Source organism: Mustelus asterias, chromosome 8 (assembly GCF_964213995.1).
Source record: "Mustelus asterias chromosome 8, sMusAst1.hap1.1, whole genome shotgun sequence".
Taxonomy (NCBI): domain Eukaryota; kingdom Metazoa; phylum Chordata; class Chondrichthyes; order Carcharhiniformes; family Triakidae; genus Mustelus; species Mustelus asterias.
This window is the reverse complement of record NC_135808.1, coordinates 110,957,755-111,216,992: the sequence shown is the minus strand read 5'-3', so window position 1 is coordinate 111,216,992 and position 259,238 is coordinate 110,957,755. Positions and strand designations below refer to the sequence as shown.

Here is a 259,238-nt window from a genome sequence, read left to right as displayed (position 1 = left end):
AACTCCACACAGACAGTGACCCAAGCCGGGAATCGAACCCAGGTCCCTGGAGCTGTGAAGCAGCAGTGCTAACCACTGTGCTACCGTGCGTCCCTTCCCAAAAATGTCACAAAAGTCTGGACACTGGAGTGTTTCACACTTTTTTTCAGTGAGCTACCCTGCACAATTTTCCCACACTTGGTCAATTTTTTATTTAGCAGTTGGGAGTTTCATGCCAGTGGGGGGAGGGGGGGGGGGCGATGCGTGGAGCTTAAGCCTGCCGGGAAAGCTGACTGCACATTGCTCAGGGTCTCCCAGTGTGCTGGGAGATCTCCTGCCTCTCCACCACCCCATCGTCGGCGGCAGTGTAACCTCCTCATAGCAACACGGGTCGCCATCATCGGAATCCTCTTAATGAATCTTCCATCATGACCCCCTCCCCAGTATCACTCCCACCTCCCCGCAAAGCTCCCCCTGTTGCTTCCCCCTGCATCATAGCCCCACCCCCACAGGCCACATCCCTCTGGCACTGCCGCGGCACTGTTACGGTGGGTGGTGCCAGGCTGGCAATGCACCATGGGTCCTGCTTCGTATGACCCAGGGGCTTTAATGGCCTCCACTTCCGCTCCTCCCCCCCCCCCCCCCCCCCCCCCCACCCCGGCGTTGCCATCATGTCTGGTCCCCGTTGGTGGGGACTAGCAGTGATCCTCGTCGGTGAGGGGAGAAATGTCTAGGAGGTTGGAAACAGCTGTGCCGAACGCGTTAAAGTCATGTAAATCATGACAATAATACTTAAATCCTCTTTGAAGCCGCTTGTGCCGACAAAACAGGGTCTGGAGCATGGCTTTTGGTACAAGACCAGCTCATGCCCAGCATGAAAGCCTTGCGTGCTTCCCAATCGGCGCAGCGGGCTGGAATGATCACACCCGATGTTTCTTGTACAAGAACACTCAAATCTGAACATTTAATAGTTTCCCACCATTTTAAAAATGTTCATTTTTTCTATTATTACAGAAATGAATAACCTCACATTTTCCTGTATTAAGCTCAGTCTGCCAGCTTCTTACTCATTCACTTACTATAACTATATCTCTTGTAGACTGTGTCCTCCTGAAAACTTACTTTCCACCTTGCTTTGTATTGTCAGCAAACTTGGATCATGATACTCAATCATCTAAACATTAATAAAGAAGAATGACTTGCATTTATGTAGCACCTTTAACAACCATGTATATTTACATAGATTGTAAGTAACTGAGGCTGCAGCACTGATCCTTGCAGCACATACCAGTAACCTGACATGACCTGTTTATTCCTTCATTGTTTTCAGTTTTCTGCTCTATATTTCTGGTAGGCGTAGTGAAATCTTAAAAGCAGAAATGTTAAATGTGTTTAAACCATGTAATTTGATGCAAAGGTGTCGACTAAAGTGACGGGGGAAGTCACATTTTTGCCCTCTGTCCCTCCCTGTGCTCAAGTTCCTTAGTTCAACATCTCCACTGAGGAATTGCAAGCATGAATCTCGGTCCTTCCATTTGATGACACCATCTGTTAATGAAGTACCCGTTAATTTGTAGGTCCCCACATATTTAAGAGTTGTAAACCAACAGAGAACAATTAGCCATAGATTTACTGCAATATTTGAAACAACTTGATTATTATGGCACCATTTGGCAATATGTGCAAAAATAGTTTGTGTATGTTTGATTTGATGGTATCTGTGTAAACAGTGCAATGTAGTGAGAATGTCCAAATATCTTGTTTGACCACCCTGCATGTTTGAGCTCTATTCTAACCTATTCCTCACAAATGAGTGTTGTAACAAACTTAATGTTTTCCACCAAAGAACGTTCTCTTACTTATCCAAATTGGATAAAGTTTTAGTCCAAATGTCTTATGGCAAAATAGGCTACTTCCTAATTGGTGATTTGCTGTATAGTGGCAGCAGTGTGCATGTCATCCACCACTAGCACACAGAGGCAGCAGTGTGTAATCTACACAAGATGCACTGCAGCAACTTGCCAAACCAGATTTGACAGTACCTTTCAAATCCACAACCTCTACCACCTAGAAGGACAAGGGCAGAAGATGAATGAGAACACCACCATCAGCAAGTTCCTCGCTAAATCACACACAATGCTAACTTGTAAAGATATCACTGTTCCTTCATTGTTGCAGGGTCAAAAACCTGGAACTTCCTCCCTACCAGCACACAGCACACCAGATGAAATGCAATAGTTTAAGATGGCTCACCGCCATCTATGGCGAATTGGGGCGGATAAGAAAAGCCAACGTTGGCAATGATGGTCACATCATAGGAGCACATTATGTAAATCTTAAGTGAGAGCTTATAAATAAGTTGCATATACATTTCAAAGATGGATACATTTGCATAATACTTAAGACTCAGCTTAAATATTTAAAAAGTGATGTCGTCCTAACGTGTAGTCAGCAAAGTACTGAGTAGCAATCTTTTATACTCAGCAATGTTTAGAGCTTTAGTTGACGCTATACTGGCCAAGATAGTATCAGAAATTCTGGCCGTTCGAAGTATCACACAAAATTTCTTCTCTCTTGCCAAGACTTCCTGAATTTTCAGCTTTGTTCAAAATACAATGCATTTTTAACTAGTTCAGTCCCATTCTTGCATAATACAATTTTCTGTCAAGCAAATGATTTTTTTCCTGGCCAATCTGTCTCTTATAAATAACCATTAGGAGATGCAAGGAATTAGGGCTTCCATCTTGCAACAGCAAGTACCTATAGGTGCAAATTTTAGTTCTTCACACATTTTTCTTGAAATATAGCATTGTAAACTTATAATTTGAACAAGGTGTCAAAATACAGAAATACTTTGAGAACATTATCATAGAATCCCTACACTACAGAAGGAGGCCATTTGGCCCATTGAGTCTGTACTGACCACAATCCCACCCAGGTCCTATTCCCATAACCCCGCACATTTACCCTGCTAACCCCCCTGACACTAGGGTAAATTTACCAGGGCCAATCAACCTAACCTGCACATCTTTGGACTGTGGGAGGAAACCGGAGCACCTGGAGGAAACCCACACAGACATGGGGAGAATGTGCAAACTCCACACAGACAATGACCCGAGGCCAGAATTGAACCTGGGTCCCTGGTGCTATGAGGCAGCAGTGCTAACCACTGTGCCACCATGTCACCCCAAACGTGTGGACTTGTCCGGAGTGGATGATTTAAAGCACAACATTGTCGGGTTAAAACAGGAAGCAGTTTTATAGAACTGCTGCTGGAGGCATATTCATCGGTCTTTTTTGTTTCTTTAATAATGTAATTCACTATTCCTGAACGATAAATCCAGACTAGTCAAGTTAATGTTGGTGATGGGGAAATGTCTAGAGACCAGGGATTGAATTTTTAGCTCCTGATATGGGCTGGCACGGAATTTCAGGTTGGCCAATGTGCCAATTTCCCCAGCTCCAGGCAGTCTCTGGGCATTTTCTAAAGGCTGGATATGTGGAAGGGATGGTAGTAGGGCCCACTGCCGCAAACAGTGGCTCGCTTATTGATCTTGTTGAGGGTCTTCTAAGGCCTTTTGTCAGAGGCGACCAAATTTTCTAGGTTGCCAGAGGCATTGGGGAAGATTGTAGTTTCCTGAAGTTGGCTGCCCAATAGCAGACGTGGGGGTCAAGAGCTGACTGACCATCCAGAGGGTTTTCCCTCAATTTTGTGGAGCTTACCACCCTCAACCCCCTAAATTGTAATTTTTACATCTTTATGTATGGCACCTCCCTTTTGATTTCCGCTCTCTCCTGTTGGGGCTGCTGAGGTTTCAGAGATGCCTGCCCTCTGATTAGGCTGGCAGCATCAGAGATCCAGGCACTGACCTTAATTGGATGACAGACCCTCAGGCGACCAATTAGGAGGTCACCTACTCTAAATTATTTCATGGGACGTGGGCATCGCTAGCTAGACCAGCATTTATTGGCTATCCCTAATTGGCCTTGAGAAGGTGGTGATGAGTTGCCTTCTTGAACCGCTGCAAACTATGTGGTGTGATAGACCCACAGTGCTGGTAGGGAGGGAGTTCCAGGATTTTGATCCAGAGACAGTGAGGGAACAGTGATATTGCCTGGGATTCGCTGGGCCCGCTAGTCCCTGGCAGGAATCCTGATGGCCCGCTGAATGGGACATCGGATCTAAAATGTGTTTCCTCTGGCAAATCAGTTGTGATGCTCCCAGCCAACCCTGCTGGCCTCAAGTTCCAGTCCAGACTGGTGGGAACCCGATTAATATTCAAACTTCCAAATAAGCATATAATTATCGGGCTGGAGAGCTGATTCTCAACCAGGGAAGACTACTGGGTGGACTTTGGTGCATCTCCTAACAAATTTGGACCTCATGCCTTGTACTCTGAGGGTAAGGGGGAAGTAAAGCAGGCTCTGCGTCCCTCTGCTGCTGCCAGGCTGCTGAGGGAGGGTCCCCAAAGGGGCCTGAGGGCTGGGTGGGCTCGGGCTGGATGGAGGGGTTAACCTTTGGACTGTCCCGAGGATGGTGATCTAGTGGCTGCGCTTGTCTTTGTTGCCTGGGAAAGGTGGCATTCACTTTCAGGATGGTGATTTCAGATACCATTTTGAGAAAGATTTTCATTATTTTCTCTGTCCTCTAAAACCTTTGAAATGCCCTGGTCACTTTTATATCCATGCCCTATGGTCACTTGGAAGCCTTCAAAGTCACCGCAGCACTTCATTCCACATTAGGATTTGGTCCAAATGGTAAAAGACATCTTTAAAATACTCTGGCTTTACCTGGTACATCCCCTTGCTTTCTCTCATAAGGAACAGCTGCTCTGAAACCCCTTTAAATGCTTTGATGATCAATTTCACTGGGGAAGGGGGGTTCCCTTTTAACATTGAAAGGTTAGGATCTGGTGTCTGCATCCTTTAAAGTGGTTTGATTGACAAGTTGGAGTACTTATCACTAGGAAAGAGCTATGTTTGCTTTGCTTTCCCGTGCCATCCCGTTTAGGTGTACAAGTTGGCCATTTTTATTCTCTTCCTCACCTTCATCCCTGAGTGGTATTCTTTTGCAATGCTCTTTTCAAGGGCTAAACCTAACATGACACCAGCGATTACATAACTTAAAAAACCTTAAAAGTTAGAATTCCCAGATGTGATAAATTTTCTTCTGTATGTGCATTTTGTTCATGGAAAAAACATCCTTTTCCTACTTTTTATGGGGCACTTTTTTCCCAATGTGCCAACATAATTCTGTTACACTGGTATGTAAATGAGTCAGATACAAATCCAAAATCAATGAATATTAACTTGGCAAGCAGTCAAACAAAAACATGCATCTAATGCATATATATTTAATTGTGTCTGCAGGGACATACTAAATTAAAATTTATGTTGCTGTTAGCATCTCTATCTCTTATCTCTGGTGTGTTATTGATAAATCTTTCTTATTTTTATCCAACTTTAATTAAATCACTCTTCTGTAATTAGAGTTTATATTCTCAGTGGCCCTCTTATTCCAAAGGAGAGCACCACTAATAATTACTATCTTTTTGTAACTGATTGCAGACTCTCTCTCTAGAACTATTCGGAACTGCTCTTTGTTAAGATGCGAGCGCTGTTAGGTTTAGATTTCTTTTCTATCACTTTCAATTGGTTTTACTTATGGAAAGGGACATCTCAGTTCCAATGAATTTTCAAATCTTTTTAAGTTCTCATATGGTAATATATCATCTTAAAATGATCAGGCAGATAGGTCATCTCTCCTCCCTTTTAACTATTGATGTTGATCTTGGGCTGGCTTCTAAAAGGTGTGCAGTAACGGACCTGGGATAACTCACCCATTAATTCATTTGTCAAACTTATAAACGCGGTTGATGAAATAGATAAAGGATTTCTCTGCCATATTTGAAACCAGTTAAGCCGATTGTAAAATGACCATTGGCCTGGTAGAAAACACATCTCTGGTTTACTCTTTAATAAAATCCTATTATGAAAATTTACAGAGTGTCATTTTGAGTACAGAGTGTTCTTATCAGCCTTTCTCCTATATAATTGTTTTACTGGAGTCTGTTGAGGGTTCTGAGCATGTGCGGGCTTTGGCAGGCTTTTCAGTCTGCAAGAGGGTGGCCTGTAAGCAAGACTTGTTTTACGAGTGCTCCTGATTTCATAGTTATTACTGTTATTACTCTTCTGCTGAGTTACTGTTATTGGTAAACTTTGTTATTTATTTATATAAAGAAACACTTTTTAAACAACATATTCCACTACCTTATTTGTGGTCTCCACTCACATAGAATCATAGAATAGAATCATAGAAACCCTACAGTGCAGAAACAGGCCATTCGGCCCATCAAGTCTGCACTGACCACAAACCCACCCAGGCCCTACTCCCATATCCCGACACATTTACCCGCTAATCCCTCTAACCTACGCATCTCAGGACACTATGGGGCAATTTTAGCATGGCCAATCAACCTAACCCGCACATCTTTGGACTGTGGGAGGAAACCGGAGCACCCGGAGGAAACCCACGCAGACACGAGAAGAATGTGCAAACTCCACACAGATAGTGACCCAAGCCGGGAATCGAACCCAGATTCCTGGAGCTGTGAAGCAGCAGTGCTAACCACTGTGCTACCGTGCCGCCCCAATAGATATTCTCACCACAGAAATCTATTCATTAAAGGGCCAATTGAAAAACAGAAATTAGTTTTTCTGTATACCAATATTTCAACATGTAGCAAACATGTGGTTGATACGTGATAACTGCTGGGGCTACTGATAAGCCAAGTATAAAAGCTGCTACAGTCAATTCAACTAGAATATATAAATCATCATGTACTGAGACTGAACTAATAAGACCATAACACATGCAAAAATGTATCTATAGCTTTGCCATATATTGGACAAATGATTTAAGGTAACTTAGATAACATAAAATCTGATTTTCTAAATACGTAAGCTGGTAGTTTTTGATGGTAGCTAGAGTGCTGCCATAGCCAAACTGGTTTGGGAATTGGGTTATGTGAGTGAGGGGGAAAGTAGGTAGTGCTGATCCCACTTTTGGTGGCAGGATCCGTGCCACATTTTACAGGTGGTAGCTAATTAATCAATGGACGTACACCATCAAAGTAAGGTAAGACATTCCAAAGGTACTCTCATACAATCAAATATACATAGAAACATACATAAAAAATAGAAGCAGGAGTAGGCCATTCGGTCCTTGCCTTTCATTATGATCATGGCTGATCATCAAATTTAATATCCTGATCCCGCCTTCCCTGCAACATCTCTTGATCCCTTTAGCTCCAAGAGCTGTATCTAATTTCTTCTTGAAATCAGATGCTTTGGCCTCAATTACTTTCTGTGGGTGAAGAAATTTCTCCTCACCTCAATCCTAAAAGGTTTATCCCTTATCCTCAAACTATGACCCCTAGTTCTGGACTCCTCCACCATCGGGAACATTCTTTCTGAATCAACCCTATCCAACTGGATATGTCTTCTGTCTTGCTGAAAGGTGGAAAAAAATTCTGTGTGGACTTCACTGGAAAACCTACCTTTCATTGCTATTTTCTCCTGCCACAACCATGCAAAAGTAAATGTGTGATGAGAAAAAATGTCTATCCACAAATAAAATAGACAATGACTAGACTATGAAACAATCCAATCCCTTACTTTCTCGGCCTTCTTCAAGCATCAGATCAAGTCCAAGATGGGATGCAATTCTTTATCCTGTCAGCTTGGACCTTGTCTATCTCCTTTGTGGGGACCTTGAATTGGATTCAATTGGAATTTGAATTTGGTTTTTGGAGTAAGCAAGGAATGGATTTGGGTTTGCCCGGTCTACCCTGAGCAATGGCTTTGTAATTTTAAGAATGGAGTAAAACAAATGTTTTTAAACTCCCAAATATCATATAAATGATTGAGAATTTAATGGACCCAACATGATAACATATGATCTATGGATTTTGACACCAAATGTGGAGTGGGGTAGACCGTTATTCTGTAAATTGAGGAGACCTGTGTTTTGCAACTTATAGTGTGTGGGCATGATTGTAATTGTGCCATCTGTTTATTATTTTACACTTTATTTTAATTTTAATTATTGTTTATAACTGTCTTTGTTTTAGTTTTATCATCATCACAATTTGGCACCTGACACTATGAAGATGACAGATAGGTTCCAGTGAGTAAGGGGTCCACAGAGATCAAGAAGGAAGATGCCCTGGGGAATGGGGGGGTGGGATGCAACAGTATTACAAATAGTCAAACCTGTAATTTGCAAATTGTGTGAAAGGAGCAGTTAATCATACATAAATATTCATAAAGTTAGAAAATAACTTCATGTTCTTCATTTTATTTTTTCTGAAGAAATCTTGCATACCAGTTATAAAAGAAAAGAACTGTAGCTCAAATGTGCAGAAGGTCTCATGTAACAACAGAAATAGCTGGAAATACAGAGTAGGATAGTCTGCATCTAGGATTGATAGGGAACAGTAACACAAAAAGTTTAGACTGAACATCTTTACACAGACATTGGTAAAAATTGTCTGTGGTAAGTGTGAACAATATTTAGAGAATTGGATAGCTATTTGGCAGAGAAATAATTTGAGAATTAGAGTAATAAACAGCAGGGGAATCAATGTTTAGTCTTTTCCAGGACCACATGACTACGACCTGTACTCTTCCAGAGTTACATATCATAATTTAAACCCAGGCTCCCTGTGATTTGCAGATCTCCTGTGTTGCCTGTACCAAGAGAGCTTGTTAATCTGTTTTAGGTTTCACTCACCTCTGGACTTGACTATTCCACTGCTTCCAGCTACACACCATAAACTTCAGTTCATCCAAAATGTTGTATCCCAATTCACAAGAAGTGTCATTCATCTGCACTCCTGTGTTCATTGACCCACATTGGCTCCCAGTCCAATCTTCAATGCCTCAATCTTAAAATTGTCATCCTACTTTTCAAGTCCACCCATTACTATCTCTAACCTCTTCTGTCCCTATAACTACACGCAAGATCTTTACCAATTTTGGCATGTTGTATTCCTGATTTCCATCACCCTGCTATAGATGGCCATGCCTTCAGCTATCTATAGGCACTAGATCATAAGACGTTGGAACTGAAGTAGGTCATTCAGCCCATCGTGTCTGTCAGCAATTCAGTGAAATCATGACTGATCTGATGTGATAACCCTCAGCTCCACTTTCTTGCCTTATCCCCATAACTCTTGATTCCCTTACTGAGCACTGGAAATCCCTCTTCTTTAACATGCTCCTTAAAACCTAGCTGTTTGAGGGGTATAGATAACGCGAACAGCCATGGTCTTTTCCCCAGGGTAGGGGAGCTCAAAACGAGAGGGCATAGATTTAATTCAGTTCAATTCAATTCAATTCAATTCAACTTTATTGTCATTGTATAATTGAATTGAATAGAGGGCATCGGTTTAAGGTGAGAGAGGAAAGATTTAAAAGGGATCTGAGGGGTGACTTTTTCACGCCGGGGGTGGTGCGTATATGGAATGAGCTGTCAGAGGAGGTGGTAGAGGCAGGTACAATTACAACACTTAAAAGACAGTTGGACAGGTACATAGGTAGGAAATGTTTAGAGGGATGTGGGCCAATCACAGACAAATGGGACTAGTTCAGTTTAGGAAAACTGGGTTTTGGCATGGGCGGCAAGGTGGCACAGTGATTAGCACTGCTGCCTCACAGCACCAGGGACCCAGGTTCGATTCTCGGCTCGGATCACTGTCTGTGCAGAGTTTGCACATTCTCCCCGTGTCTGCCTGGGTTTCCTCTGGGTGCTCTGGTTTCCTCCCACATTCCAAAGATGTACAGGTTAGGTGGATTGGCCATGGTAAATTGCCCCTTAGTGTCAGGGGGATTAGAAGGGTAAATGCGTGGGATTGGGGGATAGGGCCTGGGTGGGATTGTAGTCAGTGCAGGCTCGATGGGCCTCCTTCTGCACCAGGGATTCTATGATCTAAGGTTGGCATGAACGAGTTGGGCCGAAGGGCCTGTTTCCATGCTCTATGACTAAGCTGTGACTTGCTGTGGAATTTTGTCTGGTAACGCCCCTGTGAAATGCTTGGGATGCCTTACTATGTTAGAGTGCAAGTTTTTTTAATGGTGCAAGAATAGAACAAAACTCTTTAATTTCAAATCAGATTGATATATCTTGTGTCACAATTCCCCATTTTAGCACATGATGAATCTGCAAAGCTCAATCGCAAAGAATACATTTTAATTTTCAAAGATTCATTGAATTTAATGAATTGATTGAGAATTCATGAAGAGGTGAGTTCACACAGGAAGGAAATACATTCGAGCGGAAAGCATTCCTTTAGAGTCGGTGAAACAATTCCTCTGAGCTTCCACTTAAAGAAAACTATAGCTGGTCCCAAACTGTCCAGAATCTATGTTTAAGCCAACTTCGAAACAGAAATATTTATTACTTTCTGATCCTTAACACCATTTCTGGAACTGTGGGCGGAAGCAGGTGTCTCTCTGAAGAGAGTTAAAATATGGAGAGTTCAGTGAAAAATGGTGCGGATTTTAACAGGCAGTCTATATTGTTAGATTAAACATCTGCTTACGATTATTAAACCTCTGCAATTCTTTAAACCTAATGTGGAGATGCCGGCGCTGGACTGGGGTGGGCACAGTAAGAAGTCTCACAACACCAGGCTAAAGTCCAACAGGTTTATTTGGTATCACGAGCATTCGGAGCGCTGCTCCTTCATCCATTCACCTGATGAAGGAGCAGCGCTCCGAAAGCTTGTGATACCAAATAATCCTGTTGGACTTTAGCCTGGTGTTGTGAGACTTCTTACTATTCTTCAAACCTATCAGGAGTTTCTGATTGACTACACTTGAAATAGTTTTTCTTCATCGCTCTCGGCCTTTTGGCTAAGATCAATTGTAAATCTGGTCTTGCATTTGGTCTTGGCCAATGAAGTTATACTGGGATGTCACCTGAAGCAATTCTTTTCAAAGCCATCTGGGCCTTTTGGCTAAGATGCAGCTCAGATCAAGCCCAGGAGGGGGTGTAATGCCTCATCCTGTCTGCTTGGATCTTGTTTGATCAAGCCCAAGATGGGAAGTATGGCCTACCTTGTCAGCTTGGATCTGTTTTGAATTGGATTTTTGATTGGGAATAAAGCACCAAAAGGTACACAAAAAGAAAGTAGCTTTTCTTCCTTGTTTTCTCATTGTCTGGGGGAAAGGGTATGGGGCCAAAAGATACATGTTGAAGGTGGAACTACTCCAGTAAACAAGGTGCAGAATTGTTGCCCTTGGCTTCATATCATGGCTCCTCTTGCATCAAGTTCCCAATCTGGCCTGTTGTGTTAAGAGAGGACAGAACTAAAGAGAGTCACTTTACTGAAAGGCAAAATTGGTGAGAATTAATGTTTTTGGGTTAAGAAAGGGTTGGGGATGTTCTTAACAACTTAATATTGTGGGCAATTTTAGGCCCCATATCTAAGGAAGGATGGCCCTGGAGAGGGTCCAGAGGAGGTTCACGAGAATGACCATGGAAAGCTTGATGTATGAGGAGCGTTTGAGGACACTGGATCTGTACTCGATGGAGTTTAGAAGGACGGGGGGGGGGGATCTCATTAAAACGTACAGAATTCTGAAAAACCTGGATAGAATGGACATAGGGAAGATGGCAAGGTCACACAGTGGTTAACACTGCTGCCTCACAGCACCAGGGACACGGCTTCGATTCCTGGCTTGGGTCACTGTCTATGTGGAGTTTGCACGTTCTGCGTGGGTTTCTGCGTGGGTTTCCTCCGGGTGCTCTGGTTTCCTCCCACAGTCCAAAAGACATGCTGGTTAGGTGCATTGGCCATGCTAAATTCTCCCTCAGAGTACCCGAACAGGTGCCGGAGTGTGGCGACTAGGAGAATTTCACAGTAACTTCATTGCAGTGTTAATGTAAGCCTACTTGTGACTAATAAATGAACTTTCAACTTTCAAGATGTTTCCATTAGTAGGAAAGACTAGGATCCAAGGGCACAGCCTCAGAGTAAAGGGATGACCTTTTAGAAACAAGATGAGGAAGAATCTCTTCAGCCAGAGGGTGTTGAATATATGGAATTCATTGCCATAGAAGGCTGTGGAGACCAAGTCATTGAGTATATTTAAGACAGAGATAGAGAGGTTCTTGATTGTTAAGGGGATCAAAGGTTATAGGGAAAAGGCAGGAGAATGGGGTTGAGAAACGTATCAGCCATGACTGAATGGCGGTTCAGACTCAATGGGCTGAATGGCCTAATTCTGCTCCTATATCTTATGGTCTTATCATCCAGATATTTATTTGAAGAATAATGTCACCAGCCATCCAGGGGCTGCTTCTCCTTCCACATAGCCAAGAAATTATGTTTACTGAAGGGTAAGTCCAAAGAAACGGATAGTTATACAGCGATGGGGATAGAGTGGGGAAGTGGGACTAATTGGATCGCTCTTTTAAAGAGCAGACACAGGCATAATGGCCTTTTTTGTGCTGTATCATTCTACGATAAACCTATGTGTGTAGTTCTTATATGTGGTCACTTCCTGTCTTTGACTCAGTTCCTGTTCTGTGAATGACTTGTTGTCTAAAAATACTTGCTCATTCTGAAAATTTCTTGAACAGTTTTGTTCTCTGCTGATCCTAGTGCACTTTGACTTGTATTGGTATATGTTCCAAAATGGCTATTTTAATATCTGTGATTGCCAATAGCACAGTGAGCAAACAGTTCTGTGCTCAATGCCAAAGACCACTCTAAACAAACTCTTATTCGATATGTGCCGATATGTGACATTACATGAAGAATATCTACCAGGCACGGTGCCATAGTGGGCGGCACGATGGCACAGTGGTTTAGCATCAGGGTCCCAGGTTCAATTCCGGCCTTGGGTGACTTTGTGGAGTTTGCATGTTCTCCCCGTGAGTTTCCTCCAGATTCTCCGGTTCCCTCCCACACTCCAAAGATGTGCGAGTTAAGTTGACTGGCCATGCCAAATTGCCCCTTAGTGTCAGGCAGTCCAGCAGGGTAAATACGTGGTGTTACAGGGATAGGGTCTGGGTGAGATTGTTGTCTGTGCAGGCTTGATGGGCCAAAAGGCTTCCTTCTGCACTGTAGGGATTCGATATTTCTCTGCCTGGGCAAGAAGTTGTTAATAGGCACTTATTTCAGAGACAAGAGAGATCATTCACAATGAATCTATCAATCACAGTCGGATGGAAAGACATAAAATCGATGTCTTGGAGATTGTGTCCTGCCATCCATCCTCTTTTCAGAACAAAGCCTAATAGTGCCTGATGAGATTGCCTTGCTTACAAAAAGTCACAAAGTGCCAGGCTAACAACCAGCTGAATTTAAATAGATGGACAACTATAAGCAGACAATTCATTGTCAGGGATTGTTCTGAGAATGCATCAGCCCTAACAGTTTTGTAATTAAAATGTGGGGATCATTTGTCTCATCAGACTTTAGAGATAAATGAATGTGCAATTCCCAAACCCAAACTGAATTTTGTCACCGCAGTGGGTTCCGGATGATGGGAGAGAAAGCCAGGAGCAGCATTGCCTTGGTTGTTTTATGGGAACCCTTGGTGAATTTTACAGTGGCCAACCAACTAATTACTGGCTATCGAAGCTGCCATCCTCTTGAAGGGCGTTTACTCACCCGCAGGAGGTGCCCGGAGTGGCGGTCACTACAGGGACTATGACAAGAAGAAGAGGACGCTAAGGAAGCAGACCAGGTGAGTGGGGTCTGGGCATGCCAAGGCCAGTCAGACAGTCCCGAGCAGGGCGGGAGGATGGGGGGGAGGGTTGGTGATGCCCGGTGTGTAGCTACACAGGATGGACATAGCCTCCAGGAGCCTCCCTGTGGGCAACACAGGGAGACTCCCAAGGTCCCTCTGGATGGGGAGGAATTTGTAAAATGTGTACAGGAGGGTTCGTTGGAACAATATGTGGACAGCCCGATTGGAGAGGGGGCTATACTGGACCTGGTACTGGGGAATGAGCCCGGTCAGGTCTTCAGAGTTTTGGTTGGGGAACATGTGGCAAATAGTGACCACAATTCTGTTAGCTTTAGAATAGTGATGGAAAAGGATGAGTGGTGTCCCAAGGGTAAGGTGTTGGATTGGGGGAAGGCTAACTTTATTGGGATCAGGCAGAAATTGGCAGCTCTTGATTGGGAGAGGCTGTTTGAGGGTAAATCCACATCTGGTATGTGGCAGTCTTTTAAGGAACGGTTGTTAGGGCTACAGGACAAGCATGTGCCTGTAAAAAAGAAGGATAGGAAGGGTAGGATTAGAGAACCGTGGATAACCAGGGAAATTGAGGGACTGGTCAAAAAGAAAAGAGAGGCGTATGTTAGGTCCAAGCAGCTAAAAACGGAGGGAGCTCTGGAGGAGTACAATGAAAGTAGGAAAGTACTCAAATGGGGAATTAGAAGAGCAAAAAGGGGTCACGAAATGTTCTTGGCAGACAGGATTAAGGAGAATCCCAAGGCATTTTATTTATACGTTAGGAACAAAAGGGTTGTTAGGGAAAAAATCGGACCTCTCAGGGACAAAAGTGGGGACTTATGCTTGGAGCCCAAAGAAGTAGGGGAGATCCTAAATGAATACTTTGCGTCGGTATTCACAAAGGAGAGGGATGTGTTGACTGGGAGTGTCTCTGAGGGGAGTGTTGAACCGTTGGAGAAAATCTCCATTACAAAGGAGGAAGTGTTAGGTTTGTTAGAGAATATAAAGACTGACAAATCCCCAGGGCCTGATGGAATCTATCCAAGGCTGCTCAGGGAGACGAGAGGTGAAATCGTTGGGCCACTGACGCAAATCTTTGTCTCGTCACTGGACACAGGTGAGGTCCCAGAGGATTGGAGGATAGCCAATGTGGTCCCGTTATTTAAGAAGGGTAGGAAGGATAACCCGGGTAATTATAGGTCGGTGAGCTTGACGTCCGTGGTGGGGAAGTTGTTGGAGAAGATTCTTAGAGATAGGATGTATGCGCATTTAGAAAGGAATAAACTCATTAACGATAGTCAGCATGGTTTTGTGAGAGGGAGGTCATGCCTCACTAACCTGGTGGTGTTTTTTGAAGAAGTGACCAAAATGGTTGACGAAGGAAGGGCCATGGATGTTGTCTATATGGACTTTAGTAAAGCGTTTGACAAAGTCCCTCATGGTAGGCTAGTGAAAAAGGTTGGATCCCATGGGATAAAGGGGGAGGTGGCTAGATGGGTGGAGAACTGGCTTGGTCATAGAAGACAGAGGGTGGTAGTGGAAGGGTCTTTTTCCGGCTGGAGGCCTGTGACTAGTGGTGTTCCGCAGGGCTCTGTATTGGGACCTCTGCTGTTTGTGATTTATATAAATGATCTGGAAGAAGGAGTAACTGGGGTGATCAGTAAGTTTGCGGACGACACAAAACTGGCAGGACTTGCAGATAGTGAGGAACATTGTCAGAGGCTACAGAAGGATATAGATAGGCTGGAAATTTGGGCAAGGAAATGGCAGATGGAGTTCAATCCTGATAAATGCGAAGTGATGCATTTTGGTGGGAATAATGTAGGGAGGAGCTACACGATAAATGGAAGAACCATAAAGGGTGTAGAGACGCAGAGGGACCTGGGTGTGCAAGTCCACAGATCTTTGAAGGTGACGTCACAGGTGGAGAAGGTGGTGAAGAAGGCATATGGCATGCTTGCCTTTATAGGACGGGGCATAGAGTATAAGAGTTGGGGTCTGATGTTGCAGATGTATAGAACGTTGGTTCGGCCGCATTTGGAATACTGCGTCCAGTTCTGGTCGCCACACTACCAGAAGGACGTGGAGGCTTTGGAGAGAGTACAGAGGAGGTTTACCAGGATGTTGCCTGGTATGGAGGGGCTTAGTTATGAGGAGAGATTGGGGAAACTGGGGTTGTTCTCCTTGGAAAGACGGAGGATGAGGGGAGACTTAATAGAGGTGTATAAAATTATGAAAGGCATAGATAGGGTGAACGGTGGGAAGCTTTTCCCCGGGTCGGTGGTGACGTTCACGAGGGGTCATAGGTTCAAGGTGAAGGGGGGGAGGTTTAACACAGATATCAGAAGGACATATTTTACACAGAGGGTCGTGGGGGCCTGGAATGTGTTGCCGGGCAAGGTGGTGGAGGCGGACACACTGGGAACGTTTAAGACTTATCTAGACAGCTATATGAACGGAGTGGGAATGAAGGGATACAAAAGAGTGGTCTAGTTTGGACCAGGGAGCGGCGCGGGCTAATTGTTCCTGGTTTCTCGTTTCAAGGCTTCATTCTATGATCATCTTGCTGGTGCCAGTACAGAGTGAGACTGCGGATAGTTGGGAACCTGTCTCGGGGGCAGGGAATTCATATGGTGTTCGTGGAAGTGGAAATGACTAGGGTTGGGAAGCATTTTCCGATCAGGGCCAGTGTGATCTCCTGGACTCGTTTCGATCGCCTCAGGGGGTCGGAGAGGAATTTCCCAGATTTTTTTTTCCCCATATTGGCCCTGGGGTTTTCACTCTGGGTTTTCGCCTCTCCCTGGAGATCACATGGTCTGGAATGGGGGGGTGGGGGTGAGTTAATAGGTTGTGATGAACAAAGCATCGTAGCTGTGAGGGACAGCTCGGTGGATAGGATATTGGTGTGTAGATAGGCTGGAAAATTGGGCGGGGATCCTGGATTCAGGATTCAATCCTGGACCGGGGAGCGGCGCGGGCTTGGAGGGCCGAAGGGCCTGTTCCTGTGCTGTATTGTTCTTTGTTCTTTGTTCTTTGTACACCAGACAGTGTCCCCAAGTGGAAGGGGGCCCACCCACATGGGTAAAATGCCAGCAGCAGTGGGAAGAGGCCCTTAACTGGCCACTTAATTGGCACAATTGGCCTTTTGGCGGGAGGGAATTTGAGCACAGGACGGAACCTCTTAAGACACGTGAGGATATTATTATATGCTGCTATGTATTTAAATATAGCAAACTTATCATCCACGTATCGGAAATAAGCAATGGGATAGAAGGTTAGGTATCATTCCATTGAATACATGTTTCTCATGGAACTAACAAAGATATTTGTGAGAGCTGGGGATCCTATGGCAATATCTTCTCTTTGGGCAAATATGGTGTTACAGCTGAACCCAACTGTTTGAGTTGCTGAGTTCACAAACTATACAGATTCACACGATGGTTAGGTCTAGATTGTCATGATATCGTGCTGCAGTGCAAATATCCATGGTTTCCTTAAGTGGAACATTGGTGAATAGACTAGCAATGTCAAATGAGCACATGAACCCAGCATTGCTATCGATATCCACATCCTGTATGGTCTTCACAACTGTGAAGGAATCCTTCACCATGTATCTGGAAAACTTGTTCAAAACTGGTTGTAACAATTCACCCGACCATATCGCAATGAGCAAGGTACAGACCATACCCAACCAGCCCATGCATGAAAAACTCAAAACATAGCGTCCAACATTAGATGTGATTCTGCGATTCAACAACAGATGCTAAATAATCCTCAATGTGGTCAGAATTACTTTGACAACAAACTTAAGATTGACGGCCGAGCTCGCAATGTGGTGCATTTGCATGTACTGGAAGCCACATATATTGATGCATAGGGCCCTGTTCTCTGCAGACAGAAAGAACATGTCCACATATTGTGACTCTTTTAGCTAAACAAAATAACTGATAGCCATTTGCTGGTTCATTCCTCAGGGCAATGCTTTGGTCAATCAGTGTCAAGCTGCCTGGTTTAAATTGACAAACAATACTTGGCAGTTAACTATCAGTCACCATTAACTGCTGCATTCGCCATGGCACCACCGCTACCAATAAGAGTCCACTTGCCAACCAATCAGCATTTTCTTCTCATACAATGTAAAGTTGTTGTTTCCTCCTGTCATTGGTATTCTGGCAATTGTCCTGAAGAGTGCAAGAAGAAAATCTTCAACAAAATGCCTTTTTTAAGCAATACTCAAGTTCTGTGCTGCCAAGTGACTATTTAATACACTTTCTGAAGTTTAAGGAACACAGAAATAAAGCTACCATTCATGTGTAATTATATATTGCCATCCTTAAAATTCTATTTCGCACAGACCTACACAAACTCTCTCTCTGAAATATAATCAAAATGCACTTTGCCTCAGGAGAAATGTTATAAGCTGAAGAAAAATATACTTGTAAAATTTATTTAAATTCAGCACAGAGTCACAGCTCTGGGATAAAAATATCTACCTGTAATTTCCATTGAAAACTGGTAGAATTCCTGGAGTGATGATATAAATGACGAGAAGTTTATACCATTTCTCCATGGCATCTATCTCCCACTCAAGTTACAGCAAGATTGAGAGATTTCTGAGAACGTCAGTGCTATCAAGTCCAAGTTTAGGCTTCAGATAAGGTCTGAGGTCTTTACATCAAAATGTACATTACTAGCCACAAAATGCAATCCAATGGAAAGATTTAGTGATTGTGAAATATTTTTCAAATTTAGTCTAAACTCTTATTTTGAAGTGTTACCAGGTGAGGAGGGGTCGAATGACTTCTCCCTTTACCCTCTCATTTGACAGTAACAGCTTTCATTTGATTTGAAAAGCATATTCTCGCCAATTGAACAAGCACTTGTTTATGCACAGTGATCGTAAAATAACCAGTTGGACAGGTTTACTTGAGTTTAACAAAGAAAGGGGTTGGTTTATTGTATTTATTATTGATCTTAATCAAATACGCTTTGACTTTTGCGTGCGTGCGTACACAGGGCGGGATTTTCTGGCCGTGTTCACCCCAATGCCAGAAAACCCGCCTGAGGTCCACAGACCTTTGCGCAGTCCGTGTCCCGCCCACTATGATTGTTGTGGTGAACAGGATGGGAAAATTCCGCCCACACACTCTCAAAGGTTGCAAAGGCACACAAGTACATTACAGAGTGGGGAAGGACAGGTTAGTCAAATCTGAGTCCATAAAAATATAAGGAATATACAACCTGTAGTTATGTGTCTTAGTTGGATTCGTTTGATGGTCTTGTGACTTTCTTTCAGTGGTCCTGATGCTTCTGATTTAAAGATGTAGATGGCTGATATGGCTGTTCTCCTTGAGACAGTAGTGTGGGGTTGAATTCTGCTAATTAATCCTTTCTACAGCAATGATGCCCTGGAGGGACATAGTCAACAAACAGGGTTCAAAGCTTGCAAGGTGGGTTGGAGAGAGAGGGAGGAAGGAGGCACCCCATTTTGGCCTTCATTTGTCAGTGTTTCAGTTGCTTGTCCTACTGCAGAGGGGGCAGAAGCTTAAAACACATAAAGGATGGACCTTTCACATGATCATCACCAGTGATTCAAATGTGGCCATCACTAATGTATTGTTACAATGCAGAGGTTAATCCCCTTTACCTTGCTTTGTAATCTGTTAAAGTGTTTGGGAAAGTGTTAACTGTTCTTCATTAACGTTAAGAGATTCATTAACATAAACATCTGACACTCACTTTAAAGTGAATAATTAACAAGTGATTTATTTAACCAACTGGGACCTTTAACTAAACAATGAGCACATCAATTAAAGTAAGGTTCGACTGGAACGCTGTTCAAATAAATACAAGGGACCATTCATTACCAAACAATAATACTAACTTAGTCACCCTAAAAAAAACATATATTAACAGGTTGTGTGGCTTTGGAAAAAAACCTTTGGAGTTCTTCTGTTGATGTCGCTGTCGGTAAACTGTTTCTGATTTGGTACCCTTCTGGTAGATAGATGGAGATTTCTCTTAACAGATATTTCTTTAGCTTGTAGAGAGTCACTCTGGCCCTCTCCAAGGGTTGAGAAGCGGCAGCTTTCCAGTTCAACTCCTGAACTGAACTAACTCACTAACTGCAGAACTGAAGGCAGGCAGTTGAGTTCCTATTTTTGTATCCCTGATGACCTATTGATTTTCTATACCATGATTGGTCAACAACGGTAAATTCTCGATGGCTGAGTGTCTTCTTTCAACTGACAGGCTGTCAAAAATGCAAAAATCTGCAAAGCCTGTTACCAAGGCAAGCCTGGTGCTTGGTCCTGGTTACAAATGTTGCAATCTATGTACCCTGTATGCCTACATTTTAAACATTAAAGCACTGAACACAAAACCAGCTTTTAAAGGGACCACACTTCACAAACTCAACTTCACAACAGTATTCCTTCCCCCTTGCAACTTTAATCATTTCACATCTGGGAATCCCCTCTCATAGCAAGAATCCTGTTCAAGTTATTAGGGTTTAAGGCATTATAGCTCGACAAGTTCATATCTGCGGACTCCCCTCTTGGCTAGGGACCTATTTTCCCAGCAATTAGGCTCTTCTCCACCAGTTCAATACTTAGGTGATTGCTTTGATGCTTTGCGAGTAGACACAGTGGCAGAACTTTCTGGCCATGCATGCCACAAAATCCCACCCAAGATCAACAGACGTTTGCGTGGTCCGCCCCATGCCCACTGCAATCCCGTGGAGGGTGGAATGGGAAAATTCTGCCCAGAGTGTTGTTCACTCATAGTCCCCAAGTCATTGTTCTTGATGGATCTTTGTCGGCATGCTGGCTCCATCCCAATGGATTGGAATGTAGTGATGTAAATTGGGGTAGCCATCTTTAGCTCTAGGCTCAAGTGACCCGTAATCTCTGCGTTGAAAAGTGTCTCTGATTTCAAAAGCTCAATTCCGGTTTCCAGCTGGTGGATTAAAAATCATTATTTGACATGAAGCACATTTTCGTGACAGAATTAGAGGAGAAAAATGGTCGTATGATTTTTAGAACACGTTTTAAACAATTGGTGGAAACCTGGTGTCCAGACTACACAACTTCACTGAGGTGTTTAAATAAACATGTCATAGAAGTGGACTTACTACCAGCAAAAAATCTGATATAAAAATTGTAAAAAAAATGTCAATGGGAAAGGAACTTGCGCAGACATAAAGTGCATGCAGATCTTTGACTTTTTAATAATTTTGATTTGATCTGATTTATTATTGTCACATGTATTAATATACAGTGAAATGTATTGTTTCTTGCACGCTATACAGACAAAAACATACCGTTCAGAGACGGAAATGAGACTGTGCAGAATGTAGTGTTACAGTCACAGCTAGGGTGTAGAGAAAGATCAACTTAATGCGAGGTAGGTCCATTCAAAAGTTTGACAGCAGCAGGGAAGAAATTGTTCTCGAGTCAGTTGGTACGTGTCCTCAGACTTTTGTATCTTTTTCCCGAAGGAAGAAGGTGGAAGAGAGAATGTCTGGGGTGCGTGACATTAATTATGCTGGCTGCTTTGCCGAGGCAGCAGAAAGTGTAGACAGAGTCAATAGATGGGAGGCTGGTTTGCGTGATGGATTGGGCTACATTCACAACCTTTTGTAGTTCCTTGCGGTCTTGGCCAGAGCAGGAGGCATACCAAGCTGTGATGCAACCAGAAAGAATAAGATGAGTTGTGGATTTTCCTTGTGTTTCAGTGAATGCACTGAGGGGGAGGTTTGCAGACATCAGAAGTGCTGCCTTGATGGGTGCACTTCCTCTTATCACAGATTTCAGTTTAAAATTTCTATGCGCTTTCAAATTGCTGAATATTTTCTAAAACCCGTGACAAGAAGCAGATTGCTCTGGGTGTGGCTCCTTGTCCTCTTGTCGCCCTGACATGTCTGTTCTGAAGCTCAGCAGTTAAAGTGGAGGAAAGTGAAGAAGCCTCAAAAAGTGACAGTTTTATCTAATCGTTTCAAAAAGATACTTGGGCTGAAGTGGTTGATGAAAGTACACCACCTTTTTTTTTGTTAACTTCTTTGTCACTTGCAGTGGAGCCAAACGAAATGAGGGAACCATCTCTTTAAGCATTTTTTTTTTTAAAAAGCCAAAAAAAGATAAACAGATGTGATCGGGGAGGGGGGGATGTCTCAGGATGTGACATCATAAACAGGAAAACCGGAGAATAGCCCAGCCAGTTCTTATGTAACCCTCTCCTATCCCAGCTCTGTGTTAAACGCTGGACTGTGTCTGCAGAGGAAAACACAAATAATGGCTGTGTTAAATTGAGCCTATAACAATGTAAATCCCCCACAGCTGCTGCTTCCTGTAACAACTGTGCAGATTCTTTATGCAGAAGAGAGAGAAGCAACTCTTACAGTGTGTGGGGTAAGTGATAAAAGTTTATTTTCAGATAGTCTTCGTACCAAATTTTTATTCTCTGTTTTTTATTTGTTTAAAACTTTTACGTAAAAACTTGTATTTTTTTTCCCCCAACGAATGAACTGCACAGTTCAACTCTTGTAAGCATCAGAGGCTGGTATCGACTGTCCAGTGATCCGTGGTATGCAGCATAAACTAAAAGACAGCTGTTTCAGTGCATTCACACACCACTGCAATGGAATTTAAACAACTTCTTTTTGTGTGGCAGAGAAAAAGATTGGGGAAAGAGTCACAACTGGCTTAAAATGGTGACAGGCTAAGAGTGCTATTTTTACACAATTTGTTTTTTAAATGAGATACTTCTCTAAGATATATATATATACTGTTGAAATGAGATTTTTGCCCAAGGGCAACTCTAGACAAAACACACTAGAGGAGACGGGATAGATAGCATTCAAACCCAGGGACACTAAGCAATTCCTAACCTTCCACACGTGTTCAATAGTACTTACTTTAAAAAAGTGCAGAAAGTATTTTCTGGGTTGCATTTTGTATGCTCCCAATCGATATGTTTCTGGCAGGGGCAGGCAACATGGGTGCCCAGTGCATACCTTCCCACCCACCCCTCAGCTCCCCCATAATAGTGAGGGGGGGAAGGTGACAGACTACATGCCATATTTAAATAAGACCATAAGACATAGGAGCAGAATTGAGCCATTCGGCCCATCGAGCCTGTTCCGTCATTCAATCATGGCTGATTTTTTTCTCATCCCCATAACCCCTGATCCCCTTATCAGTCAAGAACCTATCTATCTCTGTCTTAAAGACACTCAATGACCCGGCCTCCACAGCCTTCTGCGGCAAAGGGTTCCACAGATTCACCACTCTCTGGCTAAAAAAATCCCTCCTCATCTCTGTTTTAAAGGATCGTCCTTTTAGCTTGTGGTTGTGCCCTCTGGTTCTAGTTTTTCCTACTCATGGAAACATCCTCTCCACAGCCACTCTATCTATGCCTTGCAGAATCCTGTAAATTTCAATAAGATCCCCCCTCATCCTTCTAAACTCCGAGTACAGACCCAGAGTCCTCAACCGTTCTTCATACGACAAGCTCTTCATTCCAGGGATTATTCTTGTGAACCTCCTCTGGACCCTTTCCAAGGCCAGTACATCCTTCCTTAGATATGGGGCCCAAAACTGCTCACAATACTCCAAATGGGGTCTGACCAGAGGCTTGTACAGCCTCAGAAGTACATCCCTGCTCTTGTATTCTAGCCCTCTCGACATGAATGCTAACATTGCATTTGCCTTCCTAACTGCCGACTGAACCTGCATGTTAATCTTAAGAGAATTTTGAACAGTGACTCCCAAGTCTCTGTGTTTCTGATTTCCTAAGCATTTTCCCATTTAGAAAATAGTCTATGCCTCCATTCCTCCTTCCAAAGTGCATAACCTCACACTTTTAGATAATCAAGGATTAATTAGACTTGTTGTCAAGCCAATTGACCCTGATCATAGAATCATAGAATTCTTGCAGTGCAGAAGGAGGCCATTTGGCCCATCAAGTCTACACCAACAACAATCCCCCCAGGTCCTATCCCCATAACCTCACCTATTTACCATGCTAATCTCCCTGGCACTACTGGACAATTTCACATGGCCAATCAACCTAACCTGCACATCTTTGGAGTGCGAGATGAAACCGGAGCACCCGGAGGAAACCCATGCAGACACGGGGAGAATCTGCAAACTCCACGCAGACACTTACCCGAGGCTGGAATTGAACCCAGGTCCCAGGCGCTGTGAGGCAGCAGTGCTAACCACTCTGCCACTGTGTACTGACCTGATGATACGCTGCCTTCTCCATAAAGCATTTGCGTGGGTTAGGGTTAGATGGGCAGCTTGATTTTTAAAATAATCTCTACAAAGGGCAGGAAAGACATGGGAGGGGTTTCTATCTTTGAGTGCTACCTTTTGTGTATGGGGGCATTGGGGGAGTGGTGGTGACCCCTTCTAAAATAGAAACCCCCCCTTTCTTCCTACCCACTGCCCTCCCTGCCCAAGACTCTGGACTTCCCTGTTTCTGAGGATCCATGGGCCTTCTGCCTCCTCCTCCTGCAATCCCGGCACTCATGGCATTGCCAGGATTGGGGGAGCTGCTGTTGGATTGGATTGTCCAGCAGCTCCTGAGGGTGGGACTTCGTCCTCAGCGATGGGCAGAAGTCCCTCTCAGCCCTTGTTTAGCCCACCCGCAGTGCGTTATGTCCATGCCTGACTTTGCTTCTGTGGTGGGATTGGGTGTGGGGGAAAGGGTTTGCAAGCCATTCCCGCCCCTCGTCCCCTAAATATTCAGCCCTTTGAGTCATGTTGGACAGGAAGTGTGTTTGTGCTGTAAAAATGAAAGTAAAAATTGACAGAATGCAATGGTGGTTTTAATATGATGTGTCATGCTTCCTACTAACATACTTAACCTAAGTTCAAATCTAAAATACCTGCACAGATAGCCACTAAGCTATCTGTGTTAGATACTAAGCAGGAATTAGACAAAGCAATTAGATTTGATCAAAGAGTTTGGTTTGAAGAGACTTCTAAAGGTGGGGAGAGATGTAGGAAGCTGGTTTTAAAGTTTAAAGTTAAAGATTATTTATTAGCATCACAAGTAGACTTACTGCAATGAAGTTACTGTGAAAATCTCCTAGTCGCCACACTCCGGTGCCTGTTCGGATACACTGAGGGAGAATTTAGCATGGCCAATGCACCCAACCAGCACGTCTTTTGGACTGTGGGAGGAAACCTGAGCACCCGGAGGAAACCCATGCTGACACGGGGAGAACGTGCAGACTCCACACAGATAGTGGCCCAAGTGGGAATTGAACCCGGGTCCCTGGTGCTGTGAGGCAGCAGTGCTAACCACTGTGCCACCATGCTACCCCATAGCCTTAAGCAAAGAACTCCAGAGACCAGGGCCAAGATGGCTGAAGTCTTTGCTGTCAATGGCAGTGTTGGGGGAAAGGCCTTGCACCCTCGGCCCGAGATGGAGAAATGATTAATTTTAATATGAACTGGGACAACAGGATGGGAGAATGGAGACTGAGGATGAAAATAAGGATTTAGAAATAATGGTGTTGGTGGCTAGACAGGTAATGGAGATGAGAGAGAATAGAATGACATTACTGAGAGTGAGGTAAATACCCACTGATCCACCCAGCCTGTGATGCCTTGTGTACAATATATACTCCGTACATACACAATACTTCCTCAGAGTGGCAATTGACATCAGATTGCTATGCCATACTGACCTATCTGTACTAAAATTCTAAAGTGCCTGGTGTAATGACTTTAACAAGGCCCATGAGGTTGGCCTCTTGGAGTATGAGCTCCCTGATTGAGGCCACAATTGCTGCTGGTTTGGCCTTTGTTGTTTGCAGAAAGCAGCTAAGTTGGGAGAGAAGATCAAAATTTATTGTAAAGAAAAGCTGCCTTGAAAAGCAGATTTATTCTGAGAAGATCAGAATTTATTGTAAAGAAAAGCAGACTAAATGCGACAACTTCAAGTCATTTGTGGGTATGAAGTGTTTGGGCGAAACAAGGAATATGTTTGTAAATGGCAGCAAGAAAAATGCGGGAAGGTTCTCCATGGAAACATCAAAGGCTATAATTGCCTGCCCAATCAGGGACTTCTTCTGTATGTAAAACTGGGAGTGTTAGGTCTGGATTCTGACCGTGTACCTGAAGCACTTTATGAGTAAAATAGAGTTTGTAAACAAAGGGAATCTGGTGAAAGGGGCACTGGCCTCTGAAGACCTGTCTGGGTCGAGCTTCCTGACTCAGGCTGGGTGAGATTCAGGCCATGCAGGAGAACCCTGGCTCCAGTGTCGAAGTGTAAAAGGAGGAGGACACGCCACTAGCTGCTGTAAAGCAGATGAGTTTAAATGTTCCATTGAAAATAACAGGCCAGGGAGAAGGTAAGTGAATAGACCATGGGGAGGGGGGGGGGAAAGAAGCGGGAGGGGAGGCAGGGCGGTCTGGCATGGGGGGATCTGACATCAGGGAGAAGGAGGGAAGTGGGGGGAAGGGGGAGGGGGGGTCTGACATCTGCTTTCCATTGTTCCTCCTCCAATCACTTGCTCCTTTTCGTTCCATTGTGCCCACTCACCCCACACCCCTCACAGCCCTTGCACAACCTTCCTTCCCTGTTTCCACCTCCCCACCTCCCATATTTGTCATCTCTAACCTCCTTCGCAGCACCCCACCACCCCCCCCCCCCCCCCCCCCCCCACCTCCCGCCCCCGGGCGAAATGCTCATTTCTGAAGATGAAGTTCTGCCTGAGTACCCAGAGTCACTCCACATCTGGAACATCGGGGAGATTGTCTCATTGAATGTTCTCTTTCAAAAATGAGCCTTCACAGAATTTAATATTTTCACTTGTACCTGAGGATTACACATTATGAGCGTTCACTCTGATATAATGGAAGCGTTAATGTGAGGTGGTGTAACAATCGATCAGATACCTTGATAAAATTACTGGAACCTGCCTTGCTTCTTCTGTTTTGCAGAATACTCAGATTGCTGCAGTACATTGCAGAGAACAAGCTGCCGTTGAAGTTATTAAACAGTGCCAACTCAAATCAAGAAAAATAGCTCTTTTTTTATATTGAATCGTGTTTAAAGGGGGGACAATCTCAACTCGGTAATTTTTGAAAGATGGCCCTTTGCCTGAAGCAAGTCTTTAATAAAGACAGGACTTTCCGACCCCGAAAGAGGTTCGAGCCTGGAACCCAGCGCTTCGAGCTGTACAAAAAAGCGCAGGCCTCGCTTAAATCCGGCGTTGATCTCAAGACTGTAGTTCAGCTTCCCGCGGGGGAGAACCTTAACGATTGGATCGCAGTCAACACGGTCGATTTCTTCAACCGTATCAACCTCATCTACGGTACCATTTGTGAATATTGCACCGAAAGGAGCTGTCCCATCATGTCAGGCGGGCTGAAGTATGAATACAGGTGGCAGGATGAGCACAAGTACAAGAAGCCCACCAAAGTAACTGCTCCACGGTACATGAATTTGCTCATGGACTGGATCGAGGCCCTGATCAATAATGAGGACAACTTCCCCACTCGAGTCGGTAAGATTTCTGAGAGAAAAATAAGAATTTATGATTGAAGAAGAGATTAAAGGTGATTATAAGCTGTACGTTAGCATTTGGAGAATTGGCCAAACAGCAAAAATAACTATAATGTGGAACGTTTTAAAGCCTTTGAAATAGAACTGTTGTTCCGTTCCTCGATGTTACTGTTTAGAATGTGAACGTGGTGAGAGTGACACTTTTTGCCTAAGGTTCTTGCACTTTTAAATATTTCAGTCATTGTGCACAAGTAAAAGCCTACCTTGATTTTAAAAAAGGGGTAGTCTTTTAAAAAGGGGTAGCCTTTCAGTAGATTTTACTGTTTCTTGTCTGATAAACATTTGACCAGCCGATGACTACCTGTGGGGGATCTCATACACTCATTTGCCCACCTGAACAGAGTTTCAAATAGGTCTCTAAATGGGCACATGGTACCTCTATACCCAAAACAGTCAGAAAGACAGAGGCAAACTTGGTTTCTTTTAGGTGTTAATGTTGGGTCTTGACTGTAAATGATGGGGAGAAATACAGGAAGCATATCACTTCATCCTAACCTTTAGATGCTTGAGCCCTGGTCTTTTAGTACAGCCTTTCACAGTAGGTAAGCTTTTGTCTTTTACTAATGATTTTTTGTGGGGCCAGGAGGAGCAAGAGTGTCGTCAAGCTGCTATATTTTAATTACCCTTCTGAATACTGCTGATGTGTTCTGCTTGGACTAAATAGTGGGTGGCAATTTTTGCCATGGTCACACCACAGTTTGGGCATTTAAATGCCAATGAATTTCTAAGCTTGATTGCTTTTATTAAATAGTAGCACATAATTCAAAATTTTAAATGGGTTACTGTAACGCCACAAAACTCATTCATGAAGGCACTTAAAATATTAATTTTGTGTATCAGCTAAATTTCAGGTAGGTTCAAAGCAGGTCGTTTAAATGTGCAAATATGGGTCCCAGACCCTGATCACAACGTTCAAGGAGAAATGGGTGAAGCAAAGTCTTCTCCAAGCATCGAAAGGGAACGCATGATCTTCAAAAGGGCCACTGGAGGCCTCTTCCCAAACGGTGGCTTAATTTTTTATTATGTGGAGTCAGAAGTAGGAACGTCCTTTCCAGCTCCCTCAAATATTCCAGTCCACTGCCAATCTTTTCTCATTCCTTGGCACCTGTGTCCTTCCAACAGCCCTTATCTGGCAGCCATCTATATGCAGCAGCCAAATGATTTACAATGGCAATGGCATTGCTTTGGCACCCGTGGCTTGCTGAGAAACTGTTGCTGAAGCTAAAACCACAGTGCTTTGGACTTCCACAGGCACTCCACCACTCAAGCAAGGCCATTCTCAGTGATAAGACTGTGGAATACAGTCAGGGTGCATAGCATGGTTTGCAATTTGAGATTAACATTATAGAATTTCATTTCATTTTTTGCTATGTATAATGTGGGAGTCTTATCTTTGATCATTCAGGAATTCGTTTCATGGACAAATAGGCCTGTTACTTGACTTGCCTTTGCTTGTTCCATACTCAACACTTGTACCAATGTACAGATACTGTATGTTTGTTATCAGGGGTGTCCCAACTGACCCAGCAGTAGATGCAGAATAACCAGATCCTGGCATCATTAACAAAGAGTTTTTTTAAAAAAAGGATTCCCTTTTAAAAGGGAACAACCACACTTAATTGCAACGCCCAGCAACTAATCCCTCCTCGGCTGGCTCCCCTCACCACAGCACTAGCCCGAGTTGCACCATCTCAGCCGGGCAGGCCAAAGCTGCTGCAACAGCAGAGAGACCAGATGTACCCTTAATGAGATGCGTGTCTACCATGTTGGAGCATTGAGCTCTTTGGAACTCAGTAGGTTATTCATTCAAATAACACTCCAGAGAGTTGAGCATGTGGGTTTATAGTCCCAGCGCAGTCCTGAGAGAGTGCTGCGCTGTCTGTGGTGCCAGTGTTCAGGTGAGATATTAATCTGAAACGCATCATCCCCCTCAGATGGATGGAAAAGTTCCAAAGTGGCTGTCTATGGGAGCTTGCTGTGTGCAAATTGGCACATTTTCCATATCATAGCAGCGACTGTGCTCTGGGATGTCCTGAACTAATGAAAGGTGCTGGGGAAATGCTTACTCATTATTTTATCTTGCTTCACTGGTGTAAGTAGACAAAGGAAACTCCTTCCCACAGCACCCTCACTGCTGCCAGATCGTTGAGTTGGATCAAGGCAGATGCTGGGCAGGACCTGCAGATTTAAGACATATTTCGGAGCTACTGTCTATGAACACATTGAGTCAGTGAAGGTTTTAGTCAGGATCAGTTCATAACCGAAAAGCTGCAGTATTAACATCAAATTTGTTTCCATGTTGAAGGACCTAATCTGTTCCTCCACTGGATGTTTAATTGAGATAACCAAAGTCCTTGGAGGATACCACTGGACATGGTGGCCGACATCCTCTCGTCTCTCTCCCACCCCCTCCCACCTTGCAGTACTGACCCAACCAACAGGTACATTCCACAATAGGTGGGCCTTAATTTGCATTCAGGCCTGTTATCATATTCCTACAGGAATTTTGGGCAGAAGTGAGTTTCACACCTGCTTCCACTCATCTAGCGCGTGCGTCCAGCACCCAACAAACTCAGCCTATAAATCCCAGAAGCAGAATTCCAGAATCAAGATTTTTTTTAAAGTATCTGTAAAATCTGTTAAATGGCCAGAATATTTTTCCTCCGATTCTGGTTGTTCATTGAATCACTGGAGTTAACAGAGAAACTAAAATCATCTGCACGGTTTAAATGGGGTCAGTGAGGATTTCAATAAAGCAAGTAGATAACCAAATAGATTGAGTATGCAGAATTATAGCATCCAAAATTTGGGGTGGCACAGTGGTTAGCACTGCTGCCTCACAGCGCCAGGGAACTGGGTTCAATTCCGGCCTTGGGTGACAGTCTGTGCGGAGTTTGCACGTCCTCCCCCTGTCTGCATGGGTTTCCTCCGGGTGCTCTGGTTTCCTCCCACACTCCAAATGACATGCTGATTAGGTTGGTTGGTCGTGCTAAATTGCCCCTTAATGTCACAGGGATGAACAAGGTAAATGTGTGTGGTTACGGGGATAGGGCCTGGATGAGATTGTTGTCGGTGCAGGATTGATGGGCCGAATGGCCTCCTTTGCACTGCAGAGATTCTATGATTCTATGAATGTTGTGCTTATTTGGTGTGTCCTTTGTCATGCACTTTAACAGGATTGACACTGCATTCAGTAAATGGGCTGGCATCTTGCTCCCTGGCCATTACAACAATGAACTCTGACAAATAGGTGTGTGTGAGAGAAGCTTAAAGTGAATAACATGTTAAATGATCTTGCATCGTGTTTTCCTTTTCCTGCAACGAAATGCTTGTCCTTTGCTCAACTCTTCCAAGATTATCAACTTCACGCGATGTATGGATGAGAATATAATCACTGCATCCTATCAATCTCCTCTATAGTGTATCGCACTGTATCACCCAGCAGAAGGTCTTAATTCTTGTTTACATTGCTAGTTGAACCTGCCCTACAAACACTATTGTTTTCAGCTAAACTCCAGCTCTGCGCACTTACCCCTGGGATTGAACCCTAGTTTGCTGTTCATATACTTTCTGGAATGATTTTTTTTTAAACAATGGAATTCCAGTAATGGGTTTGGCAGGAACTATTTCACGTGCCTAATTCTAATTATGACACAAATTTCCACTGCTCAATAGATTAATAAAGCTATGCGAACCACACATTAATTATTTTGTCACTGAGATTGGAGACAAATTGTTTGTGTGACAGAAAATGACATCTGTAATTTTGTAGGCAGTTCATCTTTCTGATTTCAAAGAGGAATCAAATTAAATCCAGTACTCTAACACAACTGGAGCTACTCACTTCCCTCAGGCAATTTAAATAAATTAGGCGGATTCCATAATGATATCAAATTGAACATGTTTCATTGAATGGGCAGCGGGGGTGGGCGGGGGGGGGGGGGGGGGTGGGCGGGGGGGGTGGGGGGGGTGGGCGGGGGGGGGCGGGGGGGGTGGGCGGGGGGGGGGGTGGGCGGGGGGGCGGGGGGGCGGGGGGGGGTTGGTGAGGGGGGGCGCGAGGCGAGTGCGGGGTGGTGCTATTAGTTGGCGGCGGGCTTTTCTGGTCCCTTCACGGTCAATGGGATTTCCACGCCACTGGCAAACCTGTGGCAGGGGTGTGCTGTCGACAGGACCAGAAGATCCTACCTGTGTAAACAGCTGGAGAATTCTGGCCTCTATTTCCCTTTCCACAGATGCTGCCAGTCCTGCTGAGTTTTTCCAGCATTTTCTGTTTTTATTTCAGATTTCCAGCATCTGCAGTATTTTGCTTTTATTTTCGGGTTTCTGTCTCATTTGAGTGCATTTAGCTGGAGCATTAATTGGCCATTGAGAGATCATCAACCAAGACATTATACTTTGGATGGGGAAAAAAAAGCTCTCATCCAATATAAGCTGCTGTTTTTATGAACTAGTCCTTCTTCAGAATCTTTTCAAAAGGCGTATCGCTGTACAACCACCAGCTTAACCCATTCATCTGCGGTCCCTAATCATTACCCTACCATTATTAGCTGCTCTTGAAACTGGCCTCTGCAAACTTGAACTGCTGCCATGTAAACTGTACGCTACAGTTGCTTTTTCCATCAAGTTAATGTTCAGGTATTTAAAGAAAAGGGGAGCAGTGTGATCAGTTGGGAGAACACTGACACCCGTATTCAAGAGGAGAAGCATTGGAAAGATTCTTTTAAAACTGCATATTGGTCAAATGTATCTGCTCTGATCTAATAAAGCAATGAATGATTCATAATTATTCTAATTACTTCCCATATAACTAGTGGTAGGAACTTGTGGCTCCTAGTGCTACCCACATTATTGCATATTTATTGGGCATGATCTTACCAGCTCTCCACACTGGTCGATCAGCCTGGCGAGCCAGGAAGATGGCATGCAAGGGTAAAAAAACTGATTCGCGTCCCATGTTTTGCCGGTGAGAATGGCTCCATTGAAAACACAGGCAGGGGAGGTCATCACCAATTAAAGTGGAGACCGGTGGAATGCCACCTTGAGTTGTACTTTCGAGGAAGCTCTAAGATCCCATTGAAAGTCTACCTGTCATGGAAGAGCTGGATATTGAGTCCACAGTGAAGGAGCTTAGCAGACCTATTGATTTGCATGCCAAGGGCAAAGTTCCTGGTTCTGAAGCTATACCATGGGAACTCATCAAGCACGGGAAATTGCCTATCCTACATCTTCTGCATGACCTTCTCCATCTGGTTCACTAATGTTCTTTAGGGAAGGAAATCTGCCATCTTCACCCAGTCTGGCCTACATGTGACTCCAGAGCCACAAGAGTATTTATGCAAAGTGTGTCTGGAAGCATTAATTAAAAGTAACAGTTTAACAAAGTTACTAACTAGATTCTGAAAGAAGGAGTCGGGATTTTTTTCCTTTGTTTATATTATAGATGGTCATTTGAGATCTTGCAATTTGTGTACCGTGAAGTCACTACGTAGAACAACAAGGGGGCTGAGTGTTTCCTGGACTTTGTGATCCAGGAGGTAGCCATCTCAGAGGGAGATGTTCAGGATAGTAAATGGGCGGCCACCCAAAAGAGTCAGAGTGCCGGACTCTCTGGGATGCATGCCACTCTTATATCAGTCACTCAATACTGAGGGCAGCACGGTAGCGCAGTGGTAAGCACTGCTGCCTCACAGCACCAGGGACACGGATTCGTTTCCCAGCTTGGGTCACTGTCTGTGTGGCGTCTGCATGTTTTCCCCGTGTCTGCATTGGTTTCCTCCGGGTGCTCCGGTATCCTCCCACAGTCCGAAAGATGTGCTAGTTGCGTGCATTGGCCATGCTAAATTCTCCCTCAGTGTACCTGGACAGGTGCTGGAGCATGGCAACTAGGGCATTTTCACAGTAACTTCATTGCAGTGTTAATGTAAGCTTACTTGTGACACTAATAAATAAGTAAACTTTAGCTTTGGAGACTGCAGTGAGTGACAACACCTTAAAGCAAAACAGTCCAGACCATAGCACCATTGGGCAATAGACTGCACAGTGGGAATAACAAATCATAGAAATGCAATCATTCTAAGGGATTTTGTAATTGGGAGACAAGTCTCCAAAGTGGAAAGTACATCTTTATATCTAACTGTGTGTCTTTTCTGATTCTACATTACTCAGGGTCTGACAATATCTAATATCTCAAATGGGCCTATTCACCCAGAGCGAGATTCTGGTGAATACTAAAAACTTCAATTATAACAGGATACTCACAGGTGTCGGGCCAGAGGCAGTGTCAGGATAATTTTATCCTCATTGCCAGATGAAAAGATGCCCTGAATGGCCTTCCAACCTGCCCGCCAGGTGCCTGTAATTCTATGCACATTGGGCAAGGCCTAGCACAAAGGGAGGAGTCCAGGGACAGTGGGGAAACCTGGCAGACATTCCTGGTTCTGACAAACCTTCCCCCCCCAGTTGGGCTTGCTATCGTGGCTCCCATTCCTCTCTTCTATCCTCATGTTCCCGCAGCGAGACTCTGCACCTACCTGGTCCAGTATGCTTCTGAGACTGCTTGTAGTCCCAGCAGTGTCCACCACTCCAGGGTGAAGATTGGCCAGCAGTGCTCTGAGAAGGGACTTCCTCCTGTGTGAGAAACAGATGTCCATGCGGCGTTAAATGGCTGCTGGGTTGCCGTGATTGATAGGGATGCATTCCTTGATGACTCATCAGGTGGGAAATCCCACTGCCCAAAAATCCTGCCCTATGACTCTATTCCAAAGTAAGCAATTTGAAAGCATCAAATCTGAGCATAGATAACAATCTAGATTTTAGACTGTAGTATTATGTGTAACTCCCTGATTAGCTCCATAGGAATGCAATGGCACTTTTTCCTAGGAACTTCTAAATGCTCACTCCTACCACTTTCATAATCTTCTATCAGAAGTGACATTGGCTGTCTAATACACCCACCCAATAATTTAAGCGCAAATGATTGGAAAACACCGATAATAGCTTTACCATAATTTACAACTTAGCAAAACAGAGTGTAAACCAATGTCTTTCTGACAACCAGTATTACGAGGGGAAGCAGATGGCGGCAGGGTATTTAAAATCAGTTGCATCAATGTGTAGGTCAATAAGGCCATAATAAAATAAACCAAACAGAGATTTATTTGCAGAGGGATAGAATTTAAAAATAGAGAAGATATGCTGAACTTGCATTGAACCTTGGTTAGATGACTCTCGGAGCACTGTGTGCAGTTCTGTCACTATTTGATAAAATGGAGGGTACAAAAAGAATTTTCAAGGATGGTACAGAATTATGAGGATGCACCTACAAAGAAACAAAGAACAGGTTGGATTTCTTTTTCTTCAAAAAGAGATGGTTGAGGAGTAACTTAAGAGAGGTCTTTAAAATGAATAGAGGCTTTATTGGAATAGACACGGGGCTGAATGCGACAGGAATCAGAATTTGGATTCCAAGCCCAACTCTGGTGGGAATCTAATTGAAGTCAACATTTTCACATGGGTGAGACTTTAAATGATATGGAGACAGATTCTCTGTCCAATTAAGGGTGGCATGTGGACACTTGAAGTTGAAGACCCAATCCAGCTTCAGAGAAGCTCCTGGCTGCATTAAAAGGTAAGTAACATGGAGGGACCTTCAACAAGAAGGTGCCCTCTCAGCCACTTTGGAGTTTAATTTAAAAATAGAATTTTCTCAGGCCATCACTGGGGGGTGGGGGGTGGGGGGGGGGGGGGGGGGGAATGGTGGGAGGAGCCTCTCTACAGGGCAGTTTATGGTTATACCTCCACCCAGGCAGGCAGCAAGGGCCTGCATGTAGACCTGCCAGGAGTGTTGGAACCCCAGCTTGCTGCGCACTTCCAGGCAGTTGATCTGCCCCATATCGGGATATTGGAGGCTGACTGGAAAATCCCTGTCGACCTCCACCATCCACCTGTAAAACGTACAAGCCTGCCCGTCCTCCTAATGAGGGAGGTCAACCTTGCATGACCTCGAACCTGGCAAAAATGTCTGGTGACAGAATAAGCTCAGGCAGCTTCCACACACTTGTCATTTTTGGGACCAGTTGCCTCCATTCTTGAAGCGAGGGGAGCTAAAAATTCAGCACAGAGTGTTTTCACTTGTGGGAAAGAACAAAACCAGTGGCCATCAGTATAATCACCTGCAGGAAATAAGATAGGGAATGTCCTTACCCAGAGAGTAGGGAGAATGTACAACTTGCTACCACAGGAAGTAGTTGAGGTCAATGCATCTAAGGGGAAGCTATGTAAGCATATGAGAAAGGAGGGAAAAGAGAATTATGCTGATGTAACAAGGAAGCGTGGGAGCAGGTTCAAGTGAAATAAAGCCTGGACAGGTTATGCTGAATGACCAATGTAACCAATATTAATTGATTTAAAAGCAGGAGCTAACCTCTGCTTCCTTCCAGGCAGAGCCTGGAGAACTTATCAAAAATTGGCTCTGAGCCTGGAATATTGGCTGGGTCAGTGGCAGGCCTGAGAAAGTTAGCGGAACATTCTGCACATGCTTGTGAATGAGGGGAAGATGATGAATACTATTTTAGGTTGCAGTTGTCAAACGGTAATGGACTTGCTCAAAACTCCTTCCCCTCCCCAACTACATTCAGCGCTGTGTCTATTCCAATAAAGCCTCTACTGATTTTAAAGACGTTTTTTAAGTTACTCCTCAACCTTCTCTTTTTGAAGAAAAAGAAATCCAACCTGATCTTTGTTTCTTTGTGGGTGTATTCTCATAGTACTGTGTCATCCTTGAAAATCCCTTTTGCACACTCTCTCCATTTTATCAAATAATGACAGAACTGCACACAGTGCACCAAGGTTCAATGCAAATTTAGCATATCTTGCTCCAAAGGAAACTCAGCTGTTTTTTCATAGCAATAGGAAAGGTGCTAAATCTGTACTTTTATTCATGTTACACTGGTATAAACCATTGCCAAACGGTAACTCTGTCGGATCTCAGCCCACTCAGTGTGCCCATGAGTTTACTGTTAGGTCTTCCTACCTCACTTTGCCACTCCCAGCATTTGACGTTTGTTTATATCATAGAAACCCTACAGCACAGAAAGAGGCCATTCGGCCCATCGAGTCTGCACCGACCACAATCCCACCCAGGCCCTACTCCCATACCCCTACATATTTACCCACTAATCCCTCTAACCTACGCATCTCAGGACACGAAGGGAAATTTTAGCATGGCCAATCAACCTAACCCGCACATCTTTGGACTGTGGGAGGAAACCGGAGCACCCGGAGGAAACCCACGCAGACACGAGGAGAATGTGCAACCTCCACACAGACAGTGACCCAAGCCGGGAATCGAACCAAGGTCCCTGGAGCTGTGCTAACCACTGTGCTACCGTGCCGCCCTGGCATCATGTTTCCACTACTTCCATTCCCTTGCCTCCTCTTTGGTAAGAGTCGGAGATTTTCATCTACGTTTAACTCGCGCTGTGGGATAGCAAGTACAAAGGGTGCAAGTGCAACCCAGCTTGCCTGTTGGGAAACCAGCAAGATTGGCTGCAATGATGAAAGCAAAATACTGCAGATGCCGGAGATGTGAAATGAAAACAAAGTGCTGGAAAAACTCAGCAGGTTTTGAGCATTTGTGGGGAGAGTCCGATATGACTCCTCTTTGGAACCCTTCTCCTGAAGATTAGTTGCAATGTTGTTTCTTTCACCCTGCCTGATTATACCTTCTATTGAAGTTAGTGGAGATAAATATTGTTCGTGTGGTAATAAAACAGCATTCCACCCAGCCTTTGTTTCCCACCTGGTGAGTTCGATCAAAATGATCCTATTAGCATTTTAATTAGAAATATCTAGTTCCCTTTACACTCATGGTTTGTCGATGCACCTAACTATATCTAATGGTGTTACATTTAATTTAGGATACTATTGTTATTTGAAATAGTTTAACCTCTGTAGGGATGTGTTAAATTCCTGGAAAGAATAGTGTGTGGGATACTTCATGATAGCCCAATGCTCATTGTTATTCTTTTATAGTTTGTTTACTGGATGTGGGCGTTGCTAGCAAAGCCAGAATGTGTTGCCCATCCCTAACTTCCCTTGAAGGTATTAGTATTCTTGCGAACTGCAAGATGAAAAGCTTTGACAAAAAATGTTTCCTTTTTCAGCAATATGTACTGAAGTTTGTATGCATGCTGTTCCACCTGAGTGGTTAGAGGGGGAAGAGTACATTAAAGTGACGATATCATGAAAAAATGTCTGAGGGTTTTTTCCAAAACAATTATTTTTTTACCTTTGCTGTCTCTTTTTTCCCTAGGTGTTCCCTTCCCGAAGAATTTTATGCAGCTCTGTAAGAAGATTCTCACTCGACTTTTCCGAGTCTTTGTTCATGTTTACATCCACCATTTTGATCGGATTACCACCATGGGAGCCGAAGCCCATGTCAATACCTGCTACAAGCATTTTTACTACTTTGTGACGGAATTTGACTTGATTGATGAACGGGAGCTGGAGCCACTGGTATGTTCGTTTACATATATGATCGTAAATCTGTCTCAACTTGTATTTCTGCTGGCTTCAATGTAAAGTAGTAGACTTGCAATTTAGCCATTTGTGAATCATTGATTGCATAGGACTTCTTAACTGCAGTGAATGGTGGCTATTTCTCAGTTAGAATATAGTGTAATCGCAGCAATGAACTACTAGAGCCAAATTGTCCACAAATTTCTCCCATCCGACTAATATTTCTATTGAGAGAGGGCCCATTCCTGACTTGTCCACAATTTTGCAGGGTGGTGCTAGGGCAGCCTCCATCAAGGGGCCTCCCATTTCATATCAGGCCCCCCACATGCCCCCTCTCCCCACCCCCCAACCCCTCAGACCTGCTATCAAAGTTACCACCCATCCTTCCACTGGGCTTCCCCTCCCATCCCCGCTGCGATACCCTGCACCTCCTGGTCCTGGACTCCTAGCACTTAGGACTGGCTATCAGTGGTGTCTCTGGTACTATAGAGCCAGGATCTCATTCCAAGTGAGGGATGGATGTCTTGCCTCCAATTAACTTACACAACAGAGAGCATTAAATGTCTGCGGGGCTGCCTTGATTGACAACAATAATGTCCCTCCCGACTCCTCGAGTGGCACTGTGGGGAACCACACTATCTGAAAAAACTTGTCCTATGGGTTTGAGCACAGAGAATATAAATATAGTTGTGGGGCTGCCCAGACAGGGCAGCTGTGCGAATCAAATGGCAGCATTCAATCCAATTACACGGTTGTATTAGCTGGAATTCAACATTAAAAAGGATCCAAAAAAAACCCTGGCAGAATTTCTACGCTCTGCACTGTCATCCTGGGAGAAATTATTCAACCCATTCCCTGGTGCACTCTTTTAACATCATTGTTAACCTATTTAAAACAAATGGAGTAACAATAGGACACAAGGGAACCCTACATGAATAATTAAAGATCGCCTGATCAAAGGAAGCTTATCCCTTTGTAGAGATTCCCGTCCACTCTGCATGTAAACTATCATCGAAGAAGGAATGGTGCATTACCGAAGGAACATCTTTAACAACAGTACTGAAGTTAATCCAGAATGTTTCTGGAATTCTGAAATGTAAAGGCAGGCCTCAGCTTCTTTTCTCAACAGCAAATTCTCCTCTCAAACCTCGGCTAGGACTTTCCATTTTGAATCAGGACACAGATGTCAGGATCAAGTGGGAATCCTGATCCCTCTCCGTGTCGAAGAAGCCAATCGACAGTGATTTTGCCTGAAGTTGCCAATTAGTGGCAAGAGGTTGTGCTTACCCTTCAATAAAGGACAGTGTGTGGGCTAATTGGAGGCAATCCAGAGAAGAGATAGGCAGCGTGTAGATAAGGAAAAGAGCAACTTTAAAAAACTTTAATTGTATAAAATTGCAGCAGTTGCTGGGTCACCATTGTGAAGGGCAGGCTGTTACCACAGTTTGACCAGTAGAATGCTCCCCTGTCCTCCCTCCCCACCAAGTCTGCCACCTTTTAGGCAGCTGGCATGTTCAAAACGTCACGGTGTCCTGCACTGATCGGCTGGATATTTCACTGAACTTCTAATAATTGGGTTTTAATTTTCTCTAAGAAGCTTCCTGCCACTTGTGGGCAGGTGGTGCTATCACCCTCTGATACTGCCTGCAGAAAGAGGTGAATAATGTAAAATTACACACGCACCTCCATTCTCACCCACACATAGGGGCAAAGATCTTGCCCCCCTGTTCTACCCTCACCTCGAACAAGTGCAAGGAGTTAATGGACTACTTTGACACTAAGATTGAAACTTGGCACCCTGTGCCAATCCCTTTCCTTCCTCTCGCCCACCGGGTGAAACTTCCTCTAAGATTTACCCCTACACTAGTGCAGAGTTCACAACTTTTTAAAATTCATTCATGGGACATTGGCGAGGGCTGTTGAACGTCAACCACATTGCTGTGGCTTTGGAGTCACATGTAGGTAAGACCTGGCAGATTTCCTTCCCTAAAGGACATTACTGACCCAGATGGGCTTTTCTGACAATGGTTTTATGGTCATCAGTAGATTCTTAACTTTTTTAGAGATTTCAAATTCCACCATCTTCCGTGGTAGGATTCAAACCCGGGTCCCCAGAACTTTAGCTGACTTTCTGGATCAATAGTCTAGCAATAATACCACTAGGCCATCGCTCCCCACCCCTGGCCCTTAGTTTCTCTCTTATCTGCCTTCCTGCAATCTGAGTCAGCTTGTCCACAAAATCTACCTCCTCCTCCCTTAACCCTTTTCCCACTATGACACCAGAAGACCATAAGACATAGGAGCAGAATTAAGCCATTCGGCCCATCGAGTCTGCTCCGCCATTCAATCATGGCTGATTTTTTTTCTCATCGCCATTCTCCTGTCTTTTCCCCATAACCCCTGATCCCCTTATTAATCAAGAACCTATCTATCTCTGTCTTAAAGACACTCAATGACCTGCCCTCCACAGCCTTCTGCGGTAAAGAGTTCCACAGATTCACCACTCTCTGGCTGAAGAAATTCCTCCTCATCTGTTTAAAGGATTGTCCCTTTAGCCTGAGGTTCTGCCCTCTGGTTCTAGTTTTTCCTAATAATGGAAACATCCTCTCCACGCCCACTCTATCCAGGCCTTGCAGTATCCTGCAAGTTTTAATAAGATCCCCCCCTCATCCTTCTAAACTCCAACAAGTACGGACACAGAGTACTCAACCGTTCCTCATACGACAAGCTCTTCATTCCAGGGATCATTCTTGTGAACCTCCTCTGAACCCTTTCCAAGGCCAGCACATCCTTCCTTAGATATGGGGCCCAAAACTGCTCACAATACTTCAAATGGGGTCTGACCAGAGCCTTATACAGACTCAGAAGTACATCCCTGCTCTTGTATTCTAGCCCTCTCGACATGAATGCTAACATTGCATTTGCCTTCCTAACTGCCAATTGACTTTGCACGTTAACCTTAAAAGAATCTTGACCAAGGACTCCCAAGTCTCTCTGTGTTTCTGATTTCCTCAGCATTTTCCCATTTAGAAAATAGTGATTCTCCAGGGTGGTCAAATAACAGTCAGAGGGCAAGCTCACCAGCTGGAGAGCAATCAGAAGCCTTCCAGATTGAGAGCAGCAGCATTGCAGTGGGAAGGGAATAAGGCAGAGGGTGCTTGATAATGGAGGCGCTCTCTCTCTCTCTCTCTGTCTCCAACCTTTCTGAGGTTTGAATTAAAAGATGGCTCTTGCAGCCTTCCACTGTGAGGTGGTGAGGGTGGGGGGATGCCGCTCTCCGGGGCAGCCTGTGATTGTACCCAGGCGGGTGAAGTGGGTGTCCAGGCCTTGGTCTACCACCAATAGGCTTCTTCCAAGCATTTGCAGTGGCCTTTACTAAGCTGAAGTGGCCCTGCTGAACAAATCATGCCCCCCCTCCCTCCCCCCAATCTGACCTCCATGAAAATGGCTCGGGGGTAGAATGGAGCTGGGGAATTGCACACAGGCTGGTGCTGCTATTTTTAGTGCCCACTTGCTTGCCTCTATTTCTGGCCTTCGTGGGGGCTAAAAATCAAACCCCATGTTTGAATACCTCAGAGGTATTGCCACAGGACCGGAACAGCCCACATCAGTGTCTCTGCTACATCGGATGTCAGTTCTAACTACAGCAGACTCTCCCTCTTCATCCTTCTCAATCTGTCTGCATCCGCTGACATTATTAACCACATCATCTTTCTCTATCGCCTCTTCACCATCTTTGAACTGGGTGGGACGACACTTACCTCATTCTATTCATCTAATCATAGCCAAAGAATTAATTGCAATGACATCTCTTTCTGGTCTATCCTTGGACCCCTCTTATGTTTAATCTATGTGCTGACATCATCTGACAAACAGCGTCAGTTTCCAGATGCATGCTAATGGCACCCAGTGTTACCTTACCATCACCTCGATCCCTCCATTGTCTCCTAAATTGTCAGACAGCTTATCCAACATCTGGATAGGCAGATATTTCCTTCAACTAAATATTGGGAAGACTGAAGCTATTGGCTGCGACCTTGCAGCCGTGTGAGCTGTAGGTGCAAATCCCGAAATGGCCACGAAATCTTGTGGGCGGACAAAAACGGGATTTGTACTGGTGAGACCTCAGTTTGAGATCTTCGCCTTCCCAGAGACGGAATCAAGTTCACGCCCTTTCTGATTTCCATACATTTTAACGCATTATTGTATTATTACCGGGCTTGATGCCGTAACGTCTACCTATGACATTTCTCTTTCTCCCACCCATCTCCTGTGTGGGGTGATGTCACACCAGCATGAATCAATACTATGTGATGACCACGTTGGTGATGCACAGTGAGGTGTAGCTCCCAGGTGGTGCAGGGCATGGCTGGGCACCCTGGCAGTGCCAAAGACTATGAAGGGGGGAAACCCCAATGCCTGTGAGGGCGAGGAAGTGCCCCGATGTCAGAGTAATGTCAGATTACCCCGATACTTGTATGGTGGGGATGCCCTGATCTTTGCATTTGGGCAGGGGATGGTACCCCAATGTTTGCATGGTGGTGGGTTTTCCTTCTGTGTGTGAGGTTTGGGACTGTTTTGCTTGTCTGCTGGGGGGGACCTGACTTCTATGGGGGGGCTTCCCAATCTGCTGGTGGAAGAGGTCCCGATCTCCATGAGTATGAAGCCCAATCTCTGTGGAGGGGTGGGGGTGGGGGGTTCTGTTCTCCATTGCGGGTTGGGGGGGTAGCGATCGTAACTTGAAAAGGGTGCCTCGATCTCAGAATCCCAGAGTTGCTGGTCTGTTTCGGCCCCACCCCTCCAGCTGGCTGTGTAATCCTCACCAGCACTCTGAAATTGCACAAAATGCTGTTAAATTAGGCAAGAAAAAATGGCTGTGAGGCCAACGAATGTCTCACAACCTTTCTTGCACCCAATATTTTCATCCCCACATAAACTTTATTCCATAACCACTCACTCCATCCACCTCCCTGGGAACCATCTGAGGCCAAGCCAGACTGTTTCCAATTGCGTGCCATATTTGACACTAAGATGAGAGCCCATCCAGTAAAATCACCAATTACCACCTCGTTAACATCACCTGACTCCATTTCTGCCTCAAACTCTTCATAGTTTTGATGCCTCTAGACTTGACTATTCCAATACATTCCTGGCCAGGCTCCCACATTCTGTAAACTTGAGGTGATCTAAAACTCTGGTCCCAGATGGAAACAACAAGTAAAAAAAAGGTAAATAAAAATACTGGTCCACTTCATCCAACACTGCTATGCTCCCTGATCAATATTGGCTCCAGTTAAGTGGCTTTTCAATTTTAAATCCCTCCATGGCCTGCCCGTCCTTCTCCATGTAATCTCCTCCAGTTTCACAACTCTCTGGTACGTCTGCACCAATTTTAGCCCCTTCAACATCCCTAATTCTTATTGCTCCACCTATGGCAGTTGTGCCTTCAGCTCACAAGCCTTGATCCTCTCCATCTCTCTGTTGTCATTTGATTTATTATTGTCACATGCATTGGTATACAGTGAAAAGTACTGTTTCTTGCTAGCTAAACAGACAAAGCAAACCGTTCAGAGAGTATATAGAGGAGAGGGAAAGGAGAGTGCAGAATGTAGTGTTACGGTCATAGCTAGGGTGTAGAGAAAGATCAGCTTAGTGCGAGGTAGGTCCATTGAAAAGTCTGACAGCAACAGGGAAGAAGCTGTTTTTGAGTCGGTTGGTACGTGACCTCAGATCTTTATCTTTTTTCTGAGGAAGTAGATAGAAGATAGTATGTCTGGGGTGCTTGGGGTCCTTAATTATGCTGGCTACTTTTCTGAGGCAGCAGGAATTTTAGACCGTGTCAATGGATGGAAGGCTGGTTTGTGGGATGGACTGGGCTATATTCACAACCTTTTTTAGTTTCTTGTGGTCTTGGTTGGAGCAGGGACCATACCAAGCTGTGATATGTCCAGAAAGGATGCTTTCTATGATGCACCTGTAAAAATTGGTAAGAGTCATAGCTGACATGCCAAAGAAAAGACCCACCACGTGCATTCACAGCAGGCAGCCAACATTGAACTAGTTTATTTACATATCCCCAACAGAGAGGGCAGCTCTGACCATATACTGCACTCCCTTCCTTGTTTTAAGACACTCTTCCAAACCTCTTTTGGTAATCTGCTCCAACTTCTTATGTGGTTCCATGTCAAATTTTATTTGATAGTGCCCATGTGAAGTACCTTTTACTCTATTAACGGCGCTATATACATCTGAATTACTATTGTGAAAGGTCGAATCCATCAAACATCAAAATAAAAGCACTGTAAAGTAAGAAATAAAAAGGTAGAAAAATGACATTTGAAGAGTCCAGTACCAGATGCCTGGAATGTGATCATAATGATTTCAGACAGTTTTATTTCCAATGGTACTTGTATGACATGTTCGGAAATTTAATTCTGTTTGGAGAAAGAAAAAGAATTGAAGATTGACTTCAAATCAATTACTCAGAATATCAGTGGCCTTAAAGCTGGTGATATTAAAGTATGTTGTTGAGAAAGGTCAGTGGGTGCCAAGGAAAGGTTTATACAGGCAAAGAACTGAATCTGAATTTATAAAGCAATGCTGTTGCCAGTAAATTGGACTGGTGCACTGGGGAGGGTGATTATGAGATGGAGTATTGGAGTACATAGCAGTACGTTTAACTGCAAGTGTGGGCCTTCTTTCTAAGATCGAAGTTAAATGTTCTGTTTTAATGAGCAGCATAAATGCTGCAATGCCACTTAGACACCAAAGTTTGTTATTGAATGTAGATCTCCTCCTACCACTAAATAATGACACCATTGGGCAGTCCTCATTGCTTTCATCAAGTTAGGGCAGGATTTTCTGGCCGCATTCATCCGAAAGCTGGAAAATTCTGCCCGAAAGCATTCTTTCTGGTTGTATCACAGCTTGGTATGGCTCCTGCTCTGCCCAAGACCCCAAGAAACGACAAAAGGTTGTGAATGTAGCCCAATCCATCGCGCAAACCAGCCTCCCAACCATTGACTCGGTCTATATTTCCTACTGCCTCGGCAAAGCAGCCAGCATAATTAAGGACCCCACACACCCCGGGCATTCTCTCTTCCACCTTCTTCCTTTGGAAAAAAGATATAAAAATCTGAGGTCATGTACCAACCGACTCAAGAACAGCTTCTTCTCTGCTACCGTCAGACTTTTGAATGGACTTACCTTGCATTAAGTTGATCTTTCTCTACACCCTAACTATGACTGTAGCACTACATTCTGCATTCTCTCATTTCCTTCTCTATGAATGGTATGCTCTGTCTACACTGTATGCTAATACACGTGACAATAATAAATCAAATCAAATCAGGTCAACAGACCTTTGCATGGTCCGTGCCCTGCCCACTGCAATTCCCTTGGCCAGTGGGATGGGAAAATTCTGCTCTTAATCTTCATTTGCTCAGGTAATAGCATGAATTATCTTTGCTGGGGACAATGGAAAAGTTTAATTTTGAGTCAGACATCGTGGCTCAGATTTTCATTAAGTCAAGGTGACTCGGGAGCATTTTCAAATGGTCGGCAATTCCTGATTCTGGGATTCTTGCCTGCTATTCCAGGACTTTTGTCAGCATGAGATAAGGGTACAGGTAGTCATTCTGCGCACAGCAGTCCTGTGTTTTCCAGATCCATTGCATTGTTGAGCAGTTTAAATCCACCCTGCAGTTTCAGAGTGTTCAAGCTCCATCAGTAGTCCTGGTTCAAGGCTTTTAAGAGCAGGCTTGAGCCAGAGGGGAACTCCAATCCCGAGTGGGGAACCAAGAATCCAGTAACCCAATCCTGGAATTCTTTTAATGACAGGCTTTGAAATGTACACAAAGGAAATGTTCTTTTGCTTTCACTTGTGAGATGCTGTATTGTAAGTTAGATCTGTTTTTATTGGGATCTCTGGTTAATAATCTGAAGTGATTTAAAAGTCCAGTGTCCTTTTAAAATGAAAAACAATCTTCAGCAGCCTTCAGTTAGAAAAAGAAAATGCCTGTAGTTGCACCTGCACTGCTTTGATTGACAGGGCATCTGATGTAGCTTAGAAAAACTGGTTTTCAGTTTCAATAGACTCCATTGTTAACATTTCCCAGGCTTTGTTATTACAGCTGAGCTCATTACAAATGCTTAGCTGAGTTTCATATGGTTCAGAACCGCTTATCTCAGCAAGGGGCTGAGTTCACATTTTGACTGACAGTTACTAAATGTGTGATGCGGTTTGTGAAATTAGGACCTGTTTATTTTCACAACAAATTAACCACTCGAGTGGATTTAAATTTCTTTAATGGGTTTCATGACTGAGTTTTTCTTTCAGTATCAAATGTGTCTGAATGAGATCTCTCTTAGATTATTCATTTCATTCCCAATATGGCTCCTGATGTCTTCCAAAGTGAATGTTGGGTGAGTGGCTAAACATGGGAGGGCATGGAGGACATATGGAGACATGGAGGTAGCATGAGAGACATAGAGCACCAAGGGTGGAGGAGGATGAGGATTAGAGGGTCTAACATCCTTTATACAAGTGGACTGATTTCCTAGAGGACTGATGTGGGCCTTCTAACCAGCCCACCATTGAAGTTGCCCACTTTCCTGGTTGCCTGTAGAGGAGGCAATCCCAACTCTATCTTTTCAGATAAAGCTCGGCACAACATCGTGGGCTGAAGGGCCTGTTCTGTGCTGTCCTGTTCTATGTTCTATGTTCTATCCCATCCCCACTGTCCTGGAATGAAAATATTGGAGATGAGTCTGCACGGACAGGATATTTCCTAACTTGACCTTCACACCTTCTCCACGAAGGTTTAGCCACATGTATTGCTGGTAAAACAGGTAGAAAATGTGCCGTCAAGGCTACTGGACATCTGTGCTACTGTCCAGAATTTTTTCTTTAAATGCCAAGACATAGTTCACATGACTGTACTGCATGGTGGCACAGTGATTAGCACTGCTGCCTCATAGAGCCAGGGAGCTGGGTTCGATTCCCGGCTTGGGTGACTGTCTGCCTGGGTTTCCTCCGGGTGCTCCGGTTTCTTCCCACAGTCCAAAAGATGTGCTGGTTAGAAGGATGAGTTATGCTAAATTCTCCCTCAGTGCACCTGAATAGGTGCCGGAGTGTGGCAACTAGGGGATTTTCACAGTAACTTCATTGTAGTGTTGATGTAAGCCTACTTGTGAAAAATAAATCAAATGTATTGTATATATGTTTTAAAACTACAGTGTGTGATTTTTACAGGATCATCAGATTTCTGTCCATGTTTTATACTTTTTTTTAATCCAATCAAATCCAATTCAGAGTCTCAACAAGTGAGACATTCCCGATCCAAGCTGACAAGACAGGGCTCTCACCTCCAGTCTTGGGCTTGATCTACATGATCCAAGCTGATTGGAGTAGGCATTGCACCTCCTCCAAGGCTTGATCTCATTTGCATCTTAGCCAAAAGGTCGAGATGTCGCTTTTAAAAATTGCTTCAAATGAAGTTAAAATGTAACCTAATGACTTCAACCAAGTACAGCATGTCGATACTACACTTGATCTTAGCCAAAAGGCCATATTTCTAGTAGGAATTTCTGTTATTTAAGAGATGTTACAACTGGTTCCCAGGTGATGTTCCCCAAATCTGTTAACCTGCACAAGACCGCTCTGTTTATTAGGCGTCTCCTTCCCCTCCGTGATAATTATCTTGGTACAAGCCCCAATTTGTTAACATCCGCCCGGGATACCACCAAATTGTTACACATCCGGGTGAGGAGGGATAAACTGGCTCTCCGTCTCTATGTTGTGGAGATGCTGGCGTTGAACTGGGGTAAACACAGTAAGAGTTTTAACACCAGGTTAAAGTCCAATAATGGCATTTGCTACCAAATATACCTGTTGGACTTTAACTTGGTGTTGTTAAAACTCTTACTGTCTCTATTCAGCCCCCAAAGTTGGTCACAACAAGATTAGTATTTAAACGTCCCTCCCTTTGCAGATGCCTTTTCCCAGCCCAAAATTTATGTTTTTAAAGGAGCCAATTTAACCAGGCTTTCTGGAGTTAAAGAAAGAATGAGTTTATTTACTACTAAATGCAAGAAAATGATCAAACATGCGCATATACATTCATACAGCTTAGAAATGAGGACTGAGTCCAAAGTAAGAAAATATGAAACAGATGTTGACTTGTCTGTGAAGAGCAGATGACGTAATGTTGCAATCCGTGATTCCAGTAGTGCTGACTTCAGCAGGTGAATAGTCGGTTTCAATATTGCAATGTTCTGTAGTTTGGCTGAGAAGCTGCCGTATTTTGTTTTCAGCTGTGGCTTTATCCCCACGCTGCTTCATGTCCCCCTATACTACCTTCATGTCCCCATTCTCGTCATATGCCCTTCATGTGTAGCTGCTCAACCAGCATTCATTTTGGCAGACCTCAGGAATCAGGTGGGAATGAAAACAATAATCTAAAAGGGATCTCACTCTCACACGCTTGATACTAACTTGCTTCAACAAACAGAGGGAGAATGACACCTGAAAAAAAGACTTTTGCAGGGGTGTTTGCCGCTGGCTGGCTTTTAGCTTCAGTTCACACCCACACTCGGACACCCCCAGCACTAATCCACACTTGACCAAGCTTTGTAGCTGGCTTGTATCCCAGTCATTAGCTACTGTATGTCTTGATTTTTTTTTTAGATTGAGGTAGGTATCCTTGTCTGGAAACAAGTTGTGGCTCCATTGTCTCTCTCTCAATATCACCCACCAGCAATTAGCCAGTGACTGAATTACATCCTCAACCGTCTTTGGGCTTGTATGTCCATTTTTTAAAAACTCCCAGGTTTTTATTTGAAGTCCATTTTTTTCTGCACGAAATTTGATGTTTTTCCTCCATTATCATGACAAAAAACATTGTGAGTTTTTAGGAGATCAAAATCCTTTTGTGGATAATTTTACTGAAGAGTACAAAATTCCACTTTATCCCGGCTGTTTTTTTTTTGCAAAAATGGATAACTGGAATGTTCCCTCTCTTTGTGTGTCACCACAAAAACAGCCTGCCATCAGCTTCTGGGCAATGATGCAAGCATATCCTTAGACAGAAGGGCGGCACGGTGGCACAGTGGTTAGCACTGCTGTTTCACAGCGCCAGGGACCTGGGTTCAATTCCGGCCTTGGGTCACTGTCTGTGTAGAGTTTGCACATTCTCCCCGTGGGTTTCCTCCGGGTGCTCTGGTTTCCTCCCACAGTCCAAAGATGTGCGGGTTAGGTTGATTGGCCATGCTAAATTGCCCTTTAGTGTCAGGGGGACTAGCTAGGGTAAATGCATAGTGTTATGAGGATAGAGCCTGGGTGAGATTGTGGTTGGTGAAGACTCGATGGGCTGAATGGCCTCCTTCTGCACTGTAGGGATTCTAGGGCACTTATGAGAATTCACCGATTGTGAAAACAGTGGCAGAGTTCACACAAGTGCTTCTCTTCCTGCTTGTCCTTCACATTTCAATTGTGCTATTATTTACGATTACCACTGTTTCTCGAAGGCAAACTCCTTACTGTGCACACTTAAAAAGCTTTCCACACCAATGTCGTATCCACTCACTGGCTCATTAATATTCACATTTCCTCACTGATTTCTCAATCCGCTGCCCAAACTCCTTTCATGCGTGGGAGTTGTATGGCCATTGGGGACAAATTAGTCCTGGTGGTAAACATTTTGACAGACAGCATACTTTGGAGTTAATAAAGTAGAAATTGTATGCTACTATAAACGGTAATGTTGCCATTGGAGATTGACAGTGAAAAGTGTTCAGGGAAGCAATAAGGGCACATCTTTAACTTTTTAGTATCCCATCTAATTTATTTTATGATGCTTTTTTAAAAAAATATTCTTTCATGGGATGCACTTGTCATCCATCCCCAAACGACCTTGAACTGAGTGGCCATTTTATAGGGCATTTCAAAGTCAAGCACATATCTGTGGGTCTGGAGCCACATGTAGGCCAGACAAGGGAAGAACGACAGATTTCCCTCCCTAAAGGCCAGCAGTGAATCAGATGGGTTTTTACAACAATCGATAGTTTCATGGTTACTTAAACAAGCTTTCAGATCCAGAATTGTATTGATTTAACTGTTGTGGTGAGATTTTAGACATTATCAGCCTGGATTATTAGTCCAATGACGTGACCGCTGCATCACCATCCATTGGATCAAGTTAAGCCAACATGCCTTACATTTCAATAAAAATTCTAGTAAGCTTACAGTAAATTTGTTTACCCCTTTATGCTATCACTCAAAGTACCTGTCAACTCCTTTCAAGTCCTGTTTTGTGGTAAGATATTTGTTTTCCTATTTGAAAATGCAGCTTGAGTTTGCAAGGAATGGTGTGAACAAGCATAAAAAACACTAATTGTCACTAATCCATATTGATACATTTGAAAATAAAAGCCACCCTCAAAGCTTTTCAAATCCAAATAAATGGTTCTTTATTGCATGTTACACATTTTGCCCCACCACTCACTCACAGTGACCTTCTGCAGCATGGTGGTTAACACTGCTGCCTCAGCGCCAGGGACCCAGGTTTGATTCCCGGCTTGGGTCACTGTCTGTGTGGAGTTTGCATATTCTCCCCATGTTTGCATGGGTTTCCTCCCACAGTCTGAGCTGGTTAAGTGCATTGGCCATGCTAAATTCTCCCTCAGTGGATCCGAATAGGCGCCAGAGTGCAGCGACTAGGGGATTTTCACAGTAACTTCATTGCAGTGTTAATGTAAGCCTACTTGTGACACTAATAAATAAAAACTTTAAACTGTGTGCTAAAATAAGCAGGAGAGGAGGATATGAGCCAGAATGGTAAGAATCAGAATTCTGTCTCCTATTTTTGACAAGGTGTATATTCCATCTCTGCAATCCTTTTGCTCCTGTACTGTTACCATTGGTGTCTCCAAAGGATCTGTCCTTGATCCCTTCTATTTCTCATCTAAATGCTGCCCACTGCAATATCAAAAAGCACAAGGTCGATTTTCACATATATACTGACAATGCCCAGCTCTACCTTGCCACCATCCCTCTGGACTCCTTCCCTGTTGCTAAATTATCAGACTGCTTATCAATTCTGTGTTGAAAGAGCAGAAATTTTCTGCAATTAAATACTGGGAAGGCTGAAGCCGTTGTCCAACGATGCCTTGATTTCAAAACAGTCACCTTTGGTTTCAAATCCCTCCGTGTCCATACCCGGAAGTTACTCACCGATGTCAATGATCTTCTATTCAATTGTGTAAGCCAAACCATCCAGTAATTGGCAACAAGATGTACAACATCATTTTAACAATACCTTCTGGTGAACACAAAGGTCCTTATTGTTAATAGACGTTCTTTAACTGACAATGAAAGGGAAGAGCTGCATTGACTAAGCACTATCTGGAGAGATCAAACATCGGCCACAAAATCCCACATCAAGTCAGTAACGTATAAAAGGTTTTATTGATTGTGGATAATGAGAAGTAAGTGGCAAAGGGACTCAATCAATGAATCCCTCTTAAACAAAACAATAAGGAGACACTCTTCAAACAGTGGCAGAAAAAGGGGCACTATTGGCGCAAAATCTCTGATTCCAGAGATGAGGGGTTTGTCGTATGAAGAGAGATTGAACAGTTTAGGCCTATAGTCTCTGGAATTTAGAAGAATGAGGGGAGATGAATGAGGGAAAATCAAATTGAGGTATACGAGATGATCAAAGGTATGGATAAAGTAGATGTGGAGCAGATGCTTCCTCTAATGGGGCATTCTAGGATGAGAGGACTTAGGATAAAGGGTAGCAAATTTGAAACAGAGTTGAGGAGAAACTACTTCCCCCAAAAGGTTGGGAATCTGTGGAATTCACTACCCCAAAGTGCAGTGAATGCTGGGACAGTGAGTAAATTTAAGGAGAAGTTAGACAGATTTTTAAATTGGTAATGGGTAGAAGGGTTATGGGGTGAAGGAAAATGGGGATGAGGAGCACGTCAGCCATGATCGAATGGCGGAGAGGACTCGATGGGCCGAATGGCCTAATTCTGCTCCTATAATCTTATGAATTTATGAAAAACAATATCATAAAATGGAAACCTAGCAAATTAAATTATGGGGCTGACTTTTGAGCCCACGCTCCTCATCCATGGGGATGACAGCATATGCTCAAAATTCAGGGAAACTCGGAAAGCTTGACACACTCTCCAGAACATTCCCCCCTCACCAGTTATTCAGCAGGCGCCGGTGTGATGTTATGCTAGAGCCAGCTACAACAGGTTCACCTAGATCCGAACCTGTTGTGGATCTTCCCAGGGGCGTAAAGGTAAGTATAGCCCCCAAGGGAGAGGGTCATGGTCAGACAGTGGCCTGACAATGCACCCAGGCACTGTCTCTTGGCACAGGTTGGCCCTGCCAGGTTGGCACCATACCTATGCCAATATGGCAATGCCAACCTGTGCCAAGGGATGGGCCTTAGTTGGAGCCTCATGGGGGAGGGGGGATTCATTTAGATTTGCAGCAGGTGGAAGAGCAGGGAATGCTGGCGATGGCCACTGGGGGAGGAGGGGTGGTCTTGGGTGTCGGCTCTGACTTTGGGTGGGGGAGGGGCTGATGATCAGGGGGAAGTGGGGTGGGGAGAGAAGTGCCAACTCTGATCGGGGGTGGGGATGGCAAGATTCCACCCCGCCCCCATAAATCCATTACCTGTGTTGAGTCCCTGCATACTTACACTTGAGACCTTCTGTGTTCAGTAGCAGTTAATATTACGTAAAAGAAGAAGAAATTATTGATATATTTATACAACTGCTTTCACAACCATTGAACATCCCAAAGTTCTTTATAGTCAATGAAGTATCTAGTGATTCAGTGGATGTCATCGTAACAAAAGTAGCTAAAAAAAATTGAATAGTGACTGCTATATGCGGCTTAATGGAATAGTTCCGTTTAGGCCGATGTTGTAATTTATTTATAATCACATTTATAATTTTTGAAATTTGTTTCACTTCAAAATTGTTCTGTGGGCCTTTTAAACCGAAGAGTATTTTGCAGAACTTATTCGAGTGCATTGGACAACCAAAATGTAACCAGTTGATCATGTCGGGAAATGCTATAAAAATCTCTTGGGCACAATTTTTGGCCCCACATGCAAATAAGCATGGAAGCAGAGGGGTGCAAAAATTCACTCCACCAACTGGTCTGTTAATTTGTCAGCAGGATCCTGCCCAGAGCCATCACTGCCAGATGACTGTTTCCCACACGATGCAGGGTCAGCACCCCCATATGACACTAACATCAGGGTCTCGACCCAAAACAGAGGTTCCAGTGAACTCCTTTTAATCCAAGTTCCTGCGTGGTAGTGGTATAATCATATTGTAGCTGTTAATCATGTTAAGTGCCTTGGGACGTTTTGTTACATTACAAATGCAAGCTGTTGTTGGTTGTATTGTGGCATTGATAGCATCTGCCAAAATGCAGAATTTCCCAATGGCTTGGCTGTGCCAGAAGCTGAATGGCGAGAATTTTCTTGCCATTCATGCCAGCGGGATCTTCCAGTCCCACCGATGGCTTGCCCCTGCTGGTGGTGAGAGGTGCATTCAACGGGAAATCCCATTGACAACAGTGGGGACCAGGTGATCTCACTGCCGGCCTATGGCTGGCCACCTCCCGCTGCCACGAAACATGGAAGGCTACGCAGAAATTCATGCCCAATCTGCTTGAAAAGACCCCTGAACTGTAAAATGTCCTCTTTTAAGAGGAAAATAAAACTTATTTCATTTTTCTTTTTCTCTCTAACAGAAAGTGATGACAGAGAAAATTTGCCACTGATTCCAGCTTGAGAGAGGCCACACTGCGACTCTCCCCAGTGACACAAAACCCAACAACTGAGCCACGTACCGTCTGGTGCAAAGAAGGTTACCAGAAAGTGAAAATCTACAATCGGAGTCCTTGCAAAAGTTCATCAAGAGAAGTCATTTCGAAGCCTAAATCAAGAATTCATAAAACGCCCTCATGGGATCACATTTAAGTGATAGAATAAACTCTGCTATCAAAATACCTTCATCTTAGGGAGGCCATTGCCTATCTCACCCGCCCCCCCGCCGCACCCCCCCCCCCCCCATGCTCCCCCCCCCCCCCCATTTTATTCTCAAGATGGATTTAATCCAGTCAACTAAAGGCAGTTCAGCAACTCCTACACAATTTGATTCATCTCACGAAATACACTTGCTCAAAACCAAAGGAACTGAGGCCGTTCCATCAAGACTATCAGTTCCGAAACTATTTGGTTCATAAATCACTCTTTTGCTTATTCAGAGACACGTGTGACCATGAACTTGGAGCCTAAATGGCCACCACCAATCATTCTCTATAGTCTTCGTCCCAAGTCACATTGGCAGTGAATCTACAGTTCGTGACAGTAATCCCTGGTCCACTCAGCTATTGTACAGGAAGCATATGCTGCTCCAGAACCAGGGTACCAAGAATCAGAAAACACACACCACAAACTAATAGATATCAGGCATATTGGGTATGTTCTGCCCCAGCACTAGAATAGGCGAATAGCAACAGGATCAAACCACTACCACCTCAGTATTGGACCACTAGGTATCAGACATGTATCACATGAGCCTTAGCATCAAATCCCAGCAGCACTGTACCATCACTGACTGGATAGATTAGTTTTAAACCCTGTTAATATGATGACTCAAAACATTTGATTATTTTTCAGTTTATAAATTGATTCTGATTGTCTCCCAATGAACAGGGTAATATAATAGCATCACTAATGGTGCAGTGGTCAAACTGTGGCCTTCCTTGATTTACAAGAACAATAACATAGTAAAGTCAGAGAGATACACAAGCCATATAGTGCTGGACCAAGAAGATGAATCACTCACCTCTGATAAGTCAAGACATGAGGAGATAAATACAGAAATAATAAGATTTGACACAAGTGAAAGGTTCGCTTTAGTCCAGTATAGAACATAGAACAGTACAGCACAGAACAGGCCCTTCGGCCCATGATGTTGTGCCGAGCTTTATCTGAAACCAAGATCAAGCTATCCCACTCCCTATCATCCTGGTGTGCTCCATGTGCCTATCCAATAACCGCTTAAATGTTCCTAAAGTGTCTGACTCCACTATCACTGCAGGCAGTCCATTCCACACCCCAACCACTCTCTGCGTAAAGAACCTACCTCTGATATCCTTCCTGTATCTCCCATCACGAACCCTATAGTTATGCCCCCTTGTAATAGCTCCATCCACCCGAGGAAATAGTCTTTGAACGTTCACTCTACCTATCCCCTTCATCATTTTATAAACCTCTATTAAGTCTCCCCTCAGCCTCCTCTGCTCCAGAGAGAACAGCCCTAGCTCCCTCAACCTTTCCTCATAAGACCTACCCTCCAAACCAGGCAGCATCCTGGTAAATCTCCTCTGCACTCTTTCCAGCGCTTCCACATCCTTCTTATAGTGAGGTGACCAGAACTGCACACAATATTCCAAATGTGGTCTCACCAAGGTCCTGTACAGTTGCATTGTGCTTTTGTATTGTGCTTTTACAGGATTTAAAATTGAGGCAATTTAGTCACACACCACCAGATGAGAGTGAAATGTCAGTTTCTGTATTTTCTAAATCTAGCAAATAACTGCATGAAAGGACTTAGCATGAAACTTAAAATACCTATACCAATTTTAAATTGGATACAAGTCATTTTTTTGAAACCCTTGCTTTAAATGTACTGATAAGTGGTAAGTAAAATACACGCCACGCAGTGCCAAGCAATGACCATCCCCAACAAGAGAGAATCTTCCCTTGACGTTCAATGGCATAACCGTCACTGAAGCCCCCACTATCAACATCCTGTGGGGGGGTTACCATTGACTGGAAGCTGAACTAGACTAGCCATATAAATACTACAAGAGCAGTTCAGAAGCTAGGAATCCCATGGCAAATAATTCACCTCCTGACTCCCCAAAGGCTGTCCATCATTTACAAGGCACAAGTCAGAAGTGTGATGGAATACTCTCCAGTTGCCTGGATGAGTGCAGTACCAATAACCTCAAGAAGCTCGACACCATGCAGGACAAAGCAACATGCTCGACTGGGGGGCTTCATGTACAAACATCCAGTCCCTTCTCCAATGATGCACAATGGCAGCTCTGTGTACAATCAACAAGATGCCCTGCAGGAACTCCTCCTTAGACAGCATTTTTCAAACCCACAACCGTACCACAAGAGCAGGAGATACATGGGAACATCACCAACTGGAGGTTCTCCTCCAAGTCAGTTACCATCCTGTCTTGGAAATAGACTGCCATTTTTTCACTGTTGCTGATCAAAATCCTGGAATTCCCTTCTAACAGCAGTGTGGGTGTACCTACAACACGGACTACAATGGTTCAAGAAGGCAGCTCATCACCACCTTCTCAAGGGCAATTAGGGATGGGCAAAAAATGCTGGCCTAGCCAACGATACTATATCCCATGAATATTAAAAAATGGGCTTCAGAACACCCCAGAGATTGGATTCAAAGTAGTTATAGGACCTTGTGAAAACTGGCAACAATTGTATCAGAATCATGCCTTTAGATAAACATTAGCCAATAGACTCCAATATTTTAAAGAAAAAAGAAAACTATTGTTAATGTTTTTATCTTGGAATCTTTTATGGTGGTTTGCCTAAAGAATTTCAGTTCTTTAAAATGCCATTTAATCAAATTGCCAAATGCTTTGAAATGTTTTTCTACAGAATAGATTGAATGGGTAAAATAAATAGGAGCAAGATTAGAGCATATAGCTCTTGAGCTTACTCTATCATTCAGTAGATCATTGCTGATCTTCTGCCTTCAACTTCACTTTCCTGCTCGCTCCCCAAATCCCTTGATTCCTTGAGAGAACAAAAAAACTGTTCAGTTCAGCTTTAACAAACTCAACACTGGAGCATCCACAACCCTCCAAGTTGGACAACTCCAAGGATTCACTTCATATCAGTTCAAAATGATTAGCCTCTTACCCTGAGACTGTGCCCAGATGCCCCAGCCAGCAGAACAACATTTCAGTGTCTACCCTTCAGTATTGTACTTGTTTCAATCAGATCACCCCTCATACTTATAAAATCCTCAGCCTCTCATCATCGGACAGTCTTTTATCCCAGGAACGTTCACTATACTACCAGATAAGCATGTTACTTATAACCAAGCTTATGCACAACGTGTAACACACCATCCATTCACTGAAAATGAAATATAATCAGATTGCTGTAAAGTCTGTCATTTAACCTGAATGGGAGGGAAGACATACAGATTCCTTTACACGTCTGTCCTCCAAGTTGCTCCATTTTTTTGATATTCATTGCATCAAATGATTCAGTTTACCCAAGAAACAAATCCAGGAAAGTCCCCCCTAATATTCTGTTGGTCAAACATGAAAGAACTTTTTTTTGATATAATTTCAATGTGCAGTGTCACTTCTTTGACTCAAAAATGTTTTGATAAAGTATGTTTTCGGCATCATTACAAATAATGCATCATCACAACAAAATTCCTTGCCTTGCTTCCTTTTATTTTTGGCTGAGAACTATATATTGCCCAGGACAATGGGAGGACTCAATGTACTTTTTCATATCATGCCGTGGGATCTTTTATGCCTAACTGAGCAGCTAGGTGGAGCCTTGGATTAATATCTCATTTCAGAGATTACAGCTCTGACAAGGAAGCACTCCACTACATCAGTACTTCACAGAAATCTCAGTCGAGATTATGTGGTCAAGTCCTGTAGTGTTGATTAAACCAACCACCTTTGACTTAAAGATGAGAGTAATACAACTGAGCCACATTGAAAAGAAAATATTTATCCAGTCTGCTATATAGAATTATCGATGAGACCAGGTTTGGCAAAGTGTTAGATGCCTCAGTGTTCGCATATGCCAAGCTATTAGTGATTTAATCATCTTCTGTGGGTCCTGTCATGACTGAGGAATGTGATGTGGGATCAGCATTTCCGTTGTAAGACTATAGTTGGGATATGGGTGGCAGTAGATTGTTGAAAAGTAGTTTGGTCAGAATTCCACACACAATAATGAAATACTTACATTTCAAAGATCCTCTTGACATGCACCAATCACACCCCAATTAGTGTTGTGGGCACATTGGTGAAAAACCAATTAGATTGTCAGCTAGTAATGTTTAATCTTATTAGTCATTTACACTTTTGAGTTCAGCTCAAGAGAACTGCAAACTGTATACCAGTCACTGACTTAGATGTATGGAGCCTGAGCAAGGCTCCAATTTGTGACGACTGAGCCATAATTAAATTAGTCTCATAGTTTAAAATATGTCAATTTATCTTGGGACTTCATGCAGACATTCAACAAATTGCATTTTTTAAAAAATACATGGCTTTATTTCTTATTTGTGTTTTATAATTTTATATAAGTGTTTAGGAATAATTAGTAGTTGAAAGATTTCTTTAATTTCAATGTTGTTATGATGGGATTACCATGACAAAGTTTGTTTAGAACATAGAACATAGAACATTACAGCGCAGAACAGGCCCTTCGGCCCACGATGTTGCACCGACCAGTTAAAAAAAAAACTGTGACCCTCCAACCTAAACCAATTTCTTTTCGTCCATGAACCTATCTACGGATCTCTTAAACGCCCCCAAACTAGGCGCATTTACTACTGATGCTGGCAGGGCATTCCAATCCCTCACCACCCTCTGGGTAAAGAACCTACCCCTGACATCGGTTCTATAACTACCCCCCCTCAATTTAAAGCCATGCCCCCTTGTGCTGGATTTCTCCATCAGAGGAAAAAGGCTATCACTATCCACCCTATCTAAACCTCTAATCATCTTATATGTTTCAATAAGATCCCCTCTTAGCCGCCGCAACTTTTAAAGTTGTTTTTACTCACCAGTTTTCTCCCTCTTCCAAAGTTCTTGATTCCTTGGTGGATGGTAGTTGTCCACTGATAATTCACTCATGTAGTCAATATTCAAATGCAAGCCTTGATGCTGAGTGTAAGTAGGTTGCTCAAGAATGGGGGGGAAGTCATTGCCAAGGCTGATTCTGTCTGTACTGAACAACTACATACGTTCACTTCCAGCAGAGGTCATTGAAGCAATTTTTAAAAGCGGCATCTCGGCCTTTTGGCTAAGATGCAAATGAGCTCAGGTCTTGGAGGAGGATCCTTCCCCTTCTCCAATCAGCTTGACTCATGTAGATCAGGCCCAGGACAGGGTGGTTTGGTCGCTCGCCCTGTCTTGTCAGCCTGGATCTGAAGTGTCTCAACTTGTTGAGACTCTGAATTGGATTTGATTTGATTGAATTGGAAAAGTATAAAAAAAAGAGGTCATTGTATAGCAGTCAAGAGCACATGCTATAAGTAGTTTCCCCTCTCCAAACGAACATCACCGAAGCTAATTGTAGCATGCCTACTGCCATTCTGTCTGAACCCAACTAAACTCAGTACAGATTTGGGAAATCAAACTAGGAGCCTTCCTCTTGTGAATGACTCTGATAACTTTGTATATGAACTTGCTGAGCTGTTAGTCAAATTTCATTGCCTTAGTTTCAATTGCTAATTTAATGTTAAATGTTTCAAAGGGCAATGAGGGATGGGCAATAAATGCTGGTCTAGCCAGTGCTGCCTACATCTCACAGACAAATATAAAAGAAGTTTATTTTCTTTGATTTAAAGATTGACATGATCCATTGTGAAATCATCTGCTTTCAATGCAGACATGCAAACTCTCCATTCCTTTGGCAAACGCCTGTAAATTAAAATCATGCAAAGCAGCACCTGTTTTTGTACAGAATATTCATCTGTAGAAATCTATTAATCACAAAGGTACAAGTTTATTTTTTAAATTTAATATGAGAAAGATGATATTCTCCAGAAATGTCACTTTTGACATCAATGGTGGTGGAAGCAGGAGCTTTGAAACAGTAAGGATCATCTTCTAAAAGTGAATGATCTGGAGAGATTGTGAATAAACTTTCCTACAAGAACTTACGCTGAATTGGAGATGGATAGAAATTACAGCATGTTGTGAAGAGCTTAGATTTTGTAATGGACAAAGATGTATGGACCATAAATCCACCATTATAAGAATAATTAAGACATTACAGACATTCTCATTATGTTTCTCTTACATGTACTTTTAATACTTCTTGCTTTTGAGCTTTATTATTCTATTTGTTTGAAAATAAAGTTATTGGTAACTACTTTGTAAATCATTGGTTCTCTCTGGCGCTTTGAAAAGAAATGTTTAAAATTATGTTCTGTCCAAGTTTGTTGCAGGTAGAGTAATATTTAGCCCTTAGGTGTGACTCTCTGTAAGGGGAGGTCATGGAATAGGTATAGTTCTCAAATCATATGTGCTTACATGTATAATTGTTGGACTGTTGTAGGTTTCATAAAATCTCTACAGTGCCAAAGGAGCCCATTCGGTTCAACCAGTCTGCACCAACTCTTCAACTCAGAATCCCACCCAGGCCCTATCCCACTAATCCCCCTAACCTATACATCCTGGGACACAAAGGGCCAATTTCACTTGGCCAATCTACCTAACCTGCATGTCTTTGGATTGTGGGAGGAAACCAGAGCACCTGGAGGAAATGCACACAGACACGTTGAGGGGATTAAGACCTCCAGAATTGCACTTACACTTAATTGTCCAACTTATCACAGAGTGGCTATCAACTCTTCAAGTGAAATGTTAAATCCCAGGAAGACGTGACTGAGTGTATTGTGCTCTGCTAGCACAACTTGATTGCTGTGTCCAGTTCTGATTGCTAAGAAATAAAGGAGACATTAATGGAGACAGTTCAAAGAAGAGCTCCAAGGCTGGTGCCTAGTGTTGGGTCAAAATGCTCTGAGGAAAGATTAGGGAGAAAATTCTCCCATCCCGCCTACCACAGGAATCGTAGTGGGTAGGGGATGGATCACGTAAAGGTCCATTGACCACAGGTGGGATTCTCCGGTTTTGGGACAAGCGTGGCTAGAAAATCCCACCCATGGTTTTTCAGTTTGGAAAACAGGAATTCAAGAAATGGTCTCATAAATGGGTGTAAGGTAGTGAATGGCAATGAAAACAGTTTATCAGGACACTATAAAGTATAATTAAAAAGCAAGGGATGTGATGTTACTGTATCTTTAAGAGATTTTTAAAAAGACATAGAGTCATAGAGGTTTACAGCATGGAAACAGGCCCTTTGGCCCAACTTGTCCATGCTGCCCTTTTTTTTTTAAACCCCTAAGCTAATCCCAATTGCCCGCATTTGGCCCATATCCCTCTATACCCATCGTACCCATGTAACTATCTAAATGCTTTTCAAAAGACAAAATTGTACCCACCTCTACTACTACCTCTGGCAGCTTGTTCCAAACACTCACCACCCTCTGTGTGAAAGAATTGCCCCTCTGGACACTTTTGTATCTCTCACCTTAAACCTATGCCCTCTAGTTTTAGACTCCCCTACCTTTGGGAAAAGATAATGACTATCTATCTGATCTATGCCCCTCGTTATTTTATAAACCTCTATAAGATCACCTCTCAGCCTCCTACGCTCCAGAGAAAAAAGTCCCAGTCTATCCAACCTCTCTTTATAACTCAATCCATCAAGTCCTGGTAGCATCCTAGTAAATCTTTTCTGCACTCTTTCTAGTTTAATAATATCCTTTCTATAATAGGGTGATCAGAATTGCACACAGTATTCCAAGTGTGGCCTTACCAATGTCTTGTACAACTTCAACAAGACATTCCAACTCCTGTATTCAATGTTCTGACCGATGAAACCAAGCCTGCCGAATGCCTTCTTCACCACTCTGTCCACCTGTGACTCCACTTTCAAGGAGCTATGAACATGTACCCCTAGATCTCTTTGTTCTATAACTCTCCCCAATGTCCAAACATAATCTCTGCAGCTCTCACAGTCAGTGTTTCTCAGCTCACAGCCTTAGCTGGAATCATTCTGTTGTCAGGCTGACTACGATGAGTCCTTTTATTGCTACTTAAGTGGTTTAAATGGAATTGTTTATATTTATTCTGAGATTAGTTTTACGATCCTACATTGTTAGGAGGACGGTCATGTGTTTTTGGATAGGTTTTTTTCCCAGTGAGTTAAAGGTTTCATTTTCAGTTCTGAGCTGAAGTTGGGTTTTCACAGAGATAGCAAGCTGAACAGAAATCTCTCTCTCTCCCTGATTTAGTTGGAAATTCTGCTGGTGATCTTAAAGCAAGGTTTTGCTTTCCTGAAGGAAAGAATCTGCTGTTAGTAGTTTGTCTAAAGTCCCTGATGTTCTGGAAAGCTGTTCTGACTTCAACCTGTTCTCAGTGTACCAAGGCTGAGAGTTTTCAATTCTCTAACCAAAGGACTCAATTTCCAATATCACGTGAGCCTTAGTCTGTGCTGTGTTAAACCTGTGAAAAGGGTATTTTGTCTGTGGGATTGGGTTGATTGGAACATTGTCGACATCTTTGTTAAGGGTTATACATTATCATTATTGTTTGTTTCTTGTTTGCAATTGATAAAAGTTCTTGTTAATTTTCTTACTATACATGTTAACTATATTCTTAAATAAACTTTGTTTGATAAAAGCTCCCTAGTGGGTCATTTCAATCATACCTGAAGTGAAGCATATCATGCTTATCCTAGCCAAATTCAAATTGCAAAACTTATGATCCAGGCAGACTCCATAAAATACTTTGGAGTTTCTAACCTGACCATTGCAGGAGACATAGGCCAAAAGTAGCAAAAACTAACTTTAAGACTAATAACAGAAGTTTATTTTTCTCACGGAAAGCGATCCACATGTGCAATGAACTTCCAGACAAAGGTTGATGTAGAAACCTGGAATCATTGAAGCGTGCAGGTGTTTTTTTCCTGGATGAATTGAAAAAAATTGAATGGGAATCCTCATCTGCAAATATCTGCTGTTGAGTCCTTATAATGGTATAGAAGGCATGAATAAGGGATTGGGTAAAAATGTTGTGGAGTCATTTACTAAGACTAGGCATATGTAAACAGCTATATAAGGGTATAAAGCTTGAAGACACTTCAGCAACAGAGCTGTCAGTGTGTGCTCTGCTTAAAAGCAAAAGTGAAAGTAAAACTGGATCACATGACACATTTCTTTCTAGTGATATCATGATGCAATCCCTCAAAGGCATGTTACAGCATTTGCAAGCTTTCGAACTTACATAGGATTGAACAATAGACGTTTGATTTCTTAGTAACTGACAGATGTTCATACATGCACATTTTTCTCCAGTAATAATTGATTTGGTGCAATTATTCCACCAAAAACAAATGAGAGAAATAATTTCAGCTTCCCTGTTTTCCCTTTTAATGAAGAAATATGCTCCAATAGTTGCTTTCCACTACAGTTTAAGAAGTTAAATAATTAGAAAGAGCATAAACATTGAGGAGATGGTCCAAATTGATCCACAAAACAGTAAGAGTTCTAAAATAATATCTCACAATCACATACATTTTGGTGCATGAAACAGTAAAGCAAACCTGGGTATCTCACTAACTCAACTGTTCCGTTTCATTAATATATGCTGCTGTTTACAGTGAAGCATCTGCGGAAAGAAACTTATGCTCACAAATGTTGTGTGAAAGAACAAATTCTTGTCTTAATGATTGTCCAGTGGTGAGTTCTGAATTACATTCAAGCTAATAGGGAACTATATTTACGGAAGAAACAACACAACAGGTCCATGCAACCAGCAGAGACATTTGCAGGACCACCTGCCCAGTTAGGCAAATTTGGTGTCCAGATTCAAACTGAAGGAGCGGCATGGTGCACACTGCTGCCTCACAGCACAAGGGACCCGGGTTCAATTCTTGGCCTCAGGTCACTGTCTGTGTGGAGTTTGCACATTCTCCCCGTGTCTGCGTGGGTTTCCTCCGGGTGCTCTGGTTTGCTCCCACAGTCCAAAGATGTGTGGGTTAGGTTGATTGGCCACGCTAAATTGACCTTAGTGTCAGGGGATGAGCAGGGTAAATATGTGGGGTTACGGGAATAGGGTCTGGGTGGGATTGTGGTTGGTGCAGGCTCGATGGGCCGAATGGCCTCCTTCGGCACTGTAAGGATTCTATGATTCTATGATTCCAATAGGAACATATAGGCTGTGATTCTCAGCGCCGGTTAGCCACAGGCACAAATCCCGTAATGACCGTAAACTCTCACAAGAGGACTATAATGGGATTTGCAGTGTGAGATCTCAGTTTGACATCTTCCCTGTTCCCCACCAGTGATGTAATCAAATTAAATACATTTAAATATGACTAAACAGCTTAATGCCGATGCTTCCGGGGGCGTTAGATGTTCCACCCCATCAGCGTAATGTCACACTGGGGGAACCACTACTGGTTTTCAAAAATAAAAAAACAGTTTTGATGACCACGCTGGGAGCACAGAGGTAGGTATAGCCCTCGGGTGGTGAGGGACATGGCAAGACAGTGCCCTTTCACCATTCTGTGCTCCATGTCACACTCAACATTGCTTGTGGCGTGCCACAGTGCAATAGACAGTCATTGTCAGGTATCGATCCTGGATTCAACCACCGGGAACCCAGTAACCAACCCCCAGAGGCATCAAAACGATGAGTAACATTCTGCAAATTAAACTAATGACCTTCCAGTAGTCAAGTTTATTTGTAAAGTTTATCTGTATTTGCTCACATGGTCCTTTTGGTCAGGGCTAGTGTGACATATGGACTTCGATCAGTCTGTGAGTTGTGTTGAGTAGGCATTGCTGACAACATTTGGCTACAACTCTCCCCACTTCCTGCCACCACAGCATCTGCCTATCCTTCCTAACGTGGCTTCTCTCCTATGGTGAGATCTCCTGTGGTATACTTTCATAAGATTGTGGAAAATGGGGAGGGTGGGTTGGGGGGCCCTGTGTGGTCTAGTTTCTCGACCAGCGTGGCTTTGACTGACTTACCCACTTGCAGTGTCCAGGGGTCTGACCTAACTGTGCTGTAGTTCTGGCTGCATGAACCTGTTATATTGTTTCTTCCGTAAATAAAGTTTTGGCCATGACTGAATACGTTCCCTATTAGCTCGAATGTAACTCGGAACTCACCACTGGACAATCATTGAGACGAGAATCTGCCTTCCCTCCTTGGCGTCTCCTATCCTGTGGCCTCTTTTAATTGTTTGGATACTCAGCCGGACTGTGCTCAGGCTGGCTTACTGCACTATCCAAGGGTGGTAGATAAATATACTCACCCGTTAGCAGCTCCATCCTGATGATCCGATACGAATATCCTGCTGATTGTGCCAAACTGTTGTGATGCAACTTTACAAACTTTTCTCTGTAATATAGAACATAGAACATAGAACCTGGAACATAGAACAGTACAGCGCAGTACAGGCCCTTCGGCCCTTGATGTTGTGCCGAGCATTGTCCAAAACCAAGATCAAGCTATCCCACTCCCTATCATTCTGGTGTGCTCCATGTGCCTATCCAATAACCGCTTGAAAGTTCCTAAAGTGTCCGACTCCACTGTCCCAGCAGGCGGTCCATTCCACACCGCAACCACTCTCTGAGTAAAGAACCTACCTCGGACATCCCTCCTATATCTCCCACCATGAACCTTATAGTTATGTCCCCTAGTAACAGCTACATCCACCCGAGGATATAGTCTCTGAACGCCCGCTCTATCTATCCCCCTCATCATCTTATAAACCTCTATCAAGTTGCCTCTCATCCTCCTCCGCTCTAAAGAGAAAAGCCCCAGCTCCCTCAACCTTTCCTCATAAGACCTACCCTCCAAACCAGGCAGCATCCTGGTAAACCTCCTTTGCACTCTTTCCAATGCTTCCACATCCTTCTTATAGTGAGATGACCAGAACTGCACACAATATTCCAAATGTGGTCTCACCAAGGTCCTGTACAGTTGCAGCATAACCCCACGGCTCTTAAACTCAAACCCCCGTTAATAAACGCTAACACACTATAGACCTTCTTCATGGTTCTATCCACTTGAGTGGCAACCTTCAGAGATCTGTGGATATGAAGCCCAAGATCTCTCTGTTCCTCCACATTCCTCAGAACCCTGCCGTTGACCCTGTAATCCGCATTCAAATTTGTCCTACCAAAATGAATCACCTCGCACTTATCAGGGTTAAACTCCATCTGCCATTTTTCGGCCCAACTTCTGCATCCTATCAATGTCTCTTTGCAGCCTACAACAGCCCTCCACCTCATCCACTACTCTACCAAACTTGGTGTCATCAGCAAATTTACTGACCCACCTTCAGCCCCCTCCTCCAAGTCATTGATAAAAATCACAAGTAGCAGAGGACCCAGCACTGATCCCTGTGGTACACCGCTGGTAACTGGTCTCCAGTTTGAAAATTTTCCATCCACCACCAACCTCTGTCTTCTATGAGATATGATGTGGAGATGCCGGCGTTGGACTGGGGTAAACACAGTAAGAAGTTTAACAACACCAGGTTAAAGTCCAGCAGGTTTATTTGGTAGCAAAAGCCACACTTTTGTGTGGCTTTTGCTACCAAATAAACCTGTTGGACTTTAACCTGGTGTTGTTAAACTTCTTACTGTTCTATGAGATAGCCAGTTACTTATCCAATCGGCCAAATTTCCCTCTATCCCACACCTCCTTACTTTCCTCATGAGCCGACCATGGGGGACCTTATCAAACGCCTTACTAAAATCCATGTATACGACATCAACTGCTCAATCTTCATCTACACACTTAGTTACCTCCTCAAAGAATTCAATCAAATTTGTGAGGCAAGACTTACCCTTCACGAATCCGTGTTGACTATCCTGGATTAAGCTGCATCTTTCCAAATGGTCATAAATCCTATCCCTCAGGACCTTTTCCATTAACTTACCGACCACCAAAGTAAGACTAACCAGCCTATAATGACCAGCAATATAAATTACCTTAATTTCCTCACTCTCTTTAACACCTAGATTTCCCTTATGCAACTTGTATTTTTGACTGTGTAGACACTAAATATTTATTTATTTACTTTTTTTATGCGCAGTTTATGTTAACCTTGCTTTTTGTGCATGACTATATTGAAAGCAGTTAAAAAAACTCAGCATATTACCATTTTAAACTAGTGCAGGCACTGGACCTGCTCTTTGATCCCATTAGCAGTAGCAGCATAAATTAATTCCCTTTTTGATTGCTGATGAAGAATGCACAGATTGAAACATATGTCCCATCAGTATGTGATTAATATTTGCAGCAGTGAGGTTGAGTGGATAACACACAACTGAATAGGTTGCAGGTGGCTTCTCGTGAGTTTGAACAGGGACCTGTGTTATTGGCTTTCTCAAATGTCTATAACCCATTTGCTTGTACATTTAAAAAAAAAATTATGTGAATGGGCACCACAGAGGCACAGAGGGTAGCACTGCTGCCTCATAGTTCTAGGGACCCGGGTTCGATTCCAGCCTTGGGTAACTGTCTGTGTGGAGTTTGCACGTTCTTCCCATGTTTGTGTGTGTTTCCTTCAGGTGCTCTGGTTTTTACCCACAGTCTAAAGTTGTGCAGGTTGGCCATGCTAAATTGCTCCTTAGTGTCTCAAGGTCAGATGGATCAGCCATGGTAAACGTGTGGGGTTACAGGGTTAGGGCAGGGAAGAGGGCCTGGTTAAGATACTCTGTCAGAGAGTTGGTGCAGACTCAATAGGCCGAATGGCCTCTCTGCACTGTAGGAATTCTATGACTCTATGAACCACAGTGAAGGATTTCAATATCATGAAATTGGAGACGTCTATATTTTGATCAACAGTATGAACAACAAACATTCCTACGTCAGGTTAGCATGGTTTAACTGATAGTTAAGATTTTCTCCAGAGAAAAGACTCACACTGGTGGCAGCAATGAGCATAAGATTTTAATCTTACAGTTATAGGAGAATTATGGAACAGTGCTTTAAAATGATGCTCTCTGTGAGCTGAGCAGAAAGTGCGGGCAATAACACTATACATTATCAATAGCCTGCAGCTCCTCCCAGTAAAATCTACCATGATTTATTTTTCTACTCTACAAAGCTGTGTGTAATAGATTCCATTGTAACAAACAGACAAACTAACTCAGCTTTATCGCAGTTTTCTAATATTAAAAGCCATAAAAGATTAATATATTTTATTCCAGAGATGAGTTAATTTATTTTCTCAAAGGTGATGGAAGGAGGGTAATAGGAAACCATTGATTCTGATTACTGCAAGCTGTTGAGAAGAATAATCTCCAACAGAGAAATAGGTTAATCATTGGGTGGTGTTTTTGTCATTACTGGCAGGAATCAGATTGCCTTCTTCATTTCTTTGGTAAACAAAATGACTTAGAACCGCAATTCAACAGTAACTATAGATTAGGGAGTTAAATTATGAAAATAGGAAATGCCAGCAGCACTCAGCAGGTCTTTATTAGTGACTATTTATTAGTGTCACAAGTAGGCCTACACTAACACTGCAATGAAGTTACTGTGAAAATCCCCTAGTCGCCACTCCGGCACCTGTTCGGGTTCACTGAGGGAGAACTTAGCACGGCCAATGCACTGAACCGGCACATCTTTCGGACTGTGGAAGGAAACCAGAGCACCCGGAGGAAACCCACGCAGACACGGGGAGCACGTGCATTTTCTGCACAGACAGTGCCCCAAGCCTGGAATCGAACCCAGGTCCCTGGTGCTGTTAGGCAGTAGTGCTAACCATTTGTGCCACTGTGCCGCCCTATGGAGACAGAAACAAAGTTAACAGGTGGCACGGTAGCACAGTGGTTAACACTGCTGCTTCACAGCTCCAGGGTCCCGGGTTCGATTCCCGGCTCGGGTCACTGTCTGTGTGGAGTTTGCACATTCTCCTCGTGTCTGCGTGGGTTTCCTCCGGGTGCTCCGGTTTCCTCCCACAGTCCAAAGATGTGCGAGTTAGGTTGATTGGCCAGGTTAAAAATTGTCCCTGAGAGTCCTGGGATGCGTAGGTTAGAGGGATTAGCGGGTAAAATGTGTGGGGGTAGGGCCTGGGTGGGATTGTGGTCGGTGCAGCCTCGATGGGCCGAATGACCTCCTTCTGCACTGTAGGGTTTCTATGTTTCTAGGTGGAATTTTCTGGCTCCGTTTGTGGCAGGCGGGAGAGCAAAATTGGACCGTAAGGCCATAAGACATAGGAGCAGAATTAGACCACTCAGCCCATCGAGTCTGCTCTGCCATTCAATCATGGCTGATATTTTCCTCATTCCCATTCCCCTGCCCTGAAGCAAAAGGTCAGATATCTGCCAGTGGGAAGACGAGTTAGAATTTTCCCCTGTGGACTTTCAAATGGCAGCTCAGGTTTCCTGCTGATCCATGTTGGGAGTACATTTGCATGCATTAGCATGGCATGAGTACTCGTTAAGACCACAACATGTCCTCCCACCAAATTAACTAGCACGCCAGCAGCAGACCGGTCTGATCCATGAGAAGATATAAGTGGTGTCCAACCCCCCTCCTTCGCTGAACTCACAACTTGGAGTACAACATTCAAAGCCGATCTGCAACAGTGCTGTTGCCATATTTGATCACTGCTCCAACTGACTCCTGAGCACTGAATAAGCTGCTCAGGTGAGAAACTGTTGGGGATCATAGGCAGGGCTGCACTCTGGTGTCATATACTGTTGGGGTGCACATTCGCAGGCAGGGCTGCAGTGTGAGAGTGTTGAGGTGTCAGGCAGGGCTGCAGGGTCTCAGTGTGAGAGTGTTGAGGTGTCAGGCAGGGCTGCAGGGTCTCAGTGTGAGAGTGTTGAGGTGTCAGGCAGGGCTGCAGTGTCTCAGTGTGAGAGTGTTGGGGTGTGCAGGCAGGGCTGCAGTGTGAGTGTTGGGGTGTGCAGGCAGCCTGTAGTGTGAGTGTTGGGGTGTGCAGGCAGGGCTGCAGTGTGTCAGTGTGAGAGTGTTGGTGTGTGCAGGAGGGCTGCAGTGTCTCAGTGTGAGAGTGTTGGGGTGTGCAGGCAGGGCTGCAGTGTCTCAGTGTGAGCGTGTTGGTGTGTGCAGGCAGGGCTGCAGTGTCTCAGTGTGAGAGTGTTGGGGTGTGCAGGAGGGCTGCAGTGTCTCAGTGTGAGAGTGTTGGTGTGTGCAGGAGGGCTGCAGTGTCTCAGTGTGAGCGTGTTGGGGTGTGCAGGAGGGCTGCAGGGTCTCAGTGTGAGAGTGTTGGGGTGTGCAGGCAGGGCTGCAGTGTCTCAGTGTGAGAGTGTTGGGGTGTCAGGCAGGGCTGCAGTGTCTCAGTGTGAGAGTGTTGGGGTGTCAGGCAGGGCTGCAGTGTCTCAGTGTGAGAGTGTTGGGGTGTCAGGCAGGGCTGCAGTGTCTCAGTGTGAGAGTGTTGGGGTGTGCAGGCAGGGCTGCAGTGTCTCAGTGTGAGAGTGTTGGGGTGTCAGGCAGGGCTGCAGTGTCTCAGTGTGAGAGTGTTGGGGTGTGCAGGCAGGGTTGCAGTGTGAGTGTTGGGGTGTGCAGGCAACCTGCAGTGTGAGTGTTGGGGTGTGCAGGCAGGGCTGCAGTGTGAGTGTTGGGGTGTGCAGGAGGGCTGCAGTGTCTCAGTGTGAGCGTGTTGGGGTGTCAGGCAGGGCTGCAGTGTCTCAGTGTGAGAGTGTTGGGGTGTCAGGCAGGGCTGCAGTGTCTCAGTGTGAGCGTGTTGGGGTGTCAGGCAGGGCTGCAGTGTCTCAGTGTGAGCGTGTTGGGGTGTCAGGCAGGGCTGCAGTGTCTCAGTGTGAGAGTGTTGGGGTGTCAGGCAGGGCTGCAGTGTCTCAGTGTGAGCGTGTTGGGGTGTCAGGCAGGGCTGCAGTGTCTCAGTGTGAGCGTGTTGGGGTGTCAGGCAGGGCTGCAGTGTCTCAGTGTGAGAGTGTTGGGGTGTCAGGCAGGGCTGCAGTGTCTCAGTGTGAGCGTGTTGGGGTGTCAGGCAGGGCTGCAGTGTCTCAGTGTGAGAGTGTTGGGGTGTCAGGCAGGGCTGCAGTGTCTCAGTGTGAGAGTGTTGGTGTGTGCAGGAGGGCTGCAGTGTCTCAGTGTGAGCGTGTTGGGGTGTCAGGCAGGGCTGCAGTGTCTCAGTGTGAGAGTGTTGGGGTGTCAGGCAGGGCTGCAGTGTCTCAGTGTGAGCGTGTTGGGGTGTCAGGCAGGGCTGCAGTGTCTCAGTGTGAGAGTGTTGGGGTGTCAGGCAGGGCTGCAGTGTCTCAGTGTGAGAGTGTTGGTGTGTGCAGGAGGGCTGCAGGGTCTCAGTGTGAGCGTGTTGGGGTGTGCAGGAGGGCTGCAGTGTCTCAGTGTGAGCGTGTTGGGGTGTCAGGCAGGGCTGCAGTGTCTCAGTGTGAGCGTGTTGGTGTGTGCAGGAGGGCTGCAGTGTCTCAGTGTGAGAGTGTTGGTGTGTGCAGGAGGGCTGCAGTGTCTCAGTGTGAGCGTGTTGGGGTGTGCAGGAGGGCTGCAGTGTCTCAGTGTGAGCGTGTTGGGGTGTCAGGCAGGGCTGCAGTGTCTCAGTGTGAGAGTGTTGGGGTGTCAGGCAGGGCTGCAGTGTCTCAGTGTGAGCGTGTTGGGGTGTCAGGCAGGGCTGCAGTGTCTCAGTGTGAGAGTGTTGGGGTGTCAGGCAGGGCTGCAGTGTCTCAGTGTGAGAGTGTTGGTGTGTGCAGGAGGGCTGCAGGGTCTCAGTGTGAGCGTGTTGGGGTGTGCAGGAGGGCTGCAGTGTCTCAGTGTGAGCGTGTTGGGGTGTCAGGCAGGGCTGCAGTGTCTCAGTGTGAGCGTGTTGGTGTGTGCAGGAGGGCTGCAGTGTCTCAGTGTGAGAGTGTTGGTGTGTGCAGGAGGGCTGCAGTGTCTCAGTGTGAGCGTGTTGGGGTGTCAGGCAGGGCTGCAGTGTCTCAGTGTGAGAGTGTTGGGGTGTGCAGGAGGGCTGCAGTGTCTCAGTGTGAGAGTGTTGGGGTGTCAGGCAGGGCTGCAGTGTCTCAGTGTGAGAGTGTTGGTGTGTGCAGGAGGGCTGCAGTGTCTCAGTGTGAGCGTGTTGGGGTGTGCAGGCAGGGCTGCAGTGTGAGCGTGTTGGGGTGTGCAGGAGGGCTGCAGTGTCTCAGTGTGAGCGTGTTGGGGTGTGCAGGAGGGCTGCAGTGTCTCAGTGTGAGAGTGTTGGGGTGTGCAGGAGGGCTGCAGTGTCTCAGTGTGAGCGTGTTGGGGTGTCAGGCAGGGCTGCAGGGTCTCAGTGTGAGAGTGTTGGGGTGTCAGGCAGGGCTGCAGTGTGAGTGTTGGGGTGTGCAGGAGGGCTGCAGTGTCTCAGTGTGAGCGTGTTGGGGTGTCAGGCAGGGCTGCAGTGTCTCAGTGTGAGAGTGTTGGGGTGTGCAGGAGGGCTGCAGTGTCTCAGTGTGAGAGTGTTGGGGTGTCAGGCAGGGCTGCAGGGTCTCAGTGTGAGAGTGTTGGTGTGTGCAGGAGGGCTGCAGTGTCTCAGTGTGAGAGTGTTGGGGTGTGCAGGAGGGCTGCAGTGTCTCAGTGTGAGAGTGTTGGGGTGTCAGGCAGGGCTGCAGTGTCTCAGTGTGAGAGTGTTGGGGTGTCAGGCAGGGCTGCAGTGTCTCAGTGTGAGAGTGTTGGGGTGTCAGGCAGGGCTGCAGTGTCTCAGTGTGAGAGTGTTGGGGTGTCAGGCAGGGCTGCAGGGTCTCAGTGTGAGAGTGTTGGTGTGTGCAGGAGGGCTGCAGTGTCTCAGTGTGAGAGTGTTGGGGTGTGCAGGAGGGCTGCAGTGTCTCAGTGTGAGAGTGTTGGGGTGTGCAGGAGGGCTGCAGTGTCTCAGTGTGAGCGTGTTGGGGTGTCAGGCAGGGCTGCAGGGTCTCAGTGTGAGAGTGTTGGGGTGTCAGGCAGGGCTGCAGTGTCTCAGTGTGAGAGTGTTGGGGTGTCAGGCAGGGCTGCAGTGTCTCAGTGTGAGCGTGTTGGGGTGTCAGGCAGGGCTGCAGTGTGAGAGTGTTGGGGTGTCAGGCAGGGCTGCAGTGTGAGAGTGTTGGGGTGTCAGGCAGGGCTGCAGTGTGAGAGTGTTGGGGTGTGCAGGCAGGGCTGCAGTGTGAGAGTGTTGGGGTGTCAGGCAGGGCTGCAGTGTGAGAGTGTTGGGGTGTCAGGCAGGGCTGCAGTGTGAGAGTGTTGGGGTGTGCAGGCAGGGCTGCAATGTCTGTGTTAGTCATGCCAGGTAGTGGAATGTAGGTGTGGGTTTGGAAGGTCAAGGAGGAGTGCGGAGGGCGAATGGGTGAAACTGGCATGCTGAGGATTGAATGAGGTGGCTGAGGTTTGGTGGAACAGAGGAACAAGGGAGGGGATGGCAGGCACAGGAATGATTGGGGGTTTAAGGTCCATAAGTGGTGAGTGCGCATTTCTCTCCTCCCCAAGAGGTATGGAAGCGATCAGGAAGTTCTACCCAGTCATTAACATCTCCAGCAAGCCCATCATTCAGCCTTAGACCAGTGATCCTCGAGGATAATGAGAGGATCAGTGTTGGAAAGATCAACATCCAAATGCATGTGGCACCTGTGCGATGTGAAGAGCGGCACACCGGCATGTAGCCTGAATCAACAGCACACTGTGCAGCCGATTTGATTTGATTTATTATTGTCACATGTATTAGTATACAGAGAAAAATATTTAAAGCAAGACACTTTCAGCAGGCACCGAGGTGTGGACTTGACTGCGGTGGTCATAATGCATTGAGGACAGGTGCTCTCACATTCACAAGGAAGACAGCTCAGTGCTGATGCCACAATGTTAGATATCACCCTCTAAAACAGAGGAGCACTCACATTATTCAACTGTGTGTTGGCGGACGTACAAGGGCATTTTATTTTTCTACATGCACTTTCAGACTCTGGCTTGACACATAACCGTTCAATGATGGGGTGTGTAACACGACTTAGCTAAACGTAACATGAATCTAAGACATTCGAAGGCAGACTAGTGAGAATTGGGAGCCTAGGTCACGCATTGAAATAAGATGGAATATTGAACTATCCTGAGGTGTTGGGTCATGAAATAAAGCTGCATTTACAGAGGTGCGTTATATATCCAGTGAATGAGTATGCATGCCACCAGTGTGGATTCATAATTTCTTAACTTTACCACCACATCTAGGTGCAATCCTGAAATCCATAGAGATGGAGGCGTCCTGCTTTCTGATATCCCGTGTGGTCTGGGGTGCCTTCAGCAGGTGTCCTCTGGAGGACCGGGTCCTGGAGGTCCCTGGCCTGTTTTGGGGCTCCTGCTGTGTGTGGGGTGGGTACACCCTGCTTGGCCTGAGCAGTGGGAGCTGATGTGGTCACAAAGGGGATGAGGAATGGCTGGACCCTCTTGGGAGTGTCCTGGGTGGAAGTCCCTGGAGTGTCTAGCAGATGCTCCTCCTCCCTCTTGGATGTCTGAGTGCCCCCTCCCAGACTTCCTGAGAAGAGGCTTCTGGCAGGAGGTAGAGGTACCCCATACCAGGCCCCCTCTCACCAAGCCACTCACAGATCCCCCTACAACCTCCCTAGAATGATGGGATGCAGGTTGGAGTGCAAATCAGGCTGAAACTGCTGAGTCGCAGTCTCCAAGAAGGCCACCACCCTTTCCATGGTGACTTGAGGCGCTCACATGCCTGAGCGATGGCATCAGAAAAAATGCGGACAAACTCCTCCGTCCTTCATTCTCATCTAGTGACTGCCTTCAACAACTCTGCCTGATGTTCCATGTCCTTGCATCTCCAGCATGTGTGCAATGGCCGATTGCAAAGGCTCATCGTTGGCCCTGTACTCAGCGGAGGCCTATTCTCCAGCAGTCCTCCAGGTGCTAGAGATTTGGGCCGTCATTGCCTCTGACTGTTCGGGAGAGATATCAGTGCAATGACCTCCAGTTTGTGACCCCTAATCGACATCTATCCCACCAAGGTGTGTGTCTCTGTGCTGATGGAAAGTACAGGGAACACAGCGATGACTCAACAACTACTAGGTCCACAGCATTATATTCTGAGGTGGACTGGGGCTGGGGCTTAGGGGCTGGCTGGAGGATTTCTTGGCCTACTTCTGCTGGTGCTTGAATTAGTCCCTGAGTAGGCAGAATCTAACATTAGATGTAACTCACTGTGAAGGTCATGACATGTTAAACTAATGAAAGCATCATCTGGACTGGTTGCTGGGGGAGGCTGATCTTGCCTTCAACACAGGAACTTCTCCCCTGCCAACTCAGCTGCCTCCTTCTCGAGTAGACTCAGCTCCTGAATCTTGGGAGTCCCACCACTGGTCAGGGATCTCGCCCTCTTGTTGCAGGTTAGCTTTCCCTGCATGAAGACAGACAGAATGGAATGTGATGGGAATGGATGGAAGAGAAGTTGGGAAGAAAGCACACCTGCTGTGCCCTTCCCAGTATGGGCAGAAGATGTGGTTTGTGCAGGATGACAGATGAGATGGTGACGATATTAAAGTGTGTGTGAAACAATCATGAGTGCAGTTGTCCAATCTGCTATTAGCATGTGAAATCCCTGTGGAATATAACCCTTAGAGTATCTGATGCCCGTGTGAGAGTCTAGAGTGGAAGGTATAGATTCATCCTGGAGGAGCAGATGAGATCAGTCATCCTCTTTCTGTACTGCAGGGTATTTTTTTGTGCCATGGGCACAGACCAACCTGGTGACCTCCTCCGATAGCCACCAAAGTCAAGTTGGTCAATCTCCTGCTGTCATCCCTGGGGAAGAGAACATGTTGGCATGCTCAGATTTTTTTTGCAAAAATATACTTTATTTATAAAATCTCTGACAGAACATTTCAAAGTGTCATAACAGTGAAGTGCAATGATATTCACATTTTCTCCAGTCAAGATGGACTCTGAGGAGCTTCAATTCCATAATGTGAACATTACATACATTTCAATATTTCTGATATAGAGAGTACAATTCTTTTCAAACTATATGCATTGGTCCTGTTGTCATGCCACTCTGCTTCAGTACAGATACATACAGTTAGGATTAGGCACACAGTCTGAGGGGTTTTGCACGTTTACCAGTCCATTGAGGTGTTCTCAGATGGCCTAGAGGAGAATTACTGGGGAGTCGAGGCTGATCATGGTACAGAGGGCTTGCTTCTCTGGGAGAACAGTTCTTTATCAGTACACAGTGGGCCTGCAGAGTGTATGTGTGTTTGGTGCCGCAGGAATTCAAATCCATGGAGGAATGGCAAGTGGGCAAATCAGTACCCCGCTACATGATTCAGCAAGCAGCCACCTGATACATATTTAATGAGCTGATCAACAGAAGACTCTGTCCTGCCCACTGCCACACTTAGTCCGAAAAACTGAAACATTCCACCCAACGTTTCTGTATTAGGGCAAAACCCAGGGAGTGTGGACTGCAGCAGGAGAGGAATATATGGAAAGGGTTAAACAGACAGCACTGTAGCATCCACACCCATTGCAAGCAGACAGGACAAAATACAAATAATTACATCTCAGATGGCACTAAAACAGTCACACCCCAGGTGGTATCACTCCAAGGTTACAACAACCATGTGAGAATCGAGGCTCCAAAAGGTCTAAAGGAACCATTGTGCCTCTGAAAACTTAATGAAATATCCAGGAGATGGGACAAATAACACCCCATCGAAATCAGTTTGACAAACACAACGCTTTGATATTGTAAACAGGTAGATAGGAGATGTCCAGAAAACGATTAAAAACTAAAGCACACAAGACAATGGAACCGTATAATGTAATCAACGAAAGAATTGTAACCAATTCAAAGTAACAATATGACGGCCTGATGTGAATGTAATGCTTTGTAATGTAAAGAAAGGGGTATAAGAATATGTAAGAGCCAGTGCTCAGTAGAGTAGCTCAGAAGCAAGCTGTAGTTACAGCCACGAGTTCTGCTTTCCCTTATGCATGTTGAATCAAGCCGTTTTAGTTGAAGTTCTGCATGGTCTCGGAAGACTCAGTTCATTCATTCCCTCCTACAGTTTCTGTTTGTGATCAGCATCCAGAGTATTTTGTTTACGGAGCTTAAGTGTTGGTCACTGGGGAAACAATGTTGTAAACTTCATAAATCAGCCTGTGCCACTCACATGTAATGCGATATTGCGTAATTAGCCAGAAGATAATTGCCTATAGTGACAGGATTATAGCCAGTCCTCGTGATTAGATTTGTTGCTGTTGAGCAAACAGTGATGCGGAGCGTTTAGCATTGGGGAAATGTTTCACCGACATTTATAACCTACAACAATGACTCAGATTGCAGATCCTTCAATCATAAATTACAGTTATTATTTTAAAGCTCCACACAATGCATTTCATATTTTCAGAAATTAGATGAATCTGAGAAGTTTCAACTTGAATATTTATAAAGGTGAAGATGCAAGCAGCCAAGTAGAAAATGAGTGAAGGGTGTAATACATGTATCATACAGTCTCTGATCCTAGCAGCAATGGTTAAAAAATCTAATGGGATAAGTAGAACTGATGGATTATTTAGATTGACTTTACAATGTGAGACCCAATGAAATATACCCCCCCCCCCCCGGACAACCCACAACCAGCTGCTGGATTGTTATCTGGTGTGGGTGACCATCACAACATGGCGCTGAAGAGCGGTCCATTGCTGCTGACTGACCTCACCAACATGGCGGTGCTACGGCGGCTGACCGGCTCAAGTCAGTACAGTTCGCCCAGTCCAGAATTTCGAAAAGCGAACAGGGAGGAAGGAAGATGGTGGAGGTTGTGAAAGCGGAGCTTAGTCCTTATGGCCGGAGTTTCAAGGTAGTGACAGAAGGGAGTTAGGAATCTGCTGTCTGACTCACCAAGGGGGCTGTTAAGCGGGAAGGAGTAGCTTTTGGTTTGTGTGTGAGGGGAATGGAGGGGGACTCTTTCCCTCACAGAGAGAGAGCCCAGACAAGAATTAAATTTAATACTGGGAGGAACTTTTAGACTTTCTTTCCTAACTTATGTTTCTTTGTCTGATTTAATGGTTGTTTCCCCCTCTTCGTGTCTTTACCGGTTTGGGCTCAGTGTTTATAACACGGGAGAGTTTTTATGCTGAGTCAAAGCTGTGTGGCCCTGAGAGAAAGCAAACTCCACTATACAAGCTGTTCATCAGGCAGCTAAACTACTGAGTGGAGGAGGGACTCAGCACCATCATGATACCCTCTGATTTACAAATCTCTCCCTTCTGATTTATAAATCACCCCCTCTGATTTACAAAATACTCCCCATTGATTTATAAATCCTTCCCTCTGATTTATAAATCTTCCCTCTGATTTACAAATCCTCCTCTGATTTACAAATGCTCCTCTGATTTACAAATCCTCCTCTGATTTACAAATCCTCCTCTGATTTACAAATTCCGCCCTCAGATTTTCAAATTCCCCTCTGATTTACAAATCCCCCTTGGATGTTCAAATCCCTCCTCTGATATTCAAATCCCCCTCTGACTTTCAAATCCCCCTCTGACTTTCAAATCCCCCTCTGACTTTCAAATCCCCCTCTGACTTTCAAATTCCCCCTCTGATTTACATTCCCCTCTGATTTACAAATTCCCCCTCTGATTTACATATTCCCCCTCTGATTTACATATCCCCCCTCTGATTTACATATTCCCCCTCTGATTTACATATTCCCCCTCTGATTTACATATTCCCCCTCTGATTTACATATATCCCCCTCTGATTTACATATATCCCCCTCTGATTTACATATTCCCCCTCTGATTTCCATCCCCCTCTGATTTCCATCCCCCTCTGATTTACAAATTCCCCCTCTGATTTACATATTCCCCCTCTGATTTCCATCCCCCTCTGATTTACAAAGCCCCCCCTCCCCAGTGTAACCCCATTCTCAGCACTGACTGACATGTTGACCTGAAGGTGACACAGGATCTATCCTCTAAATCTTCCACATCTGTGTGTGTGTGTGTTTTTTAATACTCCTTAAAACAAATGCACCCAGCCCAGTAGACAGTGATGCCGACCAGTGCGGTGCATCTTATAGGAAACAGTTAACATTTCAAATCAAACCGGGAAATCGAGAGGTTTTATTTAGTCTGTTGCAATGACTCCCGAGTGATGCAACTCACTGGGGCTGTTTCAACATCCAGTGAAGGAATGCTCTCACTTGGCCACAGTCGAGTTGGTACTTCCTAGTCAAGGTTATTATAATCGGCACAGTCACTCGCAATGCTGCTTTTCAAATTTCACCCATTCCAAAGCGCCTCTTCACAATGGAGCTGCCAGTGAGTGTAATCTCGTTTTCATGGGAGTGCGTTACGGTATTTTAATTGGGTTTGTTTGAAACCTGTTTCAGTAGTGGATCTGCCGGTGATAAGCCCCAAGGCGTGTGAAACTTTGTATCGCACCCATAGGGTAAGTGGTTTGTAAATAATGTTTCGAGGACGTAAGTTCTGCTAAACGGGATGTTAAAAAAAACCCCAAGACTGTGGTGCTCGAATCGTTGAATCCAGACAGTGCTGGTTTGTGTTGGAGGCATTGAAATACTTAACGTGAAACAAACTGCCAGGACACCGATCAAATATGTAATCCAACGAAAAGTGAACATAGTTTTAAAAACAGCTAATTCAAAGGACGATAAAATATCTTGAACAATCTCTGAAGCGATGTAGTCGAGACGAAGAAAGCGGGGATGTTGAAAATATCCAAGGGTTATTTATACTACAACGCGCGACTCTGAGCTGCAGTTCAAGTTTCAGCCAGACGGTACCATGCCTGTATTTCTCGGCTTTTACTTGAACTCGTATTGTCTTGCCCTTAAAAGAAGCCGGCGCCTGCACGGATGCGCGATTATGCAAAGGTCCCTTTTAAAAGTTGACTATCTAAATATTCAGTCAAGTTGGTTTAAAATGTGTGTCCTGCTGTGCTCATTGAGTGCCTCTAGAAGCTGGGTTTTTGCTGCAGTGCCAAATCCAACCGTATGACACTTCTTGGAAGTCGTCACCATTTAATTCCAGAATAAGGCTGAGCCTTATTTCTAACGCTAAATTTAGCGTCCTTGCAAGATACAGATCACAATGCAGACAACAAGTGTATGTTATAGGAAGGGAGTACGTTTTGATTTGATTTATTATTGTCACATGTATTAGTATACAGTGAAAAGTATTGTTTCTTGCGCGCTATATAGACAAAGCATACCGTTCATAGGGAAGAAAACGAGAGAGTGCAGAATATAGTATTATAGTCATAGCTAGGATGTAGAGAAAGATTAACTTAATGCATTCAAAAGTCTGACGGCAGCCGGGAAGAAGCTGTTCTTGAGTCGGTTGGTACGTGACTTCAGACTTTTGTACCTTTTTCCCAACAGAAGAAGGTGGAAGAGAGAATGTCTGGGGTGCGTGGGGTCCTTAATTATGCGGGCTGCTTTGCCAAGGCAGTGGGAAGTGTAGACAGAGACAATGGATGGGAGGCTGGTTTATGCTGGAGGGGTGAGCTTCAGTGGGTCAAATGTCATTTTCTTCTGGGGCGGCAAGGTGGCACAGTGGTGAGCACTGCTGCCTCATAGCGCCAGGGACTCAGGTTCAATACCGGCCTTGGGTCACTGTCTGTGTGGAGTTTGCACGTTCTCCCCGTGTCTGCTTGGGTTTCCTCCGGGTACTCCAGTTTCCTTCCACAGTCCAAAGATGTGTGGTTTTGGTTGATTGGCTATGCTAAATTGCTGCATAGTGTCAGGGGGACTAGCAGGGTAAATACGTGCCGTTATGGGGATTGTTGTCTGTGGAGGCTCGATGGGCCAAATGACCTCCTTCTGCACTGTAGAAACATTGAGGTTTTGTATTCTGCATCTTGCCTAATGCATGCAACTCTGTATTTTATTGCCCAATTAACAATTGAAACGTGTTGAGAGCCTTGTTTTTTCATTGCTAATAAAAATATAGGATAGATGTCTAATATATGAAAAGAGACATGTATTTATATGTACATTGAAACTGTTGTGCTTTGAATACAGAATACCTACAGTGCAAGAAGCCGTTTGGCCCATTGAGTCTGCACTGACCACAATATCACCCCGGCCCTATCCCTGTAACCCCACATATTTAGCCTGTTAATCCCCCTGACACTAGGGTCAATTTAGCATGGCCAATCAACCTAACCTGCACATCTTTGGACTGTGTGAGGAAACTGGAGCACCCGGAAGAAACCCACGCAGGCACGGGGAGAATGTGTCTGCTAATAGACACAATTGCTTCTCTCTCACGCGAGCAGCAGCTAGCTAAGTGGGGAAAATGTTCTGTTCCGCCCCGCCCCCCAACTCATTAGCAGTGGGATCGTGGAATTGTCAGCAATGCCAAGGAAATTTCTGTTCCAAAATCCAACACTCAAGTCGGATTTTCTTTCAGACTTTTATGAACTGCAGCCAGGATTACATATCCTATTTCTGAGTGATCTTTTAAATCAATGGTGCTCTCTGGGGGTACGGCAGATGACTCCAAGGAGAACTTGTGTAATGGTGGAATTTCAGGAGGAATGAGAAGTTTTTTCTGGCTACCACCTCCCCCTCTTTGTAATCCAGGGGTTCCCAAATGTAAGTGCCTCCGACTCCGTTGCTGGGGCTCAGGTGCCAGCACTTAGCCAGCTGCTGCTTGCATGAATGAGGAGCAATTGTGTCTATTAGCAGCAAGCGCAGAAATGAAACAACCTGTGAGGAGGAAGAGTGAGCAGCAGGAAGGTAATTGGTGGCAAGTGAACCTGAGTATTGGCGTGTGTGGCAGCAGCAGCTGGTTGGGGGAAGCTTCGATGTCAGAGCGCTGATGAACGGTCATCCTGACTCGAAACGTTGGCTTTATTCTCTCCACAGATGCTGTCAGACCTGCTATGTTTCTCCAAAATTTTCTGTTTTTACAACCTTGTGGAGATGCGAGCAGTAAAAATGCTGGCTGATGTGGTGTTGAGTTTTACTTATACCAATATGCCCCGCCACCGGAAATTTGTGAACTTGCCGCAATAGTTCCCTAACTTGCCGCAGTATTCCCTATGGTATCTCGGCAGCACTCCTAGTGGATCACTATCCACACATTACTTACAGGTCTGTAATGGAGTCTCCATTTCCTCATCAGCATCTCATTTCTATTGGTATAGCATTTGAGGACTGCTTCTGCCTCAGCTTCAGTGTGTGCTGTCTGAGCTAATGTTTTTAACTGTGGGTCAGCTTGCTGGGCTGCTACCAAGGAAGATCTATTTATTATTTCCTTAGAGTCCTCTAGACTCCCAAAAAAGGTTTCAGGTAACCGGACCAGAAAGTCTTCTGTCTGCAGTGCCACCTCAGCTTCCTCTGACTGAGCTTGTCTGGTCATAGACCGGGTTACTCCACAGTCAGGACAATGCCAGGCACTTTCCATTGCAGCTGTTCAGTCTTCCTGACCTCAGTGGGCTTCTCAGAGACCTCTAGGGATGCTATTACATCTGACCCCGCCAGGTCATTGCCGAGGAGCAGGTCGACTGATTCCATCGGTCACTGGTTCTGACACAAGGCCATACTCCAGATGCACCTGTATAAAGGAATAGAATATAAAAGTAAGGATGTGTTGCTGCGAATATACAAGGCCTTGGTGAGACTGTACTTGTACCGTTTGGTCCCCTTATCTGAGGAAGAATTTTGTGGCATTAGAGACAGTTCAAAGGAGTTTCAGTAGATTGATTCCAGAGATGAGGGTTTGTCTAATGAAGAAAGATTGAGTAGTTTAAGCCGATGCTCTTTAGAGTTTAGGAGTATGAGAGGAAGGAGATCTAATACTCCAGAGTGTGGTGGATGTCAGGACATTGAGTAATTTAAGGAGGAGATAGACAGATTTTAATTAGTAATGTTTTGAACGGTTATGGAAAACGGGCAGGAAAGTGGAGTTGAGTTCAAGACAAGACGGTGTGTTAGCTTTTATTGGTAGAGGGATTGAGTTTCGGAGCCAGGAGGTCATGCTGCAACTGTACAAAACTCTGGTGCGGCCGCATTTGGAGTATTGCGTACAGTTCTGGTCGCCGTATTATAGGAAAGATGTGGAAGTGTTGGAAAGGGTGCGGAGGAGATTTACCAGGATGTTGCCTGGTATGGTGGGAAAATCGTATGAGGAAAGGCTGAGGGGCTTGAGGTTGTTTTCGTTAGAGAGAAGAAGGTTAAGAGGTGACTTAATAGAGGCATACAAGATGATCAGAGGATTAGATAGGGTGGATAGTGAGAGCCTTTTTCCTAGGATGGCGATGGCAAGCATGAGGGGACATAGCTTTAAATTGAGGGGTGAGAGATATAGGACAGATGTTAGAGGTAGGTTCTTTACTCAGAGAGTAGTAAGGGCGTGGAATGCCCTGCCTGCAGCAGTAGTGGACTCGTCAACATTAAGAGCATTCAAATGGTTATTGGATAAGCATATGGATGATATTGGAATAGTGTAGATTAGAGGGGCTTTAGATTGGTTCCACTGGTCGGCGCAACATCGAGGGCCGAAGGGCCTGTACTGCGCTGTAATGTTCTATGTTCTAAGATCAGCCATGATTGTATTGAATGGCGGAGCAGGCTTGAGGGGCTAAATTGTCTACTCCTGCTCCTAGTTTAAAGTTAAAGTTTTTATTTATCAGTCACAAGTAGGCTTACATTAACACTGCAATGAAGTTACTGTGAAAATCCCCTAGTCGTCACACGCATTGGACTGGGGTGGGCACAATAACAAGTCTCGCAACACCAGGTTGAAGTCCAACAGATTTATTTGGAATCACAAGCTTTCAGAGCGCTGTTCCTTCATCAGGGGAGTGAAGGAGCAGTGCTCCGAAAGCTCGTGATTTCAAATAAACCTGTTGGACTTTAACCTGGTGTTGTGAGACAACTTACTGTAGCTTGAACAAGACTGACTGATCCCAGCCAGTATATTGTAATGCTCTGAGGTCAAGTCTTGAAATTAAAACTAGTCTGACAAACAGCAGACAGAGATGTGTAAGTTTATTCTGGGGTGGGGGGGAGGGAGGTGGTTGGTTTTCCCCCATTGGCATAATAGCTGTACCATATATACTGTTGTTAGAGGCAATTTCTTATAGAATTGCATACAATCTCCTCAGTCTTCAGACATTAGACGGTATAGGATGTAGGCTACTTAAATATTGCAACAGTCGTTTTCTGATAGATCAAAACTACAATTTACAGTTCCATCTAATTCTGAATGTTAAACTACGTGGCAGTACAGTTGTGTGGAGAACATCAGGGTTTGAACATGTGCCCACAGATTCAAATTACCCACTCCTATAATCAAGCCTGTCTGAAATATATTATTTTCCACCATGTAATAGAGCATGAGATGGTGCATGTGTCTGATTGAGGGAGGACATTTCCTCCCATTAATTTTCTTCCCTTTTCTCTTGAAACTGTTAACACTCCTTGCAGATGTGTGTGAGCCTTGATGGTGAGTGCAGGCAGGCTATTTGATGCTGGGGAATCACAGCTGGGCCTAATGTCGACCTCACCAGTCAGCAGGGGTTATTGGTGTCCAACCAGGAATGAGAATCCTTGTTGAGTATATTTCTCCCCACCCCCAACTGATTGACATCAGCTAACTCAACACAGAATGGGGTTCAAATATGGGACATTACTGGGTGAGGTTTAGCGGGCCCATTTGCTGTGGGCGCAAACCTGGCTATGGCTGCTAAATCTTGCGAGAGGGCCATAACGGGATTTGCGCCGGCAAGATCTCGGTTTGAGATCTTCCCACCCTTCTGTCAGCGACATTAAGAGGTTTACGCCCTAAAGGGCATCAACCTGATTAGCCAGAATTTAAATCTCATTATAAGTCTTTATGCCATTATGTCTGGCCAGATTGAATGCTCCACCCCCCACTTGCCAGTGTGATGTCACGCCAGCGGGAATCCCTACTGGTTTTTGAAAACGAAGACCAGTCATGATAACCACACTGGGGCACAGAGGTGAGTATAGCCCCTGGGTGATAAGGGACATGGCTGGGCAGTGGCACCTTGGCGGTGGACAGGTTGGTAGTGCCGGGGGTGGCACTCTCGAGAGCCCCTTTGGGGAGGCTCCCCTTATATGTGGAGTGAGGCCTGATGGTTTGATGGGAAGGTTATGCCTGCATTGGGGTGGGAAAGCAGAGTCTGTGAATGGAGGATGGGCGCAGAGACTGTGAGGGGGCGGGTTTGCCCCGATGCGGCAGAGTGGGCGATTGGTCACCCTGATTCTTGCATGGTGTTGGGGAGGGTGGGATTGGAGGGGATGCCCCGATCTTTGCGTGGTGAGGGGGTTGCCCTTCTGTGTGCGAAGGTTGAAGGTGTTTCTCTTTTGTGCCGGAGACCCAATGTCCGTGGGGGTGGGGTGGGGGAGCCTTCAACTTAACTTTGAGATCGGAGCGTTCTTTAAAGTTGGTGCTCTGATCTCTGTGGAGCCCAGCCTTGCCGGCTCTATCAGGCCCTGCCTCGCTAGAGTAACAGCGCAAACCGTGCCTCCTGATTTTTGTTTGACAGTGTCTAAAGATCTGGTGATAAAACCTGGCTGTGTTTCTGGATGAAACACGCCGGTTTTCTGTCAGAACCTGACACTCTGCCACCTTTTTGAAAATTCCACTCACTGTCATGTTCGGCCACTCTCCTGTGTTGAGCTCTCGAGTGTAGCCGTGGGCATGCCTTAGTAACAGCAGACTGGCATCAAGCTGATAAACAAGGCTTTGGCACTGAATTTATGAAAAAGTCAGTTCACTGGTTGTTGTTGAGTCTTACAGTGGACAAAAATCTCCTTTGCAAGCTGATATAATTTTTTCATCTCTAGCCATCAACTTCCCTACCTAATCTTCTGATTCAGCTCATCACATGATGAGCACAGTGTGAGAAAATGTCACAAAATGGATTAGGGGGAGGTTGTCTTGTGACTCAGTATGCTGTTCACACCTGCTTACTCGTTTAAAAGATGTTCCTATTGAAGGATTATGACCATTTCTCAGTATTACATGAGTCAACCTCCCCAGCCTTTTTTTAAATTTGAATATCTTATTTGTACTGACAAGGGTGAAAAATGATAAGTTTCACAAGGGTGCGACAAGTTGAATTCTTTTTGTATAGCTCAAATGGTGAAAGTTGAGTGGACGGCTCAGGATGGCAAGATTGGAAGAACTGAGGATGTGTATTTAGTAAAGGACTGAGCAAGGTCAATTTCTAAAGCCGTTTTGTGGAATGAAGCGCATTGTGACTTAAGTAATTACAGCAATGTTACAACAGGAGAAAAAAAAATTAATATTGCACGATGAACTATCAGGATTGTAGTAAATTTAAAGCATTATGTTCAGGTAACAATCCTACAAATCTTATGTTTATCTGATTGGATTTTTCATCAATTAGATTCGTTTAGTGATTTTCTTTGCTATTATTTTATAATCCATCCAAACATCTGTTCAGGGTAAAAATATCACTAAGCATCCATCACTATTCTCTATATCAGCTGTTTGAAGTCCCTGGGTGGAATGAATGCTGGTAATTCCCTAACAGATGTCATTATCCTATTACATAATTGAAACCTGGTTATTTTCTTTGTGAGGCTATTGATGACTTGGGAAATATCAGTGGTTAGAACACAAGACTATAGAGACTGCTGGTGATACGAGAGTTTGCTGTGTAGTTGATTTAATATTTAAAAAATTATTTGGAGGAAGGAGTAAGGAAGCAAACTAAGAATATCCTTGTTGAAATGTTAACTATTGTTGATAGTCTCTGCCTGGGGGTATACAGAGAATCAGGGCTTCTTGCTTCTGCTGTGAATAATGGTCTGCTGTAACCATATATTCAGTACAGTTGCTTCTTTTTTGATTAGTTCCACTAAAACGCAGCTAATTTTACTTTGTCGCTCAGTTGGCAGATATGGTGAGGCAGAGCAAGATAACAGAACTGAAAAGCTTTCATTGCTCCCTTAAGGTAAGCATTACAAAGGCAAATATTAATTTCCTTAGACAGAAACAGCTGATGGGGACATATTATTCAGAAGATTTATGCTACTGCATAAGAATCAGGGAGTTACTGAAATGGTTGTGTCTGATATTTTATGTAATTTGGAGGAAGAGCTAGTTGAGTGCTGTAGAGAGGAAAGTGATTAGGTACGTGCTCTGAATGCAGGGGTATATTGTTAGGCATTCACAATTTGTGATCTTGCAGTCCATGGGATTATGTTGTTTTTGTTTATGCCTAAACTAAATGAATAAAAGGAACCAGAGATAGGCATGGGGAAATAATTAGGTTTGAATTTCAATAGTGTTCAGCACTTACAATTCCGATTGTTTTGAAGTCAATTAGGCAACACTACGCACCATGAAAAGTGTGTCCATCACTCAGTAATGTGTCGGATATCAAACGATGAGACGGAGTACAGAAAAGAGATAGAGAATCTTGTAAATTGGCATGATGACAATAATCTCTCCCTCAATGCCAGTAAAACGAAGGAGATTGTCATCGTCTTCAGGCAGCGTAGTGGAGGCCATGCCCCTGTCTACGTCAACTGGGGTGAAGTAGAAATGATCGAGAGCTTCAAACTTTTAGATGTCCAGATCACCAACAACCTGTACTGTCCCTCCATGTTGACGCTATAGTTAAGAAAGCCCACCAATGCCTCTACTTTCTCAGGCGGCTAAGGAAATTTGGTATGTCCATTACGACTCTCACCAACTTTTACATATGCACCATAAAAAGCATCCTTTTTGGGTGTATCGCAGCCTGGTATGGTTCCTGCACTGATCAAGACCGCAAGAAACCACAAAGGATTGTGAATGAAGCCCAGTCCATCAGGCATACCAGCCTCCCATCCATTGACTCTGTCTACACTTCCCACTGCCTTGGAAAAGCAGCCAACATAATCAAGGATATCACGCACCCCAGACCTACTCTCTTCCACCTTTTTCCGACTGAGGCCACATACCAACCGAACCAAGAACAGTTTTTTCCCTGCTGTCATCAGACTTTTGAATGGACCTATCTTTCTTAAGTTGATCTTTCTCTACACCCTGGCTATGACTGTAACACTACATTCTGCATCATCTTCCTTTCTTCTCTATGAGCAGTATGCTCTGTCTGTATAGCGCGCAAGAAACAATACTTTTCACGGTATCCCAATACATGCGACAATAATAAATCAAATCAAATCATTTCACCAAGGACAATTCCCTCTACAGTGTGAGGGAAGTTGCAAACTGCAAAACACAGTCATAGTATTCAACAATAACTGTAATGGTGATGTGGTAGTACGGGACTTTGCTCTTTGACTGGGAAAGGGCTTTGAATAAAGATACCAGAGAGGTTGTATGCTTACTTTTTCAACCAGATAGAAAAGTGCTGGAAAATTAATGTTTCATGTAAGCATGCACTTTCTTTAACATAATGAGTGCAGGAGTCAAATTCTAAGAAACATGTACTTTTTTTTACTGCTATAACCTTAAGATATGAGTATAGAGAGTAAAATGACGCTGAGAATCTCAAAGGCAATCTACTTGAAGAACATAGAGTTTTGGAAATCCTGATTGAAGAGTGAAAGCACGAACTGCTGGATTTAATTCTGATAACTCTACTTTGTTTTAAAGGTAATGAGTTTTCTTTCCCCCTATATTTAATTTCCTTCATGTGGCTTACACTTTTGAAAGGAACTCATTTTCTTCCTGGTCAGGGTTATTGGTTATAAGTTAAAAGAGTTCAAGAAGAAGCTTTACCAGTTTGTTGAGAATCCTAGCACATGCTGAACCCTATATAATATATATCTTTATGTGAAGGGAAGTCACATACTGGTTTCTCCTCCTCCTATAGAAAAAAATGCAGGACTGAAGATCCAGTGTGAGGAAATTCTAACTTCCCTGATAACTGTATAACTGAGGCACTGAAGTGATGAATTTAGCAGGTTGTTTCATCATAACACGAAACAATGGACATAAAATGGCGTCGCGAGAAGAGTGGGGCTGACACAATTTTACGTCAATGAAGCATTTAAACTGGATTTAATTCAGTTCCAAATCAAAGGAGGTTGTTAGCCATATTTGCATGTGCCAAGTCCAAGTGACTGAGTTTATGCAATTGCTACTGGACAGTAGAGATACAGTGACATCCTTCCATCTTGTAAGATGATAGTTTGTGCCGTGGCGGTCAACTCTTGTGCTGAGCATGGCCTGGTGTGGTTCAGGAGCCCTACTCTGGCATGGCAGGCTCTGCTGCATTATTTTCAAAGGAAGACAGTGGGCTGAAAAGTTGCAAGATTCACTGGCCTCCATTTTCTCTGGGCCCACTTCTTTGCCAGCTGATCTTTTGATTTCTGCTCGCCTCTTCCGGTGCCCTTCCAGTCAGCCTCCAGGGGCCATGGCTGTCAGTGACTGCCTCCCAGTTGTCAGTTTCAATGTCTGCTATTTTCATATCTCATTTGTATGGGTCCTTGTTGTGGATGTCCAGGTGATCATGACCCCGTGACTAATTCACTGGTCTTAGGGTGTACAGCCATCATCCATTTGATGCACAGCTTGGCAATTAGTTTTTGCTAATGGAATTGGTACGCTCCAGGAACTCTGAGTTTGTGATCTCTTCTGCCCAGAGATGCTGAAGATAAGTATGAGACAGCAAAGATGGAAACTGTTCAACTTTTTCTCCTGTCTAGCTTATGTTGGCCAGGTCTCGCCATTGCAGTGGAGTGCACTGAGGATGCAGGTTTGATTGACTTACAGTTTGGTGTTCTTGGTTAGCCAGCTGTTGCTCCACACTTTTTCCTTCAGCTTGGATATAACAGCTGTAACATTTGCAATGCATGGATTTGTATTGATTTTCACATCAAGTGACAGATGGCTGATGATTGTGGAGTTTAGATATGTGAAACCATCAACAACTTTCACCGTCACATTGTCAATGCTAATAGATGGCGGCATGGCAACAACCTGAACCATGGCATTTGCCTTCCTGATGGGCAAACCAATCCTTTACAAGTGATCTCAGGTGAGCAAAGCTGATCAGCTTTCTATCAGTTCAGGTACGGAAGTAGACAGCCTCTGTAGATGTCCTGAAGGCATATGACAGCAGCAAAGAGAAGAATATGCAGTAGAGCGCCAGTGTCAGAACACAATCCTGTTTGTCTCCTCTGTGGATCTCAAAAGGCTCCTATGTTGCCCCATGTTAGCTAACCCTGTCCATCATGTTGTCATGGAAAGAGGAGATCACAATGAGGAGATCAGTTTTCTCCAGCTGCTTAAATAGAACGTCTCTGCTCACATGGTCAAATGCCTTGGTGAGATTGATGTTTGTTTGTGGTATTTCTCTTGCAGCTGCTGGAAGAGATCACGTCAATTGTAGGTCTTCCAGTTCTGAAACCACACTGGGATTCAGGATAGAGTTCAGCCAGGATCTGCAATCCGACAAGAGACACTTGGGCAAATACTTTTCCCATGATTCTCAGCAGGGAGATGCCTCGATAGTTGTTGCAATCGCTGCCAGCGTCCTTGTCACCAGGTTACGGGGTCATAATCTTTGCATCATGCATATCCTGGGGCACTACCCCCTTCTTCTACCAGAGACTGAGAAGTTTGTGCAGATGCTGCAGGAATGCTGATTTCCTGTGCTTGATGAATTCAGTATTAGCACCAGGAACTTTGTCAATGGCAAACGAGCCAATAGCTTTGCTGAGCTCTTCCATAGTTGGTTAAATATCCAGCTCTTCCATGATAGACAATGGTGTCTAGAACTTCCTTGGTGACACCATTCTCTCTAAAGTACAACTTGAGGTAGTGTGTCACCCACCTCCCCCATCTGTTTGCTGCAACCAGTGATGATCTCCTCCACCTTTGTTTACAATGGTGCTGTTTTCTTGCTGACGAACCCATTGCCTTTTTGATCTCTTAATATATACCCCTATAGTTCCTGAGTTGAAGGACATTTTGGAAATTCTGGTAAAGTTGTAACGAGTAGTCACTGGCACACTGCCTGTAGTCATGATGTGGAGATGCCAGCGTTGGACTGGGGTAAACACAGTAAGGAGTCGAACAACAGCAGGTTAAAGTCCAACAGGTTTATTTGGTAGCAAAAGCCACTAGCTTTCGGAACAGGCTGTCCCTTCGTCAGGTGGGTGGGAGTTCTGATCACAAACAGGGCACAAAGACACAAACTCAATTTACATGAATAATGATTGGAATGTGAGTCTTTACAGCTAATCAAGTCTTAAAGGTACAGACAATGTGAGTGGAGGGAGCACTAAGCACAGGTTAAAGAGATGTGTATTGTTTCCAGACAGGTCAGCTGGTGAGACTTCGTACATCCAGGCAGGTTGTGGGGGTGACAGATAGTGTGACATGAACCCAATATCCTGGTTGAGGCCGTCCTCATGTGTGCGGAACTTGGCTATCAGTTTCTGCTCAGTGATTCTGCGCTGTCGTGTGTCGTGAAGGCTGCCTTGGAGAACGCTTACCCGGAGATCAGAGGCTGAATGCCCGTGACCGCTGAAGTGTTCCCCAACAGGAAGAGAACAGTCTTGCCTGGTGATTGTTGAGCGGTGTTCATTCATCCGTTGTCATAGCATCTGCATGGTTTCCCCAATGTACCATGCCTCAGGACATCCTTTCCTGCAGCGTAACAGGTAGACAACATTGGCCGAGTTGCAAGAGTATGTACCGTGTACCTGGTAGATGGTGTTCTCACGCGAGAACACCATCTGACCACCTGACGAAGGGACAGCCTGTTCCGAAAGCTAGTGGCTTTTGCTACCAAATAAACCTGTTGGACTTTAACCTGGTGTTGTTAGACTTCTTACACTGCCTGTAGTCAGACTTTACTTCAAGCAGCTCTTAGTGCATTCAGAGTCTTTTCAGTTGGGTCTTTGTTGTAATTAATTGAGAATGGACTGCTTGGCTTCAATGACAGGTTCCATCACACTGGTGTTAGCCTTGAACCAGTCAGCATTTTTCTGATCTTCCTTGTAAGATGTTGAGAGTACAGTGTTGTAGATGGTGCCCCAAAGTATGTTCCATTTTCTACCAGAGAGCGCCTGTTCAATTGAGATGTAGAACTGTTGTTTATTATCTGGGTAGACAGTATTGATGACATTGAGGACAGAATTTTTGCTTTGAATGAAAAAGCTTTAGGCGTGCTTCCTAACCCTGGTGCACACCTGGGAGAGATCTGTGTCACAGTCAGCATTGTGGTAGCTGCATATGTTGAGAATGCTGTTCAGAGAGTCACATCTGGTGATGATCAGATCCAGCTAGCACTAATGGCCTGATCCACTGTGGCATGATTTGTTCTGCAAGAAGGGATTAGTTTCACAATGTTTGTGGTAGCAGCAAAAGTCAAATAGTCTCTGTCTGTTCCCGCTGAGATTTTCCAGCATTTTCTGTTTTTGTTTCAGATTCTAGCATCCGCAGTATTTTGCTTTTATTGATATGACTCACCTTTGGATCTAATACAATCCTTAATTTCTTTTATTAGCCACGATTGGGCCACTTTGTCTGCTGTGTTTTTGTGTCAGAAAAGAATCTATATAGTCTGTTGCAATGCATGCATTCCTTCCTTAAATATTAGCCATTGCCTGTCCACCCTCATGCCTTTTAATGAAGTAGCCCAATCTATCTTGGCCAACTCGCACCTTATACTTTCATAGTTTCCATTGTTTAGGAGTCTAGTTTTGGATCGGACTACTTCACTTTCTATCCTAATGAAGAATTCTATTGTGTTATGGCTACTGTTCCCTATGGACCCCTTACAACAAGATTATTAATTAACCCGTTCTCAGTGCACAGTACCAAATCTAGGACAGCCTGTTTCCTAGTTGGTTCCTCAACGTACTGGTCCAAAACGTCATCCTGTACTGACTGGCAAAGATTTTCACCCTTGGCTCTTTTTACTTGCACTGCTGCTGGCCAGTGGTGCAGTCTGAAACTGAGAAATAAACTAATACACAAAGCAGAAAGCATGCTAACTCAAACGCTGCACACATCACATCGACCTGTTGGACACACAGTGGAAACGCAGGTAAATTGTTAGAGTAGGGGAGCTGGGATGGCATCTGGGTGAATGTTGTTTTTTTCCATGATAGCTGGAATCAATCTAGACTGGAACAAAAGTGCCCCCTCAAACCTAAGCTTGAATCGAACGAAAAGTGGCTGAGCAAGAAGAAAAGGGGACAAGGGGAGGCCATTCTCTCTCTGTCCAACCTCAAAAACCTAACTTTGATTTCACTTTGGGAGAATTACAGATGCAATTTATTTTTGCAGAGCAGATACCATAATGTGTCAGTATTCTAGTAGACTTCAGTAATATTCCAGTAGATAGATCTGGGACCAATGGAAATACACTTTCCTGCTATTTGTAGATACCATGTATTTGTCTGGCACTTTCTAGTTTTTTGCTTTTCTTTCTCTTTTGAGAATACTCATCTATTATGTCTGCGCTGTATCTCTAAAGTGTGTTTTGCTCTCCACCTCTCTCCATTGAACCATAGAAAAGTTACAGCACAGAAGGAGGCCATTCGGCCCACCTTGTCCATACCAGCCTGCGGACACTCGGGTGTCCTTTCTAATCCCACCTTCCTGCACCTGGCCCATAGCCCTATCACTTACAGTGCTTAAGGTGCAGATCCGGGTACTTTTGAAGAGTCCAGGGTCTCGACCTCCAGCACCAACTCGGGCAGCGAATTCCAGACACCTACTACCCTCTCTGTAAAAAAAAAAAATCTTCCTCATGTCCCCTCTACGCCTTCTGTCACTTATCTTGAATCTATATCCCCTGGTTCTAGAATTCTCCACCAAGGGAAACAATTTTATCCTGTCCACTCTGTATCTCTTCCCCTTATAATTTTGTACACCTCATTCAAGTCACCACTCAGCCTTCTTTGTTCCAAGGAAAATAACCCCAACCTATCCAATCTATCCTCATAGCTACACTTTTCTAGCCCAGGAAACATTCTTGTAAACCTCCACTGCACTCTGTCCAGAGCAATTACGCCTTTCCTGAAATGTGGTGACCAGAACCACACACAATATTCCAGTTGTGGCCTTACCAGCGTTTAGCTTCCTCCCTGTGAAGGTTTGTTCAGCTTGACAAAACTGCAACCATGGCATCCCCTTGATATGAGAGGAATTGCAATTGCACGAAACCTTTATGATGCCAATTAGTATGCAAACAAAAACTGAATTACTTGAGTTTGAAAAGAAAACTGCTATAGATTCAGCTAACTCTGAAAGAAGGTTACACATATGGATTTGATTTATTATTGTCACATGTATTAGTATGCAGTGAAAAGTCTTGTTTCTTACGCGCTACACAGACAAAGCATACCATTCATAGAGAAGGAAAGGAGAGAGTGCAGACTGTAATGTTACAGTCATAGCTAGGGTGTGGAGAAAGATCAATTTAATGCGAGGTAGGTCAATTCAAAAGTCCGATGACAGCAGGGAAGAAGCTGTTCTTGAGTCGGTTGGTATGTGTCCTCAGACGTTTATATCATTTTCCTGACGGAAGAAGGTGGAAGAGAGTATGTCCGGGGGGTGGGGTCCTTAATTATGCTGGCTGCTTTTCCGTGGCAGCGGGAAGTGTAGACAGAGTCAATGGGTGGGAGGCTGGTTTAAGTGATGGACAGGGCTTTGTTCACGATCCTTTGTAGTTTCTTGTGGTCTTGGACAGAGCAGGAGCCATACCAAGCTGTGATACAAACAGAAAGAATGCATGGTGCATCTGTAAAAGTTGGTGAGCGTCGGAATGGACATATCAAATTTCCTTAGTCTTCTGAGAAAGTAGTATGGAATTAGTCATTTAAAAAGATATGTGCTTGATGGTACTCTGTTTCCTGTGGCGCACCCTCGGTAATTACTTGGTCTTCTGTAACTGCTTCATTTTGAGAAACAAGATTATTTACAGACCTCCAAAATGTATATTGTAAATGCTACATTAACTGAGATAGAGGAGGAGAGCAGAGGGTGGAGTTGCTGGTTGGCAACAGGTGATGTTAAATGATTAATCCCAGGATTAGGTATTCAATATTGTCAGTACCAAATAGCTGGTGGCATGATCCTGTTACAGTAAATGAGTGAGAGATGGAAATATTTTTTAAAAATCAGCCTGTACTGATATTGCAAAATTAATCTCTCTCCTTTCCCTACACCTCATGCCCACCCTGGGCAAATGGGCGATTTAGTTTTATGCTGATCCATACAGCCCAAGAAACCTTCAGCATTAATCATAGGTTGATGACCTAATTGAGACAGTATTATTGGCTCAAATTATTATTGTGGCTGTTGGAGAAATTGGCCTAGATTCCCATGACTGACTTTGCCAGTGACTCCCGCTGAAAGAATGTTCTGTCAATGTTGGACAGGACCAGGTTGACCTGGTTGTGATGTATCCATGTCAGTTGGTCTTCCATTACGTGCTATGTAAGTTCACTTATATATAGCTACAGTGCCTGTAGAATTGTACTGCAATAAGGTAAGATATTTGGGAGAGAGGTGAAGGGCAAAGAGTAATGGATACAGTCAGCTTTAATGTGAAATCTTTGTTGTTTTAAAATGACTGAAGTTACAGATACCCAGTTTTCAGTCCTATCCAAACTGTTCAATTCCATTGCGAAGTGGTGAATACTCTTGTAAAGATTGCATGTGGAAATAGGACCACCCTATTTTTTTTTGTTTAAACTGAATTTTCTGTTGGTCTATTTGGGCTTAATGAACTTTATCAGTGAACAGCAGAGGATTTTGTGATAAATCTCAGTCTCTGCAGAGGCAGCTAGGACACATTACTCAGAGCAGTGCAACTGGCTTCAATGCCTGTGAGAAAGGAGAGAGAAAATTGGTCAGGGATTAGCAGGAACTAGCTGGGTAAATACGTGGGAGTTAAGGGAATGGGGGCTGGGTGGGATTGTGGCCGGTGCCGATTCGATGAGCCGAATGGCCTCCTTCTGCATTGTAGGAATTCTATGATTCTATTCCATGATCCTCCCTGTTGGCTTTTGCTAGCAGGGACTGTGTGTAGACATGGGCGAGGGTAGGATTGGCTTTTGTTGCAATGCTCTCACAATCAAATGGCCCACTTGGGCAAGGGACCAAACAGTAATTGTTGCAGATGGAACCATATTCCAGAAAAGAATGATTTCCCGAGGGAGGGTCAATGGATAGAAAATGAATGGAAAAAATAATTTCAGGAAGCTGCTATACAACAATTAATGAGTAATTTAGATTGTGAATGAAATGATGAGCATAAGGAATAGGAGAGATCTTTGAATGATGTTGATTTCTATATATACATATTATATATATAAAACATAATATTCCATATAACTGTAGCCATAAACAATTATGGGGGAGAAACAGCAGATGGCCAATTCTAACAAACTCTGATGGGAAATGATTTTATTTCCAGTTTCCCATATGCTGGGTTTCTGATTTTTCGCTGTATTATTACAAAGATGGTGAAATGAGCATTTCCCTACAAAGGAGAAAAGGGAAAGAGTCAAATGGGTGAGCAAACATGAATTTCTTCTTATGGCTGATTGATATAGTGTTAATGCAAAAGACTGAGGAATTAGCTACCTGAATGGGATATCGGGGAACTTACATTGAGGGAAAGAAGGCAGTGTTTGAATGGAGAAACTTGTGCTAAAGTTATTTTTCCCCCTAAATATTACTGGGCAGGAAAGCTTCTTTGGCTGGTCATATATGGAGGGATATTTGAGCTGAACTCTCAGTTTAAGCCTTTGTGTTTTGGGCAGTTCAATGTTCACAGACAGCATTATTGAAATTACTGTCTGTGCTTGTTAGAGCATGGAGGGGCATGGAATCCCCCCACCCCCAGCCCACCCAAAAAATACCATGTTGCAGTCCTGTTTGCTGCCTGAGATAAGACTCAGTTATTACAATCAAATACTTTTTTTTGTGCTTTAGTAATTCATTGCTGCTTACAGTTGCAGAGCACTCAACTCTCCCCAATCCCTCTGAGTGGTTTCAACAATATCTGCAACTCTATTCATCCAGTGACCAACTACCCTGAAGAAATTACTCGGAATTCACAAACAAGACCAGGTATCAAATACATTTTTCCTTTTAGACGGCTTTTTCAATAGTTGGAACTTTGAGCTAAAACTAGCAAATGCTGGAAACATTTAGCAGATCAGGCAGCATCTGTGGAGAGAAAAAAAGTACGAATTGATGTTTCATGAGAAGCATATTTCTATGTTTAATATTCTCTGTGCCTGTGTTAGTTATTTCAATATCTTACTATTGGTTCAAAGTATTACATTGAGCCCAAAGAAACTCATAAGATGAAAATATAACAGCGAGCATTTCAAATCCTTATCGACCTGTTGTGCATTTCTATAAAGAATGTGCTGTCAGTGCTTTTATTTTTAACCACCATTTTAAAATAATGTTCTTAAGTGTACTTGGGGCTTCCCCACATTCTGCAATGGTGATGCATACAATACTTTAATTTTCATCATCTCGTGTTCAGTGGTCCTGCCAGCGTATGCACCTTGCTGCCCAGTTACCCTGCTCTCACATGCAGCGCTCTGCACATCGCCTTACTGTTATTATAACCCATGAAGCACTCATGACTACATGGGACCCTGCTATGGATCTGATTCTGCGCCCATGCAGCCTTGATGAGCATTGATGAAACTTGGCCGTGTAGAGTGGCTAGTTAAGAGCTTTAATTGAGTTGCAGATTCTGAATCGGAGTTATCAGGTGGCTATTTGTCACTTGTTCGAGTGATACAATGATAATTATATGCCATGTTATATCACATGAATATGCATGAATATGCTCATGCATGAATATATTACTGAAAGCATATCCATTCCCATATGACTGCCTGAATGTTTCCAAAATATGATTGGAAAATTATTTTAAAATATTGCCTATTTTACATAATTTCTCTGCAATGTTATCAGGACTTAGAGATTTCAGACTGAAAATAACATGATTTATTTTTCACTGCATCAATGATTTAATTAAAATAATTTCCCTTCTTGGGCATGATGACACTGTGGTTTAGAGTAGTACAGCAGTGGTTTCTGTACACCCTCTGCAGCTAACTCCTGATTTTGCGGCAATGAAGTTGTGAAGTAAAGCTGGACATTTCCGCTTCTTCTTAAGGAGAACATGTGGGCCAGATTTTACTGTGACATGCTTCCATTTCTGTCACTGTCGTACTGCAGGGAAATGCGACACTTATCTTCTGAGTAATGAAGCACCGGTATCACAAATAGCAGTGAGATAAGGGACGAAACAATCTATGCTTGGTGGTATTGGTTGAGGGACAGATGTTGGTCAGGACTTCAGAAAAGTTTCTGGCACTTCTTCAGACAGTGCTATGGTCCTTTTATGTTCACCTGACAGAGAAGACAGGATCTTAGTTTAACGTGTTACCTGCAAAAATGTTTCTGACAGTGCAACATTTTCCCAGTACTAAACTAAAATGTCAACCTAAATTATACATCCAAATCTTTGGAGTGGAGCTTAAACCTACTACTATCTGAATCAGGGACCTTCAGACTGCGAATCAACCCCACTGCTGCTAATTCCTTGATGCCCCTATTGCAGCAAGAACTATGTACAATAATTCATAGAGTGCTGTTCTGTGTTGTTTGAATAACAACAGCAATTTGCATTTATATAGCACCTTTTAATGTGGTAAAATATTCCAAAGCGTTTCACAAAGTTTGACAAAGGTCATATTGGGAGACATTAAGGTCAAAGTTTTGGTCCAAGAGGTAGGCTTTAATGAGGAGAGAGATTAGAGAAGTGGAAAGAGAATCCTAGAGGGGGAGGCAAAACTGTTTTCCTTACCCCTCCACTAGCTGATTCTATCTTTGCTCCTCTTTCCTTCTGAATCGCAGGAGAGTGTGGCTTTATCTGATTTGCGAACTCTTGTTAAAAACAAGTTGCTAAGATATACAATGAGATTAAATCTTCTGATGATTGGAGAGTTGAAAGGCGGAAAACAAAATTACAAATAGCAAAACTAGACTGGACCACCCTCATTTTATTTGTTAGCACTTTATAGATTGTTATGGATAAGTGAGCTTATTGTCTGCTAATAATTAAAAAAGAGGATGAAAGTAAGAACTTTATGAAATTGTGCTGTATATGAGAGGGACAGAGACTTTACCCTGTGACCTAGTTTAGAGATCTGATTGTTTTTGAAATTATGAATTTGTTGCCACTTCTGGCACAAAGCATTTTACCAGAGAAAGAGAAACAAGACCGTGGAAGTTATGTTAAAAACCCCACTGATGTTAAATGTGAGAGTATTCCCAATCTCGGAAGGGAAACTTGGAACACCGGTTCTGAACTGTTTACTTTGCAGTTTGGTGTAATGCGAGGAAAGAGATGAAACCAGTGAAGAAAGCTCCAGCCTTCTTGTAATCGTTCAAATAAAAAACATTTATTAAACTATAAAGCACACAGAACAAAAATTGCACTTAACTACAATAATGGCTACACACACAGTATAACCCCATTCCAAATCTCTCTACCTCCCTAAAATCCAAGAATATACCTCTCCCTAACAGCATCCCATAGTTTTTAACACTATGAGCCAAATCCAGCAATAAATACTGTACAGAACAAAGAACAGTACAGCACAGGAAACAGGCCCTTCGGCCCTCCAAGCCTGTGCCGCTCATTGGTCCAACTAGACCATTTGTTTGTATCCCTCCATTCCCAGACTGCTCATGTGACTATCCCGGTAAGCCTTAAACGATGTCAGCGTGTTTGCCTCCACCACCCTACTTGGCAGTGCATTCCAGGCCCCCACCACTCTCTGTGTAGATACAGGTTCTGTATCTTTCTTTTGGGAAATTTTCTTCTTCATAGTGGCAAACAGCTAGGGTTAAACTGCAATCTCCAGGTAACAGCTTGTTTTGGGAAAGAGCTCAGCTTCCAACTGGGTGTGGCTGTGATTTCTTTTTCCTGCCAGTTCTTCTTCTTTTACAGGACCAACCCTGCCCTGATGTACTATTTAATGCTTTTGATTTCGTCTTATCTGAACGACTTGTCTTAGAAGTCCCTCCTACTAACATTTATTACATGAGCTTCCCCCTTTTAGCATTTAAGTTTTTTTTATTCGTTTGTGGGACATGGGGCGTCGCTGGCCGGCCAGCATTTATTGCCAATCCCTATTTGCCCGAGGGCAGTTGAAAGTCAACCACATTGCAGTGGTTCTGGAGTCGCATATAGGCCAGACCGGGTAAGGACGGCAGATTTCCTTCCCTAAACAACATTAGTGAACCAGATCGAGTTTTCCAACAATCGGCAATGGTTTCACAGCCATCAGTAGATTCTTAATTCAAATTCCACCATCCGCCACAGCGGGATTCGAACCTGGATCTCCAGAACATTAGCTGAATTTTGGATTAATAATCTAGCGATAAACCAGCTGGCCATTGCCTCCCCGTACAACGTTAATTCTTAGTTCTCCGTTTGAACTTCTGCCCTCTGCATCTTTAACTCCTGTAATTCTATGCCATATTGTTCTCTGCTCCACTTAGGTAAATATCTGCTTACCCTGTTATGAGGCTTTTATCAAAAGCCCTCATTGCAGCTGAATCCTTATCAGTTTCCTTTTATCCAATTCTTTAATTTTCATTTTATCCTAGCTTCTTGAGATTTGTTTTAATTAAAACCAGGTAGAAAGATAATTCATTCCTTGAGTTAATTACAATAAAAAACACTGCATATTCATTTTCTTTCGAATGTAAGATGAGGGCTAAGGTATATTGTGCAGAACAGCACCAAGGTTGAAAAGAAAATTTGAAGAAATGAGGATTTGAAGTCTAAAGGGGGAAACAAAAGATTTAAAATACAATAGTGTCTTCATTTCAACACAATGGAAGAGAGATTAGGAGTAAAAGAAGTGAATTCAGAGTGAATGCTGAGTGCCAAATGGTGGTCTAAGCACCACCTCCGTGCTTGTAGATCATAAAAATGCACATTAAAGTATCACACAGAACCACGAGGGTTAAATGGGATAGTCCCCAAATATTGGTATGGAGAATCATGATGTACATATAATTAACTCACACTTGTTCAGTGTAATGCAGACAGCATACCAACTTTGTTCGGCCAAGCTAACTGTCCTGTTTATTAGCTGTGTGCATCAGCAGAGGCCCCAAATGTATATAACTTGCTAGCACCAGTTCAAACCAGTCTGCATCTCTTAAAGAGAACGTGCATTCTGGCTGGAACTTGTGATGACACTCATTTTGGAAGTAAATCTGATCTGGGAAACAATTAATAAAGGCACAACATAGGAGAGAATGGGTTCCCAGCTTTTCAAATACTGCACTGGAGCCTGAATTGAAGGAGGTGGAAACTGGAAGACATGTCTGAACTGCTTCTAATCCATTTTCATAATTCCTCAAATAAGGAGCCAAATTCTGTCCACAATATTCCAGGTGTGGTCTCACCAATACCCTGTACAACTGAAGCATTAACCTCCCTACATTTGGAATCAATCCCCCAGAAGCACTCCAATAGTTAGAGCTTGTTAACCTGATTATTCCATACTTTCTGCTTCCTGTGAGCTCACCAATCCTTTATCCATGCTAAAATCCCATGTGCTCTTTATCTTGTGTGCTAACCTTTGATGTGGCACCTTATCAGATGCCTTTTGGAAATCCAAGTGAAATCCAAGTGTACTACATCTACAGATTGCCCTTTATCCACCCTACTCATTACTTCCCAAACAACCTTTACTGTATTAGTTAAACACAATTTCCCTTTCACAAAGCTATGTTGGCTCTACCTGATCACATTATGATTTTCTAAGCATCCTGTTGTAACCTCCTGGATAAAGGATTTTAACAATTTCCTTACGACAGATGTTCGACTCATTGGCTTTTGGTATCCAGCTTTCTGTCTCCCTCCTTTCTCAAATAAAGTTGTTACGTTACTTATTTTCCTAACCAATGGAAGACTTCCAGAATCTAAAAAAAATTGGAAGTTTATAGCCAACGCATCTACTACCTCTGCAGCGACTTTTTTAAAAGACCCTAGGGTGTAGGCCATCTGGCCCTGGGGACCTGTTAGCCTTTAGGTCTAATTGCTTTCCCAGCACCTTTTCCCTATAATGATTGTTTTCCTCCCTCTGCTCACCTTTTGATTTTCTAGTATCTTTGGGAAGTTTCAGTCTTCTAGATAAAGACTTGACACAAAATACCTGGCCGATGCCTCCCCTGTTTCCTTTTTTCCATTATCAATTCCCCAGGCTCACTCTCCAGAGGACTAACTTAATTACTCTTAATTACTCTTCTACTTTCTACAATTATGTAAGTCTAGCTGTTTGTTTTTATATTACTAGCTAGTTCTCACTCAGCTTTCTCCTTTATTATTTTTTAGTCATTTTGCTGGTTCTTAAAATCTGACCTATCTCCTGATCTACCATTAACCTTTGCAGATTTGTACAGTATTTATTTCAATTTGGTGCAATCTATATAACCTTTTTGTTAGTTACTGTACTAACTAACTGTTAGTTACTGAGAAGGATGCATTGTAATTACAGTCCATCCTTCTCAGAGTCTTTCGTTTTTACTGGGATAAATCTTTGCTGGGAGCTATTAAAAATCTCCTTAAAAGACTGCCATTACTTTTCTACTTCCTTTTGAACTGGCTTCCCAGCCAGCTTGCCTGAGGGTGATGTACCTGGGCAGAGATGACCTGTGACTAAGTGATGTACATGCAGCTGATGACACCTGAACCATGGGAACGCCTGAAATCTGTGAGAAGTTAGTTTCACTTGCCTGTCTCTGGTAGCAGAGTGAGAAATATAGTTAGCCATCATTTAATAGGGAGCCTCAATGACTTCCTTTATTTTACAGTGGATGGCACGCTGCAGGATATTGTAAATATATCCAGCTTCAGCTAAATTAATGTTGCCACAAAATGTGACCCTTGTCCCTTTCTGAGGTGGCAGCTGTGGCAGATTTGAATGTCCTTGGAAAAGGAAACACTGTAGGGCATCTTAATGCTTGACCATGGCAGAGCAATGCTAATTGAATGTTAGGAGTACATTGTCCAACTCTTGGTCACAGGTGTGGGCTGCAAAAATCTCCAAGACAGATATAATGGAGACAGTGATAAAATGTGTGATTGTATTTAATAGCAAATGATAGAACAAAGAAATGTCCACTGAAGGCAACCTTTCCAAGAAACATAGTACAATTTGTACTTGCGTATCATCTATAACATACTTAAGAGTATATAGAGGTATGACAGATAAAGCTTTTGATGGCACACGGTTCTCCCCGAGCCTCAAGAATAATTGATTGTCAGTCATCTGTGACTTCCTCATTTCCATAAATTATATTTCTATGTTTCAGCAGAATATAGTGTTTTTTTTGTCTGACATCCCTCAGTCTTTTGTGTTGGTGACATTTATTACCTTCCCAGCACTTTGGTTGGAGGGGTGATAAGAGGAAATTCACTGCACCTAATTAATCATTACAACAATAAATGTGCATTTATGAGTGTTTTTCTTTGTTTTGGATCCTTACAGAAATTATGTCCAGTCACCCAGTCAGTATTATTGACAATGGCAAACGCAACAAGAAGAAGAGAAGAGCAAGGACCACGGACAGCTTTACTGGGAAGTTTGAAGGTCAGTGACTTTATTTTGATGACTTCTGATATCTGTTGGTGTGACATTTCAGAGTTTAACCTACAGCATTTCCTTGAAGATAATGTCACAAACCACTTCCCTGCGTGATATGAGGTCACTGAGAATCCCTGTATGATGTGTCATACACAGTTGTAACTCGCCATCTGAAATAATCTATTTGCTGAGGGGCAGACTCAACTTTTGTGTCACAGTCCTGAAAAAAGATACATAACATTGCCAGCTAGATATAAGTAGAATCCATTACTGTCAAATCTTACCTTAGACTCGCCAAATGTTTAAACCTCACTGAAAAAGAGGCAAATTATTCAGACAGGAAAAGATGAATACTCACCAAGTAATTTATTCTCGCTCCATTTGTGAAAGAAGTTTAAAAAAGCTAATGGAATGTTCCATTCAGTAAATAATACTTAATACTTAGTGATGTCTTGGGCATAAGAAGATCTTGGGTTAGTCTGACCAACCCTCTCAAGCTTCCAATTAGGATTCTGGAGTTAACAGCCCTAAGCAAAAATTCATCCGGTCCTTATCTTAAAATCTGTAACGGTTTTCTCCACCATCATTTCTAATGATAGCCTGTTCCATAACTTTATCAGTGCCTTACTATAAAAGGTTGTCTAAATTTCTTATTCTCCTTTGACACTTTTTAACTAAAAGGTTTTATTCTTTCCTTGAAATTCCAAGCCTGATGACCTGCCCTGCATTCAATTTTTTCATGTCTTTGAAAATCTTCCTTTTTATTAAATTTATTCTTGTGCTATTCTTCGAATGGCATTGCCCATAGTCCTGTCCAGAGAGTCAAGTATTAGGATGGGTAATCCTTCCCTCATACTTTAGTCTTCTGACTTGGGGTATCTCCAATAACTTTGCAACATAGGGACCAAAACAGAGCAGATTGTGTCTCACCCAAGTTTGATACCATTATAACATCTTTTCTGACTTGGTCATATTCTTAGCTATACACCTCAATAGTTCACATCATCAACATCCCCCAATTCTTTTTTGCTTTGTTACGGGTTTGATTCCCGGCTTGGGTCACTGTCTGTGTGGAGTTTGCACATTCTGCCCGTGTCTGCATGGGTTTCCTCTGGGTGTTCCGGTTTTCTCCCACAGTCCAAAGATGTGCAGGTTAGGTGGATTGGCCATGCTAAATTTCCCCTAGTGTCAGGGGGACTAGCTAGGGTAAATGCATGCGGTTATGGGGATAGGGCGTGAGTGGGATTGTGGTCAGTGCAGACTTGATAGGCCGGATGGCCTCCTTCTGCACTGTAGGATTCTATGATTAATATCTCAACACTCTACAACATGCAGTCGCCTCTCTGCAAATCAGCTTGTTTGATCCAGATCTCTAAGGATAGTATTCTCTCCACTGTGTTTAGTTTGATACTATCTTCAATTCTTGAACAACATTCTATTCTATAAATCATTGATCAAAATGATAAACAGCTGCCCCAATGATAGTCCCCATGGTAGTCCACTTGCAACTGGTTTTTTTACCTGTTAGCTGTAATATTGCTTACCTCTCAGCTATACCGCAATTCATCCCAATTTTGTCGCTTCTCTCAGTCAAGTGCACTTTGAGCAGTCTGTTTTTTGAAATACCAAGTAACTCCTGAAATCCGAGTAGATAATTCCTCCATCTTCCCCTCATGTATTAGATCTGTAAACATAAAAAGACCTAGTCCTGCTGCATTTGTACCCATGTTAACTTTCTCCAATCAGATCTTGTCTGTCCAGATAATTCACTATCTCCCATTAAGGCCTTGAATATTTGCCCACCGGGAAGGCTTCTAAGCGAGCTCATTCCTTGCATCTCCACACTCCTTTTTATATGGAAAATAAATAGAAATGGGATACATTTGGCAACATTCCAATTGTACTGATCTGATTTGAAAGATATACAAGTACTTTGGGCAACTTTACCACTAAGTGCCCTTTGACTGAAATGTGAAAGCACTGGAGATTTTGTATTATCTTTAACTTCCAAATCTTTGTATTATTTCTTGTAATACTAAAGGTTGACAGCCTCTCTCTTTCTCTCACATGCTCCCCTCAGATTCTCTTTCTTTCCCTTGTCCCCATAGTAAAACAGATACAATGAAGATTTCATACTTCTGCCGTTTACTTGTCCTCAGACGTTACCTCCCCACTGCCACTAGTAAAACGACCCAATGTACTTCTGCAGCCTTGCTTTACTTTCAGCGTGTTGTTATTGCCATTTTATATACATGCAGTGTATTCTTATCATATTCCCTCCTGTAACTCAACAGTTCCAGATGCTCTGATGAAAAATCATTGACCTAAAATGCTAACTTGTATTTTTTCTCTCCACAAATAGTACCTATCCTGTTGAGAGTTTACCAGCAAGTTGTTTTTAGTTCAGATTTCCAGCATCCACAGTATTTTGTGTTCCTTGTTTCTGATGTTTCATTGCACACTCGCGTATGATTTTATCCTTTTCTTTAATTTGGGAAAAACTGGCTGACTAATGTAAAAACATTTCCTTTGAAAACATCCTTACTTTATCTCCACATCTCCATCTTTCCTCTTCATTAATTGGGAGCAAATCCAATATTGCCTCCCTCACATTGGTTTCTTTAATTAAGAAAAGCTTCTTGAAATACTTCACAATAAGCTTCTCGCCGAAACTTTGACACTTTCTTCGACCTCCCAAAAAATTCTATGATGACTGGTTAAAAATGAATCTTTTTTTTGTTTTTCCCTCTTTCTCCTGAGCTTGTTTAAAGTGTCCCTGTGCTATTTCTTATTTCCTTCCCTTTTGCAATATACTAGCTCCTTCATTCTAGCCTACCTGTATTTATGGTTGCCCTGTCAGTCTCAGCCTCTAGTTCAGTGGTTCCCAAAGGGTGCAATGCGCCACACTGGTGCAGCGAGAGAGGATGGCAAGTGTGGCGGGAAGATTCAAGGACAATCAAAGAAACATTTAAACATGGATTAGATATTTTTCCAAAGTGATTGTTTTATACTTTCTGGATGTCCCATGATCATATTATAAAGTAGTTGTGTTCTATGTTATGAATCAAGCACTGCTAGGAGTTGTTTTTTTTTGTTTTTGAATGTATTTCTTATCAATAAAAAATTCGGTGTGGCGCGAGCAAACTTTTATTCCGAAAGTGCGGCCCAGTGAAAAAAGTTTGGGAACCACTGCTCTAGTTTATCCCTTTCTCAACATAGGATCATATTCTCCCTTTCAGTTCCATTGTGAACTCTGGCACCTTGGAAGCAATGCATCATCCTGGCCTCTTGCAACAGAACATTGTATCAACTCAACTTACTATAGAGTCCCCCAAGGCTAGAGTGTTGTCTTTAGACCTACCTGTTCCTTGATCCCCTTCAAAACAACTATTAGCTGCCCTGGCCACCATCCCTGGTAGTTCGATTCTTTTCCACCACCTATCTGAAAATGTATTCTACAACTTTCACAGGTCCCCACTGTTCCTGTCCATTTTTATATGTAAACAAGAATTTGGGTCACAACTTTTCAGAAATGTTGGATTGGCTTTAAGAACATAAGAACATAAGAACATAAGAACATAAGAAATAGGAGCAGGAGTAGGCCATCTAGCCCCTCGAGCCTGCCCCGCCATTCAATAAGATCATGGCTGATCTGACGTGGATCAGTACCACTTACCCGCCTGATCCCCATAACCCTTAATTCCCTTACCGATCAGGAATCCATCCATCCGCGCTTTAAACATATTCAGCGAGGTAGCCTCCACCACCTCAGTGGGCAGAGAATTCCAGAGATTCACCACCCTCTGGGAGAAGAAGTTCCTCCTCAACTCTGTCTTAAACCGACCCCCCTTTATTTTGAGGCTGTGTCCTCTAGTTTTAACTTCCTTACTAAGTGGAAAGAATCTCTCCGCCTCCACCCTATCCAGCCCCCGCATTATCTTATAAGTCTCCATAAGATCCCCCCTCATCCTTCTAAACTCCAACGAGTACAAACCCAATCTCCTCAGCCTCTCCTCATAATCCAAACCCCTCATCTCCGGTATCAACCTGGTGAACCTTCTCTGCACTCCCTCCAATGCCAATATATCCTTCCTCATATAAGGGGACCAATACTGCACACAGTATTCCAGCTGCGGCCTCACCAATGCCCTGTACAGGTGCATCAAGACATCCCTGCTTTTATATTCTATCCCCTTCGCAATATAGGCCAACATCCCATTTGCCTTCTTGATCACCTGTTGTACCTGCAGACTGGGCTTTTGCGTCTCATGCACAAGGACCCCCAGGTCCCTTTGCACGGTAGCATGTTTTAATTTGTTTCCATTGAGATAGTAATCCCATTTGTTATTATTTCCTCCAAAGTGTATAACCTCGCATTTATCAACGTTATACTCCATTTGCCATATCCTCGCCCACTCACTCAGCCTGTCCAAATCTCTCTGCAGATCTTCTCCGTCCTCCACACGATTCACTTTTCCACTTATCTTTGTGTCGTCTGCAAACTTCGTTACCCTACACTCCGTCCCCTCCTCCAGATCATCTATATAAATGGTAAATAGTTGCGGCCCGAGTACCGATCCCTGCGGCACGCCACTAGTTACCTTCCTCCAACCGGAAAAACACCCATTTATTCCGACTCTTTGCTTCCTGTCGGATAGCCAGTCCCCAATCCACTTTAACACACTACCCCCAACTCCGTGTGCCCTAATCTTCTTCAGTAGCCTTTTATGGGGCACCTTATCAAACGCCTTTTGGAAATCCAAAAACACCGCATCCACCGGTTCTCCTCCATCAACCGCCCTAGTCACATCTTCATAAAAATCCAACATGTTCGTCAAGCACGACTTTCCCCTCATGAATCCATGCTGCGTCTGATTGATCGAACCATTTCTATCCAGATGCCCTGCTATCTCCTCTTTAATAATGGATTCCAGCATTTTCCCTACTACAGACGTTAAGCTGACCGGCCTATAGTTACCCGCCTTTTGTCTCCTTCCTTTTTTAAACAGCGGCGTAACATTAGCCGTTTTCCAATCAACCGGCACTACCCCAGAATGCAACGAGTTTTGATAAATAATCACTAACGCATCCACTATTACCTCTGACATTTCTTTCAATACCCTGGGATGCATTCCATCCGGACCCGGGGACTTGTCCACCTTCAGTCCCATTAGTCTACCCAGCACTGCCTCTCTGGTTACATTAATTGTATTAAGTATTTCTCCTGCTGCCAACCCTCTATCGTTAATATTTGGCAAACTATTTGTGTCCTCCACCGTGAAGACCGACACAAAAAACTTATTTAAAGACTCAGCCATGTCCTCATTTCCCACTATTAACTCCCCCCTCTCGTCCTCCAAGGGTCCAACATTCACTCTAGCCACTCTATTCCTTTTTATATATTTATAAAAACTTTTACTATCATTTTTTATATTAATTGCTAGCCTAGCTTCATAGTCTATCCTTCCTTTCTTTATCGCTTTCTTAGTCTCTCTTTGTTGTTTCTTAAATTTTTCCCAATAACTTGTTTCTCCACTATTTTTGGCCACTCTGTACGCAGCTGTTTTTATTTTAATACTCTCCTTTATTTCCTTCGTTATCCACGGCTGGTTCTCCCTTTTCTTACAATCCTTGTTTTTTGCTGGAATATATTTTTGCTGAGAACTGAAAAGGATCTCCTTAAAAATCCTCCACTGTTCCTCAGCTATCCTACCTGCCAGCCTGCTCTCCCAGTCTACCTTAGCCAATTCATCCCTCATCCTATCATATTTCCCTCTGTTCAAACAGAGGACACTGGTTTGGGACCAAACTTTCTCCTCTTCCATCTGAATCAGAAATTTGACCATATTGTGGTCACTAGACCCAAGAGGGTCCTTCACAATAAGATCCTTAATTCTACCTACCTCGTTACACAATACCAGATCCAAAATAGCTCGTTCCCTCGTCGGTTCCGTAACATGCTGTTCAAGGAAACTATCCCGACAGCATTCTAAGAACTCTTCCTCCATTCCACCCTTACCGACTTGAGTCTGCCAGTCAATGTGCATGTTGAAGTCCCCCATGATTATTGCCGTTCCGTTTTTACACGCATCCCTTATCTGCTTGTTTATAGCCCTCCCCACCTCAACATTATTATTTGGGGGCCTATATACCACACCTACTAGTGTCTTTCTCCCTCTACTATTCCTCATCTCTACCCATAACGATTCCACGTTTTGTTCCTCAGAGCCTATGTCATCCCTCAGTACTACCCTGATATTATCTCTTATTAATAGCGCGACCCCACCACCTTTTCCTTCCTGTCTATTCTTCCTAAACGCCTGATACCCCTGGATATTCATCTCCCAGTCCTGGTCACCTTTCAGCCACGTTTCTGTAATGGCCACTAGATCGTACCCACTCGTGCTGATTTGCACCATCAACTCATATACCTTGTTCCGAATGCTTCGTGCATTCAGGCAAAGTGTCCTTATTCCAGCTTTTATCTGGACCCGCTTTGATGAGTCGCGAACACCCTCTCCCTCTACTCCCTTATCTAAATTACCGCCTTCATTCACTTGCACCCTCTCCTCTACCATTAATTTTGTAATTCCCCTTACCCCTGCATCCTCCACCCCATCAATTAGTTCCTTGATCCTAGTCAACTCTTCTAGCTCCCCTCCCCCCAACCTATCTAGTTTAAATTCTCCCCAGTAACTTTAGCCAACCTACCGGCCAGGATATTGGTCCCCGTGTGATTCAAGTTCCACCCGTTTTTTGTATACAGATCACCCCTGCCCCTAAAGAGGTCCCAATGGTCCAGGAACCTGAATCCCTGCCCCCTGCACCAGTCCCTCAGCCACACATTCATCTTCCACCTCACTCCATTCCTGCCCTCACCTTCCCGTGGCACAGGCAGTAATCCTGAGATTACTACCTTTGCTTTCCTCTTTCTCAGCTGTCTCCCTAATTCCCTGTACTCCCTTTTCATGACCCCTTCTCCCTTCCTACCCACATCAGCGGTACCAATATGTACCGCTACCTCAGGCTCCTCTCCCTCCCACCTCAGGATTTATTGCCATCTATGCTGATATTTTTATCCATTTTCCTAAACATTCCCACTGATTTATCAAACATTGAAAACAAAAAAAACCTAGAAAATAAGTTCAAGCTGAGCATGCAGATACAGATTGAAAAACTATGGGCAGAATTCTCCCAAAAAATGTTGAAGTGTTGTCCTCAGCGGGAAACGGTACCAAAATCCCCCCCCCCCCACCCCCTTTAAGTGAGTGACACCCTGCTGTGGGGTCACCAAAGGCTCCCCCCCCCCCCCTTCAGAAGCACCCCCATGGCTGGCACTGCCAGGTTGGCAGTACTAGGGCACTACCCAGCCATCTCCCAACTTGCTGAGGGCTTCAATGCCCTTAGAGCCCCTCTGGTGTGGCCGTAATGACTAGTTTCCATTTGTGGAGACCAGTAGTGATTCAAGCCAGGTTCCCGCTGCGCCTGATGATTGGGAGAATTGCAGAAGTCAGGAGAATCTACCTCCAAACTGACGCTCTGTATTTAAACGATTGTTTAAATATGCAAGGATGTGAACTGGATTATATTGGGCCATGGGGGTTCTGGGAGAATCCCAAAAGGTGTTCTCGCCATCGCTAACCATGCTATGGCCCCTCCCCCACGATTGTCTAGGAGTTATTGGCTTTTCATCTCAGCTGTTCTCTCTCCTATTTCTCAATCTAGCTAGAGGATGTGGAATTTGGTTGGGAAGTGGGAACATCAAAATCCACGCTGATTCACAAGGCACAACACACAACAAAAGATAAATTAAAATTACTCAATCAAATCTCATTCAAACTATTAATTTACTATATATTTATTCTCAATATTTGAGATGTTATTTTTGCTACTTTATTTAACTTCTACCAAATGTAGCAATATTAAACTGAACTTGGAGTAATGATTTCTGTATGTAAAAGGGGGGGGGGGGGGGGGGAGAAAAGTAAAATGGTGGACATTTGGGTGAGTATAAGGCAGCAATCCAGTCTTGGGTTTCAGATAACCAACGAATCATTTCACAAGATCAGGAGATAAATGCAGGTGATGAGTAAGGCTATTTGACCCATCTAGTGCATCTGCTTAAAAACAATTTAGTTTTCCATCCTCCATTTTAGCATTAGCTACATTCCAGGAATTTTTACTTGTTCCTAACAGAAACCTGTGTAAAGAACTTAACCCACACAGACTGTCCCTATCGTCAGAGTTTAACCTCAAGTACTGTTTCAAGTTAACCTTTCCTATCTTGTAAACGTCTGAGTTTCAAGACTGCAAAGCTAATTTTGCCCAGGTTTTATTCATAACTCAAATCCCCTGATACTAGGAATTGGCTTTTTAAATTTGTGTCACCTTCTTGATTGCATTCCTTGAACTGAGTGACAAAAATTGGATACAGTACTCGGTAGATACTGATTAGAGCACAGTAATTTTCAGTGACTTATACTCTATGGATTTATCTGTTAAGATTCAGTATTCTGCATGCTTTGTGAATTGCTGCTCTGCTCGCATAAACACATCTTTAATTGCCAAGCAAGTTCAGTCATGTGTCTTCCCTTTTCTAGTTCTGACAAAGGTTTGACAGTGAAAACATTAACCTATTTTTTATCGATGTTGATGGGCCTACTGTGCTTTCCCTGTACTTTGAATTTTTCACTTGCTCATATTTTCCTAATCTGGCATTCGGAGCACGTACCGTGTCTCTCCCTCTGTTTTCCTGTGGCATTATTCTCCAGGCTCTTGCTCACTCTTATTGCTTGCTGATTTCTTTTATTTTATTCTCTCAGCTTTGAGAAAGCACTTAACCTTGCTCATTGTGGAACTGAAAGGGTAACAAATAAATAACAGGACTAGCCGTATGAATACTCTGGCTACAAGAGCAGGTCAAAGGCTAGGAATCCTGTGGAGAGTAAATCACCTTCTGACTCCCCAAACTCTGTCCATCATTTAGAAAGCGCAAATCCAAATGTGATGGAATATTCTCCACTTGCCTGGATTAGTGCAGCTCCAACAACACTCAAGAAGCTTAATACCGTCCAGGACAAAGCAGCCTTCCACAAATATTCACTCAGTTCACCATCGACACACAGTGACAGCCGTGTGTACCATTTACAAGATGCACTGCAGGAACTCACCAAGACTCCTTAAGCAGCACCTTCCAAACTCACGATCATTACCATGTAGAAGTTCAAGGGCAGCAGACACGTGGCAACATCACCACCTGGAAGTTTCCTTCCAAATCACTCACCATCCTGACCTGGAAATATATCGCCGTTCCTTCACTATCACTGGATCAAAATCCTGGAACTCCCTCCCTAACAGCTCTTGGGTGTGCCCACACCACATGGACTTTAGCGGTTCAAGAAGGTAGTTCATCACCAACTTCTCGAGGGCAACTAAGGATGTCAATAAATGCTACCTAGCCTGCAACACCTGCATCCCATAAATGATTTTTTTTAAAAAATCACATCAATATGAGCTGGGGCTGAGGGCCAAAGAGGGTGCTTGTGCCTCAGCTATCAGCAACATTCCATAGAAAATGGCTTTCCATTTTGATAGGTGTGTTTCCAATGCATTGTGATGTTTTCACGATAGTTGTACTTAAGAAAAGCTTGGGATCAGAAAAGACTACTTGGCCTATCAATCTTTTGAAAGTTTAGATTGGCCGATGACCAGACCAATTCCTGAATGTTCTGGTTGTTATTCTAAGCTGTTCTTTTCCTTTACAATTATTTGTGATTGATTAAGTTCTGATCTCATTTTGATCTGTTCACTATGATTTTTCAATATAATGTCTTGTTAAAAGCACTGACAATATTGTGACTACTCTGAAATAATTGTATATTAAATAATTTATTGCATTGGCAGATTTGTACAAGCTGACTGATGAACAACTAGGAGAAGGAGCCTATGCCAAGGTCCAAGGCTGTGTCAATTTGCACAGTGGAAAAGAATGTGCTGTAAAGGTAAGGAACAAAATTACATCACTGCTTCTGATACATCACGAGCAATGGAGGATGTGGCTCCTGAAGAATAGCCTGTCAATGTATACAGTCGTCATTCCTATTGTGGTTTAAATGGCTCTGGCTGGTTTTGACACTTGGAAAAAAAAATTACATTTGAAACAAATCTAACCACCTGCTCTGTTACATTGATTGACAGGCATTCTGTTTTCAAATTAGCACCTTCTGTTCTTTCCTTCCCAGAAAGAGATCTATTGTCTGGACAGCTGTGGCCATTCTGAATACTTGGTTGAATTTCAAGTGCTTAATGATTTTCAGCACAGTTGCTGCCCCACTGTCAAGCCGTCTGAAAGGGCTTGGCTGGCAGGCCGGTAGATTGGGTGGGGTGAGGTTTAGGGAGCCTTTAAAGACTGTTTGGAGCTGGGATGGGCTTTTTAATTGACCCACTTCCACAGTCACATTGCTCATGCACTCCTGTGCAGTTTGTAAACTGTATGGGGTGGTACAGTGATATAGTGGTTAGCACTGCTGCCTCAAAGCGCCAGGGACCCGGGTTCAATTCCTGGCTTGGGTCACTGTCTGTGTGGAGTTTGCATATTCTCCCCGTGTCTGCATGGGTTTCCTCTCTCACTCCAAAGATGTGCAGGTTAGGTAGATTGGCCATGCAGAATTGTCCCTTTGTGTAAATACATGGGATTATGGGGATAGGACCTGGGTGGGATTGTTTTTGATGCAGGCTTGATGGGCCAAATGGCCTCCTTCTGCACTGTAGGGATTCTATTTCAATCCCAACCCCAAAGGTGGCATGAAAAGTTACATATGGGTCAGGTGTATAGTTTGCAAGCCGTGAAAGTGCATAGGTTGGATTTTCCTGAGTCCACTGTAGGATTTGGTCCTTGGTGATTATAATACAAACTGGAAGCTTCCATCACCTCGCTTCTTCTCTCTTGGGTTAGACTTTCCATACTCTGTGGCAGATGTGGTGTTCTGCCATAGTTAAAATCATGAGGGCTATAAGAACAATTTTAGCTTGACAAAAGTCTGTGAACTTAAGAATATATCTCTGCACCGCTGTCTAAGTTTGAGGCCGAAACCCTACCACCTCGCCCACCTCTGAACCGGAGCAGGCGAGGTTCCCAGAACAGAAATCTCCGTTGGCCTCTGGCGGGATTTTACGATCTTGCCCGAGCGAAAATCCTGCCCTGAGTGTCAAATGTGGCTCAATGGGTAACACTGTGTCCTCCTGAGTTAGAAGATTGTGGATTAAAGTCACACTTCAGAGAATTGAGCACACAAGTTAGGTTTATTTATTTATTCGTCACAAGTAAGGCTTACATTATCACTGCAATGAAGTTACTGTGAAATTCCCCTAGTCTCCACACTCCAGCGCCTGTTCGGGTCAATGCACTTAACCAGCACGCTAGCACATTGTAGAGCTTTGGGCAAAAGAGTTGGTCCAATTAGATAGGCTTTTCAAAAAGTTGACATCAGCACAGTGGGTATATTGGTATCATTGGAAATTCTATAGAAAGGAGAACCTCCTTATAATTGCAAAGCCAATAGAATCACTGTTAATATTACAGGGCAAATTCAAGCATCAATAAATAGTTCCCTCAATGGCAAATAGAAATTTACGAACCCAAGGATCCTCCTGCATTTTCTAATAAAGGCTTGAAAGAAAGTTCCCCCACTGGTTAAAAGATTACCAAAGAGAAGAAGAATCTATGCTGATAGTGCAGTTCTTGAGAGTACGCTGTTCGACTGCTTTATTTTTCTAATTTGTCTAGTTACTTGAAACACTGGAGCACATATGCATTGGATATAACAATGCATAATCAGCTCTTTATTGTGACATGACATTTCAGGATTTCATTGTGAGTAAATGGGCCTTTTTTGAGCTGTTATTACACAATCTAGTCTGAGTACAACATCCAGGGTTCTCTCAGATCTCTAATAGTAATTCTACCATTGATTTTTACTTTGATTTGAAGGTGATATGCATGCAAAGTACATAATAGATATGTAAAAGTGTCATGAGCGCGGAGTTAACAAAATGAACGTAGCTCTAAGCATTCTATTGGCATGGTTACATGGCCCACTTAACCATTTTGTTGCTATAAACCAGATAACCAGATAGAGTGGCATTGTGGTTAGCACTGCAGCCTCATAGTGCCAGAGACCAGGGTTTGATTCCAGCCTTGGGTGACTATCTGTGTGGAGTTTGCACGTTCTCTCTGTGTCTGCATGGGTTTCCTCCGGGTGCTCCGGTTTCCTCCCACAGTCCAAATACGTGCAGGTTAGGTGGATTGGCCATGCTAAATTGCCCCTTAGTGTTCAAACATGTGTGGGTTAGGTGAATTAGCCATGGTAAATGCGCTGGGTTACGGGGGTAGGATGAGGGGTGGGCTTGGGTAACATGCTCTTTTGGTGCAGACTCAAATTGGCTGAATGGCCTCCTTCTGCACTGCAGGCATTCTATGATTCTTTGAACAATCTCACCTAAACCAACAGGGCATGGAATGAGTGAGTTTCGTACATTCCATCAGCTCCTCATCCTTGCCTTAAGCTCACTTACACAATGCAACCCAAGCTCAGAAGAAAGCTGTTTTTACTTTAGTATGCATTGATTCTATATACAGCCCAGGACATCAAGTTATTCAGGCAGTATGAACTCTCAATCACGCAGGCTGCACTGTCAGAGATGCATTAAAGCTTGTCCGCTTTGTGTGAGTGTGAAAGATTCCATTACTAATTTGCAGGAGATCGCGGTAGTTATCCAGATCATGTTGACCAATATTCATCCCTAACACCCGAAATCAGATTATTTGGCAATTATTAATTACATTGCTGTTTGTGGGACTAGGCTGGCTGAAAAGTAGCTGTCAGTGTAGCTGACTACACTTCTTCATGTTGTTAATTGGTTGGAAAGTCCTTTGGGATGTGCTGAGGTTATGAAAGATCTGTACAAGTAAAGTCTGTGTCTTTCTGTATTCTGTACACTGCTGCTTTGTCGTGTTTTATATTATTATTGTATAATAAATTAGGTAGAATGTGTCAAACTGTGGATAATTACCATGAGTTAAGTAAACATTGATCTTGAAGTTTATCCTAAGATTTATGTTCCTCTTCAGTTAAGCAGAGAAAATACAGGCCTATCTGAAAGGTGCAAAACAGTATTGTGTTTAGCTAATGTGATTTTCTGAATAAAGATTGTGGAAAGTAAGATTGTTACCTAATACCATCCAGACCTGGGCAAGAATGTATCCATTGAGACTTGATATGTGCTTACTGTGACTCTTGGATCTTCCAAAATCAAGAGTGTTAGTCCTGTTCCAACATATTGTTGTGATCCCAGCTGATGTTACTACTGGACAGTCAGGTGCCAGAATGTAACTCCGGCTCAATAGACCGTAACCATTATTTTTTTGTTTAGAGAAGTGGATGAACAGTGTCACAGGACTGCTAATTAACTTTTAACAAAAAAATGTATTAAACATGGAAAGATTGATTATAATACAAGCTCCTTCACCCCATCTATATCTTCACAGATGTACACAGATTTTTAAGGGGAACACAAGTTACAAAATATATCTTGCACTATAACATCCTCAGGAAGTACACAGTCCATATAAATTAACAGACCAACTGTGGTCAGACGCACCACACCAAGTTGCCGATGCCACTCAATATAACTTTTGTGGATACTATGTGAGCCAATTTGTCTCGCTGGAATCTGACTTCCACATGAGTGTTTCCAAACTCCACTCTCAAAAAACTATGCCTTAGATTCTTCCTTCAAACAATGCTTTTTCTCGGATGCCTTCATCAAGGATTTCAATCCCTCCTTTCAGTATCCCTCTGCCTTGGATTGGTGTGTGCATTCAAGCTCCCACAAAACCAGCCCTCCCACAAAAACACCACTGCTTCACAGGCTGTATTAGGATGTCGTCAAACTTTTGATTTATCTCTGATGTCTGGTTTCTCACTTTAAATCTGGTTCTCGCAGCTGACTCTTTAATGCAGAGCACTTTCTCTGCTTTTTACTTCACCCAACAGGATCTTCATAAAGATCACAAGAATTAGGAGCTGGAGTAGACAATTTAGCCCCTTAGGAACATAGGAATTAGGAGCAGATGTAGGGAAATTGAGCCCTTCGAATCTGCTCCACCATTTCAGTCAGATCATGGCTGATCCCTTCCTGATCTCAAATCCATCTCCCCATTTGTTCCCCATATCCCCTTATCCCTTTTCTTATTCGAGCCTGCTAGAGCATGATCATGGCTGCTCTCGTCTCGACTTCACTTTCTTGTCCATAGCCCTTCAAACCCTTACTAATTAAAAATCTGTCCACCCCTTCCTTAAATTTACTCTAAGCCCTGGCATCCACCACACTTTGGTGTAATGAATTCCACAGACGCATGACTTTTTGAGAGAAATAATTTCTCCTCATCTCTGTTTTAAATCTGCCCCCCTGTACCCTAAAACCATGACCTGTTCTAGATTGCTCCACAAGAGGAAACTCCTCTCCACATTTACTTTGTCAGTCTCCCTTCTCTCATTCTTCTAAACTCCAATATGTATAGGCTTAAACTGCTAATCACTCTTTTTAAGACAAGCTTCTCATTTCTGGATTCAATCTGGTGAACCTCCTCTTAACTGCCTCTAATGCAACTACATTCCTCTTCAAGTAAGGGAAGAAAAACTGTACACAATATCCTAAGTACAATCTCACTAATGTATTGTACAGTAGCAACAACACTTCACTACATTTATGTTCAATTCCTTTAGCAATAGGTACTAAAATCCGTTTGTCTTGCGTATTACTTGCTGTACCTGCATACTAATTTTCAACAATTCATGCAGAAGGATACCCAGGTCCCTCTGCACTGACGCACTCTGAAGTTTCTCTCCACTTTAATAATAATTTGCCAATTTGCCTTTGTATTCTTCCTGCCAAGATGGATAACCTCACACTTATCCATGTTAAACTCCATCTGCCAAATTTTGCCCCATTCACTTAACCCATCCATATGTAAATTTCTTATTTCATATCGCAGCTTACTATCCCACCTTTTTTAGTGTCATCTGCAAATTTGGCTGTGGTACCTACTATCCTTGTATCCAACTAATATAGAGCTTGTTCAACTTCTTGTTCTTTATTCCTTCAACTTAACTGCCTTCCTGAGACATACTTTTTGTCCAACTCCCTGGTTTCTGGACTTACTTTTGTTCTTTTGGGAAGCCTGCTTTTTGCAGCTCCCTGGTCCTGTCAGCTGTTTTTGGGTCTAGCTTAAAACTAAATTCAAAAATTATTTCTAACCTAGGTGGCACCTGGTTGCTAAGCAATCACAGTAAGAGTTTTAACAACACCAGGTTAACAACATACAGTCTGTATCTTTAAGATCTGGTTAGCTGTAGGGATTCGCATTCCAATCAGTATTCTGTAACTTGATTTTGTGTCTCTGTGCGCTGTTTGAGAGTAGATTTCGACTCCATCTGACGAAGGAGCAGCGCTCCGAAAGCTAATGGTATTTGCTACCAAATAAACCTGTTGGACTTTTAACCTGGTGTTGTTAAAACTCTTACTGTGTTTACTCCAGTCCAACGCCGGCATCTCCACATCATGCTAAGCAATCACCCAGCCTTTCTTTAAACTGTTTGTTTTCACATTGTAAATCTTTTAATTACAATGCAAGCACAGTTTAAAGTGACCAAAGCCCACAGACATGCAGGCACCTTTGGTTAATATGAAGCTAACTAAAATTTCAATCCTTTCTTGCACAGAAACACAGAATTAAACTTAAAGCCATAGCTTATTTCTAATACTCTCAAATACAAATACAGATGACTCAAAACCACCTTTGTTTCCTGACAGTATACAAGATACAGACTCAGAAAAAATGTTCCCGATGATGGGGGAGTCCAGAACTAGGAGTCATAGTTTGAGGATAAGGGGTAAACCTTTTAGAACTGAGGTGAGGAGAAATTTCTTCACCCAGAGAGTGGTGAATGTGTGGAATTCACTGCCACAGAAAGTAGTTGAGGTCTGATTTCAAGAAGACAGATATGGCTCTTGTGGCTAAAGTGATCAAGGGATATGGGAGAAAATGGGGATCAGGATATTGAATTTGATGATCAGTCATGATCATAATGAATGGCGGAGCAGGCTCGAAGGGCTGAATAGCCTATTCCTGCTTCTAGTTTCTGTTTTTCTATGCAGAACAAGAATATTTTTGTTCTTATTTTATCATGATAGGAACAATAATTGAAAACACTTTGTCTTCTCCCTGCAGGTTATTGAGAAGAAAGCAGATCTGAGCCGAAGTAGGGTCTTCCGTGAAGTTGAGACTTTATATCAGTGTCAGGGAAACCAGTAAGTTTCAAATCCTGAAATATGGGAGCTGTGAACAATGATCTCGTATGGAACTGATGTCCTACCATACCTGACAAACATTAGTACAATCTTAAATAATATTAGCAATGCCATTTTATTATAGATATTTCTCTATCCTCCCTTCTCCTTTAACTTTCTGTCTTTCCTTTTCTGGTTCAGTCTTCTTTTCTCAACTTATTTTTTTGCTCTCTTATTCTATGTTTCTTACCTCTCTTCTGTTTATTTATTTGCAAGGTAGGAAGAAACATGTCTGATGGGACTACACCATTAACCAGGGTGTAGGCCAGAACTGCTCCATCAGTGGGAGGGTTTAAACTGGAATCAAGATGACCAGCGACCAAGATGATCAAAGAGTTGTCAGAGTTAGTCCTACGTTGGGATTATTGCTGTAGGAAAACCTTATGAAGTTTCCATTGGAACAGGAAGAAAATACCGATTATGCACAGCTGTGCAGAAAGGAGGAGATGGTTGCAGTCTGAGTTGATCAGAAGGAACCTAGATAAGCTCCTCCCCAGTACCAGATTCAAATTCAGCTTGGGTATTATTCCAGCCCTCACCATATCTCAGATTTGCATTTCAAAATGGCAGTTTAGGAGAAATCACAAAAAGATGTTCAACTCTGCAACTAGCGGCAGCATGGTGGCACAGTGGCTAGCACTGCTGCCTCACAGCGCCAGGGACCCAGGTTCAATTCCTGGCTTGGGTCACTGTCTGTGCGGAGTTTGCATGTTCTTCCCGTGTCTGGGTGGGATTCCCCCCCCCCCCCCCCCCTCCGCCCCACAGTCCGAAAGACGTGCTGGTTAGGTGCATTGGCCATGCTAAATTCTCCCTCGATGTACCTGAACAGGTGCCAGAGTGTGGCGACTTGGGGATTTTCACAGTAACTTCATTGCAGTGTTAATGTAAGCCTACTTGTGACACTAATAAATAAAATCAATAAACAAACTTTTGTGGTGCTGTCCTGCATGTTTTTAGTAACTCTATACTTCTTGCCTTGCTGCTGCGTTGAAAGTGGGGATCAGGATATTGAGTCTCACACAGGTCCCAGCTCTGCTCCACCATGAGACTGCGTGTTTGGTCATGTCACACACCATTCTATCATTGCTATCCTCTACATTTTGAAGGGTATATAATTAAATAATTCTCCATTTTACCTTACTGAAGATGAGATGCTATTTACCTTGACTACAGTAAGACATCGAGGAAGTATATCAACTTTCTGAAAGCTAAAATCTATAATATTCGCAAGTTTTTATCAAGCCAAACCTGACGAACATGCCATCATATTATTTCCTGCTAAAAATGTGCGGCCATGTTCACGTGCCTTTACAGCAGTAATGGGACTTGAGCAAGTACACCACAATGGCACTGAGGGGAAGAGAAGAGAGAGAATCATGCATGGTTTTATTTGTGAATATGGGCCGGGCCTTCACAATGTTGATTGTTTTTATCAAACTTATAGCTTGCACATCTGTCACACTTACTAATCTGTGAGCAATAAATGGGCATAAGTGTTGTTGGAATCTCATTGGGCTTCCAAGCTTTAGCCTGAGTCCCAGCAAAATTAAACCTGCATTATAACTTTTCTAATAGAGATTATTTGGGGGAGTTTGAAATTGGGATATGGTTTGCAGCTAATGAAATAGAAAAAGTAAGACAGGCTGCTGTTTTGATTGTCTAAACCTCTTATACAGGCCACACAAGAATGAAATGTATGTGGAAAGAGCCAGTTATATTTTCAAATATTATCATAGAACCTCCCTGGAGAAATATGTACTGTATGAAGAAAGGAAATCAATACATGATAAAATGTTTTCATTTATTTCCTATTCAATTGGAGCAGGAAGCATTATTTTCCTGGTTTTATCATCTGTACTAAGAGCACTTGAGATTTAAATTTATTTCTTTTTCTGTAGGAACATTTTAGAACTGATTGAATTTTTTGAGGATGAAGCACAGTTTTACCTGGTGTTTGAAAAAATGCGTGGAGGTAAGTCATATCCATTACTTCAGCAACAAATAATGTGCTGCAAAATGTTGTTGCTTTTCGCTTGGTGGCAAAGCATGTGAGTGAGCTAATGCATTATTGCACAGTAGGGCAAAATGAGGCTTTGCGACCTTTGTTTTGCTTCCTCCCTTCCAGTTGTGAATCCCTTTTGAAGGAAAGATTAAACACATAGTTAGGGGTGGGGTGTTTTCTTTCAAGAGTGGTGAGAAGAAAAGGAATGGGCAAATCATTCTCTTTTATATCCCATCCATCTATTCCGGTGGATAATAAATCACAGTGTACTAATTAAAGATGAACAGGGAGTTTTCTTGGCGTTCTGACTAATATTCCTCCGTTGACCAACACTACAAGGTCCTCGTCTTTCAGCTTGGTGCGATTCATGAACTCTTTCTACACACACAATTCCCTTCATTACAGGCACCACACTTCACAAAATTCTTCACATACGGTGAACTACTTCAAAGTTTTAATAGTGACTCTGTGTTAAAGAAATGCAAATCTTACATCCATCCCCTGCTCTTTCTGCCCTTCTGGCCTTCCACCCTCCCATAATTAGTATTTGGCACAAGAGTTTGGAAACACAGCAGCTGGTTGTGTTTTTGTTACTGATTCGGAGTTGGAGTCTGGGCAGATGAAGAAGAGGAGGATACAAATAATTGTTGAGTAAGGCTGAAAAGAGATCGTTTGACTCCTCCAGCTCATCTTTCAACAAAACATATGCTCTCTACCCCTGCCCATCACTGCCTCTTATGATTGAATAATTCCAGAGATCTTGCCTCCACTAGCTAATCTGAAATATCTAAAGCAGTATTTATCATTTTGAAAAAAGCAAATTAGTAGCAGAAATTAGTTCCAAAGGTTTGTTTTTGACTGGGCACCTTTTATCTCCTTTTCCTGCAATATGTTTTGGTTGAAATTATGGTCCGGTTTAATTTTTTTTCTATTCCGCTTAATCTTGTAGACAAGGCATGTTAACATAGAGATTATATCACTGTCTCAGTATTTTAGAGGTCAGGACTAATGAACTAGAGATGAGTGTCCAAATCTCACCATACAAGCTGGCAAATTTAAATTTGGTTAATGAAATAAATGAGTTACTGGGTTCTTGAAAGAACCCATCTGGTTCACTGTTGTCCTTTAGGAAAGGAAATTTGCTGGCTTTACCTAGCCTGGCCTATACGACCTCAGATCCACAGCAATGTGGTTGACTTTTTAACTACCCAATGAAATGACTTAAAAAGCTCCTCAGTTTGATTTGATTTATTATTGTCAAATGTATTAGCATACAGTGAAAGGTATTGTTTCTTGTGCGCTATACCATTCATAGAGAAGGAAAGGAGAGAGTGCAGAATGTAGTGTTACAGTCATAGCTAGGGTGTGGAGAAAGATCAACTTAATGCAAGGTAGGTCCATTCAAAAGTCTAATGGCAGCAGGGAAGAAGCTGTTCTTGAGTCGGTTGGTACATGACCTCAGAGTTTCGTATCTTTTTCCATCAAACCATGAGGAATGCCAATGAAAATAAAACCAGACATGCCAACTGGCATTACCCCAGGGATCAGACACCACAATGACACAACCAACCCAATCAACCCTGCAAAGTTCTCCTCACTAACATTGCACCTGAATCAAATTGGGAGAGCTGCCCCAAACATGGTTAAGCAACAGCCTGGCATAGTCATAATCTCAGGCAATGCAGCAAACCCCTCCGTTACCATCCCGGGCAGTATCTTTGCCCAATGGTATACATTTATACAGGCGGGGACGAGGAAGAGAGTGGCCCTGGGAGTCCTCAACATTGATTCTGGATCCTATGAAATCTCATGACATCAGATCAAATTGTGGCAAGGAAACCTCTTGCTTACCTATTGCCCTCCTTCAGGTAATGAATCAATTCTCCACCTTGTTGAGCACCACTTGAGTACTGTAAGTAGCAAAGGCACAGAATGTACTTTGGGTGGGAGACTTAAAAGTCTACCGTTAAGAGTGGCTCCATCGTATCACTTCTGACCAAGCTGGGAAAGTTCTGGAAGACATATCTGCCAGACTGGGCCGACTGCAGTTGGCGAGAGAACCAAAAAGAGAGAAAACGTATTTGACCTCATCCTCACCAACTTCCCATAAGATATAGGAGCAGAATTAGGCCACTCGGCCCATCGAGTCTGCTCATCCTCATTCTCCTGCCTTTTCCCCATAACCCCTGATCCCCTTATTAATCAAGAACCTATCTATCTATGTCTTAAAGACATTTAATGACCTGGCCCCCACAGCCTTCTGTGGCAAAGAGTTCTCCCTGTGCAGATGCTTCTGTCCATGACAGTATCAGTATTTGTAGGAGAAACTATCATTTTGTTTTAAATGGAATAAATTCAGAATAGACGTAGCAACTCAAAACTGAGCATCCATGAGGCATTGTGGTACGTGGGCAGCATCATACACCACGACAATCTGTAACCTCAGGGCCTACCATGTTGCTTCCTCTACCATTACCAGAAAATCAGGGAATCAACTCTAGTTCAATGAATGCAGAAAAACATGTCAGGAACAGCACCAGGCATATCTAACAATGAGGTGCCAACCAGGTTTCTCTTATCATAGTCAGTAATCACCAAGCCAGGCAACAGCTTCCGCTGTTGAGATCTCCGCAGGAGACAGTCTGCAATGATGTGATGTGAATCATTGATTGAGGTGCATCACAATCGAGTGAAGCTATAATGCGGAAGTATATGATGCAGCCTGCAATAGACAGAGCTAAGTGATCCCACAAACAACCGATTGAATTAAAGCTCTGCTGTCCTGCCACAACCAATCATGAATGATGGTGGCTAATTAAACAAGTAATGGAGGCACCACGAACATCCCCATCTTCAATGATGCTGGGGCCCAGAATGTGAGTACTAAAAATAAGGCTGAAACCATTGCGTCCTCCTCTGCCAGAAGTGCTAAATGGCAGATCCATCTTGACCTCCCCCTGAGTTAACACAGAAGCTGGCCTTCAACTGATTTGATTCAGACCGATTCTGTCTGCTATCAGGAAACAGCTGAATGCAGTGGCTACAGCAAAGGCAACAGGCTGTAACAACATCTCAGTAGTGGTACTGAAGATTTGTTCTTCAGAACTAGCTGGGACTCTCGCCAAGCTATTCCAGTATAATTACCACACTGGCACCTCCGTGACAAAATGAAAAATTGCCCAGGTGTGTCTTATCCATAAAAAAACAGGTCGGAGAAGCTGGGGTTGTTCTCCTTGGAGCTAGGGAGATTTGATGGAGGTGTACAAGATTATGATGGGTTTAGAAAAGATAGACAAAGAATAACTTACCATTAGCTGATTGTACAGGAACTAGAGGGTACAGATTTAAGTGTTTGAACAGGCTGGATTTAATTTCTGTAGAAAAGAGGAGACTAAGTGGTAACCTGATAGAAGTCATTAAGCTTATGAAAAGGTTTGATAGGGTAGATGTGGAGAAGATATCTCCATAGGTGGGCAAGACCAATACCTAGTGTCACAAATATAAGATGGTCACTCATAAATCCAGTAGAAAATTTAGGAGAAACTACTTTACCCAGAGAGTTGTTAGAATTTGGAACTCTCTATCACAAGGTGTAGTTGAAGCAAGGAGCATAGATGTGTTTAATGGAAACTGGATAAGCACATGGGGGAGAAAGGAATAGAAGGTTATGACGAATAAAGAAGCTTATGTGAAGCGTAAAGACTGGCATGGACCTGTTGGGCCAAATGGCCCATTTCTGCGCTTCAAATACTTGGTACAACGTCAACACATTTGTCTTCATGAACATGTAATACTACTTTTAGGAGTCTGTATAAATTTGCACTTGTAATTTTTTTCTCTCCTGCTTTGAGAGTTTCAGTAACTGAAGAGTGAGTGCTGCTAACATTATGAATTATGAATCATTTTGCTCAATTGTTGAGAATGTAGAATATACAGATAGGCTCCCAGTTCAAAAGTTAACCAAATGCAATAACTTATCCACATTAAATTTAAGCCATACATATGGGAAATAATGAGATCAGCAACTGATTTCTGTATAATTTCAGGCTTTGGGTGAATAACTGCTCAGCTCTGCTATCATGGTTTGTCACATCATTCAGGTCCTCAAGTAGAGTAGTGCTTAATGGACCGTGCTTTGTTACACTGTGCATAACAGATTCATTGGTCCCTCATCTAAACTGTAGATTTTGTAAATTATTATAATTTCTTTCAGCCTCAAGTAATATCTTGCAGTGGCAGTTACAATCTGTCCCTGCATGCCTCATGCAGCAGCTATTGTGATATTAGAATATATGATCGGGAAGCATCATCTGTATGGTGATGTCGCAGACTAAATGAGTTTATGATTACACATTGGACACAAATTAACGGTTCCACAAGCAAGATGTAAATAAAAGATTTGGTGCCACGCCCGACATTTGAGTCATTGTTCAAAAGAACAATTGGGGCAACTGGTGGCAATTGATGGGTACCAGCTTCACAAATTGTTTTGCTGAATCTTGTATTATTTGTGACTCATTCTGTTGTAAATTAATTACCCTAAGCGGCTGAAAGAAGAGGCTGCATTTATTCTCCCCTACATTAAAATCCAATTTTATTTCTGTACTACTTTTTCTCCTTGTTTTTAATGATTGATGAAAAACAGACTTGGCATAATTTCCACATTTGGAAGCTGTATCATATAAACCCAATCCCATTGCTTTTTTTCCCTTGTCAGCAATTAATGAAGTTGTATTTCTATCAGCCAACACATTAGCAACACTGAGCACTCGAGCCTCTTGCATTTCTTCCAGTTAACAATTAATCATACTGATGAGAAAAGTTACACTGGGCAGGTGGTGTAATCAGATGAGACCAAACGCAGATTGATGTTTTAACGACAGTCCCACGTTAAGCACTTGAAACAGTTAAATAAAGTGTCTGGTTGTCTTAACAAAAAGCCTAATCCTGGTTGCTTTGCCAAGGTTTCAATTAAGATTACTTGTGGATCAAGGTTTCTATTAACTAGGGATTACAGAAGGATATGATTAGTTTCCGGATGGAACTGTGTTGGGGCCTCAACTATTTACTGTATTTGTTTGCATAGAAAGCAAATCCAAATTTGCCTATGACACAAAGATAGGCGTCACTGTAAGCAGTGAAGATGGAAGCTTCAAATTGTAAAATGGTGTTGATAGATTAAGTGGAAAGGCAAAACTGTGGAAATTGGATTTCAATGTAGGCAAATGTGAGGGCTAAAACAGGGCACATTCTAAATGGCGAAAAGCTAGAAACTGGTGCAAAGAGACTTAGAGGGCCAAGTACAGGGATCATTAAAAATGTCATTAACAGGTACACAAGATAATTAAAAAGGCTAACAGATTGCCAACCTTTAGATCTAGAGGGCTTGAATACAAGGGAGTAGAAGCCATGTTTCAGTATGCAAAGCCCTGGTTAAACCACACCTGGAATATTGTGAACAGTGCTGGACACTACATTTTAGAATATAGAGGGAGTGCAGTGCAGATTCATCAGACTGGATCCCCAAAGGTTAAATTGTGAGGGGGGGATTACGTAAATTAGGGTTGCATTCCCTGAAATTTAGAAGGTTAGTTGGTGATTTAATCAAAGTTTTCATGATATTAAAGAGAAGAGATTGGATCGATAGAAATTATTTCCACATGTTGGGGAGCTAAGAAACGCAGAGCATGGCCTTCAAAATTGAAGGTGGGGGTCCCGTGACGTGAGCACTATTCTTTTAATCCTTTTATTTATCTTAATGCACAGCCCATAAGTGTCTAGCCCTGGAGAGAAAACTCCATACTACGTCCCTGGAAGATTTCTTGTTAAACTTTGGGACAAAATGCCGAATAAAGTCATGAAAATCCTCAGTTGAAAGAAGCAGGAGACGATTCTCCCTGCCCGCTGCAGCACAGCAGGCTGGAAGACTTGAGCGGAGGCCGTGTAGTGGGCTTCCCTTTAGGCACCACGGCCTCCGCGTGTCTCCGACTGCTGGAAGTCCAGCGTCGTCAGCTCTGCGTCAGAAATCGCCGTGGAGCTGAATAAATTATGTTCACCCTAATATCATTAGCGAGCCTGGGACTGAAGTCTCCGGCCCGCTACTGTTTTCACCCCCCCCCCCCCCCCTCCTCCCCCAACCAGGATTGTTTCACTCCAGCGGGGTTTACAACAGCTCCCCACTAGTGGGTAGCTGGCGGCCCAGCCTCGCTGGACTGAAGCGGGGGCCATGGAGGCCTCCCCCAGGAGGTCGGGGGTAAAGATTGTACCCTCTGGGCATTACCAGCTTGGCAGTGCCAGCCTGGCCCCCTGGCACTGCCCACTGGGCATTGGACAGAGTCAAGGGGGCGGGCCTATTGGGGCAGGGCCTATATTGGCGATCGGTGGGGGTGGGGCGATCCCACTGCTACTCCACACTAGGGATCAGTGACAGGAGGAGGGAGGCCATCGACCGGGGCTGGCCATCGGGGTGGGGAGAGGGTCTGCCGTCCTTTCTGGCAGGAATAGACCCCGCCCACAGATTTTTAATGAGGTTCACGCTCGGACTCTCTGTGATGCAGAGTGCGGGAGGGAGATTCATTTTGAAAATCCCAATGAAAAAAACAGCGGGATTTACTCCAGTTTTTACATGAATTCGGCACTTAGAATTCTTTTGGGAGAATCCCACCCGCAGTTGGAGTTTTGCCCGCTCACTTAACCTATCTATGTCCCTTTATAGCCACGATACACCCCTTCACGATATACTTTTCTATGTATCTTTGTGTGGTCAGCAAATTTCACATCCATTCCCTTCAGTCCCTTCATGCAAGTCATTTATATAAATTGTAAAAAGTTGAGGTCCCAGCACTGTTCCCTGTGGCACACCACTTGGCACATCCTGCCAACCAAAGAAACAACCAAGGTGGGGTAGGGGGGGGAGGGTAACGGGATATAAGTGTAGGAGCAGCTGTGTTTTCATGAGCTCTGGCGCTACTCATCTTTTAATCCATTTTTTATCCTGATGCACAACCCATAATTATCCGTGCTGATGTATATAATCTGTGTTATGATCGTGGAAGATCATAATTTTAGTAAAGGGAAGCCAAGTTAAATCAAGATAATCCTTGTTTGATCGAGACGGCCGGGTTGGGGCCCTGATCGCAGTGACGGTTTCGCCGGTGAGCAGGCCTATGCTTCGGTGATGCTGTTGGCATTGAGATAATGACCGCCATTCGGAGCAAAGGGATGGACGATGGTCTCGGCTCCCCGGCATCGGTTTTTGGTGCTCATTTTGATAAACTGCGAGATGTGCTAAAGGGAATGGAGAAGAGAATCCTGTCAGAGGAAAGAATGGTTTGGGGTCAGTCGAAGACTGCGACTGCTGGACTTGTGTTGCCATGTCCTTTGAAACCATAGAAACCCTACAGTGCAGAAGGAGGCCATTCGGCCCATCGAGTCTGCACCGACCACAATCCCACCCAGGCCCTATCCCCACATATTTACCCGCTAATCCCTCTAACCTACGCATCCCAGGACTCTAAGGGGCAATTTTTAACCTGGCCAATCAACCTAACCCGCACATCTTTGGACTGTGGGAGGAAACCGGAGCACCCGGAGGAAACCCACGCAGACACGAGGAGAATGTGCAAACTCCACACAGACAGTGACCCGAGCCGGGAATCGAACCCGGGACCCTGGAGCTGTGAAGCAGCAGTGCTAACCACTGTGCTACCGTGCCGCCCCATCGAGAAGGGTCAGAGGCGGTTGGACCTATCGGGTTCTTGCCGCTCACCAGGACCTAGGCTTCTCTTTGCTGGGGCTTAGGGAAGACGACATGGCGGAGGTGCTGCGGCTTCTGTGAAACTCTGGATGGATCCTGGATGTTGCTCAATGATCCTGTTATGGTTTTGGTCTTTTCAACCTGCATGGGTGGTTACGTCATCCTGCAGTCCGTCATTAATCCCAAACCACGTTCCCTTGAGATTATAATCCCGATTTTGTGATTCTGACTTCTACCCTGACGAGGATGTATAGCAGCACAGACACATTTATCACCAGTTGGTTTTGCAAAAATCAGATTTTTCGATGGTATTCATCCACTGACGTGCTCCGATGGGGGAAACAAGGGAGGCAGTAATTTAATTGTTTCTGGATCTCCTTTCCATTATGGTGGAGTATACTAAATTGGTTGTATCAGATGAGTGTTAACTGCATTTAGTTTTATGCTCGTTAATTGCTTCTGTCGTAGTTTATAATTTATTTAATTAAATAGAAGAAAAATTAAAAGCTTGCGAAGTGCACTTAGACCACTTGACTTCTTGTCCTGTGACGTCGCTTTGTGATGTATCACCCCCTCTCCCGTTGTGATTTGCTGCTCTGTCACTGCCTTTGTTTCCTGTGTCGATTTTCTTTTAAAGGTTTTTCTCTCCCACTGTGCTTTACTGTTCTGCTGCCAGTGAAATGGCCTTCTCCTGTTCTTGCGCTCCTAAAAATAGAAAGATCGGGAAATCTTTATCATGAAGCTGTTTAATTCCCTGGTCAGCAAGTGAATAGATATTGAAATATTTATTTGGGACTGCAGTGAGAGCGGCATTGATTTTGCTGCTGCAAAGCTGAGTGCCATCTTCTTATACTGTGCCTGGGCCTCCTGCATGGGTCTGTTTGAGTGTTGGTCACAAACCTTCCAGTAATTTAAAAATTAACATCCCTATGGGAATTTTGACTGTAGCCTTTTGACTTTAAAAGAAATGACATTTTGAAAGCAAAGTGCTGGAAATACTCAGCAGTCTGACAACACCAGCGGAGAAAGAAACAGAGTTAATGTTTTGACTCCTATATGACAGTTCTTCTAATGAAAATGTATTTCTTTTCCTATTTACAAGCACTTGCAGCATTCTATGCGAGCATTGTTGAGATCAATAGATTTCCCTGTGGGGGATGCAGACACAAACAGCCATTTCATTACTCTAATCCAACCTTTCTCTGATGCTTGGGTTAGAGCTGCACACACTATCAAAAATCTTGGCTGTATCCTGGAAGCACAAACATAGAAAACAGGAGCAGGAGGAGATCCTTCGGTCCTTCGAGCCTGTTCTGCCAGTCAGTATGATCATGGCTGATCTATCTCAGAAACATTCTTCCATGCTCTCCGCTATAACCTATCACACCTTCAGAGTCTATAAATCTATCTCTTTCCTTCTTAAATATATTCAGTGACTTGGCCTCCACAGCCTTCTCTAATGGACAATTCCACAGGTTCACCACTCTCTGAGTGAAGATGTTTCTCCTCAACCCCATCCTATAGCCGACCTTGTATTCTGAGACTGTGATTCCTTGTTCTAGACCCCCTAGCCAGAGGAAACAACATCTCTGCACCCAATCTGTCCAACCCTGTCAGAATGTTATACCTTTCAATTAGATCTCTCCTCATTTTGCTAAATTCCAGTGAATACTGGCCCAATTGACCCAATCTCTCCTCATATAACAATCCTGTCATCCTAGGATTCAATCTGTTGCACTCTTTATAGCAAGTATATCCTTTTTTTAGATGAGGAGAACAAACCTTCACACAATACTCCAGGTGAGGTCTTACCAAGGCCCTCTCTACAGGTGCAATAAGACATCCTTGCTCTTGTAATCAAGTCCTCTTGCAATGAAGGCCAACGTACCATTTACCCTCCTAATTGCTTGCTGTACCTGCATGATTGCTTTCAGTGACTGGTGTACTAAGACATCCAGGTCCCATTGCAAGTCATCATTTCCCAATCTATCACCATTTAAATAATATGCTGCCATTCTGTATCTCTTTCTGAAGGGGACAACTTCACATTTATTCATGTTATACTACATTTGTCATGCACTTGCCCACTCACTCAACTTGTCTAAATCACCTTGAAGCCTCTTAACATTCTCCACATCACTCACATTCTTATCAATTTTGTGTTGTCACCAAACCTGGAAATATTACTTTTGGTTCCCTCATCCAAATCATTGATGTATTTTGTGAATAGCTGGGGCCCAAGCACTGATCCCTTTGAGACCATATAGTCCCTGCCTACCATTTCAAAAAAGACCACTCATTCTTCCCAAGACCTATTTATTCCTACTCTTTGTTTCCTGTTTGCTAAGCAGTCCGCAACTCATGCCAATATTTTACCCCAATCCCACGTGCTTTAATTTTGCACACTAACTTCTTATGTTGATCAAAAGTTTTTTGAAAATCCAGATCTCATTAGACTCTTGGATCTTTAACATTTCTGAGAAGTTATTTGTGTCTTCCTCAGTCAAGATAGAATTAAAATAGTGTAATTGCTCTGCCATTTCCTTGTTCTCTATTATGCTAAGGACCAGATCAGAAACTCTAAGGTATATTATGAAGTTAGCCTAGACCTTAACTTTTACATTTGATTTTGGCATTAGGGTGAGCATGAGGTGTTTCACTCCAGGTATGATTCAAGTGACCCACGTGGAAGCTTTTGTCAAATCAAACTTTATTTAAGAACACAGTTAGAATATAACAAAAAGAATTAGCATAACTTTTACCAATTAAAATATAAACATGACAAAGTATAATTCTTAACAGCTAGCTATCTCTATTGTTCCAATTTAGCAATATCTCCCATAGATGTAAATCCCTTCTTTAAAACCAGTTAGCACAGGAAACCAAATATGCTTACATGCTGCGAGATTTCCAGCCTTTTGACACTTCTGGAGAGTGATCCAGACAGACACTAGTCTTTTAATTCTTATGCAGCAACTTACAGAGAAAACTCTACCCCAGACTGTAGAATCGCCGAGAAAGAGACTTATTTCTTAGCAGATTCCTGTCTCCACTTCAGAAAGAGCAAGAGATACAGAGAAAGCAACCTCTCTCTAAAGATCCCATAAAACAGACTGCGTTGAGTTTTCTGCCTAGCCCCACCTGGTCATATGACCTTACCTGTCAATCAACCTAATCAAGCCCACTCTGAAATATCCCAGGGGAAAACACAAAATAACAAAACCCTGCATTACTTCAGATTAAAACATCGTAGAAATTAAAATCAAGTATGCTGCAGCAGTAACAATATAGTGCTGCTAGATCCAGACAAAATGGCTCCGAGTGCATAGAACAGATCCTGCACAAAAGACATGACTAAAATACATTTCTTAAAGGCACTGTATCATCAAAATTCTTCTGTTTGGGACCTTAAGGGACCTACATTTGTCTTTACTATTTTTTTCTGTTTATATACTTGCCGAAACTTTTACAGTCAGCTTTTATGTTACTTGCATATTTACATTCCTGCTCTTTTTTTCCCCCTCTTAATCAATCTCTTGGTCCTCCTTTGTTGAATTCTGAACTGTTTCCGAATGCACAACAAAATGACCAACTAATCCCTTCTCATTGCATAGTACCAAATCTGGGATAGCATGCTCCCTAGTTGATTCCTCAACGTACTGGTCTAAAAAAGCATCACGTACACCAGGAATGTGGTTTGCCCAGTCTTTTTGTAGATTAAAGTCACTCATGGTTACTGTCGTACACTCGTTACACGCATCTCGAATTTCCTGTTTAATGCCCCCTATCTTCCCACTACTGTTTGGAGACCTATGGCCAACCTTGTTGCTTCTTAGCTCCACCTAGACTGATTCTACATCTAGATTTTCTCTGAGTTAATACACTCTCTCTGAATTGCACTGATTTCCTCCTTAACTTACCAACACCACACCACCTCATTTTCCTTTTTGCCTGTCCTTCCTAAATATCGAATACTATTGCACATTAAGTTCCCAGCCTTGGTCACCCTGCAGTCATGTCTCTGTAATCGAATCATGTTGTACTTGTGTATACCAATTTGTACTGTTAAATCAGCAATCTATTGTGAATGCACTGTGCATTCAGGTACAAACAATACTTGCCTTTATAAAAGCTTTTACACTTTTTTTGTACTACGGTCCAATTTGCTGCTAATCCTTCTTTTGTCTGCCTTCCTCTTTTGCTTTCTATTTTTCTACTTTTTCATAGAATCCCTACAGTGCAGAAGGAGGCCATTTGGCCCATTGAGGCCTGCACCACCAACAATCCCACCCAGGCCTGATCCCCATAACCCCAATTAATAACCCTGCTAATCCCCCTGCCACAGAGGGACAATATAGCATGGCCAATCCACCTAATCTGCACATCTTTGGACTGTGGGAGGAAACTGGAGCACCCGGAGGAAACTCTCACAGACATGGGGAGAATATGCAAATTTCACAGTCGGCTGAGGCCGGAATTGAACCCGGGTCCGTGGCACTGTGGGGCAACAGTGCTAACCACTGTGACACCATGCCGCACTTATTTCTAGCTTTGTTTTCCTCTCCCCACTCAGGTTCCAATCTCTACCACCCTAGTTTAAATCCTCCCCAACAGCACTAGCCAATACCCCTGTGAGGATATTGGCCACAGTCCTGTTTGGGTGCAACCCATCCAGCTTGTACAGATCCCAGCTTCCCCCAGAATCAGTCCCAGTGCTTCAGGCATCCAAATCCCTCCTGTATTACTCTTTGAAAATCCTATTAATGTAATACTAGCATTTTTTAATAAACTCTGCATTCTAGGTTCCATCTTGACCCACATCCAGAGAAGAAAGCACTTTAATGAGAGGGAAGCAAGTATTGTTGTGAAAGACATTGCATCTGCCTTGGATTTTCTGCACACTAAAGGTAAGGTTAGTCAGTGCCAAAAGAATTCATCAAATATGTTCTGAGATCAGAGTGATTTTGACGGTTGAAGTGGGGCAATGAAGGTCTGTACTTCGGGTATCCATTGAATTGTGCAGTAGACTGTGGGAGACAGCGGAGTAGTGATAATGTCACTGGACTAGTAATCAGGAACCCAGGCTCTGGAGACTTGGGTTCAAATCCCACCACAGCAGTTGGTGGAATTTAAGTTCAGTTGGTCAGTAACAAATCTGGGATTGAAAACTAGTCACAGTGAAGATTGTAAGATATTGATTTTTGTAAAATTCCATCTGATTCACAAATTCCCTTTAGGGAAGGAAATCTGTCATCCTTACCTGGTCTGGCCGACATATGACTTCAGATCATCAGCAATGTGGTTTACCCTCAACTGCCCTCTGCAGCCATTCAGTTAGGAATGGGCAACAAATGTTTTTATTCTTTCTTGGAATTAAAAACAAAGACTTGATCTGCAGGAATAATATAGGCCTATACTATTCATGCAGTATAGGCATATACAGCCTATACTGCAAGAAAAGGCAGTAATAATTTACTGCCTATAATAGGCAGTAGAAACTGCCTATTACAAGTGTTATTGGTGAAAATGAGGTTGAAAAAACCAAAATGCTGTCATATGACAAAGGAATAAAGCTGGGAACAGCCTGAGTGGATCAAACAAGTCAGCAAATAATATCCTTGGCTCAGAGGTCACAAATCACAGGGAATGTTCAGAAGAGTCAAGAACTGCACTGCTGTACAATACGGGCAGTTGAAAGGTATATTTTGAAGGATAGGGGAAATAGGTGTTTGCTGGAAGCTGTGAATGACCGATCTGAGAACAAAGGAAACAAAAATGTTGCAAGTCTTTAGATAACTAATTGGTCAGGTGGACTGTAAAGGGAGTAAGAGTTTTTTTTTAAAAAGGAAACTAATACTTTTTCCATAGAGCAAGGGAGAAAGGAGACCACCTTGGTGAGACCCACATGTTGGGAGAAATGAAAGATTGAAAGGCAAAAGGGGGAAGTGACTAAAGAATTGAATAGGAATTCCAATGTGACACATGAGCAGCAAATGCCGGGCAACATTCCAGCAGGATTGTGCACTTTGCAATTAAACTCTGATACGAAGACAACATGTGAAGGCAATAGGACATGCTGAAAGTGAAATGTTCGAACAGAAAAGCAGTTCAGAATTTTAGTTTAGGAAAAGGAGGGGGTTGAGGAATATAATGAAAGGTGGCTAGATAAGGGTTGATTTGTCAAAAAGTGACAAGCCTTTTGGCCTAACTGCCTTTTCTGTTTCTATTAGCCCCAAGTGTTCCACCGTTTGTAAAATGAGCAAGTGCACATGTCCAAATACATATTTGGTTCATGACAAAAATTCAAATGTTTTGTGACTGCTTTCTTAACTTGAGACTGTTTGCTTTCTTAAAGCACCCACCAACTGTTCTTGTTTATAATACATCCGTGTTGGGTTTGGGTCTGTTATTCTTCTGAGTGGTGGGTGGCAGCCCTGCAATTAAAGCAGCTTGCTGGGGCTGCAATGCTTTTTCATTTACTGTGTGTTGTAGGTGAGTGGTATAACTTTAATGTATTCTAGCCCCGCAGCTAAAGACTGGTCATTATTTGTTCCCCTGACTGCTTGATAGAGCTAATCAGCTCCATATTAATGCTACAAAATCTGATTTTAACTCTGGGCAGCAAGTAGTTAAACACACACACATGGGCACACACATACAGATATTGATGGTGGGTGGCACAAATGCTGCCAGATACTCGGCCGTTAACATGGCCCCCCCCCCCCATTCGCACTCTGGTCAGCAAGAGTGTATTAAGCACCTGACCATATTGTAACAATCTGCCCACTCTATTCTTGCTGTTTGGGTTGAGTTATTTTCTGCCTTATGGTTCTTGAGTACATTCAGTGGGATGTCTTCTTGCTAAGTCTTGTCCCACCTGACTTTAAAACTTTGACACTCGCTGAGTTTGCAGACTATAACTGGAACGCTTCCATGGTTCCTACTGAGCTGTTCCTGTAAATTGGTGTCAGAGTGTGAAATTCCAGAACTGTGGGAAGAGTTGCACCTGAACTTTCCCAAGCTGCTATCCATCTGCCAGAGACTCTGTCCATTCAGATGAGTTTTGCCTCTTGTTTCTCCCTCTTGTGCTTTTATTTTCTAACATACCCTGATTTTTCAATTTGATCGTTTTCTTTACTGCCATTCAGTGATCTGGAAGTAAAACGTTGACTGAAAAGATCTCACTAAGGACTGCTGCTGCTATTTAGTTGTCCATGTTGAAATGGTAATGCTATTCCATTGTTCACAGAAACATAGAAAAACTACAGCACAAACAGGCCCTTCGGCCCCACAAGTTGTGCTGAACATATCCCTACCTTCTAAGCCTACCTATAACCCTCCATCCTATTAATAGGATTAATATGCAAGATTCTTTTAAAGAATGGCAGCAACATCTTGACTTAGCAGTTACTTCTTACATCTCTCCATTTCGTTGAGAGCCACCTTGCGATTTTAGATACGAGGTACAGGAAATGTGCAGGTTCTGAGGCAAGTCCATGAGGAGGAAGTGGCCTCACTGCAGAAAAAGATGGATGTGGGTGCTGGTCACAAAGCAGGATAAAAGAAACAAGGCTCAGAGAGGATTCATGCTTTGGGAAAGAGTGATCATCACATGAGCAGAGCTCTCCAAGCGTATAATCTGCAAGTGTTGGGGAAACAGGGGGAGTTTTGGCATGGCATAGAAACTAGAAGTAGGAGTAGGCCCTTTGAGCCTGCTCCACCATTCATTATGATCATGGCTGACCATCAAATCCAATATCCTGATCCCCCTTTCCCACCACCCCCCCAAGAGCTATTTCTAATTTCTTTTTGAAATAATGCGTTTTGGTCTCAACTACATTCTTTGGTAATGAATTCCACGCATTCACCACTCTCTGCATGAAGAAATTTCTATGAGATCCCTTCTCACTTTTCTAAACTCCAGTGAATATAATCCTAACCGACTTAGTCTCTCCTCAGATGACAGACCTGCCATTCCAGTAATCAGCCTGGTAAACCTTTGCTGTACTCCCTCTATAGCAAGGACACCCTTCCTCAGACGACACCAAAACTGCACACAATACTCCAGGTGTGGCCTCACCATGCTCTGTACAATTGCAGTAAAACATCCCAATTCCTATACTCGAATCCTCTCACTATGAAGGCCAACATACCATTTGCCTTCTTTACTGTCTGCTGTATCTGCGTGCTTACTTTCAGCGACTGATGCATGAGGACTCCAAGTCTCGCTGAGTATCCACCTCTCTCAATTTACACCCATTCAAATAATAATCTATCTTCCTGTTATTGCTGCCAAAGTGGATAACCTCACATTCGTCCACATTATACGGCATTTGCCATGCATATGCCCACACACTCAGGCTGTCCAAATCACACTGAAGCATCCCTACATCCTCCTCACAGCTCACCCTTTCACCCAACTTTGTATCATCTGCAAATTTGGAGATAATGCATTTAGTTCCCTCTTCCAAATCATTAATATATAATGTGAATGGTTGGGGTCCTAGCACAGATCCCTGCTGTACCCTGCCTGCCAATCAAAAAAAGACCCATTTATGGTAATTGACAGGAGATGGCAGGAGGATTCAGATAGGCGTGATAGAGAAGCTGATCATGTGCAAGGCCATATCTGGAAATGGGGACGTGATACTCCAAATTGGGAAGCAACAAAGGCAATACCCTCCCCATAGGATTTAGCACCGCAGATTTAGCTTTCGAGAAATATCAGCGCTACAGGTGACTGTGTCTATCCAGACAGTTGATTCCAACCTATGTGCCCTCACTGAGCGTCAGCAGAGACCTTCCAGCTCTTGTGAGCATGCCTTACCGTTAGCCATTAAGTCATGGTGTTGCTGAGCTTCTTTGCACCTGGCTTGATCCCCAAGGGTTGTCAGCAGACCTAGCTGGCATTTCTCAAGTGACTGCCCATCATTGCATCAGGTAGTTCAGCTGTTCATCAGGATAGAGGATTACATTGAGTTCCATGCTGATGGAGCCGCAGAGGGAGCAGTGCAATTTGTCTCCATGCTAGATTCCCTCAAGTGCAGGAGGGTCATTGATTGCACCAATGTGACCATCAAGGCACTGACTGAACAGCCAGGAAAATTGCCCAACAGGAGAGAATTCTACTCCATTAATGGGCAATTAGAGCTGGCAGCAAGAGCTTCATGCAGGTGTGTGCACGATCTCTTGGCAGCTGCAATGACTGCTTAGACCATAAGACCATAAGACATAGGAGCGGAAGTAAGGCCATTCGGCCCATCGAGTCCACTCCACCATTCAATCATGGTTGATTTCAACTCCATTTACCCGCTCTCTCCCCATAGCCCTTAATTCCTCGAGAAATCAAGAATTTATCAATTTCTGTCTTGAAGACGCTCAACGTCTCGGCCTCCACAGCCCTCTGTGGCAATGAATTCCACAGACCCACCACTCTCTGGCTGAAGAAATTTCTCCTCATCTCTGTTCTAAAGTGACTCCCTTTTATTCTAAGGCTGTGCCCCCGCGTCCTAGTCTCCCCTGTTAATGGAAACAACTTCCCTACGTCCATCCTATCTAAGCCGTTCATTATCTTGTAAGTTTCTATCAGATCTCCCCTCAACCTCCTAAACTCCAATGAATATAATCCCACGATCCTCAGACGTTCATCGTATGTCAGGCCTACCATTCCTGGGATCATCCGTGTGAATCTCCGCTGGACCCGCTCCAGTGCCAGTATGTCCTTCCTGAGGTGTGGGGCCCAAAATGCTTCATTCTAATCCAATTGAGGATGCCAGAGCTTTTCATGGGCCAACAGAAACCTTGTTGCGCACTGTTTGGAGACAAGGGTATCTATTGAGGAGATTGCTACCAAGTTGCTAGAACAGATACAATCTCATCACAGGGACTACCTGAAACAGGCCATTGGGATTCTGAAGATGTGCTTCCAGTTGCTGGCGCTCTGCCGCTTAGGGGTGTCTTAGATTTGGTGGTGTGCTGCACTCTCCATAACATGGCCATCCAGAGAGGTGTGGACTTTGAAGGGGGAGAGTTACAAGAGAGGCACACTTACCAGAGAGGCACACTACTTCGGAGGAGGAGAATGTAGTGGAGGAGAGTGCTATGTGGTGCAAGGTGCTCCACCAGTCTGGCTGAGGAGTCAAAGGCCTGATTGGAATGTTAGGGATCTCCCTGCTCCCTGAGTGTCCCTAATTCTAGAAGTAAGCTTGAAACTCACCACCTTCTGAATGAGAGGTCACATTCAGGATGAAAACAATGCAGATTATTTGCTTAGTCCCACACTGTGAGTGGAACAAAAGTGTCTAATGGCCACACATCAAACCTGGACAAAAACATTCCACTTTTTCCTTCTGTTGCCTTAATGTCATCAAAGATTTGAAACACAAGTCTGGGGTCATTCAAAAACTTCCTCATTGGATTGCGACCGTATCACATTATGTTACCATAACTAAATGTTACCTCAGTGTAACTACGGATGCAGCAGTGTGCTTTCATGGCTGTTCCTATGGAGTGTTCTCCCTGCCTTTGAGGCAGAAGTAAAAGCAATCTGCTTGTTTCTGTCTTCACCCATCTGGGATGCCTGTGTTCTCTCTCTCTCGCTCTTACTCTCTGAATGATGCTTCATTCATTGGAGTTAAGGTGGCAGGCGATGATGGTGCCCCTTGAGAAGTGGTCTCATCAACATGAACTGTGACTGTCTCAGCCCTTTCATGATGTGCAGAATCGTCAGAGAGAGCCACCAGCTGAGAGGTGCAACTGGCAGCCGCTCCATTCTTTTCTGCCTAGCTGATCATCAGTGTCTGTTCTCTGAAGGGTACTACCAACAGCTGCCTCTGGCTCTGTCACTTCCCACTCATGTGAAGTGCTGATCACTATGTGACCACTCATTCTAAACATAAATGAGGCCCCACCGAGGGGAATATGCTCAACTAATGTGCAAGTGTAGATCCTTCCTCCACTGAACACCGATTACTTCACTTCAGCATGAGTTGCCTCCAAACCTGGCCTGTGGCAAACTGAACAAACTGCTCAGGAAGCCTTGCCTCTGTCAGCAGCTTTTCTGCAAAGATGTTGCAGGATATTAGAACTTTTGCCTTGGCATGAAGAAAACTGGAGAGAAGAGAACTCCATATCCAGAGCATTTCACACTGTCTGGGATGGATTCCCAACTCACCATCATCCACTGCTGGATGTCTGGCCACCTTGGCCATGTCTCCTCCGTGGATGTTAATGTAATATGGGACAATTCTGCCCACCACCTGAACAAGCCCTTTTTCTGGATCTATGTGCTCCTTTTACCCTGCAAGGTCAAGGATGAGTGAGTTAAGACCATTGTGGCCTCCTTCACCATTTCCAGCTGTGTAAGCACATTGCTGTCTTCAGTTTTGATTGCTAGGTGTACTCCTGAGCAGACATTTTCCACTTTCAGGAATACTATATTGCTTCAGGCCACGCGGCTTGTGGGTCTGTCGTCTGGTTAATGGCGCTGCATCGAAGACACTGAAGTCCGTTTGGCACTGTACCTATCTCCTCTTAACAATGCTTTAGATACTGACTTCACCGGCACATCCAGCCTTGCCTCCTTGTTCCGGCTAACTAGCCTCCTGTTGCTCTCCAGGAACAGGGAACACATCTGTGATGCCAGTGCCTCCAAGGGCACCACAGTGGAGGCATCTGTGAATTAAGGGCAGGCCTTCTATGAGTGCCTGATCTGCTGACCCACATCTCTCAACTCTGTTCCACCACGAGATAAATATGCAACTACATCAGCAGCTACTGGTCTCCCTTTGAATTGGGTCCGGTTCCAGCCTCCTCCCTGTCATTATCTCTGTTAATTCCATTAGCGATTAGACCACTAATTGGTTTGCTTGTTTAAAAAAAAAATTGTGTCAGGTAAGAAAAGATAAGAAAAAGAAAAAAAGTTGTGTCAAGTGACAGACACTGGGAGGTGTGAGGTCAGGATTTGGAAATGCTGCTCATGTCAGGATCCTGACCCAGAATCACATAAAACATAACAAAGAACTATAGCTCCCCTGGGCTTGCAACAAGCAGACTGCCTCTAATTTAAACTATCAACATTTCATGTCAGTCTTAACTAATTATAGATGAATGCCATCTGTAATCCATCTGGTTAGGACTGTTGACCTTTATGCTTGCCGAAGAAAACAAGTTTACCACCAACTTGAAGTATCCCAGTATATATGAGGTGGCCATCATCTGTCTGAGGATATTTTCTAACTCTTGAATTAGGTGTATCAAGGTTTATGTTTCAAGCTTTGTTGCATCAGAAAGGGTTCGGAAGTGAATGGGAGAGATAATGGCCGCGATTCTCCTGAATTGGGACCAAGTGGGTGGCACAGTGGTTGGCACTGCTGCCTCACAGCGCCAGGGACCTGGTTCGATTCCCGGCTTGGGTCACTGTCTGTGTGGAAGTCTGCACGTTTTCCCCGTGTCTGCTTGGGTTTCCTCCGGGTGCTCTGGTTTCCCCCCTCAGTCCGAAAGACATGATGGTTATGTGCGTTGGCCGTGCTAAATTCTCCCTCAATGTACCCAAACAGGCACCGGAGTGTGGCGAGCGGGGGATTTTCACAGTGACTTGATTGCAATGTTAATGTAAGCCTACTTATGAAACTAATTAAACTTTAAGTTCCCATGCCAGTGGGAAAGCCAGAGGTTTCCCGCTGGCGCTACCAACGATCTGCACTCGCAATTCAGAATATGTTAATAGACCAGTTCTCCCCCTGCATGTTTCACGCAGACTTTCTGATGCCTGGTGCCTAATTCACTGCAATCAGGATTCAGCTGTCAGCCCTCTACAAATGGGAGCCGTATGTCCACGCTCCCTCAGCAACACTCTCACTTCAGCCAGCAATATGGCCGGGGAAAGGCCTGCTCCCCAATTTCTAGTATCAGAGGTGGAGAGGATGCTGGAAGCTGTGAAGGAGAGGAGGCCACCCTCTTTCCGCGAGCTGGCAGGAGACTGCCTTCAGCCGAATAGGTGGAGGCATGGGAAGCGGTGACCGCGGCAGTGAGCACCAGGAGCTTTACAAAGAGGGTGGGCATGCAATCCCAGAAGAAGATGAACAACCTGCTCTGGTCTGCAAGGTGGATGCCCACTTCCCTGCCCTGGCATCACGTGGGTGTACCCCCCCCCCCCCAAATGTAGTAGCAAAGCCGGAAGCGATATTGATATTGACTGTGATAAAATAAAGAGGAAGTATTGGAAAGGTTGGAAGCCCCCATAAAATGGAAACGTTACCCAATCTGCTGCAGCACAGCAAATGGGGTATGTCAAACTTAGACAATAAATACATTAGGGAAATAAATTCCATGCAGTGCTAAATTTTAATGTGCCCTGACTGAGAGTCCTGGTGCCTGGTATTCTCTTATGTAATTGACTGTTTGTTTGTTCTTGTCAAGGTATAGCGCACAGAGATCTGAAGCCAGAGAATATCCTTTGTGAATATGCCGAACAGGTAAATGTCTATTGCATCATTTTATCCTGTACGACATGAGTGCCTTTGAACAAAAGCTTATGCTGCTTTCTGTGTCACCGAGAGATTCTGGGCAGTCCAGCTCATTGCTTCCATTCCATGCACTCCATAATGGAGTGCAGTTCCTTGCTTTTTTTAGTGACTGTAATAGAGTCATAGAGGTTTACAGCATGGAAACAGGCCCTTCGGCCCAACTTGGCCATGCCGCCATTTTTGTTTAAAACCCCTAAGCTAATCCCAATTGCCCGCATTTGGCCCATATCCCTCTATACCCATTGTACCCATGTAACTATCTAAATGCTTTTCAAAAGACAAAATTGTACCCGTCTCTACTACTACCTCTGGCATCTTGTTCCAGACACTCACCACCCGCTGTGTGAAAAAATTGCCCTCTGGACACTTTTGTATCTCTCCCCTCTCACCTTAAACCTATGCCCTCTAGTTTTAGACTCCCCTACCTTTGGGAAAAGATATTGACTATCTAGCTGACCTGTTGCCCTCATTATTTCATAGATCTCTATAAGATCACCCCTCAGCCTCCTACACTCCAGAAAAGTCCCAGTCTATCCAGCCTCTCCTTATAACTCAATCCATCAAGTCCCGGTAGCATCCTAGTAAATCTTTTCTGCACTCTTTCTAGTTTAATAATATCCTTTCTATAATAGGGTGACCAGCACACAGTATTCCAAGTGTGGTCTTACCAATGTCTTGTACAACTTCAGCAAGACATTCCAACTCCTTTATTCAATGTTCTGACCGATGAAACCAAGCATGCCGAATGCCTTCTTCACCACTCTGTCCACCTGTGACTCCACTTTCAAGGAGCTATGAACATGTACCTCTAGATCTCTTTGTTCTGTAACTCTCCCCAACGCCCTGAGCTGCTGAAATGGTGAGCTCTCTTGATCGTTAAAATATGACTGCTCATTTATTAGGTTATTGTCTATATCTTTTAAACTTTCAAAGTATTTTATTTCACAGATTTCAGACCATTTACTAGTTCGAGCTAGTAAATGGAAAATGCTGAGATGAACAATAGTCGGGGTAGGAAATATGAAGTAAAGGCAGATTCAAGGGAACAGATTGCAAACGGGTGGCTTATGCGATGCCCAGTGACGATGGGCTTGATGCCAATTTGTTGTCAATTTCTTTGACCTATGATTTCAAAGGCAGCCAAAATGTTGTTTAAAATTTGAAGTTTATTTATTAGTGTTACAAGGAGGCTTGCATTAACACTGCAATGAAGTTACTGTGAAAATCACCACACTCCAGCGCCTGTTCGGGTACACTGAGGGAGAATTTAGCATGGCCAGTGCACCTAGCCAGCACGTCTTTCAGACTGTGGAAGGAAACCGGAGCATCCGGAGGAAACCCACGCAGACATGGAGAATGTGCAGACTCTGCACAGTGACCCGAGCCGGGAATCGAACCCTGATGTTGTGAGGCAACAGTGCTAACCACTGTGCATTGATGTGCAAGGCAAACACACCCGGCTGTCCCATCGTATCGGGCAATGGGACCCTGTGCGAGAACCTCTCCGGCTTCGTTGAGGGCATCCTGAAACCCATTGTACAAAGAACCCCCAGCTTTTGTCGCGACACCACGGACTTCCTACAGAAACTCAACGCAGATGGAGCAGTTGAACCAGGAGCACTCCTCATCACAATGGATGTCTCGGCACTCTACACCAGCATCCCCCACGACGACGGCATTGCTGCAACTGCCTCAATACTCAACGCTAACAACTGCCAATTTCCAGATGCAATTTTACAACTCATCTGCTTCATCCTGGACCACAATGTCTTCACCTTCAACAACCAGTTCTTCATCCAGACACACAGAACAGCCATGGGGACCAAATTCGCACCTCGATATGCCAACATCTTCATGCACAGGTTCGAACAAGACTTCTTCACCGCACAGGACCTTCAACCGATGCTATACACTAGATACATCGATGACATTTTCTTCCTTTGGATTCATGGTGAACAATCACTGAAACAACTATATGATGACATCAACAAGTTCCATCCCACCATCAGACTCACCATGGACTGCTCTCCGGAATCGGTTGCATTCTTGGACACACGCATCTCCATTAAGGACGGTCACCTCAGCACCTCACTGTACCGCAAGCCCACGGATAACCTCACGATACTCCACTTCTCCAGCTTCCATCCAAAACACGTTAAAGAAGCCATCCCCTACGGACAAGCCCTCCGTATACACAGGACCTGCTCGGATTAGGAGGATCGCAACAGACACCTCCAGACGCTGAAAGTTGCCCTCATAAGAACAGGATATGGCGCTCGACTCATCGATTGACAGTTCCAACACGCCACAGTGAAAAACCGCACTGACCTCCTCAGAAGACAAACACGGAACATGGTGGACAGAGTACCCTTCGTCATCCAGTACTTCCCCGGAGTGGAGATGCCACGGCATCTCCTCCGGAGCCTTCAACATGTCATTGATGAAGACTAACATCTCGCCAAGGCCATCCCCACACCCCCACTTCTTGCCTTCAAACAACCGCACAACCTCAAACAGACCATTGTCCACAGCAAACTACCCAGCCTTCAGGAGAACAGTGACCACGACACCACACAACCCTGCCACAGCAACCTCTGCAAGACATGCTGGATCATCGACATGGATGCTATCATCTCACGTGAGAACACCATCCACCAGGTACACGGTACCTACTCTTGCAACTCGGCCAATGTTGTCTACCTGATAGGCTGCAGGAAAGGATGTGTCGAGGCATGGTACATTGGGGAAACCATGCAGACGCTACGACAACGGATGAATGAACACCACTCGACAATCACCAGGCAAGACTGTTCTCTTCCTGTTGGGGAGCACTTCAGCGGTCACGGGCATTCGGTCTCTGATCTTCGGGTAAGCGTTCTCCAAGGTGGCCTTCACGACACACGACAGCGCAGAGTCGCTGAGCAGAAACTGATAGCCAAGTTCCGCACACATGAGGATGGCCTAAACCGGGATATTGGGTTCATGTCACACTATCGGTAATCCCCACAGCTTGCCTCCTGGACGTGCAGAATCTCATTGGCTGTCCTGTCTGGAGACAATACACATTTCTTTAACCAGTGCCTAATGCTCCCTCCACTCACATTGTCTGTATCTTTAAGACTTGATTAGTTGTAAAGATTCGCATTCTAATCAGTATTCTGTAACTTGATTTTGTGTCTCTGTGTGCCTTGTTTGGGAGCAGATATCCACTCCATCTGACGAAGGAGCAGGGCTCTGAAAGCTAATGGCATTTGCTACCAAATAAACCTGTTGGACTTTAACCTGGTGTTATTCAAACTCTTAAATTGTTGTACATCCAGGAGTATTAGATTAAATACTAACATGTTTCTTACCCATTTTACCGTGTTGTGCTGTAAAACATTTGGTTGGGTCTATTTGAATGGAATTGTGGTATGATGTCAAGATGGGACATAGCATCCCCTCATATCCATACTATCACCTGTTACAACCTGGTGGAGCTTTGTATACTGAGCAATGCCTTTAACTGTCATTCTACATAAAATTAGGTTTTTTTTCCCCAACTTGTGTTTCTGCCATTGGTTAAATGAAACTGTTCAGAGAGATGTTTTAGTGATATTCCCAATGAAGTTGTCTTCTTTTGCACATTTCATTAGTTTGCTTTGAAGCCAGCTATGCTCGTAGATGGGTAGGAACATGTAGGTGCACATGGTTCAGTCACCTGCTTACTGTGTTGTGGCTGTAGTATTTTAAGATCTTTAGAGTCATGTCTTATTTGCATTTTCTTTACACGATGGAAGCCCCTAGAACACTGCTTTTCTGGTTTCAGTAACTGCTGCCACTATATGGTTTTAACTTTCTCTAAGACCTGGTCCTACTTGCTGAAATAAGTTGGTTACTTCTCTGGTCCCAAAAGGTTACTCGTTTGGCTAAGTTTTAGTTTAATTAAAATGGAAGAGTGAAAACATTGTATGATTTCAAGAAGAAATTAGATATAGCTGTTGGGGCCAAAGGGATATAGGGAGAAAGTGGGATCAGGCTATTGAATTGAATGATTAGCCATGATCATAATGAATGGCGGAACAGGCTCAAAGGGCCGAATGGCCTCCTCCTGCTTCTATTTTCTATGTTTCTATGAAAAGGAAACCGGTTGAATGAATCACTGGAGGCTTTTCATCTTATTCATAATTTCTTTCATCTGCAATGCAGTAGAGATTTTTTTAAGAAATCCTGTCTTTTTGCCTAAATATAATAAACTGTGATAACTTGCTCGAGACTGGAGATTACACTTTGTTAAAAATAGGGAGAAACCAAACACTTATTAAATAAATTCTGTTCTTCTGCTGAATTGTGATTCACCAGACGTGCTGGTTAGGTGCAGTGGCCATTCTAAATTCTCCCTCAGTGTACCCGAACAGGCGCTAGAGTGTGGCGACGAGGGAATTTTCACAGTAACTTCATTGCAGTGTTAATATAAGCCTATTGTGACACCAATAAATAAACTTAAACTTAATTAATCCTCGTTAAAATGATACTGCATTTTGGTTAAATATGTATTAGTTATTTTGTGTTGTAGGATATGAACAAGTGGATGAATGCATTTCCACTTGGCTGGTCATTTGTCAGTTCTGGTAAAATTTGTACTTTTGTCTCAAAACGTTTGGGGTCGATTAACTCGGTTGGCTAATGTAGTGCAGAATGACACCAGTGGCGCAGGTTCAAACCCCATATCGGCTGTGCTAGTTCATGCCTCCTTGCCCCAATGCTTGATGTGGCTTGATAGACCACATATGCCTATGGTCCCTCGTGGACTGTAGCTAATTATCTTAATGATGTAAAGTGAACTGCTTTGGGGCATATTTTTTCTGAGGAGATTTTTAAATTTTTGCAAATCAGGAGGGCTTCTTTGACACTCATCATATTGTTTCTGCAGGTTATAAAGGAGCAAGTGCCTGATTCCCTTTCCAGTTCAGTTGAGCAGGAATCTACATCCTTGCTGTTTTTGAATGCTGTTTTATGAGCTGGCTTGCAAATGTCATTCTCAGTTCCTGCTGGGACAGCTTGATACTAAATAAAAATTGCCGTCTCTTTCTCTCTCCCTCTCTCTGTATCTGTCCATTTCTCTCTCTCTCTCTGTTACTCTCTTTCAATTGCTCTCCCTTTCTCTCCCTCCATGTGCCCCCCTCCCCCAATGTGGCCCTCTCCCCCAACCCCTCCCCCCTCCCCCCCCCCCCCCCCCCCCCCCGTGTGGCCCTCCCCTCTCCCCCCCCCCCCCCCCCGTGGCCCTCCCTTGCTTTCTGTCACACTCTGTCCCCTACCCCTCTCTCTGTGTCGCCCTCCCTCTCTCTCACCTTCCCTCTCCCTCTCTCTCACCTTCCCTCTCCCTCTCTCTCACCTTCCCTCTCCCTCTCTCTCACCTTCCCTCTCCCTCTCTCTCACCTTCCCTCTCCCTCTCTCTCACCTTCCCTCTCCCTCTCTCTCACCTTCCCTCTCCCTCTCTCTCACCTTCCCTCTCCCTCTCTCTCACCTTCCCTCTCCCTCTCTCTCACCTTCCCTCTCCCTCTCTCTCACCTTCCCTCTCCCTCTCTCTCACCTTCCCTCTCCCTCTCTCTCACCTTCCCTCTCCCTCTCTCTCACCTTCCCTCTCCCTCTCTCTCACCTTCCCTCTCCCTCTCTCTCACCTTCCCTCTCCCTCTCTCTCACCTTCCCTCTCCCTCTCTCTCACCTTCCCTCTCCCTCTCTCTCACCTTCCCTCTCCCTCTCTCTCACCTTCCCTCTCCCTCTCTCTCACCTTCCCTCTCCCTCTCTCTCACCTTCCCTCTCCCTCTCTCTCACCTTCCCTCTCCCTCTCTCTCACCTTCCCTCTCCCTCTCTCTCACCTTCCCTCTCCCTCTCTCTCACCTTCCCTCTCCCTCTCTCTCACCTTCCCTCTCCCTCTCTCTCACCTTCCCTCTCCCTCTCTCTCACCTTCCCTCTCCCTCTCTCTCACCTTCCCTCTCCCTCTCTCTCACCTTCCCTCTCCCTCTCTCTCACCTTCCCTCTCCCTCTCTCTCACCTTCCCTCTCCCTCTCTCTCACCTTCCCTCTCCCTCTCTCTCACCTTCCCTCTCCCTCTCTCTCACCTTCCCTCTCCCTCTCTCTCACCTTCCCTCTCCCTCTCTCTCACCTTCCCTCTCCCTCTCTCTCACCTTCCCTCTCCCTCTCTCTCACCTTCCCTCTCCCTCTCTCTCACCTTCCCTCTCCCTCTCTCTCACCTTCCCTCTCCCTCTCTCTCACCTTCCCTCTCCCTCTCTCTCACCTTCCCTCTCCCTCTCTCTCACCTTCCCTCTCCCTCTCTCTCACCTTCCCTCTCCTTCTCTCTCACCTTCCCTCTCCTTCTCTCTCACCTTCCCTCTCCCTCTCTCTCACCTTCCCTCTCCCTCTCTCTCACCTTCCCTCTCCCTCCCTCTCACCTTCCCTCTCCCTCCCTCTCACCTTCCCTCTCCCTCCCTCTCACCTTCCCTCTCCCTCCCTCTCACCTTTCCTCTCCCTCCCTCTCACTTTCCCTCTCCCTCCCTCTCACCTTCCCTCTCCCTCTCTTAACACATTCTCTCTCTGTGGGCCATACTCTCTCTCTCTCTCTGCCGCCCTCTCTCTCTATCTCCCTGTTTCCCTTCCTCTCTGTCTCCCTCCCTCTCTCCACACTCCCATCTCTAGATATCCCCGGTGAAGATTTGTGACTTTGATCTTGGTAGTGGGGTGAAGTTGAGCAGTGCCTGTACTCCGATATCAACTCCTGAGCTGATGACTCCGGTAAGTAAATGTGATTACAGCTTCTGTTTTTAATCTATGCTGCATTTCCTGAACTAAATTACTGCAATTATTTCTGACATTCAGTGTAGTAAATTTCCAAAGGTAATAATGACATGTTTTCCATATCCCTATCTGTGACTTGCCTGCCTGTTTTATAAGTACACCTTGCTTGAAGTACTTTATTGTCAAAACTCTTGAGCTCTGATTTTTGCTCCCGGTTGTGCAGAGTTGGGAGAATTCCTGGCTTTGCATACCTGACCTTTAAAGATGGTTGCCTGCAGTCCTGTTTTTGCTGCGTGAGGGATTGGGCTGGATTGGAAGTTGTGTCCACCACTCCTGGAATGAATGCAGAGACGGCGGGTGCAGAGGTGGGCCAGGAAAAAGGCCCAGAGCCACCCGTTGTGGCAGAAGTCATAGAGGTTTACAGAAAACAGGCCCTTCAGTCCAACCTGTCCATGCTGTCCCTTTTGTTTAACCACTAAGCTAGTCCCAATTGCCTGCGTTTGGCCCATATCCCTCTATAGCCATCTTATCCATGTAACTGTCTAAACGCTTTTTAAAAGACAAAATTGTACCTGCCTCTACTACTACTCTGGCAGCTTGTTCCAGACACTCACCACTCTCTGAGTGGGTATTGGGTATTGAGTGGGTATCTTGACATTGATGTCTGTATCACCTTTAAAAACTGAGCAACTCTGTTTGTAATGATTTTGGATGGGTCAATCAGTGCTTAAGAATAATGAGTCCATCGTTAGGTAGAACATATAAAAAATACCATTGCACAGGCTGTCAGAAATGGGACATTAGCCCAGCTTTTGGGGTATAACTAATGGTGAAGATGTTGACACTCACATTATCAAAGAATATCTCGGGCGCACCTGGACAATTAAATGCAGAAATCTGTCCACGTTGCAGTGCTGCTCCAGAGGTTTTGCTATAATGGTATCTCACCAAGTGGCTTAGCATTGAAACACGTTGAGATGCGCATTAAAATGCAGTACTTGCCAGAAAAAGTTAGAGTTTGTCCAGTCGAGTGTAAGTGAATGTTAATTGAGTGCTAAGTCCCAATTATTGCCAAACAACCCCTCTGGCACTAACATTGAACTTTTACAAATGAGTATTCTCATTCCTTCAGATCTTAATTATTTTAATTCTTGTTGGAGATTTTTCCAAAAAATTACTTTTAAGGTAAAGTTTATTTGTTAGTTACAAGTAAAGCTTACATTAACACTGCAATGAAGTTACTGTGAAAATACCGTAGTCACCACTCTCCAGTGCCTGTTCAGGTACACTGAGGGAGAATTTAGCATGGCCAATTCACCTAACCAGCATGTCTTTGGACTGTGGGAGGAAACCAGAGCACCCGGAGGAAACCATGTAGACACAGGGAAAACATGCAAACTCCACACAGACAGTGGCCCAAGCCGGGAATTGAACCCAGGTCCCTGGCACTAAGGCAGCAGTGCTAACCACTGTGCCACCGTACCGCCCCATTTTCTTTCTGTCTCTTACCTCTGTTTGTCTTACTCTCTTCATTCATTCCCTCCTTTCACTTTCTGCACATGATTTGACTTTGAGTTAACTATTCAAATTTATAATTCCTGATTTGCACTCTGCATATCACAGGACTGAGTCTTCAATCTGGCTAGGGAGTCACACCATTGGCTGCCCTGGTCTCACGGGTTTCAGATACTCTGTTGAGGACACACTGCAAAAGCCCCATAGAATCTCAGTGGGCAAGTGTAAATGTAATGAACAACTAGCACCATTTTCACAGCTGACATCAAAAACCGGGACATTGGCTGAGATTTTCCAGTCCCACCCCCGGCCGGAATCGCCACAGGCGGGACCGGAAAATTTGGAGAGCAGCCAAAAAGTCTGTTCCAGAAAATCCCTTCCATTATTTTTTTTTCCAGCTACTTCACTTTTCCAGCTACTATGTTTTTTGCCGAGGGTTTTCAGTGGAGGAATCTGCTACCGGAGCACAGCATTGTTTGGTGGACCCATTTAAAATTCATGCTGACAGGTCTGCCTTTATGCAGTCTGGTTTAACATCGCTTTATCTCTCTGACTCCATTCTATCAAGATGCCCTGTGGTGGTCACTTGTGCATGATTAAATCACACTTTCCATCTGTAGACATCAATTGTGTTCCTGACAAATTGAATTTGGTGCAATTAGTTTTTTTTTTACTGCCTGTTTTTAGTTCATAAATTTAGATTCATTGTAAAATAGTAAGCTGCATAAAATATAATCATCACCATCAATATGATGGGTTTGTTGGGGGAAAGTTATTTTTGGGGCAAGGCAGATTTTCTATCTCCAGCTCCAAACCCCCAGAATGCTCCAGGGTCCTCTGGCTTACTGGTGTTATTGCTAGAATATTAATCCAGAAACCTAGCTAATGTTCTGGGGACCTGGGTTCGAATCCTGCCATGGCAGATGGTGGAATTTGAATTCAATAAAAGGTATCTGGAATTAATCTACTGATGACCATGAAACCATTGTCGATTGTTGGAAAAACCCATCTGGTTCACTAATGTCCTTTAAGAAAGGAAATCTGCCATCCTCCCCCAGTCTGGTCTACATGCGACTCCAGAGCCACAGCAATGTGGTTGACTTAACTGCCCTCCCAGGGCAACTAGGGATAGGCAATAAATGCTGGCCCAGCCAGCGAAGTCCACATCCCACAAATGAATAAAAAAACTCAGCCTAGATTATTGGCATTCTCAAACCCAGTCTTAATGCTGGGTTTGAAATTAATGCTGAACTATTTTGGTTTTTACTTTCTAATAATTGCATTAATATTCTTAGTGTGGTTCTGCGGAATACATGGCTCCTGAAGTGGTAGAGACATTCACAGAGGACGCATCGTTTTATGATAAGCGTTGCGATTTGTGGAGCCTTGGAGTAATTCTGTACATCATGCTGAGTGGCAACCCACCCTTTGTAGGGAATTGTGGAACAGACTGTGGCTGGGACAGAGGAGAGGCCTGCTCGGCGTGTCGGGTAAGGCAACATAACATATCTGCAGGTGATGATTTATCAAATCATAGAAAATCATGCCTTATCTGTAAAAATAAGAATATAGTTCTTCAGGGGAGATGGTGGCATTGTGGTATTATCACTGGAATAGTAATCCAGACACCCAGGGTAATGCTCTGGGGACCCGGGTTCGAATCCCACCATGGCAGATGGTGAAATTTGAATGTGAAAAGTCTACTGATGACCATGAAACCATTGTTGAATGTCGTAAAAAAAAAACCCATCTGGTTCTCTCATGTCCTTTAGGGAAGGAAATCTGCCGTCCTTACCCGAAGACAAAATGCTGGAAAATCTCAGCAGGTCTGACAGCATCTGTAAGGAGAGAAAAGAGCTTTGACACAGGGTCATCTGGAATCGAAACGTCAACTCGTTTCTCTCCTTACGGATGCTGCCAGACCTGCTGAGATTTTACAGCATTTTCTTTTTTGGTTTCAGATTCCAGCATCCGCAGTCATTTGCTTTTATGTCGTCCTTACCTGGTCTGGCATGTGACCCCAGCTCCGCAGCAATGTGGTTGACTCTCAAATGTCCTCTGAAATGGAGGGCAGTTAAGGCTGGGTAATAAATACTGGCCCAGCCAGCGATGCCCACATCCCGCAAAATTGAATTTTTAAAGAAAGTAAATTCTGTGTTTATTAGGGTGGAGGATGTTAGAGTTGCAGAAATATGATGCTCTGTTTGACATGAATATTCTCAGTGGGGTTTAATGGTACAAGTATCATAGTATTCCACGAAACAGCTTCGCAAGCACATTGATCAGATTAATACCACATATTGTTGCAGTTCTTTTCGTTTCCGTGGAAACTGGTATTGCTGCCAATGTCCGAAGCTGCGTTACATCCTGATTGGATATTTCAATCTTTTCAGTCTCCTCATCTTTAGCTACTCAAACATCATTTCTAAGCACTCTTGGAGCTTTCTCGCATCACCTGTAGTGCCGCCTTCAATGCTACTTTCTCTCTCAATTTTTTGCTAACTTGGCTAGTGCTGCAGTGTCCCCTTTCTCCTCACAATGAGTCACCTTTGCTGGGAAGTTTACAATAGTGTCCCTGACACACGCCATATTTCTCTCTCTTCACTAATTTTGATCCAATGACCTTTCCACAGAGCTTGTGGAGAATTGCGAAATATTTCTTACTGTGTAAATTTGCCTCTTCCATTTGGCCATCTGGGGTTTATGGTCACCTTTTCTTCAACTTCTCAGTGCTTGCTGTTTCTGAAGTATTCTTTCTTGCATTTCCCTGGGTGAATATATTTTTTTAAGAACGTTGCCATATTAATAATAACACTGATATTGAGAATTGGAATCCCAATAAGAACTTTAAATGCCATGCATTTGAGGAGATTTGTTATTCATTGACAAATGCCCTTTTTTAAAAAACCTTTAACCTGATCAAACATTTCTCAACTCCAATAGCAAACAGACAATCTGTTTACAGGTCTTTGATACTCTTATAAGAGCTACACAAAGGTTTTGCAAATGAACTCGGTCCCTTTCCCTCTGCAGTTTGTGGCTTGGACATCCACCAGGCCCATAGGACTCTCATGGGTTCTCAACTCAGCTCCTTTGCAATCTTTTTTAAGAACTTTTTCAAGAATGTTACTACTGTCACATTTTCTTTACTGCATTTGGTTAATATGTTTTCATTATTTTAGGATCTTTCTTCTTTGTTTCTTCTGAGTTAATTTGCAAAGCCAGATGCCGGATCGAGTGAGCACAGCAGATTTCCTTCCCTAAAGGACATTAGTGAACCGCTTGGATTTTTGATGACAATCTTTTAGTTCCATGGTCACCAATACGGATACCAGCTTTTTATTCAAGGTTTTTCCCCAATGTCAGGGTTGGGATTTGAATTCCAGTCTCCAGATTATTGTTATATGAGTTACTCGTCCACTGAAATAATCACCAAGCTGCCATACCAGGTAGGACGATGGTTCCATTAGTGCTACCTTTACATTGTTCAACTGGTCATTTCCTATGTAAGTACCTAAACAGCGAGGGTTGGCATTGTATTTTCAATGCAGGGTCTCGCAGCCAAGCCATATCGTGATGTTCACACAGATGAACATACCAGTGGGCAGTGGGGTCATAAGATACTGACTGATGTTTCCTTTTACTACTCTGGAGCTCCTGGTACTCCAGGGGATAACAATGACAAAAATTCGATCTGATTTTTGTGACTCAGCTACTCAACTAAGTGAGCAATTGGAAGAGCTTTGATGGTATATTCGGTTCAAGGTACAGCACCCAATTCAAATACAATGAAATAAAAACGGAAAATGCTGGAACAACTCAACAGGTCTGGCAGCATCCATGGTGAGAGAAGCAGAGTTAATGCCTTGACTGTGTGACTCTGTTTCCGTACTGAGAGTGCACCTAACACTACACAGATTGTAGCTGTTCAAGTGGTTCACCTTGTCAGGTGTGTATTAGGGATGGGCAATGACTGCTGTTTTCTTTCCATTGAAACTGACATACCGGGAAGGAATCTCTCCATGGATGCTGCCAGACCTGCTGAGTTTATCTAGCATTTTTTTGTTTTCATTTCAAATTTCCAGCATTCTCAGTATTTTGCTTTTGGAATATAATGGATGTTTCTTTGCCCGCAGAACATACTGTTTGAGAGCATACAGAAAGGCAAATACGAGTTCCCCGAAAAGGACTGGGCTCACATCTCTGACGGGGCCAAGGATTTGATTTGCAAGTTGTTGGTGCGTGATGCAAAGGATAGGCTCAGTGCTGCACAAGTTCTTCAACATCCTTGGGTGCAGGGGGTAAGTGTGCATAGCTGAAATGTGATTACTTGACGGGATGGTTTAATGGACTGCCATTTCATTTCTAGATTGTGATCAGGAACATAAAGGACTGAATTGTACATGCTCCCAGTGGGATTGTTTTCCGTGGGGGTGGGGGTATGTAAAATGGAGTGTGAGCCTTTTCCACCAGCTTCCCGCCCACTCCTGAGCACACCCCCCCTTAATACAGGGGGACAGGTGGGTGCAGAAATCAGCCCATCATTTTAAATTAATATTAAGGGTTAATTAGTTTTATTATCAAGCCAGTTGACCCTGTAAATACGCTCCCAACACCATAAAACATTTGGCGTGGATAGCAGGGTGGGAGCGAGAAGTCCAATTTTTAAACTTAAATATTTAAAGGGCAGGAAGGAAGTTGGGGAAGTGGGGGTCACTCTTCAGAGACTTTCCTTTGCTGATCACAGGGTGGCCCCACACCTTGGGTTGAATCCCACCCCCCTCTTCCTTCCTTACCTGCTCAGTCCCTTAAACCGACCCCTCCTCCCCCACTGTGCCTCTCCCTAACCTACCAAAACCCTCCTAGCCCAAGACCCCAGACTTACCAGCTCCGGGGGGTCCAAGGCCTTGGGATCCTCTCTTCCCCAGCCATCCTGGCAGTGCCACTGATGCTGCCTTTCTGGCACTGTCAGGACTGATGTAGCTGCTGCTGTTGGCCAGTTCAATTGACCTACAGCTCCAGAGGGCAGGACTTCAACCCCAACGAGGGGCAGAAGTCCCACTCGGCCCTCATGAATTAGCCCTGAGGTGTGCTTGGTTGCATGATGTGGAGCGTGTCGGCTCCACACTAATGTGATATCCTTGCAGTAGAGTGGAGACAGAGGAGTTCACACATCCCCCCTCTACCCTAGCACCATATTATTCAGCCCAATGTGGCGGGCGGGTAAATGGAGCTGAGTCCTCAAAAAGATCAGCCATGATCTTATTGAATGGCAGAGCAGGCTCGAGGGGCCAGATGGCCTACTCCTGCTCCTAGTTCCTAATACACTTTTTAATTGTTTTATTTGTGATTTCTGGCACAGGCACATTAAGAAACAATTAAAAGGCTAATGACTCGTGAAAACTGAGTCTTCACATTTACACTCGCAGCATTTCCTATCTTACTCTCCGTCAACATGTGAATCATTGTGTGCTATAGCACAAACATCCATCTCACAAAATAAACACTTCTGTCTAAGTTATTCTGTAACTGGTCAAAAAAAATCAATTCCATTGCAACATCTTCACCCATGCTTTTCAGTTTGAACCTTCATGAGTTCATGTTTATCAAAGGATTGAAGTTGGCTATTCTTAGAATCATAGAATCTACAGTGCAGAAGGAGGCCATTTGGCCCATCGGGCCTGCATCAACCACAATCCCAAGCCCTATCCCCATAACCCCGCATATTTAACCTACTAATCCCCCTGACGCTAAGGGGCAATTTAGCATGGCCAATCCACCTAACCCGCACCCGCACATATTTTAGTAAGGCGTTTGATAAGGTCCCCCATGGTCGGCTTATGATGAAAGTGAGGAGGTGTGGGATAGAGGGAAAGTTGGCCGATTGGATAGGTAACTGGCTGTCTGACCGAAGACAGAGGGTGGTGGTCGATGGAAAATTTTCGGATTGGAGGCAGGTTGCTAGCGGTGTGCCACAGGGATCAGTGCTTGGTCCTCTGCTCTTTGTGATTTTTATTAATGACTTAGAGGAGGGGGCTGAAGGGTGGATCAGTAAATTTGCTGATGACACCAAGATTGGTGGAGTAGTGGATGAGGTGGAGGGCTGTTGTAGGCTGCAAAGAGACATAGATAGGATGCAAAGCTGGGCTGAAAAATGGCAAATGGAGTTTAACCCTGATAAATGTGAGGTGATTCATTTTGGTAGGACAAATTTAAATGTGGATTACAGGGTCAAAGGTAGGGTTCTGAAGACTGTGGAGGAACAGAGAGATCTTGGGGTCCATATCCACAGATCTCTAAAGGTTGCCAGTCAAGTGGATAGAGCTGTGAAGAAGGCCTATAGTGTGTTAGCTTTTATTAACAGGGGGCTGGAGTTTAAGAGCCGTGGGGTTATGCTGCAACTGTACAGGACCTTGGTGAGACCACATTTGGAATATTGTGTGCAGTTCTGGTCACTTCACTATAAGAAGGATGTGGAAGCGCTGGAAAGAGTGCAGAGGAGATTTACCAGGATGCTGCCTGGTTTGGAGGGTAGGTCATATGAGGAAAGGTTGAGGGAGCTAGGGCTGTTCTCTCTGGAGCGGAGGAGGCTGAGGGGAGACTTAATAGAGGTGTATAAAATGATGAAGGGGATAGATAGAGTGAACGTTCAAAGACTATTTCCTCGGGTGGATGGAGCTATTACAAGGGGGCATAACTATAGGGTTCGTGGTGGGAGATACAGGACGGATATCAGAGGTAGGTTCTTTACGCAGAGAGTGGTTGGGGTGTGGAATGGACTGCCTGCAGTGATAGTGGAGTCAGACACTTTAGAAACATTTAAGCGGTTATTGGATAGGCACATGGAGCACACCAGGATGATAGGGAGTGGGATAGCTTGATCTTGGTTTCAGATAAAGCTCGGCACAACATCGTGGGCCGAAGGGCCTGTTCTGTGCTGTACTGTTCTATGTTCTATCTATGGCTATTGCTATGATGAAAAGGGAAGCAAGAGGTGCTCAATGCATTATTGTTAAACAGTTTCATTATTCAGTATTAAAGTATACTGAGAATAATCCAAGGTGCATTTAATTTGGATGAAAACTATTCTGCCATAAAATACCCCAATAATTTTGCATTCATCCATTTCAAGTGTTACTTTATTGGCTTTAATTATTTTTTGTATTGCATACATAGAACATAACAGCGCAGTACAGGCCCTTCAGCCCTCGATGTTGCACCGACCAGTGAAACGAATCTAAAGCCCCTCTAATCTACGCTATTCCAATATCATCCATATGTTTATCCAATAACCATTTGAATGCTCTTAATGTTGACGAGTCCACTACTGCTGCAGGCAGGGCATTCCACGCCCTTATTACTCTCTGAGTAAAGAACCTACCTCTAACATCTGTCCTATATCTCTCACCCCTCAATTTAAAGCTATGTCCCCTCGTGTTAGCCATCACCATCCGAGGCAAAAGGCTCTCACTATCCACCCTATCTAATCCTCTGATCATCTTGTATGCCTCTATTAAGTCACCTCTTAACCACCTTCTCTCTAACGAAAACAACCTCAAGTCCCTCAGCCTTTCCTCATACGATCTTCCCACCATACCAGGCAACATCCTGGTAAATCTCCTCTGCACCCTTTCCAATGCTTCCACATCTTTCCTATAATGTGGCAACCAGAACTGTACGCAATACTCCAAGTGCGGCCGCACCCGAGTTTTGTACAGTTGCAGTATGACCTCCTGGCTCCAAAACTCAATCCCTCTACCAATAAAAGCTAACACACCGTACGCCTTCTTAACAACCCTATCAACCTGGGTGCAAACTTTCAGGGATCTATGCACATGGACACCCAGATCCCTCTGTTCATCCACACTACCAAGTATCTTACCATTAGCCCAGTACTCTGTATTCCTGTTACTCCTTCCAAAGTGAATCACCTCACACTTTTCCACATTAAACTCCATTTGCCACCTCTCAGCCCAGCTCTGCAGCTTATTTATGTCCCTCTGTAACCTGCCACTTCCCTCCGCACTGTCTACAACTCCACCGACTTTAGTGTCATCTGCAAATTTACTAATCCATCCTTCTACGCCCTCATCCAGGTCATTAATAAAAATGACAAATAGCAGTGGCCCCAAAACAGAACCCTGCGGCACACCACTAGTAACTGAACTCCAGGATGAATATTTCCCATCAACCACCACCCTCTGTTTTCTTACAGCCAGCCAATTCCTGATCCAAACCACTAAATCACCCTCAATCCCATGTGTCCGTATTTTCTGCAAAAGCTTACCATGGGGAACCTTATCAAACGCTTTGCTGAAATCCATATACACCACATCAACTGCTTTACCCTCATCCACCTCTTTGGTCACCTTCTCATATGTGCAGTAATTCTAAAATGCATGCCCCTTTGTGAACTTCATTAATCACCTAGCAAAATATTTTTTTTAAAATAAATTATATATTCCAGTGATAATTCTCTTTCTTTTCTAGAATGCGCCAGAAAGACGTCTGCCCACACCACAGCTACTACAAAGGTAAAGGAACTTGCTAATCCTTCCAATTAATCAGATTCTAGGAATCAGCCTTGTGGTTCTTTGTATTGTTTCCATGACTTGACTGTACCTTGGGAACCAGAAATAGATGTGGTACTCTTGATGTGGTTTGATCAGAGAACTATATAGTTTCATTATGACTTTCCCTGACTTGTACCCTGCTGTGTGGTTCTATAATTGCTCCTTCTATTGGCTTTGTTATTTCAACTTAACCTTGTGCTATTTTAATGCCATTCATAGAGTCAGTGTTGCTCATTTGTCCTTTTTACATGCAGTCCTTTGCATTTGCTCACTTACATATTTTGTCCAGCTGAATTTGTCATTTCCTAGCTATCTCATTCAATTTTACTGCCCCTACCATTTTGGTATAATCTGCTAATTTGACCAGTTTGCAGTCAGTATCTGAATCCCATGTCATTTCCTTAGGAATACTGCAGTTGCCTGTGTTTGTTTTGTCAGCTTGTGAGTATGGGCACAATGTTAGACTGTTTCCAATGTGCAGGTGCAGTGTTCAGTGATTTCCCCTTTATATCAGTCATCAATGCTGAAAAGGCTCCTTTCCAGTTTCTCTTAGCCTCCTGGGAAAATGATCGTGTTTTATTGGAGATTTATTTTGTTTGGGGGCTCTTTTAGCCTGTTTAAGACTTCGATCTATCTCATCTATATCAAACTCATTAATTCTATTTAGTTTCTCTGCTCAGAGAAAGCATATTGTTCATTACTTCCTCCAAGTATTCACAAGGGAAGCTATTATTCAGAATATTAATGGTCTCGTGCACATCCTCTTTCCAGCCTGTTTGCATCTTTTATGGTTCTCACATCTTCTCTGGCTGCCCTTCAATATGTGCAAACATACAGGCTGCTTGTAATTTTCTGTTTGACCTGCCAAGTTTGTAATGGCAGATATCAAATCACATAGTTAAATTAAAACTCGGATTTAATAATAACTGGACAATGTCTTAACTTCTGTTACATTACACAGTAATGCCTTTTTGCTTCCTTTGCATTTTGAGGTTATATTATGCGGTGCCGCTTATCAGTTTATAGACGTATTTAAATTGTTGACTTGCTCCTTCTCCAGGAACAGCAGCACAAAGGACTTGACGGATTTTGCTGCAGAAGCCATTGCCTTCAACAGGCAGCTTTCGCAGCAGGACGAGGAGATGCAAGGGGAACAGGAAGCCATCATCAAGACTGTTTGTTCCATGCGACTTTCGCCTCCCTCCAATTCCAGGCTTGCTAAACGCAGGGCCAAGGCACAGGCTGAAAGAACCCCACAGCGGCAGTTATCCACTCCTACGATGAGCATCAGTGATGGGACTTCCTGATACATGTCTAATAGATTTCACCCAATGCAGAGATGCTCTGATGTAACACATTGAATGGAATGGAGCAGAACTTCAATCTGTGAAAGTTTTATTTTAAATGAAACATGATCTTGGTGCTCAGCCTATAGCAGCTTGCAGGTAGCTCTGTTATTTTTGTATTAGGAGAGGTTATGGGATAATATTTTTAAAATGGTGCATTGTTACAAATATATTTATTTTTATCTTAATACCTGTCCATTGTTTGAAATATTTTGTATGTTGAACTTGCTTGAAAGATACAAATAAACATAAGTTGACTCAGGGATTCATCGGAAAGAAGGCATTAACTCTTCAGGTTAGTGTGAAGCATTTACTTCATGGCTGCTTGTTATCAATCAGAGTTGAGTATCCACCCTGCCCATTATGTATAAAAATGCACTTTTCCAAGTTACACATAAAGTTAAAAGTTTAAAGTTTATTTCTTAGTCACAAGTAAGGCTTTCATTAACACTGCAATGAAGTTACTGTGAAATTCCCCTCATCGCCACAGTCCGGCGCCTGTTCGGGACAATGGACCTAACCAGCACGTCTTTCAGAATGCGGGAGGAAACCGGAGCACCCGGAAAAACCCCACACAGACACGGGGGGAACGTGCAAACTCCACACAGACAGTGACCCAAGCCGGAAATCGAACCCGGGTCCCTGGCACTGTGAAGCAGCAGTGCTAACCACTGTGCTATTGTGCCACCCTAATCACTTGCCAGTCAAGGCCCCAATCTCGCAACATATCAAGGCCCACCTGGCACAGGCAAGCATTGTCCACCATCCTAACGAGAGTAATCCTAATAGAGAGTCGGAATAAATGGGTGCTTTTCCGGTTGGCAGATGGTAACTAGTGGCGTGCCGCAGGGATCGGTACTGGGGCCTCAACTATTTACCATTTATATAGACGATCTGGAGGAGGGGACTGAGTGTAGGGTAACAAAGTTTGCAGACGATACAAAGATAAGTGGAAAAGTGAATCGTTTGGAGGGCGTAGAAGGTCTGCAGAGAGATTTGGACAGGCTGAGTGAGTGGGCGAGGATCTGGCAGATGGAGTATAACGTTAACAAATGCGAGGTTATTCACTTTGGAAGAAATAATAGCAAACTGGATTATTATCTAAATGGAAAGAAATTACAACATGCTGCTGTGCAGAGGGACCTGGGGGTCCTTGTGCATGAGACGCAAAAACCCAGTCTGCAGGTGCAACAGGTGATCAAGAAGGCAAATGGGATGTTGGCCTATATCGCAAGGGGGATAGAATATAAAAGCAGAGATGTCTTACTGCATCTGTACAGGGCATTGGTGAGGCCGCAGCTGGAATACTGTGTGCAGTATTGGTCCCCTTATTTGCGGAAGGATATATTGGCCTTGGAGGGAGTGCAGAGAAGGTTCACCAGGTTGATACCAGAGATGAGGGGTGTTGACTATGAGGAGAGACTGAGCAGAATGGGTTTGTATTCGTTGGAATTTAGAAGGCTGAGGGGGGATCTTATAGAGACCTTTAAGATAATGAAGGGGCTGGATAGAGTAGAGATGGAGAGATTCTTTCCACTTAGAAAGGGAACTAGAACTAGAGGGCACAGCCTCAAAATAAAGGGGGGTTAGTTTAGGACAGAGTTGAGGAGGAACTTCTTCTCTCAGAGGGTGGTGAATCTCTGGAATTCTCTGCCCACTGAAGTGGTGGAAGCTACCTCGTTGAATCTGTTTAAATCACGGATGGATGGATTCCTGATCGGTAAGGGAATTAGGGGTTATAGGGATAAGGCGGGTAAGTGGAACTGATCCACTTCAGATCAGCCATGATCTTATTGAATGGCGGGCAGGCTCGAGGGGCTAGATGGCCTACTCCTGCTCCTATTTCTTATGTTCTTAACATTTGCACAGATCTGGGCTCAGTCTGAAAATCTGCAGATTGTGTCCCCCAGCACCTACCTCCAAGATCATTAATAAAAATTGAACGCAGATATCCACTTTCTGAGAGGTCTAGTGGTATAATAATTTCAGCAGAGGGAATCCCTAATAGCCACATTATGTCACAGTATTGGTATCATTACCCTACTGGGACTGAAAGCTTCAACCACCTTTATATTAAAACGCAATCAAAGGTAGTTTTTTAAGATGTACATTCATGCCAAAATTAATACAGCACATCTGACAGTTGAATTGCTCCCAGTCCCTGCATTTGTCTGTAGTGTTATAGTCTCCTTTAAACAGTGATGGACATGTGGTGAGTAAGCTCTTGTCAACTGAGGAAATATGAAGATAGAGCTTTTTGGCAAACTTTGTTTTGCAATAGGTATTCTTGTAATGCAAGAGTTTTAATGCTGCTCTTTTAGAAAACCATGTTTGTTTGATGGAAGGATGCAATATTTCAAATGATAATACTGTTTCCAGAGCCCCAGTACATTCAACAAATTATTTAATTTTTGTATATTTCAATGATGTATATCATTGAATATCATAATGGACATTATATAAACAATCTGCATGCAGTGTGATTAATACCTTGCCGTTCTTGAAACTCTTCCAGAAGTTGTTCAGTAATGTGTGCCATTTCTCAATTGTGTCATTTGGTTTCCCTTGTGTCACTGAGCAGATTTGGTAATATTTTCAAAAACTAGGTGCGATCATCAAGTTCTTCCACCTCGGGCTGTTCATATTTGTTGGCACTGGGACTTGCGCCCAAAGCATTGGATTGTCTACAGTGTTCTTTCCAGATTTAATAATACAATATAAAGACATGATTAGATTTCCATCACGTCATTAGGAACCGTATAGCAGAATACTGGAATTCTCAAGTTTTTCTTCTCCCTCACGCTCTGAAAGAAAAATTCTCAGTTTCATGACTTAAAAACGTCTGGGAAAAGATAATGAGCGCAAAGAGTCGTGCTCGAGGTATTCGGTAGGGTAACTGAGCAGGGTGAATAAAACTCAATCTGTTCAAACACTCATTGCAGTTCCTACATGGAAATGTTTTAGCAATATGAGAATACTTTTCTTTAAAACATAGATTCTGTTCAGATTAAAAATAAAGGCTTTTGAAGAAATAATTCCTGTTCCAGTGCTATTGAAGTTCACATATTACTCCCTGCACAGCATTTTCTAATTTTTTTCTTTGGCAACCGTTTAACGGGATGTCGGTATTTTTTATTGCCCATCCCTAATTACCCTTAAAAAGATGGTAGTGAGCTGCCTTGTTGAACTGCTGCAGTCCATGTGGTGTAGGTACACCCACTGTGCAGTTAACAAGAGTTTAAAGGGAAAATAATTTCAACGGCTTCTGTGATTAAGGGTTGTAATGAGAACATTGCTGGAGGATGGATAAGTGGCAAAGGTTCTTCAGGTTTTCCAATTTCCTGCCTTAACTTTGTTGAAAGTTACTTTCAATTATTAGTGGCCATGGCCGCCACATCACAATTAAGAGGAACAAGCATGTCTGCAATACTTGAGATTATGGATTTCTTTTCAAAGCAAAAAATTGGCAAGAGTACATTTTCCCCCATGCTAAACACAGATATAACATCTTTAAAAAAATTGATTGGGCCATGTTTGAGAGTAATTGTGCCTCCCTACCTTGGATTGCAATACCAAAATGTTGCTGCTTGAATTAGACTCACCATTTTCGAAGTTAAACCAGGTCAACAAACAACAATTGTGAAGGGACATGGGTGTAACTGGCTAAGCCAGCATTCATTACCCATCCCTAATTGCCCTTGAAAAGGTGGTGGTGAGCTGCCTTCTTAAACCGCAGTCCATGTGCTGTAGGTGCACCCATAGTGCTATTAGGGAGAGTATTCCAGGATTTTCACCCAGCTACAGTGAAGGAACGGTGATATATTTCCAAGTCAGGATGGTGAGTAGCTTGGAGGGGAATTTCCAGGTGGTGCTTCCCCGAGTATCTGCTGATCTTGTCATTCTAGATGGTTGTGGGTTTGGAAAGTGCTGCCTAAGGAACCTCGGTGAGTTCCTGCAGTGCATCGGGTAGATGGCACACAGCTGCTACTGTGTGTCAGTGGTGGAGGGAGTGAATGTTTGTGTAAGGGATGCCAATCAAGTGGGCTATTTTGTTGTGGATGGGTGTAAAGGTTCCAGTGTTGATGAAGCTGCACTCATCCAGGCAAATGGAAAGTATTTCATTACACTCGTGACTTGTGCCATGTAAATAGTGGACAGGCTTCGGAGAGTCCGGAGGGAGGTTACTCGCCTCAGTAATCCTAGCCTCTGACTTGTAGCCGCTGCATCTCTATGGCTGGTTCAGTTCAGTTTCTGGTCAATGGTAACCCCCAGGATGTTGATTTCACCCATACACTGATTCTCAGTATCATGTTTATTTTATACATGGGATTGGAATGTCAGGCCCAGTCAGCAGATACAAATTGTCAGAGAAAAAAGTTGACATTTTTATTTTCATTTCATGAAGGTGCCAATAAGTCTCCTTATTTGTTTGTAGTCCTATTTAAAATGATGATTTCCATCTAAAAGATTGAGTTATTTTTCAATATTGTACAGTACAAAATAGAAACACAAGTTCACATAGTTGGAATCAAGCTATGCCATTGTAATGTGGGCCCCAGGTTCTTGGTAATAAAACAAAAGGAAGGATCACTCCTTGCCCTTTTTTCTCCATTTAGTGGATGTGGGCTTCACTGGCAATTGGCCATTCCTAATTGCCCCAAGATACAATTGAGGACATTTAGGAAGCAGATTTTACCTCAATCCATTGTTGATGTTATCTTTTTATTCCAGATTACTTAGATAAGTTTAGAGTTTCCAACTGCTGCGCTGTGATTTGATCTCATTTCTCTAGGTCAATAGTCCAGGCTGCTGGATTATTAGTCCAATAGTATAACCATTGTGTTACCATACCTTTATGTCTTCCAGTTACTGGTTGAAGTTGCACTGAAAGAGGAAGGGGACAATTGTCTGCCTGTGCACTCAGTCAAAGCCCAGAGTCTACCAAAGAAAACCAGGGGAGTAGTAATGTGATTGTAAGGCCATACATCAGCCTCTCATTAGATTATATGGTTTTGAAATGTTATTGCATTAAGCTGCCCAGGGGAGAGTGGAAATAAATGTGTTTAGTAATCTAATGTTCCTGCTTTGATTGTAATCCGCTTTTCCCAATAAACTGAAATTACTTGTTCAATAGTGTCCTTTCGTAAAATACAATTGCACCTTATTGGATATTCAAGTACAAATTTTCCTTAAAAGTGCAAATTTTTTTAACAGCTTCTCATTTTTCAAGCATTGGATAACCTGGGACATTGAACAGTGATTTTATTGATCTGGAAGAAGGAAGAGTTGAAGGATGTGTGCATTGTTATGATCCCAGCAGATACGACTGGACAAGTCAAATCCCAACCTGGCTTGACAGATCCTAACTTTTATCCTTTGTTTTAAAACATGGAGGATGGCTACTGAACAGAGTAAGAAGTCTCACAACACCAGGTTAAAGTCCAACAGGTTTATTTGGTAGCAAACACCATAAGCTTTCGGAGCTTGCTGCTCCTTCGTCAGATGGAGTGGTCTCAGTCAATAGAGACCACTCCATCTGACGAAGGAGCAGCAAGCTCCGAAAGCTTATGGTGTTTGCTACCAAATAAACCTGTTGGACTTTAACCTGGTGTTGTGAGACTTCTTACTGTGCTTACCCCAGTCCAACGCCGGCATCTCCACATCACTGAACAGAGTCACAGGAGTCTGCTGATGAAGTTACAAAAGATTTGTTCCTAGCTCGTCCTTAGATTAACTCCTCCTACTACTACTCTACCCTGTTTAACTTTTACAGATACATACAGATTTATATCTTATACTCTACTATTTGCAGTAAGTATACAGCCCAGAACTGTGATTGGTCACACCCTACTCCAAAACCCAGGGTGGAATTCTCCCAAAATATGGCAAAAGGACAGGTTCTGGCTGAAAATCAGCAGATTTCTCCCCAGAGAAACAGGTAGCCTTTCTCGCCAGATCTTATACCATTTTAAAGATGAGGGTATGGTTTGCATTATCATTGTGAGGGTCAGCCCTAGAGACGCTGGCACAGCCAGCTCCACAAATTAACATTAAAGACCCCCCCCCCCGCAATTTGGTTCTCCCCCAATCGCTGGCATTGGCGCCCCCCCCCCTCCCCCCGTCCCGTGAAGTGAATCCCCACTATGGGGTTATAGACCCTGCCTCCTTTAGGCACCAACTCTGATAGGCAGTGCCAACCTGGCACTGCCAACCTGCTAGGCCATGTCCCTGACAATCCGGGGACTACATTGACTTCTGTTTTTGGAAACCAGTAGTGATTCCTGCTGACATGACATCACACTGGCGGGAGGAAGTGGCAAAATCAGAAGCAACAGTGTAAAGTCACTATTGAATATTTAAATGTATGTCAATCCATGGTCATCAGGTTCACGCGCTTGGTGTGTGTGAACCTGATGATGTCGTCAGTGGGGGGGGATCTCATTCTGAAGATTGGAAAATTACCCCCCACCCCTGAATGATAGATGCCACAATATCAACTTCTATGGATCTCTCATCAACTCTCCGCAGACACTTGTTACACTGAACCAACTGGTCTCATGGAAACTCTGTCCTTCACAGGAGGGTTTCCAATCTTTGCTCTCGAAGAACTTGCCTTGGAATCTTCCCTCAAATTACACTTCCACTTGGACATCTTCATCAAGGATCATTCTCCAGGTTTTGATCTTCCTTTGTGATGTACCTTTCCCCTTGACCGCCACGTACATTCAAGCTTCACCATCCAGGTACACACTCAGGTACCTCAGACAGACAAACACAATACCACTGCTCCACAAGCCCACAATATGGAGTTGCCAACCTTTGGCTCTCCCTGGATCTTCTGTCTTCTCGTAAGCCCACAGAACAGGCTTCCTGCTCTTCTGTCTCCCTAATTCGGAGCCTTTTCTCTGGTCCTTACTTTAACATCACTGAACAGGATCTGTTTTTGATCCCTGTCCTTGTCCCTTGACTTAGCTGTCCACCTGGGACTTTCTTTTGTCCCCATTCCCTGGTTTTTATGACTTTCTTCTGTTGTTTTGGGAAATCTGTTTTCTGCAGTTTGTTCTCCTGTGTCCAGCTTCTCCTGACACCTGTTTCCAAATAGACTAAAATTGCTTTCTGTTTCTTCCAGTCTCTGTAGGTCTCCTGTTGCTGGGCAGCAGCCCAGTTTTTCTGCTTTGTTTTAACTTCTCTAAACCACTTGGACTCATAAAACCTCATTAAAAATAAAGGTATACCAACAGAGCTTTAGACTTGCTGGCTCCATCTCACAGAGACAATCTCAAAATGAAACTAAACCTCGGTTTCACCCTTTAGACCCACAAATAAAAATTTTAGGTTAAACTTAAAGCTACAACTTGTTCCTAACACCCACAAGTACATATTACTTAAAACTATCTCTTGCCTACATAAACCTGTATAACTCCTGCTCCTGATAGATTTTTTATGATTAGTTGCGTGCTGATGGGAATGGAAGTCCAAGATGTTTGAGTCTCCCAACTAAAATAAGGCAGAATCACACAAGTTGAGTCTTCATTTGCCTAATCATGTACACATTATCTCCCCATGGGAACACATGGCCAGAAAATATTAGGGTACAGATTAGCAAGGATTGAAATTTAGAAAACTCATAATGCACAAAAATACAGCTGGAGCTTAAAAGAGCTAAAATCAACCAGGTTATGAGCATAAAGAATTGGTGAGTTCCCCACTCCTCCTGTAAAAACCACTCTACAAAGGATAACTGCAGGCTATATGGAATTTTTGGGAAGAATCCCAGGTCCTAGTCTGCCTCTTAACAATCCTTTAGTGTACTGGTTTAGCTGATGTCTGGAGTTTTGTGCATCTGCCTGTTTTGGAATCTTGATTACACAGACTAGAGGATCAAAACCATTCCAACATCCCATTGCAAAGTATATTTTGGAGTCATCTTAATCCCAAAGGCATCCGGCCTCCTTCTCCTTTCCCCCCAAAACATTCATTAGACAACTGAGAACCCCTCATTCAGCAGACAGCAAGAACCTCTGAGTTTTAACACAACCATACATGAGAACACTAGTACACTAACTAGTACATTGCAGGGCCACATCATTGACACACTTATTATGTTACATTTGTAAATGTTTAGCAGCAATTGCTTTTATTTCTTCAACCAATGTAGGTGGGCACTGTGTCGTGGAAAAACAAGATACATTTATTTATGTGGTAAAGTCATTCCAATAGTTAGAATCCTAAGACTGATGCAGTCGCCAATTAGTTTCTTTTTGGCGGGGGTTCTATATTTTATTTTCAGGAGATAGTCCCTTTAAGAAATAGGTTACTCTAGGAGTTGACTTCTGGTCAAGCACCTGACTTCCAGTAAATGATCATGTGACCAAGTTACCCAGGAGATAAACAATAGAAAAACAAAGGATCAACAAGAAATTAATTATGTGGTGAGTAGATTGTGAGTGTGGCTTTTGGTCTCAAGATGTACTTTTAGTTTTTAGAAAATCTGGCTGTGGAGCAAGGAACATCTCATTCCAGCAGAGTTCTTTTGAAATTTGCTGTGCCGGCTAAAAGTGTTTAAAGCTCTTGTTAACTGAAGAACTCTTAATCGTGAGTTAGACTTCTGGGATAGCCAAGCTGAGAAGGGAGAGAGAGGGGTCTAGGTATAAGACTCCAGAGTTAAAGAATATTAGAAGCAGAAGAATTCTGACCTAATGTGGCTATGCTTAAGCTGCTAGCTACACCTGTGTTGAACTTGAAGTTGAAAACCATGGGATGGTTGGAGGAGATTTGAAGGGAAATATTGTCAGTAGTAAGCTAAAGACCCAGGAAATCTCAACCTTTGTATGAATCTTGCAATGTTCCAGTGAAGTTCAAAGCAAACTGGAAGAACAGCATCTCATCTTCCAGCCAGGCACTTGACAGCCTTCCGATCTCAACATCGTATTCAACAACTTCAGATAATTTGCTCTACCCCACCTTGGCCCCCTTTATTTTCATTCTATTTTATTTAGTTTTTTACTGTTCTCTACTTTTTATTTCTTTATTGTCTTTCTTAATTATTCTTCCCCCCCCCTTTCCCCCTACTTCATCCCCCTTCCCTTACCTTTTTCCTCCTGCTTCCCCTTCTCTACATTCTACCTCTGTCCCATCTCCCGCCCCCCCCCCCCCCCCCCGCCCCCCACCAACCAACATCTTCATCTGTCACAGTTTACAACTTCTCTGCCATTCACACCCTCTATTCTCTCTGTGGACTGCCATCAGCAGTCTTTTCCCCTGGTTTCTGTGGCTACGACTCATCTTTCATTCCCTCACCCTGCAGTATAAATATCTCCCACTTTCTATGCCTTTTAGCTTTGACAAAGGGCCATCTGGACTCGAAACGTCAGCTCTTTCCTCTTCTTTCAAATGCTGCCGGACCTGCTGAGATTTTCCAGCCTTTTCTCTTTTGGGTGTAAATGTAAATTTGAGTGAATAATTTTGGATTCGAGAATGTGAGAATGAACTCTGTTCATTGTACTTTTAATATTTCTAACTTATCTGACCAATTAAGATAGAGCAGTTGCTAAAATTCATGTTCTTGATTTTTGTTTCATAAAATTCCTTTGAGTTACCCTATGAACCTTGTGGCTGCATTATTTTAGTAAATACCTGGGGATGTAATTATTAAGCAAGATAAAGTAGATGTGGTATACCTGGATTTCCAAAAGGTATTTGATAAGGTGGCCCACAAAGGATTAATGGGCAAGATATTGATTCATGTTTTGGGGATAATAGCATGAATGGAGGGGATTGATTAATAAATGGGAAGCAAACAGTAGGCATAAATGTGACTTTCTCATGTTGGCATGAGGCTGGCGGAGTGCTGCAAGGATCAATGCTAGAGTCTCAGCTATTTACAATCTATATTAATGATTTGGATAAAGATTCAGGGAGTATTATATCAAAGATTAGTGGTGGCACAAAGCTAGATAAAAGTGTCAGTTGTGAGGGGAATATAGAGATGTTGCAAATAGATAAACAGTTTAAATGGAATGTTCTCCTTCATTGGCAGAGGTATAGAATATAAAAGTAAGGATATAATGTTGGAATTGTATAAAATACCAGTAAGGCCACACCTGGAATATTGTGTGTTATTCTGGTCACCATATTATAGGTAGGACTAATTGCTCTGGAGAGAGTGCAGAGGAAGTTCACAATAATGTTGCCAGGGCTGGAGAATTGTAGCTATGAGGAGGTATTGGATAAGTTGGGGTTATTTTCCTTGGAACAAAGAAGGCTGGAATGTGACTTGATTGAGGTGTACAAAATTATGAGGGACAGATATAGAGTGGACAAGATCAAATTGTTTCCCTTGGCGGAGAATTCTAGAACCGGGGTCATAGATTCAAAATAAGTGGCAGTAGGTATAGAGGGGACATGAGGAAGAACTTTTTAATGCAAAGGGTGGTGGGTGTCTGGAATTCACAGTGCAAGTTGTTGGTGGAGGCAGAGACCCTAAACTCATTTAAAAAGTACCTGGATCTGCACCTTAAGCACTGTAAGCTACAAGATTATGGGCCTTGTGCAGGAAGGTGGGATTAGAAAGGGCATCTGGGTGGCCTTGGACTGGCATGGACAAGATGGGCTGATTGGCATCCTTCTGTGGTGTAACTTTTCTATGGTTCCAAGTGAGTGGGCAACACGTTGGCAGACAGAGTATAATGTGGGGAAATGTGAGGTTATTCAGATTTGACTTAAGAATAAAAAGGCAGAACAATTTGTAAACTTGTAAATGTTAATGTTAATGTTCGAAGAGACTTGGGTATGCTCGTACAATGAACTCCACATTAGAAAGCAGATACAGCAAGGGAAGTAATAAGGGAACTGGCATGTTGGCCTCTGTTGGAAAATGGGAACAAAGTCTTGCTAAAATTATATGGGGATTTGGTGAGATCAGTTTTGGTACCCATATTTAAGAAAGGGTTTACCTGCATTAGAAGTACTACAGCAAAGGTTCACTTGATTGGTCCCTGGGATTAGTGGGTTGCCCTATGATGAGAGACAGAGTAAACTGTGCCTATATTCTCTAGAGTTTTGAAGAATGAGAGGTGATCAAGAGGCTTAGAAAGGGTATACATGGAGAACTTGTTTCTCCAGCTGGGAATCTAAAATATGAAAACACTGCCTCAGAATAAGGGATTGATCATTTAGGACTGAGAAAAGGAGACACAGTAGTTAGCACTGCTACCTTACAGTGCCATGCACCCAGGTTTGATCCTAGCCTTGGTGACTGTGTGGAGTTTGCACATTCTCCCCGTATCTACGTGGCTTTCCTAAGGATGCTCCGGTTTCCTCCTATACTCTGAAGATATGCAGGTTAGGTGGATTGGCCATGCTAAAAGGCTCTTAGTGTCAAAAGATGTGCAGGTTAGGTGGGCTGGCCATGCTAAATTGTCCCTTAGCATCCAAACATATGCAGGTTAGGTGGGTTGGCCATGCCAAATGCACGACATTATGGGGATAGGCGGAGGGGTGTGCCTGGGTAAGATGTTCTTTCAGAGAGTTGATGCAGACTCGATTCTGCCTCTTTCTGCACTGCAGGGATTCTTTGGTTCTATGATTCTTCACTCAAAGAGCTGTGAATCTTTGGAATTCTCTAACCCAGAGGGTTGTGAAAGCTCCATCATTGACTACATTTAAAGTTGTGAATAGACAGATTTTTGGTTTCTCAGGGAGTAGGCAGAAAAGTGGAGTTGAAGCTCAAGATCAATCATGATCATATTGAATGGTGGAGCAGGCTTGATGGGCTGAATGGTCTACTGTTCTTGTGTTCCAGGCTCTCCTTACTGGTCAACGTAGGCCCAGGAAACACAATCCGGAATTTTGTTCATGCTGGCGGAATCATCCAGTCCCGCTGATGGCACACCCCCACTGTGGGTTTCCTGGCAGCGAAAGGTGGATTCAACGGGAAACATCGGTGAGAACAGTGGGGCCAGAAGATCCCGTTGTCGGCCAATGGCGGCTGCTTCCCGCCACCGTGAAGCACTCGGCGGCTTTTGTGGTAAATCCCATTCGCTATCTTTGCTACTATATTCTTCTTTATGCCCACAACTTCACAGTTTTATCCTTGATCATGCAGATGCACTGAAGGCAATACTTTTTTTGCCTGATCAGGACGTAGGAAACACGCAGAAGAACTATTTGGTTACAGAATTGTAGAAGGCATCAGTAACACTGAAGTTGCATCCCTTGCCCTTGTCCTTTTGTTCACTTACAGCAGTGCATTTCCAGTTCATTTAGCATGTTAAAGAGAATGGTACTGATTTGGGAAGTGCCATGGGCTATTGGACGGTCTGGAGACATCCACGCAGGGATAGACAACAAGGCAGCATTATTTTAAAAATAGACTGCCATTTTAAGCACTTTTTCCACAAATCACAAACATGCTTCCCAAAAGGCCGTGGAAACTGGGTCAATTTCAATTTTCATGACTGAGATTGATAGATTTTGTTAGGTATAAGCATCAAGGGATATGGAACCAAGGCAAGTAGATGGAATAGAAGGACAGATAATCATTGGCAAGATAGGCTTGAGAGGATGAATGGACTCCTTCTGTTCTTATGTTTTTCCTATGCAGGTTGAAGGTGGAGTCTAGTTCTTAGGTCTAGGAATGCATCTTACAAAGTTCCACCAGATGGTGATCGATGACATTGTGATACCACCTCATCAGAGTAACATGTTGCATGGCTCATAGACTGGTAGAATAAATTAATCCTATTCTAATCTATTTATAGTCCCAATAGGACAAAGGAAGCGATGCCTTCAGTCCATGTGCATGATCAAGAATGAAAATGAGAAGTGAGTTTGTGGGAAGAGAGGAGAATATGGTTGCAAAGACAGTGTTCTCTGGCCTACATTGATGAGCAATGTAGAGACCACAAGATATAGCAGCAGTAAACCATTCGGCCCATCAATCCTGCTCTGCCATCATGGTTAATCTTGGGCTTCAACTTCACTTTCATGTCTGTTACCCTTAGCCCTTGATTCCCTGAGAGACCAAATATCTGATTTGATTTGATTTATTATTGTCACATGTATTAACATATAGTGAAAAGTATTGTTTCTTGTGTTCTACACAGACAAAGCTTACCATTCATAGAGAAGGAAAGAGAGAGTGCAGAATGTAGTGTTACAGTCATAGCTAGGGTGTAGAGAAAGATCAACTTAATGCAAGGTAAGTCCATTCAAAAGTCTGACAGCAGCAGGGAAGAAGCTGTTCTTGAGTCGGTTGGTACGTGACCTCATGTACTTTATCCCGATGGAAGAAAATGGAAGAGAGAATGTCCGGGTGCGTGGGGTCCTTAATTATGCTGGCTGCTTTGCTGAGGCAGTGGGAAGTGTAGGCAGAGTCAATGGAGGGGAGGCTGGTTTGCGTGATGGATTGGGCTACATTCACGACCTTTTGTAGTTCCTTGCGGTCTTGGGCAGAGCAGGAGCCAGACCAAGCTGTGATGCAACCAGAAAGAATGATTTCTCTGATGCATCTGTAGAAGTTGGAGAGAGTCATAGCTGACATGCCAAATTTCCTTAGTCTTCTGAGAAAGTAGAGGCATTGGTGGGCTTTTTTAACTATAGTGTTGGCATGTGGGGACCAGGACAGGTTGTTGGTGATCTGTACACGTAAAAACTTGAAGCTTTCAACCCTTTCTGCTTCATCCCATTGATGTAGATAGGGGCATGTTCTCCTTACGCTTCCTGAAGTTGATGACAATCTCCTTCGTTTTGTTGACATTGAGGGAGAGATTATTGTTGCCGCACCAGTTCACCGGATTCTCTATCTCATTCCTGTACTCTGACTCGTCATTGTTTGAGATCCGACCCACTACGGTGGTGTCATCAGCAAACTTGAAAATCGAATTGGAGGGCAATTTGGCCACACAGTCATAGATGTATAAGGAGCATAGTAGGGAGCTGAGAACACAGCCTTGTGGAGCACCGGTATTGAGGATGATCGTGGAGGAGGTGTTGTTGCCTATCCTTACTGATTGTGGTCTGTGAGTTTGGAAGTTCAGGATCCAGTCGCAGAGGGAGGTGCTGAGGCCCAGGCCACCAAGTTTGGAGATGAGTTTTGTGAGAATAATGGTGTTGAAGACTGAGCTGTAGTCAATAAATAGGAGTCTGACATAGATGTCCTTGTTATCTAGGTGTTCCAGAGTTGTGTGCAGGGCCAAGGAGATGGCGTATGCTATGGACCTGTTGCGGCGGTAGGCAAACTGTAGTGGATCCAGGTAGTCTGGGAGGCTGGAATTGATTCGTGCCATGATTAGCTTTTTGAAGCACTTCATAATGATGGATGTCAGAGCCACCGGCCGATAGTCATTAAGACATGCTGCTTGGTTTTTCTTAGGTACTGGGATGATGGTCATCTTCATGAAGCAGAGAGGGACTTCAGATTGTTATAAAGAGAGGTTGAAGATGTCTGTGAATACTCCCACCAGCTGATCCGCGCAGGATGTGAGTGCTCATCTGGGTACCCCATCCGGGCCAGTCGCTTTCTGTGGGTTGACCTTTGAGAAAGCTGCTTCTGACATCTGCAATGATGACCCCAGATACAAGTCTATCCCAACCTTAAATCTGTCTACCCCAACCTTAAATCTTGAGAAAGATGGATCTTTTACAACCCTCAGGAACAGAGAATTGCAAAGAATCACAATCCTTTGAATTATATTATATCCTAAAGCATCATTATAAGATGAAAATTGTAAGCCCAGTAGAGGTAAAGATGGGGTCAGATAAAAGATGTATTTCAAGAACAAATAGGCAACCGTCATTGTGAGAATGAAGACTATAAAAATGCATTGATGCATGCTGTGCTGGAGATTAGAATTACATTTTATTTTCTCACTGTAATAATTCACAATACTTCCTTTGGCACAGCTTGCCTGTATGATAAAGGACCGTTAAAGTTAAACTGCCCAGCATAATTCTTACCTTGGATAATGTATACTTTCAATTTTCACAGGAACTAAGATTCAGCGTTGATTTATGCCGTTTTGTCAGCAAATTAAATGGTCATTGTTCAAGAACAATGTATTAAAAATAATTACATTGGTATTAAGGATCTTTTCATGTTGCAATTTTTCAAAACGTAAAGTCTCTTTTCTGCCTGCTCTCAATTTTTGATTGTACATTTTCCTTATTTTAAAATAATTTTCCTTTACTTCATAGAATTCTGTGGCAAACGGCTGGGAGTGTGTGTGGTAATGACTCAGGTTGGTTCTCCTTTTAATTTATTTTTCAGTCTATTTTCCTTCCCTTTGTGCCACAGCTGAGACTGTGAACTCAGTGATTCAGAACAAAGAAATTGCATCTGCAATTCCTCATTCATAAATTGAGATTGATAGGTTTAGAGAATCAAGGAAAAGGCAGCTAGAAGTTGGGGTACAGACTTACCTTTATTTAATAATTGGCAAGATAGGCTTGAGAGGCTGAATGGGCTACTTCTGTTCTTATATTTTTATTATGCAGGTTGAGGTAGAAACCAGCTCCTTGACAAGCATAGCAAAGTGCAGATGTCCTACTGCATTTTATACAGGGCCTTGGAGAGGCCACACCTGGAGTATTGTGTGCCCCGACCTAAGAAAGGATATACTTGCTATGAGGAGTGTGCAGCGGAGGTTCACTAGGCTGATATTGGGCTTGGTGGAACTGTCCTATGAAGAGAGATTGGTTCGACTGGGCCTGTACTCATTAGAGTTCAGAAGGAGAGAGGAGACCTGATTTAAATGTATAAAATTCTAACGGGGCTGGACAGACTAGATACAAGGAGGATCTTTTCCCTGGTTCTGGAATCTAGAACTGGATACAAGATCTCAGGATACGGCATAGGCCACTTAGAACTGAGATGAGGAAAAAAAATTTCACTCAATGGGTAGCGAACCTGTGGAATTCTCTGGATAAAAGCAAATTACTGCGGATGCTGGAATCTGAAATCAAAAGAAAACATGCTGGAAAATCTCAGTAGGTCAGGCAGCATCTGTAAGGAGAGAAAAGAGCTGACGTTTCGAGTCCAGATGACCCTTTGTCAAAGCTAAAAGGCATAGAAAGTGGGAGATATTTATACTGTAGGGTGAGGGAATGAAAGATGAGTCATAGCCACAGAAACAAGAGGAAAGGCTGCTAATGGCAGCCCATAGAGAGAATAGAAGGTGTGAATAGCCAAACGGCAGAGAAGCTGAAATCAGAGGGTAAGCTGTGACAGATGAATATGTTGGGGGGGAGGGGGGTAGATGAGTGGGAGAGAGGTAGAAAAAGGGGAAATAAAATAGGGGGAAAGAAAAATAAAGACAATAAAGAAATAAAAGGTAGAGAACAGTTAAAATTAAAATGAAGTGAAAATAAAGGGGTCGAAGTGGGGTAGAGCTAATCATCTGAAGTTGTTGAATTCGATGTTGAGACCGGAAGGCTGTAAAGTGCCTAGCTGGAAGATGAGATGCTGTTCCTCCAGTTTGCGTTGAGCTTCACTGGAACATTGCAGCAAGCCAAGGACAGACATGTGGGCATGGGAGCAGGATCGTGTGTTAAAATGGCAAGCAACCGGAAGATCAGGGTCCTGATTGAACACAGACTGTAGGTGCTCAGCAAAACGATCACCCAGTCTACGCTTGGTCCCTCTGATATAGAGGAGACCACATTGGGAGCAGAGAATGCAATAGAACAAATTGAAAGAGGTGTAAGTGAAACCCTGCTTAACCTGGAATGAGTGTTTTGGAACTTGGATGGTGAGGATAGAGAAATAAGGGGGCCCATTGTTATGCCAGCCAAAAAAAAATGCCACAAGCCTAATCCTACTTTCCAGCATTTGGTCCATAGTTCTGCAGGTTATGGTATTTGAGTGTCTAAAGAAGACTAGAAAATTATCACGAGTGCCTCTGCAATTTCCACTGTCACTTGCTTCGCACCCTTGGATGCATCTCATTCAGTCCTGGTAGCCTATCAATTTTAAATAAATATTGCCTTTCTAATATCTCCTTCTGCTCAATTGTGAAATATTTTAGAGTACCAGTTACCGCCACTCACAACTCAGCCTGGATAAAAGCAAATTGCTGCGGATGCTGGAATCTGAGGCCAAAAGAGAAAATGCTGGAAAATCTCAGCAGGTCTGGCAGCATCTGTAAGGAGAGAAAAGAGCTGATGTTTCGAGTCCAGATGATCCTTTGTCAAAGCCTGGGTAGCATCTTCTTCCTTTGTAAAGGCAGATGAACAGTACTCATCTGCTATTTTTACTGCCTTCATGTGCAAAGTCCTCTTTTTTATCCCTAATCAGCCCAACTCTTTCTTTAAACCTTCTTTTATTGTTCATATGCTTATAGAAGATCTTGGGATTTCCTTTTATATTAGCTGCCAGTCTCTTTTCATGCTCTCTCCTTGCTTCTCTTATTAGTTTTTTCACTTCTCCTCTGGTCCTTATGTTCAGCCTGATTCTCCATTGTATTTTCCACCTGACATCTGTTATACATACATTTCTTCCTTTTCATCTTCACCTCTTTCTCTCTGGTCATCCGGGGTGCTCTGAATTTATTTGTCCTACCTTTCCCCTTCAAGAGAATTTAGTTTGACATTGCTTGAAATACTTTCTCTTTGAAGGTAACCAATTGTTTAGTCACTGTCTTATCTGCCAACATTTGATTCCAACTCATTCAACTCAGATACATTCTCATCGCATTGAAGTACACTTTCCCCTAATTAATTATCCCTGCTCTGGATTGCTCCTTGTCCTTATCCATGGCCAACCTAAACCTTATGATACAATGGTCACTGTCCCTAAATGCTCTCTCACTGCTATTTGATCCCACTTGTGTCAGCTCATTCCCCACAACCAGATCCAACAGCCTTCTTGTTGGACCGGAAACATATTGCTGTAGGAAGTTATCCCCAATACATTCCAGGAACTCTCAATCCCCCTTGCCCCTTTGCACTATTCCTATCCCAGTCTAAATTTAGATAATTGAAGCCCCCATTATAAATACTCCATATTTCTTGCACCTCTCTGTAATTTATTTGCAAATTTGTTTCTCTATGCCCCCTCCACTAGTTGGTGGTCTATATACTTCACAAATTAATATTATTGCACCTTTTTTATTCCTCACCCTTAACCAGAAAGATTCCTTCCTTAGATAAAAGCAAATTACTGCGGATGCTGGAATCTGAAACCGAAAGAGAAAATGCTGGAAAATCTCAGCAGGTCTGGCAGCATCTGCAGGGAGAGAAAAAAGCTGACGTTTCGAGTCCAGATGCTGCCAGACCTGCTGAGATTTTCCAGCATTTTCCCCTTTGGTTTCAGATTCCTTCCTTAGCCCTGACTGGAATGTCCTTTCCCACCAGAACTGTAATGTCATCTTTAATCAATACCGCCACTCCACACCCTTTCTTCTTTTCCTGTCTCTCCTAAACGCCTGAACCAAGAGCTATTTAACACCCAGTCCTGCCCTTCTTTGAACCAGGTCTCTGTTATAGCAATATCATAATTCCATTTTTCAACCTGTACCTGTAGTTCACCAATCTTATTAACCACACTCTAGATGCATATACATGCATGATTTAGGCTTTTTAGCTTTCCTCCTCACTTGACCTCAGCCTACTGACTTACAATTCCCACTCCAGTTCTCTTCCCACATCTAGTGGTGCATGAAGGCAGACTGTTGTCTGTATTCATAGCTAGTAATTCCCAGAACAAATCGTTAGTCTGCCCACGAGTTTACAGCTTCAGGGGTGCCACTCCACATGAAACATGACTGACCTGGAGTCCGTCCCACTCTTACCGTCAACCGGTGACGTGTTTGGAAAGATTTTGCTGGTTGACACACTCACCCTATTTGGCCGTGTTATGAACGCACCTTCCTTGACCCTTCACACTTCTCTAATTCCCAGTTTTCTCTTCTCTCTGAATTTCCCCTCAGGTTCCCATCACCCTGACAATCTTGTTTAAACCCTCCCCAGGAGCACGAGCAAATTTCCCTGCAAGGACATTATTCCCAGTCCTGTTATAAACTGTTCTTCTTGTACACGTCCCATCTGCCCCAGAACTGGTCCCAGTGGGGATAATTGAGGTAGAGTCCAGTGCATCCATTAAGGGAAAAGCAAATAAATGTAGAAAGAAATTAACTCAGAGCAAATTAGTGAGATTACTGTTGGATTGTTGTAGCAAAGAATCCAGCACAACCTGTGAATGGTCTCCATAGTTTCTCCCCTTAAGCTACTCTTACATCCATGTTGCACCTGGGGGCGGGATTTCCCTCCCTCCACGGTAAGTCCATAGCAGGGGGTGGCCATTGGCAGGAACGGAAGATCCCGCTGGCAGTAACAGTGTTAACAACGTGGAAATATTTGCAGGACTGAAAATTCTGGTTGTTTTTTATCATTAGTATTATATTCAAATCAAGCAAAGTTATGGGGATGAGTTTCTGGAAGGATTTTGCTCGTCTGCCGTTACTGGAAATCCTGAAAAAATGCTTTTGGGCTTTCCAGGATTCTGCAGCTCTTCTGCTGAAGTTACAGCAATTAAGGCAGAGAAGCTCCATGGAAATTTACCCCCACTAGAACAGCAACTTATACTCTTTTAATAAAATCAAAAATCAGTACATTAAACGTGTACTGCGCACTGATCAGGGCCAATCTACCTAACTTGCACATCTTTGGACTGTGGGAGGTAATCACAGGGGGGAGTGGGGGTAATAGCGACAGGCCCTGGTGGGGCACTGTAACTGAAACAGAACATCGAAGGGAAACTTAATTCAAATTAAAATGTCATTCCCAGGGTTGACGATGCACCCTGCCTTGCAATGCCCACTGGGCGCAGAAGGCCTGTAGCGTAAACGGCAGCTGATATTTCCAAAAAAGCATTTGACAGACTTCTGGCCAAAAGGCTCAAAGCTTTATGCATCTCAGGTTAAACCTTGGGATTAGTCAAGAAATTGGCTAAAGGTCAGAAAACAGCAGTCATTTTGACAGGAAGAGGAGCACAGAGTGAAGTGCCCAAAGGATTGATGTTTGGATACTTACTTTAATTAACATAAATGATTGACTCAAACCCAATTTGCAAATGATCCTAAACAAGGAGAGTTTGTTCAATTCAATTAATTGATTCAATTAAATAAATGGGGAATAAGAAGGATTTCCATTCCATGCTCTGCCTGCAGGCAGGTCCGAGACTCATTGTTGATGTTTCAACCTGAGCTGTTTTCTTGGCATTTTCTGTTTGTTATTCTCAGGGGAAGGGTAAGGAGGCACATCCCAAATCTACCTCAGCCAGGACAGGAATTAAACCTGTTCTGCTGAAATTATTCTGAGCCACATACTCTCTGACTGAAATTACTGGCCAATGCACTATCAGTAACAGTGACCATGCAAGTAACAGATTGTCATAAAGCCTTCTGGACTCAACATTGAGTTCAACAACTTCAAGATATGAATTCCCTCCTCCACCTTGAACCACCCCTCTCCCTTTTAAATCCCTATTTGTTGGCCAAACACTACCCACCCTGTCTCCGACCTTCCCCACAGGGCCATCTGTCACTTGTTCTTATGTTTTGCTTTCACAAAACGCTGACCTTTGTTCTGCTATTAACACATTCTACTATCTTACCTTTATGCTACCACCAGCACCTTTTGTTAGTCTTTAAGACTATCATTAATACTCCCTGTTGAGTTGTGTCCATAACATCCTCGGGGCGGCACGGTGGCACAGTGGTCAGCACTTCTGCCTCACAGCGCCAGGAACCCAGGTTCAATTCCGGCCTCAGGTCACTGTCTCTGAGGAGTTTGCATGAGTTTCCTCTGGGTGCTCTGGTTTCCTCCCACAATCCAAATATGTGCGGGTTAGGTTGATTGACCATGATAAATTGCCCCTTAGTATCAGGAGGATTAGGAGGGTAAGTATGTGGGGTTACGGCGATAGGGCAGGACCTGGGTGGGATTGTTGTCAGTGCAGGCTCAATGGGCCAAAATGGCCTCCTTCTGCACAGTAGATTCTATGATTCTATAAATCTCTCCCAGTTCCCACCGAACCCTGATTTTTTACTCTGATCCACCTGCTCCACCCTCTCATATACAGAGTAAAATCCATGACATTTCTCCCTATCTTTTGTTCTGAAGAATAATGCTCTGCACTTGAAATGAGCAGTTTCTCTCTCCACAGATGCTACCAGACATGCCGAATTTTTCCACCATTTCAACTTTCCAGCATCTGCAGTATTTTGCTTTTATATTATTGTCATAAAAATCCATCTGGTTCACTAATGTCCTATAATAAAAAAGCAAATCTGTTGCTTACCTGTCTGGCCAACATGTGACTCCAGACCTATAGCAATGCGGGCAGGAAGGTGGAGATAAAGCTGAGATGAGATTGGCCATGATTGTATTGAATGGCAGGGCACGCTTGAGGGGCTGAATTGCCTACTTTTCATTCTTATTTTCTTCTGTAGTTTACTGTAACCGGGCCTCTGCAAAGTCACTCAGTTGTATTGAAGGGCTATGAGAAAGACCAATATGAATAAAATTGGACGGCCCAACAAGCATCAATGAGGCACCAGATAGAACAAAGGCACACCCTGCCCAGGTGACCCTGCAAAGCCCTGTACACAATCGCTTAGGGATTTTGGACAAAATTGGGACAGCTGTCCCACAGAATAGTTCAGCAACAGTCTGCCATAGATGTACTCAACAAATGTTACTTTACAGCTATGTGCCAGGTTGCTCTATTTCCACCCCTGGGTATGTCCTGTCCACAGTAAGAAGTCTCACAACACCAGGTTAAAGTTCAACAGGTTTATTTGGTAGCAAATACCATAAGCTTTCGGAGCGCTGCTCCTTCGTCAGATGGAGTGGAAATGTGCTCTCAAACAGTGCACAGAGACACAGAAATCAAGTTACAGAATACTGATTAGAATGCGAATCCCTACAGTCAGCCAAGTCTTAAAGGTACAGACAATGTGGGTGGCATGTGGGTGGCAATATGTCCTGTCCCACCTGAGGTGTTGGCACCGTGGTATACAATCAGGAATGGTGACCCTGGAAGTCCTCAACATTGACTTTGGGTCCCTTGTCATTGCATCAAACATGAGCGAGGAAATTTACTGCTGATTGCTACCTACCACCCTTCCTCCACTGATGAATTAGTATTCCCCCACGTTGAATATCACTTGATAATGTTACGATCTCAGCTGATGTTAATACTGGAGAAGTTAGAATCCAGAGTGAAACCTGGCTTGGTCGATCCTAACTTTATTTTTGTTTAGAAACTGTGGAGGTCAGTTACTGAACACATTCGCAAGAGTCTGTCAGCATTCTTTAAAATGTTTATCAAACAAGAAAACAATGAATTATATTACACTAGACAACATGTTGGAAAGATTGCAATACAAATCCCAGAAACTGATTCAAACTCACACTATTCCTTTTATCCCAGCGAAACCTAAAGGCACAAAACCCTAGTGAAACTTTTTCACTATCTTAACATCAAGGGTTCTTGTGGCGGTAACTGGTACACTAAAATATTTGGGGTAGCTCAGTGTCAAGCAGTTTTCTTCTGGCAGACTTCTGAGCATTTACTAGCTGTTTTTTTTCAGCTGGTATCTCTCCCTGAGTCACCCAAAATCCATACGCTAAACTCAGTATTACCTCACCTTCAGAGCAAACACAAGTTCCCCAAACTCATGTTTGCTTTGAAGGTGAGGTAATACTGAGTTTAGCGTATGGATTTTGGGTGTCTCAGGGAGAGATACCAGCTGGAAAAAAAACAGCTAGTAAATGCTCAGAAGCAGACTTGCAGAATTTTTTATTAGAGGGATTAGCTCTTTTGCTAGCCATCTCTGGTATGCACCAAATAACTGAAAGCCCTTTTGTATTTCCTTGTTTCTCTGTGTGTCTCGCACCCTTACTACTAGGCCACAAAAGTTTTTTTCCTACGTTATCAGCACAGGCTTGGAGGGCCAAAGGGCCTGTTCTGGTGCTGTACTTTTCTTTGTTCTTATTATGTACTTTTTAAATTCCAGAAGCTGGGTATTCTGGGGTGAGTGACTTCCTAACCCCCCAAAGTCTTCCCACCATCTATAAGACACAAGTTGGGAGTGTGATGGAATCCTCTCCTGTTGCCTGGATGAGTACAGCTCTAACATACCGGAAGTTCAACATTGTCTCAGACAAAGCAGCCAGCTAAATTGATATGCCAGTTTGAACCTCCCTGGTAGCAACCTTGCCCGTGATGGGTGAATATTGGCGACAGCTGTTGATTTGGCAGTGGTGTGTAGTCAATAATATTGGATTAAGGCACTAATGACAGATAAGTGCAAAACTTCACAAGGATCCTCCCAGCATTGGAGGGGACTCCCACTAAATGTTGAGCCCCAGATCTCTGTGAAGGTGGCCTCTAGATGGCAGGCTGAATGGGACTGCATGTTCCAATGATGGGACCGAGGGATAGGAATGCCACACTGGTAATCTAATCAATTCCTCCAGAGGGTTTTCTCCTCCACTTTGACATCCCTACTGCATTGGGAACACTTTATTTTTGAAATGATAAGCATGCTTCCAAGGGTGTCTCCATTTTGAGGCATGCTCACAAGCTCCTTTCTGCCTCAGGAACCCCGCTCCCACAACACAATCCTCTTTAATTGGATGGAAGACATGGAGTTGGTCAATTAGGAGGTTGTCTCCCAGAAGATCATGCTGGAGTGCGTACAGTCATTCCATGCAGTGTCAGGATCTGGAATATATTCCATCAACACAAGATTCTGACACCCTCCCACCCCCACATTAACCCCAGCCAGCATCTCAAAGGTGAGATCCCTCCACCAACTATGCAGCATGACAGCAAAATGTAACATCCACAAGATTGTGATGTTAGTGTACCTTTAAGAAATGTTTTTTTAAAAAATCATGTTATCTGCAGCTGTAATAGCTTTGGATTATTTTATTGTTGCTGGGCTGTCTGGAGAAGTCCTTTTATTGCTGCTTCAATGGTTTAAATGGGGTTTTGTTTATTTTTACTCTGGGATCTTTTATGACCTTGTATTGTGAGGGGGAAGATTGGTTGGCAAGTCAAAGTCAGATGGTTTCCCGCCCAGAAGAATTCAGGGACTTGCTTTCAGTTTTAGTTTAGAAGGGGGTGGACATCAAGCTGAAAAGAATTGTTTCTCTCTCTCTCCCTGTTTTTTGGAAATTCTGCTATTAGTTGGAAGCAAGGTTTCTGGCCTCCCTGGAGTGGAAAATCTGCTGTTGATGGTTGGCTTGCCTAGAGTTTTCCTCTCCCTGGTGTTTTGGGAAGCTGTTCTGACTCCAAGCTTGTTTGTGTGTACCTCAGAGAGCTGCAGCATTCAACCAAAGGACTAAGTTTCAGCATCACATGAGCATTTGTATTTTCTGTGCTAAACATGTGGCAAGTGCTTTGTTGATGGGATTTAGTTGGTTGGAACAGTATCTAGCTGTTAAGACTTATACAATATTATGGGTTCTTTTATAATTGGTAAAAATTATTGCTAATTTTTTTTCTATATATGTTAACTGTATACTTAATAAACTTTATTTGATAAAAGCCCCTTAGTGGGTCAGTTGAATCATACCTGAAGTGAAATATCTCATGCTTATCCTAGCCAAATTCAAATTGCAAAACCTATGATCCAGGTGGACTTCATAAAACACTTTGGAGTTTCTTACCTGAATTATAACAAGATGCACTGCAGCAACTGGGAAGTCTTCTTTAACAGCACCTCCCAGACCCCTGGTTGCAACTGTTACTACCTAGAAGGACAAGGGCAGCAAGAATATGGGAAAACTCAAAATTCTTCTCAAAGTCACTTATCATCTTAAAATAGAAATATGTTGTCACTCCTTCACCATTGCTGGTTTAAAACCCTGAAACTGTCTACCCAAAAGTACTACAGGGGGCATTTGGACCACACAGATTGCAAAAGTTCAAGAAGGCAGCTCACCATGGCTTTCCTTTGGGCAATTAGAGATGGGCATTGAATGGGGCTATTTTGTCTTGCAGGGTGTTAGACATTTTGAGTGTTCTTGGAGCTGCATTCATGCAGGTAAGAGGTGTGTGTTCCACCATACATCTGACTAGTTTCTTGTAAGTGATGGGAAAAATTTGGGAAGTTTGGAAAGTGCTGTCCTTGACAGGTTGCTGCAGTGCATCTTGTGGATGATACATTTTGCTGCCATGCTGCACAGTTGGTGGAGGGAGCACACGTTCAAGATGATGTGTGGGTATGTGTGGGGAGTACATGTGGGGGTTCCAAATCTTGTGCTGATGGAATATTTTCAGGAGTTGAACTGATTCCAGATCCTGCCACACAATATCCAGCTTCTGACTTGCTCTTGTTGCCAGTAAAGCCCACTATAGGAGTGCCTTCTTTTTAAAGCCCCCCTCTTTCAAAGCTTTCAATTAAAAATGTTTATTCTCCTGCTTTATTTTTTGTCTTGCCTTTGTCTTTCCCTATCTCATTAACTACTCCAGCCCTACAGCAGCCCAACCCCAAGACCAGGTACCCCCAGTAATCTCCATTCTTCAACCGTGACCTCTGGTGCTCCTCCTCCTTCCTTTGCCCACCATTGGCTGCCAAGCCTTCAGCCATTTTAACTCCAAGCTGTGGGGTGTCCTGTTTAAACCTCCCAACTTCTCACTCTTCCTTTAAAATACTCCTTAACAACCCACTTTTTTTATCCAAGGCTTTTGTGATCCCTCCTAATATCTCCTCCTTTGACATGACACCTGGTGTGGAAAGATAATGGCTGAAATGTCATGGCCATTCATGCCTGTGGGATTTTCCCATTCTGCTGCAGTGAACGGAGATTTGGTTGGGCGTCAAATTCTCCGACTTCACTGCAGCTGCGGCGTGGTGTGAACAGCCAGTAAGTAGACAAATAGTTGAAGGAGCTTGGCGAAGAAATATCATAGAATTGTTACAGTGCAGAAGGAGGCCATTTGGTCCACCATGACTGCACCAGCCCTCCAAACGAGCATCATGGTTTAGTGCCATTACCCTGTCTTTTCTCCGTACCCTGCACATTGTTTCTATTCAAATAATCATCTAATTCCCTCTTGAATGCCTCGATTGATCCCGCCTGCACCACACCTCCAGGCAGAGCATTCCAAACCACTCACTGTGTGAAAAATATGCTTGAGATGTGCGACTGAGGGGCAACATATACCTTCAGTCACCTTCACGTTGCTGCGACTTCAGATTTTTAGAAGATTGAAGCATTGAGTGAATAGTGTGGAAGCTGCATTGCAGATGTGGTAGTGTATTGTCAATTGTGTGCTGAGTGTGTGCATTGTTCATTATGTGCTCCCATCTCAAGGCCCTCCTCAAGGACACTTAGGAATGAACAACAAATGCTGGCCTTACTTACCTCCCATGAAAGAAGATGTATTTAAAGAAATACACTGAAGGGAGCTCATTAACCCGATTGCCAACATTCGCGCTATATTCTGGCTCTCAAAGATTAACAATTTGCTCACGTCTCCCTTTCCCAGTAAAATCTCAAGCCTCTTTTCATCAGACAAGACAGTTCCGGGAGCTCCTCAAGTCATACTGCCTGCTAACACAGCCTCCACATATTGCTTGCTCTTGTTAAGAATACAGTGGCCCTTCCAGAAGGTCTGCAATCCTGATTCTCCACCTTCAGGGAGGTGATGGCCTAGTGGTGTTATCGCCAGACTACTAATCCAGAAACTCAGCTAATGGGGACCCAGGTTCAAATCCCACTTCGGTAGATGGTGTAATTTGAATTCAATAAAAAAAATTTGGAATTAAGAATCTACTGATGACCATTGTCGGAAAAACCCTTCTGGTTCACTAATGTCCTTTAGGGAAGGAAATTTGCCATCCTTCCCCGGTCTGGCCTACATGTGATTCTATAGCCACAGCAATGTGGTTGATTCTCAATTGCACTCCAAGAGCAACTAGGGATGGGCAATAAATGCTGACCAGCCAACGACACCCATGTCCCACGAGTGAATAAAAGAAAGTCGGTGATATAACATTTTCTGTGCATGAGAAAACCATGCAGGGAATTTATTTAAGTTATGTAAAGGGATGAATCCTGTGGAATCCGACGTGATCTGACCATTACCCCATGGCACAGGAATAGTCTCCGTTACGCCACAAAATATATACAGTATTTATATTTGAAATGGTGCAGAAAAGGGTAAGAAGACCAGTTTTGAAGTATGACAGGGTTAATAATGTTGGCAGAGTATGTCTGACAAGATTGCTGTTGTGTATGACATTGTTTTACAGAGCCGTGAACATTAGGAAGGCTGTTGCTTTAAATCAGCAAAGGATTTCCATGCTCATGTACAGAGAGGAGAAATGTAACTTCCTGACAAGTGTAGCATATGGTTTGAACCTCAGAGCTCAAGCTATATGAAATTAATAAACCATTGTGAATAAAATATTTATTTGCATCTACGGCTCAGGAGAGAATAGCTGATTTATTGCGGAAAAAAAAGTCACAAAGACTCACTGAGCCAACCAAATTCCACTGCAAAATGGAATTACATCCCCAGATGTAATCAGATCACGATAGGCTCTTCAAATAAAACACTCTGCTAACATCTCAGTTTCCACCATTCAGCATTTCCTATCCATCAATTATATAACTCCAACCAAATTCGGGTGGCCCGGTGGCACAGCGGTTAGCACTGCTGCCTCACAGCTCTGGGTTCAATTCCGGTCTTGGGTGACTGTCTGTGTGGCGTTTGCATGTTCTCCCCATGTCTGCGTGGACTTCCTCTGGGTGCTCTGGTTTCCTCCCATGGTCCAAAGATGTGCAGGTTAGATGCATTGGCCATGCTAAATTGTCCCTTAGCGTCCAAAGATATGTAGGTTAGCTGAATTAGCGGGGTAAATGTGCAGGGTTACACGGATAGGGCCTGGGGAAGATACTCTGTCAGAGAGTCAGCGCAGACTCAATGGGCCGAATGGCCTCCTTCTGCACTGTCGGGATTCTATGATTCTAAACTTTAGAAAAACGCTATCACATGTTGCTTTAAGGAATCTATATTCTGTCGTTCTTAGGGATGATATAAAGTACACAACCAACTGATCTAAATGCTGGTAAAAAGCTTTGGAGGAGCTCATCAGCCCTTTGAAGATCCAGAGTGGAAACTATTTAGATCTGTGGCATTTGGAACTTGCTGATCAAAGATCATACCAGATGAAGCCATTTGTTCTGCTCAACGTGTTCTGTATTGAAAGTTACAATGTGGAGATGCTGGCGTTGGGCTGGGGTAAACTCTTACTTGAAAGTTACACACAGTTTTCTTCAAAGTAAAACTAAGGTAACAAAATAAAAGACTTTGGTGGGAACTGCTTCCTCATTTCTAATTTTCCTTTCCTCTCCAAAGTTTGAAATGTTCCAATTAGGTTTTGGCTCGAACTGAAATGACTCCAATCAAATTCACAAATGTCATCCTCTGTGATTACCAGTAAAATGCACAATCCCTCTTTATCCTTCTAAATTTATCTCCTGCCTTTGACATTTTCAACCACACCTTCCTTTTCCATTAACCATTTCCAGAAATGGTTCCTTTCCCTACCCCTGTAATGTTAACTTTGGAATCCCCAAGATCTATGCTTGGCCCCCTACTTTCAAAGAACACGAACAAAAAAAAGAACAGCACAGGAACCGGCCTTTCAGCCCTCCAAGCCTGTGCTGAACATGATGCACTAACTAAACTAAAGGAAAAACTTTCTTTCTCGGTTCATATCTCTCTATTCCCTCCCTATTCATGTACCCCCCATCCAGATGCCTCGTAAATGGTGCTAATGTGAGTGCTTCCACCACCTCCTCTGGCAGCACGTTCCAGGCACCCACCACTCTCTGCGTGAAACCTTTCCCCCCGCACATCTTCCTTAAATTTTCCCCCTCTCACCTTGAACCTGTACCCCCTTGTAATTGACACCTCCACCCTTGGAAAAAGCCTCTGTCTATCCACCCTGTCTATGCCACTCATAATTTTGTAGACCTCTATCAGGTCTGCCCTCAGCCTCTGTCTTTCTAGTGAAAACAATCCTAGTTTATTCAACCTCTCCTCACTGTCAACACCCTTTAGACCAGGCAACATCCTAGTGAACCTTCTTTGCACTCTCTCCAAAGCTTCCACATCCTTCTGGTAGTGTGGTGACCAGAACTGCACACAATACTCCAAATGCAGCCTAACCAAGGTTTTATATAGCTGCAGCATGATTTCCCAACTCTTGTATTCAATGCCTCAGCCGATGAAGGCAAGCATGCCATATGCCTTCTTAATCACCTTGGCCACCTGTGTTGCCACTTTTCGGGAACTGTGGACCTGCACACCCAGATCCCTCTGTATGTTAATGTTCCTAAGGGTTCTGCCATTTGCAGTGTAATTCACACCTAAATTTGATCCTCCAAAATGCATCACCTCACATTTGTCCGGATTAAACTCCATCTGCCATTTCTGTGCCCAAGTCTCCAATCTATCTATATCCTCTTATATCTTCTGACAATCCCTGGCACTTTTCATCTCCTTTATTTATATGCCCTCCTTTGGTAACATATTCCAAAGACAGGAGGTTATCATCCACGTGTATGCTGAAGACACTCGACTCTACCTCTCCCTCACTTCCCTTAACTGCTGCATTGCCTCTAGGCCGCTTGTTCAATCCTGGGTTAGCCAGAGTATGCTTCATTTAATCATTCCGGTGACCAAAGCCATTGTCTTTGTCCCACCCACAGAAGCCATACCTTGCCACTGATTCCATCCCCTCTCGACCACATGTGCTGAACTATTTGATGTCATAATTCTCCTCGTGTTATCTTCTGTCCCTGTATCTCCTCCATCGCAAGATTGTCTTCTACCATTTCCAACAAATCATCCATTTCCATCCCAAAATCATCAGTCATACCTCTACCCATCTCCAGCATTGATTCGTTTCCCAAGTTCATGCATCATTTCTCTGCTTACTGATCTACATTGGCTCTCAGTCTCATGGTGCATCAATTCCGGAGCTTTCTGACCATTCATACCGGTGGGATCTTCCAGTCCCGCATACAGCACGCCCCCGCTGTAGGTTTCACGGTGGCAAGGGTGCATTCAATGGAAAATCCCATTGATAATAGTGGGGCCAGAAGATCCTGCAGCTGGCCAATGGCGGGGTGCCTCTCGCCATTGTGATATTGCGCGTTAATTCCCGTCCAACGTATTTAATTCCTTTCCTGGCCTTGACCCTCTCTATTTCAGAGACTTTCTCCAGCCTAACACTCCTTCAAGAACTCTGTGTTCAAATCTGGCCTCGTGCATTCCTCATTCACTCCGCCCTATCATTAGAAGCAATGTTTAAGTTTAGGCTTATTTATTAGTGCCACAAGTAGGCTTACATTAGCACTGCAATAAAGTTACTGTTAAAATCACCTAGTCGCCACACTCCAGTGCCTGTTCGGGGACACTAAGGGAGAATTTAGCATGGCCAATGCACCTAACCAACATGTCTTTTGGACTGTGGGGGGAAACCGGAGCACCCGGAGGAAACCCATGCAGACACAGGGAGAACGTGCAGACTCTGCACAGACAGTGACCCAAGCTGGGAATTGAACCCAGGCACTGTGAGGCAGCAGTGCTAACCATTTGTGCCACAGTGTCGCTCAGTGTCTTCAGTTGCCCAGGATCTGAGTGCTGCAATTCCATCCCTAAACCTCTCTGCTTTGCCATCACGTGGTTCCTTTAAGACAAATTCCATTGTATCACCTTCAAAATCACATTTGGAATATAGATAAATAAAAACAATTCTAAACTTGGCCATAAACCGTTCTTCATAATCTTACAACGACGTGAGGAGGCGTGAAATGTCTCTCCTATTCTACCACTCCAGGTCTGACCATAACAGTTCTTTTGTGAATATTATGAGGATAAAGAATTTAATTGAATGTCTGTGCTTAACCATTTACATGCTGATTTCAAAGATTTCTTCGGGTAAGCATTCTCCAAGGCGGCCTTCACGACACATGACAGCGCAGAGTCGCTGAGCAGAGACTGATAGCCAAGTTCCGCACACATGAGGACGGCCTCAACCGGGATCTTGGGTTCATGTCACACTATCGGTAACCCCCACAGCTTGCCTCCTGGACTTGCAGAATCTCAGTGGCTGTCCTGTCTGGGGACAATACACATTTCTTCAACCTGTGCCTAATGCTCCCTCCACTCACATTGTCTGTATCTTTAAGACTTGATTAGCTGTAGAGATTCGCATTCTAATCAGTATTCTGTAACTTGATTTTGTGTCTCTGTATGCCCTGTTTGAGAGCAGATATCCACTCCATCTGACGAAGGAGCAGGGCTCCAAAAGCTAATGGCATTTGCTACCAAATAAACCTGTTGGACTTTAACCTGGTGTTGTTAAAACTCTTACTGGATTTCAAAGAAACCAGTCTGACAGGTGTCTTTGAGTTTAAAACACAAAGTCATGAGCTTTTTCATTGAGATAAAAAAGCCCACCCAGATAAAGATATAAAGGTGTTTAAAACGGTAAACCTATGTCCCATCCTTTGCAATACACACACACCACATGCACACAAGTTATGCAGTAATAGGTTACTTTTTAGCCAAATTAAAATTCAATGATAGATGGCAAAAATAGAGAGTTCACTGTTTTTGAGATCTTTGCTTCTATCTGTGGCAAAAGTTTCCACAGTGCTCCAGACCTTTCAGTGGAGTTGAAGCCAAAGTAAACTGCAATTTCTGGAGACAATCTCTTTTGTCTGTCTTTTCTAAAAGTCAATGATTTTTGCACTTGATATTCCTTGAGATGGAAATTCTCTATCTCTGTGCTGGATTCCAAACAGTAATAGAGATTGGTTTTGAAATATGGAGGGGAGAGAGAGAAAGGGTTAATACTCTATTGGCAAATTTCTTCCAGACTTATCCTGGCAATAAAAATAGTTCAAAATGGTTGTTCTGGTCACATGATCTCTTTCCTCACAATGGTTTCAGAAGGTAATTGATCAGCTCATGTCTGCACAGACTTGGGTATCATGTCCTAGGTCATAAGATTCTGCATTATCCCAACCTTTAACTCCTGAATGATCCATCTCCAACTTGATGGGATAGGAAGGATAGCTTCCATATAGCTACTGTCCATATAGACATTCTGCCTCTGCTTGAAAGGTAGCTTTATAGAAATGCAAATAGTGAAGAACAGTACGGTTTCTGTTCATCTTTTGAAGCAATTCTTGACATCAGCAGGTGTGAAATTGCATAGGAGGTTGTTTTGTCATGTCCTAATTGTAATTTACATTGGAACCTTCCTGAAACAGGTCAATTTGTAATACTAGACATCCAGTGACTTGTGGCAGCTATCTTCAATCAATGTCTTTGCTTGTTCTTATAATCCCTTTTAAAGCCGATAAACATATATTTGAACAGCCAATGGAATTAAAGATTAATATCGGGCTTGAGTCAGGAAGGTTCAGTGAGACAGGCATGGAAGAAATGTGGTAGGTAAATCTGATACTGATTGTCCGTCTGAGGAAGTTACAGCCTGATAAAGCACTAGGTTCAGATGGCATGTGCATACTCAAGGAAACTAGGGAGGAAACAGCAAAGGAATTAGTTTCTGTATATAAAAGTTCCGTAGAAGAGGGGTTCATGCCAGTGAACTGGTGGAGAGCTATATATAAAACAGGAGACAGAAGAAAAACATGAAACCATAGACCCATCAGCATAATGTTGATGATAGGAGATATGCTGGAATCTAGACTAAAAGAACTAACAAAAGAGCAGAGGCAGATATTATGATAAAACAAAATAGTGAGCATGGAATCTGAAAGGCCATGGCATGCTTAATTACCTGACAGAATTATTTGAAGGGTAATACAGTAAATGCTACATAGCAGGATTTCAAAAGGCTAAGGTACCACACAGTAGGCTCCTGACAAAGGTAACGGCATGTGAAATTTGGGAAAAATAACTAAGTAGATAGTAAATTGGCTAATAAATAAAACAAAGAGAGTAGAGCTAAATGGCAGTCACTTACATTGGTGGAAAGTAAAAATTGGTACTTCACCAGAATCAATGCTGGGACCATTGTCATTCAGAATTCACGTTAATGATAGTGATTTAGAAATAAGAAGCTCAATATCAAAATTTGCAAATGATACTAAGTTGGGAGGTAGAGTTAGCACTGAGGAAAAATGCAACATCATATAAGAAGGCTTATGAAAATGTATATTGGACAAGTAAGTGATACTTACTTATCACTTTAATACTTTAATATAAATAAATGTGAAATCATGCACATTGGTAGCAAAAAATAGAAATATTACTTGCACTTTAGAGCATAAGAAACGAGAAACCGAATGCTGTATATTCTGTGTAATTTTATGTAAATTCTTCTTGAACTTTTTCAGTCTTGGGGTGGCATGGTGGCACAATGGTTAGCACTGCTGCCTCACAACGCCAAGGACCCAGGTTTGATTCCCAACTTGGTTCACTGTTTGTGCGGAGTCTGCACATTCTCCCTGTGTCTGCATGGGTTTCCTCTGGGTGCTCCTGTTTCCTCCCACACTTCAAAAGACGTACTGGTTAGGTGTATTGGCCGTGCTAAATTCTCCCTCAGTGTACCCAAACAGGCACCGGAGTATGGCGACTAGGGGATTTTCACAGTAACTTCATTGCAGTGTTAATGTAAGCCTACTTATGACTAAACTAAACTTTTAAAACTTTGTGGTGAAGGTTCTCCCATAGTGCCATTAGATGGGGGAGGTCCAATATTTTGATCCACTGACAATGATGAATCCCAATATGTATCAAAGTCTTCTTGTTATGCAAGAACATTTTAGATTGTGTTAATCAGTTGGAGACCCACCTGGAGGAATTTCTTCAGCCAATTTTCTGCTCCTTGAATGAAGCAATCCTGCCAACTGGAGGATATAGAACATTATTTTCAAAAGAACAGGGAAAATTGCTTAGCTTCAGCAAACTGTGGGCCAAGATATATTTTCCATTCCTATCCAGTTTGTTTCCAGGTTTCAGAAGTACAATTTTCCATGAATTTTCTGCTGGTCAGGATGGCTGATGGAGGATGAGATTTTTTTCTGGCACATAAAAGATGATTTTATGAATGCACATTCCCAAAGATACAGAAGTCTGAGACCAGGCACCAACCGACTCAAGAACAGCTTCTTCCCTACTGCCATCAGACTTTTGAATGGATCTACCTTATATGAAGTTGACCTTTCTCTACACCCGAGCTATGATTGTAGCACGGTGGCACAGTGCCTCACAGCGTCAGGGACTCAGGTTCAATTCCGGCCTTGGGTCATTGTCTGTGTGGAGTTTACACTTTTTCCCCCGTGTCTGTGTGGGTTTCCTCATGATGCTCTGGTTTTGTCCCGCAGTCCAATGATGTGCAGGTTAAGTGGATTGGCCATGCTAAATTGACTCTAGTGTCAGGGGGATTAGCAGGGTAAATATGTGGGGTTACAGGAATAGGGCCTGGGTGGGATTGTGGTTGGTGCAGACTTGATGGGCCAAATGGCCTCCTTCTATACTGTAGGGATCTATGATTCTATGACTACAATCTGCACCCTCTCCTTCCCTTCTTCACTATGTACTCTATGAACAGTATGTTTTGTCTGTGTAGTGCATGAGAAACAATACTTTTAACTGTATCCCAATACATGTGACAATAATAAATCAAATCAAATTAAAATTATACTGGATGGAAAAATCACATAGAGCATAAGCATGGTTTCTCAATGTGCACTACAGGTGCCCACCGAGAACGTAATTTCTTAAATTGGTCCTAAAGTGTTAACATTGAAGTACTCGCAGCTTTGGTGCAGCACGAGTTGTATAAAAAACAGAAACTTCCATTGTGCCTTTTACAACCTTGGGGAATCACTGTCAGTTCAGTATTTTTTGAAGTGTAGTCACTGTTCAATCATTTAGGAATGAGATGAGGAAAAATGGAATTCTGTACCAAGAGGTTTCGGAATGCTGAGACATTGAATATATTCAAAGCCAAGATTGTTTTTTTTTTGGATACCAAGAGATAATCTGGGGATACACCAAGAGGCTGGAGTTGAGGTAGAATATCAGTCACGATCATATTGAATGATGCAGCAGGCTCACTGGCCAAATGGCACTCTCGAGATCCTATTTCTTCTCTTATATTAACTGCAACTGAGCAAAACTGAGCAGACTGGAAAGCCACTGTTGTCTGCACTCCTGTCATTTCCCAGCAGACAAGAAAAAATAAACTTGGTCCCAAATGTAAGTTTACAGATACTTTTCCCTGTTGCACAGTTTCAGAGTTTTTTTATAATTAAATGTTGATACTTAAAGCTCTAAATCTTTAATCCATTTCTTCTCTTTTGGAATTTTCTCGCTTTCTCTCTTCCCTTGAGTTCTGCTGGGCTCAACAGATTTTCTTTGTGATGTAAGGGATTTGTGCAACTAATTTGTGCACAGTAAGGTCTCCTAAATTTGGATAAATGACTAAATAGTCATTTTATTCGGTTGAAGGATAAATATTTGTCAGTCCATCTTTGCTCTTGTTTGAATAGTACCATGGGATCTTTTGCACTTCCACACAAGAATGACTACCCTATACATTGGAAGGTGAGTTGGGGCAGCCCAAATTCAGTTCACATAGAATTCTTAAAGCAAGTGGACAGAGAGTCTCAAATCATCAGTGCAGTCCAGATTTAATTCCAAGCTCGAACGATGAGAAGCCAGTTTTCCACACTATCATGTCTTCCAGTGCCCATTATTGTCAAAATTACATAAAACTACAAAATGCATCAACAGCGAATGTCAATGTTGTAAAACAATTCAGGTTTTTAATAACATACCCCTAATTGTAAGGACTTTTTGATCTGCAGTCAGCATGTTTGTTTTTAATGAGCCAGTGCAAATGTGCAATCAGTTGTTGAACAAGACTTACATGCTCAACCCAGGGTTCCGGCAATACCGCTCATTAACCACTTAGCATTTTTCACGGTAAAAGCCTGATAAGAATTTCTTCCATTTTATTATGGCATCCTTGTGATGGATAACATTTTAAATTGACAGAATCACAGTATTTGCATTCCCCTTCCCCAACAGAACCCTTGGAGGAGATTGTTGAAATGGTCAGAGAGCCATGGTAACATTAAACTCTGCCGTGTTTATTTGATGGACAACACCAATACATCCTGCATGAATGGGCTGCAAAGTTGATTGCTATGGCAACCCGTTACTGTAGCAACCACTGCAGTAACTCGGTGCTCCTTTAGCAGCAGTGTGCAAAGGATACAGCATCTGCCTCAGATTTATTACTTCAGCCAATGAAGGGTAAATCAAAAGTATTATAGATTTTTAAACATTTTGACCCATTACAATCACATAGATTCTTTAAAAACAAGAGACACTGCATACACCATTGGATAGTCCTGCAATCAGTGTTTTCCCAAGTACAATCACAAAGGATAGGTCATTGCACATTTTTTCTTCCCTCGTTAAGTTAAAACCAAGTAGTAGAGAGATAATTGCCTTCCAGACAAATTATTTGTGTTGGTGCATTTTATGGAAGCAATTGAAATAAGCTTGAAAGCCAGAAATGAGGAAATAAATTGGTTTCTTTGTACAGACGGGACTGTGATCTTTCCATAAAGTTTCCCCATGTAGGTCAATGCTCAGCCTGTGACGACTTTCAATTTACCTATTGGCCCTTTGCTGTAGCTTTGCCTGACACATATGTGAACATATGTCAGGCCCACATGCCTGACACATATGTGAACATGGCCAATCGAAGTTCAAAGGAGGGGATGAACAGAAAATGCTGGAAAATCTCAGCAGGTCTGACAGCATCTGTGGAGAGAGAATAAAGCCGACGTTTCGAGTCAGGATGACCCTTTGTCAGAGCTGAAATGGGATGTAATGCTGAGCTCAATGGGATGTTATGCTAAGCCCAATGATTGGGTGGCACGGTAGCACATGGTTAGCACTGCTGCCTCACAGCGCCAGGGACCCGGGTTCAATTCCAGTCTCAGACCACTGTCTGTGTGGAGTTTGCACATTTTCCCCGTGTCTGCGTGGGTTTCCTCTGTAAGTTTATTTATTTATTAATCACAAGTAGGTTTACATTAACACTGCAATGAAGTTACTGTGAAAATCCCCTAGTCACCACACTCTGGCGCCTATTGGGGTACACCGAGGGAGAATTTAATATGGCCGATTCACCTAACCTGCACATCTTTGGACTGTGGGAGGAAATCGGAGCACCCAGAGGAAACCCACACAGACACTGGGAGAACGTGCAAACTCCACACAGACGGTGACCCAGGTCGGGAATTGAAACCGGGTGCTCCAAAGATGTGCGGGTTAGGTTGATTGGCCATGGTAAATTAACCCTAGTGTCGGGGGATTAACAGGGTGGGGTTACGGGAATAGGGCCTGCGTGGGATTGTGATCGGTGCAGACTCGATGGGCCGAACAATCTCTTTCTGCATTGTAGGGATTCTATGATTCTTCAAAGATGTGAATTGTTGAATTTGTTCCATTAGAAATCATTAAAATATTAAGAGCTAACTATCATTTTGGAGCTATTTTATAATCGTGTTTTTGTGGCACGGTAGCACAGTGGTTAACACTGCTGCTTCACAGCTCCAGGGTGCCGGGTTCGATTCCCGGCTTGGGTCACTGTCTGTGTGGAGTTTGCACATTCTCCTCGTGTCTGCGTGGGTTTCCTCCAGGTGCTCCGGTTTCCTCCCACAGTCCAAAGATGTGCGGGTTAGGTTGATTGGCCAGGTTAAAAATTGCCCCTTAGAGTCCTGGGATGCATAGGTTAGAGGGATTAGCAGGTAAATATGTGGGGGTGGGGCCTGGGTGGGATTGTGGTCGGTGCAGACTCGATGGGCCGAATGGCCTCCTTCTGCACTGTAGGGTTTCTATGATTCTATGATTGTGGGAAGGTCAGATAGACTGGTTAGCTCAGTTGGCTAGGCGGCTAATGGGTGGCTCAGATTAATGCCACCAACATAGGGTTCAATCCGTCTGCCTCTTCACTCTACCCATGGTAAAAAAATCACAGCACTTTACTGTGATGTGGTAAATAATCTCCATGGACCTGCTTTGAAACAGAGAGCTCGAGAAGAAGATGAGGAAGTTGCATATGGTAGACTTAGAAAGCACAGAAAAGACCTTAAGCAACAGATAACAACAATAACTTGCACTTGTACTGTAGTAAAACACCACTAAATGCTTCCCTGGGGAATTAACAGACAATATTTGACACTGAGTCACATGAGATATTGGGCTGATGGGCAAAACGGTTGGTTTTAAGGAGCTTCTTAAAGGAGGATATCAGAGGGACGTTTTTTACACAGAGAGTGGTGGGGGCCTGGAATGCGCTGCCAAGTAGGGTGGTGGAGGCAGACACGCTGGCATCGTTTAAGACTTACCTGGATAGTCACATGAGCAGTCTGGGAATGGAGGGATACAAACGAATGGTCTAGTTGGACCAAGGAGCGGCGCAGGCTTGGAGGGCCGAAGGGCCTGTTTCCTGTGGTGTACTGTTCTTTGTTCTTTGAGGAGATTGAAGTGGAGAGGCAGAAAGGTTTGGGGGGGGGGGGGGGGGAGGGGATTCCAGGGCCTCAGCCCCTGAAGGCACTGATGCCAATGATTGTACCTTTCCTGTATTAAATTGAAGGTATGAAAAAGGCCAGAATTTTAGGTTTGCAAAGAGCTGGAATGGTTCAATACTGGAGGAAGTTACTAAGTTAGAAAGGGTGTGAGTTCATTAAGGAGATTTGAAAACACGGATGAGACTTTTAAAACTCAAACGTTGCTAGACTGGAAGTGTATGCTGTCAGCGGGCACAGGAGTGATTGATTTGATTTGATTTATTGTCACATGTATTAACATACAGTGAAAAGTATTGTTTCTTGCGCGCTATACAGACAAAACATACCGTACATAGAGAAGGAAACAAGAGAGTGCAGAATGTAGTGTTACAGTCATAGCTAGGGTGTAGAGAAAGATCAACTTAATGCAAGGTAAATCCATTCAAAAGTCTGACAGCAGCAGGGAAGAAGCTGTTCTTGAGTCGGTTGGTACGTGACCTCAGACTTTTGTATCTTTTTCCTAAAGGAAAAAGGTGGAAGAGAGAATGTCTGGGGTGCGTGAATTGGTGAATCACATTTGGTGCGAGCAGCAGAGTTTTGGATGTGTTCATGTTAAGTAGGGTGGAAGATGGGAGGCCGGTCAGGAGTGCATTGGAATCTAGAAGTATCATTCGATTTCAAGTAACAAAGGCACAAAGAAGGGTTTCAACAGCAGCTGGGTTGAGGCAGGGGTTGAGTCCGGGGATATTATAGAGGTAGAAGTAGATGGTCTTAGTGATGGAATGGATATGTTGGAAGCACATCCCAGGGTCAAATATTACATCTTGGTTGCCAAATAATTAATACTGTGAGAAATTACATGTTAGAAATGCACTCTGCACAAGTTCAGTGCTTAATTCTAGATAACATAGGCTTATAGCTTAATACAGTATTGAAGGAGTGCTGCACTTTGGAAGATCTTCTGTCAATTTGTTAAATCACAGGAAGCAGTTATTATATTAACCTTCCTCTGGTCCATCCAAAAGTATCTTTTTAAATTCATTCACAGGATGTGGACATCACTGGCTAGGTCAGCATTTATTGCCCATCATAATTGTCCTTGAAAAGGTGATGGTGAGCTGCCTTTCTTGACTGCTGCAGTTCATGTGGTGTAAGTACATCCATTGTGCTGTTAGGGAGGGAGTTCGAGGATTTTGACCCAGCGACAGTGAAGGAGCTGCGATATTTTTCCATGTCAGGATTTTTGTATGGCTAGGATGGGAACTGCTGCCCTTGTCTTTACAGGTCACAGGTTTGGAAGGTGCCTTGGTGAGTTGCTGCAGTGTACCTTGTCGATGGTACACACTGCTGCCACTGTGCATTGGTGGTGGAGGAAGTGAAGGTGCTGGATTGAATGCCAATCAAGTGGGCTGCTTTGTCCTAGATGGTGTCAAGCTTCTTGAGTATTGTTGGAGCTGCACCCATCCAGGCAAATGGTGAGTATTCCATCACATTCGTGACTTGTGCCTAGTAGATGGTCAACAAGCTTTGGGGAGTCAGGAGGTAAGTTCCTTGCCACAGAATTTCCAGCCTCTGATCTGTTCTTGTAGCCACAGTATTTATATGGCTAGTCCAGCTTCTGATCAACGGTAACTTCTGGCATGTTGATGTTGAGGAATTCAGCAATGGTAATGCCATTGAAAGTCAAGGGACGATGGATAGATTCTCTCTTGTTGGAGATGGTAATTGCCTGACACGTGTGGCGTGAATGGTACTCGCCACTTGTCAGCCCAAGCCTGAATGTTGTCCAAGTTTTGCTGCATTTGGGCACCAACTGCTTCAGTATCTGAGGAATCCTGAATAGCGCTGAACATAGTCAATCCTCAGTGAACATTCCCACTTTTGACATAATGATAGAGGTAACGCCACTGATGCAGCATTTGAAGATAGTTGGGCCGAGGACACTATTGAGAGAAACTCCTTCAGCGATATCCTGGGACTGAAATGATTGATCTCCAACGACCACAACCACCTTCCTTTGTTCTAGGCATGACTCCAACCAGTGAAGAGTTTTCCTCATTGACTCCAGTTTAACTGGGGTACCTTGATGCCACACTCAGTCAAATGCTGCCTTAATGTCATGGGGGCAGTCTCCCTCATCTCACCTCTTGACTTCAGCTCTTTTGTCTGGAGTGAGGGCAGGAGCCAAGTGGCCCTGCTGCAACTCAAACTGAGTGTTAGGGAGTAAGTCATTCCTAAGCAAGTGCCGCTTGATTGCACTGTTGGTGACGCACTTCTATCGCTTTGCTGATGATCGATAGTAGACCGATGGGATGTTAATTGGCTGGGTTAGATTCATCCTGTTTTTTGTGGACGGGTCAAACCCTGGCAACTTTCCACATTGCCACAATGTTGTAGCTGTACTGGAATAGCTTAGTTAGAGACACAGCAAGTTCTAGAGCAGTACTATTCAGTACTATTGCCAGAATGTTGTCAGGGCTCATTGTCGTTGCAGTATCCAGTGCCTTCAGCCTTTATATCATATGAAGGGAATTGAATACTTTGAAATGATGTCCTGGCAGTGAGCCTCTGAGTTTCTACTTTGCAGTTTATTAATGGACCTTACAGGAGTTGAACAAAGGTTCTAATGAGCTCCTAACTGTGTTAATCAATTAAGTTATGAAAAGTTAATGGAGAGGAAAATTGGGTGAGACATCTTCAACACTGTCAATTTTATGTTGTCACAGTTGTTGAAAGTCTTGCCTTCAGACCTGTTGTATTAGCTGCTTGGGAATGAATGGGATCTTAGATTTAAACTTTAGATATGGCCCTTGGTGCTTCTTGGTATGCGTCTCCTTGAGTCACAGAGACGAAAGACTTGGGTGTTCCATATAAGAAGTAACCTGTATTATATCTTTATTACATAAACAAAACTACAAATGCACATTCCTGTGATTTGCTAAGTGAATTTCTACATCATTTGTGTAGATCACTTGACAGTCATGTTGCCCAAGGCTAGTCAGTACATTTGTAAATTACAGTGAATAAGGTATTCTTCCATTTGAACGTTTCCGTTACATGTTAGACTCATAATCAAGTGTAATGTCCTCATTCAGAACCTGCAAGTTCATTGGCTGATGATTTCTTTGCGTGCTCCTATACCCATAATGTTACAAGAAGTGTGACAGAAATCCCACATACATGTAGAAGCAACTCCAAGGAAATTCTTACCCAACTATTTCTATTGCTAGTCAATTGCACAGCTAAAGATTTATGGTGGTTTGCAAATTAGAGTAAGCGTTACAAGTGTTTTTCATGATCACACGCGAGATAGAGAATCTGCTGAACTGAGGCGATGACAATAATCTCTCCTCAATGTCAGTAAAACAAAGTCATCGACTTCAGGAAGTGTAATGGAGGACATGCCCCTGTCTACGTCAATGGGGATGAAGTGGAAATGGTCAAGAGCTTCAAGTTTCTAAGTGTCTAGATCACCACCAACCTGTCCTGGTTCCTCCATGCCGACGCTATAGTTAAGAAAGCCCACCAACGCCTCTACTTTCTCAGGAGGCTAAGGAAATTTGGCATGTCCTCTACGACTCTCACCAACTTTTACAGATGCACCATAGAAAGCATTCTTTCTGGTTGTATCACAGCTTGGTATGGCTCCTGCTCTGCCCAAGACCGCAAGAAACTACAAAGGATCGTGAATGAAGCCCAGTCCATCACGCAAACCAGCCTCCCATCCATTGACTCCGTCTACACTTCCCGCCGCCTCAGAAGAGCAGCCAGCATAATCAAAGACATATGGGGATTCTCCCATCCTGCTGCATTAATTTGCAGAGTTCGCGCTTGCATTTGCACCCCGCTAGCGATTCCCAGCGTCTGATTTCCAGTGGCGTCTGCTCCGCCTTGGAAATTGGTGGGGAGTCGCAAAGACTCATTTGAATATAATTTAAATGTGATTAGCAGGCCTGTGACTGAAGTCTCTGGGCCCGCTAGCCTCTCTCCTCCCCCCCCCGCCAGAGTGTTTCACTCCAGCGGGGATTACACTAGCTCCCACTTTTGGGAGTACTTGACTTCAGACATTTGTATCTTTTTCCCGAGGGAAGAAGGTAGAAGAGAGAATGTCCGAGGTGCGTGGAGTCCTTAATTATGCTGGCTGCTTTGCCAAGGCAGCAGGAAGTGTAGATAGAGTCAATGGATGGGAGGCTGGTTTGCGTGATGGATTGGGCTACATTCACAATCTTTTGTAGTTCCTTGCAGTATTGGGCAGAGCAGGAGCCACACCAAGCTGTGATACAACCAGAAAGAATGCTTTCTATGGTGCATCTGTAAAAGTTGGTGAGAGTCGTAGCTGACATGCCAAATTTCCTTAGTCTTCTGAGAAAGTAGAGGTGTTGGTGGGCTTTCTTCACTATGCTGTCGGCATTGGGGGACCAGGACAGGTTGTTGGTGATCTGGACACCTAAAATCCTGAAGCTCTCGACCCTTTCTACTTCGTCGCCATTGATGTAGACAGGGGCATGTTCTCCTTTACACTTCTCGAAGTTGGTGACTATCTCCTTCGCTTTGTTGACATTGAGGGAGAGATTATTGTTGCTGCACCAGTTCACCAGATTCTCTATCTCATTCCTGTGCTCTGTCTCATCATTGTTTGAGATCTAACCCACTACAGTGGTGTCGTCGGAAAACTTGAAAATTGAATTAGTTATGATAATGAGTTAGTCATGTATATTATGTTGTAACAATGACAGCAGCAGTCAGATGCTCAAGGCTCTGTATAGCAGATAGAATACTCTGAACTCGAGGGATGTGCCTACCTAGTAGCTCACCAGGTAAAGTGTAAATAAAGCAGTTCGCAGAAACCTTCCTGAGTCAGACCACAGTTACTCAAGATTAAATATCCCACGCAATCAATACACGCAACAAAGAACATTCCACAGTAGTTACTTAAGCAACAAGTCAGGAAGGGGAAATTCTGTTAGCAACAACCAAAGTATCGGGAGGGGGGGAGGGGGGGTGGGGGGGGGGGGGGGGGGTGAGGGCGGGAGGTGTGAGGGGAGGGCTGAATTTCATGGTTGACATGCAGGAACTGCAAGTGTATGTAATGTCTGCTCTTGCCCAATCATGTGCTGAATGGCCAATTAAAGGTGAGCGAGTGGGAAAGGTGTTCCGGGAGAGGCCCAGTTTGTGAGGGGGGACAGCTTGCGTATCCTCTGTCAGGCTGTGAGTGAGTGATGAGAGATACTGTTTCAAGAGATGGGAAGGGGAGACCCTCCGCATCTCACGAAGAAAATCTGGAGTTAGGCGGTAGAGCGAGTCAGCAGACAAACAGCCATGCACAGGGGCTGGCTGCAGTGTCAGAAGAAGGTCAATGACCTTCTCTGCTCTGCAAGGGTGTGCAAAGAAGCCAGCTGGCGTTTGGAATGAATGGTATGCATTTGATGCGGCTGGGAGGTGGTACCTGAGCAACTCTGGCAGTAGCAGAACTCTGTGCCCAGCAAGGCTGTTTGGGACTGGGTGGTGTTGGATGGCAAGCACACCTCAGAGGGGAAATGTGCTACAATGTGTTGGTCAAAGATGTTAGGAGCAGCAAGCGCATCTTCACAGGAGAAGAGAATGAGCAATACCCGAGAAAAGAACCCTCCACAGTAGCTGCCATATCTTGCTCTGCTCTCGTTAGTGGGGGAGTACATACTAGCGATGGTATGCAAGCAGGATGTGAGATGTGTTGGCTGAGGAGAAGCAGTGGTTTCTAATGAAGGGGGTGAGAGTGAAGGGAATGCAATTTTAACAAAAGGCAGGCTTGAGATATGATGGGCTGAGGGGCAGGGAATGCAAGCTTATGGTGACAGCTCATTTAATATCCTGTCTTCTTGGATTTGTGCCATTCTGCCTCTCTAATGTTCCTGCCTATCCAGCACTGTTTTCCATCTCTCAGCTGGCTCATTGTTCAGACTAGCCAAAGATCGAGACAGTCCTTCATTGACTGGGGAGGAGGAGGACTGACCCTCAGGTGGTGGGTGGATCATCATATTCTTGTCCTGCAATTTGCACTACCTACAATACAGGCAGTTTATTGGTGGTGTGCCCATCCTTCCAGATGCTAATCAGACTGGGTGCAGACAGCACAATTTACAGGGCAGCTCCCAGAGGCTGCAACTGCATCCTGGTGATTTGAGTCAGGCTCAGGAGCCTTGCCAGCTCAGAATCTCACCTTAAATTCCCTTTAGCTGCAAATTGAGAATCCAGCAATCACATGGGCTCAGAATTCACTGCATAAGAGATGAAAAAAGTGGTTAACTTTCTTTCTAATGGAGCAACTAATTCAATTGATAATTCATCTCCATTCTCCTTTCCTTCATTTTCTTTACATATGATACATCAATTATATGCTCGCCAACCTCACTGAATAATTTTCTTTCATGTGATGAAACCCTCTGTATTTTTGAAATAATATTGCTTCTGAAATAAGTTTAACATCTATGCAATGAAAACAGAAAATGCTGGGAGCTCTCTGCAGCTCAGGCAATATCTATGGAGAGATACAGAGTTAATGGCCTGGATTTTATTATCAAGGTGGGTAAGGGAGGATCAGAAAGAAATTACCCAGCTCAGCCCACTCCCCTCGGAAGAAAGTGCCTGGGATCTTCCTGGGTACGGGCTGGGGTTGGACCAGATGACCCGGGAAGAATTGTAGGGGCAGCCACGGGGCTACTGGGTGTCCAGACAGCCTGTTTAAAGGGCCAACGTCACTGCCATGGGACTTTGTCCCAGTTAAAAACAAAACACAAAGACCTTCCATCCCTCAGCCATTACACCCCCTTCACCTCCCAAATACTCCCCAGTCCTCCATGCCACCTCATGCCTCCCACCCACTCACTGGGGGGAATGATCCCATCACGCCCGCCACGGGATTAGGGGAGGTGGGGCGGGTGGGGGAGGAGGGAGGACCATAAAAAGGTCCGTTGACCTCAGGTGGGATTTTATGGTTTTGGAATGAGCGTGGCTGGAAAATCTCACCCACTGTGTCTCAGGCAGGAAGACAGAAATCCCAGATAGCTATTTCAATACGGGAGCACGTGCCCCAGAAGCAATATTGTGTGAATGACGGTTCACACTCTCTGAACTCTGCTGTCAAATTCACAGTGTTTGCTAAGTAGTTTCAAGCTCTGTGGGTTTTTTTGGAACTTCAAAGGTCCTGGGTGATTGACACTTTTATTAGCTTGCAATGCTGCCTGTTTTTTCAAGCACAGGAGAAAGTTATCAATAGATTACAGCCAAAATTCTCCCATCTCACCCACCTTGGGAATCATAGTGGGCGAGACAGGAAATTTTTAGCGGAACATTTGAAGGTGCATCGAACTTGGGTGGGAATTTCTGGTCTTGGGACGCACGCGGCTGGAAAATTCCGCCCAACTTTTCTCAAAGCTTTTTTGATTTGATTTCGATTTGATTTGATTTGCATTAGTATACAGTGAAAAGCATTGTTTCTTGCGCGCTATACCGACAGAGCATACCCTACATAGAGAAGGAAACGAGAAAGTGCAGAATATAGTGTTACAGTCATAGCTAGAGTGTAGAGAAAGATCAACTTAATGCAAGGTAAGTCCATTCAAAAGTCTGACGGCAGCAGGGAAGAAGCTGTTCTTGAGTCGGTTGGTACGTGACCTCAGACTTTTGTATCTTTTCCCCGACGGAAGAAGGTGGAAGAGAGAATGTCCGGGGTGCGTGGGGTCCTTAATTATGCTGGCTGCTTTGCTGAGGCAGTGGCAAGTGTAGACAGAGTCAATGGATGGGAGGCTGGTTTGGTGATGGATTGGGCTACATTCATGATCTTCTTTTTGTATATTCCACTATACACTGTGGATTCATTGGTTCGAGAGAGGAAAGTGTACAATGGGCTAAATGGGCAAGGGAATGCCAGAGATTGGCATAAGGGCATGAGGGGCCATCGGGATTGTGCGGACTGGGGGCACTCCCAAAAATTAAACAGCCTAGAAAAGTGGTAGGAAATTCTGGAATAGGGATCCTCTCCGAAATTGTTAAATGGCGTCCAATTCAACTTGGTGAAAATCCAGGCCTATGTTTCAGGCTGATGACGCATCATCAAAATGTTCTCAGGGTCATCGACTTGAAACAGTTAACTCTGTTTCTCTCTCCACTAACACTGCCCGACCTGCTGAGTATTTCCAACATTTTCTGCCTTTGCTTCAGATTTCCAGCTTCTGCAGTATTTTGCTGTTGGAACATCTTTGCAACCCTGCTTGATTTTCTGCTCCAGGCTAAACTTCTGCTTTTCCTGCGACCTGCTGATGCAAAGCTAACTATCATCATAAGTGAGTTGTCTGCCTCTAGTTGTCTGAGTACGGTCATTTGAATAATTATTCATAGCTCCTTGCACAGCTTTGGTCTTGTGTAAAGGGCGAGTCTAATGGGGGGTACACGGGGTGAAACATCTGGCTAGTGGATTAAATTTAAAGTGATGGGTGCAATTCAAGTGATGTCTCCCATATGCAGGCAAATGTTAGGGCTGCTAAACTACTGGGGAGAACAAGTGGCAGCAACTGACTGAATCCCGGTGCAATCCACATTACAGATATTGGGGGGGGGACAAGATTTTTGACAGTGCTGTAATTTACATAAAAATGGAATGTTCCCAACAGTGCCTGGCCCACTTACTGGGAATGTAAGGGTGGGGGTGAGGGAATGTGAGCCAGGAGGTTAAGTGTGCAGACTCAGCTCCTCAAAAAAGGCACTTGTGATTTATTTTCCCCCTTCTGTACTACATATTTTGAAAGAGGAGACACTGGCTACAATTAGCCAGAGAGGAGGGAGAATGGCCTCACTTTGGGACAGAGCTTTGGAAATTATTCTGAGCAAATGACAGTGTCGCTTCTCGGCCTTTTGGCTAAGATGTAAATGAGATCAAGCCTTGGAGGAGGTGCAATGCTTGCTCCAATCAGCTTGGATCATGTAGATCAAACCCAAGACAATGCCTGTCTTGTCAGCTTGGATCTAGAATCATAGAATCATAGAAACCCTACAGTACAGAAAGAGGCCATTCGGCCCATCGAGTCTGCACCGACCACAATCCCACACAGGCCCTACCCCCATATCCCTACATATTTACCCACTAATCCCTCTAACCTACACATCTCAGGACACTAAGGGGCAATTTTTTTTAGCATGACCAATCAACCTAACCCGCACATCTTTGGACTGTGGGAGGAAACCGGAGCACCCGGAGGAAACCCACGCAGACATGAGGAGAATGTGCAAACTCCACACAGACAGTGACCCGAGCCGGGAATCGAACCCAGGTCCCTGGAGCTGTGAAGCAGCAGTGCTAACCACTGTGCTACCGTGCCGCCCACTTGTCTCACTTGCTGAGATTTTGAATTGGACTATGATTGGATTGAATTGGATACATAAATAAAATGACAGTGTGGCTAAGATCAAGAGTAGTTTTGCTGTCCTGCACTTGATAGAAGTCAATGAGGTTCCACTGAGGCTTCATTTGAAGCATGTTTTAAAAATGCCATCTATTCCTTTTGGCTCAGATGGAGTTCAGATCAAGCACTGGAGGAGGTGTAATGCCTGCTCCTATCAGTTCGCATCTGGGTTGATCGAGCCCAGGACAGGAAATGGGCAGCCTGTTTTGTCAGCTTGGATCTGGAATGTCTCTCTTGTAGGGACTTTAATTAGACTTTGATTGGATATAAAATGACAGTGTAATGGAGGCTGAGCATTGATGGCTCAGGGAGGCATATTCCTAACAAAGAAATCCATCAGGAGAAGGGGTGGCAAAATCAGTCAATGAAGTGTCTGTTGTCAGCTAGCCTTCCTCTCACCTGAGGAGAAATTCCATAGTTTTAAGCTTTTTGCTGGTTTTATCAGTGCCCTGCTCTCCCATTCACACATATCAATTCAGCTCAACCGACTGAATACTCAAGTACAATGGTTCCTCATTTGCTTGGATGTCTAGCACAAGAATAAGACTATCCATATTCATGCATGATGCATCTTTCACCTACTTGGGAAACCTGGATTTACAAGGTTCTCCCCAGCGCGCACTTATGTGCTGCAGCTGTGGCTCATTGCAGCAGACGCCTGGTAAGATTTTGCAGCATATTACACATGTCAGGTGTTGTGGTAGGATTAATTACACAAACAACATTTTGCCAAATCTTCATGATTGCATGAAATGAAGACCCACAACCCCGCATTGGGTGCCATTGTTTTTGGGCGCATAGTGGCACAGTAGTTAGCACAGCTGCCTCACAGCGCCAGGGACCCGGGTTCAATTATGGCCTTGGGTCACCGGCTGTGTGGAGATTGCATGTTTCCCCATGTCTGCATGGGTTTCCTCTGGGTGCTCCGGTTTCCTCCCATAGTCCAAAAATGTGCGGGTTAGGTTGACTGGCTATGCTAAATTAACGCTAGTATCAGAGGGATTCGCAGGGTAAATATGAGGGGTTATGGGAATAGGGCCTGGGTGGGATTGTGGTCGGTGCAGACTCGATGGGCCGAATAGCACCTTCTGCACTGTAGGGATTCTATGACTCTAACAGAAGGAAGGCTGTCCGTTCTCAGGCAGGCACCCAACTTTAAGCTTCTAAAATAGCGGGAGGCACCAACTCTGTGGGCGGAATTTTACTGGCATGTCCGCCCGAGGTTCATAAGATCCCACCCAAGGCCAAAGGAGAATGCCGTTCTCCGAGCCTCGCCGCCCCTGGAATCGGGGCGGACTTGCTGGTAAAATTCTGGCCTGCATATAGAACATTAGCATGCTGTGCAGTCCATTGAAATGGGGTATGCAAATACTCGACCTGTATGTGCAGGCTATTACTCATTCCTGTTGTACTTACATTCCCTAATATGTTTAACATTCACTCAGGCAGTCTGTTGCAAAGGAACTTACTGTAAGTACCACAACACCTGACATGTTTAATACTCTGCAATATCTTACCAGGGGTCTGCTACAGATTGAAATATATCTTTTGTGTTTCCACTGGGATGGCTGTGGCGCAGAATTTTGCAAGGACTGAGGTTGTATGGCAGTGCAGCAATCAATCCATTAATTCCAGGAATTGAGTTAGAGCAAAAGGAACAGACACACAGCATGAATGACGAGGAGAATGTGGAGGAGGCAGCTAAGAAGCAGGCAAAACATCAAGGACCACTTCAGGCTACACTACAGATACAGATTTTTGGATTTGTGCCACCTAAAAGCTGTTTACCAAAAACAAAAATTGATTTCTCAGCGCCATCATTTCAAAGAGTTTTTCTGAGTGCAAGGAAGTCTACAATGTATGTCAGCTAATATGCACCACTCCATTATCCATATCGTGCAGTGATATTTAGCTGCTGCACAGAACTTTAGAAACATAGAAAAACTACAGCACAAACAGGCCCTTCGGCCCACAAGTTGTGCCGAACACATCCCTACCTTCTAGACCTACCTATAACCCTCCATCCTATTAAGCTCCATGTACCCAATAGAAAATAGGTGGTACCTACTGGGTCATCTGGAAGGAAACCACCTCCAACAAGGGGACAAATCTTCTCTCAAGAGCAGGGTAGCTTTCAAGTCCTCGGACTTTGATCTTTGTGATATATTTCTGATTAGATTGACCGTGCTGGGGAGTCATCTTGACTGGACTCTGATACAATATTCTGCCCTTGTAAAGCTGGCAAAACATGCTGACACAATCCCAACAGTAGGGGCACGACTGCAATAGACATGGATGTAGGAACTGTCTCTCGGGGCACTGTTCATGCCAACCATTAGGATCACTCACATGGTCATAGAATCATAGAAACCCTACAGTGTAGAAGGAGGCCATTTGGCCCATCAAGTCGTCACCGACAACAATCCCACCTAGGCCTTATCCCCACTACATCACACATTTACCCCACTAATCCCTCTCACCTACACATCCCAGGACACTAAGGGTTAATTTAGCATGGCCAATCAACCTAACCCGCACATCTTTGGAGTGTGGGAGGAAACTGGAGCACCCGGAGGAAACCTACGCAGGCACGGGGAGAATGTGCAAACAAAGATGAGTGGGAAAGCAAATTGCGTGGAGGACACAGAGAGTCTGCAGAGAGATTTGGATAGGCTGAGTGAGTGGGCAAGGATCTGGCAGATGGAGTATAACGTTGGTAAGTGTGAGGTTATCCACTTTGGAAGGAATAATAGTAAAATGGACTATTATTTAAACGGTGAAAAATTACGACATGCTACTGTGCAGAGGGACCTGGGGGTCCTTGTGCATGAGTCACAAAAACTCAGTTTGCAGGTGCAGCAGGTGATCAAGAAGGCAAATGGAATGTTGGCCTTTATCACGAGAGGAATGGAGTATAAAAGTAGGGAGGTCATGCTGCAACTGTATAGGGTACTGGTGAGGCCGCACCTAGAGTACTGTGTACAATTTTGGTCCCCTTATTTAAGAAAGGGTATATTAGCTTTGGAGGGGGTACAGAGAAGGTTCACCAGGTTGATTCCGGAGATGAGGGGGTTAGCTTATGAGGAGAGATTGAGTAGACTGGGCCTGTACTCATTGGAGTTTAGAAGGTTGAGGGGAGATCTTATAGAGACATTTAAGATAATGAAAGGGCTAGACAGGGTAGAAGCAGCGAGGTTATTTCCACTTACAATGGAACCAAGAACTAGGGGGCATAGCCTCAAAATACGGGGGAGTCAATTTAGAAGAGAGTTGAGGAGGAACTTCTTCTCCCAGAGGGTAGTGAATCTTTGGAATTCTCTGCCCAATGAAGCAGTAGAGGCTACCTCATTAAATGTGTTTAAGTCACAGATAGATAGATTTTTAACCATTAAGGGAATTAAGCGTTATGGGGAGCGGGCGGGTAAGTGGAACTGAACCCACTATCAGATCAACCATGATCTTATTGAATGGCGGAGCAGACTTGAGGGGCTAGATGGCCTACTCCTGCTCCTATTTCTTATGTTCTTATGTTCTTACGTCCACACAGACAGTGACCCAAGCCAGGAATTGAAGCCAGGTCCTTGGAGCTTGGTCTTGTAAAGGCTGATAGTAAGTGGGCTCTGACAGATAACGATGTGGGAATGCCGGCGTTGGACTGGGGTAAGCACAGTAAGAAGTCTCACAACACCAGGTTAAAGCCCAACAGTTTATTTGGTAGCACAGGCCACAAGCTTTCAGAGTGCTGCTCCTTCATCAGGTGAGTCACCTGATGAAGAAGAAGCGCTCCAAAAGCTCATGGCTTGTGCTACCAAATAAACCTGTTGGACTTTAACCCGGTGTTGTGAGATTTCTTACTCTGAGAGATAAAAGCAGGCACAATGACCAAGGGACGTTGAGACTTCATCGGAAGAAGAATTGAGCTACCTCCATCCAATTTATTTTCTCTCAGATGGTTGTGAGGGTTTGGAACTCTTGCCTCAGAAGGGATTGGGCACAGGGTCATTGAGTATATTTAAGGCAGAGGTACATTCATTCTTGTGAGGCAAGGGCACCAAAGGTTATCGGGGGGAGGGGCGGGTGGAGGTGAGAATGTGAAGTTCAGGACACAAGCAGATCAGACATGGTCTTATTGAACGGCAGACTCGGCTCGAGGGGCTCAATGGCCTACTTGTGCTCTTGTTTTGTTTGCTTCTATGTTCGCATGTGAAAGCCTAACTCCTCCAGAATTGTAGCCCAGATGGGTGAAGCACTCCCTACCCCACAAATTCAATCCTTACACACTGAGATGTGCTAATTAATGTACTGTTCATTATCAACCTAACAATTTCATTCCAGCTTCTATCTGTTAGCTCAAATGTATTCATGTCAAATTAGCAAGAATCTTCCAGATTGTCAGCAATAACACTCTCATTTTTTTTCTTCCCTTTGCATGTGTTCATTCAGTAAAGTAGGAAGCTCACGGAACTCATGCAACTGAATAATCATAGGGTCAAAGAATCATAGAATCCCTACAGTGCAGGAGGAGGCCATTCAGCCCATCAAGCCTGCACCGACAACAATCCCACACAGGCTCTATCCCCAAAACCCCATGTATTTTGCCTGCTTGTTCCCCTGATACTAAAGGGCAATTTTAGCATGGCCAATCCACCTAACTTGCACATCTTTGGACTGTGGGAGGAAACCGGAACACCCGGAGGAAACACCCAGGGAGATGGTGCAGACTCCACACAGACAATGACCCAAAGCCGGAATCGAACCTGGGTCCCTGGAGCTAACCACTGTGTCACCGTGCAGGGGGTATAATGCAAAATGCACCCATGATCTGTCCTGTCTGTTTGCAGGTCTGTATGAAAGCTTGCTTTCAGCCTGCAGCTACTCAGAATGGGATGAAGAATTGCAAGCCTGATTCTGTTGGTTAACCTTCCCTTATTTACATCATTGTCCCAATATGAGACAAATCAACGCTGTCTATTCACAGAATAAAAAGATTCGCGCTTTCATTAAAAACAGACAGAGAACATCATACAAATACAATAAACAATCATCTGTTAAAATCACCGGCAGTATTCCAGGGTCCAATTTTCTCAGTGCCTGCAACCAGTGTGCAGTGGAATGTTGCATTGATTGCTTGAATAAAAACTATAGGCTCGCAGTTAAAAAGAAAGAGTAAATTGCAGACTCTAGTGCAATTGTAGAAAGTACTTTGGTAGCCTGAATTACAGGTTTGTATCCGGACTGGTGCAGAGTATTAACCAGATATAAATGGAGAATATTGTATCCTCAGATGTAGACTGTTGATTTGTTATATGTGGAGATTGTACTTGCAGACATGAACAGCATTTCATTGTTATAGATGGGAAGCATGTCACTGAATTGATAGAGTGCATATATTTCTGTTGACTCTTGGGGTGTGAGTGTCACTCACAAGGACAGCATTTATTGTCCAACCCCAGTTGCACTTGAACAGGTGGTGGTGAGTTCTCTTCCCTCTCTTTAGCTCTGAAGAAGAGTCACCTGGACTTGAAAAAATAACTCTGTTTCTCTCTCCACAGGCGCTGCCAGACCTGCTGAGTTTATCCAGCATTCTCTGGTTTTATAACAATTCACCCGTAAGAGAAGAGAATGCTGAATTATTGGCAAGTGAACTCTGTTTGCAGAAGTGATGCCATGGAGAATGCAGCAGAGGATAGTTAACTGCCAAGCTTTTGTTGGGGTGGCACGGTGGCACAGTGGTTAGCACTGCTGCCTCACAGCGCCAGGGACCCGGGTTCAATTCTGGCCTTGGTCAGAACCCACACTGTGTGGAGTTTGCACATTCTCCCCGTGTCTGAGTGGGTTTCCTCTGGGTACTCCGGTTTCCTCCCATAGTCCAAAGATGTGCGGGTTAGGTTGATTGGCCATGCTAAATTGCCCCTTAGTGTCAGGGAGATTAGCAGGGTAAATATGTGGGGATATGGGGATAAGGCCTGGGTGGGATTGTGGTTGGTGCAGATATGATGGGCCGAATGGCCTCCTTCTGCACTGCAGGGATTCTATAAGCTTTTGTTCAGACTCAAACCTGGCAGGTTCACTCTGAATGGTCATGGCATTTGCCATGTGGAATAAATCAGTGAATGGCAGTATCCAACTTTTGTTGAATTTAAAAAAGAAAATGCATGGACAGGCTCTGCAAAGGGCAGATCCCTGCGTGCATGTGTAAATGAGCCACAGTGAGCCCGACTGATAATCTGAATGCACTTTGCATGACGGGAGGCGGTGTCACAATGGTTTGTCGCTGGACTGGTAATCCAGAGACCCAGGGTAATCCTCTGGGGATCCAGTTCGAATCCCACCTTGGAAGATGGTGATGTTCAAATTCAGTAAAAATCTGGAATTAAAACTCTAATGATAACCGTGAAACAATTATAGATTGTTTTAAAAACCCATCTGGTTCACTAATGTCCTTTGGGGAAGGAAATTTGCCATTCTTACCTGGTCTGGCCTACACATGACTCCAGATCCACAATAGTGTGGTTGACCCTCAAATGCCCTCTGAAATGGAGGGCAGTTAGGGATGGGCAATAAATGCTGGTCCAGCCAACGATGCCCACATCCCGTAAATGAATTACAAAAGGGGACTTCCCAGTTAACTATTCTCAGCTGCATTTTCCATGGCAAGGCCTCCACCAATCAGAATGCACTTGCCAACCAAACAGCACTCTGTTCTCACGCAGTATAAATTGTTGTTCTCTTTACTGTTGGTTTATCTTGAGAGCTGTCCTCATGAGTGCAAAATGAAACACTTCAATGGCATGTCTCTTTTTTCAGAGACAAGTTCTGCTTCCAACAAATAACTATTCATGTTTTGAATTGATTTACATGCATTGAGCCATTGAAATATGAAGAACAGAGGTTGCTGGCAAGCAGAATTGCAAGGCTTTAATGGATTTCAGAGGCACCATCAACATAACCTGGAAATGTAGAATTGAAGTGAATGATTCAGTTGATATTTCAGAGATTGGATAAATATCAACAATCCACTCCTAGACATCCAATATTTCTTGTATTATGTGGGGATTTCATTTGCTGTGGCTGTTAGAACTAATGGATATATTAATTTATTAATAGAGAGGGTACCAGCTACCAAAAAAATAGAGCAAGCAGCACAAAGGTTTAATGCACAGAAATGCATTGACCCTGAAATTGGCAAAAATGAGGATTTTAGTCCGTATTTTTTTAAACTTATTTTCTTTGTTTTAGATATTTTGAAGAAAGATACCATCTTAAAATGGTTAGTGTACCTCCAAGGAGGCAAAAAAAAAGCTTATCTTTTAAAGAACAAAGAACAAAGAAAATTACAGCACAGGAACAGGCCCTTCGGCCCTCCAAGCCTGTACTGACCATGCTGCCCGACTTAACTAAAACCCCAAAGAACAAAGAACTAAACCCCAAAGAACAAAGTTCTGAATAAACAATATAAACAACAAGACACAGTTGATCAATAACTGACATAAATGTCTGGGCAAAGAGACAGCACACTTGAGTGCAAGAATTAATAACATGTAACGCTGGTCCACTAACTAATCACATGATCTGATCAGGAAAGCACATACATACCAGAGCCTAAGCATGTAATTATGTCTGAAAACAAGCACGCAAAGTAGCAAGGTACACACTGCAACATGGAACATATGGAATCGATGCAGGCAGCTGACTATACCGAGACAGGCATGCAGCCAGGGTTACTGTGCTGCTATTGATTGCATGCCTATTTGGGTGGTTGAAAAGTTAGTGGAGTCTTTTCCATTTAAAGCCATCCCTTGCTGTACCTGCATACTAGCTTTCTGTGATTCATGTACCAGGCCACCCAGATCTCTCTGTACCCCAGAGTTCTGCAATCTCTCTCCATTTAAATAGTATGCTGTTATTCTATTCTTCCTGCCAAAGAAAAAAATGTTCACATTTTTCCACATTATACTCCATCTGCCAATTTTTTTGTCCACTCATTTAACCTACCAACGTCCCTTTGCAGGCTCCTTACATCCTCTTCACAACTACTCTCCTACCTATCTTTGTGTTATCAGCAAATTCAGCAACCATACATTTGTTCCTGTCATCCAAGTCATTGATATAGATTGTGAATAGTTGAGGCCCCATTATTGATCTCTGTGGCATTCCAGTTACATCTTGACAAACCGAAAATCACCCATTTATGCCTACTCTGAGCTGAATGGGTTGCCATTTAAGAGGGCAGATCAGGGTTAGTTAGCCATGTCGCTATGAATGTGGAGTCACACCGAGGCCAGACCAGGTAAGGAAGGCATATTGTCTTCCCTAAAGAACATTAGTGCACCAGATGCGTTTTTATGACAATCATTTCATGGTCAGCATTACTGAGACTAGCTTTCAATTCCAGATTTTGATTAATTCATTGAATTGAAATTCCACCAGCTACTCTGGTTGAATTTGAACCCCTGCCCACAGAGGATTAACCCAGGCCTCTGGATACCATTATGTCACCATCTCCCCCTCCTCATGAGCTCAAATACTGAAGAAGACTGATGGGTATATTAGGTGCACAGGGCAGTCTGACTTCAAGTTTCAGAGTGTCTGACAGCTTGGAGAAGACCAGCTCCAACTTGTGCTAATGGGCTTCATGCAAAGTATTGAGATCCTTCTGTCAGACCTGCTGTGAGTGGTCAGCTTGATAAACACTTAAATAGGGCCAACCAGAATGGGGTCTGATAACATTTCTGACAACTTCCATGATAACCATGGGGAAGTAGTGGCGTAGTGGTATTGTCTCTAGTATTTCAGAGACCCAGGGTAATGCTGGGTTCGAATCCCACCAGGGCAGATGGTGAAATATGAATTCAATAAAAATGTGGAATTGAAGTTGAATGATGACCTTGAAACCATTGTCGTAAAAAACCATCTGGTTCACTCACGTTCTGTAGGGAAGGAAATCTGCTGTTGACTCTCACCCTCTCAAGGTCAATTAGGGATGGGCAATAAATGATGGCAGTGTCAGTGATGGCAACACCCCATGAATAAAATAAAGTTGATAGCAGGAAAGAAAGAAAGAAAGAAACCCTACAGCACAGAAAGAGGCCATTCGGCCCATCGAGTCTGCACCGACCACAATCCCACCCAGGCCCTACCCCCATATCCCTACATATTTACCCACTAATCCCTCTAACCTACGCATCTCAGGACACTAAGGGCAATTTTTAGCATGGCCAATCAACCTAACCCACATATCTTTGGACTGTGGGAGGAAACCGGAGCACCCGGAGGAAACCCACGCAGACACGAGGAGAATGTGCAAACTCCACACAGACAGTGACCCAAGCCGCGAATCGAACCCAGGTCCCTGGAGCTGTGAAGCAGCAGTGCTAACCACTGTGCTACCGTGCCGCCCACAGGAGCTGGAGGTCACTCCATCCCATTGTTTTCATTGAGGGCAGTAGACCTGCAGAGGTGCAGCCCCAGAGGAGAATCCTTAGCGCTGTGGGACAAGCATCTGCAATCCTTTCTCAGGGTGCTTTTTCCCCTGCCACCCACTTTGCCTTGTCAGTATCATACAAGCTGGGTCAGATGATCCTGATCAAAGCCATGATGTTACAATCTGCAGCTGGGCCCTCAAAACCCAAAGCTACAAGTGATCACTCACCATGGTATCATGGTCGAGAGCTTCAAGTTTTTAGGTGTCCAGATCACCAAAAACCTGTCCTGGTCCCCCCATGCTGACGCTATAGTTAAGAAAGCCCACCAATGCCTCTACTTTCTCAGAAGACTATGGAAATTTGGAATGTCAGCTACGACTCTCACCAACTTTTACGGATGCACCATAGAAAACATTCTTTCTGGTTGTATCACAGCTTGGTACAGCTCCAGCTCTGCCCAAGATCGCAAGAAACTACAAAAGGTCGTGAATGTAGCCCAATCCATCACGCAAACCAGCCTCCCATCCATTGACTCTGTCTACACTTCCTGCTGCCTCGGCAACGTAGCCAGCATAATTAAGGACCCCAAGCACCCCGGACATTCTCTCTTCTACCTTCTTCCATCGGCAAAAAGATGCAAAAGTCTGAGGTCATGTACCAACCGACTCAAGAACAGCTTCTTCCCTGCTGCCATCAGACTTTTGAATGGACCTACCTCACGTTAAGTTGATCTTTCGCTACACCCTAGCTATGACTGTAACACTACACTCTGCACTCTCTCCTTTCCTTTTCTATGAACGGTATGCTTTGTCTCTACAGCACGCAAGAAACAATACTTTTCACTGTCTGCTAATACATGTGACAACAATAAATCAAATCAAATCAAATCACAGACTCATTACTCGCAATGGAAGCTCACTGGCCTTGTAGTCGTTTTAAACTTAATTCCAATTCTCAAATTACTATTGTGTGATATAACCTGTCTGAATTAATAGTCCAGTAATGTAACCACCCAATTAATGTACCCTGTATCATTGCTGTAACCAGGGAAATTACTTTCCACTGTGTGAATGCACTAAAGTTCCATTCATTCATTTGAGTGCTTGGGCGTTTGAATCTCAGCCTTCACAGTTCAAGCATTCCTTTTTTTTATTGTTGGTGCAGCAGAGATTTATTTGGTATGTACACCAATCTGGTGCACTCCTAATTACAATCAATTAAAAAACTTGGCACAAATGCATGAACGTATGGCAAGCGTACAGTTGACGCATGGTGTTTAATTACCTTCAATAACAGCCCCTGTTAGAACACAAAGTTGTGACTCAAGGCTTTTCTACAATGTTCCGTAAAATAAAACAATGACAGTTTATGTGGTTAATAGGATGATTGACAGCATGTGGACTAACAATGAACTTTAACTCTTATATTCCACGTTATATTAGAAATATCAGCCCTGCCTGCAGTTCATATTCATTTGCAGATCCAAGAATTGCAATTGGGGTTTGAATGCAGAGATAATGCTTGACTGTAGAGGGCATAGAATCATAGAATCCCTACAATGCGGAAGGAGGCTATTCGGCCCATCAAGTCTGCACCAACCACGATCCCACCCAGGCCCTATTCCCATAACCCTGCATATTTGCCCTGCTAATCCCCGACACTAGGATCAATTTAGCATGGCCAATCAACCTAACCCGCACATCTTTGGACTGTGGGAGGAAACCAAAGCACCCGGAGGAAATCCATGCAGACACGAGGAGAATGTATAAACTCCACACAGTCACCCGAGGCTGGAATTGAACCCGGATCCCTGGTGCTGTACAGCAGTAGTGCTAACCTCTGTGCCACCCAATGCAATTTATTTTAAAATAATAACACTTCAATTAAAATAAAAGTTTAACAGTAAGAGATCAATGAGGGGTTAGGAGAAATGTCTTTGGACAGATATTAATTGGAGCACATGATGTCTTGTCACAGGGAGTGGCTGTAACAGAGGCCAGTACAGCTTTTGATGGATGGATGAGTACTTGAAGCAACACTTACATTTATTTAGCACCTTTTAATGCAGTCAAACATTCCAACGTGCTTCACTGTAGTGTCAGCAAGCAAAGTCTGACACACAAGAAAATATTAACATAAGTGACCAATAGTTGGGCGAGACGTATGTATTTAGGAGCAGAGAGAGGTTTAGGGAGGAATTCCAGACCTTACCTTTGACCTTACCTTCCACCTCAGCATCCTTCACATTCAACGGACCATCTTCCACCATTTCTACTCCGACGCAAAATCACTACAAAATCTTTCTTCTGTTCCTCTTTCAGCATTCTCAACGCTCCCTCCATGGCACACTGGTCTGCTCTTCAATAACCCCCAATCCCTGCTTCCCTTCCCACTGCATCTTCTTGTGCAAGAGCATTAGATGCAGCGCTTGCCCTATCACCCCTGACCACTACGCCACCAGTGTGCAACCATTGCCAACACGCCACCCCACCAGCAATCCTTCCAGAAATGTATTTGTGCTTCTTTCACTTTGGTCCTCCTCTCTATTGGGAACACTAAACGCAGATTTGGTAACCATGCTGAACATCTCCATTCAGCACACCCCCCCCCCCCGCATTCAGCGCACCCCCCCCCCAACATAACCCCAGCCATGTTTTGATCTTTCTGTCCTTGGCCTCCACACTTTTACAATGAAGCTCAACAAAAGCTCAAGGAACAGCGCCTATCATTCGATTAGGTATTATACAACCTCCCAAACTCAACACCTCTCAACTTCATGTCACAACTTCTGGCCCCATTTTCTTAGACAGCACTTGCTGGTAGTGGTTCTGCTGTTGCCATTTACACTTCCCCGAGATTCATCTTTTGTTTCTTTACAGGCACTTGACAGGCCAGCGGTGGACCTTCTTCCAGAATCAAGGACCCGGGGATGAAAGTCCCACCTGCTGAAAGCTGCCAGTCAATCAGAGGCCTGTAGTTCCATTGAATGACAGCATCTCTGAGGGGAGTGATTGCTGCTGCCATCCAAGGCCAAGGAGCATCGCTGGATACCAGGCCAGAGGTGGCAGTGTGTTCACAGGATGGCACTAACACCAGAAGTGGGATGAAATTCTTAACTGGGCATTAAGTGGGCATTCCTTTTTCCCCTCTCCCAAAATTGACAGGGCCCTTGACCCCTTAGATCATGGATGTACCCCAACTTGACTGTACGTATTACATTTCCTGCAGAGTTGATTTCACTCCTTCGCCCATCCCAGAACCATTATGGGGTTCCGTTTGACCTTACTTTCCATCCCACCAGCCTTTACATTCAATGGACCATCTTCCACCAATTCCATCATCTCCAGCGTACTGCCACTACAAACCATAACTTCCCATCCACTTTCAACATTCTTATGGAAACATTCCCTCCATGGAACCCTGATTTGTCCACTTAAGTGGGGGGTGGGAAGTCCATCCACGGGCCTTCCCATCATTCATTCCATTGGGCTGGAGGCAGCAAAGTGACAGCGTCGCCATCCACCAACCACCCACCTGATTAAATGCCCCACCACCCCCATCACCAAACCTGCCACAGGCAAGGGCGCAAGATATCGCCCCTTGTATCATGGCTTTTTGAAATGGAAGTGACACCTGCCAATCAGCTGCAGCAGTTTGGGAAAATGATTTGGATATCTGCATAATAGCAGGTTAATGCAGTGTAAGAAATGTGTCTACTGAATTTTATGCAACAAATAGAATGGAACAATTTTGGATACACTGGATAGGATCCACTAAATGAAGACTTTGGTTTGTAACCAGTCGGATATCTATGTAGCACAACTTAACATACGTCACATCAGTGTGAAGAGTCCCAGACATATTTCCAACAGATCCATGAGGCTCAAAGTGGGAATTTATCTCCTTTGGCCTGTTTCATCTGTTAATTAGATCATGGATCTACCTCAACTCCACCTCTTCACCTCTGATCCATATTCCCTGACAAACTTACAAAATTCCAATTGATCTAACATTCACAACTTTTTGGAAGAGTGTAATGGTGCATATTCACAGACTCAGTCAGGGCTAGCAACAGTGCCTCCCCCTCCCACCCACCCCCACATGTCTTCTACAAGTCTTCTGCCTAAGAAAGGACTCCACCTGCCTGGAGTGATTACCCACTCTCAGTCCCAAATTGGTCCCTCAAGCCAGGTGATCCTCTTCTGCGATGTTGCCCTTAAAGGGACCATCACCACAAAGAGAAAGACAGTTCCAAAATTCCGCTACCTTGTATGAATAATGGTAATTCATTAGTTGCAATTTTAAGGTTATTCTGAATTCCTCCACTCGTGAAAATTGCTTCTCTGCATCGATCCTATTGAATCGTTTTATTGTCTTAAACACCTCAATTCAACCTACCCCCTTCCAACATCCATTCAAAATCCAAACAAATTATGTGATATTTCCTCTGCATTTTGATAAATTATACTGATAAAAATAGAATTATCTCACAGTCAAATCTGACAGAAAATGTCTGCAGCTAAGTTTTTTTATTTGCAAAAATATACTTTTAAAATATCTGAAACAAACTTTACAAAACATCTCAAATTGTCATTTCAGTAAAGCTGCAATGATATTCACATTTTCTATAGAGATCATAAAATCATAGAATCACTACAGTACAGAAGGAGGCCAATCGGCCCATTGAGTCTGCACGGGCCACAATCCCACCCAGGCCCCACCCCCGCAACCCCGCACATCCACCGCACAAATCCCCCCCCCCCGACACCAGGGTCAACTCAGCATGGCCAATCAATCAAATCCACGCATACCCAGACTGTGGGAGGAAACCCACGCAGACATGGGGAGAAAGCGCAAACCCCATGCTGACAGCGACCCAAGCCCAGAGCTGAACCCGGGTCCCTGGCACTATGAGGCAGCAGCGCCAACCATTTTTCTTGTAAGTACAGTTCTTAGGAACTGGAGATAGAGAAACATATCAAGCAGAATTTACCCCAGGTTCAATTCTGAGGAAGAGTCACAATCAGGATGTCCTCTGAGGTGCTTCAAGGTAGGAATGAAAACATTACAATACTTTGATGGAAAACGTAGAAACATAGAAGATAGGAGCAGGAGGAGGCTATTCGAGCCTGCTCCACCATTCATTACGATCATGGCTGATCATCCAACTCAATAGTCCACTCCTGCTTTTTCCCCATAATCTTTTATCCCATTTGCCCCAAGTGCTATATCCAGCCGCTTCTTGAATGCATTCAATGTTTTGACATCAACTATTTCCTGTGGTAATGAATTCCACAGGCTCATCACTCTTTGGGTGAAGAAAATGTCTCCTCACCTCCCTCCTAAATGGTCTACCCTGAATCCTCAGACCTTGTTACAGAAGATACAATACTCTTCAAATTATATGCATTGGTATGATGTACTCTGAGATGTTTTGACACAGTTACATTTACTGTATTTAGTCAAGATAACGCTTACAGTGCGAGAGGTTTTACACGGTTACCAGCTCCTTGATGTACATGGTCTGCAAGCTAGGTTTTTTTTTGTAAGAATATACTTTGACTGAAACATTCCATCCTCGTTCTTTGCTGGGATTTTCCGGTAGTGCTGAAAGTGAATAGAGCTTTTGCTGGAACACCAAATTTTAGGGCAGCACGGTGGCACAGTGGTTAGCACTGCTGCTTCACAGCACCAGGACCTGGGCTCGATTACCGGCTTGGGTCACTGTCTCTGCGGAATTTGCACGTTCTCCCTTTGTCTGTGTGAGTTTCCTTCGGGTGCTCCGGTTTCCTCCGAAAGACGTGCTAGTTAGGTGCATTGGCCATGATAAATTCTCCCTCAGTGTATCCGAACAGGTACCAGAGTGTGATGACTAGAGGATTTTCACAGCAACTTCATTGCAGTGTTGATGTAAGCCTACTTGTGATACTAATAATTAAACTTTAAAAAAAAACTTTTTCCATTCTCGCTCGCTACAAGTCCCGCCATGGACAAGGTTGGAAAATCCCATCCATTATTGATAAAATATCTGAAAGAATGTTACAAACATTTCAAAATGGCCATCACACACAGTGCAATAATATTCAGATTTCTACACACATCATGTTGCAGTATAAGAAACTTCAATACAGTCAAAGGTACATTCCAGACATTTCAAAGTGGCCATTACAAATGGTTCCAAAGAATTTAAGTATTACACATAGATCATGAAGTGCTTCAATATAACTATGACACATGTAATATTTACTGTATGCATTCACTTGATATTCTACAAGCCAAGTTTTTAAAAAATTATTCCTTTCTCAGAGTTACAAAGCCAATGCTCAGAGTGCACAGGGCAAGCCCTTAATCCATCTCCTTGCTTACTCTAAAAACCAATTCAAAACCCAATTGAATCCAATTCATGGTCCCCATAAGAGAGACAAACAAGATCCAAGCTGGCTAGAAAAGGCATTGCACCCCATCTTGGGCTTCATCTGATGCTTGATCTTAGCCAAAAAGTTGAGAAGTGCTGCAAACCAAGAGTTTTTTTTGCAAAAATATACTTTATTCATATAAAATCTGAAAGACACATGACAATACATTTCAAATTATTATAACACTAACGTGCAATGATGTTCACATTTTCTCCAGAGATCAAGATTCATTCTGAGGTGCTTCGCTTCAGTATGGAATGATAGAATCATTGAATCCCTACAGTGCAGAATGAGGCTGTTTGACCCATCAAACCCGCACCGACCACAATCCCACCCAGGTCCTATCCCCGTAACCCCACGCATTTACCCTACTAGTAAATGAGAACATTACGAGCGGGATTTTCTGGCCGCACTCGCCCCAAAACCAGAAAATACTGCCGGAGGTCAATGGACCTTTGAATGTTCTGTCCCCCACTGCCCACTACGGTTCCCATGGGGGGCAGGACGGGAAAATTCCGGTCTACGTATATTTCAATATTTTAATTACAGAGAGCAAAATTGTTTACAAACTACATACATCGGTTCTGTTGCAGTCCAAGGTGCTTCAATAAAGTTGCCCATAAACAACATGCTTAAGGAATTAAATAGAGAACAAAGAAACAAGGAGGAACACCAGCAAGCGCATAGGCACCTCCTTTCAGGTGAGCGCAGTCCTTCCTTTAAGTATTTCAGTTTGCGGCAGACTGGTTTACTGATTGCTGATCAGCAAAGATCATCTTTCATCTCCTTGTGGTTTCTTTAGATGACTTATAAATATTTAACCGGCTACAGTCCATGTACCTGAATGCGATCATCTACTTTTAATTAATGAGTTCGGCAGCCCATGTTCATTTTGTACTTTTGTTTGCAACTTCTCCTCTGGAACAAAATGTGGCTAAGTCAGAAAACAAGCAGCTGGAAGACATTAAGAACAAATGAATGATATTGTGAGGATGGCGCAACAGCAGAGCTCATTTATGCAGTAAGGTCCTGTGGAGTAAAGCTGAATGTGTGCTCTTGCATTTCCTACACACACACTGAATTCCTTATCCTGAATCTGATTGAGTAATTTCTTTGTTTCAAGTGCACAGTGGTGTCCCGCAGGGATCAATGGTGGCACTCCTGTTGCTTGTAATGCATATAAATGATTTGGAGGAGAATGTAGGTGGTCTGATTAGTAAGTGTGCGGATTACACAAAGATCGGGGGAGCTGTGAATAGTGAGGAGGATTGCCAGAGGATACAGCAGGATATTGATAGGCTGGAGACTTGGGCGGAGAAATGGCAGATGGAATTTAATCTGGACAAATGCGAGGTGATGCATTTTAGAAGGTCTAATGCAGGAGGGAAGTATACAGTAAATTGCAGAACTCTTAGAAGCATTAACATACAGAGGGATCTAGGCATACAAGTCCACAGTTCCCTGGAAGTGGCAACACAAGTGGATAAGGTTATCATGAAGGCATATGACATGCTAGATTTCATCAGTTGGGGCACAGAGTATAAAAATTGGCAAGTCATGTTGCAACTGTATAGAACTTTAGTCAGGCCATTTTTGGAATATTGTGCATAGTTCTGGTTGCCACACTACCAGAAGGATGTGAAGACTTTGGAGAGGCTACAGAAAAGGTTTACCAGGATGTTGCCTGGTTTGGAGGGTATCAGCTATGAGGAGAGATTGGATAAACTTGGTTTGTTTTCACTTGAACATCGGAGGCTGAGGAGGCAACCTGAAAGAAGTTTACACAATTATGAGAGGATGGATAAAATGAATAGTCGGAGTCTTTTTCCCAGGGTAGAAATGTCAATGACTAGGGGACATAGGTTTAACATAAAAGGGAGAAAGTTTAAAGGAGATGTGAGAGGTAAGTTTTTTACATAGAGGGTGGTAAGTGCCTGGAATGCACTGCCAGAGGAGATGGTAGAAGCAGATACAACAGCAACGTTTAAGAGACATCTTGACAGATACATGATTAGGCAGGGAATAGTGGGATATGACTGCGGCAAAAGTTTCGAAAGGCTTGGAGGGGCCAAAGGGCCTGTGCTGTACTGTCCTTTGTTTTTATTTCCAAAATACATAAAAATTTTGAATTTTGCGGGTGGGGAGGCATTTAAACTGGCCAAAAACTGAGTAGAAGTGGACTCTACCCTACATTCTACTCTGAGTGGGCAACACACCCACTATCTACCCACCCTGGCCTCAGGAATTAAATTGTTTTTATCTTTCATCAGTAAGCGCAAGATTGATATTATGCCAACGAAGCCATTTCCAACACCTGAATACTACAATGACTGTGATGTTAGAAGTTCCTTCAGCATCTGCAATGTATAGATCTAAAAAAAACAGTCTGACTTAATTGCCTGGAATTCTGTGGAACTACCAGTGGACCAAGGGCAAGGTTATAGCTGTGAAGCCGGGGGACAATGGAAACGATGTTGTAGAGTGCTGATTTCCCCCCAAAAAACTTTCCAAAGTAATGCTGGAAAGTGAGAGACGATTAGAGAAGACTCTATGAAAATAATTGTAAGCTCTTGTTCCTATCAGTACAGAAGAAGCAAGTAAAATCATTACCAGTCATTGACTGAGTAATTTGCAGTCAAGGGATATAACATTGTAAGGGATACATGCCTTTAAATATAAAACCTTGATGGTGGACAGATCAGTTTCCATCTTAAACTTGAGCATATATTGAAGGAACCCAATTGTGAACTCTTAAGTGGTAAGAGAATACTTACTCAATACTTACTAAAACTTTAATAAGGATCAGGATCTCTCACGGAGCAGCAGTCCATGAACAAAAACTAAACAGAAAACATGCAACTGAAGACATTTGAAAGAAATTTAGATGCTCGATGGTTATAGAGATTTGAACGGAGGAGTGAATGAACGGCGTTAGTCTCAACCAGTTATACTGCCTGCGGGTATCTTGCTCTGTCACATCCATCGTGGCGGGATGCATCATCTTAGGGGTCTCCAGCTATTGTGGAGCCGATGCAGTGGGTGGCATCTTCCTCGGTGCAGGTGCATTAGGTAGGTACAATAATCTGCACTCAGACTCCATTGTTTTTTTTAAGACTATGGCAACTTATTGGAACTGTCTCAATCCACTGTATCAATCCAACTGAGAGCAGAGCTAAGATTAATATCTTTCTTTTTAATATACCTTTTTTTGATCATCTCTTTTAAAGGGAGAGAGTAGTGTCCAATGTGCAGCATTTTCCCTGTCTTCCACTTAAAGTCTCAAAGCCTTACTCATTACGAAAGATTTGCATTTATATAACATTTTGCATGATCACATAGCATACAAGGCTACGGATGAAGTGCTGGAAAATGGGATTAGAATAGATAGGTGTTTGATGGCCAGCACAAACATGATGAGATGAAGGGTCTCTTTTTGTGCATTGAAATTCTATGACATTATGACACCAGGACCTGATGTCTCATGAAGTGTTTTACAGACAAGGAAGTACTTTTGAAGCGTCATCACTGTTGTAATGTGGGAAATGTAGCAACCAAGTTGTAAAAAGCAAAATCCCACAAAAAGCAATGTGATAATAACCCGATAATCTGTTTTTATGTTGATTGGGGGATAAGTATTGGGCAGCATACCAGGAATAACTCTACTGCCCTTCCTCAAAATATTGCCATGGGATCTTTTACATCCATCCAAGCAGGCAGATGTCTCATCCAAAACACGGCACCTCTGACTGTGCAGCACTCCTTCAGTACTGCACTGGACTGTCAGCCTTGATTTTTGTGCACAAGCCATGAAACCATAAAACCATAGAATCCCTACAATGCAAGAGTCTGCATCCAGGGCATTCCAACTAGGGCCACTACCTCACCCTATCTCTGAAACCCTGCCATGGCCAATCCTCCCAATCCACACACCTTCAGACCCAGATTCCTAAGGGCAATTTAACATGGCCAATGCACCTAACCAGCAAGGCTGTCAGACTGTAGGAAGAAACCAGAGCACCCAGAGGAAACCCATGTAGACATGGGGACAATGTTCAAGCTCCACACAGACAGTCCACAAGGCCAGAATCTGAACCCGGGTCCTTGGTGCTGTGAGGCTGTAGTGCCAACCACTGTGCCACCGTACAGCTGAACATTCAATTCAAACCTTACGACTCAGAAGAGAGAGTACCGCACCAACTGAGCCATGGTTAAGAGAAGTCCCCAAGATATTTAATATTTCTTTTTGGGGTAAAAACAAATTTGAGCAATGGACTCAGCCATTCCCTGCAACAATAGAAGAGAATGGGTTCTGACCAAAGTTCACAGACATGAAAAGCCAACACTGTTTCTTTTCCCGCAGGTGCTGCCTGACCTGCTGATTATTTGCAGCATCTTCTGCTTATATGTGATAGAATAAGGATTGTCTACTGCTCTACCCTAGATCATGGGTATAAACTGATGATAAAAGGTGGCACGATGGCACAATGGTTAGCGCTGCTGCCATACAGTGCCGGGGACCCGGGTTCAATTCCGGCCTCGGGTCACTGTCTGTGTGGAGTTTGCACATTCTCCCCGTGTCTGCGTGGGTTTCCTTCGGGTGCTTCGGTTTTCTCCCAGATTTCACCTAACTCGCACATCTCTGGACTAAGATTTCCTAATCTTTGTCAAAGATGTGCGGGTCAGGTGGATTGGCCATGCTAAATTTCCTCTTAGTGTCAGGGGGACTAGCTAGGGTAAATGCATGGGGTTGGGGGGATAAGGCTTGGGTGGGATTGTGGTCGGTGCAGACTCGATGGGCCGCATGGCTTCCTTCTGCACTGTAGGATTCTCTGATTCTATGAAAAGAGAAGTCCTTTGGGAACAAATTGCATGAGGCAAGCGATTCCTCCCAGTTTCGAGATTTGCATTCTGTATGCATTGCAAATAGCAACAAATTCCAGTAAACATGATTCTGCTGTTGCTTGCTCAAATACAGATTTGTATTTAGCTGCAGTGCTTGGAATTGTATTATTTTATCCTATTTACTGAGCAATGTAAACTGTCTCACGTGGTTTGCTATCAATTCTTAGGAATAAGTTCAATCATATTGAGATTTATTGATCATTTCTGATATTAATCTTGCTCTGGGGATTTCTGATCCTTGGAGCAATACTGTGTGTGGAGTTTGCACGTTCTCCCCGTGTCTCCGTGGGTTTCCTCTGGGTGCTCCGGTTTCCTCCCACAGTCCAAAGATGTGTGGGTTAGGTTGTTTGGCCATGCTAGATTGACACTCGTGTTAGGGGAATTAGCAGGGTAAGTATGTTGGGTTATGGGGATAGGGCCTGGGTGGGATTGTGGTCAGTGCAGATGAGATGGGCCAAATGGCCTCCTTCTGCACTGTAGGGATTCTAGGACTATCCCAAACTCATCTCGCTTTGCAGACATCAGTGATTGAATCTCTGATTTCTCTGGCTGGATGATTCAGATCTGTGGCACCATTGAAGCTAGTGCCGCAGAAGCTGGAAGACCTCTGAGTGGAGTGTGCCAGATCAAATAGCAGCACCACTTCATTGCTGCACTGTTGTCCTTTCTCCAGTGCCTGGGCATATGGCAGCTGGATGGATGGCAAGGTCTGTGTGAGGGAACAGGCATGGGGTAGGAAGTGAGAGGTCGATGGTCACACCTTCCACAGTTGTTCATCATGCCAGATAACAGGATTAGCATGCCATTATGTTCTCAGTGGCACCCAATGCCAAGGGCTCTGCCACAGCCATTTTCCTGATGCAGAGAAACCTCCCCTCTTATAGGGCTCAGGAGATGTTGGCATCATTGTTCCCCACTATTTCTGATCTGTTCCTTTTAGTGGTGTGCCATCTTGTTCTACAAGAGAGCATTTGTGGCAGTATGGCATGTATTTGGGTGATGTGTCCACCACAGATGAATAGCTGGAGGTATGTTGACAAAGTGGGAGCTGGGTGTCAGCATTGCATCTTGAAATTGGGAGGCTGAGATGGAGGATCTGAATGCTGCAGGGGGTGTGATGGGTGTGCATTAGGCTGTATGAGATGTTGGTGGTGGGGTGGGTGGGAGATTTCATGTCAAAATGCATTCACTAACCTTGACGGCCCGTGCAGGGTCATTACACTTCTTGTGGCACTGTTGCCATGTCCTCAGGACCAGACTCTGGGAATTGATCCCCTTGATCTTCTACTGCCATCCCCATCTGGCAACATTCTTTGAGGCTTCCTGGCCACTCCTTAGAATCATGGTGGCTTTTCTCCTTTCCATCTAGTTCATAAGTTCATAAGATATAGGAGCAGAATTAGATCATTTGGCCTATTGAGTCGGGTCTGCCATTCGATCGTGACTGATATGGCCCATCTCCACCAGTAAGGCTTCTAGTACTACATCTTCTAGTACTCTCTCTTCCGTGGTTCTCCATGTGTGAGGCTTGCACGTGCAGCCAATGTCACTGAGGCAGTCTGCACATCTGGAGTTTATTTAAATGAACAAGTCGCCCTGTTAATACATTTGAGACACCTGAACAGCGCTTCAGATGCTCAACTACAAGAAAGCCTTTGCCCTTGAAGTTAAAGAATCCAATCTATTGGAATGACTCTGCCAGTGGCTGCTATGTTTCTTTACACCGATTTCAACACCAACAATTTGCATTGATAATACTTCAATCTAGAAACACATTCAAAGGTGCTGCAAGAGGCATGAAGAAAACATGGATAGAATACAACATTCCTCTGCCTGCTACTTTATTGGAACCATTAACCATTAAAAGCAGGCAGAAAAAATTCATTTGAATTTATGAAGCATTCTCGCCTTTAAAGTGCCTCCACTTGTTCCCCTCTGTATTTCATTTACACAACAGTAATTGTATGACTCACATTCAATGGGCCAGGTTTTCTCGTTGTAGCATTCTTGAGCTGGTCGTTCAGGGACATTATTTTGAATGGGGAAAGGACGGGAGTTGCTGATCAGTGTAGGTTTGAGCTGGGGTTGTTGATTAGTTATAGAGAAGACTGGGGGCTGCTAAATAATGTATGCTGGAGCTGGATTTGTAATTAAAATGGATGGTTGGGAACACTGCTTTGAATGAGTGCAGCGAGATGACTGATTAGAGAGCATAAACTGTGGGCAAACAGATGAGAGTGGGTGCATAGATTGGGGAGCCTGATTAACAAGCGTGGACCGTGTTATTGATCAGAGAGGATCAGTAGTAGGATGAAAACAGGTTGTTATTTATGAAGTATTTCTCCTTTGACCATTCACCTCATTGACACAAAAATATATCACTATATTATATATGATTGACATGCTCACATTTCCTGAAAAGCTAAATATGGACCCACAGCTGGTCTGATGATTCTTCACAACATTTAAATGGTTAACTACATGTTCTCCTATTTGTCTGTTTAGTCATTTTAGAACAAAGAACAATACAGCACAGGAACAGGCCCTTTGGCCCACGAACCCTGCCATTTCTATCTCTCTGTTTGCCTCCCGCTCATGTGTCTGTCAAGATACACCTCGAACATTGCTAAACATGCCTGCTTCCAGCAGCTCCACTGGCAGTGTGTTCCAGGCACCCATCACCCTTTGTGTGAAAAGCTTTCCTGGCATGTCTCCCCTAAACTTACAACCTTTCACCTTAAACCTGTGCCCTCTTGCAGTCAACCTTTGTACCCTGGAAAAAGCCTCTGACTCGCCACCCTATCTGTGCCTCTCATAATTTTGTAGACTTCTATCAGGTCATCCGTCAGCCTCTGTCTTTCCAATAAAAACAATCCGAGTTTATCCAACTTCTCCTCATACGAGAAACACTCCAGTCCAGGCAACATCCTGGTAAACCTTCTTTGCACCCTCTCCAAAGCATCCACGTCCTTCTGGTAGAGTGTCGACCAGAACTGCATGCAATACACTAAATGCGGCTTCAATCCAATTTGTTTCCTGGAAAAGATAAAATTCTAAGCTGTGGCTTCTCACGAACTCTTAATTCTTATTTCCATCCCATTTCATCAGGATTATTCATTAGAGAAAGTGGACAGATCCTACAGGAATTCTGCACTTTGAAATAAAGCTTCATCAAAGCTTCTGACCTCAATCTTTCTCAATGAGAGAAAATGCAATGATACGCCCTGTGGGAAATCAAAGCACAGAGATGGTGTAACAAGGAGGTTTGAGAGAATAGGAGACAGAGAGAAGAAAGAAAGGCTTGAATTTACATGGCGCCAAAGCGCTTTGCAGCCAATGATGTACTTGAAGTGTAGTCATTGTTGTAATGTAGGAAACATGTTCGCCAATTAGCACACAGGAAACTCAAACACACAACAAAGGGATAATGGCTGGATAATTCGCTTTTCAATAATGTTGACTGAGGGGTAAACGTGGGCCAGGACAGTTTAAAATAGTACCATGAAATCTATCACATCCCACTGTCAGGAGAGACGGGCCCTGATTTAACCTCCCATTTGAGAGGGTGGGAGGAAGGAGGATTCTAAGTTGCATTTGTTCAATAAAGTCCCAATCTTTCTGTGCCTTCAACTAAAATTAAACTCCATTCCCAGCAATGCCCTTTGCCCAATCTTGCCCCAAATTAAAATAAATAGAATTCTGACGCTAGTCAGTGGCGTGGAGGATTAATATTAAGAAGGGGTGAAGTTTCAGGAACACCGCGTGTTAGCTGACCTGGTTTGTTGATGAATATCATCAGGTTAATTTCAAAATGACACTGTTTAAATGAGCTAATTCGGTATAACACAGTCTTTGTTCTACAGGTCTGATCATTTCCATATTTCCCTTCATCCGGACATGGCTGGAGTACAATCAGATTCTACCATTTCTGGGTAAGATGAAACTTTAATGTATAGAACAGCTGCAGCAACACATTTTCATTTCCCTGTTAATTATAATTCTTTCTCAAGCTGACATGAGATGAATGGTAATAGGAATTTAGGTTTATTTTGTTTGAGGTTGTTCTGCCTCATAATATTTTATACATGATTCTCTAGCAGGTTTCCAAACAACCAGGATTGCAACCATCACATACCCAAATTATTTATTTTTGAACTGTTTTCAATAATGTATTTGATTCATAGAAACACAGAAACGTAGACGATAGGAGCAGGAGGAGGCCATTTGGCCCTTCGAGCCTGCTCCACCATTCATTAAGATCATGGCTGATCATCCAACCCAATAGCCTAATCCTGCTTTTTCCCCATAACCTTTGATCCCATTCGCCCAAAGTGCAATATCCTGCCGCCTCTTGAATACATTCAATGTTTTGGCATCAACTACTTCCTGTGGTCATGAATTCCACAGGCTCACCATTCTTTGGGTGAAGAAATGTCTCTTCACCTCCATCCTAAATGGTCTACTCTGAATCCTCAGACTGTGACCTCTGGTTCTCCCCCACCATCGGGAATATCCTCCCTGCATCTATCTATTCAAAGGAATTCACTTAATACAGTCAGTTCTACTCACCTGGATATAAGGCACAAATGATGGAGGCGTAGCGAACTAATAACCCAGAGACCCAGCATAATGCTCTGGGGACACAGGGTTCAAATCCCACCATGGCAGATGGTGAATTTTAAATTCAATAAGTATCTGGAATTAAAACACGAATGATGACCATGAAATCATTGTCGATTGTTGTAAAAACCCGTCTGGTTCACTAATGTTCTTTAGGGAAGAAAATCTGCTGTCCTTACCTAGCGTGGCCAACATGTAACTCTTAAAAATGCCCTCTGAAATGGCTTAACAAGCCACTCAGTTCAAGGGCAATTAGGAATGGGCAATAAATGCTGGTCTAGCTAGTGATGGTATGCTGGAATAAAAAATAATCAATGCAATAGGCTTTAATGGTAAATTAATTGCTTAAAATAGATGCTAATTCTATTTCTAGTGACCAGAATGGTTGACGAGGGAAGGGCCGTGGATGTCGTCTATATGGACTTTAGTAAAGCGTTTGACAAAGTCCCTCATTGTAGGCTGGTGAAAAAGGTTGGATCTCATGGGATAACGGGGGAGGTGGCTAGATGGGTGGAGAACTGGCTTGGTCACAGAAGACAGAGGGTGGTAGTGGAAGGGTCTTTTTCCGGCTGGAGGCTTGTGACTAGTGGTGTTCCGCAGGGCTCTGTATTGGGACCTCTGCTGTTTGTGATTTATATAAACGATCTGGAAGAAGGTGTAACTGGGGTGATCAGTAAGTTTGCGGATGACACAAAATTGGCAGGACTTGCAGATAGTGAGGAGCATTGTCAGAAGCTACAGAAGGATATAGATAGGCTGGAAATTTGGGCAAAGAAATGGCAGATGGAGTTCAATCCTGATAAATGCGAAGTGATGCATTTTGGTAGAAATAATGTAGGGAGGAGCTATACGATAAATGGCAGAACCATAAAGGGTATAGATACGCAGAGGGACCTGGGTGTGCAAGTCCACAGATCCTTGAAGGTGACGTCACAGGTGGAGAAGGTGGTGAAGAAGGCATATGGCATGCTTGCCTTTATAGAACGGGGCATAGAGTATAAAAGTTTGGGTCTGATGTTGCAGATGTATAGAACGTTGGTTCGGCCGCATTTGGAATACTGCGTCCAGTTCTGGTCGCCACACTACCAGAAGGACGTGGAGGCTTTGGAGAGAGTACAGAGGAGGTTTACCAGGATGTTGCCTGGTATGGAGGGGCTTAGTTATGAGGAGAGATTGGGTAAACTGGGGTTGTTCTCCCTGGAAAGACGGAGGATGAGGGGAGACTTAATAGAGGTGTATAAAATTATGAAAGGCACAGATAGGGTGAACGGTGGAAAGCTTTTCCCCAGGTCGGTGGTGACGTTCACGAGGGTCATAGGTTCAAGGTGAAGGGGGGGAGGTTTAACACAGATATCAGAAGGACATATTTTACACAGAGGGTGGTGGGGGCCTGGAATGCGCTGCCAGGCAAGGTGGTGGAGGCGGACACACTGGGAATGTTTAAGACTTATCTAGACAGCCACATGAACGGAGTGGGAATGGAGGGATACAAAAGAATGGTCTAGTTTGGACCAGGGAGCGGCACGGGCTTGGAGGGCTGAAGGGCCTGTTCCTGTGCTGTATTGTTCTTTGTTCTTTATTTCAATTGATAAATAATTGGCTATTGCAAGCAGCTGATTTATCATAGAAATCATAGAAACCCTACAGTGCAGAAACAGGCCATTCGGCCCATCGAGTCTGCACCGACCACAATCCCACCCAGGCCCTATCCCCATATCCCTACACATTTTACCCGCTAATCCCTCTAACCTACGCATCTCAGGACACTAAGGGGCAATTTTAGCATGGCCAATCAACATAACCCGCACATCTTTTGACTGTGGGAGGAAACCGGAGCACCCGGAGGAAACCCACGCAGACACGGGGAGAATGTGCAAACTCCACACACACAGTGACCCAAGCCGGGAATCGAACCCAGGTCCCTGGAGCTGTGAAGCAGCAGTGCTAACCACTGTGCTACCGTGCCGTCCCATTTACTACTGAACTCCACTTGCTTTTGGTCTTCAGTGGTATCAGGATTACCAAGTTCTCCACCATCAACCTCTGGGGGCTCAGCCCCTTGAAAAGAAATTAAACCGCACCAACCATATCAACACTACGGCCTCAGAAGCAGCGCAATGGCTCACTTTTCAAAGCATTATCCACCAACTAACTGCAACACACATGGATTACTCACTGTGTTTCCCAAATGGATGCAGCTCAAGAAACTCGACACCACCTGGATATGGTGGTTTGCTTGATTGGCATCCCTGTTGCCAGACTCAACATCCACCCTTCCATCACGGGCAGTGTGTACAGGGAATCCTCACTTAACATTGTGCTCGTGGTCCTGACAAGTATTACTTTAAGTGAAACAACATTAAGCAAATAACAGATGCAAGACCTGTGGTTAGGTTCTTTTGGATTCTTTCTCCAAATACAAACTAAATAAGAAGAAAGATAAGTCTAAATTCAAACGCTTCACAGAGATTTCGCCAGCAAACAAATAATGATGAGAACAGCATCTTTAGGCAAGGGGCTGGTAAACAGAATGCAGGATGTTGGAGAAAGCATCATGAGAAAGAGATTGCAAAGGGTGAATATTCCAGATAGAATGAGAAGGTGATTGGGAGAGGGAGAGAGAGAGAGAGAGAGAGTGAAAAGCAGCAGCATGAGTAATTCATGAGGATAAACCACTGATGTGTCCAGAACAATTAATAAGAAACTGGTGAGTCGATGTTGTAAATAGGTTGTTGTCAGTTTGATCTGAGTTTTATTGTTGGTCTCGCTGCCTATGTGTTTAACCCTGTCAGATCCTCAGTTTGTTTCAGAGAAAGTTGCTTTTCCTTACTTGCAGGCTGAATAAATCAACACCATAATGTCAGTTATTCACAGATGGTAGTTTGTTATTTCAATACTGTGCTTTAAAGTATCTGTAACCGGTGAATTCAGTCAAGAGTGAGGCTGAATTCATTAATATATTTAAAAACCCACTGGTTGACGATGGTATAACAACTATTACAACATTATAACAAAACAATGTTGGCCAAAAATCAGGAATCTCTGGGTGGGATTTTCCGGCTGCGCTCGCCCCAAAGCCAGAAAATCCCACCGAGGACAACGCACCTTTGCCCACTGGCGGGCAGGACGGAAAACTCCCCCCACTGTATCTATAGAATGTACTGCAGGAATTCACATTGACGGCATCTCTCTATGCTGTGAGCTCCATCATTGGAAAGAACAAAAGCAGCAATGCTGTGGACCTCTAACTTACCCTCTCAATCACGCACCATCCTAACTTGACCATAGTTCACCATTCCTTGATTGTTAAGGGCCAAGGTCCTGGAATTCTATGCCTAACACTTTTGTAATAACAACATCACTACCCAGATGACAACAGAGCAGTGATGCAGTTCACCAGCATCTTTCAAAGGCAACTGAATAATAATTGTATCATGGCTAGTGTCACCCATATCTGAGAACAAACGAAATACAATTGAGAATTCAAATTAATGTCCCTGCATTTGAAGGAACTGTGGCAGCATGGAAACAAAATTGGTAAAGGAACAAGGTGAATGGTGAGAGATTTTTTTTAGATTGAAGGGACGTATGCAGTGGTCTGCATCAAGATCATCTGCAGATTTAGCTGGTGCCATGGCTGATGTTTTATGCCAGATGTTTGTGTCGGACAGAGGTCAACTTTCTCAATGGTATTGTTTACTTTGGTGGTTGAGGCACTTGTGCCAGTTAGGAGATAAAGCCTTAGGCCTACATGGAAATTGGGGCCCTATGATGTGCACAGGTCATCAAAGCTATTGTAGAGGGCTTGTGGGTCCACTCAGTAAAACATCTTAACCATGCGGAAGAGTTCTTTATGGCTAGGTATAAAAATTAGTTTGGTGACACTAGGAAGAGAAGGGGTTCACTTTCATGAATCAAGGAAATAATGCTTCCAAATGATTTAAAACAAGGCCACACACTTTCAATTTAAACTGCAAAAGGTAATCACAATTCTTAGCTGAAATTTAATTAGAATAAATTGCTGCGAAAAGTTTAAACGGAAACTATAGCAACGGTAGCTTCAAGGCCGTATCTTACCCTTTGCAAAATTTCACAGTTGCTCAAGCAAGCTTTAGTCATCGTAAATTCACACCAGCAATTTTTCACTTAACATTCAATTTAAAGTTCGGGATGCAGAATCTTAAATTGAAATCAACATACTCAACAACCATATTCACATTTCATGCAACTTGGAAATATAAATTACGGGCTCAAGTTGCCAATATTTTCTGTGATGTTCCCAGGTCACGAGACCAAAGAGAACTCCCATAGCTTAAATCAATTCAAAACCATGACACTAAATATCTCAAAAATAATACAAATGCGTATAGATACACTGAATAATTACTATAATTAAACAGCACATACTGATAGAAAAGACATTAAAATGCTTAAAATACTTGCGACATCAAGATTACCTTGAGTTAAACTGCCTAACAGAACAGAGGTTGACACTGACACTGACAATAAATATCATGCAAATGTTCCAACCAAAAATTGGAGCCTGTTAACCCTTTTGAGCCAAGATCCTCCAAATATTCTCCGATTTCTTTATTTTTTTGCAGGTTAATAAATTACAGCCACAACAACTGATGTTTAGACCGAGGGTGACTTGATGTGGCTCAAAGTAACAAAGGCCTTATTGCCAGCGATAAAAAAATATTTACAACAAAAGGGTCAGACAGAATAAACTACGCGACGATACAACTCTCCTCCCTGGCTGCAACTGAGGATCTTTCATGATTCGGGGTCCACAACCTTGCAGCCAATTAGCTCAGGTTCCCGCCTTAACACTCCATAGAGTCTGGCCCTGTCATGTGGCCCTCAGGGAATACCCCCTTAAAGGGGCCACGCTACTACATTTAGCCTGGGAGAGATTCTGGAAGAGCACATTGCACTGCATTAATGGAATGTTTGTGCTTTTGTCCTTTTGTAATGCAAGGCTATTGCTGTCCTCCAATGCATCTAAAATCATAGAAACCCTACAGTGTAGAAGGAGGCCATTCGGCCCATCGAGTCTGCACTGACCCCAATCCCACCCAGGCCCTACCCCCACATATTTACCTGCTAATCCCTCTAACCTACGCATCTCAGGACTCTAAGGGGCAATTTTTAACCCGGCCAATCAACCTAACCCACACATCTTTGGACTGTGGGAGGAAACCGGAGCACCCGGAGAAAACCCAAGCAGACACGAGGAGAATGTGCAAACTCCACACAGACAGTGACCCGAGTCGGGAATCGAACCCAGGACCCTGGAGCTGTGAAGCAGCAGTGCTAACCACTGTGCTACCGTGCCGCTCAGTACAGACATTTTCAGAAAGTAGCTGTTCAATTTGCTAGCAAATCCTGAGACAAATACACACTTGATTCATGGAATCGTAGAATCCCTACACTGCAGAAGGAAGCCATTCGGCCCATCGAGCCTGCTCTGACAACGATCCCACCCAGGCTCTATCCCCATAACTCCATGTATTTAACCTGTTAACCTCCAAAGCTAAGGGACAATTTAGCATGGCTAATCCACTTAAACTGCACATCTTCGGACTGTGGGAGGAAACCGAAGTACCCGGAGACCTGGGAAACTGGACACACGCAGACACGGGGAGAATGTGCAAATTCCACACAGGGGCCGGAATTTTCCCGCCACGCCCGCCCCGGTTCTGGGGACGGGCGTGGCTCAGAGGACCGCATTCTCCTTTGGCCTCGGGTGGGGTGGTACAAACCTCAGGCGGACGCGCTGGTAAAATTCTGCCCAGACAGTCACCCGAGTCTATCCCATTCTTTTAACCAGATGGTTTGGAAGCATTAATAACTACAATGTACTGAAAAGTTCTGAGTTTAACTGGCTCAGTTAACGGATTGATTCACAAATAGTCTGCACGGTAATCTGTGAGCACTTTTCAGAGCATCCTTTCACTTACATAATCGAGCACCCGAGCTTTAAATTATATCCGAGAGCCCTATCTAACTAATTATATGCTGTTCAAAGAATCAAACATTTTATTAATAAAATTTATGAATAGAGATTTATATATTTTTTTATTATTGTAGGAAACATGAGAGTCCATCCACAGCAACGAAGCATTAATCCAGAGTTAGCATCTGTCAGTTATACAAGAGAAGGTAATTTATTGTTGATCATCTCCATGCTACTGTTTTTAATATACTCCATAATTGTTAGGTTGTTAGTGCCATCATGATTCAAAAGGTGATATCCTCTGTTCAGTATTTTTACTGTAATCTTAAATATGTTTTAAGTATATTTAGCTTTATTAGAAATAGCGATCAGAGGATACCTTCACATGTCACTTCATGTTGCTGTAATTTGGTGGTGCATGAGTCTTTTGAACTAAGCTCTAAAAGTTTAGGGTGGTACCAAATTTGAAGTGAAGCTTACAAATGATTTTCAGAAGACTGCATCAGGGGTCTGTATGGTGGCACAGTGGTTAGCATTGCTGCCTCACAGCGCCAGGGACCCGGATTCGATTCCTGGCTTGGGTCACTGTCTGTGTGGAGTTTGCAAATTTTCTCCCTGTGTCTGCGTGGGTTTCCTTCGGATGCTCCAGTTTCCTCCCACAGTCTGAAAGATGTGCTGGTTAGGTGCACTAGCTATGCTAGATTCCCCCTCAGTGTACCCGAAAGGGTGCCGGAGTGTGGCGACTAGGGGATTTTCACAGTGACTTCATTGCAGTGTTAATGTAAGCCTACTTGTGACACGAATAAATAAATTTAAAACTTTAAACTTTAGGTGCAAATGTCCTGAAACTATATCCCATGGACAAAATTTGAAATTAGAAAGTCAAGCTTACACTGAATGCTAAAAATATTTCACATCTGTTTCATAAGTTTAATGTAAAGGGAGTGCAAGAAGAGTAAGAATTAGGGGTGCCTGTGCAAAAACCTGAAGGCAGCGGGACAGGTTAATGAAGCAATGGATAAACCATTTGGTGCTTTATTATTAGAGGCACACAATACAAAAGCCAGAAAATACCAACTGGATTGAGGTTTTTGATCAAGTAAAGGGAGGGTTGATGTGGTATGTATGGGGTGGGATTTTCCAGCCATGCTCACCCCAAAGCCGGAAAATCCCGCCCGTGTCAACGGACCTTTGCAAGTTCCGCCCCCGCCTGCTTCAATTCCTGTGGTGGGCGGGACGGGAAAATTCCCCCCATGGTCTTCCAAAATGCATTTGATAAAGTGCCACATGATAGCTTACCAGCAATGTTAAAGCCCAAAGGATCAATGGAACAGTGGCAGCAGGAATAAAAATTACCTAAGTGACAAGAAACAGAGAGTAATTGTGATCAGTTAGTTGCTTTTTCAGACTTGAGAAAGGTATATAATGGAATCCCCCAGGGCACAGAACATATTAATGACTTAACTTGAATGCATCTACACAATCATAGAATCCCTGCAGTGCAGAAGGAGGCCATTCAGCCCTTCAAATCTGCACCGACCACAGTCCCACACAGGCCCTATTCCTGTAATCCCAATATTTATTCTGCTAATTCATGACACTAGGGACAATTTAGCATGGTCAATAAACCTAACCCGCACATCTTTGGACTGTGGGAGGAACCCGGAGCACCCGGAGGAAACCCATGCAGACACAGGAAGAATGTGCAAACTCCACACAGACAGTGACCCGAGGCCGGAATTGGACCCGTGTCCCTGACGCTATGAGGCAGCAGTGCTAACCACTGTGCCACCCTACGTAAATAATACAAAGCATGAAAGCATGTCGAACAGTGAGGATGCTAGTGATATGCTTTAAGACAGTCTGATGGAATGAACAGAAATGTAGCACAGTTAGCTTACTGCAGAGAAGTGTGAGCTAATATTAACTATACATAAATCTATATGAATAAATAAGCCAGTCAGGTCTCTTGAGTTAACAAGAAAGGAGTTAGTATTATTGATTAAAGACTCACTCAGGTAAAAATATGAGTTATTAAAAAAGGTAAAAAAGCATCCTGACTCCATAACAGTAAGCCCATAAGAGCAAAAACATATGTTACAATGTTCCTTTAGTGGTCTTGAAATTCCATCTGTTGCAGCTCATGAAAATTTGTTAATTTCCTGAGTACAATCTCTTTTAAAGTGTAATCCATTTTTTTCCATAGTGAATGTTATGGCCCTTGACGTTCCTTGTTACTGAAATGATCCACAATGTAACAGGGATATGGCGCCAGACTTGAATTGCCATTTTACAGTGGGGAGAGGAAACCTTGTGTTGTTACATTTCTTCACTTCAATGTCATGGAATTTTCTGTCTGATGCCAAGAAATAGACCTTCCCTTCCTCCGATAGCTTAAAGGGGCAAGCTAGCACAAGGCAACGAGAAGAATTTAGGAAAGGAAATCTACTGTCCTTACCTGGTCTGGCCTGCATGTGACTTCAGAGCCACAGCAATGTGGTTGATTCTCAAGTATCCTCCGAGGGCAACTAGTGGTGGGCAATAAATGCTGGCCAGCCAATGACGCCCATGTCCCACGAATGAATAAAAAATAAATTAAGGCCATTTGTGGACACCAAGCCCAAAATTGTGATGACAGTGAGCTGGAAGTCCTCCAACTGATTGAGGTATGGGCAGAGAGGACAAAAGCAATAACTAACACCTCACTATCTCCAAGAGATGCAGAAATAGGTTTAATGACTAGAGACTGAGTGGTCATGTGATAACGTGGCTACTAAAAGGGTCATGTGATGGGAGCATGGAAGTTCTTCCAGAAGTGCGCAGAACACAAGCATGGACTAGCTGTGCAGCTGGTGAATAAAGTATTGTATGTTACAAGTCCTTGTTGTCAGTGTTTGGGAACCCAGCACTTCTACAATGACCTTATGAAGATATGATATGGAGATGCCGGTGTTGGACTGGGGTAAACACAGTAAGAAGTCTCACAACACCAGGTTCAGGTCCAACAGGTTTATTTGGTAGCAAAAGCCACTAGCTTTCGGAGCGCTGCTCCTTCGTCAGGTAAGTGGGAGTTCTGTTCACAAACAGGGCATATAAAGACACAAACTCAATTTACAAAATAATGGTTGGAATGCGAGTCTTTACAGTTAATCAAGTCTTAAAGGTACAGATAATGTGAGTGGAGAGAGCGTTAAGCACAGGTTAAAGAGATGTGTATTGTCTCCAGACAGGACAGTTAATGAGATTTTGCAAGCCCAGGCAAGTCGTGGGGGTTACACTTAGTGTGACATGAACCCAAGATCCCGGTTGAGGCCGTCCTCATGTGTGCAGAACTTGGCCAAGTTCTGCACACGAGGACGGCCTCAACCGGGATCTTGGGTTCATGTCACACTAAGTGTAACCCCCACGACTTGCCTGGGCTTGCAAAATCTCACTAACTGTCCTGGCTGGAGACAATACACATCTCTTTAACCTGTGCTTAACGCTCTCTCCACTCACATTGTCTGTACCTTTAAGACTTGATTAACTGTAAAGACTCGCATTCCAACCATTATTTTGTAAATTGAGTTTGTGTCTTTATATGCCCTGTTTCTGAACAGAACTCCCACTTACCTGATGAAGGAGCAGCACTCTGAAAGCTAGTGGCTTTTGCTACCAAATAAACCTGTTGGACTTTAACCTGGTGTTGTGAGACTTCTTACTTATGAGGATAGGCAGGAAAGGTCTACTGTGAATATAATGCATGTGGAATTCTATGTCTAGAACTGAACGTTAGTGAGGATACCAAAGAACTTTAGAAGGTTGGTGTCAGATGTGATTCCCATGAAATTAGAATTTCTACATGTCTCCTAACAGGTTTACTGGATTGATAATAATGGACATTCTTTCCCCAGAACTATCAAAACAAAATCCACCGAAAAACATAAACCTTCCAGACAAAAAGACTGCCAACGCCAATTCACCAGAGGAAGGGTAATCAAATAATGATTTTAATCAATGTAGGTAATGTAGGAACAGTAATGTTTTGAGCATCATTGGGTTTACTCATCCAAATTCCCCATCAGGTTCCATATTGTGCTTCTAGAATCAATGGGCAGGATTTCTAATACCCAAGCAGTTTGGTGAGTGGCTGGCCTGTTTGGCAATGCATCCTGAAGGCACACTTGATTTTAACAGCCAGGTTCCATTCACATGCTGCATTCTGACCTCCTGGTATTGGTAGACAGGGGCTGCCAGGCTGTGAAAACAGAACTGTTTAGAAACTTTTGGATGGGCTCAAAACATATGTAAGGATGGCGAGGGGGACTGTGAGAACAGGACGGGTCAGTGATTTGGGAAGGGAAGATTGTTAGTCGGGGTACACCTGGGACAGGCAAAGCCTATCCACCTCCTGTAAAGCTTAGAGGAATAATCATGCTCTTCCAGACCTAAAAGGGAAGAAATAACACTTACCCTGCGGTACCAATTTGACTGATCATCCCCCCAACCTGCATTAGCCCAGCAGGAAAGTTAGAGCTCTGTTCACTCTCTGACCAATAGTAAAAACGAGGTCGGGTCTAACTTGCATCATTAGGACACACTTGGTGAATGACCCTGTGATTTTGACTGGTGTCCTTGATACCTGCATTTAAAATTGTAGCTAACTCTCTTCAGAGTGGAAGCAATGAGTAAACCTCCTGCTACCATTTAACTTGCATTCCACCCAGTTTCTGTCAATGAGGGGAATTAATCTTCTCACTAAGATCCTGAATTCCACTTATTAGCAATTTCATCTACTCCCTCTCCAAATGTTGCTATAGTTTTATGTTTCATCAGCTCCTCTCCTCTCCTGGTGGGCTTTCTTAACTATAGCGTCAGCATGGAGGGACCAGGACAGGTTGTTGGTGATCTGGACACCTAGAAACTTGAAGCTCTCGACCATTCCCACTTCATCCCCATTGGTATAGACAGGGGCATGTCATCCACCAAGCTTCCTGAAGTCGATGACTATCTCCTTCATTTTACTGACATTGAGGGAGAGATTATTGTCATCGCACCAGTTTACCAGATTCTCTTTCCTGTACTCCATCTCATCATTGTTTGAGATCCGACCCAATATGATGGTGTCATCAGCAAACTTGAAAATGGATGCTAAAACAATTGCTGCACAGATGGATCATACATGCTTTGCGAAGTACTGTTAAAAAAAAATCAGAACTGAAAATCTGCTGCAGGCAGGTCGAGTGACCATTGCTGCAGGCAGGCTGAGTGATCATTACAGCAGACAGGCCGGTTGACCATTATCGCAGACAGGCCAGTTGATCATTACCGCAGACAGCCCAGTTCACCATTACTGCAGACAGGCCGAGTGACCATTACTGCAGACAGGCCGAGTGACCATTACTGCAGACAGGCTGGTTGACCATTACTGCAGACAGGCTGGTTGACCATTACTGTGGACAGCCCGGTTGACCATTGCTGCAGACAGGCCGGTTGACCGTTACTGCAGACAGGCCGGTTAGTCATTACCGCAGACAGGCTGGTTGACCATTACTGCAGACAGCCCAGTTGACCATTACTGCAGACAACGCAGCTGTAATTTCATGCCAAGTAATCTAACGTTCTGGATGGGAAATTGTAACTGTTTCACTTTGGAATTAGTTCAGACTTTCACACACAATTTGCACTTCATTACTGTTGGCTTGAACCTGAAACCATTCTGCCCAACACTTTACTTATGGAGTGTGAATGTGCCATTTGATGCCTATTATAAGGGAGATGGTAATCGAGAAATTGTAGGTGGCAGCAAGAGGAATCTAAAGAATGTCTTTATTAGATAGCAGGTAAATCTGTAAAAAGACAAGAAATATTATAAAAGATCAGGAATAACTGAGGTATTAAATTATTTCAATTATAAATGTCTGTTTGCCCTTTTTGTTTCTTGCAGTACATCAGCTGAGGCTCAACAACCAGACGTCATTCAAAAAGGGAAATTTATTCAGCCATCTGGAGAGTAGACTGAATACAGAACATACAGGAGCAACATATCAGTTACAAAAGACAATTAGCACAGAGTGTTTGTGTTTATGTGTACACTTACGTGAATGTGCAAATGCATGTACACATATGCTGCTGTGTATTCGGGTCTACAGGTCTGGAAGTGTGCACAATTTCCATTCATACAAACTTGGAAATGCCAAAGTGCAGATCGTTGCTCATATTGTATGTATTTGAGTTATTGTACGATCTGTGCGCAAATTAATATCCTGCCACATAGAACCAACCTGTTATGGGAACCTGGAAACCATTTTTGAAAGCGTAAGGCACTCTTGCTGCAACTATATTGGGCTATGTTGAGACTACACCTGGATTACTGTGTACAGTTTTGTTCTCCTTAACCAAGGAAGGATAGCCTTCGAAGGGATGCAACGAAAATTCATTAAATTGATTCTGAAGATAAGCGGGTTGTTGTGTGTGGTGAGGTTGAGTAGAATGGACCTCTGTTCTCTGGGGTTTTGAAGAATGAAAGGGGATCTCATTGAAGCTTATAAAATGATAGGGTAAATGCTGAAAAGCTGATTTCCCTCGCTGGGCAGTCTAGATTTAAAGGCCACAAGCTCAGAATAAAGTGTTGACCTTTATGATGATGAGGACTGTGATGAGGCAGAATTCCTTCACTCAAAGGCTTGTGATTCTTTGGAATCCTCTACCCCAGAAATCTGTGGATACTCAATTAAGTTTGGTATATGGAAATGTGTTTGTGGTGATGACTGGAGCTTGACGTCCAAGCTCTGGTTACTTTCTATGGCGTGTAGTTAGTTTTTGTATGAAGGATTAACACTGTAACTGCTGTGGAGTGGCAATCAGAGTTGGATTGCCAGTCTGCTCCATGTTACTTACTCCTAAATGAAGTCACTCCTTCATCACCCAATCTTCCGACTGGGGAAAGCTCGGTGCAGCAGGATCTTGAGATCTTATGTCGAAGGCAGCTGAGCCAAAGATAAGGAAGATGTGCCTGCCCCCTTTTTTCACAGTACTAACAGCCGTAAAGCAGATAACTTATAAAAGTCCAGACACTTTGAGAAGCCAGGGGCAAGGTGAGTCAGAAAGGTAAGTGAATAAGATTAGTGGAGTGGGAGAAGAGGTTGGTTAAAGGAAGAGTCAGGTGATCAAGAGGGCAAGAGTGAATGGTCGGGGGCATGAGGATCGCGGGGGTAGTCAGGATTGAGGACAGTTGGGTGGCAGGGAGAGCGGTTGTGGAGCTGGGAAGGGCAGTCAGGGGATAAGGGTGTCGGGAGGGAAAACAGGGGGTCCCATAAGGGGGTCTGGAGTAGTCGATCGTGGAGTTGGTACTAGTCAAGGCCGACTACTCCCTGACTATCCCCCTATGGGACCCCCTGATTTCTCTCCCCATTCCCTCTCCAACTACACCCCCACCTCCTGACTGCCCTTCCCATAGTGGGGAATGGGGGGGGGGGGGGGTGGGCGGTGTTGGTTTGTCAGGGGGTCCCATGGAGAGTCGGGGGATGGGGAAGAGTCCCGCGGCAGGATCAGAGCAGAGGGCAGTACTTTGGTTACCCAGAAGTTAGAAGTTGTTTTAATTCTTCTAACTTTGTCTGTGTAACTATTGATGTAAAATAGTCGGAACCATCCAAAGTTTGCAATTTAAATTCTATTTTCGGATGGTTTCCAGTGCAGGGTAATTGTCCAACAGAAGTTTGATTCTTCTTGGCAAATACCATGTAATGCTTACCTGGGGACTTCTGGGGCTGGGGATTCCCAGTGTGTTTTTGGGGCACCCCCCTCCGCAGGTGCAACTGGAAGATCTGGGCCATTGATGATTTTTGTATCTACAGCCTGACAATATATTGAGGAAGGAACCCATCTCTGCAGACTTCTCCATTGGAGTTTAGTCTTGGCAATCTGAGAAATCCCTAGAATTTCTTTAAACGTCAGTACAGAGTTGCATGAATATGACAGATGAATGGCATGCATCAAAACAGGACATAGAAGTTACAGTGTAACAACAGGTTATCGGCAATACAGCAGTGAGTCATAAGGCCGTAGGGAACAAACCACTAAACAATACAGGAACAAGACACTAGAGGCAGTGCATCATCAAGTTACCGAACAGCAATAAGCCATACACAGGGCAAACAAAAAACATCCATACTAACCTGGGGTGACAAACATCTGAGTGTGTCCATAGCCATTGTGTTACTGTAATCTTCTTGTTAGACCAACTGATATTGTAATCCATTCCCTGTTTAATTAGAGTGAGTGTTGGAATTCAGACATGAAGAAGGTGAAAGTGTTATGGTATCTATTTTTGACTGACTGTCAGTGTGCGATCAAGTAAAACATAGCTTTAGTATCATGTGTGATAAATGTGCTTTATCCCATCAAAAGACGGCAAACCACATAGCAACACATCTGAAAGCACCAAACATAGTCTAACACTGCTTCAGTCTCCAGGCTGCCTGCAAGCCGTGTGAAGAGTCACTCCGTGATATGGATATCGTGCCTTGTAGGCTATGATTAATTCGAGAAATTGAAAGACCTGGAGCTCTGGCATTGTTGAACAACTGTGCATATACAGGGGCCATCCTGAATTACTGTATTTGCAGCAAACTTTCTTAGTAAAAAGAAATGCAAGCAGCTTGTCCCCTGGAGTTTCTACAAGCTCTTTGATTGGAATTAAAACTGATAACAGCTGTAATAGCTCACGTATTTAAATTCAGTTGCTTTGTGCACACTCAGACAACTACTGAGTAAAGATCTAGAAAAACCTCCTCAAATGCTATGTCGGTGTCTTTATTGTGCAGATATTTGGGCGGAAATTATTGTGTCTTGCTATTCCCTGTCTCTGAATCGCAAAGCTGTTAAAAACCCGAATAAAATTTAAATTAACAATGTCATAACAGAATTGTATTGCTATCACGCCGTTAATTGAGTTTGTCACAGGTTATCACTTTGATCTGCTATTGAAAATGTTCCTGGAAAGAAATATAGTGCCTTTCACAACTCCAGGGTGCCATAAAATACTTCACAGTCAATTCAGTATTTCTAATCAGTATGGTTAGGATCTAGAATACACTGCCTAATAGTGTGGTGGAGGCAGATGCAATCTTGGCTTTCAAAAGGGAATTGAATAATCACACAAAGGGCCACAAGAAAAGGACCAGGGCGTGAAACTTGCTGAGCTTCCCTTGTGGAGATCCAGTGCTGGCTTGACGGGCTGAATGGCCTCATTCTGTGCATTGGCTGCACAGAATGATCAGTGTGAACTGAGTGGCATTTCAGAGGGTACGGTCAAACACATTGCTGCCTATAGGCTTGGCCAGACCAGGTAAGGATGGTAGATTCCCTTCTCTTCCAGGTGGGTTTTTACAACAAGTAACAATGATTTCATAGTCATTAGACTTTTTACTCCAGATTTTTATTGAATTCAGATTTCACCATCTGCTGTGGTGGGATTCGAACCTGGGTCCCCAGAGCATTATCCCCTGCTCTCTAGATTATTAGTCTAGTGACAGTACAACAACGTTATTGCCTCCCCTTCAGAAAGCAAGCTCCCACTCACTCACAGTAATCAGATAATCACCAAACAATCTCTTTCAGTGATGCTGTTCAGTGGGGCGGCACGATGGCACAGTGCTTAGCACTGCTGCCTCACGATTCCAGGAACCTGGGTTCGATTCCTGGCTTGGGTCAGTGTGGAGTTTGTACGTTCTCTCAGTGTCTGTGTGGGTTTCCTTCAGGTGTTCCGGTTTCCCCCTACACTCCAAAGATGTGTGGGTTAGGTTGATTGGCCATGCTAACTTGACCTTAGTTTCAGGGGGCTTAGCAGGGCAAATACATGGGGTTACGGGGATAGAATCATAGAGTCCTACAGTGCAGAAGGAGGCTATTCGGCCCATCGAGTCTGCACCGACCACAATCCCACCCAGGCCCTATCCCTATAACCCCATACATTTACCCTAGCTGGGATAGGGTGGGATTATTGTCAGTGCAGACTTGATGGGCTGAATGGCCACCTTCTGCATTGTAGGATTCTATGATTCTCCCCGTAACCCCACGTATTTACCCTGGTAATCCCCCTGAAACTAAGGTAAAGTTGATGGGCCAAAATGCCTCCTTCTGTACTGAAGGGACTCTATGATTCTATAACTGTTGACTAGGACACCAGAAAGAACTCACCTACTGTTAATAGTGCAACAAAATCTTTTACATTCACCTGAAAGAGGAGACAGGGCCTTGGTTTATTGTCTCATCCTAAAGTGGATGCCTAAGACAGTGCATCCTCCCTCAAGAACAGTTTAATGTAGTGCTCAGGTCTCTGGAGTGGGACTTGAAACTACAGCCCATTAGACTTAGAGGCAAGAGTGCTACAAATGAAGTGCACCTGACACGGCAAGTTTAAGGTTCCTATGTACAGTACCCTCTAGGTCCATGGATATTTAAATTGTAGAACACAAGAACTAGGAGTCACAGTTTAAAAATGAGGGGTCACTTATTTGAGACAGAGACGAGGGGAATTTTTTTCCCTCAGAGGGTCATGAGTCTTTGGAACACTTTTCCTCAAAAGTCAGAGTTTTTGAATATTTTAAAGACAGAGCTAGATACGTTCTTGACTAACAAGGCAGTAGGCAGGAATATGGGGTTGAAGTTTCGATCAGATCAGCCATGATCTTATTACATCGAAACCTAATGGGCAAGATTTTACAGCCTTGCTTGTCCTGAAACCGTAAAATCCCGCCCGAGTCAACAGACTTTTCCGTGCTCCGCCCCTCACCCGCTCCGATTCCCATGGTGGGCGGGACGGTAAAATTCCAGCCAGAAACATAGAAGCAGGAACAGGCCATTCAGCCCTTTGAGCCTGCTCTGCCATTCATTGTGATCATGGCTGATAATCAAATTCAATATCCTGATCCCCCCTTCCCCCCATATCCCTTGATCCCTTAGCCCCAAGAGCTATATCTAATTTCTTTTTGAAATCGCACAACATTTTGGCCTCAACTACTTGCTGTGGCAGTGAATTCCATATATTCATCACTCTCTGGGTGAAGAAATTTCTCCTCACCTTAGTCCTAAAAGGTTTGCCCCTTATCCTCAAACTATGACCGCTAGTTCTGGACTCCCCCACCATTGGGAACATTCTTTCTGAATCTAACCTGTCTAATCCTGTTAGAATTTTATAAGTTTCTATGAGATCCCCTCTCACTCTTCTAAACTCCAGTGAATATAATCCTAACCGGCTTAGTCTCTCCTCATATGACAGACCTGCCATTGACTGGTGGAGCAGTCTCAAGGGGTCGAGTGGCCTAATCCTGCTTCTAATTTTTATGTTCATATGTCCATAAAGTGAGGTTAAAGAGGACTACATGGAGTGAAGGGAATGAGATGTGGTCTGTAACTATATTGATATTGCTGTAATATTTGAAAACCACAGTAGAAGGTGATACTGTTCTGTACTCTTTTCAAATGACCTTAGGCACAAGATAACTTTAGAAAATAACTTTGATTTACATGTTTTCCTGGAACTTTCTAGTTAGACTGTGAAAACAATGTGGCCACCAAATTTGGCACTGTTGGTTATGGTGCTGTTGAAGTCTGGAACTTTAAAGCTATTAGCTGGACAGCTTCGAGCACAGCCTGCAAGATGCACCATGGCCATAAGGACATTCAGGCAAGCTGGCCATCTCTACACTGGAATCAAACGGAGTGGTCAGATTTTGATGCTAAACAGCAGCCAGTGCCCAGAATGAGGCCATTCAGCCTGTCAAGCCAGTGCTGGATCTCCACAAGGGAGGTTTAGAAAGTTCCACTCCCTGGTCCTTTTCTTGTAGCCCTTTCTGTGATTATTCAATTCCTGGCACGGTGGCACAATGGTTAGCATTGCTGCCTCACAGCACCAGGGACCTGTGTTCAATTCCCAGCTAGGGTCACTGTCTGTGCGGAGTCTGCATGTTCTCCCCGTGTCTGCGTGGGTTTCCTCCGGGTGCTCTGGTTTCCTCCCACAGTCTGAAAGCTGTGCTGGTTAGGCGCATTGGCCGTGCTAAATTCTCCCTCTGTGTACCTGAACAGGTGCTGGAGCGACTAGGGGATTTTCACAGTAACTTCATTGCAGTGTTAATGTAAGCTTACTTATGACACTAATAAAAAACTTTAAACTTTAAGATTTAATCTGCCTCCACTACACTATTAGGCATTGTATTCCATATCCCAACCATACTCTGCATAAAAAGATTTTTCTTGTATCACCTTTGATAATTTTGACAATCAACTTAGTTCTCCCCTCCTCTGCCAATGGGAACAGTTTCTCTCTAGCTATTCTGTCCAGACCCCTCGTGATTTTGAATATCTCTATCAAATCTCCTATCACTTTCCTCTTCTTGAAAGAGAACCCCAGCATCTCTAACCTAAATTCCCTCATCACTGGAACTATTCTCATTAACCTTTTTGCACCCTCGTTAAAGCCTAATGTGTGTGCCCAGAATTGGACACAGTACTCCAATTGAGGCCAAGTCAATGTTTTCTAGAAGTTCACTGCAACATCCTTATTCATCATTATGCCTTGGCTTACATAGTCTAGGATTCCGTCAGGTTTATTAACCACTTTCTCAACTTGCCCAGCCACTTTCAATGCTTCATACACAAATACCCCCAGATCCATGCTCCTGCAACCCCTTCATAATTATATTCTTTAGTTTGTATTACCTCTTCATTTTTCCTCCCAAAATATATCCCTTCACAATTCTCTATGTTAAATTTCATCTGCTGTATGTCCATCCATTCCGATGGATGGAACAGTGACCACGACACCACACAACCCTGCCACAGCAACCTCTGCAAGACGTGCCGGATCATCAACACGGATGTCATTATCTCACATGAGAACACCATCCACCAGGTACACGGTACATACTCTTGCAACTCAGCCAATGTTGTCTACCTGATATGCTGCAGGAAAGGATGTCCCGAAGCATGGTACATTAGGTCCCGAAGATGCTACGACAACGGATGAATGAACACCGCTCGACAATCACCAGGCAGGGGTGTTCTCTTCCTGTCGGGGAGCACTTCAGCAGTCACGGGCATTCAGCCTCTGACCTTCAGGTAAGCATTCTCCAAGGCGGCCTTCACGACACACGACAATGCAGAATCGCTGAGCAGAAACTGATAGCCAAGTTCCACACACATGAGGATGGCCTCAACCGGGATCTTGGGTTCATGTCACACTATCTGTAACCCCCACGACTTAGAACATAGAACATAGAAAGCCACAGCACAAACAGGCCCTTCGGCCCACAAGTTGCGCTGATCATATCCCTACCTCTAGGCCTATCTATAGCCCTCAATCCCATTAAATCCCATGTACTCATCCAGAAGTCTCTTAAAAGACCCCAACGAGTTTGCCTCCACCACCACCGACGTCAGCCGATTCCACTCACCCACCACCCTCTGAGTGAAAAACTTACCCCTGACATCTCCTCTGTACCTACCCCCCAGCACCTTAAACCTGTGTCCTCTCGTAGCAACCATTTCAGCCCTTGGAAATAGCCTCTGAGAGTCTACCCTATCCAGACCTCTCAACATCTTGTAAACCTCTATCAGGTCACCTCTCATCCTTCGTCTCTCCAGGGAGAAGAGACCAAGCTCCCTCAACCTATCCTCATAAGGCATGCCCCCCAATCCAGGCAACATCCTTGTAAATCTCCTCTGCACCCTTTCAATGGCTTCAACATCTTTCCTGTAATGAGGTGACCAGAACTGCGCGCAGTACTCCAAGTGGGGTCTAGCCAGGGTCCTATAAAGCTGCAGCATTATCTCCCGACTCCTAAACTCAATCCCTCGATTAATGAAGGCTAGTACGCCGTACGCCTTCTCGACCGCATCCTCCACCTGCGAGGCCGATTTAAGAGTCCTATGGACCCGGACCCCAAGGTCCTTCTGATCCTCTACACTGCTAAGAATGGTACCCTTCATATTATACTGCTGCTTCATCCCATTGGATCTGCCAAAATGGATCACTACACACTTATCCAGGTTGAAGTCCATCTGCCACTTCTCCGCCCAGTCTTGCATTCTATCTATGTCTCGCTGCAACTTCTGACATCCCTCCAAACTATCCACAACACCACCTACCTTGGTGTCGTCAGCAAACTTACCAACCCATCCCTCCACTTCCTCATCCAGGTCATTTATGAAAATGACAAACAGCAAGGGTCCCAGAACAGATCCCTGGGGCACTCCACTGGTCACTGACCTCCATGCAGAGAAAGACCCCTCCACAGCCACTCTCTGCCTTCTGCAGGCAAGCCAGTTCTGGATCCACAAGGCAACAGCCCCTTGGATGCCATGCCCTCTCACTTTCTCAAGAAGTCTTGCATGGGGGACCTTATCGAACGCCTTGCTGAAGTCCATATAGACCACATCCACCGCTCTTCCTTCGTCAATGTGTTTGGTCACATTTTCAAAGAACTCAACCAGGCTCGTAAGGCACGACCTGCCCTTGACAAAGCCGTGCTGACTACTTTTGATCATACTAAACTTCTCTAGATGATCAGAAATCCTGTCTCTCAGGATCCTCTCCATCAACTTACCAACCACTGAGGTTAGACTCACCGGTCGGTAATTTCCCGGGCTGTCCCTGTTCCCTTTCTTGAATATAGGGACCACATCTGCAATCCTCCAATCCTCCGGAACCTCTCCCGTCTCCATCGACGATGCAAAGATCATCGCCAAAGGCTCCGCAATCTCCTCCCTCGCCTCCCACAGTAACCTGGGGTACATCCCATCCGATCCTGGCGACTTACCAACCTAGATACCATTCAATAGTTCCAACACATCCTCTTTCTTTATGTCCACATGCTCGATCCTTTCTGTCCACCGCAACTTCTGTCCACCGCAACTTTCTGTCCACCACAACCGCACCCCAGACTTGCCTGGGCTTGCAAAATCTCACTAACTGTCCTGGCTGGAGACAATACACACCTCTTTAACCTCTCTGGCTAGCTGCTCCTTGATGTGGAGATGCCGGCGTTGGACTGGGGTAAGCACAGTAAGAAGTCTCACAATACCAGGTTAAAGTCCAACAGGTTTATTTGGTAGCACAAGCTACAAGCTTTCGGAGCACTGCCCCTTCATCAGAACTCCCACTCACCCGATGAAGGGGCAGTGCTCCAAAAGCCTGTGGCTTATGCTACCAAATAAACCTGTTGGACTTTGACCTGGTGTAGTGAGACTTCTTACTGTATGTAGCTGCTCCTTTGCAGTCTTCTTGCTTCCATCAAAGACTTTCTGAACAACTGTTGCAGCCTGGGTGCACCTTTCCATTAAGAGGGAGGTTTTTAAGAGGATTTGGCTAGCTATACGCCTCACTAACCACTTATATTCCTGGGCCCCCTGCAGAACACGCAGCAAGACAACAGCTCAATTCATGCTGGGCTTCAGGCTGTAGTCATGGTTATAATCAGCCAGCACATTTGTCCCTGTCTCAACTTGACCGGGTGATAAGCAATCGATCATCATGATACCTGTGTCTGAAAACAAGTATGATCCAATTGTTATCTCTGCCCCAAACTGGGTTAGAGCAGACTTTCTGTACCCTACAATGACACAACATTCCCTTCTACTGACATTTAGGAGCATGGGAACAGGAGTAGGCCATTGAGCCCCTCAAGCAATTCTATTAGATCGTGGCTAATCTGTATCTTAACTCCATTTTTCCAATTTTATTGAATCATAGAATCCCTACAGTGCAGAAGGAGGCCATTTAGCCTATCGAGTCTACACTGACTCTCTGACAGAATATCATACCCAGGCTCTCTCCCCCATCCTATCCCCATAACCTCAAACATTTACTATGGGCAATCCGCCTAACCTGCACATCTTTGGACTGTGGGAGGAAACCAAAGCACCCGGGGGAAACCCACACAGACATGGGGAAAATATACTGGAATTGAACCCCGGTCCCTGGAGTTGTGAGGCAGCAGTGCGAACCACTGTGCCACTGTGCCACTCACTTGGTTCCACAACTTTTACTATCCTTTTTCAATAAGGGTCATAAAAGGCAGAATGTAATGGTGGAAGGGTGTTTGTCAGAATGGAGATCTGTAGCTGGTGGTGTTCCACAGGGATCAATGCTGGGACCTCTGTTGCTTGTAGTATATATAAATGATCTGGAGGAAAATGTGGAGGGTCTGTAAGTTTGCGGATGACACAAAGATTAGTTGAGTTGCTGATAGTGCCGGGGATTGTCAGGGGATACAACAGGATATAGATAGATTGGAGAGTTGGGCACAAAAATGGCAGGTGGAGTTTATTCCGGACAAATGCAATGTGGTGCATTTTGGAGGGTCAGATTTAGGTGTGAATTATACTGTAAATGGCAGAACCTTTAGGAATATTACCACACAGAGGGATCTAGGTGTGCAGGCCCACAGTTCCTTTAGTGGCAACACAGGTGGCCAAGGTGATTAAGAAAGGATATGGCATGTTTCCCTTCATCAACCTGGGCATTGAGTACAAGAGTTGGGAAATTATGTTGCAGCTACATAAAATCTTGGTTAGGTTACATTTGAATTATCGTATGCAGTTCTGGTCACCACACTACCAGAAGGATGTGGAAGCTTTGGAGAGAGTGCAATAAACATTCACCAGGATGTTGCCTGGTCTCGAGGGTGTTATAATGAGGAGATGTTGAATAAACTAGGATTGTTTTCACTGGAAAGATGGAGGCTGAGGGGAGACCTGATAGAGGTCTACAAGATTATGAGAGGCATAGACAGGTTGGATAGTCAGAGGCTTTTTCCCAGTGTCAATTACAAGGGAGCACTGGTTCAAGGTGAGAGGGGGGCAAGTTTAAGGGAAATGTACGGGGGAAGTATTGCACGCAGAGAGTGATGGGTGCCTGGCACTCACATTAGCAACATTTAAGAGGCATCTGGATGGGTGCAGGAATAGTGAGGGAATAGAGGGACATGGCCCGAGTAAGGGGAGAAGATTTTTTTTTTACTTTAGTTATGGCACCATGTGATGCACCATTGATTTACGCAAAGACTAGATGTTGCGAAACAACAGGCTTTTATTAACAAGAACGGAAGCACTCCCAAACCGATGGCTAACCCGAACTGAGGCAAAAGGGGCGGAGAGCTACCTTTATAACCCGAGGAGGGCGGAGCCCCGGATTGAGGCAGCAGGGGCGTGTCCAGGCATATCCCACATACAGACAGTATTACAGTGGTTCACCACATTCACCCCCTGTTTAAAAAAGAGTTCGGCGGGGCCGAGGTGGTGGAATGACAGTCACAAGTTATTGATTCAAGTTACAAGTTCAGTCTCTCCAGGGGCTTGATCTGCCGCTGCGACCGCCACAATGTCAGCTGTGGTGCCGGTTCAGGAGGCCGCGGTGATGGGTCAGACGCCAGTCCATAACCGGTGATGCCGTCCGTAGCGCCTTCAGACTGCCGGGTGTGTGGAGGCTGCTCCTGGGGCTCAGGCGTGCCGTACACGGGGGCTAAATGAGCGTGCTGCGACTCTGGTGCATCATGGACGACGTTGGGAGCTGGGGGTGAGGGGCCGTGGGACGTAGTACCTGCGGGGGCCAGATCGTGAATGGAGACCATGTCCTCCCGCCCGTCATGATACGCCACATAGGCGTATTGGGGGTTGGCGTGGAGGAGCCGGACCATTTTGACCAGGGGGTCCGACTTATGCTTCCGGAGCAGGACAGGGCCAGGGGACGTCAGCCATGATGGTAGTGAGGTCCCCGAGGAGGACTTCCTGGGGAAAACAAACATTCGTTCATGAGGGGTGGCATTGGTAGCCGTGCACAGTAGTGACCTAATTGAGTGTAGCGCATCAGGGAGGACCTCTTGCCAGCGGGAGACTGGAAGACCCTTAGACCGGAGAGCTAATAAAATGGTCTTCCAGACTGTCGCATTCTCCCTCTCTACCTGTCCGTTCCCCCTGAGGTTGTAGCTGGTGGTCCTACTCGAGGCTATGCCTTTGGAGAGTAGGTACTGGCGCAGCTCGTCACTCATAAAAGAGGAACCCCGGTCGCTATGAATATAGCTGGGGAAACCAAACAGGGTGAAGAGGCTGTGCAGGGCCCTGACGACCGTGGCCGAGGTCATATCCGGGCAGGGAATAGCAAAGGGGAACCGCGAATACTCATCAACGATGTTGAGGAAGTATACGTTGCGGTCAGAGGAGGGGAGGGGACCTTTGAAGTCAACGCTCAGGCGTTCGAAAGGGCGGGTAGCTTTGATGAGGTGCGCTCTGTCTGGCCGATAGAAGTGCGGCTTGCACTCCGTACAGACCTGACTTCCTCAATGGAATATGGCAGGTTCCGGGCCTTGATGAAATGGAAGAACCTGGTAACCCCCGGGTGGCAGAGGTCATCGTGGAGGGTCTGTAACCGGTCTAGTTTCGCGCTGGCACAGGTCCCCCGGGACAGGGCGTCTGGGGGCTCATTGAGCTTCCCAGGCCGGTATAAAATGTCGTAATTGTAGGTGGAGAGCTCGATCCTCCACCTCAAAATCTTATCGTTCTTGATTTTGCCCCGCTGCGCGTTACTGAACATAAAGGCAACGGACCGTTGGTCCGTGAGCAGGTTGAACTGTTTGCCAG

General features: G+C 43.9%; 2 protein-coding genes across 15 annotated transcripts; both read left to right on the top strand.

Annotated features, from left to right (window-relative positions):
- Positions 1 to 21,660: 21,660 nt before the first annotated feature.
- Positions 21,661 to 62,424, top strand: LOC144497453 (MOB kinase activator 3C-like). 3 transcript variants are annotated; one of them, XR_013498552.1, is made up of 6 exons: positions 21,661 to 22,142; positions 26,691 to 27,256; positions 37,628 to 37,830; positions 53,621 to 58,337; positions 58,712 to 58,940; positions 59,181 to 62,424. XR_013498552.1 is itself a non-coding variant. In XM_078218740.1 (4 exons), exons 2-4 carry the CDS (start codon positions 26,839 to 26,841, stop codon positions 53,648 to 53,650), a joined length of 651 nt encoding a protein of 216 aa, XP_078074866.1. In that variant the 5' UTR covers positions 21,661 to 22,142; positions 26,691 to 26,838; the 3' UTR covers positions 53,651 to 62,424. The 3 variants fall into 3 exon arrangements, 1 of the variants encoding a protein (XP_078074866.1); XR_013498551.1 differs by having other exon boundaries at positions 58,712 to 62,424; XM_078218740.1 differs by having other exon boundaries at positions 53,621 to 62,424.
- Positions 62,425 to 77,482: 15,058 nt separating this feature from the next.
- On the top strand, positions 77,483 to 166,392 carry LOC144497452 (MAP kinase-interacting serine/threonine-protein kinase 1-like). Of its 12 annotated transcripts, none has more exons than XR_013498549.1 (14): positions 77,483 to 77,565; positions 96,676 to 96,793; positions 103,267 to 103,368; positions 113,266 to 113,363; positions 119,654 to 119,733; positions 121,671 to 121,744; positions 134,333 to 134,437; positions 142,950 to 143,005; positions 149,731 to 149,826; positions 152,640 to 152,834; positions 155,481 to 155,645; positions 159,835 to 159,878; positions 160,978 to 161,558; positions 166,130 to 166,392. XR_013498549.1 is itself a non-coding variant. In XM_078218730.1 (14 exons), exons 1-14 carry the CDS (start codon positions 79,022 to 79,024, stop codon positions 161,222 to 161,224), a joined length of 1,449 nt encoding a protein of 482 aa, XP_078074856.1. In that variant the 5' UTR covers positions 78,920 to 79,021; the 3' UTR covers positions 161,225 to 164,334. The 12 variants fall into 12 exon arrangements, 10 of the variants coding, with proteins under 10 accessions (XP_078074857.1, XP_078074861.1, XP_078074865.1 ...); XR_013498550.1 differs by lacking the exon at positions 77,483 to 77,565 and adding an exon at positions 78,903 to 79,033 and having other exon boundaries at positions 166,130 to 166,391; XM_078218730.1 differs by lacking the exons at positions 77,483 to 77,565; positions 166,130 to 166,392 and adding exons at positions 78,920 to 79,033; positions 86,631 to 86,693 and having other exon boundaries at positions 142,956 to 143,005; positions 160,978 to 164,334.
- Positions 166,393 to 259,238: the final 92,846 nt, after the last annotated feature.

Bases quoted from the DNA above. Each gene is read 5' to 3' on its own strand.
- LOC144497452 (XM_078218729.1), top strand. The intron at 86,694-96,675 runs GTAAGCATTACA...TGCTGCTTACAG, and splicing joins GCTTTCATTGCTCCCTTAAG to TTGCAGAGCACTCAACTCTC. The intron at 134,438-142,949 runs GTAAGGTTAGTC...GTTCTTGTCAAG, and splicing joins GGATTTTCTGCACACTAAAG to GTATAGCGCACAGAGATCTG.
- LOC144497453 (XM_078218740.1), top strand. From the start codon at position 26,839: ATGGCCCTTTGCCTGAAGCAAGTCTTTAATAAAGACAGGACTTTCCGA. The intron at 27,257-37,627 runs GTAAGATTTCTG...TTTTTTCCCTAG, and splicing joins CAACTTCCCCACTCGAGTCG to GTGTTCCCTTCCCGAAGAAT. The intron at 37,831-53,620 runs GTATGTTCGTTT...TCTCTCTAACAG, and splicing joins AACGGGAGCTGGAGCCACTG to AAAGTGATGACAGAGAAAAT.